Source organism: Ruditapes philippinarum, unplaced genomic scaffold, assembly GCF_026571515.1.
Source record: "Ruditapes philippinarum isolate M1 unplaced genomic scaffold, ASM2657151v2 ctg1589_1_1_1_1, whole genome shotgun sequence".
In the NCBI taxonomy this organism is placed as follows: Eukaryota; Metazoa; Mollusca; class Bivalvia; order Venerida; family Veneridae; genus Ruditapes; species Ruditapes philippinarum.
Window position 1 is genome coordinate 224,411 of NW_026852705.1, and position 288,358 is coordinate 512,768.

Sequence of the window (288,358 nt, forward strand, 5' to 3'; positions counted from 1 at the left end):
CTAAGTCGTGGCCACGAGTTACTAAGTCGTGGTCACGAGTTACTAAGTCGTGGCCACGGGATAGTTAAAGTCGTGGCCACGAGATAGTTAAGTCTGGGAACGAGATACTACATGTATGCCGTGGCCACGAGATAGTTAAGTCGTGGCCACGAGATCTATGTCGTGGCCACGAGTTACTAATTATGTCGTGGTCACGAGATAGTTAAGTCGTGCGCACGAGATAACCAATCAGATTACACTATTTATATGAGTTTTCCTAATTAACTGGACATGTGCTATAGTACAAGGATATGCCCTGTAAAATAGTCATTTACAAATACAAGTTATTGATTGGTCAATGATTTTACATTTAGCGTCATTGTGACCCTGATTTTTGACCCAATGACCTCAAAATTATTAGGTGTCATCTACTGATCAGGTGCAATGATCTTTCTAGGTTATATAAACCATGGCTTATTCCTTCTAAATCATTCATCAGACAAGGATTTTACATGAAGTGTCATGTTTACCTTGACCCTTGACCTCAAACATCCTTATAGGCTATCTACTGTCCATGGGCATTGTCCCTACCAAATAAAATAAACCAGGACTAATTCCTTCTCAAGTTATCGTATAAACAAGGTTAACAGGCCGTTGTATGTACAAACTGACCAATTCTATAATAGAATTGTCCCCACAAAGGGCGATAACTTAGTCAAAATTAATGTCTGATATATGGGCCTTAGAAGATGACTTTCTAACATAATCTATAAAGACATGGAACACTACAGTATTTTCAAAGATTAATGTTGCATATAAAACTTTAAACAGATTATTTCTTAGTTTAAAAAAAATCATATATATATAGTGTTATCTAATTGGTTAATTATCTCGTGCGCACGACTTAGTTAACTCGTGGCCACGACTTAGTAACTCATGGTCACGACATAGTATATCGTGGCTACGACATAGTATCTTGTTCCCACGACTTAACTATCTCGTAGCCACGACTAATTAAGTAACTCGTGGCCACGACATAGTATCTCGTGCGCACGAGATAAATACACACGCACGCACACACACACACACACACACACACACACACATGTCACCTTTGTGCCACCGTAGTAATCTACATACGAAATATCGAAAAAAATAAGTATTTCTAGCCTTGATTGCGTATAATATAACATATTGAAATACGCAAAAAGTCTTCAAATTCATGGGCAGATATATAATTCGAAAATGAGGGCGGTGACACACAGTGTTTTTGCTTAAAATGTATTCTGTGAACGTGCATAGTTTACATAACTTTCAATCTGCCCTAGCAGACGGCTTTAAACATCGTGCTCCATTGTTCTTTCTAGTATAATACAAAGTATTTATTTTATTATTTCTTATAATAAAAAGAACCAAAAATGCAAGCATGTAGAATTTATAGACTATATATTATGTCAATTTAAATGGTGTCTGAGATATACATACATAATAAAGAATAAAAAATACATGTAATTATATTCTATATACACGACAAAATATACCCACAAAAACCCCGAAAAGACAAAACGTTTATTTTTACAATTTTAATTAACCAATAGTATAAAGGAACAATATCAGTTATATAATTATAGTATAATCATTCACTGATCTCACATAATATAAATAAACTCTTATCGATTTGACACTTCAAATTCTATAACCTATTTAAAACATGCTGATACGTAATGTTTTAAACTACCAATCAGAATTTAGGGAAATACCCGAACCGAAGTTTTAATACCTATACATAAATACCCTTAACTGATAACTTGAATCATATGCACAGGCACCCGTGAACTACCGGCAAGGTAAGACCTATTTTTGCTCTTTATTCATATTTTTACCTAAATATTATCATGCTTAAAGTGTCTTAGATGCGACATGTTAGAAATTTAAGATTAGGAATTTAGATGTATCAGAGGGAAATTTTTTAACGTTTTCATGCATGTGTTATGTAATGAGTGATTAAAGCGCGCAGACTTAATCTCAACATATTAATTAAGTGCGATGGCACAAAGGTGATGCACATGCATTTTTAAACTCAAGTGTATACGAGGTACATATATATTAACTAAAAGAAATGTATGTGTCAAAGTGCAAACTATATAGTTTAGTTGTATTCCGATGTAAACAGTAAGAGTACGCGTAAGCTTACGCTTTTTTTGTTGGAAAAAATGCATGAATTTCGTGGTTTTGTCACAAAAACATTTCCGTGGGTTTCTAAATTCGTTGACTGTTTATTTTTCCAAAAGGTAAAATGTAAATAATGTGATGCAAAATAATCTTACAGCAGACGAAAATAAAATTTCGTTGGATCTTGAATCCGTGGTTTGACCTATCCACGAAAACCACGATAATTAGTTTCCCACGAATAATAATGATTTTGCAGTATACAATGTATTACATATTTAGGAAAGAGATAATTAATGATAACCCGAGAGAAAAAAGAGTGCAGTTAAAAGTATTGCAAATCACATGCATGCGTGTCATCGTAAATAAAACATTATGCGTAAGTTTGATTTGTAGGTCACATTTTAATTAAACGTTTCCAGAATTCTTGTCAATTTCATAGCAATTTTTTTTGTTGCTTTAATTCATTTATAATCTGGGTGGCTCATTTTTGTTACACATACACTATATTATAATAAAGATAGAAATATACCATAACTGATGTTTTTACTGTAATGTAGTATGTTCGCCATTCTTTTCATGAAATGACATTTTGCCTATGGAGAATTTTGATATTCATTAAAACTTTTTAAAAGTGATTTTTTTTAAACAAAACTTGATAAAGAGGCGCAAAATAAAATTTAATGTGAAATCCTTGTCCAATGGAGCCTTGAATATCATCAGTACACTAAATTGTGCACTGAAAAACAGCGTCATAGCAATTTACTTGTATTGATTAGCAGTCACATTCATACACTAATTTTAACAGCCAGTCCGCATAGCTCAATCGGTTAGAGCGCGAGACTTGTAATCTCGACATTGTGGGTTCGATTCCCGGGCTGGCCAACTAAAATTACTAATCAGTCTTTCGGACGAGACTTTAAATCGAGGTCCCGTGTATGGGTGCTTAAATACTTGGCACGCTAAAGAACCAGAAGCTTCTGGAATTGGGGCATCTTTCTGTATCTGTAATTGCACTATCCTCCAAAAATCTAAAATGACTAACAGTCTTCTGGAGGACTCGCCCATATGGGCAACCGGTGGCGAGCATAAATAAACGCAAATACACACACACACACACACACACACACACACACACACACACACACTAATTTTGACTTGTAAACTATCATATAAATCCGTTGCTAAATTAGAATACGTTATCTATATAAATCACTCTTTCTTTATCACTTTGACAAGTTAAAGAACCAGGAAGAACTGTGGATACAAAAACAACTAACCAATCGATAGACAATAAATTATTGATAAGTTGACGGACTTTTTGTCGGTAATTTAGAGAATTTATCTCGCAATGATATCTTTACATTTAACTTTCAAGAGCGCTTTTAGGAAATGAATGTATTGGTAATAATAACATGTTCAACCATTATGTTATTTATTATGTTATTACGCCACATTTTTTTTAAATCGTTCACCACGTTTTCAAATGAATATCTAAAGAAAATGTGTTGAAATCGGATCAAAAACAAATAAACAAATTTTTCGATATAATTAAACTAGAAATACAAACCAATAAAAAATGTGACGATTTTATAAACGAATTTACATAATTATGCTAAATATATTATACAATTTTATATATCGTGCTTAGTTTACAGAATTTATTTCAGATCGATTGTGTAGGAAGCTATAAGTAAACGCTAATATACACCCTTGGACCTGTTCAGTACTGAGCATTGAGTGTTAAAACAACGATCGAACAACTTAATTAACATGAAGAATGATTTTATTCAGATTAAAAAGTGAACTTCTTATGGTCAAGTCTCTAATTTTGAATGACTTACATGGTTAATAATTAAAAGATTTATGTCTATATTAAAAAAGACATTGTTTAAACGAGCAATCTGGGGATCTGATTCTTCTCTATGGAGACTACTGATGACGGACGTAACATTCCTTTCTGATATGAAGACATTTGAATCAGTTTTAAAATTAAATTGGTGAAATATATAGATTTAATTGGAAATCGATCAATTAAGGTTCGCTTAGTTGTCTTTTGAACAATATGCATGATTAAGTCCTGTATACAGAATACATATTCAATGCGTCACTTACTTAATAACACAATCAAGGCGTCACTTGCTTTATATTACAATCACGGCAATACTTACTAAATAACACAATCAGGGCAACACTTATTTAATAACACAATCAAGGCGGTACTTATTAAAAACACAAGACAGCACTTACTTAATAACACAATCAGGGCAACACTTATTTAATAACACAATCAAGGCGGCACTTCTTAAAAAACACAAGACAGCACTTACTTAATGCGACAATTATCAATGCAGCACTTACTTGATAACACAATCAATGCGGTACTTATTAAATAACACAATGCAGCACTTACTTAATAACACAATCAAGGCAGCACTTACTAAATAACACAATCAACCTGCAGCACTTTTTAAATATTACAATCAAGAAGCAGCACTTACATTATAACACAACCTAGGCAGCACTATATGTTACCATAAAAATCAATGCAGCACTTCAATGATTATAAGGCAAAGAATATTAATTTGATGAAAAGTTTTGTATAACTTTGTTGTTGTTGTTGTTGTTCTTCTTCTTCTTCTTCTTCTTATAATTTATTTTGCCGGTGTTCTTGAATATACTTGATGTTTTAAATGAGGTTAGGTTTAATGTCAATATAATGGTGAATTGAAAAGATTTATTTTGAATGTTCATTTTTTCAGACTGATTGGCGATTACATATGAAAAAGATAATGGAAAAGGCAATTATATCCGGATTAACATTTTTCTTCATCGTAATTTTATATATCGATGGCGGCCTTTGTGTGTGTTTGAATAGCACACACTTCAAAATGACAGGTACTTCCAACACCATTATCAACAATAATTGGTTCTTCAATTGCACCGGTGCCAAATTCTTGGACATGTCCAACAACCAATTTATTAAAGTGGGGAATGAATCATTCGACACATTGTGGAGAATTCAAGAGCTAAATCTCGGCTATAACAACATTTCTGTGATAGAGCCGGAAGCTTTAGCTATTATGCGTAGCCTGGAACATCTCTACATTGATCATAATGAACTAGTTGAGCTTCCATTGGACTTCTTTATCAACAAAAACAACTTGATCTCTGTTGATCTCTCATACAATAACATTACACATATTCCTCTGGCAGTGTTTAACTACAGTATGATAAAACTTGATAGAGTATTACTTCACCACAATCAGATTACAGCATGTGAACCCTGGGCTTACGTTAAACAAGCTATACGACTTGTAGACGTAAGGTATAACCAAGTGTCAACATTCACCAATGACGCTAATTGGACATACACGTCCAGAACGGTTTATGACGAGGTAAATTTTACATATTTTATCATTAGGATAGTGTTAGATTGTTCTGTAAACCAAGCAAATTTAACTCAACTGAATTCACAAACTGCAATTTTCATCACAATTTCAAATAAAATAATAAACAACTGTGATATAATGTTTTTAACCAGGACAGCAAATTGTAAAAGGGAGTGTACAGTTTAATTGTTTCCAATGATTATTTTTGTCATTGTTATGCATTCGTTATTTTTTCTTATTTTAAGGCATCAACAGACCTGCGATATAACTTAATCACCGACTGGCGAGACTCGTATTTACAACAGTACAAATCACCTTCTGTAGAAAGTTCTGGAATTGAAACATTACTGGTTGAGCTATTACCAGACATTCGTGAAAATCCATTTAAGTGCGACTGTTATACTCATCATTTGGTAAAACGTGTCCGGGCGTCATTTTTCAGGTGGTCAAACAGCGAGTATCTTGACATAACATGTTATAATCCTCCAAACTTACGAGGGAAACGTGCTTTCTATGACGTGGCCCTCACTGAACTTGTTTGTAACATAACGAATGATTGTCCTGCAGGGTGTCTATGCCAAGACAGACCAGAAGATGGCATACTGAATGTTGACTGCGGCGATTTAAATATGACTGTTATGCCAACAGTTTTACCAGTAAGTCCATACAATGACATCCATGTGCAATTGGGAAACAATGAAATCAATCAACTATCGAACGTAACTTACTTACAGTACGTTACAAATTTGTCAATGCCTAGTAATTTCCTTACCGAAATCCCTGACTTTGTCATGGACGAATTGGCAAGAAAGAAAAATGCTATGGTTGACTTCCGAAACAACTCGCTCACAGTGATCCCAAAAGGAGCGCAAAATATAAAGTTCGAAAACACCCAGTTTCAAGGAAATAATCTTGAGTGTTCATGTGAAATGCTCTGGATGGTAGAATGGATCAATCTGGCACCTAGATACGCCGATAAAAGTCTAAGCTGTAAACTTGATGGAAAAGTGTACAAAATAACCGATCTTAATGAAGATATTTTGGAATGCAATGAAATTGACAGTGTCATTCTCATTGTCATACTATCCCTCGTTCTTGTTGTTGTTATTGCATTGTTGATTACCGCTAAACGATGTCCCTACGAGACGAAAGTGCTTATATTCAAAATATTTCGTATTCACCCATCTGATAAGTACGAAGTGGACAATAACGCCGACAAATCATATGACATGTATGTGTCGTTTGATGATGACGATCCCTACGTCACGCAATGGGTCAAAAAGGTTCTGTTCAAACAACTGGAGGAAAAGAAGCCTAGATATAAGTTAAGTGTTTACCAAAGAAATGGTCCACCTGGCCCAGAAGCTGATTCCAGATTACAACTTATTGATGAAAGCAAACGTCTTTTAATAATTCTAAGTGAAAACTATGAGAATCATACGTGGTGTGAGTACGAGCTTTGCCATTCTGAAACATTAGAGCAAAACGAAGGACGAATCATATATTTACTGTATGATAAGGTGGCAGAGGAAATTTCGAAGAAAGAGCCATGGTTATCTAAAATGAAAGACAGAAAAGTTTTCAAGTTGCATGAGAAAATGTTTTGGTCAAAAATTCGATACGAGCTTCCTATGAAACGTATTTCTAATAATAAGCCCAAACCAGTGCGACAACCAGAATATGCAAACATAAACGTATAAACTAACTATGGCATTCTTGCAAACAGCTTATTGGTTAATCGTTTGTCGCTGTTTTCCTGTCGCTGCTTGAGTCTTAATTAGATACACGTATTTTGCAAAAGATTAAAACTGGTTTGTAAATTCATGTAGTTTTTACTTTGGTTAAGATTTAAGAATCGATCATAGGATGAAAACCATTACTTATTTCAATTCATTATTATATGTGACTGTCCGTAAAAAAGCAATATTATATGTGTTGCATGCTATACCAACAAACTGTAGGATACGTTTGAAACACTCAATAAATATATCATTGTGCTTTATAACCTTTTCCCCTTTAATTATGTTTCTGAATTGATATGATTTATGAATAGATTGTCGTCCATAAAACAGTTGTCATTGACATGGTTTACAGTTTTAGATGTTTCACATTAGCTTTAGTTATTGCCATTTTTGTGTGTGGAATGAGTATTGCTCCTAAATATATACCCTTAATTTTATTTTTTTAGATATACATAGATAATATATTCATTTATAGTTACATTAGGGAAGGAATTACTAAGCTTTCTACACAAAAAAAAAAACACAAAAAACAATCGGCAGAACGAGTCGCTAGTATACGGGTTCTCCTTGATGCACTGCAAATGCGCATGCTTATGTTTTCATTATTATTATTTCATTTTTGTTTGTTTGTAATATTAATGTATTCCTTTCCTGTCCTATTATTATTATGTATATAATGTGTAGCAAACTAGAATGTATGTATGTTACCTAAGTATAAATGTACATAGTGTATATAGATTGTGTTTTCTTACTTTCCCAGATGAGCGTTATGACCAATATCGCTTCATCTAGGCGAAGAAGATAATTTATACGAGGGTGACTCAATATGTAGTCAATATGTAATGCAATATGATCAATAAATATAACAGAAGAGTAAATATTTTACAGTTTTCTATTTCAACCCTTCGAAATAATCTGCTCTGTTTCAGACGTTAAATTCAACTTTTAAATGGTTCAGGTATATCTTTCAATGCTTACTAGGAAAGAGCAAACAATCAGGAGAGAAAACGGTGGATGTTTAAAAACAGTCACTCTTTTTTTTCTTCGAAAAAAAGTCAATTTCGTACAGTAGTACATTTGAAGGAGCGCTGGCATGCATAAAATACAGGCCTTTTATGCCAGTCTAGAACGAACTTTATTGAAGTGTTTTTTTTTCTTCAATTTTTCTTAACAGAACATCTCTATTATATTTGGATGTGACAAAACGGTCTCTAGAAACGGCCTCTAGGACTTTGGACCGCAGTTCCACGGGTGTTGAAAAAAACTTACTTTGGTGACACTTATATTCGTGTCATTTCTTTTTAATTTAAACATTCACTTCGAAACAGTTGCATTTGATACTTCATTGTTGCCATAAATATTACAAATGTCATTTTAAACATTTATAGCAGATGTTCCTAGTTTTACTCGAGATTTTATGAAAGCCGTATGTCAGCACTTTTAACCGAGTATGACCACCCATTTTTAATGAAGTTACTCGTGCAAGGTATTCTTTAATGAAAACAAAATTCTTAAAATCGGTTGACTTCACATATGATTTTGGTATCATTTGAAAGCAGATGCTTTAACCCATAACCGCATGAGCATATTGTAAAAAATTGCCGTTTTCATTGAAAAGTTCAAATTGTTATGAAACTATAAAGGATGCTTCCATACCGATTAAATTTAACTTGGCACAAATGTTGACTAGACAATGGCCTTTGTAACGGCATGCTCAATCTAAAATTTCCTATAGTCCCGTTATCCTATCATTTTATTCCTATAGTAACATGTACTAACCGTTTATAAGTGTTTATACAAAGTGATATTTACAGTGACAGAATGCAATGATGCATTACCGTACCCGTAAATATCACTTTGTATAAACACTTATAAGCGGTTAGTACATATGTTACTATAGGAATATAATAATAGGATAACGGAACTATAAGTTATTGAATGATTGACGTAGAGAAGAGAAACATGTTTGACTTAATATGAGACCCAATTTGCGTTTAAAAAAGGATTAAAGATTGAAAACAACAACTAGTATTAACTATTTATTCATATTTTATTTATTAATGATCTACCCTATGACGCCATGTCAACGAGGGGATATCTCAAAAATCCCAAAAATAACTATTTTGCGTTGATATTTTTCTCAGTGCTGCAACTTTTCAATGGACTGAGATAGAGCCAAAGGCTTTTTAGTGTTGGTTTCACGTTACCTTAAGATTGACCTGAGGCCTTTTTAGCCTCTCACAAGTCCAAACTTTTCTTGGTGTTGAAGGGGGCTACAAGCAGAAAAGTGTACCCCCTGATGTGTATTTTTGATAGTGGCGGCGCCGAAAAAGTGATCCCTTTTTAAACAACATTTCGCAATCGAAAACAAGAGTTTGGGGCCTTTATAGTGCATTATTTGATGCCTCACTTAAAGGGGTGGGTTGAAAAGGCGTGAAAGCACGTCCCCTATATGAGCTAGGTAATGGGTTAAAGCATGCCAGGGTTTACACAAACACAAAATGATATACTTCATACTGCATTACATTTGATCCACCATGGTATTCGCTTTTAGAATTTCCTTAGGGATGCAGTTTAATTATTAATATCACAGCGAGAACAACACATTTTCCAAAGAAAACAATGACTTGTGTCTTTAACAAAATGTACGACGCGGTTGAAAATACTCATCCCTTAAACTGAAAACAGATTCTAAAATGGAGATAAAGATATTTATTAAATGAAAGTTTGGTGACATCCATTCATGTACCAATTGCTGTGTCCACGACCCCCATAAAAGATGGAGTGCAGGGGACAACAGAAAAAAACTTGGATTTTTCTTTCTGCCTGTCTCAACACTGCCGGCTGAATTCTAAAAATGGCCGGAAAATGGCCAAATTAATGTTTTACGGAGTTGGAGGCCATTTTAATAAATTGACTAGTACATAAGATAATCTGCATGAGAAAATGCACGAACTAGTGTTCATCAAACCATACTTATTACATAGGTTTACAAGTACAAATGTTGCTGCAATGCAGCAATTGAGAAGCTCCGCGCAAAAAAAATGCACTCATTACAGATGCCTTACCAAATTACAATGTATTCCTACGCACAGGTCATGTTATATTCAGATTAAGTACTATTGTAGATTTTTTCCGAATGTTTTTTGTAAACCATTTTTTGGATAATTATACTTAGCTTATGCACTGTCCGTAATGAGAAAGAGGGGAAAGATATTTAATATAAAAAAATGTTGTCACTGATGCCTACCTGGTAAGGAAAGTAATTCCATTGAATACAAACAAGACTTACAAGACTTGTAAATGTTATGTGACATGACTGTACTGTGTTCTGTTTGTGTCACTACTGTAGTCAGTAACATAAGATGATAAAAATATCAAAGTCTGTTTTTTTATTATTATAATTGTAACAAATATACAAATAGTAACAAAAGGGACTAATATTATAATATAGTAATATTACATGCATTTTTTCATGTCAAATTAAAAAAAAATGGTTTCTTTCAATACTGAAAGTAGAACACACTCTGGAATGAAAAAATGGGATGAATTTCAAAAAGACCAAATTCAGGAATTTTTTGTTTGTTATACACGCGTTACATGGTGATACAGTATTTATCAATATAATAGAAGACTGTTACCTGAATTTTAGGCAGGTATGAGGAAATTCACTAACATCATGTTCGTGCGAGTCAAAGATATAAAAGCTATTTGACATTGGTGATATATAAAAAAAACTATTGTTAATTGATTTATTTGGGAGATCAATATACATTTTTGTTGCATTGCTTTAAAACCATTCATAGAAAACATTATACTTCATGTTCAAACTGCAACTCAAAGTTTCTGTTGTTATCAATGATGCTATCTACCTATAGCCTATGCTTAACGAGGGTCCATCCGCTCGTAAGGCCACATAATGCAGCTTTCGCTGTCGAGTACGGACCCCCGGTCATGTCACCAGTCATACCCTTACAGAGTTTATTTTGAAGAACAAATTGATATGCTAATGAAATGAAACCTTATATACTAAAGTTTAATTATTTCAAAACAACCAATATATCAACATGTTATTATTTAACATTTAATTTCATAAATATAAATTAAGAATAATTATCAAAAGCAAAATTATTAAAGTCTTATGTACATTGGCTATACATATGCCAGGTTTGAAGACTTCATATATAACTTGACAGGACCTGATGTAAGCACATTGGCCACTTTTGATGGGTGTTGCAGGTATATCACTACAAATGCATATTGTCAGGTTCAAAACTAATATATTAATACTTAAATAGTCTAGGATGCTGTTTCGGTTAACTTTTCGACTTTGTTAAGGGGCGGCAATTTCTTCGCTCGGCACTAATTTTTTTCTATTTTGCTAAAATATTTACATAGAATGTCGCAAATAAATTGCTTCTATGTCTGTTTCCCATATAAGAAAGTTATGTGTTTCATTTACAGGCATAGATAGCATACAAGCTTCAAATAAATAGCATTTTAAGGATTCTGTCTTAAAATTGACTTAGTTTCAGGGCATGAATATCAACACATACTTAGAGATTGAAATATATTGAAAAAATGTAGCATAATTCAGTTATCTGCCTCTGAATAGCCTCTTATTTGTAGTTAAGATGCAAAATAGTGATAAGAATTTATTGTTTTCTATTTGGCAATACATATTTAAACATTCACATTGTATAATGCCATAGTTTTTAGACTTTATGTCTGTTTAATGCATATTTGAATGAGCATCATAATGGGCAAGAGTATAATTATTTTGTAGAAAAAGATTTTTTAATCAGTAAAAGTTGATTAACTTTTTCACAATCATATTATGCACTACTGTAACACAGTTTTAGTGTCTCTGATGTGTCTATAAACAGAAAAAGAGCTTATTCAGGTAGATAAGACACGGGGGTGGAACCCCATATGTATCTCAAAAATGAGCATCGGTAAAAATTATATGTGAATTTCCGCTGCACCAGATGTGAAGCATAACACCAGATGTGACTGTAAAAAATAGGTCAATCGCCGGGTAAGTGTTCATCTTTTTAAACATTTATATAAATTGAATCCTTTTTTAAGAAAATCGAAATGTGATTCGACCCTCCTGACTCTCCTCTATTTTACCCATTTTTGTTTTGGATTTCTATGCAGTCTTCATCGAGATATTCTTTCCGTCGTGGGTTCTGGTGTGTCAAAAACATGCAATGTGAAAGACGAAAATGTCACAAAACGGACTCAAAAAACAGATTTTACGAAATTTCACTACAGACCGATGCTTAACATTCAGACAAATCCTGATTTAAACATTTATTGAGATTTGGCTGCAAACGAAGGGAATCGCTGCTCAAAATTGCATTTGAGCTCCATATGTGCTGAAGAGATCCATATGTGCATAATATGAAAATTTAGCAACATAATTACGCATCTCTTTCATAAAGCAATCTATACGTTATTCTTTTGTGTATCATTCTGAAATAAAAAGTATTATCCGAAACAGACACATTTTCACGAGACGAGCTTGAATAACCGAAAGAGATAAAAGACGTTCTGCATACGAAAGGTTTTGGAAATACGTAGATATAGTGGGAAGGCCTTGCTTATTTTCATTTTTTGGCGTCATATGTACTGCAATCATTCCCTTTTTATGCCGTGATGCATTAATTTATTAACTAATTATTCACTCGACTGCACTGTCTGCTTAATAGGGGAGTAATGTGAAGCGTGTTTGAATTGGTACCATTTTCATTTAAAATATTCATTTGATTTTGCGTTGTTTACGCGAACTGGAGTAGAATAATTCTTATGGGACAGTTCTTTTGAGGAGGTTTACTTGTATATCACTGCATGGTAACCAGTAAGCAAATATTTGTGTTTGTGAGTGAACATCTATTTAATACAGGTATCGCGTGGTGCGGTGATTTTTCTTTGATACTCCTCGACTGCTATACGCCAGTAGCATGCTCTATTGATAATAACGCACAGTGCACATGGGTCATTGGACTGTACCAAAATTTAGGATGAACCTACACCCCCAACCCCCCCCCCCCCAAAAAAAAAAAAAAAACCAAAAAACGAATTTATTAATTTATTCAGATTGGGGATAGGTAATGTGGTAATGGGTTTGTATAAAGTTTTGTCTGGTGCATGGACGTACTTGTTTATAAACATTTTAATTTTTTTCTTCATGCTATTTTGAGCTAGGAGACACTGCCTCTATGAATCTTTTCATGAGTAGCATTACTTGCAATATTATCCATTTCAAGTCCCCTAAAAAATAACAATAATCGTTAATTATCGACTTATTGATATAAATTTGAAAATTCATCTTTTGGCATGCCATTAAAAATGTTGATGAAACGGCGGTTAGCGTAATACTGGCGCGTCCCAATTATTTACAGCTATGTTTTTCGGTGTCTTTGGTCATGCAACCAATCAGGAACACCAAACATACTTCTGATTGGCTTTTATGGTGTGGGGTTTACAATATCGGTCATTGACACGTTACATAAAAAGTAACCGAGGTTCCGAGTGGGGAACTTAATTATGAAGAGAAGCCAATTATAAATTGAAATTTCATGTTTATTAAAATTTTCATATCTGTTTATCATGCGATAAAACAGTTGTAATATATCGAACTCGACTTTTATGTAGAAATATCATAAACCTGGGGCGGCATCTCGGTTTTTCCTTACAGACAATGTTCTCGGCCCATATCCTGTAAAGAAAAACCTTCGATGTCGCACCAGGCCATGATATTTCCACATAACAGTCTGTCGCTATTACTATAACTTGTGGAATCTTAAAGTGATAGATAGTTTTATGAATGTAAGTGTCATATCATAGAAACATATTATATGACACATAGCTTTACAAAGTTCAATACTTTTAGTTTGGTTTGTCCAAGTAACATATCCTTTATTAGTGAATTGTTTATCATACGAGTATTATCCGCTCTGCGTCAACATTTTCATGTACTCGTGCCTTTTAGTATTTCTAATGCTAGCATAAGCTAGTGAGTCCTGTCATTGTGGTGATCAAACACACTAATGTTACAATTGAACTTTCAGCCAAAGCTACGAAACCTAAATTGTTTCTAGACATTGGCTATTAATGATGATATTGAAGTGGTCCGTAGTTTCGTAGATGGTTTTTGACATCACTTATGGATCTCTTCAGCACATATGGTGCTCAAATGCAATTTTGAGCAGCGATTCCCTTCGTTTGCAGTCAAATCTAAATAAATGTTTAAATCAGGATTTGTCTGAATGTTAAGCATCGGTCTGTAGTGAAATTTCGTAAAATCTGTGTTTTTTGAGTCCGTTTTGTCACATATATTGCATGTTTTTGACACACCAGAACCTCACGACGCAAAAACATCTCGATGGAGACTGCATAGAAATCCAAAACAAAAATGGGTAATATGTAGAGGTGTCAGGAGGGTAGAATCACATTTCGATTTTCTTAAAAAAAGGATTTAATTTTATATAAATGTTTAAAAAGATGAACACTTACCATGCGATTGACCCATTTTTACAGTCATATCTGGTGTTATGCTTCACATCTGGTGCAGCGGAAATTCACATATAATTTTTACCGATGCTCATTTTTGAGATACATATGGGGTTCCACCCCCGTGTCTTATCACGTAGTTCATGGAAAACATTAATCAAATTTGTGCGAATTCATATTGACATTATAAAACCGAACGAATGCACTAAATGTTTCTGGTATACTGTTTGTCAACTTAAGTTTCCTTTGAAATGTTAACGCTGAATTTACAGCAACTACATCGTTCTTGTGAAGAGAAATATATAAGGCAGTATTGCTTCGCATAATAGACATATCGTTATTATGATGATAACTTAAATAATTTTGTCACGTAGGTAACTGTCATTTTTTTTTCAGGATTCGGCTGTCGGAAAACACCAAGTCTTTTATAAATAGATTGAACATGAAACTGCTTTGGTGTACAGTCTACAAAGGATAGGCAGGTGATAGGCGATCTTCAGGAAAACCTGAATCAGCGGTCACCTGTATTCAGCAGTAACATGGCTTAAACCGCCAAGCAAAAATTGTTAAAAACTTACTTTCTTTTCTCGGTTACATGCTAGAACTACTGTCAACTGCATTGAAACTGAGGGGCACGGGTTCAAGCCCTAGAAGAGGCAACTTTTTTTTCTTCCTTTTTTTTTCTTTGAACATTATTTGTGTCTCTCAGATCACACTTGATAAGAAAAAAGTATTTCATTTTAATTATAAAATTATTATTGGTATTTATTGGCTAAATTGTGCCGAATTTATTATCAAATATGGTACCTGATATTTTCAAAGTCTTTTAAAATAAAAAAACTAGACGGTAAACGTATTTCATATTTGACAAGCACAACCAATATACGTTTAAAAAATATATGCAAACTTTGAAAACAGCCCCTGATTTGAGATAATTTTAAGGATATTTGGAATATAAGGCCCTCCAAGTAGAAAAATGATGAAACAACTACTTAAAATGGGTGGGGTAGGGTAACACTTATATACATATTTCAAACATTTTGCGTAGAAACAATAATTTTGCTGGGTCATTTGTTAGCTGAATGCTATTACATGTATTTGTTTCTTAAAAATGTTCTATAGGAAAACATTTTTTCATAATGATTAAATAATAGAATATTTAGAGTTACTCATTTCTGAAAAAGAGTCCTTCTAATAGCCAAGCCTTCCTTAAGAAAAATCTCCATCACTCGTAAACCATACGGGTAAACTTTGTTTAAATTTTGCATTCTTGTGTCTTTTAAGGTATTTTACTGACCTATGTTGTCAATTTTATAGTTCCTTATAGTGTCCATTAGGGGGCTCATACCGATTCTTTATAAAACATGCATGGTTGTTTGATTTGATTTTTATCAATCTACTAAGCTGCCTGACGTTAGTGACGTCACAGATTATGACGTCAAAAATTAACGTTATCGCTATAGACACAAAAAGCGACATTAAAGAGAGACAAGCAAGCTTAATCATACAGTGAGAAAAGAGAGATATATCATCTTTATTAATGGATAAAGGTAAACATTATTTAATACCAGTCCTAATTAATGGTGTTTCATTTCATATTCATCTTTTGATAAGTTAGATGACAATTTATGCAGGTAGAAATAACAGATAAAGGTGCAGTCATCTTTGTTATTACTAGGGCTTATCACTAGTACTTTATTTTTTATATTTCCTGACAGAAAGCCCCCCAATTATGGTCAAAATTGGTTGATCGGGAGTAGATCTATTGTTATTTTGCGATATTTCTAAATAAAGATTTTTTTTAAGATTAGAAAATCTAGATAGACTTATTCTGTCATTTATCTAGCTAAAATACAGCGATAATTATTTTCTTACACACTATTTTGAAGAAATGTCATCATTTCACACAGTCTGCTTATTAAATACATTTTATAAATATTTTACTTGACATCTAACTTTAAATTATTATTTTTTATATATAATTTGATATTTATTTATCACTATTCAGTTGAATAAATAGATGAATGAATGAATTTATTAATTAACTAACTGATCTATGCTTTTATTATTATAATTCAAGAATTTCAAGGGTGATAAAGATGCCAATTAATGTAATTCGAATTCATATAATCTTCTACAGTATGTATTGTATTTCAACATAGATAATATAGGTATTGTTTCATTATATTTTAATAGATACTTCAAACATGGATACAGAAATAAAGACAGAATCAGAGTCACCCCATAAATTTACTAGCGTTCTTGAACGGAGAAGGATCAAGAGAAAAGAAGAAGACGAGGCGAATATTGAATGGAGTCCGTTAGAGAAGCCAGATAATTCTGCGATAGAAAGTCGGATGGACAACATCATTGAGAATTTAAAAAAGCAGTTTAAGCAAGAAAAGTTTGCAAGAAGACAAGCCCCCAAGGTTAGCACTTCCTATAAAGTTTTTTGTAATAGTGTTGACGCTTTCCTTCGTCATCTAGAGAACCCAAAAGTCAAATATCAAGAATCTAACAGAGAGTTACCTGGAAATGCTGTGAAACCAGACAAAATAACAAGCACTAAACAAATGTCAGTGGACACACCAGCTCAAGACAGTCCAGTTCATGATGAAAGTCTTGATGATGATGATGCTAATGCTGCTGTTGATGATGGTGATGATGTTCAACAAGTGAAACATAAAGAATGTGAACATTTAATTTCTCAGATGCTTAATAACGTTATTTTGCGCGATTCAAAAACCATCAATTGCAGCGAAGTCTCTTCCTTATCAATGCCTCACTTCTTTGGTGAGCCAACAGTCAAGAAACTGGTAACACAAACAAAAGCAGACGACATAAAGCCCATGCCAAGTTTATTCCAAAAGAGACATACGAGCAATGCCTATTTCTTTTCTTTGAAACAAAAGAAGTTGATCAATGGCTGTTTGCTACCATATTTACTTGCGCCTTCTCCATTTATTGGTTTGAACAGGAAGCAAAAGTACATGGAGTTCTATGAAGTTAAGTTCAAACCTGCAGAAGTGTCTCTTCTCATGAGCAATCCAAAATATAAAGTTGGCGATCACATTAGTAAATGTGAGCATCTTCCTGTAAACAAGTGTATTGCAACTACTCAAAAGTCCGATATGCCTAATGGCTTTATTAAATATCAGCAGGTTCAAACAGAGAATAAAAATAAATCGATAACACAAGACATCGGAAAATCCAAGGTTCCTGACTTTAAAAGAATATTCAGCCTCGCTTTGCGTTACAATAAGGTTCCATGCCCAAGAACACTGTCTATATTTGGTTTATATTTTACACCTATACTCTATTTTGGCAGAGAAGCTGAAATGCCACGTTTACCTCACTCTCTAGCAAACTTTACAGATGAACGCAAATCTAAAAGTCATTACCATATAAGAACGTTGCTAACCCTGACAGCTACGACTTCAGTGAAATATGAATTTTTAACAATGGAAATGGACATAATTACAACATCATCGTATTTGAACACAAAACATCCTGCCGTAACAGATTTGGACAGTTATAAATTAAAGCCAGTCAAACACATTGATTCATTCGAAAACGTCTTCTTTGATAATGTGGCGATCACATCATCGCATTTGAACACCGAGTATCCTGCCGTAAAAGATTTGGACAGTGACAAATTGAAGCCAGCCAAACATGATGATACATCGGGAAAAGTCTTCTTTGATAATTTTGAGACAATGGAGAAGAACGACAGTAAACAAGTTGAGGTTCAACCTGAAGAACTTGAAGTAATCATTGATGACGATGACGATGATTCGCCATTTGGGATACTGTCTGTCTATTGCAGAAGTGGAATTCATTCAAGGTAACTACTAAATACTATCTTAAAACAAAACTTTATACTTTATGAGAGATTATGTATACATGTATAACTATTTGCTATTTGATGAAATATTTCTTACTGGAAACCTTATGACTCATTTTATTTATGTGTGAACAACAATCACACACTTCTTACGATTTATTAATTTATTTTTTGTTTCAGATGATTCCACAGATGAAGGCCAATAGATGAACAGAGATAGAAGAATTTTTATTTTTTGGAATTTAAATATTTTTACATTATGATTAAAATATTATAATCAAACGTAATTTGCGTTGTTTTCTTTATTTTTAGCTTATAAATGATGGACATTGTATGTTGTGTCTATCAATATTTACAGGGTTTTCAGTTATCAAAATACTAAAATTGAATGATTACCGTGTTGAGTCTGGCTATGAAAATGAGAAATATTTCAATATCTTTGAAATATAAATCAGATGATGTTTATCAGAGTTATTGCATAACGTATTTACTTTGTCAGACAAATAGTTTGCAAACTAGTGTCAAATAGTTTCAAATGGAAATCAGACATATTGTGCTGTTGATTCAATGGCCTGTTCTTTAAAATATAATATTCTGTTATTAAGTCCCACATATTAAAATTGTTATGTTTGTTTGTTTTGTTTTTGTTTTTGAGTTTTACGTCACATCGACACAGTATAGGTCATATCGCGACGTTCCAGCTTTACTGGTGGAGGAAGACCTCAGGTGCCCTTCCGTGCATTATTTCAGGCACGAACGGGCATCTGAGTAGAACCACCGACGTTCTGTAAGCTAGCTGGATAGCTTCCTCACATGAAAGAATCCAAAGTCCCTGTCGGGATTCGAATCCACAGTGGTGAGGGGCAAGTGGTTTGAAGTCAACGACCTTAACCACTCGGCCACGGACGCCCCAAAATTGTTATGTAAGTAACGTACAATTTCGAAAAAAAAAACTAGATGAAGGATGCTCCCTCACAAAGTGTTGAAATCAATGATTCCGAAGGACCAGAAAATCTAACAACACTGAAGTGAAGTACGGGCCAACTTTTTACAGCTGCCGCACGACACTTGAGAAGTAAAGAAATCTTGAAGAAGGGTGATCCCTCGGAAGCATTAATCACAACAAAATAACATGAACATTGCACACTTGGTTTGATTGAGTTTGTACATGAGGGATATTGAAAAAGTACAACATCCCTCACACCCCTAACACCGGCTTGAGCGGTTCTTATTCTTGCCTGCGTACTTTCTCCCCTAAGATTATGTCATTCAAGAATTCACGTACTTTAAAAAAAATAAACACAATAAATTGTAGTATTGGGGTGTTTCTTGGTAGTTTTGGGGTGTATTGGGATAATAAGACCGACTTCATTTTGTATACGTCATTAGATAATTACAAAACATTTAAATACAGATATGGTAAAGTTCAATAACGTGATGTAATTTTTTGAATCTGTATCTAACCAGGGTCTTTCAAATAGAAAAACCCTGATCTAACAAAAATCATGAATAGTGTTTTATTTAAACGAACATACAGTTGACGATAAGAATTACATGTAGACCATTTTGCAATAAACCTAAATAAGAAATGCTTCTAAAAAAGACTTTGATATACAAAACTGAAGAGAAATTTAGCCAACATGCATATTCTAGAATATTTAGGGATTTGATTTTGCGGCCACCTTTGACGCCATCATTGATATCTCAGCTTCATTTCCATGTTGAGCCAAATGATTCATATTCATTCTAGTAGCATAAATCTTGGTATATGAAACTTGCTATTGGTTGACATCGACAAGTTACCTTGTAAGTTAGGCTGGTGTATAGCACTTATGAATCGTCACCCTAAATGACCTCACGATCAATACACCACCGTCAATTATATAAAAGTCGATTAGTTACTTAAGAGTAATTAAAAACAACAACAACAAACAAACAAACATTTATTTAGCAATTCAGCATAAAAATGCTTTTAGTCACAATATACAAATGGCAAAAATAAAAAAAATGACATGAAATATCACCCGTTATCGAATAATTAAATGTATTTGACTAAGGTAAGTTTAAATTGTAATTCAAATAGAGTGTCAAAGTTGAGAACTATTACATAATTCATTTGAAGGAACTGTTACACGAAGGATGGAGTTCTTATGGTAACTTGTTTGGAGTTCTTACACGGGGGTGGAACCCCATATGTATCTCAAAAATGAGCATCGGTAAAAATTATATGTGAATTTCCGCTGCACCAGATGTGAAGCATAACACCAGATGTGACTGTAAAAAATAGGTCAATCGCCGGGTAAGTGTTCATCTTTTTAAACATTTATATAAATTAAATCCTTTTTTTAAGAAAATCGAAATGTGATTCGACCCTCCTGACTCTCCTCTATTTTACCCATTTTTGTTTTCTATGCAGTCTTCATCGAGATATTCTTTCCGTCGTGGGTTCTGGTGTGTCAAAAACATGCAATGTGAAAGACGAAAATGTCACAAAACGGACTCAAAAAACAGATTTTACAAAATTTCACTACAGACCGATGCTTAACATTCAGACAAATCCTGATTTAAACATTTATTGAGATTTGGCTGCAAACGAAGGGAATCGCTGCTCAAAATTGCATTTGAGCTCCATATGTGCTGAAGAGATCCATATGTGCATAATATGAAAAATTAGCAACATAATTACGCATCACTTTCATAAAGCAATCTATAAGTTATTCTTTCCCCGAGAAAATAACAATAATCGTTAATTATCGACTTATTGATATAAATTTGAAAATTCATCTTTTGGCATGCCATTAAAAATGTTGATGAAACGGCGGTTAGCGTAATACTGGCGCGTCCCAATTATTTACAGCAATGTTTTTCGGTGTCTTTGGTCATGCAACCAATCAGGAACACCAAACATACTTCTGATTGGCTTTTATGGTGTGGGGTTTACAATATCGGTCATTGGCACGTTACATAAAAAGTAACCGAGGTTCCGAGTGGGGAATTTAATTTATGAAGATAAGCCAATTATAAATTGAAATTTCATGTTTATTAAAATTTTCATATCTGTTTATCATGCGATAAAACAGTTGTAATATATCGAACTCGACTTTTATGTAGAAATATCATAAACCTGGGGCGGCATCTCGGTTTTTCCTTACAGACAATGTTCTCGGCCCATATCCTGTAAAGAAAAACCTTCGATGTCGCACCAGGCCATGATATTTCCACATAACAGTCTGTCGCTATTACTATAACTTGTGGAATCTTAAAGTGATAGATAGTTTTATGAATGTAAGTGTCATATCATAGAAACATATTATATGACACATAGCTTTACAAAGTTCAATACTTTCAGTTTGGTTTGTCCAAGTTACATATCCTTTATTAGTGAATTGTTTATCATACGAGTATTATCCGCTCTGCGTCAACATTTTCATGTACTCGGGCCTTTTAGTATTTCTAATGCTAGCATAAGCTAGTGAGTCATGTCATTGTGGTGATCAAACACACTAATGTTACAATTGAACTTTCTGCCAAAGCTACGAAACCTAAATTGTTTCTAGACATTGGCTATTAATGATGATATTAAAGTGGTCCGTAGTTTCGTAGAAGGTTTTTGACATCACTTGTGGATCACTTCAGCACATATGGTGCTCAAATGCAATTTTGAGCAGCGATTCCCTTCGTTTGCAGTCAAATCTCAATAAATATTTAAATCAGGATTTGTCTGAATGTTAAGCATCGGTCTGTAGTGAAATTTCGTAAAATCTGTGTTTTTTGAGTCCGTTTTGTGACATTTTCTTCATTCACATTGCATGTTTTTGACACACCAGAACCTCACGACGGAAAGAACATCTCGATGAAGACTGCATAGAAATCCAAAACAAAAATGGGTAATATAGAGGAGTCAGGAGGGTAGAATCACATTTCGATTTTCTTAAAAAAAAGGATTGAATTTTATATCAATGTTTAAAAAGATGAACACTTACCCGGCGAATGACCTATTTTTACAGTCATATCTGGTGTTATGCTTCACATCTGGTGCAGCGGAAATTCACATATAATTTTTACCGATGCTCATTTTTGAGATACATATGGGGTTCCACCCACGTGATAAATGTGCACAAAGGGGTTGATTCTGCACAACTTCAGTGAATTACCTCCCTTTATTTATTTAGAAACTGAGATAAGTGCATAAATTCTAGTTTTTGGCTACCTAATTGTGAAGAAAATACACAAATACTCTCATTCCAAGTACATTTTGGTCTGAAGAGGTGATTTACATGGTAAAACACATGAAAGAAGGTTTCAATTGTCATATTTGGTTCCTAATGAATGCAAAAGTGGCCAAAAAATGGGTGTAGAAGTCAAATTTTAGGCTATCACTCTGCTGTTAAGTCCAGAGGAACTTGGTTTTTCCATATATTGCATTTTTTATATCCATGAAAGAGAGAAACAAAATATATATAAGTAAATTTTGGCATTTTATTAACATTTAGGCTTGTATTTAAGAGTATATTAGCATATATTTTGAGTAGAAAAATATAGCAGGTGCAGTTTTAAAATACCTAGTTACACCCAAAATGTTGCTATGTGTGTACAAATAGTGTGTAATCCATGATCAGGTCACTTTACAGTTGTTATTAAGTATGTTTGCTAAGCTAAATCTTCATTCAGGAAGTCTATTGGTAATAAAATGTTAAATTTGGGTGAAAAATCACTTATTTTGTTATGGGTTGGGTGATAAAATTGCTCACTGCTACATCCTTTTGTTACAAAATTAGTATTTTGAAGCACTTTTGTAATGAGAACAGTGTAGTTTTGCTATCTGAGTGATTTTATAGAAGTTGTTACAAAATTGGCTTCAGAATAATGAATTATGTATGAAACTCACATGCTTACATTCATTTTCAGAATATCCGAAATGCGGCATAATGGCGCTTGTTAGAAAAAAGGGAACTTCAAAGTTTTAAATGACTTAAGAGTGGTGAAAATGCATCCATATAATTGGTAATTGTATATGCAACTTCATTTATTATTATACATTAGAATACTAAACATTTAATATTGCCTTAAGGTCAGGGTATCGCATTGTAACATGGCCAGCGATTGGCTGAAAAAAGTGCAGGGAAAACCGTATGATTCAATTTATACATGAGGTGATTGGATGAAGATGGGGTATTTTTAAGTATAAAAACTAATTTTGAAAGTAACACTACATTGTTTTCTGAAGAAAATGAAATATTTCAGGAGTCTCTATGATAATTTTGACTTGGATATTTGCATTTATAGAAAGTGTATGTCAGTGCTGTGATCAGCAGAAAATTTCTATGAAATGGGGGGTAATCCTCTTTGAAGTCATTTTGCAAAAAATTTAGTTGGCTACCCCTATATAACAGGAACATTTTTATGTGTCAGGCATTTCATTCTGCTAGAAAAATCACCTCTTTAGCATGAAAACTCAATTTAAAGGTATGATAAGGGACCATTTCTTATAATTAAGTCTATGGAAATATCAATATGAGTGTCTGACCACAGCAGGTGTACTAGTCCGTAATTTCAGGGGAGAGAACTCCAGGCATTCCGTATGATTACGGTACGTGAAAGATACGAGAAAAAGCGTCTACATCCTGGAGATAATAAACAACTGTTGTCGTTTTTTAATGGTTAACTTAAAAGGTAATTATAATTTTAGACATACAGGTACGAAAATATTTTCCTTAGTTTATGGTGATTTAAAAGGCGGTCACTGTTCACGTGACATTTCTTATCAACTTCTTGTAAATAACTCTGAGTGTGTACGTACAGATTACATTGACCAGTGGAATAACCTAGATGAAAACATTGTTCTCAGTGAAAGTGTTTTGACATTTAAAACTTTACTCGACCGGAGCTGGCAAAGTCAAAGATTTAATACAAGTGACATTTACTGAAGTTAACTTGATAATACTGTATAGGAGGAGCTTACAAGCCATCTTGGCTTAAATGCTCAGAAGAAGAAGAAGGTAAAGGTAATGTAAGTTTAAATCTCGGTGGAACATCGATATGATTATCTACTGTATGTATTTATTCCAGTTAAACAAAACAAATTCTTTGAATAGTCAAAAACAGGCAGCCAAAATACTACGAAGTAATATATTTTGGTATAAATATGTATTTATTTTGTTTAAACAATAAAGTTACAATGTCATTTTGAAATTCTTTGCTGAAATGTTTTGCTCGTTGTTTTCAGATATGTTGATTTGTTTGAGATAACTGAATGATTTGTTTGAGATAATAATGGGTCAGTATGCCAGTGTGTTTATTGTTCCAGCTGGAAAAGCAATAAATAAAGTTACCAATCCTAGCAAGCCTAACTGGATTACTGCACATGCCATTGCTTCTGAGTGTAAGAGCTTTAAGTTAATTCTTTTCTATACATGTACTGTATGTCACATATAATGTAAGAATTTGACGCTGCTCTTTAAGTGACACCCTTGACCTGTCTTATTTTGTAAAAACAAGACTTTATAGAAAAAAAACTAAATCATTTTCAAAAAGATTACTTTTTCATTTAACCTGATATTACAATGTATATATCATCATTACAAAATCTAATGCCCATTTGTTATTTAGCTATAATAGCCTTCAGAATATAACCTGACCTATATATACAGTAATGTATGCAGACTTAAACCTATGACATTGAATGATGACATCAACTTTACCCATGCTTGACCTATTCTTGAATTCTTAAGCCTTAAAATTTGGAACTTGTCTAACAAAAGTTTTTTGGGTGACCGTGTGCGTAATTTAAAGGTCATTATAATGTCCCTCTTGTTTCAGTAAGTATTGCAGAGGTGGAGAGATTGTGGATACGGTTTCAGCAACTAGGCTGTAATAAAGATGGTGAGTTGACAGACGAAGCCATCAGAAAGTCAGAATATAACCAGGATGTGTTCATGAGAAATGTAAATCTTATATTTTTACTTCTTACTAATACTTTAAAAACATTTATTTCTAAGATAAATCCTAGTTCTCAGTCATAGATGAATTTATGTAGAACATTTCTTTGTTATATCTGAAGAACTTATTCTAAATGAGGGAGGATAAGGCCTTCGTTCATTTAGAGCTAATCATTTGTGAAGCACATATTTTACTACATGATCATACATTTTGTGTATGTCAAAAGCTTCAGTCATCTACCACTATATCAGTTTGATTCTTGGTTAACTTAGCATTGAACATTAAATTAGGAATATCATCCAGAAGACATCTGGGGCGCTCTTTCGTGCATAATTTCAGGCACAAGCAGGTATCTGAGTAACAGCACAGAACTTCAGTAAGGTATCTTAATAGCTTCTTTACATGAAAGAATCCAAAGTCCCTTATTCAGGATTCGAACCAACAGCAGTGTCAGGACTAAGTGATTTGAAGTCTGCCACTTTAATCACTTGGCCAGGGTGGCCTGTATTAAAATCAGTTAGAAACTGGGTATAGTAAGTGGGGATAAAAATTGTAAATTGAGTCATACTTATTGCTTCTTCAATATACCACATTTTATGGATTTTGAATATTAAAACATTTCTCAAAGTGAGTTTTACTCATGTATTTATCTGAAACTTGGATTTTTGAAAAATATCAAAATTAGATTACTCATGCAGCTTTGAATAAAATAAATTTTAAAAACACTATTTATTTTTTGCAGATTCTCAGAAAATATATGGATGGGACTACAAAGAAAATTACTTTTGAAAACTTTTTACGGGCATTGAAGTGGTGTGAGCAGGCAACTTTGGATGAGAAAATAAGAGGTCAGTATAAATATAGGAGGACTGAAATCAGATTGGAGACTTTGTATTTATTATCATCATTCACCAATGAAATTGAAAGGGGTTGTTAAAATGATGTCAACGTTGACTGTAAATGGACTTAAATATCTTAGAATTGGTAGCAAAACCTGGCATGAATTTATGTCTGAATGAGGAAATGAGGCTCACAAATACATTCATCAAATAGTACTAATAGTTAATTACTTCTGGCTCTTAAATATAACATTAAAGGACATAATTTTCATATTCAGTCATATTCACTTTTGACTTCGAATACTTGTTCACTACTAGTATGTTTTTTTAAAAGGCAAATAAACCCTGAAAGTCATTTGCACTTTATTATTTCCCTTTTTTGATTTAGAATATTTTCTCAAAAAACTGTCACAAATATTCACTACAGACTTAATTACATGCTAACTATTAACATTATAAACAGGTAATTCTGCCATTGCTTTTTATTATTTAAACCTGGTTTCAATATACATGTATTATAGTTAATATTAGTTGATAATCTACAGGCAGCATACTCCAATTGAATATTACATACATGTATAAGGTGTGGAAAGCTTAACATAGCAACTATTGTCTTGTATACTCCTGTCATAACCTATTTTCTTCTATTTTTAGAGATAAATGTCATACCATAAACTTCCTATTAAATGCCCCTTCCCTAATAAAAACCCCACTCCCAGGTTTTTTGATAAGGAAAAAAATCAAGTCGCCAATGCTGAACTCAAGAGTAAATCCATAATATTATTCAAATTCTTCAGAATCCATTTATTTAATAGGAAACTGTGTCTAAACATAAATTTCATATTTGTTGTCTTTGTAGCTATCTTTCACATGTTAAACAATGGAAATCCTGTAAATCCAGACCTAATGGTGAAGATTCTGGAAAGAGTGTATCCAAGTGATAAAGGGGTTAGTATTTCTATCAAGATTTCAGCTTAAAGGCACATTAATACAGCTAGCTCACAGAAATATTGGTAGTTCTACTCAGGTGCCTGCAAGTGCCTGAAATAATGCACAGTAGGGCATCTGGGTACTTCCTCCGCCAGTAAAGTGGAAAAGGTGCTATTATGACTGGAACAAAAGTGGAAAGATTTTTTGAGTAAAGGCAAATCCAGCAAGTATAAAGCAACTGTTATTTATTATTATATTTGAAAAAGGAACATTTGATAAATAGAAATTATAATAGATGCTGTGGGAAACTGTATTTGTTTACAAATTACCTCATAAAGTTAATAAAAAAGTCTCTATGTTTATAAAATTAATGTAAAAATATTCTTTTTTAAAACAAACTACATTTGATATTAAAATAGCTTTAATGTCTTTTAGGAGCCTATTCAGAGGATTGTTGAATTGTTTTTTCAAATTATGGACAGAGATGGAAATGGTAAGTTTTAATTGGCTTTCTTTGAATGTTACTACGATTTCTTTTATTTACTTGACAATAAGTTCAGTTATAGTGATGAGTTTTCTGTATGAAAGTCAATATGAAATAAAATTAATAGATTTTCTGAGGCATAATGGGCCTTTAAGCTAAATCTTAAAAATATAAAATCTTATCATACACATTTTTTTCATACATAAGAAGAGCTGTCTCTGTACTTTAAAAAAATTGCCCCAAAGTGGAGCTTTAAATCAAATTGGTAGACATATTTAACTGGATGTGCTCTGGCAAAGGGCATCTAAGAATTAAAACATAGCAAGATTTAAGGAAAACCACTCGGTGAATGATTTCCTCTTTCGAGATTATTTTGTATATGTCTTAGGTTTTAAGGCATATGAACAGACAGTCACAGACAGAGCTGTGCATGGCTAGATTTCATTACAAATTCTTTCTAGTGACAGTTTCATAAACTTCCATTAATCAAATCAGTCTAGTGGTTCAACTTGTGATTTTAGAATTTATTTGTCATTGTACTTGTAACTAGGTCAGATAGAAGAGGATGGTTTTCATGCAGGGGTTAAACGTATACCACCAGCAATACTTGAACAGACTCTGGGCTTCAATATACTGCCAGATGAGATGAAAGAAAGATTACACAAAAACTTACAAGAGGTAAAAAGTTGTCTCATTAATGTAAAAATTAAGGCATGTTTAATTTTTCTGTCACCAGGGGGCTGAGTGTCTGTTATTTGTCTCAGATAATGTGAAATTGTGGACAAAGACTTTCTTATCCCCCAGTAGTAGACCAGTCTAAGACTTCCTTCTTTTCTAGGATTAAGACCATTCCTAAACAAGCCTGATTTTCAGACTCGGGTCTATTATCAGTTATATATCGTCCATACTTTCTGGCTGTCAACACACTAGAAGTCACATTTCTGATCTAATCTTCATCAAAATTTGTCAGATTATTTGGCTTATTAAACGTCCATTTAGCTCAAGAAATGCTACTATTTGATAATTTCTTAAAAGTTTTTTTTTTATTTTTGGTGTCCAATTACAGTGTTCAAAAAAGTTACTGAGCCATCTTTTGCTTCTTTTACTGTTTGGAAGTCAAGTACAGTTATATAGTGATTAAGCACTTTGTATGGAAGTCAAAATACCACATTTTGCTACTATAATGGCAAATTATTTCACACTCATTACTACATCTTTTAGCTGATAATCATCAAGTATAAGCTCTAAATTCATTACTTAAACATTGTAAGACACATTTTTGCCCTAAATTCTAAACAACAAAAATAAAAACATTTTAATTCTGAAGCTACATGCACCTTTGAATAAAGAATGTAAAAATTGTATAATCATTTTTTATTTTGAATGTTTAGTTCCGATCAGAAAGTCAACAGGGTCGTGGTACTGGGCGTGGTACAGTTCCACCACAGGCAAGATTGACACCAAGGCGTGCTCAACAAGTACCCCCTGATATGGCTCTTAGGGAAGTTTCAGATAAGATATGGAAGAAAGACTGGGTCAGAGTTGGAAATAAACTAGGATTTTTCTCACAGGATATAGATGAAATACAGAGAGCATATCCAAACAACCCACAGCATCAGGTAACACCTTTGTTGTGATTATTAGATACAAGGAATTAGGTTTAAATAAGTTAAAATAAAGGACACTTATGTGTGACTTACTTTTAGTTTTGGGAATACATCTGATTTGATACAGATACTTTGAACTCTCTAAATAGGAGACTTTATGGGGTACGATATGCATCTGATATAGTAATTTTGGACTCTGAAAAAAATAACAAGGCTACCCATTATGGGGTACAATATGCACTTGATAAAGATATTTTGGACTCTGAAAATGAAATTTAATATGTGATACTATATGCATTTGATATAGATTATTTGGAAACCAGGCTTAATTGATATGATCCAATAATAATTTCTATTGGAACTGATGATCATGTGGTTCAATGCTGTAGGTTTTTTTGGTTATAATTTACAAGGTATGAAATAAACTGGTATATTGTGATGCAGCCACGACTGGTGCAGAACCTTTGTTAACAATGATATTTTCTTAATATTTGATCAAAACATATCACCTACTCCTACAATAAAGATGATTAAAAGTAATTACTTAAAATTACTGCTATTATTTTTTAACAAATATGAAGACATTTTTGTCAATATTTATAGGTATATCAGATGTTAAAACAATGGCGAGAACGTGACGGGGATGAGGCACAAGCAGAAGTTCTAGAGAAGGCCTTGATAGAGTGTGGAATGACAGATGCCGCAATAATTATGACTAGCTATTGATATAAACAGTCAATAGGTTACTTATCAATAGCTGGTTAAAGTAATAGCTGGTCAATAACTCGTCATTAGCTCTTCTGTAGACAGTGTGGACAGTGGACCATGTCACAATGATGAAAATACATGTACACTTCACTCACTGAGCTCCGTCATCGGAATGAGTACCACCAAACACCAGTATCTTTCTGGAGCATAAACAAACTTATATTTTTCTGGAGCATATACACTTATATTTTTCTGGAGCATAGACAAACTTATATTTTTCTGGAGCATAAACAAACTTATATTTTTCTGTAGCATATACACTTATATTTTTCTGGAGCATAGACAAACTTATATTTTTCTGGAGCATATACACTTATATTTTTCTGGAGCATAGACAAACTTATATTTTTCTGGAGCATAAACAAACTTATATTTTTCTGTAGCATATGAATTTACCCTGCCAAAGCAAACATTTTTTTTTACATAATTATAGTGTTGGATTAGTAAGATCATATTTTATGGAAAAAGGCAGGAAAGTGTATAAAATAGACTTGTGACTGATATCAAGAGTTATGCAATGAATAAATGACATGATGATTGTGAAACAATTATGAGCCTATCATAAATTCTAGAAAAATATTCATATTGGATATTATTCAATAACACATTTTTGGTACATTTGTTGTTTTACACATTTTTTTTAACTAACCTGGCACTAAGTAGCAGAGTTAGGTGTAACAGGATTTTCCTCGCTGCATCTGTGATATGTCATCTATCTCTTTCCATTTTCATTGAATCATTCCCTTCTGGTGCTATTGAGTCATTAAAGGTGAACTTTGACCGCTTGAAACCTTGACTTAATTATTCAATTATTCTATTTTCTTCACAACTTTGGTTTACATTATTACTCTTTGGTAAAGAATTAGCAAGACCAGTGAGTCACAGAGAGTACTGACAGTATTTTTGTAGTGTGTGTAATTATACATGTGTAAGATTTTATGGACACATAAAATAATTAATGTTGTTGGCTTCCTTTTTTCCCTTCAATTATAAAATTTTTCTAAAACAGAATTGTTAGGTCAACAATGGTTCTTAAGTTTTTACATCGTCTTAGCCAATTAGGTCATAGGTTAAGATCATGTCATGCATTCTAACCAATCTGGGCTCCAAAGTTTTCATAGTGAAAATTTTATGGCGTAGGACTAGTCCAATTTCTTTAAGCAGTTGAAATTAATATTTATTCAGACATTTTTACCAATAATAGATATATATTTTAATTTACAATATTAATGGTATAAAATTTTCAATACCATCTGTTTTAACTATGTTTTTTTTTTATGTCCAATAAATTAATTTAAAGTAATTGAACATGTTTATTATTATTTTACCATATGAACATAACTATCAAGTGTTAGTGTATCCTTGTTTGTTTGGCACAAGGCACTTAATACTCAACATGGAATAAAGTAAATAAATGTTAGTTATAATGCTTGGTTGGTGTAAGGAGTTTAGTATCACAACAGTTTCAATAAACAAGGGTTGTTTTAAAAGTAAAAGCAGCTCTAACTGTTCGCATCTTAATTTACATACACAATTTTACAATATACAAATATTAGAACATGTCCTTATATATACAGTGAAAAAATCAATATTATATTTTTGAAAATAACAATTCTGTGAATTTCAAATGACTGGGGGTTCATGACCTGGCATACGCTAACAATACAATAAATGACGTTCATGACGTAAAATAAATACATTTTAGGATCCCTGTACTTATGAAAATATTCTAAATTTCATGGAATATGTAAATGCAAGACCCTTAGTCCTATTACTTTTTGAACAACCCTAGTAAACAAGCACATTTCATGCTTGAGTCGACTTGGTTAGAGAAATATGAAACTATATTTAGACTGTTTGGCAAGGATTCTGTGCATCATATGATCCATCAACCAATTCTCGTATAAACACATTTTCGTAGGTATTTTGGAATTATTCTTTTTCAAAATTCGACCAATAACTTTGTAAACTATAGGCAGCAGATGATGTAGTTTTATACACTATTAAGTACTTAAGAGAAGTTAGTGCATAAAAATTGTATATGACACGCTGATTTTGAAACATATGTTTCCAAAATAATGTACATGTTCATTTAAAGTTAACTTAGAACGCTTTTTTAAGTTTCTTTTTCCTGTAATATTGAATCATCCCTCCATTTTGGAAAAAGTTGCTTTCTGGTTCAGGAATTCTACCTCTCAACCCAGTGATTATTGGTACGAGCCATACTATCAACTATCTGTTCTCATATGATACCAGTCCTGGTTTAAGTTCTTTGAGAGTTGTTCAAATCAATACAAAGCTAAAATTCATGATAATCAAGCTAAAACTATCATACTCTAAGTAATTTTGAGTCAACCCTTAATTTTGAATCATCTATAGTAAGAAGAAACACAAACATTCTGTTATAATTTGTTTTAATTTCAAAACTATTTGATACATTTATATGATACATAAATGTTAAAAAAGTAACAATAATCCATGGTCAAGCACAGAAATAAAAAAACAACAATAATAAAGGCACATATATTCTGTTATTCTGTTAATGTTAAATTCAAAACTACAAATGTATTATACATGTGCGATATATGAATATTAAAAAAAAAAACTATATTATTACAATCAAGTAAAACTGTGTTTACTTTTTCTTTAAAATACATTTTCTTAAGATAATTGTTTACAGAAGTGATTGATTGTAAGTCATGTATATATTTTTCAAAACATACTGTAATGATTTTAATGGATGAAAATACAAGGAATAACAAACGAGGAATTTGTAGAGAACTATAAGAAGAGATTCTAGAACATTTGCCCCCAGTTCATTTGCCCGCTCATTTTGCAGAGCTGGACAGTTGCTCCCTCACATGTTTCCCCTCCCAAACCCAACCCAAAAGTATTTGAAGGGTGGGCATTTGTCTCCGTGTTAAAAATTTGAAGCGTGGACATATGTCATTTAATTAATTTCTTTGCAGTTTGTTTGGTTCTCTCTTTCGCAGATATCACTACTGTTTTCTTTTTGTTAATGTTCAACAAAATAGACTGAACATAATAATAAATCGGTGATCTTAAAAAAGGGAGGCAAATGTCCGTGAGTCAATTGTCTGAGGCAGCAAATGTCTGTTTTCCATAAGGAGATGCTGCATGCTATATAACTAAGCTGAGGGCATTTTAGTTTCCTAAACAAATGTGAACACATGGCCTTGATTTAATTAACTTTTATGAAGGTCCAGAAGGCAATGCCACATGCCAAATCTTTGTTTCAGAATGTTATATGCACTGCCCTTTATAAGCCTTTGCACTAGGACAGTGTCAATTTTGACCCTAGGACATGATATATGTAACTTATGTAGAAAGCCTTAAGGTGATGCTACATGCCAACTATCTGGACATTGTAGGTTTAAACCTTTACCATGCTAAATATCATGTCCATTTTTCAATATAGACCAAAACATTGATTATATTTCAGGAAAATTTCGAATAATTTTTACTGGCTGAATAGTGAAAAGTGCAGACCATGATCTTGGTTAGCATTGGTCATGTGGGTAAAACCTGTTGCCATCAGCAAACTGAGAGTTAAATACTCATTTATAAGTCTATATTTTAGCTACTGTGACTAACTAGACAAACTGTTTGCATAATGTTTTTAGAGAGCCACTTAAGGATCATTCTCGTGAAGTTTCATCAAAATCTACAGGGTGATTAATGACAAGATGTTGTTTAAAGAAATTGTGGATAACCACACACAACACATAATGGCTATCACAACTGTTAATAACTGAAAATTAAATTACATTTTGTAAGTTTTTGTATTATGTTCGCTGACTCATATTAACCAGATAACTGTATTGTATCATCATTTTAACTTGACTTTAATGCCCTCATGTCTGTGTTAAAGTTGATGCTATTAAAATGTAACCGTGAAAATCCTTTTAATGTTGCACTAAGGAAAATATTTCTGGTCTCACTGTTGTTCAAAACAAACATTCTAAACATGCTTTACACTATTCTCCCATCAAAAGAGCAATCAAGTGCATAATTACATTATATATACACAGCATAAAAAATAAATTCTTATAAGTCATATAATGTCAGATATGACGTTAATAACCCAAATGATGGTAGGAAAATCACTTTTATGCTCAATGTAGTTCAACATATTTTTATCAATTTTCATTTTTACTAGCACTTACTTTTTTTTGCACTATTTGCATGGTTTATCATTCAAATGCTTAAACCCTGCATTATTCTACAACAATGCACTCTAAATTGAAATATATTTCCTAGACAAAAAACTGACAATTTTCTATCATATTTACCCTTAACCTGTTTGAATCAAAAGTGTTCAGCCTTTGCCACCAGTATAGAGCCAGGCCAGCCTGCAAGTCCATGCTGTCAACACTAGGTTATGTAATATTGGTAACTCAATTTTTATGTTCTGGTATTAAAATCCCTTATCCTTTGAAAGAACTGATTCGAATTTGAAACCGAACAAATTCCTCAAACAACACTAGCAGGTAAAGGGTTAAAACAAGCTACACGTGGACAATTCTCACAATGTTTGAGTTTATTATCCACAGATTCTTGCACACATAACCAGATTGTGTTCTTCTGTTTATCTTGGTATTCTACTATTTGCCTTTGTGATCCTGAAAAAACAACAACAGAAAGGTTCAAGAAAGTGCTATTATTTTTCCATTCATTAAAGTAAAAGTTATAACAGTAAGCTTTTTTAATACAAATTGTAAAAGAACAAGTTACAACAATTGTGACCATTCCTCAGGCATCTACATTTTATTATCACCGAGCCACCTCGGCTAAGTGGTCAAGGTTCCAGAATTAAAATCCTGGGTTCAAATCCTGTCCGGGACTTCCATTTCTTTCATGTTAGAAAGTATCAAACTCGCTTAAAGAAGTCAGTTTTTTTCTATGGATAGCTTGCTGAGCTTGTACCTGTAAAAACCTACAAAAGGGAACCTGACCTTCACCAGTAAAGTTGGTTATGTGATGTTAAACCAATTAAACAACTAGAAATGTGTCCATAGGACACGGGTGCCCCCACCGCGCCACTGTTCTGTCAATCTTTTTACTAAGTCAAGGGAAATAACTCTACAAATACTGGATAAATCCACAAGCGAAACCCCAGGTGCAAATCTTAATATGCTGAGCAACCTGCCCATAAGGTTTAATGACTATGTCAAATCCTTTTTGAGTAACTTGGGACACAAGTTGAAAATTGCAAAAATTTTCTAAGTGAAGGGCAATGACTCTAAAAATACTAAATAAATCCAGACGAAAATACCTGGTGCACAACTGCACATGCTGATCAATATTCCTGCAAAGTTACATGACTCTAGGTCAAATACTTTTTGAGTTACGTGCGACACATGTTGAAAATTGCAAAATTTTACTAAGTCAAGGGCAATAACTCTGAAAATACTAAAAATATCCAGACGAAAATACCCAGGTGCACAACTACACATGCGATCAACATTCCTGTAAAGTTTCATGACTCTAGGTCAAATACTTTTTGAGTTACGTGCGACACAAAAGTGAACGGACGGACGGACAGACGGACGGACAAGGGTAAATCTAAATGCCCGCCACTAACGTGGGGGCACAAAAATACATGTATACTTCTCATATCAAATGAATTGGAAAAATAAATATTCTTTGGTACATACAAACAAATGAGCAATGACAAACTGACATAAAGCCTTTGATCCTGACACAAAGCCTTAGGACTGTGTAATCCTTTTCTGAGAAACATAGCAAGTATGTCATGGTTTATTTATTTAAAGTTGAAGTTCAACTTGTCTATATTTCTACTTGTCTATATTTCTTTTATTTCTACTCATATCTTTGTTTGTTATCTTGTTTATCTAAGTTTGGATATGTTTGCTGATCTTTGGTTGCACTTGCTGCTTTGGTAGATTCAGCTGCTGCCATCAGACTAAGAGTTCAAGCAAGTTCAAAAATGGACAACTGACAAAAGGCTGATAGAAATAACTCTTAAACATCTTAAAACTATTAATACTGTTGATATAAGCTCATTACCATATTAGCAAATATACAACCTTCTACAAGAAGCTCTTATGATATTTACAAAATTTAATACTCACTAGTCTCCAGTTAATCAGCTTAACCCATTCCTTTGACTCTTTCTCATTAGCAGCAAATAAATAAAATGTTCTCCACTCAAATACTAATCTGTAAAATATTGAAAAGTAAGCAATACAATGGCAACATATAAAGTTATTCTATGAAAGTTGCAGGAAGTCCAAAATTTTGATCCTCAAATTAATTTCAGTTAAAGCATCTTATTATTCCTGCTAACTAAATGTGTTAAACTTTGTTATTATTCCTACCTACCAAATATGCTAAATTGTTATTATTCCTACCTACCAAATTTGCTAAATTGTAATTATTCCTACCTATCAAATTTGCTAAATTGTAATTATTCCTACCTATCAAATTTGCTAAATTGTAATTATTCCAGACTACCAAATTTGCTCAATTGTTACAATTCCTATATGTACAAAAATGTACCAACCAAGTATGTTTGTTATTATTCCTACCTTCCAAGTATGCTAAATTGTTATAATTCCTACCTACCAAATTTTCAAAATTGTTACAATTCCTATCTACTAAGTATGTTTATTATTATTCATACCTACCTAATTTTCAAAAATTCTTATTATTCCTGCTAACCAAATTAGCTAAATTGTTATTTTACCTAAAAACATGGTCCTTTCCCTTAAAATTGCCCTCCATTACACACTCCTTGCATTCATCTAGATCTAACACTCGTATAGCATCCTTCCTCGAGGAGTCCTTAAAATATTTCAGTTCATTTTTCTGAAGCACAAACCATCGAACCTTCCATGTCTGAAATGTAAAAAAGTAGTAAATCTACATTTTCATATCAATTTACATTCATTTCACTAGGTCACTAAAATGAGATCAAATATGATTTCAATGTGGGCAACTATTATATGAATGAGAAATAATAAAATTCATCTAACACAAACAGAAATTTCAGCAGGGGCATACATCATTTTAATCGACATGTACATGATTGTAAACACATAGTGTTTGCTTTCTGCATGTTTATATGCAACCACTAAATGACAATAATGCCCATTATAGTGGTGTACTACCAGGCTAAATATTATAAATGGACTTTTCAATCTGGGCAGAACCATTCATCATATTTAGGGAAAATTGCCAAATAAGTCAGGGCTCTTGTTTGGTAAAATTTGTGGCCGGATATGGGCCCCATTCCCCCATTAAAAAAAGTGTGATTTTCCCCCCTAAAACCAAAAAAATTTCCCCTTGACAATAATGTTTAACAACCATAGATCAGGGATCACTTTTTTAAGTTGAATTCTTACACATAAAGTATCAAAAATGTACTTAATAGCAGCTTGTTGTTGATAAATTTGTTAAACGACTCTTGTTTTGCTTGTTTTTAATGAATTAATTTTCTTCTGTTGAAATTCCCCCTTGAATGAAAAATATTTGAAAATCATGGGAAATTCCTCTCATGCATGGCCTCAAAATGCTAACAAGAGCCCTTAAGTACTGATAGACTAGCAAACACTTCAGACCATGATGAGATAGGAATGAATATGCAGGCTGATCTTGGTCTGCACTAGTCACATGGGTAGATTCTATAGGTGCCAGCAGGCTAAGGATTAACTGTTTGTTGTAAAAATATGACTAAAAAATCTGTGAAGTGATAATGACCGGAGAAAAATTGTTGATGATGAACTGCTACATTATACATCATATTTAACCTGAGAGGGTCCTTAACAAGAGCTGTCGGTAGGACAGCACGCTCGACTATTCTAAGTGCTTGATAGTAAAAGAGCCTTAATAATGTTAAATTTTTTAAGTTCACAAAAGGGCTAATTTTTTTTTATAAATTCATGTTATAGGCCTTAGAGAGAGTCTAATTATACAGTATTGGCTTGGCTATTCGGAAGGTAATGTCACAAGGGTGTTTTATTGAGTATAATAATACTAATTACCTATGAATACATAAATTTGACAGAAAAGGTACAAAGGCTTGTTATTAAGATGTTTTATCAAGTAAATCACTGCTTTATTATTATGAATGCATAAAATTGTCCCAAAAAAGGCACAAACCCTTCAGTAGTTATTGAGATAACAGCTTACAAACAAAACTTTACCATGAATTTCCAAGTTGAAAAAGGGGAGAAAAATCAGCCTAAATGCAAGCTTTGTCAGTGACCTACAATTATGACCCTAAATGTGAAGTTTTAAATAAATATCTTTAATAGTTATAGATATGTAAAATTGTTACTATAAAAAAAGTATTTTAAATTTCAAGTGAATATCTCAAGCAATAATTGAGATATTTGACTTTACAAAAAAACTTTAACCAAAATTTCTAAGTTCCAAAGGGGCATAATTCTGTCATTATTGTAGGCAGAGTTATCCAACTTGTCAATCTGATGTACTTTGTTACTATAAATAAGTATTGTAAGTTTCATTTGAATATCTCGAGCATTATGATTGAGATATTTGACTTTACAAAAAACTTTAACCAAAATTACTTTACAAAAAACTTTAACCAAAATTTCTAAGTTAAAAAGGGGCATAATTCTGTCAATATTGTAGGCAGAGTTATCCAACTTGTCAATCTGATGTACCTTGTTACTATAAATAAGTATTGTAAGTTTCATTTGAATATCTCTAGCAATAATTGAGAAATTATTTGACTTTACAAAAAACTTTAACCAAAATTTCTAAGTTAAAAAGGGGCATAATTCTGTCAATATTGTAGGCAGAGTTATCCAACTTGTCAATCTGATGTACCTTGTTACTATAAATAAGTATTGTAAGTTTCAATTGAATATCTCAAGCAATAATTGAGATATTTGACTTTACAAAAAACTTTAACCAAAATTTCTAAGTTAAAAAGGGGCATAATTCTGTCAATATTGTAGGCAGAGTTATCCAACTTGTCAATCTGATGTACCTTGTTACTATAAATAAGTATTGTAAGTTTCAATTGAATATCTCAAGCAATAATTGAGATATTTGACTTTACAAAAAACTTTAACCAAAATTTCTAAGTTAAAAAGGGGCATAATTCTGTCAATATTGTAGGCAGAGTTATCCAACTTGTCAATCTGATGTACCTTGTTACTATAAATAAGTATTGTAAGTTTCAATTGAATATCTCAAGTAATAATTGAGATATTTGAATTTACAAAAAACTTTAACCAACGCCGACGCGGACGCTGACGCCGACGCCGGGGCGACTACAATAGCTCTCATATTCTTCGAATAGTTGAGCTAAAAATGTAATTGTGAATGTTGTCAAATATTTAAAGCCTACATGTAGTAAGTCCACACTTTTTTGTAGAATTGCTTAGTCCTAACCATCTTGTGACTTTATCATTTGTGTATAGAAAGTTGGCAATTAAGTTGGCAGTGGAATAAAAGACAAATGACTTTAAAGACGTTTGCTATAATTATATAATAAAGATATAGGCAGAATGAAAATTGTATAATAAGGAAGAGATATGATTTCAGGCAGGTGTGGAAATATTGACTGACAACAGGCAGTAAGTAATCATGTCCCATTCCTTCAATATTTAGTCAAAATTAGAGATAGAGACGACTAAAACCAGTTTTGAGAATTCAAGAAAGATTTTGCCCAGTTCTTGATGAAAATTACTTTTACTGAATATTTCCAATCACTTGTTACTGTGCAATAAAATTTCTAAGTTTATTTCAGACAATAGAAATATACTGTATTACTTATTAAAGTTACTTTACTTATTATTACTTATTTAAAGTTTGACATGGCATTTATTTAATAAATGTTCAATAGATGTTATCTGAAACATTGCAAATGTGGGGTTGTCTCCCCCATCTAATCCTGTGGTACAAACTTTTACTGTGGTAGCTTCAATATGCACTACTTTTTACAATAGAGTGATCCATATGTTACAATTATTATCGATATTACTAAGTTGTAACCACAAAGTTTGTTTGTACCCAGAGATTAGGTGGGAAAAACCTACATTTGCCGAGTACCATAGTATCTCTATTCATCATGAAGTTAGGAAGCACTATAAGGATGTAAATACAACAATCCAATCATAAGCTCGATATACAAAATATCTGATATAAAATCCTTATCAGTACAAAGGTGACAAGGAATAGCTATTTCACTTCCTCTAACATTATACTAACCTTAAATATTGCACCAATCTTTGTCAAATATCCATCTTTAGAGTTTATCTAAAATGATAAAAGCATAATGTCATTGCAAATAAATTACACATTGTACATTCTTCATTTACATCCACTTACATTTACTTGGTCTTTTTTTTATAAAGTTGCCACTGGTAAAACATGCCACTCAGATATTTAAGATGTATGACTTTTAACTAAACTTTAAAATATTTCGCTTTTCCTTCAAAAATCAAGAAACATTATTTATGTCTTTTGTACTTGTCTAGAATAAATGTAATGATCACAACAACTTTCTTTGATCTTCTAAGCAACAGTAAGAACTTTCTACAGGATAACTCTTAGATAACTGTTTTTCCCTTTCATTGTCACATATTTCTTCTAATGTAGCTTCCAATGCCAAATTCATTTCCAGAAATTGGCTATGTTATTTTTTTTATTTTTTGCATTATCTGCTTAAAATATACTAAGATGGATACAGAAAATGAATTTATCTTATTATTTTGATTATTTAATCAAAATGTAAAATAAAGATTGATTTAAATTCATATTTTTGTATATTAAGCCACATTATTTGTAACTGTAGCATCTCTGCAGCAGTGAAAGAGTAAAAGTAGATTAATATTTCACGACATTTTTCATGTTCAAAAAGGGACACAACTTTGTCAAAATGCAGATAAAGAGTTCTGATAGGACGGGGGAAAAATGGTTCCTATGAAACATCCTCCACCCACTTGTAGTGGTATATCTTGTATGATAATTAAAAGAAAGTTGCATACTGAGAAGTCTGTTCTAGGAGTGTTATCACCGGTGCTGTATTCTGCATGAACTCTCACTGTACCATAGATAGCTGGCTCCGACACAACTCTTGGGTATGGATCTACCATTAATGTTGTCTGACCTGAATTTATTATATACAAAGTATGACTAATTTGACAAAAAACATTGATTTCTGGTTGAAGATTTTCCTTAGAAAATACTAAACTTTCATTTAATTATTCATGATTAAATTTCTTTGCTATCTAATAATAGGTTTTTGCTTAAAAATGATTTATTTGAAGTCTGCTTAAGCCATTCTCTACAATCTAAGATTGAGAGGTAACTGTAAGACCAAATATTCCTTTAACATATTGTCAAAAACATTTCGGGGAAATAACTAATAAATGTTTTCTTAAAAGATGAATTTCTCTGTTATATGCTCGATTTCAACAGAAAAACTGTCATGGTACTTCTTTTTAAAGGATAAATATTGATATAAGACAGACATCAATCTATCCGTTCCTATTCCTTTTAATACATGTTATGTTCAAACTGCATCCTGACACAAGAGGGCCATGATGGCTATTCTAATGCTCACCTGAGTGAAGATTCAACTCAGGCCTATGAGTTAAAAGCATAACTTGTACTTTAAGACAAAGGAGAACAAGATTTTTCCGTTGATCTTAGCTAAGAAACCTAGTCTTTAATCCCATGTGACTGAAATTCCAGTTTGACAATTTTAAAAATATAATGACTGAAAATAATGATGGCACTTGAAATTATAACAATATTTTGAGTTATAATAAATATCACACACCTGATTCACCACCAAGCATTGGTTGGTTACGAAAATGATACGCTATATCATCACATGTTTCATATTTCCCATGACCGAAATAGAAAGCGTCATCTTTCCATGTCAGATTAAAGTGTTTGACTGCATCTGCTGCCCTGTAAAATATTGAAAGGTATTAATATATTGGTAAACATCACTGCCACTCTTCAAATGGTTTTGAAGAAAAAATAAAAACTGCAAGTTAGTGGTAGTCAAAATACCCAAGTACTCTGTTTTGTCAGGAGGGTATCGATACATATGTATATATAAATCTTAAAAATGCTGAATTAGCAAACTTAAAAGTTACATTTGGCAGCAAAGAAAAAAACTAAAACTCATAGACAAAAACATGGTGCATATTTCTAAACCATTTAAGATTTTATCCAAAAAAAAACAAAAAGCAGTACAATACAAAGATAATCCTAATTTTCTTTTCTTTCATATCTTTTAAAAGATACATAGATTGTTTTCGAGGGAAAATGGAATAATCAGTTTATTTTTATAGAAGGAAAAAACATGTGTTTTTACAATAAATAATGCTCAGCTTTACTTTATGAAAAAAGATTATTTTTTTTGTTTTCCATGAAACATTTTTTTGTAAGGGTTCCTCACTAGAATGATTGGGCTATATTTAATGGTTAAAATAAAAAAAAAGTTGCTATTGTAAGACTTGTTTTTCTATTTATACAGAATTTAAAAAGCCCCCACTTTCAGCTACAATTTTTTGCTAAAATTTACATTGATTGCTAAAAAAAACTACTTAACTATAACACTTTAACACATAAAAAGAGATGAAATATTAAAAATTTTCTGGCAGAATATGAAGTGGACCATCCTTTGTATTGGTCCCTGACAGATCACAAAAAGTTACATGGTATAAAGTTTTAACAACATGTCTACATCAGTTATCTTACATTTTTTACATATTATGACAAGTCTTTCATACATTTTATATGAATATCTGGATCAGAAAATCAACTCCGGATACCGAACAGTGATTCAAACGTACAGATATCCAGACTCCAGATGACATCCCTGCTTTAAACATTATGAAAATTATACAGATACATACATGTAGTATACAAGTGAAGACAGTGAACGTACCTCACTGAAACAGCATACTCATTTTGTTTAGAACTATTTCTTACTAGGAATGTACCATCTTTTCCATTCTGCAATAAAATTGCTTCCGCTTTATGTCTGTCTAAATCTGGGTGGAAATAACTGGAAGATAAATAAATAACAATATTAGCTTTGATTATTTTAAACTGAGTATACTATACATGTATCATTATTAAACAGCTTGAAAAATAATTTAGAAACACCAACAAAATGTTCAGGTAAGAAACAAGCACCATTTACAGGGGCAGCTAACTAAAAATATAAGATACCACATCTCCCCTCCCCCCAATTTTTTTTTCATAAATTTGTTTCAATCATTATTCTCTTAAATGCAAATAAAAGTTTAAAACTTCTTTGCCTATGTTAAAATGGCGCTACTGTAAGAAATATCTTTAAGGCAGATGAGATAATTACCCACAGATAACAGATGAGATTAAAAAAATATGACAGATGAGTATATAGGAGTGTGACGTTTATCCATTTTAATGGCATTGGTCAGTTTTAAGCAAAACAAGAGCGATCAGTGATCACACGTGTCGCCTCATGATGGCCAATTTCATGTTGGGACAAGTTTTGTGACAGACGGACAGACAGACGGACAGTGCACAACTAGACTTGGTACTGATCATTCCTGTAAAGTTTGGATAAAATTGCACCAGTAGTTTATGAGGAGTAGTCTGGACAAGCTACACACAGAAAAAAACACCTTTTTATCAAAGGGCCATAACTCGGCCAAAAATCATTCAACCGGAAAACCCATGCAATAATTATGCGCAAGGACTTGAGCTACAGATCAATCCTGTAAAGATTCATTGAAATTGCATTAGTGGTATAAGAGAAGTAGTCCGGACAAACTTTAAAAATAAAAATTATTAAAGGGCCATAACTCTGACAAAAATCATTGATCCGGAAAATGCTGACAATATGCACATCTAGACTTGGTACTGATCATTCCTGTAAAGTTTGGATGAAATTGCACCATTAGTTTAGGAGTTGTCCGGACAAGTTTTGTGACGGACGGACAGACAGAGAAGTGATCCCTATATGTCGCCACTACTCCGTAGAGGCGACACAAAAACCAGTAAGAAAATTAAAATAAACTGAAATCGAGGTTAGTGTAAGACCAACAGACGAAGAAATTTTAGATTACTTTTGTTTATATATGATAAGGTATATGACATTTTGTTCTACTTAAGTTGTATTTTTTTCTGATTACACACTATTTTATCATCTACAGTGCAGTCCTCACAGATAATGGTACTCCATTATCAGATATGTAATTGTTGTCAACTTGTCAAGTATAACAATATACCAACAAATCTTATCTCAAAAAACAAAGTTAAAGTTTAAAATCTAAAATCTAAGAATTCTTACAGTTGTTTAAACATTTTACACTGTTAAAGCAGCAAGCATACCAATTTTCATGAAAATTTTGAAAATGTATTTAAAAGTGTAATATTGTGAAGTACCAAAGGGAGCAATTTACACATAATAAATGGCACTTCCAACCCACATAAACTACCAAAAAGGGGTCAAAATATGCAGAGATAACCCTTACCGCGTTAGTAACGCAGTAGAAGTACAGTTATAAATACTGAAAAATCAGTCATTAATCACAAATAACATGTAAATTATTACCTGACTCTTAAATCTTTTTACTTTTCCTAACTTATAAGTATCTTTTACCCATATTTGATATTGTAGAAATAAATTGTTTGATCATCTGGAGGTGTGTAGCTTTAATATTAAGTTGATGTTTATTACTGACTTAATATTCCTTGCTGCCTTTCACAAATCACTCGATTGAAGATGTTCAGTATTAAGTTCATGAATCATGTACCTCATAATTAAAATATGGCTTAAAAATAAAGTTTTTTTAAAATAAACACTTTTTTATGTTACAAAGAGCCGTAACTCAAAAACCAATGGGTGGATTTAAATGTGTTGAGCCCAATTTCCTTATTTGTACATGTATATTCTGTAAATTTCTGCTATGCTTCAAGAAAACTTGACATTCTGAACCCAGGCAGAACACAAAAGACCATATCAAAATCCTGAAACTAGGAATAATTCTTTTATCGTGGAATATTAGCCAAATTATTGTGTTCATGCCCCAGTTGACAAGTGATAACATTACTGTTGATAGTAAACTGTTTTAAGCTATGTACCAAAATCATGATTTGAATTTTGAAAACAAGAATTTGTAACAGAGTTACCAGCGTCCCCCGCCTCGTGGAAGTATGAAATTGTGCTATTTCAAAAGATTGAGGTATGGATCTCAGGACTTTCAGTCCAAAATTATGATCAATGCTAGATCTGCAAACGCAACAATAAATTTATTAAAGAAATAAAATGAAACACGGAATTTAAAAATCTATAATGTTCAGCTTTGACCTTTGAGGTAGGGGTGCAGGTGTTGCGCATGACATATCGTCTTATTATTGTAACTATTTGTGCCAAGTATTTTCAAAATCCCTTAAACTATGAAGAAGTTATAGATCGGACACAAAATATACCAATTAACAGACTATGTTAATCTTTGACCTCTAAGTGTGACCTTGGAGGTAGGGACCCATGTTTTGGGCCAGACATATCATCTTATTATTGTGATTATTTGTGCAAAGTATTTTTAAAATCCCTTGATCTATGAAAAAGTTACAGACTTGACACAAAATATACCCTATAACAGACTATGTAAATCTTTGACCTCTAAATGTGACCTTGACCTTGAACGTAGGGACACTGGTGTTACGTATGACATATCATCTTATCATTATGACTATTTGTGCCAAGTATTTTCAAAATCCCTTGATCTATAAAGAAATTATGGATGGGACACAAAATATACCATATAACAGACTCAGTTAACTTTTGACCTCTAAGTGTGACCTTGACCTTGGAGGTAGGGGTGTAGGTGTTGTACTTGACATATCGTCTTATTATTGTGACTATTTGTGCCAAATTATTTCAAAATCCCTTGAACTATGAAGAAGTTCTAGATCGGACTATTTTAATTTTTGACCTCAAAATGTGACCTTGACCTTGGAGGTAGGGATGCAGGTGTTGCGCATGACACCTTGGAGGTAAGTGACAGATTGTTGCGCATGACACATCGTCTCATTATTGTGAACAATTGTGGCAATTATTTACAAAATCCCTTCAAAGATAAGAAAGTTATAGACCGGACACGACATATACCCTCAAATAGACAATGCTGACCTTGAATGAGCAAGGGCCACCTTGACCCTAGAAGTAGGGGTCTGGTTGTTGCGCATGACACATCGTCTTATTATAACAAACATTTGTGCCAAGTTATTTCAAATTCCTTTGATAAATGACAAAGTTATGGACCGAACACGAAAGTATGACGGACGGACGGATGAACAGACAGACAGAGCCTATTTCTATATCCCCCTTTTTTCTTCGAAATGGCGGGGACAAAAAAAGTCACAAAATCCAATAATATACCTTTATTTGAATGATTCTTTAAGAATGAATGCCAAGCATGCATGAACTCATTGAAAAACAGTTAAAACCCTAAATCAGCATCATATTTTATTTCAGTATATTCTATTCTGCGTGTGTACAATATGAATTACAATTATACATGTATGCTGCATATTTGAGACATTATTATATTACAACCCTAATTCCAGAATCAACCAAAAGGTTATGGAAACAACATTATTTTATCATTCATAAATCATATAAAAAATTGTTTCATTATATATGCATGTAGCTTTAATACCCTATAAGTCTTATTTTTTACAAACTAGATTATTCACTTTGTTAAAATGTAATAAATTAACAAGTTAGCTGCAGGAAAAAAACAACTTATACTTACTCTAAATCTTTAAGTAGTTTGACCTCAGAATGATCTTCAGCCATTGCTTGGATTATGATAATCACTTCCTTATAATTCTATTCTATATCAATTTACAGATCAAGTATCACTTCCTATCAAGTTAAACCTCACATAATGATTCAGTGCACAGTCCTAATTCAACTGAAATCAAAGACAGTGTACATGTACTTAATAAATCTATCCCTATCATATGTACTATATGTATGTAATTATGTTACATGTATATGTCAAGAATGAAAAACTGTGAAAAAATCATCATCACATTTGGCAAATGTATAGAAAATCTAGGAGTACTTCAAAGTCATATAACAATAATAATTATGCTTCATGCTGTGATCATACAAAGTGCGTCATACATCATAATATAATAATATTGCACTCAGAAAATTTGTGTTTGTGTTGATTTAATTCTTTTCTATAGCATTGCAGCAATAATAATATTTGATGGTATATTAATCACATGAAAAAAAATCACAGGTACACAAATGATTTGTGCATTATTACTGTTACTTGTATAAAGAAATAAAGAATGACTGAAGAAAATAATATAATGTTAAAAATGCGTGGACTATTTCATATTGGCTCTTTGTTATCACACCAACGACACTCAGATTGGCAGATCAGGCAGTAGGTCGGAGAGCCAATACACATGTCCAAAGCCAAATGAAAAAGGCCAATGTAAAATCTCCTGATTATTGACAGTTTTATAAATTACCACTGTTATCACTGTTAGCTGCATACAATGTAAAATGTACATTTTAAATTAATCTCTTTAGTAAAATATATGATAAATGTATAATAATGACATACATTACCTACAATGCTATGAAACTAAATAAATTATTATTCCTATATGATTTATAAATACTCATGATCTATATTAAAAACTTTTGTGTGTGAAAGTTTTAAATAAGAACATGTGTACAACAGCACATACATTTATCTAGAGGAAATAATATGTGTACTCAAATTCTGATAGCGTGAGATGTTTCTGTACACATTCATTACATAGCAAATAATAACAATGTTAACTTTTATTTTGCTGCCAAAGAGCCTAATGTTCTGCGTTAACACAGATCTGTTAAATATTGTTGTTATTCTACTGAAATTTCTTGGTAAATAAATATTAAACATGAAAATATTATGAGGTTTTTGTTGGAGTTATTAAGTTTAAAATAAATATAAGAACACAAATCAATTGAAATAAGATCGCAAATATAAATATAAAGATGTAAGTTTATGTAAGTGTTTTAAATAGAATAAACAGGGACAATAACAAATTCTAAAAATAAAACATTTTCATTAACGGTTTATTCTCTAAACAAGAGGGCCATGATGGCCCTGAAATCCCTCACCTGTTTATAAAACTCTCCATGACAAGGTTAGTACTATTGTAAACTATAAACAAAAGCAGATATAAAATCTATAATCTAAAACTGATATAACAAAGTTCATATTTGTATCTGAAATAGTGCATTTGTAAAAACATTACTGGGGAAAACAACAGTTCCAAAAGATGTGTACATATAAGAATAATCAATGACCCCCATGGGGCGGGGCCAATTTTGACCCCCATGGCTTCTATTTGAACAAACTTTGTAGAGACACACAAGAAGATGTTTCATGCTAAATATCTAAGCTCTAGCTCTTTGGGTTTTTTAGAAAAGATTTATTTTTGTTTTTACAATATAGATATCAGGAAAATAAATGACCCCCGGGGCGAGCCAATTTTGACCCCCAGGGCTTTTTTACAATTGACATATAAGGAAAATCAATACACCTCCCATGGTGGAGCCAATTTTGACCTCAAGGCTTTTATTTGAACAAACTTGGTAGACACTTACTAGAAGATGATTTACGCCAAATATCTAAGCTCTAGCTCTTTGGGTTTTTTAGAAGAAGAATTTTTAAGTTTTTTCTTTCGGTTAGCAACCAGAGTTCTGTATGGAATTAAATTCTTAGAACAATTTTCAAAGGTGACCACTAAAGGAACATTCCTGTTAAGTTTGAATGAAATTGGCTCAGTGGTTTATGAGAAGCTGTCGTTTAAAGTAAAAAGTTAACCAACGCCAGCTGGACACCGGATGAAAAGCGATCACAAAAGCTCACCTTGTCACTTTGTAACAAGTGAGCTACATGTAAAAAGGCCCCAAAAGGATGTTGCATTTTCCTAAAGAGAGGCACTAATTTAACTACAGAAAATGTTAACAAGAGCCTTTGTTACTTATTTACTGATTTGATTTATACTTGCCTAATTAAGCAACCAACATGTTGAACATTTAAAATATGACCTTGAAGAACAAGAGGGCCATGATGGCCCTGAAATCACTTACCTCTATATAGGCCCCTGGGCGGGGCCAATTTTAACCCAAGGGCTTTTAATTGAACAAACTTGGTAGACACCCATTAGAAGATGTTTCCTGATAAATATCTAAGCTCTATCTCTTTGGGTTTTTTATAAGAAGATTTTTTAAGTTTTTACTATACACATATAGGGAAAAACAATGACCCCCTCCCCCTGGGCGGTGCCAATTTTGACCCCAGGGTTTTTATTTGTTCAAACTTGGTAGACTCTCACTAGAAGATATTTCATGCTTAGTATCTAAACTCTAGCTCTTTGGGATTTTAAAAGAAGATTTTTAAGTTTTTACTATACACATATAAGGAAAATCAATGAACCCCAGGGCGGGGCCAATTTAAACCCAAGGGCTTTTATTTGAACAAACTTGATAGACACTCACTCGAAGATGATTTATGCCAAATATCTTAGCTCAAGGTCTTTGGGTTTTTTAAAAGAAGATTTTTTAAAGTTTTTTTCTCTCCGTTGCCATGGCAACCAGAGTTCTGCATGGAATTAAATTCTTTGAACAATTTTTAAAGTTGACTACCAAAGGAACATTCCTGTGAAGTTTGGATGAAATTGGCTAGGCAGTTTATGTGAAGATGTCGTTTAAAGTAAAAGTTACGGCAGGATGGATGCCGGACGAAAAGCGATCACAATAGCTCACCATGTCACTTTGTGACAGGTGAGCTAAAAACCCTAACATCTAAGGTAGGGCCATTTTTGACATCATTGGCATGATTCACTTAATATTTGTAATAGACCACAAGGTCATATTTCTTGCCAAATATCTAAGCTCTTGGCACTATCAGTCAGTTTCTGAGGAAACTATTCTTTGTCTTCAATGAAAGTCTATGGAAACACATAGGCCAGTCTATTTTAGACCTAGGGGCATGATTTATATCTCTGCCATAGAGGTTAACTAAGAGATGCTACAGTCAAAGATTCTATTTCTAAAGTCTATACATTAACATTCAAATGTAAGTCCTGCCAATACTAATACAACAGACTGGAACCAATTACCTGTATATCGTAACTTTTGTAGAGACTAGAGAGTTGGACCAGATTGTCAGATTTTGGAATCAGGTTACCCAAATTTTCAATTTGGGCTGTATTAACTTGGGGCAGGGTTACCATATAATTCCATATTAATAACAAAAGAAATTAGTCATTTAGAATGGTCATAACCAAAAATGACTGGATAAAATTTGTTAACCTTCATTTCTCATAATTCTGATCTATTTCATCTTAAAGATTACATTTGTCAGACTTAAATACATCCAACTGATTAAGAAATGCTTACATATTGATATTTTGGTGAAATATACATTTTTGAGTCCCATGTGAAAGCCATGCATTGCAGTGCCGGTTAAGTCAGATCAGATAGTAAAATTCCTTCTAAAAGATCGTTATAAATGATGACAAATTTTATGAATCATAGAGTGGATAACTTATAAATAGGGATTTTCTCAAAGTAATTTTGTGTTTCATTCACTTATGTGTTTCTGTTTCTGAGGCATAGCAAAGAAAACATTGCTTCTGTCACAGGCACTTGGGGGTCAAACCCTATCCCCTGGCTTGAACCGACCCTGTTAATGGTCAATAAAAAACTTTAAACATTTTAACACAAATGAGGCATCTGTACATGCATTTATAAGTAAAATATTTCTTAAACATCTAAACAAGTCTGATGAACAAAAAAATCCCATTTACCAATACTGTCAAGTCTCAAAAAGTAATGATTGCACAGGGGTTTTCAAGCTAAGTGCTTGGGGATATGGTCTAATAGACTACTGATCTGACCCCCAAAGTGTCTGTGGTTTCTATTCTTTGTGTGTATGTGAGCTTATCTATACTCGCCATCTGTTGCCCATATGAACGAGAAGAGTATTAATTAGTCATTTTATAGTTTTGGAGGATCATTCAAGATACAGATACAGAAAGATGCCCCAATTCCAGAAGCTTCTCCTGGTTCTTTCGCATGCCAAGTGTTTAAACAATTATGCACGAGACCCTGATAAAACGTCTCATCAAAAAGTCTGATTAGTAATTTTTTGTCGATGAGCCTGGGAATCGAATCCACAATGTCAAGATTACAAGTCTCGTGCTCTAACCGACTGACCCATGCAGGCTTGCATTCTATTCTCTATCAAATATTGATATGTATTGTTTATTTTTTATTCTCTATCAAACAATGATACATATTGTTTATTATTTTATTCTCTATCAAACACTGATATATTTTTTATTATTTATGACGATACTTCTGTTTAATGTTTAACACTGTTTAAATGACGCGCATATGCTCAAAATACTCAAGAGTGTGATGCATTTAATACACAGAGATGAATACTGAGACAGACTATCAACTAAGATTTTCAGTTAACGTCATACATGTCAAAGTTATTTGTGTTTGTTTTTTTTTTCTTTGTTTTGTTGTTGTTTTTTTTCGGTGCCCTTTAGCAGTTTAGGCTTTACTGGCATAGTAATCATTATAACAATTAAAGTTGTTCCTTCTTTAGTATGTGTTTACTTAACTCATGTCACAAATTCATAAGAACAGTATAAAATGTATAATACTTACGTGAAACTGGATAATTATTCACTATAAAAAATTTTTCGTACAGACGAATTTGTGTTTACATTTAGGAAGACGTCCAATTCGTTCCAAATACAACAAGACCACACTACAGTAATCTACGGTCTCCGGTCTTCGGCGGTATGTTCGGTAATTTACCGTAATTTAACCGTTGTGGTCAGACTTAGCTATTGATTTTTCCCATTGCTTTTCATATATCAGTAAGGATTTCTATCTGTTTATATCCTTGACAGAAAAAAACTCAGTTCACACTCTCAGTACCTTTATGAATGAAACAAAGAATTCTATTTTTACATTGCTTTATTTATTCTCTTGTTGCAACAGCATGCAACAACAATAATTTTTGGCAGATTAATACACTCGTGCATACGGGTATGAATATGTTATTGGTAGATTTATATACACTACTATCTGTGACATTTGTGATAAATTACTGTCTGTGACATTTGTGTTAAACATCCTATCTTTGGCATTTGTGATATACTACTATCTGTGACATTTGTGATAATTAAATTACTGTGACATTTGTGTTATACTACTATCTGTGACATTTGCAATACATTACTATCTGTGACATTTGTGATACACTACTATCTGTGACATTTGTGTTATACTACTATCTGTGACATTTATGATATATTACTATTTTTGATACACTGTGCTACTATCTGTGACATTTTTGATACACTACTATCTGTGTCATTTGTGATACACTACTATCTGTGTCATTTGTGATACACTACTGTCTGTGACATTTGTGATACACTACTATCTGTGACATTTGTGCTACAATACAATGTCTGACATTTGTGATACACTAGCTACCATCTATGACATTTATGATACAATACTATCTGTGATACACTACTATCTGCGACATTTTTGATACACTACTATATGTGACATTTGCAATATACTACCATCTGTGTCATTTGCGATACATTACTATCTGTGACAATTATGATATACTACTATCTGTGGCATTTGTGATACACTACTATCTGTGACATTTGCGATATACTACTATCTGTGTCATTTGCGATACATAACTCTCTGTGACATTTATAATATATTACTAACTGAGACATTTGTGATTAACTATGACCTTTGACTTTTGTATATACTACTATATACTATCAATGACATTTGTGATATACTACTATCTGTGACATTTGTGATATATTAGTATATGCGACATGTATGACACACTGTTATCTGTGACATTTGCGATATTCTACTATCTGTGACATTTATGATATACTTCTATCTGTGAGATTTGCGATACACTACTATCTGTGACATTTGCGATATACTACTATCTGTGACATTTTTGATACACTACTATCTGTGACATTTGTGATACACTACTATCTGTGACATTTGTGATACACTACTATCTGTGACATTTGTGATACACTACTATCTGTGACATTTGTGATATACTACTATCTGTGACATTTGTGATACACTACTATCTGTGACATTTGTGATATACTACTATCTGTGACATTTGTGATACACTACTATCTGTGACATTTGTGATACACTACTATCTGTGACATTTGTGATACACTTCTATCTGTAACATTTGTGATGTACTACTATCTGTGACATTTGTGATATATTACTATCTGAAACATTTGTGATATACAATTATCTGTGACATTTGTGATACACTACTATCTGTGACATTTGTGATACACTACTATCTGTGACATTTGTGATACACTACTATCTGTGACATTTATGATACACTACTATCTGTGACATTTGTGATACACTACTATCTGTGACATTTGTGATACACTACTATCTGTGACATTTGTGATTCACTACTATCTGTGACATTTGTGATACACTACTATCTGTGACATTTGCGATATACTCATCAATCTTCATAAGCACTGTCGCATGGCATGATAGAAATATAGAAATATTGCAATTTGTTTTATTCAATACAAATGTACGCCTTTGGTACATAAATATCGGTCTCAATATTTATTTAAAACAATAAAAAACGCTGTAAACTTTAAAAAAAAATACAAAAGAAATGCGACTTTCTTATTGTTACAAAATTTGAAAATGTGTCCATTATTTTTTTTTCTTCAAATGTTTATATCGGCAGATTAGAGTTTAATATATATGATTAGATGAAAATGTCGTACGTTACACTGATAAAGAAGTGGAGTATGGACTTTGTATTCAACTTTCATAAGTATTAAAGTGCACAGGTATTTTATTAAAATCTAACTCAGGATATTTTTCTCGAGGTTAGTGAACATCATTTAACTTACAATATCTCAATTGTTTATTAATATCAAAGTTATGATTCAATTATTAAATAAAATATCTATTCAAACTATATATTTCAATCGTTTAAATAAATTTTTGCATGATAAAGGGGCAAATTTAAGATATTAATATCGTTAATTGTAAGGTTTAATTTGGTTTACACTATTGATTCAAAAGAAAAATAAAAGAAACGTTATTTAAGTTATTTATTAAAATCAGTTTATATAATTAGCACGTTAGTTATTGTCTTTTTAACCTTGGATAACATATAATAAACACATGAAATGCATTAACTCGTCATTGAGTTACCGCGTGCTCGTTGACGCTCTTGACCTTCGTTTGTTAACATTTAGATAATCTTATATACCCCTCAACCTAGCTGATATCGGCATAAAAAGTTTCACTGTCCCCTTGTTCTTTGATATGTATATCTGTTATATACCTGCGTATTTAGTTAAAAGAAAAAATAAATAAATAGTTTGCCACAATATTTTTAACTAAAAGCTTAAATATACATGTAATTTACCGTCTTTACTGTACGGCATTGTTGACGAATGTTACGTTAACGTTAAATTTCACACATGTAACAAATAAAATTTCAGCTTTTGCACCACGTGTTATTTCAATAGAAATCATTACTTGATAAAATCTTATCAATTTCTCGAGTCCTATTTAAAATCAATATCAAATCAATATTGTACCCCATCTCGCCTCGTTTCCATTTTCCAAGTCCAAAATTTTATTTTTAAATCCATTCCATATTCTGTCTAGCCCTATTTTCATTATACGAATCCAAAAATCCATATCAAATTTACATGGTACTCGAAATTCTGCCACAATGTTAAAAAATGGTGGTGTGACATTAAGAAGTTATTTCACATTGTTGAATACAATACTGGTTCTATATATACAATACTGGACTCGTACAATACTGAATTCTCTTGGACAAGTACACAGCTGCAAACATTATGTTAGACTCGACTATTTCCTCGTCCAATACAGGTTTGACAGCTTTGTACTCGTCCAAGAGAATTCCGTATTGTATTCAACAATGTATGATTACCTCATAAAATCATATTACAAGAGATATATTTCTGAGGGTCATATTATGAGCTAGCCACATATGAGTTATACACTACTCAATGATCTAATTACTCGCAAGAACTCGATCTTAAAAACTCGTAACGCTTGTTCTAACTTATACTATCATAAAAGATTTGTATATATCTTGAGTCAGATTTGGGTGAACTTTTAAAATGGGTTATGATTGAAATACGCTCAACCCTTCTATTTTGGATAGAAAATTGCGTCTGTTATTTAATGCTGAGCCATACTAAAATTATTTTGCCTATTTACACTTTCATTTTATCTTTAAAAAACTATTAAAATCCTTTGTATGGAGTAAAACATTGACAATTGGTAAATTTTCCATACATGTAATTAAAGTATCTTGATGGATTTAGTTTTCTACTTCTCATTTCTTATTTATTCTAATATAGCTCAGAATGCAGTACCTGCGAGATGCCTCGGGGTTGTCAAATCCCCTCGGCATTGCTGTCGGCACCGCCGCAGCGTTGTCGGCTGCGTATTATTTGACATCAAAACCGGAACCATTTAAGACCGGGCATGATATGGATAATCAGTCCATCAAACTACCAGTAAGTATAACAGTACACTTATATTAAATACCAAGTGATATATACTTAAAGGAAAGGAAGTTTCCGCCTACAGGCCGAGGCAAATTGGTTTTGTGCAATGAACTTTCAGATACATGTATTCGTTCCTTGCCACCATGGGTCCATCCACGGTAACCAATGCTATTTACTGTATACTAATATTAAATGTAGTATATATACGGAATGTGTACCGTGGGCTCCGACGATGCCATTGGTCTGAATCCTGGCATGAAAGTCGATTTCTCTTTGAGGCATCTCAACTCAAATGGTCAACTTGAGTGCCTATTCTGCATTTAATTAAATTTTGGAAACAATATCTATTGTGCTATCTCTTTTGCAAATGGCAACATAGCGTTTGAAAGGTTGCTGAAACTATTATTTAAGCACTAAAACTGATTAATTATCATTGATATTGACAATGTCACTTCAAATGTAAAAATAATAGATAGAAACACGTTTTTACAAAAGACAGACGGGGACATTTCAACTTCATGATTTCCCGATTTTCACAATTTTAATTTCGTGAATTCACGTTTCCAACATACGGAATGAACGAATTCACGATTTCAGCTTCATGAATTCACAATTTCAACTTCACGAATTTACTATTTTAACTTCACGATTTAACGATTTCAACTTCATGATAGCGAATGCATGAAATTGAAATCGTGAATTCGTGAATGTTGAAATCGTGAATTCATTAAGATGAAATGTCCTCACCGGTCTTCGGTATGTTTTGATTCACGTGCTTTATAATGTGTTATACTCAAATTTTGTTTTAAATCATGAAGGATGGTTCAAGAACATGTGTGTGGATACCTGATGGAAAATCATTCGTAGAATATGTTCATGAAGACGCCCGTACAACACATGAATGTTTCAAGAGGGGTCTCAGAGTATCAAGTAAGTTTTTATTAACTTTTGAAAAATACTAATTCGATCGATAATTTGAAATTCAGTGTGTCCATTCGTGAAAAGAAAAGCATATACTCGTATATTGCATAAATTTTCTTCTGTAAAGCTATGTTTCATATCACTGATATGATTACTTAAATAAGAAAAAAGTTTTTACACACGATCAAAGTAAAAAGAGTTATTTATTATACATGTATGTTTAAACAAGAGTGCATGAAAAGACATCTTATGTTATAAATAAAATGACTTTCTTATGTTGAATCAAAAATGCATAGATAAAAGATCCAAAATGAAAATGGAAAAACACACAACATAACTTTTTATATCAATTCTGATATATTGTAATTAAGTAGGAACGCAAAGTGAGTAGCCTTTGCCCTCATTATATAACCAGGCTAGCCTACAAATCCGTATAGTCTAATTCAATCTCATTAAAATCATCTTCACTACCCTTCGTTAGGTAACGAAGAGTAACGAAAGCGAAAACGATGATTTGATTTTAATGAGACTTATTAGGCTCAATACTTCCGACTGGCCAACTTCAAGTTGCTGGCACCACTTGCAAATAGACTTTTCCAAAAACGTAAGCTGGACCTGTTCATAAATTGTGGAAATTCAGCTCAGGGTAAGCGGTAAAATTGCAGTTTGTGATCAACAAAAACTTCATGTATTTTGATTGCAGGAGATAAACCGTGTCTTGGTACAAGAAATGGACCAAACAGGGAATACACTTGGCTCACATACAATGAGGTATCCCATTTCATTTATTACCTTATGCCATCTACAGTATATTCTCTATATTAAGACCACTGGCGGGACTCACTCAAAGTGTTCTTAATAGTGAATTTGTCATAATTGTAAATAAGCCATTTAAGAACCCAACTAAACGAATATGTATTTTAACTATTCAAAAGCTTTTATAGATCTAATGGAAAAACAGTAACATTTACTCTCATTTTCATGAATTGATAAGTTTTGACAATCGGAACACCTAGGCATTACTAAAATTGACGGAAAAGGCGGAACACTCGGGACTGATAATTTGATTTGCTTTATTTCTAGGTATATGAGATGGCAAAAGCTTTTGGCTCTGGGCTGTTAGATGAAGGACTGAAACCAGAACCAGAAACAATTGTTGGCATTTACAGTATCAACAGAGTAGAGGTAGAGGCCTAAGTATAGAAATAAAATGAAAAAAAAAAAGATAAAATAAAATAATCAATATTTAACAGAATAAAAAAAAAAAAAATCAAAAAAAAAAAAAAACATGCTTTATTTTCTGACCTTGTCGCTTGGTTTTTAAATGTTTTTACGAACACCAAATCCAACCTTTACAATTGCAAGACGGATCAGAAACGTCTAATTTGAAATTTTTTCACGGGTGTTTTGGCTAGTTAGAAAATATTTATAAGTAATTATTATCAAAGCCCGGTGCTATTGGAATACTTACTGATTCTTGGTGGGAGTTAAAATGTGTTAAATGAGTCTTGCGTTTCACTTTTTGTTCATTAATGAAGCCACATTGCCCGAACATCAAACAGTTGTTCTTATTAACTCGTTGTATTTATTTATAGTGGACAGTTACAGAACAGGCTTGCAGCATGTTTTCAATTGTCACGTGCGCGCTTTATGATACGCTCGGGCCAGACACGTGTGCATATATTATCAATCAGAGTAAGTCCATAGCATTTTAATTTACTTCTTTAATTGTTTGATGCCAAACATTTGAAACAAGATGCTGCCATAGACGGGTATCTGTAATACTGATTGTACGGGGATAGTAGGGGAAATAAACCAAGGTTTTACATTTTATCTGTCCCGCTGCTCCCGCACTGCCGAGTCTTTACGATGGTTCTGATTTGGCGCCAAAAAAAGTGGAGAATATATCATATTCGCCGAAATGGAGAGTGGCGCCTTAGGCGGTGACTGACCAAGCAGAATTAATTATATGTGATTACATTTTTTTTTAAATAATTGCTCAAGGACTTTGACTTTAGCCATAACACATTCAAAATTGACATTAATGCTTGACTTGATAAAATGTTATTTTAAGAGACAGAATTTTCACTGATTTCTAATGGTACCTATTGATATAGACCAATTCACTTTAAATATATATTTCTCACATACATGTTTACAGCCAAAATGTCGTTGGTGGTATGTGACACATCTGCTAAAGTTCAGCTACTTCTAGACGAGGCAGATAAATTGGACTCTCTAAAAACAATAGTTGTGATGGACAAAATGAGTGAGAAAAACATCGCTGACGCCAAGACGCATGGCATCAAGCTCATATCTTTTCAAACAGTTATGGTATGTATGCCATTATTGTATAAAGTAGCCAAACTTTCACATTTCTTCTTAGGCTATAAACATTGTCGGTTACCGTCTATATAATGTGTAAAACATATGTAAGGAAATATACAGTTATACCGTGGGTAACCGCCGATGATAATTATAGTGAATAGTGATATACAACCAAACACATATGGTATAAAATATCTTTAAATTAAGTTTTTGGACAAGAAAAGTGTATAAAATTCGTTTAACATCTTTCAATAAAGACCATACACAGAAATAAAGTGAGAGACTATCGTTTTTAAGGTAAAACTTAACAAAGATTCAATAAAATAGCTTCTTTCCTATCAAATGTACATTCTATAAATTTGATTACTTGACCATTTGTCCATTCTTTTAATTGTCGTATTCTATCTAATGTCTTTCGACGTGATGCCGTGCAACGACAATACTTGCCATTTTCTCAGTCTTGTCTGTATAGACAAGTCTGAATAAATTTTCCATTTTCTATACACTTCAACAATCAAGCGTTTGAATGTTTGAACGCCGACCTGCACTGAATAGTCAAAACAGCGTTTTTTTAGTGTTGAGATGACAGTGTGCAGCCGTAAACAGTCAAATCTATTTGACATGTGCATCGATTAAGTTGAGGTGTTTCATTAGCAGTAATAATTAAATAGGCCACCTCGTTTTCAAATGTGCAAATGTATTAAAACGTCGTCATCGGAAAATCACATTGACTTGCTGTAACCATTATTTGATACAGTAGTTTCATAGTTTGTACAATTAAGATTGCCTCGTTTTAAAATGTTTACCGGTTACTAAAACCAGCTACACTCCTGCTTCAGTGAAGATTATTTTCTTAAAGACCTGCTCGAACATCAATATGTATTTTCATTATCATAACAGTGTATATAAAGAGGTTTTCTTTTCTTGCAGGAAAATGGTAAAGAAAATCCAAAGGAATTAGTCGTAAGTTAGAGATTAAATTCATTTTTCATATGGAAATTGTACAAGGTTTTATGAGACTTTGAATGGGCACTTCTGACCTGATTGTTATCTTTAATTGTTTTTATTTATTCATCATATTCAACAAATTATTTAGCAGTTCTTTGTAATTTCCAAGTTTGTTCTTGTACTGTACATCCTCTGCGTATATTGATAAGGGGAATGGAAAGCGGCATTTGCGTACTGGCTTGCATTTCGGTTTTACCCGCTGCTTTTAAACGGATTGTGTGTTCATGTAAGCATGAATTCAATTTCTTTTTAAGAATTTCTTTTTCACTTTTTGCAACCGATTGATTGTATTCGGTGCTACAGGACTTTTATGGGTTTTTTTTTCTTGACGTCAAAATATCTAAGTGTGCTGAAAATTCCAGGAAGTTTAAATGTGTTTGTGTAAAATAATCTGAATGAAAAATAGTAAAAATATATGCATGTTGATAATATTTTGTGGCCTATAATGATTTTAAGTTGCTGTTCCCTTACTTTTTTAATTATGTTATTGTGTAAAACAATGCTTTCAGTCCGAAAATGTCCGTAAAAAGAAAAAAAAAAGTTGACTTTATATTTCATATGACATTTTTTTTTGTATTTTAGCCACCCAAGCCAAGCGATCTGTGTCTTATATGCTATACCAGCGGAACAACAGGTAATGTCATTTAGCGAGCTGAATTAGTCCGTGCTTTTTGTGTATGGGCAATACCCAAAACAAAATATTTCAGAATTTAGGTTTGGCGCGTCAAAATATTCTGACTAGCGCTCATTATGCTTTCCTCAATATTCAATTATTTTAACAGTTTTCAAAACAAGTCTGCAAATTTAGGTAGTTCGATCAGTAAACTTTCATCAAAGGAAACTCCATTTTCAAATAAAAAACTAAGAAGGTATTGAACACTAATTAAGACAATATAGCCTTGGCCGTATAGTGATAATTATCTAAGAAATAAACAACATTGATGTTAATTTACGAGCTCTAAACATTAGTACTTATGACGTTATCATATGAGTATATGTATGAAATATTTACTTTCAGGTGACCCGAAAGGAGCAATGCTGACGCATAGAAGTGTTATTTCCAATCTTTCAGCAATCTGCTTTTTCACTGAAGTACGCAATTTATTACAGGAATTAAATAAATAACAATAATCATTTCTTATCGTTTTACACGAATGAATCGGATGATAACCTGTTATAATTTTCATGCACTTAATCAAGATATAAATGATGATTTTCACTATAATGCAGTTCCTGAGCTTTTTGTAAAAACCAACGCAGTTTTATATTGCTAATGTTTGCCAATTAAAAAAACGGGATTGAAATTAGCATAATTAAAAGATTGATGCAGAAATACGTATTTTTCTAAACTTCGAAATTGTTATTATCATCAGAGCCTGGCATTAATATCGATCTGGATAGATGTGGATACATATTGTGAGCATGCAGAAGTAAAATAACACAAGTATGAATGAACTTAATAATTTAATTGTTATCTGTTTTAGAAAGGAGGAGTTCCAATCACGTCAGAAGATGTTAGTTTGTCATATCTTCCACTCGCCCATGTGTTCGAGCGAGGACTTCAAGTACATTTACTTTCATTTTATAACTGTCACATATGTATTTTATTTTCCTTGAAATTGATTTCTTTATTTCTTTAATGATTATATGATCATAATTATTATTAAGTTAAAATCAATACTGTTGTTAAATTTTATTAGCATATAGATCGCATAGATCATATTTGAATTTAAAAAGTTGCAAACCAAATATAGTCTGAAATAGACTCAATGTAACTCACCATTTAGAGTAACTGGTATTATAAACTTAAACCACTATGTCCAAATTTATTTAATTAGATTAATAGGATTAGCATTTTTGCCGCATTTAGTGCTTTGGCGGACTGAATCGCAAGACTGGCGTCGATCCCAAAAGTGTAGGTCATTTTTTAATTACTTATTTGGCATTACTGTTTATGAGTTCGTGGGTTTGTAAACTTGTTGACCATAAAACGATGTTTATTGACCTTTGCTGTTAGTAATTCTAATGTCTGGTTAGGGGAGAAATTTATGATAAAAACGGCAATGGATAATATTTCACAATTGCTGAAGGTCTTTTTTTAAAAATGTGCTTTTAATTTTATCTATTTTTTCTTCAAATGGTGCAATAATTGGGTTTTTCCTCTACTGAAACTGAAATTTCACAGGAAACACTTTTTTACCGCAAACTGAATAGAATGTATGAAAAGTTGTCATTTTTATTTTTTTAAAGTAATTTTTTTAAGTGGGTTTGTAAATGGTATTTTTATATTCAAATTTCCATAATATTTTAATTTATATTGACTGTTAAAAGAGTGAATTAGGCAAAATTTTTTCAGAGTCTGAGCACAAAGACAATGGCCTTTTGAAATATGAGATACATAGATATGCTTTTCATTTCAGTAATAAATGTTTTCAGTCATTTCAGGTTTCTTTTATTGAATACATGAAATATTTTAATACCAAAATTCTTTCCTTTGGCTCCCATAATTCTATCAAAATTAAATACAATTTAGAAGGTTGTTTTGCTTTTGGCATGTGTTGATACCTCCTTTGAATGTAAAATTTTAAAGAGAGTAATATTGGTATAGGGTTATTTAGTAAATGGCTATTTATTAGCAGTTTAGTAATTTTCAATTTTACTCGAAAACATAATTTAAACAGAAATTCATGTAATAAAATTTCATTGCATTCATTTAACTCAATTAAAGTTTTCAAAATCGTTATTTGTCACTTTTTTAGGAGAAATAAGCATCTTTCCATGTTTTAAAAAATGAACAAGACTCCTGAGGCCTGAGTCACGCACTTGTATTAATCTCTGCAGAAAGGAAATTTTTAAATTTTACAGTGTGATTTGGATGTGTAATGTAGGTTCTTACGTATAGTTATTAACCTAATATTTAAAAAAGAATTATTTTTTTAAATTCTATGATAATACAATGGCCCTAACCAAGCCATTTACGTTTAATAATTTTTCAAATTAAGCATTAATGTATTTCCTAAAAATCCAAGTCAATATAAACTATAAGTGACCCCAGGGTAGGGCTAATTTTGACCGCCCACAGCTGCATGGTTTATGATAGTTTATTTTGTTTAGAGTCCTTTTCAAAGAAACATCAGGCATGCACTTGGAGTCAAAAGTCCACTCTTAATAAAGGTCATTAAGTTTTAGCAGAGTTACATAGTACATGTAAAGCATATTTTAAGCTTTTTATGTAAAATTACAATGCCCAAGGCCTTGATATTTGGCATGTATTATTGCTTAGTGGTCATAATACAAATGTTTGACCTCTTAAAAATGACAGGCCTAATGTGGACTTATTACTTGACTTTTGAATCGCAGAATTGTAACCTTTTTCAGTAATATTTCTCAAGTACAGGACCATATATAATGGCCCTCTTTTTAATACTTATTAGCAGCTTGAACGTAGTAGAGCGGACATGAATATTATGCAAACCGATTCCTGCAAACAAACCCTTTCCCTAAGCGGCAGGGAAGTAAACGATAAATTATAGCCTGCATGTTGAACAAAACTGATCTGAAGACATTTTTAGAAACGTAGATGTAAACTAATTTCACACAAAGCAAACTTTAGGAAAATAGATTAACAAAAAACAAAGCATCACTAGAAACTTTTCAATAAAGTCGAACTGGTAGATAAGTAACCAATAGTTTCCTTCATTACTCATTAATTAAAGGCCTCAAAAACAAATATCTTCTTTACTTCTTTAGAAAGGGCAAACAAATTTTATAATGTTGGAATAATGGTTTTAGAGAATGTTTGGTACTTGTTATCTTACGAAAGTAGCACTAAATGTAAAATAATTTGTAAAAGTAGCAAAATGTAAACAAAGTAGTATTTTGACTTCTATACAAAATACTATTACTGTACTTATTGCCAAAAAGAAACAGATAAAAAGATAGTTCTGGTAATTAGCCAATGAGTAGCTATTTGGATACTATAAAGAAAAACCAACATGAAAAAACTTTTTGAGAAATAAAAATGAAATCATTTCTGAGGCATAATGGGCTTTAAGATTTAACTCTATGGATATTAATTTAATTTAATACACAAAAAAATGCATCCCTTTATGCATGTCTGCTATAAGTAATCATTGTGCTCAAAGAGCGAAATCTATTTTTAAAATCAATAGTATATTTTTCAAATTTCGACAATGACCAACACTTGTTACATGTATATAAAAGTAAGCACAGCAAGTGCATTTCAGAATAATAATATCTGTAACATGCAGCAGTTCGGACTGTAATATCCGTCCTAAGGTTACCTGAACAAAGTCCACAGAGTTGCTGGGTAGCTCATAGGCGGTTTCAGAGAGACAGATATTCTGATCTGAACAGCAAACAGGTCTTTCTTCCATAGATATAATATATTCTATCATATTTTAAATGGTTAACCTCAATAATTAACTTTTCATGAAATTAATGTCAATTCATCCTTTACTCAGTTATTTATCATTTCAACATATTAAAATTTTGATTTTATTGCATTTTCGAAACTTATAAATTTGCAACATCGTAAAATATAGTATTTTCTATCCCACTCATTCAGTAACAAATATTGATAGACAATTTTGTGTATAACATATGAAAGAAAAGCTAAAATCTTAATATTCGGGTGGGACGTCGTGGCCGAGTGGTCGTGGCCTTCAAAATTTTTGTTCCTCACCGCTGTGGGTTCAAATCCCGACAGTGACTTTGGATTCTTTCATGATGAGGAAGCTATCCAGCTAGCTTACGCAACGTGGGTGGTTCTACTCAGGTGCCCGTTTGTGCCTGAAATAATGCACGGAAGGGCACCTGAGGTCTTTCATCTTACAGTAAAGTTGGACATCGCCATATAACCTGTGATGTAAAACCCAATCAAACAAACAAACTAAATATTGGTTCTAAAAATTTACTAACTTTATATGTTAGAAAGATATGTGTAAAAGTTTATGAAGAAGGGAAAAGAAATAAGGAACGTGTAAACAGATTTCCTGTTTAAATTTTAAGCATTTTAAAATTGAAATTATACTTATATTCTCATATTTCACAATTAGTGCATTGTCTATACAGCAATGACTCTGAAATTTAAGATAAATAGATGTAAGTCTTTTAAGTTGTCAAAAAAAAGGTTATATTAGGATACTTGCAGTATTTTGAAATTTAAATAAATTAATTAATGCATTCCCCATACCCCACTTAAAAATACACACTATCCAAAAAATGTAATTAAATGAAAATTTTTAATGTTAGAGTTTTTGAATTTAACAAGAGCCAAAATTTAATACTTTTGACCATGACGGTCAAGGTCATTTAAAGGTTAAAGTAAGTTCAACCTTTTAGGTCTTGTCCAAAAAGGTTGTTTTGTCCAAGTATGAAATAATCCATTGATTAATTACCAAGTTACAGCCAATTATTTGATAATCTGTTAATATTCAATAAATTTTCTTCAAGGTCAAGGTCATTCATGAGTTAAAGTAAATTTTAATTTAATATACATAAAGGTCCTGACCTAAAATGTCTGGAAATAAAGGTTATCAATTTATAAATAACAAAGTTATAGCCAGTTACAAAACCAAAAATGAAACAAGAGAATTTCATTAATTTGACATTAACAGTCATGTTCAACTTAAGGTCAAGGCCAAATCTTAATTATTAAATATATATATATGGTAACAAGTTGTGTATAAATGAAATCCGTACATAAATAACAAAATTATGACAATTTAAAAATTTTTACTTTCACAGTCAAGATTATTTAGAGTACAAGTTCAAAGTCAGTTCCACCTTTTATTTCATTTAATTACATTTTTTTGGGATAGTGTGTCTTGTCCAAAGTGTTGTTTTGTCAATGTATGAAGATAATCCATAAATTAATTACCATGATACAGCCAATTGTACACTTATCAGTGGAAATTCAATTATTTTACCTTCAAGGTCAATGTCATAAAAAGCCAAGGTCAATTTAAATTTAAACATGAAAGTCATATCCTAAAGAATGTTGTGTTATAATATGAAGTGAATCCATTTTTCATTAACAAAGTTATAGCCAGTTACAGCCCCCCCCCCCCACACACACAAATAAATAAATAAATAAATGAAAATAAATTTTCTATAATTTGACCTTCAAGGTCAATGTTATTTATGAGTGAAGATCAAGGTTTGTCTGGTTAACTCGAAGGTCTATCCTAAAAATATTATTATGTTCATTAAGTTTGAAGACAATCCTTTAGAAAATAACAAAGTTATCTAATAGCAAAAATCAGAAAAATATAAGCAAAATTTAGACATTTGAACTTGGAGGTCAAGGTCATTTATGAATGAAGGTCAAATTTAGTCTTGTCTACTTAAAGATCTTGCCCCAAGGTTGTTGTGGCCAAGTATGAAGACAAAACATAAAGAATGATTAAAAGTAATGATCACAGTTTAAAGTTTGCTGACGGAAACGTCAACACCGACATGACTGTAACAATAACTCTATTCTTTTAATTATTTTTTTTTTATTTATCTTTTTTTTATATTTTTTTTAAAAGTCGAGCTTAACATGTTGTTTTCTTTAAATCAGTCATTATAATTAATTTTTTATTAAAAAGAGAGAAAAAAATAAGAAAATTGTATCAAGTATTTTAAATCACATTTTTTTCCGTATATTTTTCGTAATTATTTTTTGTTTTTATCATCAAAAAATATAATTACCTTAAAATACATATTAAACTGCATTTATGGAACACAATTAATACAAGAATGAAAAGAAAGAACTTATTGCTAAGTTTTAACTGCTAAAATTCAAGTAAGATAAAGTAAATTATAATTTTCATATTTTTGGTGGCCATCTTGGACGCCATCTTGAATTTCTTATTCCGCCAGCACTTTCGGGGAAAATGAAATTCAATTTCGTAATCTAGGGACTCAACCGAACATTTTGGTATATGAAACTCTCTGTTTATGATCGGGGACCAGTTAGGTGTTCCTAAGCTTAACAAATTTGCAGCACTAATAATGCACGTTAGAGATTCCGAGTTACTCTAACTGTAAAGTCACCATATAACCGTAACTGTATTATTGTGACTTAAACCACTATGTCAAATCAAATTTAATTAATGACTGTAATAGAACATGGCAGCATGGTTTAGCCGTCCGGTTACCTTAATAGGTAAAGCTTTGGGCTGTGAATCGGATGACCGGGTCGATTCCCGAACGGTTCAGGTCACTTTCGTTGTCATTCGCACTGTATCACTGCTCTGGCATGTACAGAAGTTATGAGTTCCGTGCGAAAGTTGGTAAACTGCTTGACAGCCTACCCAGGAACGATGCGGTGACTGACCTGTGCTGTGGTAAATTCAATGTGGCTGGCTTACTGCCGTGACCCGGAGGGTAAACTACTAACACCGACACCGCAACCTGTTATAAATTCACAATTGTCTTGTTAACGGTCTTTAAATTGATTACAATAATTTAATGTGCATTTATTTTTTTATGCTAGGTTATTTTCTTCATGAATGGTGCCAAAATTGGATTTTCCTCGGGTGACGTGAAACTGTTAACAGATGATCTGCAAGCGTTGAAACCTACTGTATTTCCCACTGTTCCGCGATTACTGAATAGAATGTATGACAAAGTATGTACATGACTTTTTCTTTTCTTTTAAAAGTAACTTTTTTAAATAGTTTGTCAAACGTTATTAAAAATTGATCGGTATTTCGTAGAACTGATTTTCGATTGTCCATACATTTTAGGTGATGATTGGTGTGAAAGCCAGTGCTTTCAAGGCAAAATTGTTTCAGATGGCTTTGAGCAGCAAAGAAAGCGACTTGCAAAGGTAAGTTTTATATATATTTGCTTATATTCAGCAATGGTTTTATTCTGCATTTCAGGTTTCAGTTTGAATGGATAATAGCAGCATACCATTACTGACAAATATACATGACGCTTTTAGGGTCTGTTTCGGGTGCTAACTATTTATTGGCTGTAGTCGATTCATTGCATCCAGTTTCGGCGATAGCTAAAACTTTTGGAAGCCGACAAATCGCGTATATTGTGAGGGTTCGATTTGAGTAAATTCGGACGTCACTATAGTCTAGCCATTTTAAGTATTCAAGTTTCATAGTCGAACCACCGTTGCCATAATTAGTCAGCGCCCGAACCCTGCCATAAAATACAAATATATTGTATCATTTACACGTATTTAATACTATCGTGTATTTGTCTTTACTTTTTAGGAGAATTATACGACGTGACAGTATCTGGGATTACCTAGTGTTTAAGAAGATACAAGATCTCCTCGGAGGGAGAGTGCGACTTGTATTCACAGCCTCAGCTCCGCTAGAACAGAAAGTTCTAAATTTTACACGCTGTGCATTTGGATGTGTGGTTAGCGCTTACGCTATATTTAAATCAAACATTAAATATGTATAAATAAGATGTCATTTTATTATACATTCTATAAGTAGAACAAGGTGGCCATAACCATAAGCCATTAAAAGGTCAACAAGTGAAGTGCAATGTTATCCAATGTTGTGAATTATTCTGAGCGCAAACTTCCATGGGATATTTCAAACATAATCATATTAACTTTAAAAAATGCAGCAGTGCACTGGGCTTGGCAATATTTGACCAAACAAGCTAAGTAGAATGGAACATGCTTTAAGCTTTTTTGTTTCAGCAGAGACTTTCATTAATATTAATACAATATTAATTAATGTTCCATGGTTTCAGAAAAGAAAATATCAAATAGCACAGTGGCATGATATTCGAGTACATGTGTATGACTTTAGAGGTCAACAAGACAATTTACCATATAACATGCTAAATATCTTAACTCTTGGTCTAAGAATAAATGTGCTTTCCTATGCCAAGTATGGAACCCCAATTTCAGTTTCGTTGACATGAGTTGTGCATTTTGTAAAGATAATACTGCATTACGAACTTATTTTCAAAGTAAGTTTCCAAGTATATGTAATAATTTATTCACCAATTCAAAAGAATGTTACAAAATAATATCAAATTGTCCTAGGGTAAACCATGTTTTGATTTGAATATATTAAAGAATCTTTAATTAAACATGCATTACAAGTTTCATTGTATGTTTTATTTATGTTTGATTTATTTTGTCAGGTCGTGGAAGGTTACGGACAGACCGAGAATACTGCTGGGATAGCTTTTAATATTCCCGGTGAAGTAAAAGCAGGTATATAATAGTTTCTTGTGAAATAAATGTTGACATATGTGATAGACTACATATTAAGAATTGAACGATAATTGGACCATACATATTTTAAGCTATCTAGAATAACCTTGTCGGGCTTAAGGTTTAGATCTGAATTATCATCCCCAGATTGTTAGAGAAAAGTTTCTGTGATTGTTCTCAAATCTAGAACTGATAACATTTAAAATCTCTAATGCAATAACTACATTGTATAGTATTGCAGAAACCTACTGGAATACAGCTGTAATAGCTCTATTATAAACTGTCACTCTGTCATTGTTATCGATGTATGTACTATTTATTGTAAAAACGTTTGCATCATTCTGCCATATTCTGAAACAAATACTGCGGATTTACTTGGGTGCATAACAAATGCTACTTCATAATTTAGTCATGCCAAGTACGAAAATCGACAACAAAAACTTTACAAATACCTATTAAGTTGTATAGAATTATAATAAAAATGATTGTGCCGTCTTACATCAAACCTAAATTTCTTTTATTATTTTTTATACATTGTTTGCTTGTCCGTCAGTACGATAACAATGTTTATCATTATTATTGTAGGTCACTGTGGACCACCTCTACCATGTAACATAGTTAAACTGGTAGATGTTCCAGAAATGGATTATTTCGCAAAAGCAGATCAAGGAGAGGTCATTATAAAGTTTTATCATAGTATTAAACACATTGCAGAATATTTCTTCACAATATTTTGCAAGAATTAGGTTAACAATTCTCAATTAATGTACAAATTGAAATGATATGACTTCTCTGAAGTGCAACATGTATGCTTATTCAATCGAGGAGACAATCTTCCGTCTAAATTACGAAAAAGGGAAGCATTCTAATAGAACACTTTATTTTGACTTGCAATTAAAACATCATAAAATGCAGTTTATAACTCTTTTTTCTAGATAGTATGTAAAGGACCTAGTGTGTTCAGTGGATATTTCAAAAATGATGAAAAAACTAAAGAGGCACTCGACGATGAAGGCTGGCTACATACAGGAGATATAGGACAATGGTTACCAGTGAGTAGATCTTTTATAAGTTTTATTGTTGTGTATTTTCTTGGCCGTTCGAGTTCCCTTGATATCCGTAGATAGAAAGTTATACTGTATATGGAAACATAAAACGCCATTAGAATATGACCCCCCATCCCCATCCTAGCTAATGGGCACTATACGGAACTGTAAAATTGACAACATAGGTCAGTTATGTGCTTTAAAGGACACCTGTATGCAAATACAGTAACAGATATCACATTATAATTACCGTTTTAATTCAGTATAAGAGTCTATATTGCACTGAGGAAAGTACAATAACTAACATATTATATAGTCTCATTAGATCAATACGGAAGCCTGTATGGGGCATCAGAATGAAGAGATGACTTCCGTAAATAAACGTTTTCCGATGCAAACTTACATAGTTTAACGGCTATACATATTCCTCAAACTTAGGTTTTTAAAGCTTTAAGCATGAAGCCACCTTATCAACTTCACAAATCTTTACAATGATGAAGCTTCTGTTCATGTTTGTTTTAGAATGGAGCACTAAAGATTATAGACAGAAAAAAGAACATTTTCAAATTATCTCAAGGAGAATATGTTGCAGCTGAAAAGATAGAAAACATTTACATGAGATGTCAATATGTAGCTCAGTCATTTGTTGAAGGCGATAGTTTACAGGTAAAAACTTATCATTAGACTTTTTTATTTTATGCTTTGCAGTGGATTACTGATTTATCCGTGAAAAAATACATTTGATAATTTCACAGTTAAAATTGTCAAAATATAATTTCACACTTTTCAATTTAACGAAGCACTTTGTTCGCAGGTGAGCTAAATAAGTAAATGAACACTTTTTGTGCCCTTATGCAAAACTTAGATCGCTTATAAAAATATCATACCAAATTTAAAGAACATATTAAATATTTTATAATTCACAAATATTCAATACTCTTCTCTGACTTTGTGTAATATTCGTCTCACATCGTACGAAATGTACTTTCTAAATGTTGTATCCAATCAATTCAAACAGATTACTAACCAAAAAAAAACTGACTGCAATTCATTTTGTGCATTCTATTCAACATATTTTGACATTGATTTTAATGCAGCCTGAATATTGCAACATTTATATATATATTTAGTTAAACATTACCTATATAAAAACTTTCTTTTAAAGCCATATTTGATGGGTGTAATGGTACCTGATGAGGAAGTGATGATACCATGGGCAAAAGAAAACGGAATGGACGGAAGTTTCTCTGATATCTGCAGTAACAAGGTACAATATTATGAAATATATCTACATGTATATGGTGTGGGAATGTATTTTACTTCGCACCAACACAGTACAAGTCATGTATGGCAACTTTCAAGCTTTACTGGTGAAGAAATTTAAGACACCAGGTGTCCTCCCGTGCATCATTGCACCCGACTAAAACCGACGTTCTGTAAGCTAGCTGTATAGCTTCCTCACATAAAAAAATCCATAGTCCATTTCCGGATTAGAACACACATCGATGAATGAAAAGTGGTTTGAAGTCAAAGACCTTTATACTTTTCTGTTCAAGATAAACTGTACAGATTGGACACGAATTTGCTGACGGACGGACGACCAGGTGCTCAACAATATACGCCAAAATTGTTTTGGGGGAGTATAGAAAAATGTAATGTTATCATTGTGCTATCACCATTTCACAGTAAAATTATTAAAATTGTGGGGAAATTTATTTCCATCAAGATCATTCATAATAACAACTTAAGTAAAATAAACATAACATTTATAAATATTAAAATAACTTAACAAGTATTACATGTGTCTGACAAATATGATGCATTTCCTTTTTTCCAATTCTAGAGAGTTAAAGACATGATTCTAGAAGACTTGAATAAAATTGGAAAAGCTGCTGGTTTGAAGGGATTTGAAATGGTAAGTAAGAAAACTCATTGACTCTTTGTTATAAATTGTGCAAAGTTTGACCATAACTTTAATTACAACTGCAATTTCAAATTTTGTTGTTAACTACAGAAAAATATTGATTTCATTTAACTTAAAATTATAACCTTTTTATGACTTAGGATGTTTACAATTAGTATTCTATTAATCTTCATCTTCTTTTTTTGACTTATGATATGATGTTTACAATTAGTATTATATTAATATCTCTAGAAATGCTTGAAAGCTACTAAGTACAGCAGCCTAAATCTGATTAATTCTCTTCATTGATTAACAGTACGCTTTATGAAAAATAAACGTTTATTTTACTTAACCAATAAATGAGTAAATTAATTTAAATGCATAGTAATCAATTTTGTAAAGTTATAACCATACGTTTGGAAGTGGATTGAATCTAGTACAAGAACATATGTATATAATTGCTACACAATAATTTATCATTTCAGGTGAAAGACATCATTTTACACCCAGAACAATTTAGTGTAGAAAATGGACTTCTGACACCAACATTCAAAAATAAACGACCTCAACTCCGAAAGTATTTCAAAGAACAAATACAAGAACTTTATGAAAAGCATAATCCTAAATGAATATTATCCAATGAACATTGTTAAAACACGAAATAAGCATGTTAATTTTCCAATATATCAAAATGGAGATTAATACTTCATACAAAAACACTCCGTGAAAAGATTAAAAGAGAACTAAAACACCCTGCATGTATGTGTCAATGTGGATATTACAAAATGTGGTGAAACGAATAAAAATGTTAACATTTCCAGTAATATGAACTGAGGCTACGGGTAGGCCTTTAATTATGGAGAATGCGAAATATATCAACTTAGACATGTAAGAGAAGTTTTCATGCTTCTGTTTCAGTTTTGCACAAATTTATTGATATATGCATATTGCATGTTTTTACTTTAGATCTTTAACACTTTAAGAACAGGATGCTTGTAACAAAAATTATCTAAAATGCTCGTTGTATTCTCAATTCAAATGAAAATTTTATGCAGTATTTCATTAGATAAATCATAATGTTTTTGTACTTTTCAGTATTGTCTGAAAACAATAAAAAAATAATTTCAAACATTGACTTCTACTGAACAACTCTGTTTTAATGATTAAAGTTTCTATTATTAATGTTCCAAGAAAAATATATGAACTGAAATGCAATCAAGTTCAGACTGAAACAGGTTAGGTTGGGTCGATAGATCAATGTACGTATATGTAACTTGGGGGCCAACATGTCTTTAATTAAAATATCGCTCATCAGAAAACTATTCCTGGACAGAACTTGTAATGGTCTTGGAATAAAATTAATGTCATATGCCAATTTAAGTAACTCAGGTATAGGTATTGTAGTATCTATCATGCTTTAAATTTTGTTAAAGTTTATTTAAGCTCCTCTGAAGTATATGTGCATCAGACTTGAATTATATAAAACTTGTGGAAGGCCACCAAAAGATCACTTCTGAAAAAAAAAAAAAAAAAAAAACTAACAAAATTAATGGTTTGGGAGATATTTTGTCAGAAATTGTGATTAATACATGTACATAATGGCAGCCATCGAACAATGTTAAAGCTTACCCCTGAACATTTTGTGCTCATATGAGCTTAAAATATACAATGTATACAGTTTTGAGGAATAATTAAACATTAAAGCATAAATTAATATAATGAAGAACTATATAATGTTATCTTCCTGTACAAAAACAACGTTCCCTGAGAGCTATAAAGTGATGTCATCATTATTGCGATATAATGAAAGTGCATTTTTTGAACATAAATTGAATTACTTCTATGTATATGATACCATACATGTATATATCACTGACCAAACATGAATCTGTAGCCATGACATTTCAGGTGTAAAATGCACAACAGTTTGTTAAGTATGTGTGAAATATAACCTAACAGTTCTTAACAGAAGAATGCTTGCAGTAATAAATTATTCTTTGGCATCAGCTATGCCACCTGGTGTTATGGCAAATGTTGCTTCACTCTCTGGTCTGTCTGGACTGAAATATTCAACAAAAACATGTGATAGAAAATTGTCTCAAAACAAGATTTTCTGCAAGTTATAATGCCAAATGGCTCTCTTTTACTTGTATCAAACAGCAGTAATACCGAGACCTTTACCTTTAAAGCAATTATATTCCAGTTAACATATGATAGTTTTTGTAACATATTGTATTGGTATCCAATTTGCAGAAATATTTTTACAAAATATTGATTTTCAAAGTGTATATAGGGTAGATAATTGGAAACAAGAGGGCCATGATGGCCCTGAGGTCGCTCACCTGTATATAGCCCCCCCCCCCACACACACACACCCATAAGAAGATGTTTCATGCTAAACATCTAAGCTCATTGGGCTTTTTAAAAGAAGATTTTTTTAATTTTTTACTATACACATATAGTTAAAAACAATGACACCCCTGGGGCGGGGCCAGTTTTGACCCCAGGGCTTTTATTTGAACAAACTTTGTTGACACTTACTAGAAGATGTGTCATGCTTAATATCTAAACTCTAGCTATTTGGGTTTATTCAAAGAAGATTTTAAGTTTTTGCTATACACATATAAGGAAAATCAATGACCCCCGGGCGGGGCCAATTTTGACCCCAGGGCTTTTATTTGAACAAACTTTGTAGATACTCACTAGAAGATGTTTCATGCTTAATATCTAAACTCTAGCTATTTGGGTTTTTTCAAAGAAGATTTTTTAAGTTTTTGCTATACACATATAAGGAAAATCAATGACCCCCGGGGCGGGGCCAATTTTGACCCCAGGGCTTTTATTTGAACAAACTTGGTAGACACCTATTAGAACATGTTTGATGCTAAATATCTTAGCTCTAGCTCTTTGAGTTCTTTAAAAGAAGATTTTTTAAGTTTTTACTATGTGCATATAGGGAAAATCAATGACCCCCTGGGGCGGGGCCAATTTTGACCCCAAGGCTTTTATTTGAACAAACTTGGTAGACACCCATAAGAAGATGTTTCATGCTAATTATCTAAGCTCTAGCTCATTGGGCTTTTTAAAAGAAGATTTTTTTAAGTTTTTACTATTCACGTATAGTTAAAAACAATGACACCCCTGGGGCAGGGCCAGTTTTGACCCCAGGGCTTTTATTTGAACAAACTTTGTAGACACTTACTAGAAGATGTTTCATGCTTAATATCTAAACTCTAGGTATTTGGGTTATTTCAAAGAAGATTTTTAAGTTTTTGCTATACACATATAAGGAAAATCAATGACCCCCGGGGCGGGGCCAATTTTGACCCCAGGGCTTTTATTTGAACAAACTTCGTAGACACTCACTAGAAGATGTTTCATGCTTAATATCTTAACTCTAGCTATTTGGGTTTTTTCAAAGAAGATTTTTTAAGTTTTTGCTATACACATATAAGGAAAATCAATGACCCCCGGGGCAGGGCCAATTTTGACTCCAAGGCTTTTATTTGAACAAACTTGGTAGACACCTATTAGAACATGTTTGATGCTTAATATCTTAGCTCTAGCTCTTTGAGTTCTTTAAAAGAAGATTTTTTAAGTTTTTACTATATGCATAAAGGGAAAACCAATGACCCCCTGGGGCGGGGCCAATTTTGACCCCAGGGCTTTTATTTGAACAAACTTGGTAGACACTCATTAGAACATGTTTCATGCTAAATATCTTAGCTGTAGCTGTTTGGGTTTTTTAAAAGAAGATTTTTTAAGTTTTTACTATATGCATATAGGGAAAATCAATGACCCCCTGGGGCGGGGCCAATTTTGACCCCAGGGCTTTTATTTGAACAAACTTGGTAGACACTCACTAGAAGATGTTTCATGCCAAATATCTAAGCTCTAGCTCTTAGGGTTTTTTAAAAAAAGATATTTAAAGTTTTTTCTTTCGGTTGCCATGGCAACCAGAGTTCTGCATGGAATTAAATTCTTTGAACAATTTTTAAAGGTGACCACCAAAGGAACATTCCTGTGAAGTTTGGATGAAATTGGCCTAGTGGTTTATGAGGAGATGTCATTTAAAGTAAAAGTTTACGGACGCCGGACGGACGCCGGACGCCGGACGAAAAGCGATCACAAAAACTCACCCTGTCACTTTGTGACAGGTGAGCTAAAAATGGAGGCCACAGTTATGTAACTTGACAGGGTCATCCTTGATAAAGTGTGAAAAATTTAAAGTCATTCATGCAACTCGCTGAAAAAAAGATTAACACATATGTACAGACAGTTTAACCATTATATGTCTACCTTCAGACTCAATAATGATAGTGAATATTGATGATACCTGTCATATATTTTACAAATTCTAGTTTCCCCTCTTCCTTTCCTCAAACTCAGCCGTGTTGTTGATGCATGTGCAAGGATATTGCCACCTATAGGCTTCTTTGGATCAACTGTAAACCTGAATGAAGAAAAATCATACATAATAAAACTTCAATGAAAATTCAATCTTCAGAACAGATTTTACATTTTGAAAATAGGTAATTCTACAGTGATCTTAACAATGATAAGTACAGAGGATATTGGTAAAATGTTTTGACATCGCAAAGATCGATATTTTTGTTCTGGGTCAGAATCATAATAATTGCCAATACATATAATATAGCACAATATCTCAATGCAATTAGTACAAATAATTAGAATAGTACAGAAAGGAAAGAGATAAAATATATGAACATAAACTCTTTAAAGAATGATCAACGTTGAGCTGCTACAAGTTACCCCAACTATTTTATAACCTATGAGTTAAATTTAAAGAAAGTTTTTCAACAAGTAAAGACTTTATCTTAATGACATAACATTGCCTGACATATGTACTTTGTGACCTATAATAGAATAGAGAAACAGATGATTGAAAACAAATACAGTAAATTTTACATTCAGTCTGTTTACAGTTAGATCATTAAATCTGACATTTGAAATACAGGTACTGGACAAGAAATGAACTTGAGTGCTTAAATGTGCTTAAAGCATGGAATGACACTGACATAACACGAATGCCAAGTCTAACTAAAGGTAGATGATAATCTAACACCTAGTTATAGGAAGATGTAGGCGTCATATTGTGCATCAAACTAATTTAATGCCAAAAGAATGTTTCTAGATATATTTATGCTGCATCATTGAATCAGAATTCTATAATAATCGTTCAATGTAAACTTTTGTTGATTGTTTTCAATTATTTCCAAACACTAACAGATACAATTTACAATTTTCTAATATCAAGGTCACTTAAGTCACGTTTTCTAATACATTCAGTTATAAATACATTTTACGTAAATGAGTTTTATCAGTAAACCAGTGAAAACAAGTTTTGAGGCTCATTTTCCCTATTCAATTATACACAAACATAACCCATTTAGTAAGACAGAATGATTAAGAGAACGGTTAAGACAGCTATTATACAAGAATAGGAAATGACAACAATTGTTAACATTTCATCTACTGAGTTAAACTCACGTCATAGCAGCTCCAGGATCTGATGTCATTTGATTGGTTATGAAGACTGCTACATTATATTCTGAAAAAATTAATTTGGTGGATTAAATGCCCAACTAAAGTGACATAGGACAGCTGCAAGAATATGTCAGACAAAATGGTGTAGTGGGAAAGACCAGTTAAAGAATTGATTCTAAAAGCAAAATTCAGTACTTAACACTTCTTGTACACTGAAAATCCTCTCAATTTTAATATTAATATTTACATTCAACTAAATCTTACAAATAGTTTTTGAGACATGGTGCAGATAAAAGATGATAAAAGCCCACTGAATGCAACAAATATGCTTTTCCAAATACTCCACCATTTGCCACTCTACTTGCCAAGGCAAATGATGGCAACCAGTGACACTGCCCATCAGAAGTAGGGTATTGCCAAAAGAACATCAAGATTTTTCCTTAGACATATGCCACTGATTGTGTTTTAATGGTTGCTGCTTTATTTGACTCTCAATTGATGAAAGTAACAATGTATTGTTCTAAATACAGCAGAACAATTTCATTACACAAATTATGTGCAGTAAATGTAAAGCATTATTACCCTCAGCTATTTTCTGAAGTCTGGACAGCATCTGTGCTAGTTTTTGTTGTCTGTCAGCCAATTCACCTCTGCCACTGAAATCCACTCTAAATAATGCCATGATTGAATCTACAATCTAATAATAAAAGAAAATAGTTCATGTACAAGCATTTTCATTTAAAATACAATATATATTTCATTATTGTTTGGATTCAATGCAATGGTTATACTGCATCCAAATTTATTCTGCATTTTTATCTTCTTACCCAAGTTTGAATTACCTCTTCAAATGAAAATATATACAAACTAGAAATGTGTCCATAGGACACGGGTGCCCCCACCGCACCACTGTTCTGTCAATCTTATGACTCTAGGTCAAATATTTTTTGAAAACTAAAAATCTTTTACTAAGTAAAGGGCAAGAACTTTACAAATACTGAATGAATTCACAAGCATTGAACCCCAAGGTGCATAAGTACACATGCTGACCAACATTCTTGTAAACTTTCAGGCCTACAAGTGAAATACTTTTTGAGCTATGCATGAACAAGTTGAAAATTGTAAATTTATACTACTGTAAGTCAAGGGCAATAACTCTAACAAAACTGAAAAAAATCCACATGCAAAGTCCCAGGTTCATATCTTTACAGTGATGTGAATCATTATTCCTGTAATTTAGTGATGTTGATCATTATTCCTGTAAAGTTGGTTGATTCTAACTCAAGCACTCAAGGAACAAATAACAACATAATGAAACGGTTTTTACTAAGTCAAGGGAAATAACTCTACAAATACTGGATAAATCCACAAGTTAAACCCCAGGTGCAAAACTAAATATGCTAAGCAACCTTCCCGTAAGGTTTAATGACTCTATGTCAAATCCTTTTTGAGTTACATGCGACACAAGTTGAAAATTGCAAAAATTTTCTAAGTCAAGGGCAATAACTCTAAAACTACTAAATAAATCCAGACGAAAATACCCAGGTGCACAACTCACATGCTGATCAACATTCCTGTAAAGTTTCATGACTCTAGGTCAAATTCTTTTTGAGTTACATGCGACACAAGTTGAAAATTGCAAAATTTTACTAAGTCAAGGGCAATAACTCTAAAAGTACTAAAAATATCCAGACGAAAATACCCAGGTGCACAACTACACATGTTGATCAACATTCCTGTAAAGTTTCATGACTCTAGGTCAAATACTTTTTGAGTTACTTGCGACACAAAAGAGAACAGACGGACGGATGGACGTACAAGGGTAAAGTGGGGGCACAAAAATATAACAATAAGATGGCCTTGATAACCCAGTAGATCACTGAACTATAATCTATTGCTTGAAAAAAAGTCATCTATTTACAATGCAGATAATTCTAAGGATATAAATAAGCAGGTGAAGTCCATAGTCTTCAATTGTGAGATTTTTGCACATAGAAAACACATAAAATGATTTAAAATTAAAGACCAAGGCTTTCAAAAATGTATAATATCAAACATTAGGACCTCTGCCAAAGAGGAGCCACACTTGATTTTCTTATTTCTAAGTAAGTTAAACACATTGGCTTTAGAATATGGCAGTAAAAAATGCTCCTAGAAAATATCATTTTCTTCCTTATAATCATGAATCTAATTTGTTTCTTAAAAATTAAAACATAGTCAAGGTCATTCATAGGTTATGGTCAATTTTTTTAAAACAGTTATTGTACAAATTTAATCTTATTAAATGAATCAAACATCTCTATTTTTTCATTCATCCCCTAACATTGATTTTAAGTTAAATATTTGCAAAAAGAAAAATTGTTACAGTACCAGAAGTTTGAAAACACCACTTTCTTCATAAAATTTAGCAGCAACATAATCCAGCAATTCATACTGATGTTCACCTGTAATATTACATATATAATGAGTAATTAAATATAACAGTGAATCAAATGTTCTTACCAGACCTGAAACCAAGGATCGAAAAGATTTATCTATGAAATTCTTATATCAAGGAAACAATTTCACAATGTTATATAAACTTCATGATAAATGTGAATGCCTAATTACTAAAGCAATATTATTGAATGTTCAATGTTGAGGTCATTAACATAAAATGTTCCAATAATGTATCATAATCTGTTTGAAAACAATTAAAACCTTTTAGTAACTTATCAACCATAAAACTAAAAACATTTTTAATATTTATGCTAACAAATGTATATTTTATAACATCATTATTGATTACAATAATGAAAGCATTACTTGTATATGCCCTTGCATAAAGAACATTGTCCAAAACAGCATTCTGGTCCAGATTAAATCTGTCAGAAATATCTTTAAGACGGTCAGGACGACTGGAAACATTAGTTAAGGAATTGACAAAAATATCAACAAATAACCCTCTTAAATGGATTACAATCATTATTCTGTCCATGGTAATGCAGTAATATTTTGGTAGAATTTTTAGATCAACATATTATGGACAGAACCCCTCTTCCCCTCCACACTCCTTAAAATGTGTCACTGCACATTTGATCCACCTGTCACAACCAAAATATCACCATGGGACAATAGCCCCTGATAGAAATATAGTCTATAAAAAAAGACACACTATTAAAGCTAATGTATTTCATAATTTCGTTTTATCAATATCTTGTCTGTTGTTTATCTTTTTGGTTGTGTTACCAGCTGTCAAGGGGCTATCATAATCAAATGTCAAATGCTACCAAACATCTGTGATTCACTTAATTTGAAATAAAATATCAAAGTCATACTAAAATAATTAAAGGGATATTAAAGGAACTCCACTGAGGTTTATAAGCCTAAAAACATAATATTTTAATTTTTCACATAGATAAACATGAGCGCTTAAAACAGAAATACATGTATAAATAAAATATAACCAAGAAATATACAAAAAATAAATTGAAAATCATATGTTTTGTGCTATTCTCAGTCCAATTTGAGTGAAAAGCGTTTAAACGCTTTTCAATTTTAGGTCATTTTTCAATATAATAATAATTATTATGGAAAAACTGAGGGAGCTAATGATCTGAAATTTTGCACATACATGTACCTTATTAGTATAGATCTACATCAAATGGAGTAATAAACTCAAAAAATTAGTTCCTGGAGTCCCGTCATGTCAAAAAACCTCAGTGGAGTCCCTTTAAGCCAACAGATGAAACAATATTTTTCTCTTCTTTTTTTTTTTAAATATATCCTGTTTAAATGAAGAATACAATGTAATAACTTTATTTGGAAATAATATTTTACATTGGTAATTATAAGATGGATAGCATCTACTGATCATTCTCCCTAATAAACAAACTAAATCACTTTTAAACACAAGTATGATGTCATATTATCATTTTATCATTTGCATTTCTAAAATATAAATCAGAATTACTGCCACAGAAGGATACAATGTATTTTCAGTATCTATAAACACCACTTTTCCTCCAGTATATCCGCTTGCTCCAGGAAGTTGAGCTGTGACTGAAAATATGATTTAACATAATAAATTTGAAAAATGATCATTAGATAACTAATCAAAATTATTTTCAAGCTGGCATTATGTATGATCCATAATTTAAAGTAAGGTGTCCAACAAACAATGAATGAAACACTAAAGGCAATCACAAGAGCTAGAAATACAAGCACAAATATAAATAGCAAAAAATTACCACAGAGTGTGTGTGACAGCTGAGTTTTCCCAGTCCTGAATTCTCCAAAAGCCTCCGTTATTGCCATGCTTTCTATTCCACCACCAAGTAATTTACTGAAAAATTAATGAAACAAGCAATTATCATAGTATTGCAAGCAATCCATAAGTCCCCTACCGGTAAGAGCCCAAGCAACATTCTGAAGGGCCATTGGCCATTCACTTAGGTTCCTATTTTAAGTAAATTTGTTGAAAAAGTTCTTTAAAAGTGATCACAGGAAACAGTTTTTATGTACAGACAGACGTACTGAAGGACACTCTAAAGTTATTTTTTAAACATCCCTGTTATCAAAATAAAACATTTTTAAAATCCTATCATGATTGAAGAAGTTGGAGTAAAAATTACCAATTTCTCAAAAAAAAAGTCTAAGTTCAAAAGGGGCATAATTCTGGAAATAGTCAAACAAATGTTGAGTGACAATAAGAAACATTTATATGAAGTTTGAAGTAGATACATTCAGAAAAAGAAGTTATTAAAAAAAACAATGTTTTTTTCATGAAAATTTTAAGTTCAAGGGAGGTAATTCTGATAAATTTTGTGCTAGAGTTGTAAACCTTGTCACATATGATGTGGTTGATGACAAGCAACTTATATTTAAAGTTTGAAGAAAATACCTTAAGAAATAAAGAACTTATAGTGAAAAAACTTAAAAACTAGAATCAGACATCTTGAAATTCAGTCTATTTGTTGCCATAGCAACCAGAATTTTCAACATAGGAAGATAAAAAAGGATGTGCATAAATTTCCATACTGCCATCTACCCATATGTCAAGTTTCATAAACATATTTTCAGTACTTTTTGTGTTATCACTGGATCCAGGTTATGTGTAAAATTTGCCATATTTTCAGTCTATTTGTTGCCATAGCAACCAGAATTTTCAACATAGGAAGAAAAGAAAAGGACGTGCATAATCTCCATACTGCCATCTATCCATATATCAAGTTTCATAAAAATATTTTCAGTACTTTTTGCGTTATCGCGGGATCCAGGTTATGTGTAAAATTTGCCATATTTTCAGTCTATTTGTTGCCATAGCAACCAGAATTTTCAACATAGGAAGAAAAGAAAAAGACGTGCATAATCTCCATACTGCCATCTATCCATATATCAAGTTTCATTAAAATATTTTCAGTACTTTTTGCGTTATCGCGGGATCCAGTTTTGTGGACGGACGGACTGACGGACGGACAGACGGAGGGTAAACCTAAAGCCCCCTCCGGTAAACCGGTAGGGGACTAATAATTTAAAATTGCTCTGACATGCCCAAGAAAAAAGTTAAGAATTGTCAATCAAAAGGAGCTATTTTGTGCAAATTTAAAACTTCCACTGTTTAATCAAATGAAAGCTATCTTTCTTTTAAAAATTGTTTTCCTTTACTTCTTATAATTATCTCATAATGAAAGTAATATGAAAAAAATAACAAATTACTCAAGTTCTTGACTCCCTGTGGTGATATTAAAGACTTGTTTTCTTTTATCAGCATATTCTAATGCAGTCAGAAAACCTGGGTCAATAAGTTTATTTGCTGCCTCTTTAATTTTTTCCATCTTAGCCTCAGATATACCTTTGATATTACAAAGTTTTTTCCTTGTGGTCATTTGTACACCCTGTAAAAATATGCTCATAGTTAACATTCCTATAAATGATGAAATTAAGGGAATAATTTTTTAAAAAATCAAACAACTGTAAATTTGGTAATTTTAGATGTCTAAAGATAATAGAAGACAAATAATGCAACAAAAATCATACCTTAATTGTACAGATGCCAGCTTGCTTCATTTTTTTGATGTCTGCAACATTCTTTTGTAAATATGAAACAAAAAATAAAACTACCCGGTATTATGGTAATCCTAAAACAAATATATTATAACAAAAGATATAGAAAAGACTTGAACATAGCAAAATGCATGATGTTTAAATCATTTAATTATGTATCCTCATACCGCATTTAAGGTATTGTGATTATATTGTGATACATTTTCAGCATCAGATACCAGACTGTAGTTGATATGTCTGACAATCTCTTTTCCTTTTGGTCAAAGTGACTATGACCTCTGACTTTCTGTCATAAAAATATGGGTTATTGACTAATCAAGATCAACCATCACACCATATCAAAGGACTGTAGGCCAAAGGGACTCCTAGTTATTGGTCAGGTGAACCATCATGAACTAACCTCCATGCAAATTTAAGGACCATAGACCAAAGGTTCTCTACCTATTGGACAGAATTGTTATACTGAGTTTATCCTTTCAGCCCAAAACTACAGGGGTCTTCTACCAATTGAGGGCTATCATCATATGGAAATACTAGGCTGCGGGCCATATTATTCTCTTATTATTAAGCAGAAACTGTTTTCATGTTCATGGTGAACTTGGGGCTTTAAACATCTAATGTGGGTTTCAGCGATTCAGAATTGGCTTCAGCAAATGATGATTTTGCGACAAAAACTTACATATGTACAGACAGAAGCCTGATAGTAACCACAGTAACCCAATCACAGTTTGCTCCCCACAATTTAAGAGAAGGCATAATAAAACACTGTATGTTCCTTGGACACAACTTTTTCAAATATTTCAAAAATCTAAAACAACTCGAGTAAATATGCATGTTTTAAAGTGACATTTCCATTTCTTTCAACTATTTCATGTAAGAGAGAATTTGAAAAATTGGTAGAACAGTTAGTAGATCTTCAGTTACTTTTAAAGGTGTGCTGCTTTAATCAGTAATTTTGACAAAAATTTGTAAAAGTTGAAGGGGCATTTACACAAATTTAGAATAATGCTCCTTTGTCTGATAACTGTGCAATTAATCAAAGTTTCACCTTGATACTTTTGAAATCCTATGATTTACTTACAATACCATGATTCTGAAGCAGATCTATATCTTGAAATAATGATTCCTGGAAGGAGAACAAGATGAATTAATGGCATATTCTAATATGTCTCCTAAATGAATATCTGAAAGCATGATTTATTGTATAATAATGTTTTGGTTAAACTTGACTTTTTAAGCTTTTAGATCAAGAAATAGGAAACATTAAATTCTACATGTACTTGGAGAAATCATTTTGTATCAGAAATATCATTTGCCAGTGAAACAGAAATTTATTAATTTTTTTTTTATTTGCCTGGACAATCAAACGTGTCCTCTTTTAGAAGACTGGTATTAGCAGGTACATGTTATCCCAACAAATTTTTATTTAGCAAGTCTTGCCTCAACATGAACTTTAAATTATTCATCTGTTTCTTGTTTTTATTTACCAAAATTAAATAAATGCTAAAATCAAAATGCAACCATTATTGACTGGACCAAAAATATCTTTGGTCCAACAAAAAATATCTTTGGTCCAAGGTCAAACTCTGCTGATCATTAGCATTTAGAACTCTGATATTCTATTACCTCCTCATCTTCAGCAACCAATATCTCCTCAACAACTTGATCTTCAGATTCCAACATCTTTGAAACTTACATGTAAATGTTTTTCAGCACTGAAAAATAAACATGATTAAAATGTATTCCAAAAAGGCACAATAATAATCAGTGCTCCAGTTAAGATTTTGGATGACAAGTTTTTAAAGTTATTTTTCCCCGGAGCACTTTTTGAATCTGTCCGCAGCAAAATCCATGTTTTAAAATCCTAACCCATAACCCTCTTATTAACCTAACCATTACCCAAAACACTAACCCTAACATCTTACCCTATCCCTAGAAGTAATCTGAGTGATTTTGTAGAAAAACATAAATATTGAAGAAATATTTTTGGGTAAAAAAAGGGTAAAATTATAATGTTAAAAATAGCTGGATAGATTCTAAAGTCAAGCCTTTTTCCCCAGATTTAATTTACAGTACTCCCCGCGGGTACCGCGTCCTTGCCCATTCCGATGTAATCAGAAAATTTGTTTCTTAACACATTGAATGCCACCAAATACTGTTTCCACCATTAAAGTGAAAATGGAAGTGCTGCTTTTTGTGAATTTGGATAGAAATTGTTAGAAATTTTTTCATTTCAAATAAATTCTGTCTTGATAGGAAAATCCAAAGATGCCTGTGTGCAGGCTTCTCGAAAGTTGCCGGACCGTCGGACATGTCCGGCAAAAATCAGGCCGGTCCGATATTTTTTTTCGGGGTTCCGGACCTTATGTCCGGTACGAATACCGGGATATATCCAAGACCGATCAAGACCGAGTTTTCTCCCTTGAATAAAAAAAATGTAAAACGAGTTTTGATTCGCCGTTTCATTATAAGTGTCCGATACATACGACTGTCAATAACCAAAATGTCGGTGTTACTACATTATTACGCTGGCAAAAATCGTAAACTATCCAATGAAGAAAAAAAAGCGAAACAAAAGGAATACGAGTCCAGGCGCCCGCCGAGAAAATTTGTGGGTAAATGGAAAAATGGCCGCTTTGATCATGAATGTTTTGATTTCCAAACAGAGTCCATCCACAGGTGATTGAAACAAACTTTTTAAAGTTTTATATGGGCTATATAGTATATATTTTTATATACATATATAGACTGGTTATGTAAAATATTTGATTATGTGACTAGCGCCTGTGAGTCCATCAATCTGGATAAACTAATGTTTTATTTAAGGGAATAAAATTGTGTTGCAAATCTTTAAAAGTGATCTCTTTAAAAAAAACACCAAGGTATTACCATATACATATATTTGGGGGGAAAAATTCGGTCAGACAAAAGTTCTTTCGGTCAGACAAGAATTGAAAGTTTGTCTGACCGAATGTCAGGCAAATTTTTCAGCAGTTTCGCGAAGCCTGTGTGTGTGCTGAAAAAAATTCTTTATTTTACCCCATATTTAACGGTTAAACTTATAATTTCATGTTCCGACAAGTCAAGGTCATCTGCTGAAACTGTAGTGACAGCATATTCTGTTACAAATATTATACTGAAGCCAAAAAGGGCCATCAATTAACATACCACGGTACCACAGTGCTCTCCGTATAAGCTCCCATTCTAAACATGGCTGACCGACCATAGATGTTTCTAATTGAAATCATTGAGTTATTCTATGAATGACATGTGTATTTTAAAGTCAAGATGCGACAGCTAAACACAATTCAATAAAATAGTAAATATAAGTTCTTTTTATTTGTACAATTTGCTGGAAATAATAAGAACAGTGGTATACTCGAACTCGGTATTATCGGCGCACCTCTATTATCCACGTATTCCGAAAATACGGTAATTTACATAAATAGCACCGCCTACCACCCTCCCACGTGAGTAAACAATAACAAGGAAGTTCACGCTCCATCAAATCGCTAAATTTTCGTAGAAAATGTCACAAATTCAGGTAAAATTTTTTCATTATTAATAAAAATCTATAAAATCCTAATAATTAATATGCTTATACCTCAACTTATTCCTTTTTTCAAAGCTCTATCCACAACAAATAACATCCGTCTGCTATCACTTTTCAATGTACACTGATGACGTCACTTTTTTTTCTATGGAAGGCCGTTTACGTAATAATTACACTTACATTATTAACCATCCTGAGCAGAGCAAGTTGTAGATCTGCATTTTTAGGTAAGTTTTTTTACTCTGTTATTCTTCTTTCAGGTTTCTCATACAGTGACTGCTAAGAGGCGTCTTTCTTTTAGTACACCACACCCAGTGAAACTGAGGCGCCAGTATGACCCAGCAAATCTTCAATGTGCCTATGATGCAACCAATAAGGGTATGTCTGCCTATCGTGCTTCTAGGCTGTATGGGGTGCCAGAATCTACCATCAAGGATAGGCGATCAGGAAGGGTTGAGACTGGGGCAAATCCAGGGCCGTTGAAGTTATTTTCATCCGAAGAGGAGCAGAGGTTGGCAGACCATATAAAGCACATGGCCAGCATTGGGTATGGCTATACTAAGGCCAACGTACAATATCTTGCTGCTGATTTTGCAGTGGCTTGTGGCAAGAAAATGAACAGTGACAAACCACTTAGTGACAGTTGGTTTTATGGTTTCCTAACGAGATGGGAAAATCTGAAAGTTGCAAAACCTCAAAAGCTCTCTTTACTTCGAGCTAAATGTGCCTCCAAGGATGTCCTTGATCAATATTTCAAGGAACTTTGCACCATTATTTCTGATAATGGACTGGAAGGAAATCCCGAGCGCATCTATAACATTGATGAGACTGGCATTAATACAGAGCATGCTCCACCACTTATAGTATGTGATGCAACCTCTCAGCCACAAGCAGTTACTTCCCCAAGATCATCAACTGTGACAATTATTGGTGGTGGAAATGCTGTTGGGAACCAGATCCCACCCTATTACATTTTTCCAGGGAATCGGTGGAATAGTGAATTTTTAAATGGAGCTCCTACTGGTGCAGATGGTGAAATGTCTGATAGTGGTTGGTCTAATTCTCTAATTTTCCAAAATTATCTTACAAAGCACTTTATAAAGTATGCAAATGTCTCATCTGATACTCCAACTCTGGTTCTTTTTGATGGACACAAATCATGTACAACTCTCTCTTGTTGACTGGGCAAGAGAAAAAAACATAATTCTGTTTGTGCTTCCACCTCACACAAGTCACATAACACAGCCTTTAGATGTTGGGGTATTCGGACCTTTGAAGTCTATGTACTATAGGGAATGTCAACTGTATTTACAGAAACATCCAGGTCAAAAGATCACCAAGTATGAGGTGTCTAAATTAACTTCAAAGCCATACTTGAAAGCTCTGTGTCCTGAAAACCTCATTTCGTCTTTCCGAAAGACTGGAATATATCCATTCTCAGATTGTACCATCAAAGAGTCCCAGATAGCACCCTCTTCAATTTATCCAAGTGTTCCTGATGTGTCTGCGGTTGATCCTCAACCTCAATGTCTTCAGTGTTCTCCAAGACAAACCAATGTGCCAATAAATGCCCAAGAAACTGACAAAGAAAACATTCCAGAAGGTGTACTTAGTCCTAGAAGTATTTTCTTCAGGTCCAGACCATCACTGGCATCTCTGATCCCAGTAGGAAACCTAGGAAGAAGTTTGTACCACCATTTCTAGCTGGTAGTTTGTCAAAGCCCAACAACATCACAGTGCTTCAAGTTAAAAAGCCAATAGCAAATCAAGCAACAATCACAGATAATTCCTCTCAATCAGTAAGATCTTTAAGTAAATCCTCTACTACAAAAGCAGTTCCACCATCTACTTCAAAACAACTTCCTCATCCAGGTCCTTCTGCTTATTATGTCAGCAGTTCAGAGGCTGAAATGAGTCTGGATCTGAGGATGAATCTTCTAATTGCTGTGTGTGCCATAAATTTTCACCTCCAGCTCTTAAGCAGTGTACAAGTTTAGTTATTGTGATGTGGGCTCAATGCGACAAGTGTCATCACTGGACACATTTGTCCTTCTGCACTGATGTCAGGGTTGTGCGGCGTCATAGTGAATTTCTATGTCCCCACTGCCAATATATACATTTAAAACTGTAAAAAAAAAACTGTTTAAAGACTGTTGAACTGTTTCCTGTTCCATGTTGACTTTATAAATATCCAGTTAATTGTTTTGAAATAACACTTTGACATTGTTTGGTGACATTTTATTTTGAAAACCATGAACATGTTGAATCATACTCTTGACTTGAAACTTTATAAATCAACCATAATATGTGTGTAAAGTACAGAAAGATAATTATTTGACGGTGGATAGCCAAACTATAAGGTAAGACAAGTCATTTTTTTTAAAACAACGGCTTGCCATAGTTGATCAATGCTGAATACGTCGATAATAGAGTGTTCTCCCTTTAGGAAGTTGTGTATGCGGTCATGCGTATTGAAGCTAAACATCTTTGACCTAGCTTAAGGTCTTCAGCGTACCCGTTTATATATATGACATGACGTGAACGCTGAAGATAACCCCGTAGGAAAAGTCCACCAATAATCGTGCCAGGAATCTGACACGCTCGTATTTATTTATCGAACATGCCACGAAGTAAAGTGAAGCATACCTTGATAAAACGATATATAATCTGTTGATAAGCCAAGGATGGACAAATAAAAATCTTATTAGGAACATAAACTACCTAATAGTTTCCGACAGGTAAAAATTTCGGCACTTGGCCACCATATTGCCAAAATGTTTGACCACGTGATTACGAGATTGACCTTTATGAACCCATGTGCCTCCAATATTTTTATAGATTACTTTTTTTTAAGATGTTGAAAAAGGTTATTTACTGACTGTTATATTCAATAAAATCATATTTAAATACTAAAAATTTATGAAAATAAATAAAAACATTATCTTGAATAAAAATATCGAAATCATGTCAACAAAATGTTCTAAATATAGTACACAACTCTATTCAAATCTGTTCCCGCGAATGACGTCATACGAGGTCTCGCGTGGCACTTGAATGTCATGGCCGACTGTAGTCGGCGAAAATTGATGTTTTACAGTTAAATAGGCAATTTTAATGACGGTATTAATATTTTATTACTTGAATTGGTATAGAACGATATTTAAATAATTGTTTTACCGTAAATTGCACAAGAATTGATCGGGTCAAGTGTATTTGCAAGTGAAAAACAAGAATAAATCAACTTATGTTATTCTGGTTAGGTTTCGTAACGGGTCTAATCCAAAACTTTAATGCCGCATCTGATGAAAAACAAAAATGTTAAAAAAGCGGCTTATAAAGTTTTGGAAGCCAGAACTATCTTTGACCCAGTTCAGCATAAACTGAATTTCTTACGGTAAATTTGTAGAAAAGATGTCTGCTTTTTCACGCAAAATATAAATTATTAAATCTAGCACTGAAAAATAACGCGTGCATAGTGGAAACTTTAAGTACGCCGATAATACGGCGTTCCAGGCTACCATAGGGGACCATCCTATCAAACTGTTTTTCTTTTTTGTTTTCTTTTTGCAATGCAAGTTTTTGAAATTGATTTTCATTCAAATAGCTTTTACAATTCTTTTTAAAGATAAAACGATGGTGGTGCCATTAGCTCTGACAAAATTGCTTCAGCAATATTTCTGTGGCTCTCTACGGAAATCATACACCCTCGAAAACCGATAACACGGAAAACGTTCAGTTTATACGATAGCTAAACATGGTGTACTGTAGCTGTAATAGATCTACACAATAAATGTTCTTGTATTAGATACAATTAGTGTGTAAATACAAATTAAAATTGAAGAAACAAGGTAATTTACTTCAGCAAAATTAAAACATCAACTACGCATCTTTGAAATTTTTCGTCTGCGATGTTGTTGTTGTTGTTATAAATAAAATTATGAAATAAAACGAAAAGAAGACAAAAAACGGAAAGAATATCTATCTTTTTTGAATTTTTCAGAGAAATGACAACATTAGAAAAAATATATACAGTAGAGCTTTATAAAGTTTTCATTGGATAATCGTAACGTTGCTGTATATACATGTACATGGCTGCTGTCAATTTATGAAGAAAATCTTCTTTTTTTCTAGAAAAATATGCTTGGCGTATTATAGATTCGTTATAAATATTTCTGACGGGTTATATGAATATATATAAACAGTTGTTTGCAATATAACTGTTTATATAGGATCAAATAACCTGTCAAAATGTTAATAACTAATAATATACCAAGACTCCACGGGCTTCTCCATCCCCCCCCCGCCCCCCAGGTGGCATATTTAAGTTGGCATATTTTCACTTGAAACCACCTAAATGTAAATGTATATTAAATTATTATTGAATATTACTCCGAGAATTTTGGAACGTGCTGAACATTATTTCCAACAAATAAATGAGCCTTCTTTATGTTGTCAATGTAGGCTAAAAGTTTATGTTCGACTGATATATGGATATCCAAACAATCAATAAATATCAACTTGACTTAACAATTTACCTGTCTGGGAGTGTATCAGTGTTAATCAGTGTTGCATCTGTCGTGTACTAAGATGAGCATACATGTAGTTTGAATGAAGGAAGCCGAGACTAGGTCTGACCGAAGCACCCTTGCTTGCCCGTGAGTTTGTTCGTATACCCAATGTCCGCCCGCCCGCTTATAACATTCTTTATTTAGGCAGCAACACACTTCTCACATCAATATAATGTATAAAATTGTCTCATTGGCCTTCCGTGCATTATTTCAGTATTTATATAAAAATTTTTTTTTTTTTGGTAATTTTCAGTAAAATTACGTTTTCAAATAAAATGGTTAAACATTTTCGTTTAAATTATTTTTTCACATGATGGTGACAGTCCCGGGGGGCCGTACTCTCGTCCCTGGGAGGGGGATGGACCCTCTTTAACAGGAAATACTACCTCCCAGCCAAGTTATATTCGAGTACAATGTAGTTAAAATGTTGTATATTTTGTAATATTCCCATAAATATGTCTGTCCAGAATTGCAGTTTGCATTTTTCATGTTTTTTGTTGTTTGCATTTCTTCTGAGATATCACTGTTTTTCCAAATTTTTAACATTTCGTTTGATTGTAAATATATTTTTGAAACTAAAAAACAGAAAAATGTGAAAAAGTCGGAATTGCTGATGTTTAGCGCTAAATGTTTAGCCCTTACTTTTTGTTTTCATACTTTAATTGCAATTCACAAAGTGTATCTGTGTTATGGGAAACAACCTTTTACATGAGAAATGTGTCATTGAAAAAAAATGTTTTAGGGCAATGTATATTCTTAAGTAATTTGCAACAAACGAGAAATTTACCAAAACTACAGTAAATTACTTTATCTTAAACTACACATAAGATACATTGTACTTTAGTGTTTTATTTACATCACGTGTGAGCCATTGCTGGAGTTAAGTTATGTATTGCAAGTGTTGAAAGTTGTCACGTGTCTCGGTGTTGTTGGTCCTTCGATTCGGGACACTTAATATATTAAACTAATATACAGTATTTATTAAAGCCGTGCCTGAAAGCTGTCGAATGTTCTCTATATTTCATGAATAGACTCTTACATTGGTCCTTAGCAACTTCCATATTCAGATTTATAATTTTCTCATGGTAGGGCAATGGAAAAAGGGTACTATAGTTGCTGCCAAAATGAATGATCACATCTTTCGGACGGGCTTTACTGACCTATAAGGTTTTGCAGTTGGAACTGGTACTTTAAAAATACTAGGTAAGCAAAACCGACATTGACGAGCATTCTTTACAGTTTTTTTACATACGAACTTAAAGTGATTTAGCCAAATAATTGTGGTTCTGTTTTTTTTTCAATGGTACATTTTTGTATATAAATGTAAATACCTTTGACGGGTGAAATATAAATTGCAAGATATACATGTACATAGTAACATTCGGAAAATATATAAAAATTAAATATTTTATTTTATTTCCCTTTTTCTTTTGGGGTATTTTGGTACGGGGGGTTTTGATTCCAACCTACTGGTTCTTTTTTCACAAAAAATTGAGTTAGCTCATCATGTACTTTTTTTTAAAATTTTGCCGGGACCCAAGTACCCCCTTTCTTTCTTGCTATTTATGTCATACATAATTTATTTAAAAAAAAGTAGTACGGATAGGGCCATGTGCCAAAAAAAATCATGTTTGTTTAATCTTTTTATCTCCGGCCCCAAAAAACTTCCGTTGCGTTTTTTTAGTATACCTTTGTGTTAAAAACTGATTTCCCTTTGATAAAATTAAAAATTTCCCGGTTTTGAAAAACCCTTTTTGAAACTTTTTGGCTCAGTATTTCCAAAATTTTTAAATTCACTCCCCTGAACTGTAAACCCGAGGGGGTCAGACGTTTTATTTAAGTGATCAAAAACAATTTAGCTAAAAGGGTAAATTTCTTTTAATTGAATCTGATAATCAAATTTAATTTTTTTACACGTATGCTACAGTGTAAAAAATAGGCATAGGTGAAAACCCTCAATCGGGGGATGATCCATGTTCTTGATTTAAATACAAAAATGTTTTTTTTTTTGTTGTTACATTTTTTTTTTATTAATAACACATAAGCAAAATTCTCTTTTTCCTTTTTTTGTTTTTCCCAAAAAATTACAGCAACCCCCCAAAAAACCCCCCCAAGTCAACCCGGGCTAAAAATTGGTAAACCCCCCCAAAATTCGTCTCCGGCCCCACTTTATTTTTTTTTGGTAAATGGGCCCCCAAAAATTGGGTCAGTGCGGCCCCAAAATCGGTCTTTCCCGGCCCCAAAAAAAATTTTTCAAAGAAAACTATTTAAGTCATTTTGTTGTATGATGAAATAAAATGATTTATTATTGATGGAAGATTATTAACTATAGAACAATAGTAAAAAAAACAACATGAACTGGCATAAAAGTGTCGGTAAATTTAATTGTGCCGATAAGACTTCAATACGCAATAGACTAGTGATAATGAATAATTATATACAGTAACATCAACAATTATATGTACATCAACATTAATTCAGATGTGATAATCAAACAGCTTAAAGCAATCAATTAACAAAAAAGGTATAGCTGTGAAAACAAATCCTTTAAATAAGTTGGTAGTATCTTTCATGTCTTTATTCGATGTAATCGTGGGTGTAAATGCGATAATTAGGAAGAGATACATAGAATTTCAAGTAAAAAGGTTTTTATAAATTATGTTTCCAACAATCTTTTTTTCAGTTTATTTGATTGTTTTTATTGCATACGTTCATCAGTATAATTATTTTAATATTTGTTTCGTTTTTTATTAACTTATTTTCAAAGAATATTTACTGTGTAAAACAGTTTATTTTGGAATTTTACTAAGTGTTTGAAAAATTGATAGTGTTTTGTGTCATTATGTCATTATGACTGATAACTGTATTGATTGTGTTAATATTTCAGATACCGGCCATTGTTTTGCGAGAATATTATCAAGTAGAAATGAAATTACTCTTTCTGATTTAAAGATCCTGTAACACATTTTTTTCATGGTTTTAATATAACAAATATTGGAAGTTCCAAAAAGCATTATTTATAAAGATACACATGTATAACAGAATTTAATATTTCATGTAAATAAAGTGAGGTAATTAGAAATTTGTTTTCTATAAATTCTAAGGGTTGTGTGACGAACATTGTAGAACTATACATTGAACATTGTAGAACTATGCATTGGACATTGTAAAAACAGTAAATTATGCATGTGTTGCTTGTTCGTTCATATTGAAAGTTTTTATATAAAAAAAAATAATGAAATATATCATCGTTAAACTAGCTGTTGTTGTTGTTGTTGTTAATTTTTATTTTATTTCTTGATAAAGTATTTACATTTTAAAGCAAAATAAATAATAAACAAATGGGGCAGGGTTGACCAGAAATAACATTGGTTTGGGGCCGGGTTAACCAATTTGGGGCCGGGCTGACTAGGGGCCGGGTTGACTTGGGGCCGGGTTGACTTGTACCGTTTCCCAGTCTAGCTGGGGTGGATCATAATCTTGTCTTGTATCCTACTTTTGTCTAGTTTAACTGTGTTGTTAGATTATTTTTTGTAAGATTATTTAAATAGTTTCACCCCCCCCATGAAACTGAGTATGTAGTTTTGTTTGTTTGCTAATCATGTGACATCATCATAGGCTAACCATGTGTTAATCAGGTCTAGGATTTCATGATATTTATGGACTGTCCGTAAATTTATAGACAGTCAAGAAATTTAAAGATTTTTCAATCCATAAAATTACAGATATTCAATGTGAAATTTGCTGATTTTAGTTTTACAATAAAATCCGCAGCTTAAGACAAGTTGTTTTATTGATATTTATATTTACAAAGGTAATGGGGTGAGTTTCCTCTTTGTATGATGATTTTGAAATTTTTGTTAAAAGTGAAAATTGAAAGTCATCAAAATGTACTGAATCTTAGCATACTGTTACATTTAATCATATAATACCTAACCTTATTCATTTTAACCCGCGGTTTTGAATTTTAATGCAACTTCTACTATTTTCTTACTTAATGTCTGTAAATTTACAGATAAGAAAATCTGTAAAATTATGGATTGTCCAAAAATTTACAGATTGTCCGTAAATATCATGAAATCCTAGACCTGTTAATAATTATGATGTCAGGCCTTGACCATACCACTTGCTGCCTAGCATTTGCAAGTGAAAGTTTGGGTCAGACGAGGAGAAAATTGATAAAACTTGAGTAAGATTCTCCCAATCCAAAATACATGTATGTTATTCAATTTTCAAAAGATTTAGATTTAATGCAAATGAAGTTTTTCTGTAAAAATTTAAACAGAAGGCTCAAAAATGAAAACTATATATTGACCTTTTGACTAGGTATAAAGCTTGACGGAACGCGTATGATAATCAATTCCATAATGACAGCAGCATTTGACACGTGTTCGGAAATGTTTTATACTTGGCCATGAGTTCGATATTTTACCATGAGTACAATTCAAATGAATTAAGTATTCTGGTTATGTTGAAGATTATACATGTATATTAAAAGAATGAAGAGTATTATCAACATTTTTTAACAATATGTAAATGGATAAAGCCAATTAAACCAATATAGACCGGTAAATGGTAAATTTGAGTCTTATGTTTAATTTTTACCAAGTTTGTTTGTCAAAATGTAGGACAAGTACATTTTATGAAGGGCTATTAAATTTGAAGGGTCAATCTGGGTGATTGACCCAAGAAAAATTCATCAAGGCCTGGATGTTATCATAAAATTGTGGTAAAAACTAATCAAACAGATTATTGAAATCTCAATGGAAAAAGCAATTACCATTTTTGGGAGGGAATAAAGTTAAGTGGATACAAAATTAGCGAAAAATTAATAAAGAAAAAGTGCAATGAAAACTAATTGACCTTATATTGAGCACTGCTGTAATTTTAGAACAGGCTTATTATCAACCGAATGATACTTTCAAGTAAACAAGTAGATTAGGTGAATAATAAAACAAAGAAGTCTTAAACACTGGGCGTAAATGATTATAGGCAATGTTTATTGTTAAACACAGTGTCCTATGTAGATTTCATAATTTCTTAACCAATTTTCTGAGAAGGTCAAGAATTTAGATGTATAAGAAATGGTTACTTCAAAAGCTTTCTGAAGATGTTAATATTTAAATCTCCTCAATGCTTTGCAACATCTTGCAGTTTTACAGTTTGGAATTGACTGTGACAGATATTTTGGCTTATTTTACAGGGAGACGAGGTTAATCCAAAAGCGTACCCACTAGCTGATTCTGAACTCACTCAGAAGATTTTAGATCTTGTACAGCAAGCAGCAAACTACAAGCAGCTGAAGAAAGGGGCCAATGAAGGTGAGAATTGATTTCATTACAAGATCATATAATAATGGTATTATATCATTGAAATCTGGACAACAGTTTGGTCTTCTTGAATGATTTGATTCACAATAATTTTCAGTATGCACTGAAACTCTAACAATCTTGTACTTGAATAGAAATAATGACCACAGTGGTGTTTGTTTAATGTGTCAAACATGCATTGATCAGCTAGGAACAATGATGCATAAAGGCACCAACAAGTATGGTCTGCTATAGGATAACATAGCTGTGGATTTCAACGGGGTTCAAATTAAGTTACTACATAAGAAATTCTGACTGGACAAATATGTCTGTGTGCTGCAAGTGTCGTTATTATTAAGTGTCATTTAAAGCATGTTATAAATAATAATATTGCATAAAAAATTTTCTTCAAATATTGTTTTTCTTTTCAGCTACAAAGACATTGAATCGTGGAATAGCTGAGTTTATAGTAATGGCAGCTGATGCTGAACCTCTGGAGATTCTTTTGCATCTACCTTTGCTCTGTGAGGATAAGGTATCATATGATAAACTACGCTTTTGTTTATGTTGGCTCCCCTGACTACATTCTTCTACATTCTCATTAGTTCATTTTAGTATGTTCAGCTGAATTTTAGGTAATTTGATTGGCCTATATTTGATGATCATTTATCATGTACAATATCAATTTTGGCTTTAAAACAGCAGTTCTAAAACTCAAACAATAGAGAAATAGTCCATAAAAGTTCCTTTAAAATTGTTTAAATTCCTTATTTTTTCAACAGTAGGACATATTTTCATACAAATTATCTCTTGATTTCTGTCATTTGCAAGTTAAAAAGGTGAATATTTAGATACTAATAAAGTGTATTAATTTTGTCTTGTGTTTTTACATTACAGAATATCCCGTATGTGTTTGTCAAGTCAAAGCAAGGTAAAGTATTTAGAACATTAGTACCTTAATTTGATTAAGAGATATTGGAATAGCATATTTTGTTTTGGATGCCCATATATGGTCTCAAAGCTTCTTAATTTAGGCTTGAATTTCCTTTTGTCGCATTTTCATAGCACAATTTCATTTCCCAGTTAAATGTAAGTGCATAAAGTTATTTACATGTTGTCTCTAGTTTACAATAGTATTGTTTAGATTTTGAAAAAGAACCAAAATACCTGTCTGAATGGATAAAGTTTGTATCTTTCCTTGAAGGAGAACAGACCATGCAGGAAATAAAGTGTAAATTTTTCTTTGCAGCACTTGGACGTGCATGTGGTGTGAGCAGACCAGTGATATCATGCTCAGTGATGACACACGAAGGTTCCCAGTTAAAGTCCAGCATAGATAAACTGAAGCTGAGCATCGAGAAGCTTTTGATTTAACCTGTACATTCTTGATAACAGCTGGTCCAACATCCGGATCATGTGGCAATGTATTTTTTTATCTTAAATGGATAAACTAAAAGGCTGCATGCCACAGCAGTAGTTAACTTTTTTAATGAAATCAAACGTACAAGAGGACGTTTATTGAATTGTTACTCATATTCTTTATATATGTAGGACTGTGCATATGTTTTTGAAAGCTATAACTGAATTTGTTATCTTTTTTACACTATTTTCTCTTCGTTAATGAAAGAATAAGAGATATTTTTTCATATTTGGATATGGTACAGAATTTTAAAAAAAATTGTGAATCCAAAGTACTGTCACTTAACATGTTTTGATGCACTTGACAAAGTGTTTTCATAAAAAATACAGATCTATGAACAGTATGAATCTGAAATCATGCTGCTGTAAAATAGAAAACTGATCATTTTTAACTCGGTTAACTTGTTCCATCTACTTGAAAATTTGACTTTAAAGTAAAACATAATTATGTGCATGTCAGGACTAGTTTTCTCTTATTGGTTTAGATAATATAAACATACAAATATATACAGATATATACATAATTACTCTGTGTATGATTTTATACTGTTAATGTACAATGTTAAATCATGTTTAGTGTATATTTCATTGTAAACTTTGATATTTTTTTGTTAACGACTTTATTTTAAAGATGTCCATAATGTACAGGCCTGATTGTTTAGTAATGAAATCAATTTTTATACTGGTCAAGTCTTGCAGTATTTGATTACTAGCATGAAATAGTGACTATAAATACATGTACGAAGGCTACATACTTTTACATGTAGTGTATGGTTAATTTTTATAAGGTTTCAGAAGGTGGGGGGGGATATTTTTTTATTATTTTATTTCACATTTCATCACAGAATATACTTTTTCATCCTATTGTGTTCATTTGAAAATGTGTACATTTATACAATAGACAGGCTTTTTGTTAAAAGCATTGTGTAACTGAAACTTCATTATGGAATAAAATTGACAAGGTAAAATTTTTGTTGTATTATTGAAGTCAAATCTTTCCAGTTCGAAAACAGTTTTTGTCAAACCTGATTGCTGTAAAAGATTCGACTAAGATGTCAGAAAGGCGGAATTGGGTTTCTAAAGCCAAGTGGTTATAAATCTTGACTTCAAACATCTTGTCCCTTACTTAATACCACTGTTTGTTCAAATTCAGCAAAGGACTTCAGTTTTTATGTTTGAAAGCTATATTCGGGTAGCCAAAGGAATGTCAGTGGTTCTACTCCATGCTGGCTTGTAACTAACATACTGTGCATAGGTGCATCTGAGGTCCTCCTCTACCAAATTATAACAACTGAAAAGTTGCAATATTACCTTCATAGTGTTTGCCTTACTTAAATGGCAGCAAATTTTTTTTTTAAAATGGCCTGGAAAAAATGTGTTTTGACAGTTTTCTGTAGTCCAATCTTGTTTAGACTGTGAACTTGCTATAGTTGAGGTCCTGTTATTCTAAAAATAACTTTTGCACAGAATTTGTCTTGATCACCTTGAGATTATCTGTTGTGGGCAAGACCAACACACCTTAGGTAAGCGTTAAATGTAAATAAAACTAAACACTAGGCCATCCTTAAAAAAATGTTTGTTTGCAGTAACGCGACCGACTCACAAAATTTGCCCCTACTCAAAAGTTTTTTTCATGGTCTGGATAAAAAATTATTTTTTTTTTAATCAGAAAATTATGCCTTGTGCTTTGTTTTTGTTCTTTTAAAGGTTAATAGAAGAAATAAAATGTAGGTATTATTTAATTAGAATTCATTTATCAATTTATTAATTATTACCAGATTATCAAAGCATATATTGTCCAGCATTTTGAAATTCCATGTTTATGTGGGAGTACAGTTCAATAAAAAAAAAAAAATAGAAAAAAATCGACCTACCTACCCACCTTGAAAATTCTGGGTCGGGTTACTGCAAACAAACATTTTTTTAAGGATGGCCCTATTGACAGGGTTAATGGAAACATTCAAAGAAAGTGAGTGTTTGTTGCAAAGGGCATTGAAATTTCAAAGACGAGTGTGTTTGTGAGTAGCATATTTTTACCCCCCCCCCCCCCTGCCCCCTTAACTCAAAAATGAAGGCATTGGATAGCTTATTTACTGTTCTCCATTTCTGTTCAAGGGAAGTAACTGATACATAAATACTCCCGACATAAAGTGGATTGTCTTTCTTTTGTTCACTAAGCCGCGAATTATTGGATTTCTCCCGTGTATAAATATACCTTAATGTATGTATACAAATAGTTATAGAGTGGGTTTAGAACTGTTTTAGCAACGGACAAACATCAAATGGTAGTAATTTGAATCACATCACTGAGTCGTAAAGAACATGGAATACTGACACCACTTGGTGATTTTAATAAAAATGTAAGTAGGAAATGTTATTACTTTGAAGTTTTTTTAATATATATATGTAAATACGTATTCTTTTATTGATTTTATCCACCAATTCACAATGTGTGTCCGGTTTTACTGACCATCGTGATGACAAGATTATTTTATCTGTGACTGTATATATACATATATATTGTAAATATTGAATAACAATAAATACGAAACGTCAATCCACAAAACACCTTTGGGTTGCTGTGACAGCAAAAGCGCGGGAATACGATAATAATCAAGTCCTTGCTATATTATGTTCCAAGACTTAGATTTGATAAAATTAATTAACTTGTCTATTTTGAACACAGAACAAAAAACCCAAACAAAATGGAACACAATCAAACTTGAATAATTTGAACACATGGAACATAATTTTTTTCTAATTTGAACACGTGGAACACTAACTTGTCTATTTTGAACATGTGGAGCATGTACTTGTCTATTTTGAACACATATATATGTAGAGTACTGTTTTTTCTTAAGATAGAATTAATATAACGACAAAACAACCTTTGGACAGGTTCTACTGTACTGTAAAACTGTTCCATTTAGGATGATAGGCGTTGAAAGATTTTAAAAAATGCGCGCACAGAACACGCGAATAAATTGATAAGCCTATTTGTTTCCATTTTAACTTAAAAGTTTTATGTATTTTTGTTTTTGCATCTGTATTTTGTAGTTTTCGTTTTAATCCGTTATGGGCGATTTCTCCGTTAAAGTATTTGTAATATTGATATATAATATCATAATGCAAGTACATGTGTAATGCTGCATCTAGTTGTCACAGGGTTAAGATGCGTTAAGTCTGATCCGGAAAATAAAGGTTAAAGTAATTCTTGTTTGAGCAGTTGAGCCTGTTGGGGGTTGTTTAACTAATAATTGTCAGATGTGTTGGTGACGTTGTCTATCCTGAACGTTTACTTCTGTGTTGATTAGATAATATAAATGACGTACATTGCTCATTTAAATTATTTTACATTAGTCACGTAAATCAATATTGTAAGTCAATTTACTAGCTTTTGTTTTACGAATTCGCGCTTATCGTTAGTATATATACAATTCGGTGTTTAAAGGTATATATTTATGTATCTATTGTTTATATTACAATGCATGTGTTAACTCGCCTATAAATAGAAAAAAAATCTACAAGTTTCAACTTAAAATTAAAAGAGTTTAAATGTATAATTAAAACGGGTATACCATGATCTGACTGACCAAGTTATTTATTTAAATATGTTTTACATAATAACATGTAAACTTACTATTATATTCTAAAGGTTAAATGGTTAACTGCTTAACTTTACTAATAACGTATTAAATAATATAGAACAGTATCTGTATTCAGTGGATTTAAATCGTTCAAAGCCATTCAGACGAAACGTACGTTCGAACGTTCGATTATTGGGATATAAATAAACAGTCGATTTTATTGCTCCACAGATCTGCACAGCAAAAGGCAAAATATATTTCTTGACTACCGCTTTATTTCTTAAAAATATTGTAACATAACGAAGCGTAATAATAAACTATACATGTATTATGTTAAACATTTATGGGCGGTACGAGCGAGTCTTTATGTGTACTCAATACACACTTTAACCACAGATACTTGGGGTGTTGAGCTCAAAACGCCTTTACAGGGAAGGGCCCACGATAATGTTGTTAGAACTTTTGGCCCAACCCTTTTGTATGTACACTTGATTATGTCTAAATTGTATATTGTGTGTATATTTATACAATAAAATATTATTAAACTAAAACGCCTTTAAAATCCAAATAAAATGTATATTTGTCAATCCCAGCACATGTAGTGATCATATATATTTAACTTAATATAAGCCGTTTTGAAAAAAAATCACATTTCTATAATAATATATGTCTGTGGTTCAAACTTATAAACGATATTAAAAATTGTCACGATGCAGCTGGAGACATTTATGCTATGTACAGTTTTGCATATTATGCAATTTAGAATCTCTAGTTACCTGAACAAATATTATATGGCAACAGAAGTAAATGGAGCTTTTAAAAATCGCGAAAACTATGGGGACAATGATATTTATAACTACCGTCCAGCGTTTTCAGCGACCTCGAATGTAAATTGTTTAACAAGGGATAGATAGACTGTGTACCCTGTATATTTGACCATTGTCCACTGTTAAGATCGTTAATTGTCCACCATCTCATCTATGATGGCATAAGAATTGTGTTACAAAATGCTTGATATTAAAGAAAGGATAAGTAAAATTTTTGTACTGCGTTTGATTCAGTTGCAAATAGAACACTTTTAAACAAGATACAAATAGTGTGGCGAATTTTCCCTTTTGCATTTCTTTGTTTTATTTTATCTTAAATTTGCTCTTCTTATTAGGCGAATTGTAATGCTTATCACAAACAATTCAAAAAAGATACACACCATTTTATTCACATATATCATAATTATTTCGCTTAGCATTTTCAAGCTGCTTATAGTTATAAACTATATCAATGAAATAGTTTAAAGGTCAAAAGAAACGGATGTTTATGTCATAATTCAAATATTTGTATATGTAGTTATAAGCAGCTATTGTTGCCCTAGAAAGAATTTTGGTAGATAAAAACTTCTTATGCAATCTCGTTTGAATGACCAACATATAAGTACGATATTACAATAAAATAATCAATACAACTTAGACCATACTTCATTATATAAAACCCAATTAATACGCCGATATATAGTGTAGGTATAGGTGTGTCAAAGTATTTATGGTATAATTGTATTTACTTAAAACTTGAGATTCTATTGGTTCACATAAAATACTACAGAAACTAATCTAGTTTTGTAGTGGCGATCATTTTCTTTGATCCACATAGTGGATATTCAAGTTATTTCTTCTATAAATACAGGATTTATTTTCATCAAGTGGTATGAAAATGAATATTTTATGTGAGGCGGTAGCCACTTAAGAAATATGATAATTTTCATACCACGAGATGAAAATAAATCCTGTATTGATAGGAAAAAACTTGAATTTTCTGTTTACTAGTATTATATATTACAAGTTGAAAGATTTCTCTTTAAATTTTGTATTGGCTGAATTTAGAAGAAAGTAGTCCGACAAAACACTAGTGAAAATACGGAAAATATGTTTCGTTGCAGTATTAAATATTTTTTACAGTGAAAATACGGACAATGAAAATACGCATTTTATTTCATCAATATTTCTCAATACTTCATTTAAAAGTATATAATAATTGTATATATATCACACGATCAGACTGATATATTCTAAGGTTATTATACATTGTTGGGTACAATACTGAATATTCTGTTGGACACAGCTGTTGAAACTATATTGAACGAGGCATCGACCGAGTCTGATATAAGTTTTGCAGCTGTGTACGAGTCCAATAAGATTGGTATTGTTCTCAACCAAGTTTAATGTCTTCTTTATTTTACACCAATATTTTTTGACATTTTTTAAGAACTTTGATACTTGAATATGTATTTCATACGGATTTTTTGCGTCTCAAAATAAAAATGAGACTGTATGGGGAGTGATATGGAACTTTCGATCATGGCTCTGGAAATTAAAAGAAGGCTAAATTGTTAAGATGGGATCCAATATTGATTTATATTGTAACATTACCTGGTGCAAATGATGAAAGTAAATTGGTTATATTTTACAAGATGTGAAATAAACAATTTAGCTGCTTAGTTAAAAAAGCATCTTCTCAAACAAACCTCAAAGGGAATCCCTAGAAAGGTAAACATTCAAATATCTTAAAAACAAACTTTCTAACTATTCAAACTGTTCTAGTTTCTACTGGTAAACAATTAGATCGATTGAAAAACTGTTTTATAACAATGCAACAGCTCTTACACCGCTGCGTTTTGTCCTCCCTTTAAGGAGTGGAGACAAAAGGAACGTGGTTCCACTTGATTAAATCTAGGTAAACGACAGAGTATACGGAGGTAATTAAGAAAACATTGTATTTCCATTTGAAGAAAATGTAAATAAAAAATGGTATTGCAAGAAAGCAAGGAATTTAAAATTGGTCATGAACTGTTAAGCCGATGTATGTGAATGATTTTTTATTTTGGCAACTTGCAAAATAAATCTTGTCATTAGGCAGCAAATCATGCGCCTTATTCAAAGTCCTATATGACTAGGCTGCTTTGAAGCCGAATGAATAGTTCCTGTCTTACGCAGAAGTAGATCATAGAAGCTAAGAGAGCATTTAAAAATGATATCATTAAAATCTAGTAATGACCAGAACTAAGATAATTCGGCATGTAGTCTTTAAAAAAGTTATATACAATCCCTTGTTGGCCAAATTGACCCACTCTTGCAGTCATTTAGTTTACATGAGCTCTAGTAAGAAAAATCATTTAAATTTTCTTGTTTGAAACTACGATGCATCAGGGTCTTTGAAATACCCTGAATGCACAGACCTTATATAGTATCTTACATGTATTATTGCCTCGTTGATCTCAACAAAAGTTATATAAATCATACCCATGGGGTAGTAAATTAGATAGACTAATGTAGAAAACAAACTAAAATGGCCAGCATAATTTAGATATTTGACATGAAGCATCACGTTGGGATCCTCTTTAAATTTAAAATGTGTATAAATAATGCCATTGCTGTAAAGCTTGGTCCTACCTTGGTGGTCACCGATTATTTTCATGTAGAAAAATGCATTTAAACCTTTTTATCTTCTTCACTGAAAGAACATTTTAAGGGCTAAAATTTCGGATGAACCTTCAACAAAAAATAAACGTGCCCCTGAGGTTAAAATGATCCCGCCCTTGGGGTCATGACGCTTGAATACAGAAAACATACTTTATCAGAAACTTTAGTGCAAAAACCAAAGACATTTGTAATATAGAATAATAACATTGTTTACTCCAACTAAAGTCATTTAGCAATGCTAACTTATGGTACTTCTAGGCTTAAACTATGGTTCCCCGTTTACTGTGACGGTGTTTTCAATTCATATATTGTCTGAATGTACCACACTTAAGTAATTGGAAAAAAGAAGTACAATTTAAGATTGTCAGTCATTGCATTTCTTAAGTTTTCACGGTTAGTTATTCACTTTCTCTCTCTTTTTTCTCTGTTTTTTATTTGCATACTGTTTTCTCTTGTACAGAGAAGGAGATAATGAGCCGCATGACAAAAACAACATAGTGGGTTTGCGACCAGCATGGATCCAGACCAGCCTGCGCTTCCGCGCAGTCTGGTCAGGATCCATGCTGTTCGCTTACAGACCCATCACAAGTAAACAAACATGGATCCTGATCACACTGCGCGGATGCGTAGGCTGGTCTTGATCAATGCTGGTCGCAAACCCATTATGTTGATTTTGTCGTGACGCGGCTCATATGTCCCTTGTTGATTTATATCAACTACTATATACCGCAGTTGCCCGTGCAACAGTGGATTATAACAAAGAATTCAACGCTTCTGAAATAATCAACAGTATAATGAAAATATGGGCACTGGTTCCCATTAAGATTAAGTAGTTAAACTCAATGAATTGCGATTGTTGAATTTTAGAGGATGTTTGTTACACATACATTGATTGTGTTTAAAAGTCAGCGATTTATCATTCAATCGATGATTCTATGGGGCAAGAAAGTTGAATATGCTTTTGTGGTATATTTAATGTAAATGATTGTAGATTTATTTGAAATATTAGAATTACAGCAACTGCTATACAATTTGATTCTTTTACAGAAGATACCAGACTTTTATATTATGTATTTTGGATAATGTTATTTTTTTGTAAACACGTAACTTTATTTATGTCGTGAATGCCTTAAACATGAACGATTTTTAAGATTTGACGATTTCTTTTCTTTGCAGATTTCGAATAAACAAATAGTGCCAAAATGTCTACTTGTAACTTAGATGACTACAAGTGTGCCGACGCGGGCTTGCTTATGCCCTTGGTCAATGAATACACATGGAGCACGGGAGCACGTGCGGCGATATATATCATCGGCCTCCTTTGGAGCTTTATGGGCGTGTCCATCATTGCTGATATGTTTATGGAAGCTATAGAAACGATTACCAGTAAAAAGCAAAAGATTAAAGTCGCAGATCCGAACAGCGACACTGGTTACACAGAAATTGAGATTCTTCTCTGGAACGGCACGGTGGCCAACCTTACGCTAATGGCACTGGGTTCAAGCGCACCAGAAATTCTTTTAGCTATTATTGAAATAGTAGGAAATCAGTTCATGTCGGGAGCTCTAGGCCCTAGTACTATTGTAGGATCTGCTGCATTCAACCTCATGTGCATTACTGGAATATGCATATTGTCAGTCCCATCCCCGGAAACGAAAAAATTAGAGCTTATTAAAGTGTTTGCAGTGACTTGTATATTTTCAATATTTGCATACATTTGGCTTATTATAATTCTCATCGTCGTGACGCCAGATTACGTTGACCTTTGGGAAGCTTTCTTGACCTTTCTTATGTTCCCTACAATGGTCATCTTGTCCTATATAGCTGACAAAGATTTCTGTTCCCGCGGACCAAGAAAACCATCGCCGGAGCACTTGGATCTAGGTAGGAAAATATTTGATTAGTACTTTGTAAGTATATAGATTGGAATACTATAGTACTAGATTTATCGTCGCCCTGTCTATGCTTTACAACAAAATGTTGTGGAGACAGGACAATTTACACATGAGTTTATTTTGGATAACTTATTCTATCATGTGATTGAACATAAATTCCTGATATGATAGGTTATTCAATATAAGTTCAAAATTATCTGTCAAAACAGAAAATTGTATGTTTCATATGTCAACTATATATTGCCTATTTTTCTTGATCTCTCTCTAAAAGTAATTTATTGGTACCTTAATCAAAATTCTAGCTCATTTGTAAACTTTTGTGCAACTTCTTACTGAAAGTTTTGCATGCATGATTTATTCCCAGAGCCATCAATATTTGTTTAAAACTTAACATTTCCTTGTCTCGTTCCATAAACTATTACGATCATAATTGCTTTCCAACAAACACAAACTAATGATGGTGGTGGTAGTAGTTTTCACTCCGGATCACGGCAGTAAGCCACACTGAACTCACCAGAGCACGGTTCAGTCACTGCATCGTTCCTAGGCTGGCTGTCAAGTAGTTTACTAGTACTAGTTGCCTTCACTTTCGCAAAGAACTGAAACTTATGTACATGCCAGAGCGATTGACCGTAGAAAGGATTTCATGGTCAATCGCAACGAAAGTGACCTGCACCCACGGTGCATATCCACATCGGTACCCTCTTTGCGAAATCTGCTGAAACGGCACCCTCTTTGCACATGCACAGGCCACTCTCTGCTCAAAACAAACCTGCAATGGATAACAATCCAGTAAAATTTCAATATAATAAGGAAAGAAGGTATGACACGTAGAAAAGATGTATACCACGGAACACTAGAATGTTTTATTTATGTGCTGATTTGTCATGTGCCTGTTTTTCATATACTACAACTTCACAATAAGCTACAAAAAATCGACATGTCTTGCTTCGCCTATCATCTCGACATACTTTTCGGGCTGAAATGAACCTGCGGCTTGATTATATATGCATCATACATATTTAGTATGTTCATTTACATATCATCTTCGGACAAATGGCAGTATATTGTCAAAAATAATTGTAAAATTCATAAAAACACCCTACTTTCGGTTTTGCAGCGGCACGGGCTACCTCTCTTCATTTGAATTTTTATATCACAGGCACCCTCTCATTTTTTTACACATAGGTACCCTCAAGGCACGACATATGCTTTTATTTGCGTTAATCGTAAGGTATGTAATATTTCTTACTTTTATGTAAATATTACATACTTAACGATTAACGCAAATAAAAGCATATATATGCCGTGCCTTGAGGGTACCTATGTGTTAAAAAACTGAGAGGGGACCTGTGATATAAAAATTCATATGAAGAGAGGTAGCCCGTGCCGCTGCAAAACCGAAAGTAGGGTGTTTTTATAAATTTTATTTTTGACAATATTCTGCCATTTGTTCTAAGATGATATGTAAATGAACATATTAAATATGTATAATGCATATATAATCAAGCCACAGGTTCATTTCAGCCCGAAAAGTATGTCGAGATGATAGGCGAAGCAAGACGTACATGCTGATTTTTTGTAGCTTATTGTGAAGTTGCAGTGCATGAAAAACGGGCGCATGACAAATCAGCACATAGATAAAACATTCTAGTGTTCCGTGGTATACATCTTTTCCACGTGTCATACCTCCTTTCCGTATATTACAATGAATTTTTACTGGCTTGTTAGCAGATTTCGCAAAGAGGGTACCGATATGGATATGCACCGTGTGCACCGTCCGGGATTCGAACTCAGATCGCCCGATTCACAGTTCAACACTCAACCTATCGAGCTAACAATCTTAAGATTATACCAATAATTATTTTACTGTTGCGAGCGGAATGGGACCTTTTCAATGAATTTTGTCATTGTTGTTAATTTGTCAAGTTTATGACTAGGGTAGTTTTCCGCTTTCGAAAGGTTACTTTCTTATTAAGAAACAATTGGGGGGAAAAACCTGACCGTTATATGTGATTTTTTGCCGTACATGTATATTTTGAGCATTTTGTATATATATATTTGCATTGTAATTCCTAAATACATTTTAATGTAAAATAATGTAAATCAAATCCCTTTAAGGTTATATGTACCTATAATAACGCCTTTTGAACAGCTGCACAAATGTTTTGTTTACTTCTCACTGGGTGGATTATTTATATAGCAACAGAATAGATAAAGATATCATAATTATTCATCTCACTTTTAAGTAGAATGTAAAAACATTGCATTATGACGCCCCTAACCGTTAAGTGTCCATAAAGTATGTTTAAATGCATGTGTATTGCACGGTACCAATTAAGAGCATTGGAAATACATTAGTCGATAACGTAACAGATCAATGCACGAGTAGTGTGTCGGCTATTATATTTCGAAAGCATTTGTAGCGATAATTTCCTATAGGTCGCGATTCCTAGCTAAAATTACTGAACTGAGGGCCCATGAAATAGTGTAATAGTGTAAAAGTGCACGTAAAAAAACAATTGTCCGTATATCCGCTGCTCTTTGGTTAAAAAAAAAAATAAATTGAAAAATCTCACCAAATTTCTTTTGGCATACTAAGTTTATTAGATAATGTTAAAAGAGGGCCTTTTGCGTTTACTTTAGTACATTATTATTATCATAGTCGTCGTCGTCGTCAGCGTCGTCGTCATCATCACCATCATCATCATCATCACAATCATCATCATCATCATCACCATCATCATCATATTATTATTATTATTATTATTATTATTGTTGTTGTTATTATTATCTTTTACCATTTAACAGAAGCAGTCATAGAGGGTAAAGAACTTCCTGAGACCGGACTGCACGCAAACAAGCGTCTTATCTTGGAATTCATAAAAGTAAGTGTGTTTTATTCCCACAAAAAAACTCTTTAATTTATGGAAAATAAAAAATCTTGAAAGCCTAAATAAGGGTTTCATTTTACATGCCATTTTATGTCCATTGTGTTAATTAACTGGCTTTTCGGTTCATCTTTATAAGTTCATTTTAGCTCGATTGTTTAAAACAAATGCAACTTAAAGTAAGTCTGCCTTCCTTAAATTTAACAGTACTTATGTCATATAAGGAAGCATGGCCGTGTCTTTAGTAGGGTTCGAGCTTGACCGCTGACCCAATAGGCATCCCTATTGGCAAATCCCAATATAAGTTGTTTTTTTTATCCACAGAAACTTCGACATGAGAAGGGATATTCCGACAAAGATGTTTCCACCTTAGTATCTTACGTCATGGAGAAGGAGGGGTCACACTCTCGTGGCTGGTACCGAAGGAACGCTATCAGGGAGATGACTGGTTCCGTCAAACTGGTTCCCAATCTTGACGACAAAACAAAGGAGGTAAATACAAACATTTCAGTGTCTATAACCTTTGTCGATACAGAAATTTATTTGCGTTTTTTAATTTCGACGTTTCTCACTATAGTTTTAAATTGTTTCAATGGTTCCCGAAGGTTAATATAAAGAAAGTAAATATTTTCCAGTTTCAAAATGCCATAATGCCATTATCTCATACTTCTTCCTTTTCTATAGTTACTCGACACCATGCTTTTATCAGAGGACACAACTGGGTCCCGTGCATCCTTTTATTCAAAGCCAGAAAGCAGGAGTAAGGCGATTATTGAATTTGCCGCCGCCACAGCCGCTGTTCTTGAGAAAGACCGTCGAGTTAAACTTAATATTATGAGGCACGGGAAAATCAACAACAGGGTCGTGTTTAAGTAAGTATACACATTTATAGGTCATATTTTTCAGTAATTTGAATCTTATTTCTACATACACCACACAAAAGTATGTCATATGTTTAATTATAAATTATGGTACACGTATTTAAATATTCACGTGGCACGTGAAGTGTAATACATGTAGTTACCATTATGTCATATTGTCATAAATTACTCTCAATGTGATTTGAAACATTAAAGGGTTGAGACGATTGATGGAACAGCGGAAGCAGGATCAGATTACAAAGAAGTTAAGAAAAGTATGGTGTTCGAGAGTGGACAAACGGAACAAGAGCTAGAAATAGAAATTGTCGATGACAACATTTGGGAACCAGACGAGATCTTCTTCGTAAGGTTATCTGTCGAAGCTGATGAACTTGCTGAGATTGGAAATCGTGGAATTGCTCAAGTCGTTATTCTTAATGATGATGGTATGTTGAACTATTTAAGATTTCAATTGAAACACATTTCTAAGATTTCTCTGCATTTAACGAGTTAAATTAGATTATATTTTACGAGCGGACCTCGGACGAGCGTTCCTATTATCTTTTCGATGAGTTCAATACATGTCAATTTAGCATTTTACAGTAAAGAACAACACATTTTTAATTGACTCGCTGAAGCTGTAGCACTATGTCTTGAAGATACATACTCGTGCATATAGACTAACATCAATATACCGCGGCCAAATTATCTCTCAAATACATGAATAGCTAAAAGGCCCAAAATCATTCCTGAAAATGTGTATCGGGTCAATATGCGGATAATTCATTGAAACAAATATTATTCGTACTTCATACGCCTTGTATATATTTCATTTCAAACATTTAAACGCGTTTTCTGCATCTACCATCAGATCTGTTAAATTCTAGCGAAATGTAAAAACAGAAATAAATTGTATCCCAGTATTCTAATGGTTCACATCCACTGTATATACTCTTGTTTTCTTTCTTTTTTTAAAGAACCTGGAACTGTGGAATTTGAAAAACCAAGTTTCCTATTCAAAGAAAGTATTGGGACTGCTAGAATACCAGTAAAGCGTGTAAACGGTGCCGACGGCGAACTCAAATTGAATTGGAAAACTAAAGACATATCTGCTGTCGGAGGCCGAGATTACGAAGAGACATCTGGTGAGCTTATTTTCAGTCACGGAGAGGTGGAAAAACATATAGAAATCACCATCAACGACGACATGGTAAGTTGTGATCGTGAATAAAGTTTGTAACTGTCGATAGCACATGCTTTTCTTTCACCACCATGAGCAATGTCTTAAATGAATATCTTTCTGACCCTTCGTAAAAGTTATATTTTATCATGCAAGAGCAATCGTACAGGCTGCTAGGTAAGGCACAAATGCTCATCCATATGGTTCATTCAGGTTGCGAGGGTAAATAAACCAATCACCAATCACGCATGCCCATGCACGCGCGAACGCATGCAAGCAGACGAAATATACCAGAATTTCACGAGCTTATGATGCATATTGAATGTTTTGGCAATGTTATTCCACAAACAAAACAGAAAATGTTCGATCTATAAGGAAGGTGTTTCATTGACTTTTCAAAGGGAATTGATATGCATTATTCACATCAATAGCAAATCGATATCAGAAATTTATTAACATCACAAGTTCTTCGAGTTAATGACAACTATTGTAAATAGTTATTGATAGACACAGAGTAATCTGTTGCTTATTGAATAATTAATTCTATTTTGCAATAAAACAAATCAGCATCAGCTCGTGGTATCTCTATGGGTATTTCTTTCTTCTTCAAAAATAGCACGTGTTTCATAAGACTTGTGGTAATACTAGAGGGAAAACTTGATAACTGACCGTTCTTTGTCACTTCCAAATAAAACCTGATATGATTTCGTTTTCACTAACGATCTTACTGCAAAAATATAATTGTTTTTGGTTCGCGCCAGACGTTTTTTATCTCTTTTTTTTTCAAAAATTTGCATTAAAAGTTCTTGGAGTTGACGACTTGAATGTTTCATCTCAAAGATGATGCATGTACAGTGTACTAGTGTTTTGAATAGAGTCCACCTAAATGTTATTATCTTATTGAAACCTCATAGACATATACAACAAGCCATTATTATCCATAACATGCTTATCATTCAACATTTATAAACATAAATTTAATTTTGAAATGGATTCATGAGGATCATATTTTTTCTATGATTTTAGGAATTTGAGAAGGACGAAAACTTCGAATTATTTATCGACAGTGTTAGTCCGGGCGCCAAAATTGGACATCTATCTAGAACTGTTGTCACCATTGTAAATGATGATGGTACGATATACATGTTTTATTTCCCAGACATGATATTAAATAAGATTTTTCCTTTATTTTGATTAATACAGTCTATAATACAATCTAGTTTCATTTGATTTATACTACATTAATAAAAAATGGCATATGCATGAATTTAAAGTAGTTTCGTAGTATTTTTATATTGATATTTTATTTTAGTTTTGAAAAAAAAAAACAGAATGTTTGCAGTTGCCATATTTTCTGTCTTGTTTCTTATATTCGATATATATATTTTTCATGTACATATAATATTTTAATATTGTGGTGCATGCTCATTGTATCACACATATTCTTCTTATAAAATGAGCCGCGTCACGACAAAACCAACATAATGGGTTTGCGACCAGCATGGATCCAGACCAGCCTGCGCATCTGCGCAGTCTGATCAGGATCCATGCTGTTCGCTTACCAACCCTATTACAAGTATATATATAGAGAAACTGATAGGAACAGCATGGATCCTGATCAGACTGCGCGGATGCGCAGGCTGGTCTGGATCCATGCTGGTCGCAAACCCATTATGTTTGTTTTGTCATGTCGCGGCTCAAATATGTACTAATTTCAATAAAGTTCTAAAATATTCCTACTCTATTAACATTCAGAGTTTGACGGGTTTGTGAGTCGTATTGCCAACCTCACTAACTCGAACCTGGACGCTCTGAGGCTGCAGCGTGCAACATGGGGGAAAAAGTTTGAACAGGCCATGAATGTTAATGGTGGGGACCTGGAACACGCCACCGTTTTTGATTACGTCATGCACTTCTTCACTTTTGGTTGGAAGGTGAATAAAGCTTGTCTACTTTTTTTTTCGTTTTGCAAAAATGTAAAACCACAAACCTTTTTACGACAACCTACGTAACAAATCACATTTGTAATACTTGTTACGAATGGATGCATTAAGCACGTGGCTATTTTGTTCCGTTCTGTCTGTTAAGATAATGTAGCATAAACATATGTCAACATACTATAATATAGTCTGCTAGTATGAATGGCTATACAGTTTATTGTGTTCATAGATATATAAAAAACCATCAAAACACGAGGTTATCTGATTTGTACGAGGAGCCGTAGCCTCCGAGTATAAATTAGATTGAACCAACGTGCATGCTCTACTTTTCCGCCTACATTCATTGCTGTTACTGGATTGCGGGTAACTAATACATGCACTCCAATTAACGCACTATACGATTTAACTCGAACTCAATTGCAATGAAAAGATCTCCAAACTATGATACAAGTTAATACATGTATAGTGTGCTAGTTTTGAAAAACTAAACTTTAAAAAAAGATGCAGAAATATACATATTTGACGGTAATCTTTATTAAGCAGTGCTTTTATATAATACACTTCGGTAAAATGTCATCAGAATAATTCAGAAAATGTTCACGACATGAAAATCGCTCATATACCGATGATTTCATAAATATTTTATACTTTATTCAGCTTATATTCGCCTTTGTACCACCGCCTACGATCTGGGGAGGATGGTTGTGTTTTTTCGTCTGCTTGGTTTTTATTGGCGGGCTAACGGCGATTATCGGAGATCTTGCTTCAATATTTGGCTGCCTGATTGGCCTGAAGGATGCTGTAACAGCTATAACATTGGTTGCTTTAGGTAAGTCGTCATTCTCTTTCGTTGTGATTGATCGTGAAATTCTTTCTACGGTCATTCGCACTGTACCTCTGTTCTGGTATGTACATAAGTTTCAGTTCCTTGCGAACGTGAACAGTCTGCCCAGGAACGTACGTTGCGGTGGCTGAACTGTGCTCTGCTAAATTCGATGTGGCTTACTGTCGTGATCCGGAGTGAAAACTACGAACACCACCACCAAGTCCGCATTCTATAGCACATTCGTAAAAATGGACCTTATCTTGTATCCCATTTTTAATATACAGTTATACATGTATACATTATTCACTAAAAGTGTATCATTTTTAAAAGTTTCATAAAAGATAGTTACATAAAGTTCATGGAATTTCATATATGTTTTCTTTTCCAATTTCTGAACATTAAGTTACCAAACCATTAAATGAAATTCTTTCGCTAGAATAATATATTTGAACCTTACTATAGAGATGATTACTTATTTATTTTATTTTCAACAGGAACTAGTTTACCCGATACTTTTGCTAGTCGAACGGCCGCCCTGAACGAGAAAGGAGCAGATATGGCCATTGGAAACGTGACTGGGAGTAATGGTGTGAACGTGTTTCTTGGGTTAGGATTCCCTTGGGTCATGGCAGCTATTTACTGGACATCACAGGTGTGTAAAATTATTATACAAAGTTGCGCTTATAGCAGAATAAGACATTGTCTAGAACCACACTTGATCTAATGACTGCATGAGGTCTCCCGGGCATTACTGTTGTAGGTAGGTTCCAATCCATAGAGTAGCAAAATAGATATTGAACCCTTCCACGAGTGATTGCAAACTGGAACATTGACTTATATAGGTTTTACTTTCTAAAGATAAATGCGTTTTGAACACTTGTATCATAGTTTGGGGACCTTTCTGTTGAAAATCTGTCAGAGTTAAATCGTATACATATACATTGTACATGCACAGTGCGTTAACTGGAGTGCAGGTATTAGTTACCCGCACTCCAGAGCATGCCCATTGATTGGCTCATCTTTGCTTTTGTTTACTTATTGTGGCGGCAGAGAAAGGGAAAGCGACAGAAATTTTATATTCAGATACTCGTTTATTGGTTCCTTTTTTCTGGGGTTTCATATTGAGGTTTCAGGGAACATGTTTTTTATGTTTGACTATGATACAAAAGAGAAAGAACATCATAGGCCACACGCCTACACCTGTAGCAACGAATAAAGTATCAATAAACGTTCTTATATTTATTCTATGGCAATAATATTTCAGTCAATGTTGTGAATATATTTAACAAACTTTTCAGAGCAAACACAAAATCATAAATGTTTGATGTCTGCGTAAAAATAATATGCATATTTTTCCAGGGAAAGTCTTTCGAAGTACCAGCCGGTGACCTTGGTTTTAGCGTGACTATTTTCACAATATGCGCAGTTTTCACGGTGGTTGTACTCATGGGTCGACGCTATATCCCGTTCTTTGGCGGGGAGCTGGGAGGACCTAAGGTTCCGAAAATGGTGACCGGAATTCTCCTGATATTTGTATGGATCTTTTACGTGGTTATGTCGTCTCTACAATCGTACGAGCACATACCAGGGTTCTAAATCAAAACAGACATTAAGACGATAAAAGAACATTCACTTCCAAACCGCGCACTTGAACGTTTACCTTATTAATACAGTGAAATTTAACAAATTGTTTGATTTTAGATGTATAAGAAGTAATGAAACTCATATTACTGAGCTTTATTTAGGATCATAATTATATATATATTTGTTATTAAAAAGGTAACTTTAATTAATCAACCAGCCGATAAAATCGGTTCCGAGTGGGATATTGAAACGGCCTCAACTCGGATGATCATTCCGTCCACTTAACCCTCATTGGGATGTGATATGTAAATAAATGTTACGATATTGTAATGTTATTTTACCTCAAAATGAAGTTCTTTAATTCAGCTATTTTGTTTGACACTGCTGAATGTGTGGTCTTTGTATCATAACAGAGATATCAAATTCATTTCCATCTTCAACCAAGTGATTTGTATGATACCGATCTCAATTTAATGTTAAGTTTACTTAAAAAAAATGAGAATACAACGAATCACAATATCATTTAATAATACAGTAAAACATGTGAATAAAGGCCATCTATGGGAAATCATACGCTGCCTTGAAAGACAGGTGGTCTTTTTTAGGATAAATACTCTAGTTGTACTTTGATCAATGAAGGTTTGTCAGTGATCTTAAATTACAGGGTAGCCTTTATTTGGAGGTGGTCTTTAACAGAAGTTTGACTTAAAACGTTCGATTTTATATCTAATTTCTACATTTGTGTTCGAGTGTTGGCTCAATAAATTAAATGGCAACAAAATTAAAAGATAAACTATTTACATAATTTTCAAGAAAAATATAACTATATTATCTAAGAAATGTTTATATTATCAAAGAAATATGTATAAAAATATATGTTATTTATTCAAAGCAAGTATCTTATTGGTGGGGAAATGGGGAAAGTATTGTAACGATAGATATAACTATCACAAGTCATATTGTAAAGAAAATGATTCGTCCTTCGAACTTTCAAAAGAACCCCAGTGCCTCAGAATTTTGGCCGAGTGCCTGTGGTAGCTTGGAACAGGCTCTGTATAATGTTCGTGTGCGGAAAAGAGAAAAAGATCTTAAATACATGTATCAAAGAGACCTATGTCTTTGAAACGTTCAGGCAGCCAATTTATACATAATAAACAACTTCTTAAATGCATAGGAGAGCCACATTTTAACATGGTAGTTTTTTTTATCAACTGTTTATTCTATATGTTTTGTGCTATGTTAGCCGTTTAATGACTGTTTTTACTGAAGTTTTAAAGGGCTAAAGGGTTTAAAAAGGGTTAGTATTTAAAGTTTTTACATCTAAAATTAACTTTGAATAAGTGAATAACAGGTAGCTACTTATTGAAGCTTTAATTTCTTAGAAGCAATAATTATTTCCGCTTTGAGGGCAGGCTTTGAATGTCTTTTTTTATGAATACTTCTGTTGCAATTATACCTAGCATTATGTACAAAATTGCTTTAACATTTGCCAGCATTAAGTCAGTAGAACAAACACATGTATTTCATATCTTCAATATAAACATTGATACATTTATTCTAAATTTAGTCACTATTTCACTATTTACTTCACCTATTTTGTTTATATTTACTATCATAGGTATTAACTTTCCTTTTTTTTGTTGCTGTTGCTTTTTTCTTTAATGAATTTAGCTGTTTAAATAAATTATTAGATAGGAATTGTTGGAAGTGGTGTATCAAATGGAATAGAGGGGTTTTTGATGGTGAGGGGAAAGAGGGGGTTGGGGCTTGTAGGTGAATAGAAAATAGAAGACAATGTGTGGGTGAGTGGTGATGGAAAATAGTGGGCTTGTGGGAGGGTGGGATGGGAATAGTGTGGGGTCTATGGGGAAAGAATATAATGGGTAGGGTTTGTGGGGGAACGGGGAGGGAATAGATAAAGATTACAACTCATTAGGACAGTCGATCAGATACAAAGAAAACATCTTCATTTAAAAAAAATATTTAAAATACACTTTTTTTTTACATTTCGGTAAATTTACATATCCTTTACAAAATTGATAATTTCCAAAATTTATAAATTTTTCACATGGTAGTATTATTCATATGTTTTGTTTTTTTTGTGCTGTGCAAGTTGTTAAATGAGTATTTGTGTCTTATCTATGAAAAGTTGTTAAAAGGGTTAGTATTTCATTGTTTTTAAAGGCATTACATATCAAGTTATTTATATTGAATTTCATTTTAACACATTGTGCTTGCTCCTATTATATGTCATTATATTATATATTTTACACCCCCTCAAACTTGCTTCTTTAGAAGTGTTTCTTGTTATCAGTTTTGAATTAAATATTTTTCGAGATATTTTATAGATACATTTTTTCCTTGTCAGTATTTTGATAGAATAAATTAGTTAAAATAAATCTCTATATCAAATTGTTATTATATTTGTAAACAATGGAGGTAGTATCACTTCTTATGAAGCTCATTATAAGCGACTATCTTGTGAAAATTTGTGGCCTTCACCTAAAGGTTTTCCTTCTCAATATCCATCAATATTTTAAGTTTCATAAAAATATTTTCAGTACTTTATGTATTCATTAGATCCAGTTTATGTGTTAAATGTGCCATATTTTCAGTCTATTTGTTGCCATAGCAACCATTATATTCAACATAGGAAGAAAAGAAAAAGACAGGCTTAATCTCCAGACTGCTATCTACCTTTATTTCAAGTTTCATAAAACTAAATTTCCAGTACTTTTTGCGTTATCACTGGATCCAGTTTATGTGTTAAATTTGCCATATTTTTAGCAACCAAAATTTTCAACATAAAAGAAAAAGATGTGCAAAATCTCTATAGTGTCTAACTCCATCTATCCATATATCAAGTTTCATTAAACTATTTCAGTACTTTTTTAGTTATCGCGAGATCCAGATTTTGTGGACGGACTGACGGAGGGTAAAACTAAAATCCCCTTCGGTTAGGGGACTAATAAAACTGTTATATTATGCTCTAGAAAGACAAACCTATAAAGTAAGAAAATTCTACAATAACTAAAACATCATGAAGTGCAGAGTATAAGAACTTGTACACTGCACTTCTTAATGAGATCTATCATCCTACAAAGTTTCAAGCCCATAGCTTTTATAGTTTAGGAGAAATGGCGCGGACAAAAAATAAAGGCAATAACTCAAAAAATAAGAAGTGCAGAGTAACGATTCTGGTGCATTGCACTTCAGGTCATTGAAGGAAGCATGCATACCAAATCTGGAGTAAATCTGACATATAGTGACACTAAGTTATGCTCTGGACAAGCCTATGGGGACACCGCCGCCAACAACGACAAAAGTAACCCTTATATGTCCCCTTTTTCAAGGCACACGAAAAGCACATTTCGACTCATAAGTCTTTCTCAGGTAGACCTTTTAACAGGCAATGACAACATTGTCATATGATGTCAAATGTGATACATAATTTGAAGTGCTAATGTAATACATGTATGTCTTCAATGGAAAAAACAACAATATGAAACTTCAGTAACAATTATAAGAACACAACTAACATTATAAAGCAAAATTCTAAGTAACAAAAGAGGATTTTTTTAAAAACAGATTGTAACATGAATGACATGATGTAATGGATGAGGATTATCTGAAGTTTTAGTGATGAAGAAGATGAGTTAGTATTAAAACAAGAGGGCCATGATGGCCCTGGGTCGCTCACCTGAACATAGGTCCCCAGGGCCGGGCCAGTTAAAACCAAAGGGCTTTTATTTGAACAAACTTGGAAGACACCCATTAGAAGATATTTCATGATGTTGAGTTTTTACTATACACAAATAATGAATAACAATGACTTTTGCCCCCCCCCCTCCCCCTGGCAGGGCCAATTTTAACCCAAGGGCTTTTATTTGAACAAACTTGGTAGACACCCATAAGAACATGTTTCATACTAAATATCTTAGCTCTAGCTCTGGGTTCTTTAAAAGAATTTTTACGATATGCATATAGGGAAAATCAATGACCCCCTGGGGCGGGGCCAATTTTGACCACAGGGCTTTTATTTGAACAATCTTGGTAGACACTGATAAGATGTTTCATGCTTAATATCTTAGCTCTAGCTCTTTGGGTTCTTTAAGAGAAGATTTTTTTAAGTTTTTACTATATGCATATAGGTAAAATCAATGACCCCCTGGGGCAGGGCCAATTTTGACCCCAGGGCTTTTATTTGATCAAACTTGGTAAACATCCATTAGAACATGTTTCATGCCAAATATCTAAGCTTAAGCTCTTTGGGTTTTTTAGAAGATTTTTTAAAGTTTTTACTATATGCATATAAGGAAAATCAATGACCCCCTGGGGCGGGGCCAATTTTTACCCCAGGGCTTTTATTTGAACAATCTTGGTAGACACTTATTAGAAGATGTTTCATGCTTAATATCTTAGGTCTAGCTCTTTGGGTTCTTTAAAAGAAGATTTTTTAAAGTTTTTACTATATGCATATAGGAAAAATCAATAACACACTGGGGCGGAGCCAATTTTGACCCCAGGGCTTTTATTTGAACAATCTTGGTAGACACTTATTAGAAGATGTTTCATGCTTAATATCTTAGGTCTAGCTCTTTGGGTTCTTTAAAAGAAGATTTTTTTAAGTTTTTACTATATGCATATATGGAAAATCAATGACCCCCTGGGGCGGGGCCAATTTGACCCCAGGGCTTTTATTTGAACAAACTTGGTAGACATCCATTAGAACATGTTTCATGCCAAATATCTAAGCTCTAGCTCTTTGGGTTTTTTAGAAAAAGATTTTTTTAAGTTTTTACTATATGCATACTAGAACTCCGCGAGTCAGATGTGTCGCCTTGTGAACAATGTAGTTTAGGGGAAATGGCCAGGACAAAAATGAAATATGAAAAATAACAAAGGGCAATAACTAAAAAAATAATACGTGCAGAGCAGCATTTCTGTACACTGCACTTCTTATCAATAAGATCTATCATTCTATGATGTTTCAAGTCCATAGCTTTCATACTTGAGGAGAAATGACCAGGACAAAAATAAAGTAAGAAAATCAACAAAGGGCAATTACTCAAAAAATAAGAAATGCAGAGTATCAGTTCTTATGCACTGCACTTTCTTTTTAATGAGATCTATCATCCTATGAAGTTTCAAGTCCATAGCTTTTATACTTAAGGAGAAATGGCCCGGACAAAATTAAAAAATGAAAATAAACAAAGGCAATAACTCAAAAATAAGAAATGCAGAGTACCAGTTCTTGTGCACTGCACTTCTTCTTAATGAGACCTATCATCCTATGAAGTTTCAAGTCCATAACTTTTATACTTTCGGAGAAATGGCCAGGACAAAAATTAAGTATGAAAATTAACAAAGGGCCATAACTCAAAAATTAAGAAATGCAAAGTACCGATTCTTGTGCACTGCACTTCTTAATAATAATATCTATCATCCTATGAAGTTTCAAGTCCAAAGCTTTTATACTTAAGGAGAAATGGCCCGGACAAAATTAAAAAATGAAAATAAACAAAGGGCAATAACTCAAAAAATAAGAAATGCAGAGTACCAGTTCTTGTGCACTGCACTTCTTCTTAATGAGACCTATCATCCTATGAAGTTTCAAGTCCATGGCTTTTATACATTAGGAGAAATGGCCCGGACAAAAATAAAGTATGAAAATTAACAAAGGGCAATAACTCAAAAATTAGGAAGTGCAGAGTACAGGTTCTTGTGCACTGCATTTCTTCTTAATGAGATCTATCATCCTATGAAGTTTCAAGTCTATAGCTTTTTTAGTTGAAGAGAAATGGCCCGGACAAAATTAAAGTATGAAAATTAACAAAGGGCAATAACTCAAAAAATAAGAACTGCAGAGTACCGGTCCTTGTGCACTGCACTTTGGGTTATTGAAAGAAGCATGCATACCAAGTTTGAAGTCAATCAGACTTATAGTGACTGAGTTATGCTCCGGACAAGCTTTAGCGGACGCCGACACAGACGCCGCCGACAAAAGTAACCCCTATATGTCACCTTTTCAAGGCGACACAATAAGGAAAATCAATGACCCCCTGGGGCGGGGCCAATTTTGACCCCAGGGCTTTTATTTGAACAATCTTGGTAGACACTCATTAGAAGATGTTTCATGCTTAATATCTTAGGTCAAGCTCTTTGGGTTCTTTAAAAGAAGATTTTTTTAAAGTTTTTACTATATGCATATAGGGAAAATCAATGACCCCCTGGGGCGGGGCCAATTTTGACCCCAGGGCTTTTATTTGAACAATCTTGGTAGACACTCACTAGAAGATGTTTCATGCCAAATACCTAAGCTCTAGCTCTTTGGATTTTCTAGAAGATGTTTAAAGTTTTTTCTTTTGGTTGCCATGGCAACCAGAGTTCTGCATGGAATGACATTCTTTGAACAACTTTGTTAAGGCTTCACACAAGGAACATCCCTGTGAAGTTTCATTATGATCTGCCTTATGGTTTCAGAGGAGATGACGTTTGAAAAGTGTGAACGGACAACGTACGACGGACGACGGACGAAGAGTGATCCTAATAGCTCACCCTGAGCATATGCTCAGGTGAGCTAAAAATCTCACAGTTTTCAAATTGATTCTAAGTTCAAATTGGACACAGTTCTGGACCAGATGCTTAACAGTAATAAATAACGTATAAAATAATATGTAGATGTTGATAAATAACATGTATGTTCCAAAAGAAATTGGACCAGGAATCTATCTGGAGTAAGAAGTTACATGTTACCCTTTAATAAAGAAACAATGAAGTTATAGTAAAAATTATTTTACTGCAAAAAAACTTAAACCAGTAATCTGGATGCTGACATCGACCGGCTGAGTATGAGAGTTCTCTGTATACTTTTTAAAGTCAAGATTTATAAATATCTTAAAGCATACATTTGTACTATTTTATTATTCACTTTATCATCATAACAAGAAGATAATCAGTTAACGGCAAAATACAACAATCTTATCAAGAGCTGAAGTCACATAAAAAATTTACATTCTTAATCTATCTGCCTTATCAAAATATGTAGATCTATATTTAACAAAGTGAAATTTATTAATAATGTTTCTTCCTTCTCATGAGTTTTTTCTTCACACCGGATGACTCTTCAGTATCATCTTCCTGTTGTTGTTGTTGTTGTCGATGTTTTCTCTTTTTCCCTACACCTTCTGTCATCTCCATTTTGGCGTGCCGCTGTGCTTCTGACACTCTCTCCGTTAGCAGCATTACCTCTTGTTCCTCAGTCTGATACAGAGGCAATTGCTTGCCGATCAAATGTTCAATTCTCTGATATAATTCAACATCATATTGTGTGACAAAAGTTATAGCCTTCCCAGCACGTCCAGCTCTTGCCGTTCTCCCCACTCTGTGAATGTAATCCTTCGAATGAGTTGGTATATCTAGATTTATCACAACATCCACATGTGGAATATCAAGTCCTCTACTTGCAACATCAGTCGCTATCAATATTGATCTAGACTTACTTTTGAATTTTGTCAAAGCCCCAAGTCTTTTAGCTTGAGTCATCTGTCCATGTAGAGGAATTGCCATAAGTCCTAGATTTCTCAACATCAGAGCCACTCTCTGAGTATTTGCACATGTCGCGCAAAACACCATGAATGAATTACCAGCTAATTCGTTGAGAACATAAACAAGGTAAACGTCTTTGAATTTGACAGGTATAAAGAGATATGACTGCTGAAGTTTTTCTACAGTCTGATACTTTGACGAAACTTCAACTTTCACTGGCTCTTTTAATGAAGCACGTTGCAGCTTAGCTACCTTCTTGGTCATTGTAGCAGAAAATAGGTAGGTCCTTCTTTCTCTTGGTATAACCTGAAAAAGAAATTACGAAATTGCATAAGTATTAAGTCAACTAGTTTAACCTCGACATTTGAGTTATGATTAGAATGGTTCTTGGAGCAATTCATATTTCATACAAGAGCGATCAGTAATCACATGTGTCGCCTCATAATGGCCAATTTCATGTTGGGACAAATTTTGTGACAGACGGACAGACAGACGGACAGTGCACAACTAGACTTGGTACTGATCAATAATGTAAAGTTTGTATAAAATTGCACCAGTAGCTTATGAGGAGTAGTTCGGACAAGCTTTTGCGTATCTGGCAACACACAGAAAAAAACACCTTTTTATCAAAGGGCCATAACTCAGCCAAAAATCATTCAACCGGAAAACCCGTGCAATATGCGCAAGGACTTAAGCTACAGATCAATCCTGTAAAGTTTCAATGAAATTACATAAGTGGTATAAGAGAACTAGTCCGGACAAACTTTAAAAATAAAAATTATTAAAGGTCCATAACTCTGACATAAATCATTGAACCGGAAAATGCTGACAATATGCACAACTAGACTTGGTACTGATCATTCCTGTAAAGTTTGGATGAAATTGCACCAGTAGTTTTAATGAGGAGTAGTCCGGACAAGCTATTGTGTATCTGGCAACACACAGAAAAAAATACCTTTTTATCAAAGGGCCATAACTCGGCCAAAAATCATTCAACCGGAAAACCCTTGCAATATGCGCAAGGACTTGAGCTACAGATCAATCCTGTAAAGTTTCATTGAAATTGCATTAGTGTATAAGAGAAGTAGTCCGGACAAACTTTAAAATTAAAATTATTAAAGGGCCATAACTCTGACAAAAATCATTGAACCGGAAAATGCTGACAATATGCACAACTAGACTTGATACTGATCATTCCTGTAAAGTTTGGATGAAATTGCATCAGTAGTTTATGAGGGGTAGTCCGGACAAGTTTTGTGACGGACGGACGGACAGACGGACAGACAGACAGACGGACAGACGGACAGACAGACGACGGAGAAGTGATCCCTATATGTCGCCACTACTCCGTAGAGGCGACACAAAAATTGACACTTTTGCCACAGTTATTTGAAACTTGAACAATCCAGGGTTGTCTTTAAGATTTTCTGAGAAGGTTTTATTTTACATTTGAGGCCATTATTTTTTGTTTTATCACATAAAACAAAGAGTGCTTCTAAGATTTCAGGTGGACCAAAATATATTTGAGACAACCTGACAACCATGCACGCCAAAGCAAAATTACTGTAACAGTCTTGATAAACAAAAAGAGCTATATTTTTTTCTATCTTTCATTCCTAGGTATTACCTATACAAATCTATTTCTAGTTCATGACACATCATGTCATTGAGACTTACATTTCTTTTCGAGAATTTTCTTGCTCCATTGCAGAAGTTCATGTACAGCTTAGAAAAAAACATATGTCATTTATATAAACAACTTTTACTTTAGAGCTACAATTACAGTCTTTTAGTTCTTGAACAAGTACATTTCATTTTTTGTTGGGTTATAAGTCACATCAGCACTGCCAATATCATGTTGCAACTTTCAAGCTTTGTTAAACCAATGGAAGAAGGCCTGAGCTGCCACCTTGTCCTTCTGTTAACTTGCCAGATAGTGTCAACATATGAAAAATGGAAAGTACTGTGACAGGATTCATACCACAGTAGCAAGGAGCAAGCAATGATGTCGAATGAGTCAACATCTCATCATGACTATGCCTCCCAGAAATTTTAGAATCCCTCTACCTTCATCATGTATAGATGGCAAATGTAACAGTAAAAAAAAAGAAGAAGATTTTTAGGACATGGCACACAAATTCACCAAACCATCAGCATGAAACTAACTCCAAGCTGACTCAGAAAAAAATTTCAAATATTCAAGCATGTTAATGTAATAGACACAAACCTTCAATATTTTGTCCACTTCCTGTTCGAAGTCCATGTTTAAGATTCTGTCTGCCTCGTCCATCACAAGGAACTTTAGGGATCGTAGGTTAAAACCTTTAGTATTTTCGAGATGATCAACAAGTCTACCTGGAGTGGCTACAATAATATGAGGTTTCTTTGCCAACATGAGAGCCTGGTTCATCATATCTATCCCTCCAACAATAACACAGCATTTTATACCTGCAAACAGAAGATCAATAATAAATTGATGTATTTGATAATTAAGCAAAAGTTACTTATTAGATTATCTGCCCTTTAGAAATGCATTCCAAATTTGAAAGTGAAGAAGTATAATTTATATTCTATATTTAAGAATAAAGAATGATATCTATGGTAGCCTTTGAGATATGAACCTTTAAAAATGGTTAACCACAAGAGTACCATTACAATAATAATTAAATTAATTGCAAATATTAAATAAATGAAAATAATTACTAATCAAGCAATTATTTTAAATATATTAAAAATTACATCTATAGTGTTTTTAAATTGATTATGAATGTCAAGACATATTCAATCATAGTCAGGCCTCAAAGTTTTTTGAGGGTCACTCGCCCTAAAAAAATTTACTCGCCCTTCACAAAATGCACTTGCCCTACATTTTGACAGATAGTTTAATAGTTAAAATCAAAAACACATGACTTAAGTTATATATTTACAGGTATATATCGGTCTAATTGGCTTACAATATATATTTAAATTACATTTTATTTATTTATATTATCTTTAACATAGTCTATAATCTTTTATCCTGCTACTGCTTATAATGTCAGCCAAATAGTCTTGCCGGATAAACTTATCTATCTCCAGTCATTACGTCATATGATGACGTCACAAGGTTAGCAGCAAACAAAACTACATATAGACGCTGTTTTATGTGGAAAAGTAAACAAGAGCCACCGCCGGGCGGGGCAATGCTCGACTTTTTACTTTCTCTAAAAGCAAACAAAGAAATGTTTGAACAAAATCTTTAAATATACTAATTTATATATAAATAGAAACACGCAATTATATAAATAGAAAATTCTATAAATAGAAACACGCAATTCTATAAATAGAAACACGCAATTCTATAAATAGAAAATTCTATAACTAGATACACGTGGTGTCACATGGTAATGACACGTGGTGGTGGTGTCATGTGGTAGTGTCATGTGGTGGAGACACATGTTGGTGACACGTGGTAGTGTCACGTGGCAGTCACCTGGCGGAGACACATGGTAGTGTCACATGGTGGTGTCATGATGTGGTAGTGTTGTCACATGGTGGAGACATGTGGTGTCATGTGGTAGTGTCACATGGTGGAGACATGTGGTGGAGGCACGTGATGTCACGTGGTGGTGACATATGGTGTCACTTGGTGGTTTCATGTGTTGTCATGTGGTGGTGTCACATGTTGGTGACAGGTATTTTAAATGTTTGTTCTTTATTTTACATACATGTTATGCATTTATTATACATGTTATGCATTTATTAATATGCAATGTATTTTGCTATGTCCCAAGGATGGATTCCAAAATTTTAATAAATTGAAAAGTGGGCCGAGTTGACCTGTGCAGAGTTAAAATAGGGACAAGCTGACTCGGGGGCGGAGTACGTTTTGGGGCCGAGCTGACCCTGATTCAGAAATATAAAAAATATTGTCAAATGCTGCTGTCGTTAAGGAAGAAGGCTCCAGGTGTTAATCAATTCAGTTAAAATTTATACTTAGCTATAATTTGGATCGGGAGAAACTTACCATTCCGTGCTGGGCCAGTTTGATCAACTTTTTTCTCGATCGACACTAACTTACACTCACAAATTTTACATGTGAGCGTGAGAGTTGATTTGTCATGGCCTTATAATTTTACATTATACAAGATTATACCCTCCTTTTTTGTTTACTTCTAAAACCCATTGATAGAACTAACTTCAAACCGTATCCTTTTCCTGGAGGATCTTTGTCTTGGCTTTAATGAAAGCAAATGTATTGTTCTGAAATTCAGACTGACTGAATACTGTAATATTCTTACCAATTGTTGACCCAAGAGCCTCAAATTGCTCTGATATCTGAAAAGCCAGTTCTCTTGTTGGTGTCAAAACTAAGGCATACAATCTCTGAGGATTATCTAACAGCGTCTGAAGAATGGGTAAAGCAAATGCGCCCGTCTTTCCCGAACCAGTTTCAGCTAATCCAATGATATCTTTACCAGTCAACGCAACTGGGATGGATTCACGCTGGATCTTCGAAGGTGTTTTCCATTTAAGACTTTCACATGCTTCACATAAGACATCCACGACCCCTAAGTCTTTAAACGTAACCGATTCTTCGAGTTGAGGCTCGGTGTTTTCTTCTTTAACAATTTCTTCATCTTTAATTTCATCACAATCAGCCATTTTTAAAACATGCGTGGTTTGGTTTCCTCCTTGTCTGGTTCCCGACTTACTATCTCCTCTGGTATGACTAAAATGCGCAACGGAGGTACAATATATTCTATTCCATTCTATTTTGCGCAATGGTCGTAATGCAGTAAAACCAAAAATTGCATAAATTTCGAGAGTTGATTGTGAATACCATTTATTGATATAAAAAATCGCCCCAAAAGAATATTTTTTTAAAACAATCTTTGTTTTGTGTGTTTAATCATTTTCTCATCTCTGTTGTACTTGTAAGACGAGGCCACTTTTTTGGCAAAACAGCATGCAATTACAACACTTAAACTAAATGTTATTTAACATATTAATTGAGTATAAAGTTTGCTTTTAAATTAATAAGAATATTTGCAATTCTGATATCTTGAAGGATTATGTGATAGTGAAATGCGCAACGGATATTTTACCAATTAATATCTCAAATAATCAAGGTATATATAATGTATCTCTTTTAATGGATAAGATGGAGATAACCTTTATAATTAAATTTCTAATTTTAATTATTTATTATGATATTATTTAATTTTTATGGTTATTTGAAGGCCTTGTTGAAAATAATATTTTCACATTATACAATGTATATATAGGAAGAGGAAGACCACATCAGGTGCCCCGTGCATTATTTCAGGCACGAACTTGCACTGAGTAGAAGCATCTACGGTCTGCAAGCTAGATAGCTTCTAAACATTAAATAACCAATAGTCCATGGCTGGATAGCGGGTAGGGGCAAGTGTTTTGTAGTCAACAAGTTTAACGAAGGTTTGTAAACCCGGTTTCTCTCTGTTCTTTCCACAAAATACACAAGTCTTATTGATTTAATTTGATAAAATGGATTTAAATACTTTAAATACAGTATATTAAGACAATACAGATATTATAAATACCAAAGTTTCACTATTCCCATATTTTGCTTTCATGTGATTTTGTTTAATGTTTAAGGTTTTTCATGACTGTTTGAGAGTGGCATGTGTTTATAATATTATGTTGTTAAGGTATCCCATCCATGTTTGGTATCTGCAATGACTCACTTTGCGTGGGATATTGCGGATACTTATCATGTATGTAAAGACAATCATTTGTAATTAGATTTCACTTATATATGTATATATTTGCTAAGTTTATCTTTTAAAAAACTGGTTCCTACTGCTTAACAGTAGGATTTTTATTTGTAAATATCATGAATAAATTTATGATAAGGACTTTGCCAGTTTTCATTTCTGTTACACCTAAAAAGAGATGAAAAAAAAACGATTAAAATTATGTCACTCCCAGTTACAACTTATTAGGACTTTTAACTGTTAATGAGGAGAAATAAGCCTAATTACGACTTTATATCCCTTGTAAGGAGTTTTAAAATCCTTATTAGGAGTAATAATTAGAACTTTGTATGTCCTAATTAGGAGTTGAGAAATAAAATCTTAATTGGGACTTCGTAAAATTAAGGACTTTGTATATCCTAAATATGATTTAAGACTGTAAGTGCTAATTAGAGACTTTAATTTAAAGGCTTAATTTGGAGAAAAGAAATACTTATTGGATTATTGTTAGTTCTAATTAAGTTTTTAATACAAGGTACTTATTAGGATTTTATTTATCCTAATCAATTTTTAAGCATTCTCATTAAGACATACACAATCATATAAGTAAATAATTTCCCCTAAAACGGCTTTGAGAGCATCAAAGTTCTTTTAGAACTTTCATTTCTCATAATTAGGAGCAGCAAAGTTCTAATTAGGTTATTCTAATTAGTAGTTGGGTTGATATGTACTGGGTTGATATTTGGCAAGCGCGATGACTGTTTATGTGTATAACACAAAATCCCTCTATTTATTTCAAAATTAAAATATTTGGACCTGACAAAGCTAACCATTTTCACGGATTATTTAGAAGTTCGCTCAAAACATTTTATGAACTGGTGATACGAGTCCACAATTACCTGAAAGTTTCCCCAATCGTCAATGGACAGTAAGTTTCAAGCAAAGAGTCTGTCTTTTTATGGCCATCGAGTAGTGAGTGGTTGAGCTGTACAGGTTCAGAATTTGCGTAGCTTGTAAAACAATGAATAAGTCAAGACAAGTGTTGTGTTGTAAATGGGCTTTTATTAAAGCCATAAACAAAATTTATTACAAACATGTAATATTGACTAAATTAAAGAAACATATTAATGTAAACAATTTGTTTTATCTGGGAAAAAATTAGAAATTCCGCCATAATACAACCATGAAATATTGACTAACACAAAATAAATGTAAACAATTATACTTCTTACTGAGAATTTAGAAATTCCGATAACAACATGTAATGTTGACTAATTAAAGAAATATGAACTATAAAGTGTCATATTGACTAGACTAGTATAAAACATAATAAAATGGGAACAACAAGAAATTCCACCCGAGGCAGTAAACAAAAGAATTATCAAAACTACAAACTATGTAATATTAACTAGTTTATGTAAAATTGACTAGATTAAAAGAAAACATGTAAATTATGGCCTAGTAATAAAAGTTATTATGCAGAAACAGTATCACATAAATAAGTAGATGTTTTGCTTAAAAGTACTAATTAAAAGTTTTGCTTAACAATACTTATTGAAGACTTAATAATTATAAGAACCTGTCTTTATATACTCACTCATCGTGAGTAAAACAATTATTCACTTATCCCATGTTATAATCTTACTAGAAAAAAAAAAACAAAAGCAACAAAATAGGATTTAGGCATTGTATTTGACAACTTTCAATCGAGTGTAATGTAAAAATACCACCCGAGTTTATAACCTACCTGGAGTAATCATTAATCTATCACTGCAACACACTGGCATCACTGGCACCGGTAATACAGTGTGAAATAGTAGCTAGCCGAAACAGCCGGTGGTGATGTGGCTTATAATTTACATAAAATGCTATTTTATAATAAACCGGTGACGTTTTGTATTGAGTTTACTGTATTATTTCTGGCTAGCCGATTCAGCCAGAACCGAAATGTGTTATTCAGTAGAGCCAGGACCTAGTACAGCCAGAAGTTTTCCGGCTCTCTGGCTAGTAGTATTATAGTATTTTAGCTAAAACGTAATAAACAACTTACTTTCATTAGAAATAAATTGCAAATAACAAGCTATGATACAGGTAATGATTAATAACCCATCAGTTTTCTGTTTTATTTATAAACAATCACTTAGTTTTCACTGACTTATGATGCAGATATATACTTTTTACCTCCCAGTTTGGTTATTTCGATACAAATATGTACATGCCATGTTTGTTATTATGTAACATTTGTCATAAAATGCCCTATTTCATTCAACCTAAGTGTTGTGTTTTATCGCATACCAAACAAGTTCGTCTTGCCAGTTATAATTGCTTGACCTGGACAATACATAAAAAATCCTCTCCTCACAAGCTACTATGCTCATGCAAGGCTTAGATATTTGGTATGTGGCAATACCGTTACATACAATTGATATTCATTTCCCTGGGGGTCGAATTGTCATGACCATGGGTTCACTTCGTTTACATTGATTTACTTGCGGAATAACGTTTTATGTCTGACGCTTTATGGTGTTAATATATTTGGCACATTTAATTACCTAGTGCCCATAGCCCGGGTTAAGCCCCACGACTAGGGAACATTTTTTTTGCCTAGACAAGTATATGAAAATATATGGCCCACACGTAGAGAATATTTTGCATGTGTCATTGCCCAGTGGTCTTCTTCATCATTTACACAAAAAACTTCCTTGTTATTAGTGGCCTTAAATATTTGCCATCAGACTTATGATCAATGTTCAAAATAAGTACAAATGTACTTGTAGCTATAAACTAACTCTCAAATTTGTCAATTTAAAGATGACGTCTTAATAAAAGATAAACATAACTTCAAGAAATGAATTTATTCATTTATCTAGCACAAAAAATACTTTTCCGTCGTTTTTCTTCTTCCTTTAGAACATTCATACATGTATTGTGGGGAAAAGGTAATTGTCGAATGAGCATAATTTATCAAAATATTGTGATGTAAAAGATAAGGAGCTGATGTAAAGGGTGAAAATTCGATATCAGGGTTTTTAATGACATTTCCGTTCAAACACTATATTGTTTGTTTGGAACCTTTATCTGACATTTTAGACTTTTTCAAAATATAATTTGTTGCCTTAAAGGTGTTGACCGAAAGTTTCGGTGTCAAGCCAGTGGCGCTTGGCCTGAATTGTTAAGTAAACCTCTTGGCCCGGCAAAAAGTATTTGCTTTAACCATTACTTGCCAAATATCAACCTGCCGACTGCTTCTTGCATCGGTCGATTTTCTGTGTAAAGACGTGCTAGATGTCCACAGGAAATTGTAATGTTTTTAAATAATGATCGTTTTACTGTGGACAAACTTATTTATTCGATAAACATTACAGTCAAGTACAGCCAACTTTATACAGTATATGAATTTTTTGCTCGTTGTATAACGCATATTTATTCCCAGTGACACTGGCACTAGAACCTTGCAGTACTTATAATTTTGAAGGAACTACAAACACGATGCTGATGCAGCGGACTTAATGCAGGTTCAGTCAAAGTTTACCATGTGAACGTTTCTGTCATTGATTTTACCGAGTACTAAGTATCTTTATCACTCTTTTGTTGACTGAGTTTTGCTTCTCACTCACAAAATGGAATTTATCACATACCCACGTCTTTTGCGTTATGTAAACGAAGCTTTAAAGGCGTGTATAAATGTTAGTGTTACACTATAGGCGCGTCTTTATTTTGGGTATGTGATAAATAGAATATTATATTCGTTTAGCTTCATTAATTACTAACTTTATTGAACTCGTTGAATAAAGTAATATTATGTTGTTCAACTCGTTCAATAAATTCAGTATTGAATCTACACTCATTTAATATCCTCTATAACATTATAATGGAACAATTCAAAGTCATCCTTATACACAACAGTTAAATCCTGCAACAGTTTCATGGGAACAGACGAGTAAAATTGATTGAAAAACATTTTCTTCAATTTCCTTCGATTTTCCTTTGTTGATACACGCCTGGCCTTTCGTGCAATGTTCAGAAAATCTGAATAAGTCAGTTTGCCTACCTCATCTTCGTTTATAAGTCTACTCAAGTCCTGATCACCAATAAGACCGCGGATTTTCAGTTTGTGCCATGATCGTTTCAAAGCCTCATTTAGATTTATACAATTTGAAAAATGTGCGCGAAACTTTTTGTCGAAAGGCTGGTATGTCGTGTCTTGTATAGCATCGTCTGCTGCAAACTCACTTCCGTTATGTGTTAGAATGTGTTCTGCTTTGAATAATTTCATCTGACGTACCAGCTCAATAGAATCGGATGAGAACGTCTCAATTTTCCCTATAAAATCGTATTTAACATGACAAGGTTTAGAAACTTCTGTCAAGGTAGCAAAATGTAAGTCATGAGCAATACCAACTCGCCTCCTGTTTTTCTTGCGTTTTCCATCTGTTGAATTTGTCCCCAATGCATAGATCACATATTTTATATATTCTTCAAACGTTAAGTCATGCCCACAAGTAAGACTTGCATTTGACGGATTAGTCCTAGCATATTTTATGGCGGGAATACCTATCAAATTCCAATAGACTGGATTCGGTGCCAGAAGCTTATCTACATAGCCCGATAGCAGACGATCGTAAGGGTTTCTGACAAATAAAAACTTTTTAGATGTGTTTCCATTATATACATTTCCCATTTCACCGTCAAATTTTTCCGAGAAACTTATGCTGTAAGGATTGGTTACATTGTGGAATCGTTTCTGTGTTTTCATCATGAAGAGCCTCTTGAGAAATGTAGTCCCCGCCTTCCAAATCGGACATAATTGAATGCTACCATCAGCCGTTGAGTATTTTAAGTTTAGTCGAACATTGTCTTGGTTATAATCATATCCACGTATGTTACATCGTTTATGCAATTCTTTGGCGCGCATGTATCCATTTGTTTCCTGAAACAAAAAGTTTTATTTTTTTACACAGGTACTTGAAACAAACTTTTTTAATGTTGTTTACGGGTAATATACTATAATAAGACTAATATATAGTATATAGCCCATATAGAAATTAGAAATAGTTTGTTTCCAGTGCCTGCGTTACTTGACACTGTCAATAAATGAACAATTTCGAGTTTTAGCTGTATATTGGCTCATTTTATGATTTATTTAGTTTCTAATTATAAATTCATAATTAAAACAATCTTAAACTACAGTCACCAATATTTAAATATAAAGATAGATTTAATCCAGAAATATTATCAGGTTTACTGTTACTTGATTTTATTAGAATTCCGGTGATTAGCAAAGAAGAGTCTCTGATTTTACTTGAATTTCAGTAATCTATTTATAGATGAATAAGAGGGCATAGGGCTAGGTTGTACTCGGAATTCTATTAATTGTTCACATTCGAGAATGGTATGTAGAATAATATTAGTCCAGTTGTTCTCAGTGCATGTACCGCATGCCGCCTAATATATAACATGAAAGTTTTCGATTCAAAATAAAAGCTACAGTTTTTAAGAAATGTTTACCTCGGTCTTCGCTTGATATATTTCGATGATGTAATTCGTAGTGCTATCTGGAAAAAACAAATGTTAATTTAATATGATAATGCCATTTGATGTATTAACTTTATTTAACACCCCAATTTTCTATCATCCAAAACATTCGAATTTTGTCCCTGGCTAAATGGACATTTCTGAGTATCGGTGCGGCGCACGACACTTTATGTGCAAAAATTGATGCTTGACGTTTTTCAATGAATATGTTTCAAAAATTTGCTTGGCCCGTGTTCATGTTTTAACTAAAGGTTGTTGCGCTAAAACTTTGGCAGTATTACAGTGAATTACATAATTTACATATTTCCTACTGTCTCTTTTTCCGATTATGTTGATTGCCAATCTGGTATGATATCGGAAAGATATATCTATGTCTTTATCAATCAATGTTATTATCGAAAAGGAGACATTTACCCCCCCCCCCCCCCCCCAAAAAAAAAAAAGACAACAACAAAAAACAAACGTAGGAAAGTATTGGATTTCGTAACATAAGTTCATCATAACTTAAATTAATTAAACTGTTTAAATGCGGAAAAAGACAACAGTTTCAATATGCTATAAACATGTGGTGGCGGAAAAAAACTGTATTTGTCCAGATGTTGTATCTTCTCAAATGTTTTAGGTAAAATCATGTTTATATTCCCTTAAAATCTACACAAACTGATTATCCTGTTAAAAAGCTTTACTTTGAAATACTTTGGACTCAGATATAACTGTAGAATTGTCTTCGTTGGTTTCAACTGTTGTCATGTTTTTCGATTATACGGTGTGATTTTTTTTATTATACGGTGTGATGATGTATTGCGACAAGACATGGCATCAAAATTCAGTGTAAGCAATTGTAAGTTATTTTTCCGAATTTTAAAATAGTCAACATGCTATCTTGACCGTCATTGTTGCCAGTATCTACAATAATATTATCACTTACGGTTGGTAATAATGTATGAAACAAAACCAGCCCAGATAATCACAATTACAACCAACAGTTTCCGGAGGAGTCGTTTCCTCTGAGGTCTTAGCATGATTTATGTACCCTGAAATATATGTAATATGATTTATGTACCCTGAAATATATGTTGCATCTCTGTACTCTACATATCCAAGTCTTCCGAACAAATATTTCTTTAAACATTGAATATATCCGGATAGTTATGTTATCAAAATATCTTCGAAAGATGCCATATAAATCCTACACTTAATGTACATTTTAAAGTTCCAACGTACCTTTAGTTCAGACCGTTCTGATAGGCAAAAGAAAGAAACAAAATACTCTTGTAAGTATTATAAGTCCTCGAAAGATAGGAAAAGTCTTGTCTCATTATGTACCATAAACGTTACGTAAGTCTTATCTATTCTAGTCTTTACTTTTATCTTGTATGTCAAAATTAATCTCATTGATTAATATATATATATATTCACCGTTGATGTTTAACGGTACCAGTAAATTTTGAAACTCCAAAACAAAAACTACCTTCATACTGTAATATGCATCGCAGTGTTTAATGGTACCGGACTTCTTCTAAGCAAATCTGCGTCCCTAGATTCTTTTATTTCAAGTCAATGCTTTGGATAGTTAATCTTAATGGAGTCTTACAAAACTAAAGTTCTTCAGTACTTTCGTTTTACTTACTTAATAAACTTTTACCACGTAAACAATTGGTGCAATTCATACCGCTTTAAATTTGTTGCAGACGGTTATCAATTTAAGTGAATCTTTGGAAAATGGTATGCTAACCAGATAGATCCTGGTCAAACAAACCGGATGTGCATGCAAGACCGAAAATATATGCACGTGGCAATCTGACCTAACAACCTGGATGTGCATGTAAGACCGTATATACACGTAACAACCTGACCAAACAACCCGGATGGGCATGTAAGACCGTATATACACGTAACAACCTGACCAAACAACCCGGATGTGCATGCAAGAGCGAATATGAACATGTTGCAAATGATTGGCAGCGCCCCTTCCACTACAATAATATAAAACACACGAATTTTCCAGGTTATTCCTTAATTACCACATTTCTCAACAAAGTGTTTTGTTGTTGTTTTTTTTTCCTTCTTATTTTATACAGATTAAAGTTTTGATAACACCAGACAAATAACAAACAAAAGTCAAGACATCTTATCCTATACCACTCTTTAAAACTATACGTATGGACAATTAAAATACATTAATAAATAGGGACCAAAGAGAGAAATTGCAGTGTCAAAGACCCATAATCATCACTTGCTTATTTTTATCTTAATTTTTGAATTACCTCCCTTAGCAATACTTATATACTAAATCTTAATGGAACTTCGACCATTGAGACTCTAAATTAATAAGTAAGTTTTTGAATTGTCAAACTTAAAAATGCTTGTACGTGTAATTAGAAGAACCTTGATAAAAACCTCGATGCAGTGTCCAACAACCACAGTGCTATCCTTTATGAGCGTTTAAATGGCTATCCAGAGAATGACTTGAAAAGAATGGATAAAATCTGATTAAAGCTACACACAGTGATAGAAACCATGTAATAAGTGACAGTACAGTTTCAATGAACCAAAACGCTAGCTTACTTTGTATATATTTTATAAAATACTTTTAAAAAAATTGTACGATCGGGGAACATCCATAATCTTTAGCGATAGTATTGCTATTGTTTGTTCTTTATTTCCTTTAAAGATCCTGTAACACAAATTTTTTATGGTTTTATATCATAAAGATGATGCTCAAATTAAGATTTATCAATTTTGTAAGTTCCAAAAAGCATTATTTATAGAGATATTACCGAATTTAACATATCATCAAAATAAAGGGAGATAATAAGAAAATATTTTCTATAAAGTCTAAGTCAAATTTTTCAATAAGAAACGAATGGATATATTTTAATGATTATATATAATATTTACAAATATTTGCAGTACATATTTTACATATTTTTCGATGTTTGAAAATTGTTTTATAAGCATAATAATATACATATATATAATTTCACTTAAGTGTGGTATACAACCTCAATTAAAATATACAGGATCTTTAAATGTAAGATTTGTACACGCGCATGTCAATTAAATTTAAATAACTCTTTTCTTTATTTGTTATTATATGCTTCATAATTTTTCTTAGTCCTTAGTCAACTCTTTAAATCGAAGACTTTATAAAACAGAAGTTTGTTATTTACAACAGGGTCTTTCAAATAGAAAGACAAGTACATGCATTTGATTTTAATTTCTTTGCTCTCTGCAGACCCTAGTCTATGCTTAATAAAAGTCCATCCGTCCTTTCAGGCACAAAATGCAGCTTTCGCTGTCGAGTATGGACCCCTGACATATCACCAGTAATTCCCTTAAAGTACAAACTTAAGTGGTGATAATTTACCTCCATGCGATTTCCACGGAGTGTTAGCCAAAGATATGAATTTTGAGCAAAAAGTGGTTCACTGTACGGCGGCCAATGAGAACCTAAATGTACAGTAACCGGAGACAATAAGAGGGAGGTAGCCCTGAAAAGGGCTGTTACGCCAGCAAAAGCCTGCCTTTCAAGCCGTCACCCCCTGTGCGATAAATGAATTCCGAATAGGCGTAACTTTTAATGCCGAGGATTGAATAACGATTAATTATTTCAGTATTTAAAGTCGTTAGTTTGTTGTACGTTCCATAATCTTTCTAATTTTATTTTCAAGCTTTCGATTTTGCTTTCATATTTTAAACATACAATGTATTTGTTTTTGCTCGAAGTTCATCCAGCTTATAGTAATCACTTGCGAGTCATTTTCCAGCAGTTGTGTCATATGAAGGAAACATGATCCTAAACCGAATTGGGCTCGAACTCATGATTCATGGATTTAGAGGCACTAAGCCAATAAGTCACCGCTCCCTTAATTGTTGTCAGTAGATGTCTCCTTTCTAGAATTTTACTTCATTTCTATTAATTGTAAACGGAGTGATATTCAAGTTTGTTTCACTGTTTCTGTGAAGGTAAGATCCACATTACCCTATACCTAACTTTGGATTTAATGGAAGGAAAAGAGATAGAGGATATTTGTTTGTTTGTGTGTAAGATGAAATTTTATTTCATCGAGTGGGCTTTAAAAACAGTATTCTCACGAGTGGCATAGCCACGAGTGAGAATACTGTTTTTAAAGTTCACGAGATGAAATAAAATTACATCTTACACAACAAACAAACAAATTTTCTTTTTATTTTATGCTTAAAAACAAGTTAAAACGAAATTTACGTTAATATTAAAATCTGTTTTCCCCATTTAAAGCCTAAAAAAAGTCGAATTTCTCATTAAATACAAGAAGTCATGGGCTGAAAAATAAGTTCCACAATCAACGTTAAATGGTGGTGATAGTATTCATCTTATTAAAAAAATATGTCTGATCGCTTGTTTAAATAATAAAAACAAACAATTCTAGTAGGAGAAAAAGTCCAACCATCCATCCATATTTCTGTTACTGACTGCGAATTTATATTAGTCCTGGCTATGTTAAATGTAAGCGGCCGCCATTTTTAAAGTTGTGTATTTCACTGGATGAAAATAATTGTGTTTGATTCAGAGGGATATCATTTGGATTTGTTAGTCATACACCTTTTTAAAAGAAAGAAAACTTATTTGAGGATTGTAACAGACAATAAATAAGTGTTGACAGATGTGTAAACATTCAAAAAAGTGGATAGGAAATTGGAAAACTTGGAAGCCTTACGAACGCTGGGTTGTTTTACATATTCTTCGACTGAAAGCTGCCATTGCTTTTTAAGGTTTTCATAAAGCATACGGCAGTTTTTGCTCGTAGGATACTTAAATATTCCCAAATGTCGTCAAGAGCAGTTTTGCATGTGGAAGGAATGTATTTTTCAGACTGTAAAAATGAAACAAAAAAATTAAAGAGACGATATTTGGTGATTGGTAATTTGAATGAATAGAAGTAAGTTACTGTAAGTTTTCTTCTTTTTATTACTTTTTACATATAAGTTATTTATCAATTTCAGGTTTGCTTTTCTTTAAACAGCCTGACATTGTCGGAATAGTCACCAAAAATAAAATTGAGGTACCACATGGGGAAAATCTTAAAAAAGTAGTTTCGTCATTGAAAAGTGTGAAATTATATTTTGATAATTTTCACTGTGAAATTATCAAATATAATTTTCACGGATAAATCAGTAATCCACTGAAAAGCATAAAATAAATATATTTCAGATACGGGCAAGGTTATTTTTTCGCCGATTGCAAATAGGGCTTTAACATAATTTGACGTATTACTGCATGGACATACAAAATGGGTCTAGAAATCATATTGTTGAAAAATAAGAATGAAATACAATAATGTTATCCCCTATATCATTCAAAAACATTTTTTAAAAATATAGTCATTTCATAGAGTTTTCTTGCGAAGCATACCCGGTAAAGTTTTATCATCGGATGCTGTACTGATTTCGAAATAATTTGGTGTATAAATTACTATTTCACAAGCACGTCACTATGAGCCATTTACGTCTAAATTATGGGCACTGACTTTACCCAACAAATAGTTTCATAACTTGGCTAGAAACTATAAAAGCGTTTTTAAGAAAGTACTGTTTGGGAATGAATCACACTAATGATTTTGATGATAATGAATGATATAATTTGAGACAAAAATACCATCCTTCTTTATTGACAATATATTTGTATACAATCATTATTAGATTCTCATAATGATTATTCGTCTGCAGTCTGAAGTATGACACGTATTTACTTCATATTAATACGGTTAGCAAATGAAGTGTCCTTAAAATAATAAATCACTGTACTGTAGTATTGTCTGTCTGTTAAAGGACGATACACTGACAATTTGCTTGTACTACATTTAAAGGCCCATTATGCCCCAGAAATGCTTTTATTCTTATTTTTGGTGTCCTGTTATAACTTCAAAAGAGGCTATCCACTGGCCAATTAGCTCAACCATCTTTTACTCCAGGTAAGTTAAGACAAGTCGTAGAGTTATATTGATTTAGTGATTTGTATGGTCTTTGTTTACATTTCGCTACTTTAATAATAAATAATTTCACAATCACCGGTACTTCCTTCAATTGTTTGTTTGTTTCATTTTACGCCTTTTCCCAACACTATTTCATTCATAAAGGCGGTTAGTTTCCTAACCATCGTTCCTGGAGAGTTACACCAGTACTAGACTACCTTCCTCCGTGCTAAACTACCAAAGCATCTCCCGGGGATCGAACCCACGCCAGAGAGGTAACTGGATTAAAAGTCATCGACTCTAACCCCTCGGTCACTTACTTCATTTGTAAACATCTTAAATGCTCTAAAACCATTATCTTAAACATAATGAAACGTATGTTTGCCTTTTCTAAAGAAGGAAAAAATATTTGTTTTCTGGGGATATAATGTGTTTTAAAAATATGTGCATGAGATTGGTGAAATGGCACATTTTACTTAGACACAGTTAGCTATATAAAGAAAATAAATAAAAATGTGTGTGTAACATTACTACATACATAAAATGCATTCTTTTCTGGTTGTAATATTTGTCGGGAATTAATGAACCTGACATGATTCATATCGTTCCAACTATATTAATGTCTTTATTTGCATGTGTATGTCGGTGTGTGATTATACTATGTTATCAGCATCAGCATCATATACATGTATATATTTATATGCAAAATTATTTCCTTATTTGCATGTGTGTCTGCGATGACATCAGAGTAATGTATGCATGTCGAATTTTCACAATCGACTTTTATAAATCAGAATTTACGGAAACAAAGACGGGAAAATGCAGTTACATTTACCAATATTTGATGACATTACTCTTTCTAGAAATGTGTGTCCCCAACCGCAATTGATGGTGTCCTCACATTTAATTATAAGGCGTAGTCCAGTAGGTGTGTGTGTGTGTGTCTGCGTATGTGCGTGTGTGTGTGTGTGCGCGTGTGTGTTTATGCGTGCGTGCGTGCATGTGTTAAGTGTATATAGTTGCATATAATTGCAAGGTAAAGAAAATTAACACAAAATGTAAAGATATATCCCAACATACAGATTTTATTGAACAAAACGGAAGGGACAAAACTGATAAAAGCGTCAATAGAACAACACATTACGGGTGCAGTGGGGAAATGAAAAAAAAACAACAAATAACAGAGTAGATGACAGAGGGATGATGACATTTTTTTCTAAAAGTTAATGATTTATATGAATAAACAAATAATTTTATTAATTTCTTACAATCACTTTTGTTTTATAAGCAATGTTATGAGTTCAGAGTTTATCTCTAAGCCTCTTATGTTTGAATCACAAAGTAACACACTATACACCAGACAACAACAGTTCGCATGGTTGAGTTGCAGTGTCAGTATTTAATTGTTGTGTTCATTTTTTTTATTAGTTTGTTCACATTTTTCGTCAATTGAAAATCTGGTTTTGTTCAAAGACCATTTGCTGATACTCGGCTATATACCGCACATACATGGCGAGAGCACCGGCCGCCACCGCAGTTGTATGGCTCAAACATCCGTCCTCGAGCACACGTTCTTCTCGCTTAACACGCAAGTTTAGAGACGATTCGGTACCTCTGAATTCTAAAACAATAATAAATGAAAGATTAACTAGGCATTGTATAGTAACGATTCAAGGATTTGTATAATGTATCTTAACAAATTATAAGATATACAAATGATTTGCTTATACTGAAACCAAAATAATAAAATTATTCATTTAGTCAAACATATTATTTACATTTTTACCTTAGTTTTCCAAATAAATAAATAAAAAATAAATAATATTTACAACTTTTGGCCAATAAAAAAACATGTTTATGCAAATACAAGCTTAATATATTGTGCATCACATATACGATTTAGGAATTAAAACACTTTTGTTCAAACAGGTTGTTCAAATTTTAAATAAAATTTAAACTTTAATAGACCTGTGGTGACATTCAGTTCAAGTCTGACCACCATAATTGTGAACTATGGAAACTAAACGTTATACACTGACATCACGCTTCAGACGTCATACTTCTTAATTTGAGCCGCGTCACGACAAAACCAACATAATGGGTTTGCGACCAGCATGGATCCAGACCAGCCTGCGCATCCGCGCAGTCTGCTCAGGATCCATGCTGTTCGCTTACCAAACCTATTACAAGTAGAGAAACTGATAGCGAACAGCATGGATCCTGATCAGACTGCGCGGATGCGCAGGCTGGTCTGGATCCATGCTGGTCGCAAACGCAGATATGTTGGTTTTGTCGTGACGCGGCTCGTTTATGCTTCAAACATCAAGCTTGAGGCTTCAAAGTTCACGCTTCAAAATTCTCAAACTTTCAAACTTCGACTTAGTACACACTAGTCACAAATTTGAGAATGATTTGAATGTTTAAATTGATAGTTACCAGTGGTCTTTTATGGTGAATGATTTGTGCCTTGTCTTATTTTCGGTCAGCGAGGAGCAAGACGAAAACACGAACATACGACAAAGTCAACATTTGTCGTACTTGCGACCCACGGAGCGCATTGCGAAAATACGACGAAGTTTCCAAGTGCTATGTCGTATTTTCCACCCGCGGGGGGCCAGGCGAAAATACAGATGTAAGACCATGTCGAAACTTTGTCGTAATCCTCATGTTTTCGCCCGGCGTTCCGCGGAGTGACAGTACGACATGGCACAAATCAGCCACCATATAGTCTTTCGAAACAATGGAATTTCCATTGTAAATCAGTTGCATAAAATATCTTATCAAATCTGTTAAGTTGTACGTCATATAAATGTTAAGGTGTCATCTTTTTTAGTTATATTGTTACATACGTACATTATTGATTTCTGTTTTTCAAAAAAGTGTAAATATTGTTAATGAATTCACAAGGTGACACTGTTCTCATGTAGATACATGTACTTGTACAAACTCGTGACATAGGTGTACATGATTTTTAAATTCCCCTTTGAATGGTTTATTATTCATTTCTAGACAAGTAATTTGCTAACTTTGGTATTTCTTGAACTAGCAGACAATGGTCAATCGGAACATCTCGGCTATTATCAATAATCTTTTCCAAAGTATGATAAAAGACCGAGATTTGACACTGTTATGAAATACTATAGATCAATTACAAGTTGCGTAAGACTTTGCAATAAATTTTATCTCTTTGGAGCAACATCTGTCTGAAACAACTAAAATCTTTGCCTTCCAAAGGGTGTTGTGTGCAAAGATCACTGATAAATTCTTACCAACGTCACTTTCACGGATTGTTTCCCCTTTGTAACATCCGGACTCATTATCCTGCCAGCTTATTATTGTTTCCAACCATTCAGGCGTGAAAAACCATCTGTATCCCATAGCACCACACAAGGCAGCTGAAAATAGTTCGGTATTTATAATACATTAGGTTAAAGTGTATAAAGCTTATATAGATTACACATATATTGTTTGAATTTTGAAAAATAGAAATAGTTCAAAATTTTAAAATAGTTTTATGAAAGGATTGTGTTTGTGTATTTCTTTAAGAGTGAATGACAAACGCACGAAAGCATTGCTGAACGGCTACAGAGCGTAATAAAATAAAATCATAATATTTTCCAAACGTTTTATTCTACTTTCTTACACTATTCATGCGTATTAAATAATAGAGATATTCTTGGTATAACTATTTTGAGAATCGACCGCAAGATATTAGAAATAACATTATTTTACCTTTAATAAATCTACAAAATATTTCAAATAACGTTATACCCTTTAACTTAAAAACCATTCCAACATGTAGTAGATAGCATACATTAGAAACAATAAAAGTATTAAAATTTGGCCCTTTTTCGGGCGTATTTTATAACCTTCAACAAAAACATGATCTGTTACACGAGACTGACGTTAAATGACATTTTGTTAAAAAACGTTTAATATTTTCTAGTAGCAATCGGATAGAGACACTTCTGAATGTTTTATTCCATTTAATTAGATTAATTGTTGCTATAGGCAGAGTAAGATTTAAAAACGTGCTTATCTCCAATTAAAAAACAAACAAGTCTTTGGTCACTAAATCCTAATTAAGTTTTTTTTTAATTCTTAAACATTAACTCAATAATTCAAAATGATCAAAGTGTTCATAATTACAGAAGTCATTTCCACTTATGGAAAATGTTTTATTAAATACAGAATAATTCATTAATATTCTCCCATCGCAATATAAATGATATCTGACAGAAACTAACACCCTAGAGACGGGGTGACATTGTATTTGTGTTTTGTTTCTCTTCGTCAAACTGAACTATTGAAAATCATATATGAAAGAGATAACCCCGTGAGACTACCCAACCTAGCGACAATAAAGTTATCAGCTTATAGAACCAGGATAGTTTGTGCGTTCTTTTGAATAATTAATTGCAGCATTTTGCTATGTTTATCAATATTAGCCCTCAATCTGCTGAATGGACTTGTCCAGCTTTGAATTTGGAACAGTCCATTCAAAGTTTAAGGGATTTCAATACCAACATATATAAATTGAGCTACCAACAGTATAGAGCCTGGTCAGACAGAAAGGCGATGGCTAATTACTTACGGTGGTTCCAGCAGATTAAGGGTTAATGCAGACGAAAATACAGAATATACAAGGTCGAAGAAAGGAAAAGGTTAAAGGCACATTATGCGTCAGACATCCATATTTATATAATTCTTCAGAAATGTCAAACATTGTTTTTTGATGTTTAAATAATTGGTTAAGAGCATGTAATATGCTTAAGAGCTAAAGAAAGTAGCGTTGATATTGTGCTGTAATATGTCGTAAAGGCAGCAAAATGTTAACTGAGTAGTATTTTGACTTTCATACAATAAACATATTCACTATTATAATACCAATTGCCAACAAAGCAAAGATAGTTCATCTTTATGGCAAATGAGTATTTTTAAAACTGTAACAAGATGCCAAACATTTGAAGTTTTTGTGAAATAAAATGATAGCATTTCTGAGGTGTAATGGGCCTTTAACAAGTGTATGAATAAATGATGTCATTTTATTGCTGCGAACGTATATATGCATGGCTAATTCACCTCCTTATTGAATTTGAAGTCCGGAAGGAAAACTTATTGTTACCATGTATTTTGTTATGGTTTCTTACGTATTATATGACAATATTTAAATGGATTACTATCGAATTTCAGCCAATGATCTCAGAGAAGCAACAAAAGATCGGCAACCGAACGAGACAAAATTTAATATTGTACCTTGTTCCATGAACAGGTCCCTTCTCAGTTCGGGGAAATTATTCTTTTCTATTTGTAAAGCCTCTAGGTAAACGGAGGCACAGAAGGTTTTTGCAAGGTCAGCCGGAGGTGGTTGATTCAATAGTGTTCGTTGTTTGTTCATTTCTTCCTGGCATCCCATCTGCAAAATAAAATTGTCTTATATATCAGCATGCAGTATGTTTTGTCTATTTAAACCTTATATACCCCGTTAAAAATACTTGTCCATCTTTACAAAAAAACAACCACAACAACAAAACTGGACATTTATTTTTCATTTTGTAAGGCAAATTTAGTAATAAAACCTGGCTGAATAGCGAACTGTGCAGGGCATGATGTGACAGCACAGATGTGCTGGTTGATCTTCGTCTAAACTGGTCGCATGGGTCTAACCTGGTCGCATGGGTTGATAATGTAGCCACCCAGCAGGCTATTATACTAGGTTCAAACACTTCTAAATATTACAAATATAACAACCACGATAGCTTTTACAGCTGAATTCTTAATATTGTACCTAATATTTGTAATACCAGGTAAAATCGTTTTAGATTTAAATGATAAAATGTTACAGATTTATTAAATAGATCTAAAGGTTATAATATTATGAGCATAATAAGTATCGTTTTATAAACATAATAAAATAGATGTACATGTACCTCCTTTTTGCCTGTACATTTATATGATAACTATCAAGTTATCATTTAAATTTTAAGTAACTAAGAAACGTAATGTACTTGAAATTTCTCCTCCTTTCGGTTCTAATTAGAAATGGAACTCTTGTGTGGACACAGTCTATAAGCAGATTTAGACACAACCCTAGCAAAATATCGTAGTTACAGAAACAGTCTAAGTAGATATAGACTAAACCCAAAATGTAGTGAGTTGTGGCAGACCCAGCCTAAGCGAGTTATTGATACCAATATAGCGAGATATAAGCGAGTTATTGATACCAATATAGCGAGATATAAGCGAGTTATTGATACCAATATAGCGAGATATAAGCGAGCTATTGATACCAATATAGCGAGATATAAGCGAGTTATTGATAACAATATAGCGAGATATAAGCGAGTTATTGATACCAATATAGCGAGATATAAGCGAGTTATAGACACAGCCTAAGTAAGTTATAGGACCAAACCTCAAGAGTGTTTTGATAATCATTATTAAACTGCTGATCTTCTTCAGAAAAAAAGTTAAACGATTAATGTAACATCAAATGCATTTTCTCAGTGGGATTCGCAAGACACAAATCTGTCCCTAGCTTTCAGCTTTTAAGGTTTAAGTGGAGATAAGATAGTATCGTTTGCTATCACGTGACATCTAGCCATATAATCATGGTATTGAATTGATTCCCGGGGGTAAACCACTGTCGCATACAAATATTCTCTGTGACAACTCGATCATTTAATATGAAAAACAGTTACCACATCTGTGAAAACGCACTGACTTGTGTCAGTCGAAAATGGAATCGTTTAAGGACCTTTTTGTCCTGGGGAGGGATATAAACTTAAAGGCACGTTATGCCTCAGAAATGCTTTTATTTCTATTTTTCAAAAACTTTTTAAATTTTGTTGTACTTTAATAGTATCTAAAAAGTTACACATTCGCCAATTACCTGTGCCATCTTTTTCATATTTCGTTGTGTGTGTGTGTGTTTGTGTGTTTTTGGCAATACGTACAGTTTTAATAAATGTATTTGAATGGAGGTCAAAATACTACTTCGTTTACATTTTACTTCTTTTATGACAAATTTTTTCAGATTTATCACTTCTTTCTTCACGTAACAAGCATCTAACATTCTTTAAAACCATTATTTAAACATTTGCCCTTTCTAAAAAAGTAAAATGAAATTCTGTGGCATAATGTGTCTTTAAGAATTCACTGATAATTAATCCTTTAAATGATTGAAATATTTTCGTATTTTCCGTCACTTACACATTTTAGTTTAAATAGTGTTATATCGAAAATTTGATTATTTCAGTAGAATTAGGAACAAAACTCTAATTATACGAGATGGACATAATTTTTCTTATTTAATTATACTAACTTCTTAGTGAATTATACATTATACATAATGTAAAAAGAGCGTCGTAACAACATAAGATTATTGGATTTGTACGCGAAAAAGAAACAAAATAGCCTATTTTATGTTGTTCTTAGAATAAGCAGTTTCCTTAATTCTTGCTTCTGTAAAATGAAATGCCACCTGACCACTGTCTCCACTGTTCGTTATTCAGTCAGTACTTTCAGTCAGAAATTTACCCTCTAAAAATGATGGATGCTTTTGTCCAGTTAAAAAAAAAGTGATTTACAAAATTTAGCATGGCAAAGGTTAACAAATGATGTCAGAAGAGATCACGGGGTATACTGCATGAATTAGTCTATAATACTTGCCTGATATGCGATCATTATATAGAAGATTTCGTGCGTTAAAGAATAGCTGTTGTATCCCATCTGGGTCATCTTTGTCCAGCATTGTGATGATATGTGACATTTGGCTTTTGTGTTTGGCCTGAAATGCAGAGCAACATATTACCAGCATGAATTCATTATCAACATTCATTGAAATATCGCTATATCAATTGAAAAAGAATGACAATGAATTGATAGGGAAGACAACAATAGCAACAAGAAATTGTTGATACAGAGTCTATATATTTTTCGGCAGTTCATCAGTTATGTGATAAATATTTATTTGTTGAATATATTCGTGGATATATAGCTTAAACTATACTAATATTATACCTAATCCTTTAAATAATAATAATAAAAAAAAAGAATAAAAAAGTAAACAGTAACATCAAAAAAGGGATTTTGGTCTTTTTCATTATTATGATTTTGACGAGGTAAACATTTTAATAAAAAGAAAGATCTTTCCAAATTGCCGATATATTCGTTATATAATCTCAATTGTTGCAGCTATCGATAAACAAATATTTTGTTTTATACATATACATGTAAATTAAAGTTCAAAACAACAAAAAAGGTCTCCTATTGAAACATGGCATGCCATAACAGGAATGGATGCCATTGGGCTGCAATTAACTACTAAGGCATGAATTACGAACGTTCCATTATATATGATAGAGATATATATTATATATAACCTCGCGCATTGCCTCATATATATTCTTTGGTTACCATAAGAGATAAAAAATCCTCCGGGAAAGTCTTTGCTTGCAATCGAGATACCAAATCTTCATAAGACCTAGATAAAAGTGGAAATAATGTAACCGAACCACAAAAGAGAAATGAAAAGAAAGATTACCAACACTTTTTATTATATAACCCCCAAACAAGAACCCTGGACAGCTTTTATCAAAGAAAACTCTATTTCCAGGCCACCAAGAGTTGAAAATGTGAAAATGTTGACATTTTCTTTTATTTATCAGTATATTTATAAATATGTTATATGAAGATATATGTGAACAATCTTAACGATTACTTTAAAAGGTAATTAACCAAACAAGGATTTCATGAACTTCATTACGATTGTGCGTAAGATAATTTATAAATTAATTAATAAATTTATTTATTAATTAACAAAACGAATAAAAATAAATAAAAAAAAAAACAACAAAAAAAAAAAAACGAATAAAAAATAAATACATATAAATAAATAAATAAATAAATAAATAAATAAATAAATAAATAAATAAATAAATAAATAAATAAATAAATAAATAAATAAATAAATAAAAAGTAATTAAAAGGTAATTAAAATTAATTACTTAAAGGGAAAGACAAGGTTAGAATAGAAACTTGATTTCAGAAAAAGAATACTATAAATAATAAATCTGCAAATTTTCTGCCGCCAAATAATAATATTAAACGAATGATATCAAAATTTAAATCGCTAAATCACCGATTTCTACAAATCAGTAAGCGCGGCCATGTTTGTGTATTGGCCGTATAAAAACAGGTGCGCGTGATGTCATTTTTCCCCACATCTTTAGATTCATGATAAATCTAGTTGAATCGTAAGGAAATATTAATATAATAAAGTATTGACCAGACAATTTAATTTTCACCGGAGGTGTAGAGGAGATTTTTTTATGGTTCAAAATACGCAACAATATCAAAAAAAAAAAAAAAATAAATAAAGAAAGAAACGTACGGCTAGCCAAAAGTTCTAGCCGTACGTAAGTCACGAACGACTAGCCAGGACGCACTGTATTGTCTAGCCCATCTAGTCTAGCCGTACGGCACTTTTCAAAATTATATGGAAGTCGAACGTTATAAAATTCTTGATTTTCATACTTATCATTTGTTGTTTTATTTGTATGAATTATTAAATTATTTTTGTTAATTTTAAGCACATGGATCGAATAAAAAATGATCGGAGTGGAATAAATAGATAAAAAGAACATTGAATGAAAAAAAAAAACAAAAACGGTGAAATGCAAAAATAATTGTATAATTTTCAAAACAGTAGATAAATATCGAACATAAAAGCACAGTCAATCAATTAATTAGCCTTAATTAAAACCTATCCAGTGACTGACAATAGAATTTTAGAATGCCTTTCACGGAACATGCAAACTTTCCTTGATGGACAAACTTCATATACAGTACCGTCGGTAATTGTCGCATTATCAAGAGCCTAACAACAATCATTTTCAGTGTTTTGTTGTTTTCTTTTTCGTATTAAATGTGTCGAAAATTAAAATTAATGAAACACAAAAAAGGATTATTATCAAAATTTTGAAACTATTTCAATTGGTGTAAATGCAAGCAAAGGCTATTTTTTCTCGACATCTTGCGATGACAAAGATCGATATATATATAGCGATCAAGGCGATTAATCTCTAAAAAAGTTAACATCCGAAGACAATTAATGCTGTTTCTTGGTTAAAATCCTTGCTTAAAGTCATAATATAATATTATGCATTTTCGACTTCCATAAAATTTTGAAAAGTGCCGTACGGCTAGCCAATATACAGTGTGTCCTTGCTAGTCGTACGTGACTCACGTACGGCTAAAACTTTTGGCTAGCCGTACGGGCCCGTACGCTTGCCACATCCATTATAAACCCTACTAAAACGTGTTCTTAATAGTACATATAATTAAATTTTTGCAGTTTGATTCTGACTTTCAAATTTAAAGGTGTGAACATATGTTATAATTGATGTACGCATTTCAAAAATATAAGCAACTCTTTTGAAAAGTAAATTGTTAACATGTCTGTCAACGTATGATGCTGGGCATCGTTATCGTAGCCTAATATTAACTGCAGGCAAATAATTTTAATTGGCTGCTCAAAAATCTAATTTGCATAATTAATTCACACAATTGCTGGTTCTTACTACTTATGTCTAATACTGCGCATTGTCCATTTTAATTGTTCCTAATTTGCACCAAATATTCCTGTCACACTGTGTACCTGACGATTTTTATTGCTCCTTGTATGCCCTCTGTGCCGACAGACCTTCTGATCATGCACAATGTTGCCCTGATTGGTTAATCACCCTTGTCATATATTCTAATGACGAAAATAGACATCTATTTTTTTACGCTTCATCAGTGAACTGAATGACCTTAGGGGGAATTAGGTTCCACACCTGTCAGTAAATTACAGCACGTCATAAAATAGCAACACATTTTTTTTCAGTTACCAATAAATCATTTTAAATATTAAGTAGATTTATGTTTTTTTTTGTTTTATTGGATTAAATTTACGGTAGTAGAGAATGCGTATCTGTCGGGGAAAGGAATTTGGTAAGTAGATAACGTGGAAAAAAGCTTTAGGGAACTGGATAAACCCGAAAATAAGCGTAATTATAGGGGAATGGGCAACCTGTTGCTGTTGGTACCAGTTTTGACTGGGTGCCTAAATAACCTAACGGACAGTTTTTGTTTTCATACGATATTAGTCTGGCTGCCGATTTTCCTGCGCCATTCTCATTTTTTAGCGTCAATGGCGGAAAATCGCGTCCTCAGCATATTGGATTTAAGTTGATATTTGACCTGAAAAAAAGATACGCACGACCGGCGATGTTACCCTATTTTTGGACAGCTTGTCCTAGCGAAAATTAAGTACAAAATAAAAGGATATATCGTCAATTTGAAGAAAGTTTTTTTCATAGTACCCAAGATTAAATTTATTGTTTATCTTTGAAAAATTAAGCAGTCATTGCTTAAATCATGTGGTGGGATCATCACAAGCTTGAATATCGGACAAATGATAATTAATGTCGCGGCGTCTTCAATTAATTAATTAAAGCAATTCAGTTTCCATATTGATGTTTTCATAAAAAATATATAATGTACGCAATAAAATTAATAAGTTTTCTTCAATCAAGATATATTTCAGTTGTACCAGCGTGTACACCTATACCGGAAGTGGGTATAACACGTCACAATCTCGGTCTCGTCTGTCTCGCGAGAATGACAGAAGCCAAAATGGCGGCGCCCATGAACTTATTTCTCAAGTTAAAAATAGTGTCTTAAAACACGAATTTCTCTCTTATAGGGTTGATGTCAATAGGAAAACTGTCATGGTTCCTCTTTTTAAATGATGAATATTTATATTAGACAGACATCAATCCATCCATTCCTATTCCTTTAAGTAATTAATTAATTAATAAGTAATCTAAAATTCTACAAAATGATCAAATGACTTTATCAATGTAAGTATAAGACTGTTTTCATACGTTTATAGTACATAGGATCTGATGCTTCAACATAGGTCAATGCTTTATCGCTGATATCTGTAGCTAGTGTCTGAAGGTCGCGGATTACTTTTATTGTGGCGCCATCTATTGGCCATGACTCTATGTCATTTTCGATGTGGTATAGAAGTACTTTTAATGTACCTGAAATGAAAAAAGGAAAAATAAACAAAACGATAAGGTGGCAATCAATGAAGTAAGAAAAGATTTCAACTCAGCCAAAACTGAAAAATTTAATTAGAAAAACTGTTAAAACTTTTAAAACATTGAACATCAAAGATTATGGACAAATGTAATTGTAATGAATTTTCTAAAATTGTCAATAGATTATGAATATAATGTAATGGTGGCCTACTCCAATAAATAAAAGCTGTATTCCTAAATGTATTGGCTTTCATTTCAATAGAAATAAAGTTCTATGCAGTTAGCTAAAGCATGAAATCGCAACGGGCGTTTCTCTAATGTGATTAAAGCTTTCGTTCTACTCACAATTTTGTATCTGTATTGAATACAGTAATCAAAGCAGTTTTCAAGAGTTAAAAATTAATTGAGACAAATAATTTTGTTCTTGTTCAGAACGGCAGTTTTCCAAATCAAATTTCATTCGTAATTTCTTTACTGCAAACCCAACTACTACCGATTGCATATGTTTTCAAAACATCACTTCTTCATGTTTCTATGACAATATTATATGTTTCTATGACACTATTATAATTATGTTCCGATGACATCATTATACTTTTCGATGACATCATTATTTGTTTCCAGGGCATAACTATATTTCATCATGAAATCGCTATATGTTTCTTTGACATCACTTTACGTTTCCGTGTCAACACAATATGTTTCAACGAGATCACTGAATGTTTTCATGACATTACTTCTACGCTCATTCAAATCAAACAGAAATATTAATGCACCAGTAAAATATGCAGTTAAAATAAATAATAAGATGATAGTTGCATGGCATTGCACAAAAAATTTATATTTGTACCAAATAAAAACTTCGAAATGTCAATATACAGATTCTTATCACATAAGATATGTCAATGTTATAGAGTTTGGCATGTTATGATATGATGTTATAGGTAATAATTTGCAGCTGACTTGAAACACGAAACCATACTGAAAAAGTACGATCTCGTAGTTTTTTTATATTTATATCATCTTAAATAACTTCGTGCATTCGCCTACCATTTGTTCATATTACAGTAACGTAAACTTGTTATAGACGTCATCAAAGTTCCATTATGCCCATCCAATGGTGTTTGGGCAGTGTACAGGTAAAAAATCAAAATAATTTGTTATTTTTCCATAATTGTGTTCAATTTTATACTTTGCTAAGAAAAAATAATCAATAATTCACGTGACCAACGGAAACGTTTTAAAAATATCGGTAACGTGCAATTCTTAAAAAGAGTGGGGACAGTCTTTTTATAATTAAAGTCGTTTTTATATTGTATCGTTAAAATTTTCAATTATCAATTATTGGTCAATCACAATTCTAATTGTCAATCGTTTGACACATATTACTTATTCAACTCAATTTGACATTAAAAAATATGAGAATAATGTCACTTTAAACTAAAACATGGAAATTATTTGAATCATTCTTCCGTCTACGCGTGATTTATACCATTTGTAAAAATCGCCAATTCATTATGTATATTCATTTGTGCGATTTAGTTAACACGATATTTAAAATTGCTCAATATTTCAGCGGTATATCGAATTTTATGCGAAAACTTTTTACATACGTGTGAGTGAGTATATGTTTTGATATATACATTACTTATAGATGTATTAGAATTTCCGTAAACCCGAGAACCCCAGACTGTTTTTTAGAGATATGTGATAATTGATTTAGCATCCGTATAAAGAAAATCCTCGTCATATGATATCGTATTAAAGAACCTCACAACCTCTTGAAACGAACTGGATTTAATTAGAGAAGCCTGGTGAGAAATATGCAACTGAAATTAGAGTCTTCATATTAGTAATGTTGCTAATGTATGGACACTGACCAGTCTTAATGCTAGAGGTATTACAGAAATAGGTAGATTATATTTCAATCGATGACCTGTCTTGTTTTTGCTGTTGTTTTTTGTTTGTTTTAGATGCTGTTTTCGTAAGTGTTGTTTTATTTGGTTTCTTTTCCACTTTCATTATAAACACTAATCTGAAATCATAATAACACATACATGTATGCCTATAATACTAAAACTAATAATAATAGTAATGATAGAGATTTGTCAACACTACTCGAAACACTTATACTTTATTTGTATGTGTCACAGATTGCTAATACATGTACTTGTACGCATGTGTCACAGATTGTTCTTACTTGTAGAGACGTTTGTTTCACAGATTGTTGCTACTTGTGGTGCCGGATGTATCACAGATTGTAACTACATATAGAGCTGTATGTGTCACAGATTGTAACTACATATAGAGCTGTATGTGTCACAGATTGTAACTACATATAGAGATGTATGTGTCACAGATTGTAACTACATATAGATCTGTATGTGTCACAGATTGTAACTACATATAGAGATGTATGTGTCACAGATTGTTACTACATATAGAGATGTATGTGTCACAGATTGTAACTACATATAGAGATGTATGTGTCACAGATTGTTACTACATATAGAGATGTATGTGTCACAGATTGTAACTACATATAGAGCTATATGTGTCACAGATTGTAACTACATATAGAGATGTATCTGTCACAGATTGTTACTACATATAGAGATGTATGTGTCACCGATTGTTACTACATATAGAGATGTATGTGTCACCGATTGTAACTACATATAGAGATGTATGTGTCACAGATTGTAACTACATATAGAGATGTATGTGTCACAGATTGTTACTACATATAGAGATGTATGTGTCACAGATTGTAACTACATATAGAGCTGTATGTGTCACAGATTGTAACTACATAGAGAGATGTATATGTATCACAGATTGTAACTACATATAGAGCTGTATGTATCACAGATTGTAACTACATATAGATCTGTATGTGTCACAGATTGTAACTACATATAGAGCTGTATGTGTCACAGATTGTAACTACATATAGAGCTGTATGTATCACAGATTGTAACTACATATAGGGCTGTATGTGTCACAGATTGTAACTACATATAGAGCTGTATGTGTCACAGATTGTTACTACTTACGGAACCATATGTATCACAGATTGTAACTACTTGTTAACTGCTTGTGTATCAGATTGTTACTACATGTAGAACCGTATTTATCATAGATTGTAACTACATTTTAGAGACGTTTGTTTAAGAGATTGTTACTACTTAGTGTTGCGGAACCGTATGTGTAAAAGGTTGTAACTTCTTGTGGAGCCGTTTGTGTCACAAATTGTTACTAGTTTTGAGTCCCTTAAGTCACAGATGGTTACTTCTTGTAAAACCGTATGTGTCACAGATTGTTGCCGTATCTGTCACAGGTAGGATATAATACTCGTGATGTACATGTTTGTATACGTATTTTATCATTCATGACCATTTACTGACGAAATTTGCTAATATATAAATAAATATCTAAAACTTTGTAGTAAAGAATAAAATTAGTGAAAAGCTGATTCTTAATGGTGCCCTTTATGGCCCGTAATCATTATTTACTTTTGGGTAATGTCAAATTCAAACAGCAATAGTCGTACAGAGTTCTGTCATTTTCATGGCTGATTTCTAGAGGAACGTCTCGGTTAGTATCGTAGAAATTCTATTGAAGATAAAACGCATTTAATACACTTGTTACTATATATAGTAACAAAATTGCCAATGATTTCAACTGATTATGAGTGTCACGTGACCTATTGAAGACTACTTATGTGTCATATCTATGATTTAATAAGACCTGATTTGATGGATTCAGCACGACAAATAAATATTTTTATAATATCCAAGGCACAGACAAAACAAATGGCCATCTACTCTCAAGTACAGAACTAAAAAATATGTCAAAACCTACTACAATGTTATCAACAGAAGCCAACAATTTTAAAGCGGATTTTATATTTTAAATCTTCATGTAAGAATGGGTTCACATTGTACATTGTTTAAATGTTCAGTCTGTACAAAATATGCACGTGACCAAAAATAGAACTATTATAATTATACAAGATATCTATGTTAATATTATTATAACAACAACATCAATTTAAAGTTTACATATTTATTTTCCGGAAGTATTATGAGTATTGTTAAGTATTGTAAGATAGTATTGTTTATAATCACTGACTTTAATTTCAACATATTACTGTAATAACTCGTTAATATAAAATGCTTATTAACAAATAAAAACTACATTCATAATCTTTTATAACACATTATGCTTTATTTAAAAATTTACTTTACGGTATATAAATTCTAACTTTTAACATACCACTTCAAAGTTTTGCCATTGTTCTTAACATACAATACACTATAGCTTAAGAACAAAACATTTAGCGTCTCAGTATCATCTAAAATAATCAAAATATTTGTTTACAAGACAAGGTTTATTTTATTCGTTCGTTCGTTCGTTCGTTCGTTCGTTCGTTCGTTCGTTCATTCATTCATTCATTCATTCATTATATTTATTTATTTATTTATTTATTTATTTATTTATTTATTTATTTATTTATTTATTTATTTATTTATTTATTTATTTATTTATTTATTTATTTATTTATTTATTTATATATTAACACATATTGCCTATCACAGAGGCCAAAAAGCCTCAAAACATAAAGATTAAAGATTTTGCATAGATCATTTGATGCATTTTTAAAATATAAAAAAAAGAAAACAGAAAATCTGCAAAAGTTAATAATGAAATATATTCAGACTTAATAGAAAATCATTTTTCGAATGAGTTACAGCCCGATTTAATTTTTGACCATTGTGCACAATGAAGATATTTATTCTGGAGTGAGGAAATGATCTCAAATTTTGCGAACACGTATGGTTATTTAAGAGTATACAATATTGTTTAACACTGTGACGCCGTTATATGTCGCAACGCCGCTAAATGTCGCACTTGCCGCTAAATGTCGCACCATTTCCGCAAAATGTCGCACCATTTCCGCTAAATGTCGCAACCGCCGCTAAATGTCGCAAAATCATTTTCCGTTACTGTAAATCCGGTATTTTTCGCGATGTTTTAATTTTCGCTTTTATTCGCGAATCGGCCGCGTCGCGAATTCATGATGCCGCGTAAATTTTATATCATAACATACATTATAAAAGATAAATCTGATGATATTTTTTTTCGAATTGTGTTAAAGTGAATACATTTTAATGAATACAATTACTGAATGCAAATAATTTATATGTGCAATGTTTTATATACATCATAATTAACATATGTAGGTTAAAGATTTTTCCCATATCTTTTTCCTCATGAATACATGCATGTAAAACACAAAAAAGAGACAATATCCACAAATTTTGCACTTTACAGACAAATGTGAACACATATTGTTTAGATGACAATTGATTAACGGTAAAACAGTGATCAACGGACAACTTTTATACGGTAGATTAAGTATTATAAACAAGTATATAACACCTTCTTACAAACATTTAACGTTTTATCAAACACGTTATTTGCAAACAAAAAACAAATTTGACAAATGATTAGAAAAACCGTTCATAATAAGTCAATTACAATGTTGTATACAAAATAAATAAATAAAAACCGTCTCTTGTTAACACCAGTAACATTTACCTTGCATAAGAGCGCACAGTATAAGATAACTTCAACCTACCCTGTTTTATTGCGAAAATAAAATTCAAATAAACGCGAATATAAATTTCTGACCCTGCCATCGCGAATTCATGAATACGCGAAATAATCCGGGGTCGCATAATAAAGAATGTCGCAATGGTAACGTTAAATGTCGCACGAATTTCCCCTACTGTTAAATGTCGCAACACTACCGTTAAATGTCGCAAGATGTAATTCTATGTTGAACTCGAGTTTTATTGTTGAATTATATCAATTAAATCTGCCTAATCAAGACGAATTATGTCTGTTTGAAAGCGAGTGATTTTATTATAATATGGAAATGCGCTGCAAATTATACAACGATATTATGAATAAATGTATATTGTTCTGCGTTCGATTTTTACCTGATCTTATACAAGAACGTATTGATCATTATACAATTGTCTACCATTTGTATGAAACTGCAAAATTAACATTGTTCTGTAAATAGTTTTGTGCAAACTTGTCTGTAAAATTGGATTGAGAGCCAGCCTAACGGCCTGGCTGCCTGAGTTGGCAGAATGATGTGGCCTAGTAGGCTGAGGAAGCAAATCGTCTCGCAGGCGGAAGAGGAAGATTAAAGTGCTTGACGACATGGGCCTTGGGAGTTTGCATAATGCCCTAGAAGCCTAACATCGGCAGCCTAGCATCCTAAGGAGACAACCTTGTATGTGTTAGATAGAATCTGGTACAGAAGTTAACTTAGATAAACAAAATCAGTTTTGAAAGCTTAAAAAATGTTATTTGCACAAACAGTTTATGCTTCTATTATATTTGCGTGTTTTTATTCAGAAAGTCAGTGCTCATTCATATTGTTTCTTCAATAAATATAAAAATGTTTTCTTTACGCATCTGTTCCATGTTTAATTTTGAACCATATGCTTTGTATTTATGGTCATTTGAACTTTACTACATATGTATCACGTTCTCGACAGGCACATTAGGACACGATAAGAAATCAAAAAGTTCTAATCATACTCGTGACAAAAAAACTACGAGCATCATTTGAAGTGGTTACATATATAATTAATATCGTCGTTACACATTTATAATGTATGTCTTGTTTTTCGAAAAATGTCAGATTAAATTTTATTGAAATATTTAGTTATGAAACGGAACATATTAAGATTTTCATTACAGTAAAAGTAATCATGTGACAATAAAATAAAATAAAAAGCCTAGATTCGGCTAGCTGTATTCAACCAAATAGCAAGGCCAATATGAGCATAACTAATTATTGGTATTCTTATTAAATGATATTTTCCGAGAATCTATCATAGTTTAAAGCGACTTGACGAGTAAAATATCACTTGCCATAATGTCCAAGCGTAAATAGTGTTTGACAAATGGTAAAATGTACTAAATTTTCTGTACGTTTTCTAATTTTGACATCTGCTTACTCAACTGCCGGCATATGTATATGAAAGTGTTCATCCGTGCTGTTCTACAGAAATTTGAAACTTCGACGGGAGCGATAGCGACAGGAGAATGTTTCTAATTTCTGTAGAATACTAACATACTTAGTGTCAAGCTTTATTTGGCCTCATTATTATTCACTTAATTACGTCACTACGCGGTTCTATAAAGTAGTATGAAAAATAGTAGGCGACTATAAACGGAATTCGAGATAGTATCGACTTTTGTTCTTCTATGAAAATTAACGCACACAAGTTTTAAGAAATACAGCGTTTTCATTGGATGACAAATAAAGCTGGACACTAAAATATGTTAGTATTCATCCGTAGCTGTTCTACAGAAATTAGAAACATTTTCCTGTCGCTATCGCTCCCGTCGAAGTTTCTAATTTCTGTAGAAAAGCGCGGATGAACACTAAGTATATATACATAATATCTGCTTATCGTGAAATTCGCTCTTATCTTACACCCGACCGCGGATCGGCAAACCTGTGAGGAACACTAAATGATCAAGGAGTACTACACGAATGCTAAATGCAAGATTTCAAAATGGCCCAAAACACTTCCCATTTCGAATAAGACCAAGCTTGTCTGTCGATTTTCGTGTTCACCGTGCATTTCATACTGTGCATGTTTTTCACGTATTTGCCGTTTCTGTGAAAATGAAATTTTTGCCTTGATATTCAATCAATATTTCAAGTTTGAATGAATATTTGTGATGGTTTTGGGGAAAAATATAAAAAGGGAGATAATTAAGCAAAAATGCCTTTCAAGATCATCTTAATTCCTTTAGAAATGCATTTAACTTTTACATGTATATGAAATAAGTATTTTATGTTTTAAGTGAATATGTTTGAACTTTTTTAGCAATTAACCGTAACCAAAAGGTTTATCAAGGCGAAAACATAATCGAAAACTTAACCAAAAAGGTTAACCAGCGCCGAAAAGTTAAGCTTTTCATTAATGAAAAAAAATCATTTCTCAAATTAGGTTAGCAGTCATTTGGTCACGGAGGCCCCTCATACCTTTCGATATAAATGCAAATATTGTGTTAAACAAATAGCTGAAAGTAATGACATATGATATACAATCATATCAAACATCAAACACATATCAGTTTCCACCGCCTAATTCCCTTAATTGTGCCAACATTTTAACAAGTCATAAATGATTGCATTTGGAAGCCCGTTGAACATTTCAAAAAAACCAAAGTTAATCATTTTTATGGTGTTCTTATAACAGATTTACATGTCTACGTCCCCGCGAGGGGTTTGACATTATCAGACGATAGATAACAACCGCATGTACATTGATTATAGTAAGAATTTACAGCAACCTGATTAATAAAATCAGCTCCTAACTAACGATACGCTACATAAACATAAGATATGAACTTTTAACATGTTGAAATTAACAGTACATTGTAGTCTATTAAATTTAAATGCATTGCCTGCGGTTGTATTAACAAACATATTAGCGAAACAAAGTAACCACAATTAAATGATATCATATTTGACATTATAATTTGTCATAAGCATCAGCTTAATTGTTATGTCACTGGTTTACTGTATGAAAATTGTTTGGTCTTTGGGCCCCGGATCAGCGGGTTTGAGTGCTATACACGGTTCAAGTTTATGAGAATAAAACTGCCTGACGAAATATATACATGTGCAGTGATTTATAGTTAAACTTTTATACGGAAGCCAAGGAATGACATAAAAATGGGTATTGACATAAGTTTGTATCGGGCAAGAATTGGATGCTTCCTAACGTCTCGCAAAAGTAAACACCAAAGAAAGGTAACATACACACCTTACCAATCTGGAAGTGATATTCACTACACTGCTGCATTGATTGGATTACTGTTTATCGTTATATTTATCTTCATTTGGGGTCTAATTGCGGGGCATTATCACTTCGTTGAATGTTTTGCTGTGAAAAGTCTTAACATATATTCTTCAGCTCCAACGACACCTTATATGCATTTATCTATAACTTTGTGTGATAGCCATGATACGTATGGTGCACTTTATGCTACATTTAGTTCAAGAGTTCTTCTACTCTCTGCTGACGTTGAACTCAATCCTGGGCCCACCGAAGATACAAAAATGATTTTGCAAGCACTTGAGAAAAATACTGCAGAACTAACCTCAATTAAAAAAGAAGTATTAGGTGTAAGATCAGAGCTTGTTTGTCTTAAATCTGAATTAAACACTGTAAAGTCAAAAGTGATTAATATTGAGCAGAAACAAAGTGAATTTCAGGTTAATATTGATGATATTGAGAAAAGATTATCTGATATGGAATATCACAATGATGTTTTGAGTAGTGATATAAGTGCTTTGTCTCTACAAGAGGACAGCCATTTTGATCGGTTTGAAAGAATTGAAACTCGTCTTAACAATTTTGAATCTGAAAAGCTGAAATGTTCATTAAGGGTCTTCGGGCTAGATGAATGTGAAGATCTTGATTATCCATTGGAGCATTTAGTATATAGAAAGTTTAATGAAGCAAAGCCAAATATAATTAGTAACCCCAGTCATATTGCTTCGGCAAGACGTGTTGGAAAAGGCGATGTGAAAAATAATAGGATGGTCATTGTTACATTTACACTGCCAGAAGTTAAATTCGACCTGTTTAAGTACCGCACGGAACTAAGAAACTGTGGCATTAGGATATCAAATGATTTGAGTTTCTCCCAAAGGCAACAATTGAAGGAACTTAATCAAAGAGGATGGTCGGGATACTTTAAAAACGGTACTCTGATTAAACGTGCTAAGATTGTTAAACGTGTCTATAAAAGTGCTGTTAGACCCTCAGATAGACTTGTGACCGATGTAAGTACACCCATGGAAACGATACAGGAGATTGACGATTCTGATGATGGAGTTCACGGACCACCATAGGATAGCGGCCAAGGCCCATTATTGTTGACATTAGCAACTTGGAATATTGAAGGACTTTATAATAAGCTTAATTTATATGATTTGTCTGATTTTGTATCAAAATGTGATATTCTTAGTCTACAGGAAACTTGGGACTTAAATAGTGATTATTATTATAGTACTTTTAAAGACCATGATTTCTTCTTTTGTACGGCAAAGAAATCTATAAGCGGTGGCCGTCATTTAGGTGGTGTAACTGTTTTTGTAAGAAACTCTATCACAAATTTAATTAAACAGGTGTGCCAAGAGTTTGAATATGGTATCATTTTGATAATAGACAAGTCCTTGTTTGGAACAAATGAAAATATACTTTTTGCTTCGCTCTATGTTCCACCTGAGGGTTCACCTGTGTATAGTAATATGTCTAATAGTGTATTTCAAATATTTGAAGATTTATTAATAGAATATAATCTTATTAACCTTAACTTAATAATTTGTGGTGACCTAAATGCACGCACGGGTTGTGATTCTGATTTTCCAATTATTGAAAAGCCAGTGTCTGTATTGCTTGACTATGTAGATATTTTAGAAAATACAATTGATCAACAAAGAGAATCAGATGATATTATTGTTAATAAGAGGGGTAAAGAATTATTAAATTTTTGTAAAGCCTACAGTATCTTTATTGCAAATGGTAGATTTGGACCATTGTCTTCTAAATGTACTTTTGCTAATAGAAATGGAAGTAGTGTTATCGATTATTTTATCCTCTCAAGAACTCTTTTTGATAGCATTATAAACACACAAGTGGTTGAAACTTCTGAAAGTTCCCATTTTCCTGTCCAAATATTAATAAAGATTGTGCCCATTTGTAATATAAAAAAGGGCAATAACTCTTCAGTGATTAAAGATAAGACCTATATAAATTCAAATAATCATACCCAATTTCTTGATATGTTATCTAAAGATATTATAAACGGTACTTTTGAAGAATTTGAGAGCAGTATTGCTGATTATACACAGGATATTAATGTTATACTTGAAACTTTTGAGAATGCTGTACTAGAAAGTAGCAAACCTTTTAAAAAAGTCTTAACTTTCCGTAAAAATATTTCTAATAAAATATGGTTTGATAGAGACTGTTTAAAGGCGAAATTAAATTCACGTAAAGCCCTTAGAAGTTTTCAGAATAATAGTACAAATAGTAATTTAAATAACTATTTAGACTTGAAATCTATTTATAAAAATATGTGTAAAACAAAACGTTTTCTGTGTAATACAAAATGTTTTAAACAACTTGATCACTCAGTTTATGATAATAAAATGTTCTGGAGAAATCTCAGCCGTTGTAGTGGCCAAAGTAAAACAGAACCAAACATTTCTTTAATTGAGTGGTATGATCATTTTAGTACTTTGTTTGCAGCTTCAAGTGCAAGTTCACAGGTTCATGACTCAAATGACCAGTCTGTAAATGATATCAGTGATGTTGAGTATTCTTTATTTAATTCTGAAATAACTACTGATGAAATATTATATGCTGTTCAAAACTTAAATGTTAATAAGGCAACAGGTGGAATATTAATTCCTGAACATTTTAGATATGGAATAAACGCTTTGCTTCCTTTTTTGTTGAAACTTTTTAATAGGTTATTTAAAACAGGAGAATTTCCAGAAAAATGGTCTAGGTCTATTATTATTCCTGTATACAAAAAGGGATCAATACACTGTCCCAACAACTACAGAGGTATTGCCTTAATAGATATTATAAGTAAAATTTATTTATTCATTATTACTAAACGTGTTACATTTTTATGTTGAAGCATTTGAACTTTTAACAGAATCACAGGCAGGATTTAGGTCTGGATACTCAACAATTGACAATGCTTTCATTTTATCCTCAATTATAAATAAGTACTTGAATCAGAAAAGGAAACCTATATATGTTGCTTTTATTGACTTTCAGAAAGCTTTTGATTCTGTTAACCATGATATTTTGTTTTCTATTCTTCGTCAAAATAATATTAAGGGTAATCTTTATCGATCAATTATTTCAGTGTATCGTTCTGTAAAGGCTTGTGTTAAAACACAAGATGGTCTCACTGATATTTTTAGATGCCCTCTAGGCCTAAGACAAGGGTGTGCCTTAAGCCCTGTTTTGTTCTGTCTATTTATAGATGAGCTTCACACATTTTTTAGTCGTAATAATGTTAGAGGGATACAATTATTCCCTGATATAACTGAAATATTTATGCTTCTTTTTGCAGACGATGTAGCTTTGATATCAGACACAGTAGTTGGTCTGCAAAAACAATTGAATTTACTTTATGAATTTTGTAATGATTTTAAGATATATGTTAATATTGAAAAAAACGAAAATAATTATTTTCAAACGAGGCGGTAGAATAGCTGCTAGAGAATCTTGGGTTTATGATAACATAAATGTTGATATAGTTAATGGGTTTTCATATGTTGGTTTGTATTTTACTAATCGCCTATGTTTATACAAAATGGCAGAGGACAAGGCGATTAAAGCTAAGAAAGTATTTAATCATATTGTTAGCTCGTTAAATAATTTAGGATGTATACCCTATCAAACATTTTTCAAAATATTTGATGTTAAAGTAAGTCCATTATTATTGTATGGCTGCGAAATATGGGGAACAGGTAACATATCATGCACTGAAGATATTCATAAATATGCATGTAAACGTTTTCTTTATGTAAAGAGAACAGCTTGCAATGATTCAGTTTTAGGGGATTTGGGTCGTTACCCTATGTATATACTGGTTTATAAACGCATTTGGAAATATTGGATACGTATTATTAATATGCATCCTTCTAGATATGTTAAAATTTGTTATAATATGTTAAGATATTTTGATAATTTTGGTCATAAAAATTGGGTAACTGTAGTTAGAACTAACTGGTATCAAAACGGTTTTGGATATATTTGGAAAAATGCAATGTGTGGATCAGCCAATTTTATTTTTATCAATATATGTCAATAGATTAAAAGACCAATATGTTAAAAATTGGATGTCAAAATGTTCATTAAATGTGAAATTGATGGATTATATTCATTTTAAAAAAAGATTATTTACCTGCAAACTATGTTTATTGTCTGGATATTCAAATATTTAGAAGTGTTTTAGCAAATTTTCGATCTTCATCTCATTGTTAATCGATAGAAACTGGGCGATATAGTTGTATTGAACGTGATTATAGATATTGCCCATTTTGTGAATGTGTACAAGAAAATGAGTACCATTTTGTACTTATTTGTCCCCTTTACTCTAATATAAGACATACTTACATCAGTGATTATTTCTGGAAATATCCTTCATACATAAAATATTATAATCTGATGTCAACTCAAGATATTGATACAATTAAGAAATTAGCAACTTTTCTATATCTAGCGTTTAGAGAACGTGATCAATTTTTGTATATGTTTAGATAATTAGTAATTTATACTTTTCTTTGATAAATGTAGCGCTTAAAGAACACAATTATTTTTGTCTATGATTAGATAATAAGTACCAATTCTATTTCTATGATAATTGTTGACATTTTGTTTTATATATTTCTATTATGTCTTAACCATGTCTGATTTGTAGCATCCACAGATGTATATTTTGTATTATAAATCTTTATATGTGTATGGGCCGGTGGCCTTATAACTCAATAAAGTTTGATATATTTTGACCACGTTAACATCAGTCATGGTAAAAAGACAGCAGAGATGCCATCCGAAGGAAAGGGATGGAAGTTGGACGAAAAAGTTGTGACTTCAGAGGTTGAAGTACCTGAAGCTGAAAATGCACAAACTGAAGATTTTTTCCTACTCTAATTTAACAAATTGTTGATGCTCGTGATCCTTCTCTAAACAAAATGATCCAAAGTAGCACTTCAAGTTTATATATTCCTGTTCTTTAAATTTCCTGTAATCGGCATGAGGTCGTTACACCACCGTCTATCACCGTTGTATAACCGTACTTGTCGACAATATCCGGGACATTAGTGGCTTCAACCGGAGCGTTGTTGCCAATGACCTCAATGTACCCTGGCTCTACCGTAGCTCTGCCTATTTTTATCGTAGTAACATCGTGTCATCACCGGGGCTTTGCCGTTTGGACATTGATTGACACGCATCCCGGTTTACTACGATTTGTCACGGTATGGATGCGGTATAGATACGGTGGTTTCCCGGCAATTCCCTGTTCCAAGCCGATAGAACACGGTTTTGGGCTTTCTCCCGGTGAGTGCCGGTGAGCCCCGGTTGTATTAAACATTTAAATACAACCGTGGCGATCTCTCAGTTTGTTTCGGTTCACCATGGTTTGTCCCTTTACTTCACGGAATTGCAACGGCCCAACGCCGGTTTACCAAGGTTGATCCCGGTTGACTAAACCGTGGCAAACCGGGACACCAAACCGGGACTGTGTAAATGGGGCTTAAACCGCCCGTGTATGACTGTATTACTATTAGTACTAGCAAAAAAAGGTATTCAAATCAATGAAATTACTTAAACCGAATTCTAATCGCGACAATATCATAATACCTTCAATCAGGGTTTTAAATGAAAAAGGGAGACAAAAGAAAAGTACTTATCTATTGAGACTTGAATTTCAAGTGTATCTTTCTAGAATACGCTTTCTAGCGTCAATATTACATTATATAGCAGCTCAAAAACTCGATATTTAGGTTAAAAAAGAAGACAATTAAAACAAATATACTTTTTGCTAAATGGCTATTACAGTAAAAATAACTATGAGAGCGTTAAAATCTTAACTTTTAATAATTATTTTAACATGAATTTATATCTTGCGACATTTAACGGTAGTGTTGCGACTTTTAACGGTAGGGGAAATTCGTGCGACATTTAACTTCAACATTGCGACATTTAACGGCAAATGATTTTGCGACATTTAGCGGCGGTTGCGATATTTAGCGGCAATGGTGCGACATTTAGCGGTAAGTCCGACATTTAGCGGCGTTGCGACACATAACGGCGCCACAAACACAATGAGTATCTTTAAAAAAAAAGAACATTTTCAGCTTATTTCTACCATCGTCATTTACACAAACAAATCTGTTTATATCATCATACCATTGAATGGTATGTATATTTTCATCAACATACTTATCACATACCCGTGCAGCTTTTGCGACTCCGTAAAAATGGTATTGCATGGCCGGGCATATATTTTGACTTGACGTCATTTGCATTATTATAATCATAGCGTTATGACGCGTTAAATGTAAGCGTTATACTATAGGCGCGTCAATGAAAAATGTTTCTTTTTCACTTCAAACGCTCTTTATTTTTGGTATGTGATAAATCGAATATTAAATTCGTGTAAGTTCATTACTGAATTTATTGAACTCTTGAACAAAGTAAAATTACGCTCGCCAGAGGCTCTCGTAATATAATTTTATTCAACTCGTTCAATAAATACAGTATTAAACTTACAATCATTCAATATCCTCTATTTATTTACTGTGCAATTGTGTATCAAGCGAGCAGATCCTTTTGCTATATACATATATGTTTAGGTATCCTTCTGACATATAAACACTTTATGATTTATTCTGTTATTATCATTACGTAAGTAACAGTTCCAATGATAACAAGTTGATTTACATAAATAAATAATTTTAGCTTGTCGGAATCATTTCCGCTAGTTCAGAATATCTTTTGGGGAATCAGTTTGTACTTTGCACACAGTTTGAATGTCGGGAATATTATGCTTTAACATCTTAAAAACGAAAAACTTGAATTATATAATGTTAAATAATGATTTTAAAGAATGTTAGATGTTTGTTTCCTGAAGAAAGTAGCGATAAATCTGAAAGTTTTTGTCATAAAACTAGCAAAATGTAAACACTTGTTCACTTCCATACAAACTACTTATTAGTCAATTTTTTTTACCAGAATAGAGTAATGATAAATATTATCATCATTATTTAAAACGAAACGAAATTGTTTTAGTCAAATTGTGTTGGAAACTATTATCATATTGAATCACTCTCGAATACGTTCCAGAACCAACAAATACTTAGCAATTTTCTCACGGAAACAACGGCTAAAAAGTTCATATTAAATGCATATCGTACCTCATATAGTCTCGTCTACATTTTCAGAGTCAACATATTTATATCAAATCCTTATTGTAGGTGTAGAAACAAAGTTTTGGCAAATATCAAATTAAAAAATGATGGTGTGAAAAAAAAGAGATCATTATAGATTGTTGAGAACAATACTGATTCTGCTGGACAAGTATATAGCTGCAAAACCTATATTAGACTCGTCTAGCGCCCCGTCCAATATAGATTTGACAGCTGTGTTCTCGTATTGTGTTCTGTGTTCTCATGTTCTCGACAGCTGTGTTACTTTATAATTATTATCTTGCATTTGTTTACTAGAGTCAATGCACACAACTGATCGTAAGTTGCAGTATTTCTTAATTCGACATGGATGCGCTAAATTTTATGCTACAAAAATAAAAATTAGAATTAGTTGAATGATACATTTGTAGCAGTGAAAATTTCATTAAGACACGAAACACATTATTATCATTTTTCACTGGGTAATTATAGTATTTCTGGAAAACGAATTCTGTTTTGAGACAAATTTTGTGGGTCACTTGTCAACATTTTTTTATTCGTGATTTTAAAATGAATACAATTTTATTCATGATTTTTAATGATATTGTTGATAACTCAATAATTCTTCAAATTCACTATGGTAACTTCCAAATTAATCATCATCATCATCATCATCATCATCATCATCATCATCATTATTATTATTATTATTATCATTATTATTATTATTATTATTATTATTATTATTATTATTATTATTATTATTATTATTATTATTATCATTATTATTATTATTATTATTATTATTATTATTATTATTATTAACAACAACAACAACAAGAGAAATATTTATAACATTTCGGATTGTTCATAATTTTGACACAGGGACGAGTAACTAACAAGCGTGACTTGACACTATTATAGAGAGCAGTGAAAACGAAAACTACTGTATATGTACTAAGTTGCATGCTTGATTGATTGAAGTATTTTGTCCTTAAACCAAATATAAATACAACTTACGAAAGATAAAATCAGCTACAGTTAAAGTAAAACTGGTGAACGTACAATCTACTGTAAAACAATAACAAGTTAACCACCACTAAAAAAAAATTATATATATTCTACGTCTTTGCCTTTGTGGTTTTACTAAATTTTATTATTTTCGTTCGTGTATTTTGTAAGATTTTGACCACTAAGCGTGGAAATTTTCCAAATTTACTGTTGTTTACACAATGAATCATTAGTTTAATAAAAATACGTATATTGAAGAAGTTTGTTCTTCCTGATTTAAATTGTATCCTGTTGACAATATAGAAATACAATTCATGCACATATATAAACAATATATCACTTTAAAAACACTTATATATGTTTATGACGTACAATTAATTTGTAATCAAATGAAAAAAGGTATTTAAAATAAATAATAAAAAAATGAACAATTTTCTTACCATCCACCATCCGTGTTCCTATAATCGCGTCCAAATTTACATGTTTTTTCTGCTGATTCAAAAACTCTAGATTTTTTTGAAGAGATGTTAAAGTTTTATGCAGAAGATCTTTTGCTTTAGCTATTTCATTGGTCTGGTGACATTTTGTTTTTAACACAACAAAACAAATAGTTAAATATACTACCAAAAAGGATAAAGCTTTCATGTCGATGAAATTAAAAATAATAAAACTGCGCTTTTCTTAAAATAATTTGATTCGTCCTGTCTTAACGACAAATCCAAATGAAGGAAGTTCTATTTTATGTATCCAGTCATTAGAAAACATTCTAAATCACATTGTATAACGAGTAGGTGTCATGTATACAAGTTATATGTAGGCAGTTTCGTTAAGTCCATCCTTTTCCCCTGATTGGTTGAAAATGATACAGTCGATAATCTCGCGAGATCCGCTCGTGCGAAAACTGCTCTCTCTAATTAAAGACGTTTGAAAACAAGCCGTCATCATCACACGTTGTCTAGAAAGATACAGTTCGTTTTCTCAACTCTCGGAATAATCTCTAATACGTTTAAGTGACAAATATTCCTCTACTGTACATATCAATTGCTTATTGTAGTCCCCATAGCTCGACATTGTCATTTACAATGCTATGAAATACGTAGCTCTATGATTAATCGGGTAAAATAATTAAACCACGTTCCTATAAAAATTTATCGGGTAAAAATCATTTGCTAATGTATTTAATATTGTGGAAAGGTATTTACAGCAAAGAGTTAGATGACAACCACTGTTTAGTGCGTTTAGTAGACAAATATTGACTTTGTCAAATCTGTTTATGGTATTGCTTTTTTTATACACGATCTAATGTTGTGATACTGTGCTATCATTGAGGTGTCATTGTTTTAGGGATGTAATTAATGGAGTTAGTACAAGGGTGGTCTGTTGCTAACATGGTAGTTTTTTCCCCAATTATTTTAAACATACTAAATGACAGCAAACGAATCATGATGATGATGATGATGACGACGACGACGACGACGACGACGAATATTATTATTATTATTATTATTATTATTATTTTTATTATTATTATTATCATCATCTTCATTATCATTATTATTATTATTATTATTATTATTATCATCATCATTATTATTATTATTATTATTATTATTATTATCGTCGTCGTTGTTGTTGTTCTAATAATATTATGATGATGATTATTATTATTAAATTATTACTAGATCTACTACTATTTTTATTATTCATTTTAATACTATTCTTCTACTTCTACTTTCTTCTTCTTATTATTATTATATAATTATAATTATTATATTCATTATTGTTGAACCAGATTAAATGCAGTGTCCTCTTAAACAGCACATTCAAAGGCTTTGACTATAAATGATGACAGCTATTGATATTGTTGTTGTTGAATAAAAACAGCTCGAATGATTTAGGATTTTGCATGAAATTAAATTACTTGTTTTCAGTTTTGTTTATAGAATTTTTAGCATCTTTCGAGTTTTAGTTACCATGAACAGAAATCCGAGCAAGGTCCTGGTAAACGGTTGAAGATAGTTCAAGATACTGATAAAAGTAGGAACAACGGGCAGCGCTTGACAAAGATAGAGATTCTAATGGTCATTTTTTGAATGTTTGTACGTGTGACTTTGGGAAGGATGCCAATGGATTTAATCCTGACACAGGCTTACATGCAGAAATTGATTACACCTTTAATGAATCTCTTAAAGGTAAAATTACAGAAGAAAACTATATTGATTTGTGGCTATTGCTATCATCAAGTCAGAGTAATGAAAATGCTGAAAGCAATAAGTACTTCGAAAGAGCTTTAAAGGCTTAAATGAAATCAAAGCTTAAAAAATCGCTAGCATTTGATAAATGACGGCTGTTGTCATTGTTTATATGTGTATTTATCAGTCAGTGCTAGTATCACACGAAGAATAGTTAACTACACAAATACAGTAAGGTTAAAGCGCATTCGGGGCCTTGGTTTGAAGGATTTTTATGACGCACAGTATTATTATTAAATGCCGGGTAATCGAAGTAATTATCATAATGATAGTACACTCTTTATCTAACGATTGTAGGTTATTAAGACAATACATCAAAGCATCAAAGATAACACAAATGCAAAATCTTGTTTTTAAATAAAGGCTTCAATAAACATAAAAATAGACATATTACAAACAATTATAAAGATTATAACATTCAGTACATCTAATCAATTCATGAGGCAAAATAGTAGTTCTATAAGTTGTGACTACCTTTTATAATTCCATAGAGACAAAATTTGTTTCGACTATAACTTTAAACAATTCATTTGCTATAATTGTCCTTTAATACATTCATGTTTAAATTGTTAAAACGTTCATCCTTATAAGTTGTATCAAGCAAAATTAATTTGGTAGGCAATATAATTTGGGGCCAATTTAACTTCAAAGCTTGTCACCTGTAGTTGTTCATATAGCTCAGTTTGTAGCAATATTGTTCGTTGTACTCGATGTTGGTAAGCTAATAGTGCCTAAACTGTTTTATTTTATATCTAATATGAAAACATTAAATCACGTTAAACACGAACTAGTTATATTTGGTAAACATGTTCCCTCTTTCCTGGGAACCAAGTTTTTTTTTTTTTGGGGTTTTTTTTTTTCTCCCCCCCCCCGAAACCAATCCCCTTTAAGAGAAATCGGAAGGAAAAAACTGGGCTTAGGCCAACCTAGCTAAGGTCAATACGCAAAACTTAATGTCGTCAGAAATTACCTGGTCATTTGCTTATCTCATTTTACATTAAACTGCAGTTTTTCTACAATATTTACAAAACAATCTTTCCTTAGAATACAAAGTTTAACTATCATTAGTTTCGTATCGGAGTCGTTTTAGAAGTAAATTTGAAAGTATAGTAGTGCATATATATTTGTTAAGCAAATAATCTGGGTTGTCCTAAGTATTGACCTGAGTATTAAACTGAAACAAGTTTCGTTTCAAAGTAAATGTCTTAACTAATGACTCTTATGTTAAGATTTTACAATTTCTCAATTGCATTGCAGATGAACATTTACACATTGCAGATTAAAGCGTGTGGCATTGTATTTTGTAACTTTTCTCAGGAGAATGAATAAAATAAAAGTCTAAAACTTTTACTAAAGATGAAAATGTTTATTTAAACGTTTTAAGTTTGTCATATAGTTTGTCAAAAGTCCTAGAACTTAGGATACACATAGGACTATATATGAAACGCAGCCCTGGTTATCTTTTATTCATACATTGTTTAAATAATAGATCAATCAAGTGAAGCATTTGGGAAGCATATAAAAAGTTAATGTTGTATATAAGAACATCTCATCTGTGGAATACAACACGTCTATGCAGTTATGAATGTTTCCCGATAATTGATGAAAAGCAGAATCCTTTCTGGTAGATTACATTGTTTCTAGCATTGTCAGAAATTAATAAAGGCCTCTTTTTGCATTCATCGTAGCTCAATTGTGTCGTAAGAAACTATAGACAAAATGAGACATTGCAAATTACGATAAAGAAACAAATTGTGTTGAATGCATGTGACTGTTTACTTAAAGGGTGTCTCTTTATATTAATTATAGATGTTTAATGTAGGAGAAGATGGTATTTTAAAGTATTTGATTAGAGCGGTATTTTACAGTACGTGCAAAAGAAATTGAATAATTAATTAACTTCACTTATCATTTAATTGCATGTGATATTTCTCACAATATTGTAAATTGAAGTGTAAATACGAGGACAACAAGTTTGCTATTAAAATTTTCTCCAAGTATACTTTTTGCGCTACTAGATTCGGAAGGATATGAAACGCTCCGAGTATTATACCTGCAATACTTATGTAATTCATGATGGATTTTTCAAAACAAATTTAGCAATTAAGCTATTTTTGTTTGATCGAATATGGCCTTAGTTGAGTAGACGCACAAAAAAGTGCCGCAATTAGGTCTGATAACGATAGCTGAACTTTAACACTATAACAGTTTTAATTTGAGTCAAACTCTATTCTGTTGGTAGCTTATTTTTTTTATTTGAAAATGAAAAAAACAAACTGGAATAGACTTTTCTAAATTCAAAGTAGGACACATCCTTAACATAAATTGAGCAGGTATAATGAGAGCATCATTTTTATTGTTACATCGTCATATCTGCTCTTTTTTCTGATCCTTTGACGAAACAATAATAAAAATAAGTCGAAACTTTCAAAATTAAAAATTATGTTTGTATATATCCCAACTACAATGGGTTTTGAAGCTTTGTGCAAACGTATTAAATACTGCCGTATTTTTATATATTTCCCAACTACTATGCTTTGTGCAAATGTGTAGAATATTGCCGTATTTTGTATCATAGTTCCGAAGGAAAAAAAAAGAAATTGTGAACTGTTGATGTAACCTTTAAATTGAAGCTGACAAATGGCGTCTATGGCGGCGTAGGCGTTAATATTAACAACCAATGTGCTATGTGCCCCATATGTCTCTCTTCCAAATTACCCTTGTTATTACTTTAACAATTTCTGAGACCAAATCATCCAATAATCTTTAATGTTAAGATATTTCGGACACGAGATACTGAATAGTTTTTGGATAAACTATTAACTTATATGTATCTTTTTGGAAATAAATTAGTTGGAATTTAGAATGGATGTCAATTTATCAAAATTGCTTTATTACCATTTTCTGTGAAATGAAATATTTTACCATGGTAGATCAATTGGCCATTGTATTTGCCGAGTGTGGCGCCGTTATATGTCGCAACGCCGCTAAATGTCGCACCTGCCGCTAAATGTCGCGCCATTGCCGCTTAATGTCGCAACAGCCACTATATGTCGCAAATTGTCTGCCGTTAAATGTCGCAATGGTAACGTTAAGTGTCGCACGATTTTCACTTTCCGTTCTCGCAAGATGTAACTTCATGTTAAACTAACAGCTAATGATGTTGCATTAGATTTGTCCGTATGTTTGTTATCTGTTACTTATCATTAGTAAAGCAAAAATGAATGAGTTGGGGGGGGGGGGGGGAGGGAGGTTCCCAATTATCTGCTAGAATAGGCTTTGAAGTGTCTTCTAAAATAATTGGTTGAAATAAGAGTTTTCTTATTGGGTTTTAAAAACCTATAACTATCATTCATGCCTCTGTGGCGTTTGCACACATACGTGTTTTCATTTAACAACCTATTTGCCAAGGTTTTGAGCTATGATATAACCTAAAGATAGATCGAAAATACTAGGAAGCATATTCTAGAAAGATTGGATTGAGATTTTATATTGTGTCCGGTATGTTTTAGATAAAAAATATGAAAGTGGGCGGAGTCAAAATACATATTTATGTCTAGTGACAACTTTCAGATGTTTTTCTCTGACAGTCAATAGCTTCAGTTATTCATTTCATTATAAGAAATTAAAATGATAATTATGTTATATGTTTTCTCAACACAGTGTAAGATGACGACATTAAAGTGAATCTCACTGATGAATGATCAAAATATTATTGCATACAATTAAAATCTTTGTGAACTTTTTTTATTGTTTTTACTCATCGGTTCCGGCTCGTGAAAACATAAGGAATGTTAGCATAATTCGTGAAAATATATTCCATATTTCACTCACACGAAAAAATATCCTCTTAGAAGTATTTGCTAACAAGGGCATATTTATGTCAGTCTCAGTGACACGTAGGAGATTGTTCAATTTTAAATATCTTTAATGATTCTTATCAACACTTTTTGGTCTAGGTGCTATTTATTTAAAATACTTTGTAGCATACAACAATTGATTCTATAACAAAATTATGCAATATACAGGATCTGTTTATATTCATTTTCCATTGGATTATTTTGTACAATCATAGTCAGTTTTACGGGTGTTTTTACTTTATTTTTGCACTTTAACTGCTTTTTTCAAAAGTATATCGCATCAACTTGATCCTGTCTATGATTATTACGACAAAGTCTTTTTATGTTTTGACAGTCTTTTTATGTTTTGACGTCTTCGCTATTTACGTCATCTGACGCTGACATAATGTTCTTGTTTATTTTTTATAATGTATTTATGTACTCTGAAAAAGGCTGTTTAACCGAAACGTTGGTACATGAAAGGGATGTTGTTTAAGAACTGTAGTTGACTACCCTTTTTTACTATTACATATTTACGGTTCGTGAACATTACTTTTAAGCCAAATGCTTGTGCACAGAATTATATTTGTACTTCTCACTTATTATAAAATTCGGCCAATATTCTTTTATAAAAAATGTCAAATTTCTTGCCTCACTGAATAGGAATAGATTGTGATTGTAAAAAAAATGTGTTTTAGGTAACGATATGAAATAAACAGGAATATGAACTGTACAAAATGTTCAAATTTATCTATTTACCAGTATCTGGAGATTTGTTGTTTTTGGTTGTGTTATTTTTGCTATTGCTGTGTAACTAATTGTTTTTGATGTTAGTTTTTATGTTATTAGTTTCATTTTCCGTCTGTATGGTATACATGGTATAACTATGGTTGAAGAACTAAAAGTATCGTACCAATGACATTTTGGTGACATTAAAACGTTCGGATAAAAAGCCACAGTTGGTATGTAATTTGCCAATAATTTATAAGCGAACATTAATTATGCAGTATCATAATGAAAAACCTTTAAATGTTAATAGAGCAAGATGAATAGCATTGTTATTTATGGAAGAAGATACAAAAATTAGCGAAATGTAAAAGTGATAATTGTTGAATAGTGAACTATTTCTCTAATGGCAGGGCAAATACGATAATGATATAGTTTGATAATTCCAATAGAAACATCGATACACTAACTGAAATGAACGGAAGTAAGTCAAAATTGTCATTATTTTATCTGGTATTGTATTCGGTAGGGGAAGTAACTCTTACGAACCATTAATATCCATGTTTATAGTTCAAGATACTTCTATAATAACCCATTAAAACCCTTTATATACATTGTCGAATTTTAACAACATTTTCAACAATAACGTTATTGGTAATATAATGCCACGAAGTACTTGTAACTTCCGACACTGTTACAAGATCAAATATGCAATTCACCGAGTTTTGAGCCAAAACTTTTGCAAAAATACAATTGTTTTGATAATAAAAATGTGCTGATATTTAATAAAAATCATTCAATTATCAAATATTTTGCAATCATGAATATATGATTTGAGAATGGAAATTGGTATTAAATCATATATACTTTAATGAATGAAATATAAAATCCCTTAAAATCATAAAAAAGATAAAGATAATAATATTTAGAGCATAATCTTCATATCAAATCTGATATAAGAATAATTTATTGCAAAACTCGTTTTAATTGCAAAACTGGTTGTGAAAAAAATGCTACAGAATTATGTCATCGCAACGAGTTTTGCAATAATGTTGTAAATACGTAACTTCTGAAAAGTATTTGTAAGTTTCGGCATTGTTACAAAACACATTCAAATATCATCTATTTTGCCATTATAAATAAATAATTCTAAACTGGAAATTGATGTATAATCATATATACAAATTTAATGAAAGAACTCACTGTATGTCAATCGTTTTATAAAAAGATAAATATAATAATAATTTATTGCAAAACTGGTTGTGAAAAACTTGCAACAAAGTATGTCATCACAATGAGTTTTGCAATAAATTATTGCAAAACTCGTTTTATTGCAAAACCGGTTGTAACAACCGTACCTTTTCGTTGACTTGCTACTAGAATTAGTATTGCTTAAACCGCCGAAAATTCGATTGAATTTGGCCGTGTGGCACATGGCTGATTTCTAAACGCGCAACAGTTTCCAATTACATGATTTGTTGCCAGTTGCAAAACAATCGTAAAACCAAAGTTGCTAATATCAAAAGATATCATTTTTGACACTAAAGTATTATATTGTATTGTATATAGTATTGTATCAGCTCGCCAAGTAAGGCCAATAAGGAAAGTGGCTATCATTTATCGTCCCTTGCATATCTAGATGATATATTTATGTGGCGAAGTTCAAAAGCATAACCTTCTCAAGAAACACATTTTTACTGGTAATGAAAGAAAAAGAAAGAAAGAAAAAAGCCCAAGACTAATCAGATTTTTGCATCAATGGAATATATAAAACTGTAATCTGATTGTAACAATATGATAATACCTATGGTATAATACCTATAGTTAAATACCAACCGGTATAATTCCAAGGTCTCGAAACAGAGTAACCTAGTGCCCCGCCTAAAGGAAGTTTTACATGAAGCACGCAATATAATGATTTTGACAGTTTGTGTTTCAGTAAATACACAGACAACAATAAATTCACCATAGAAATATAATGAAATAACTCATGTGTACAAATGTATGCGTCAATAGAAATACATTTGAGGAGTGTGTGTCACTGAAAATAAGTACATACAGGGAAACAATCAAAATATATGATATTATTGTAGATGGGGTAACAGTGCATATTTTAAGTTTCACTGGAATCTCTTATACTTTCGAAGATTATCTCTGGACAAGGAAAATACAGAACATGTTTAGCTTTGATCTCTTAGTGTGACCTTCACCTTGCTAGAGGTCGGAGTGTCGCGCATGACTCATTGTCTTGATATGGTGAATATTGTGCAAACTCAAAATACTTTGGAGAGTGAAAATGTTGTGGATCTGACATAAAAAGGCATTATAACAGACCACTTTAAGTGTTGACCTTTTAGTGCGACCTTGACCTTGGAAGTAGGATTCTGAGTGTTGTGTATGAAATGTGGTCCTATTATAATAAACGTGTGTGATATATCATTTCAAAATCCGTTTAACGGTAAGGATTGGACAAGAAATATACTCCCCATAAAATATTGTTGACTGTGACCATTGTCTCGCAAGCACGTTGTCTTAGATAGTGAGCATTTGTGCCAAGTTATTTCAAATACCTTGATGGACTTAAAAGGTATAAACCCGACACGAATTGTACCCTCCATCAGACAATGTGACCTCTGATCTACAAGTGGGACCACCGAGGAGGTCTGTTTGTTTCGCATGACAGGTCGTTCTAATTTGGTGAACATATGTTATTTCAAAATCACTTCATGAACGGCTGAGTTAAGAGCGGACAGACGGACGTAGCCTTTTTATATATCCCTCTTTTTCTTCAAAAAGGCGGAAGACAAAAACGTATACAAATGTGTTTAATCACCAAGGGGCTTTTTGGATAAATTGTGGTCGTCAATGTATAATACCGACAAAGATGACTTCATTTCAACCAATTAATTTAAATACTGCAGCAAAGCATTTCCTACATGACAGAGAATTTGTCGCCAGATTACACACATAATGGTAATATCAACATAATACCACCAGCTACTTGTTTAACGTGAATTAAAATTTAGCGACATTTAACGGTAGTGTTGCGACATTTAACGGTAAGGGAAAATCGTGCGACATTTAACGTTACCATTGCGACATTTAACGGCAGACGATTTTGCGACATTTAGCGGCGGTTGCGACATTTAGCGGCAATGGTGCGACATTTAGCGGCAAGTACGACATAGCGGAAAGTACGACATTATAGCGGCATTGCGACATATAACGGCGCCACACCGAGGATTCAGAACTTAAATTAATTAAAAGGGACGTACGTCAGATTTATAAATATGTCTTGAAATGTTATAATAATGATAAACATGATATAGTGTTTTTATGCCGATTGGTTCCTTTGTTTTTCACAGATTTATTTTACTTTAAAAACACAATGTGTCGTGCTAAATGACTAAAATGCTAAAATGCATATACTTTTAATTAGATAGTTATCATAAAAGTAACTTATTAAATGTAATTTTTATAAAACATAATTATCATTATTATTCAAATCAAAGTACATAATTTGCATTGCATTTATTTTGTTTAAACTATTATGAATGTATGAAATAGAACTCAAATGTTATAGTTAACCATTAAATGCATTAAACGTCTTGTAAACCATATTTAACGTCATAATGTGTGCTTGGATAGGTTGTATGGGTATATGTTTTATACAACCAAAGTGGCTTTTCGTGCCGACGATCGGTCACTATCCGGACAACAAGCTAACGGTCTTTGGCTAGCTCGTCATTGGTCTGTGGTCTAATTGGCTTAAACAACTTATTATCTTGATACAAAATGTATCGCCTACATAAATGCATTTATTCATAATAAATGATAATTTGAGTGATAACTTTAGTTTATACAGATTCTATTTTAGTTCCATTGTGTAGGACGTTTTAAGTTAAAAATAACACATTCTCGTGGAACAGACCAATTCTAATGAAACGTTAAGTTTTTTTTTGTCCGAAGAGACAACAACTTGCCCCTGACGGTGTTCAAACAAATGCAACCAACTATCTTTATAATCCTTATCCAACACTTAAACCATTATACCCGCCGTCACACAAATGATGACTCGAATGGCACCTACTTTGTTCTCATTTACTATTTGTAACCGTTATTTTGTTTGTGAGGACGGACATTATAAAATGTTTATCCCCTTTGAAATAAAATCTTGAAATCTTAAAACTTTGAACTAACGTACAAACAAACTTACGGACTAATCAGATATTAAGCAGACGATTTTAGATATTTCTCGTGACAATTATAAGTTATAACACGACTTTATCTATATAGGAAGTTATCTAATTGCTGTTGCGGATGTCATGTGACTTTTTTATTTCGAGTATAATTATTTAGCTGATATCTAGAAATAGATATAATCTAAAGTCTTGTTATCTCAAATTTAGAGAACGTTGTAAAACTTAATTGGAATTTAGAACATACGTCAAAAGTTAAAAACAACACACTAATACATATATTTCCGACATGGAAGACTCAAGAAAACAGTATTAATAAGATAAAAGATCCTTTTTAAGCTCTTTCTAGTCACTTCAATTTTAACACGTCATAAACCTATTTATTACGTAGAAGTAACATTTAAAATGTACGATATTTAAAAAGAATGGAGGCGTGCGAGTTTTAAGACATTCTCTACAACGACGAGCACTGGGGAAAAATACTTGTATGTGTACCTGTCAGACGAATGTATTTTTATGCTTAACTTGTCCAGCTATGATAACCTGACAAAGTACATATAATCAAAAGGCATTTTTATTTATATTATGTTAATACGGAAAAAGGAAAATCATCAAATTGTCAAAATATGTTTTCACCACTTTTTTTGGTAAATTGATTGTGATAATTTTAAAGGTTGCCATATAATGGTCAATTTTCTTGATCGATTTATAAACAAGCCATATTTCATCTGATATTGTGCAATTAAAACTATATTGTACACACTTTTAGAGTAAAAAAATCAAGAAATAAAAATGGTGTGGTATTTTTTAAATTTTTGGCGACCATATTGGCGCCATCTTGAAGTTCTGTACATTTGCCCGGGCAGCTTAACTGATGAAAATGTGTTTTTAAAAACTAAAACAATATGCTTTATAATGGCAGTGTTTCATTTTGTGATAAACTAAATTGCAATAAAACCACTAGGCCCAATTAATTGCCAATTTGAAATGTGTTGCAATTGTTTATGGTGATTTTTATAGATGTTCCATTTTTCATCTTTCAATATTATTCATCAATTTTCTCACAGGAAGGTTCGTTTACCTATTAACAGATATGTACTTAATCGTGTCAAATTATTTTTTTTGGTCAAAAATTACTTACTTTCCCCCTATTTTTTATCCTTCAGATGAATACTTTGCTTCCTTATTTTCACCATCAGATGCTTAACAAGCAAAAAATGAAAGGAATTACATTATCTACTAACAAACTTTACACAAGAAGACGATGTATTGTGTGCTAAATCCATGTCCCTCAGTTAAAAGTCAAAGTCATTGCGTGGGGTATAACTTGGTGTATTCGTTATATATAATGCAGTCTTTAGTGCATGTTCACGTTCGTGTCCCTTTTGTTTGCAGTCATGGCGAAATTACAAAACTAAAACCAAGACGAAGTAATTACTCCTTGTTAGCTTGTAATTACGAGTTAATGTCTTATAGCTATAGTCAAAGGATCTATTGGCATCTACACAACATGAACGATCTTAGTACTCGGTGATAATTATTCCTTGAGCAACAATTTCTACACAAGAGTTTATTCAGCGTCAACGTATATTTTTATTCAGCATGTTTATTTCTTATACATATGATATACAATATGCTTAAATTATTTTATCGATGAAGTATATTGAATGAAAAAAGTGGATATGATATTTTATCTATTGAAATGTCAAAACATGAAAAATAAAAATAAAAATCTACTTACTGATTGTGACCTGGAGTGAATATTGTTGCTATTTTCATGGTCAACTAACATAGCATTCACTGTACACCATTATAAAACATACTATATAAGTATCAGATGAAGATCACTTTAATTCTTATTTGTTAGTACAGTATCATCTTCTGATAGTAGCATGTACATTTTATAATCCTTTTAATCAATACCTTTATCAACAGTTTTAATTTGTTTGAACACATTTATAAACATATTAAACAGTAAAGGTGATAAGAAGCAGCCATGTCGCAGCCCAATGTTTATGTCAAACCATTCAGGTGTTAAGCTACCAGTATTTATTCTTACATATGACGAGACAGAATTATACAGTAACTGCATGGCATGTGACATATTATCATGCATGAATATGTTTACTTAGAACATATCTCTATCAGTGAAGTCATATACCCTACCAGCAGCAAAAGTTGGTAGCTTTTGTTTCTTTCTAGTTCTCTAGTTTCTTTATTAGTAGTTGAAGATGACACATGATCAATGGTACAGCGACCTTTCCACATATTATTTTGCTGGTCACAGAGAATATTGTTAGATTCCGCCAATTGAAAAATTGTACGATATTATTTTATATATGGTGCAAGACAATGACAATTCCCCTAGTGGATCTCTAGGATCAGGCGTGCTTGATTTTAAAATAGGAATTATCATCTTACTTCATTCAGAAGAAATAATTCCTTAAAACAATAAATGTTATACAAAATGAGAGGAAAAGATACTGAAAATTATTTTTCAAGATTTACAGAGGTACATGTATATTATCACAACCCCATGCTTTCCGATTTTTAGCATGTTTCATAGCATTATACACTTCTAAAACAGAAAAGTGTGTTGTTGTTTAAAACCTCAGTATTACAGTTCAAATGAATATTGTTACTTCTGTTGTTTATTAATTTGATATAACTAGGCCTGCTAGAGTTTTTCATACATTTATCTAAAACGATATTAACACCATTTGATACACCATGTTTAGTAATTATTTACATAGGCATGTGCTTACACCTTGGCTGTGAAACCCCTACCTTGCTTATGTTTTTGTGATTTCCATCTGATTATTTTTTTTACAATCTGATGACACATCATTTCATAAATTTATCCAGTATTGATGCTTGCTTTGCTGCGTGGCTTTATCAAAATTATTTCCCGTTGAAATAAACAGAGCCTTAATTAAGTACTGATTTTTAATGTCATATTGTAGCAAGTTGCGTTTTGATTCTCAGATGATATTCCAAAGGGAAATATATTATTCCATAAAGTCTCCCTTCCTATTATATATTCAACTGTTGACATTAATAGACTTAAATGGAATTTAATAATACGTTTCTTACCTAATATTATGACAAACGTCTGCAGTTGCAATTTCTACATATATATCTCTCATTTCTTGTAAACTCTGTTCCAGCTTTGAAATACACTGATGGAATACTCTTTAAATCGACTGTGAAATTAGAAAATCTATGTAAAATACTCGTGTTGAACTCAACAATAGTCCACTACAGAACACCAGTCTGTGGATTGTTATCGTTTGAAATTTTACTTTCCATTCTTAACATCAATAAAAATACTGTCATAAATGTCACCAGCAATTCAATTATCATACAAATTGAGCAAAGCATCTTTAATAATATTGACGGTCTTAATCCATAGTGTCGGTTTCTTAAAAGTGCTTTCTACATTTAGTGAAATGATTAAAATGGAACTATTTCCGGCACAGAAAAATCCCATGACATAAATAATGAATTTAAATATTTACGGTTTGCCCTCTACAGTTTAATTAAATTTGTCTCGATAGGTTTGTGAATTACTGTTCAACCAATATATAATTTCTAGCTTGCTTGCTAATAATCTAATTGATGTCAATTTACATTTCTTTTAAACATAGACTGAATTTTATGTGAAGTTCGAAATCTTATATTCGTAACACTTCCGGCACTTGTGTCGTTTTTTTTATTGTATTTCTTATTTGTTGTTGTTGTTGTAGTTGATGTTTCCTTTTTCTGTTATATATTTTATAAAATTCATTAAGACTTTGTAGATATAAGTTTTCTGACTAGTGATTCTATCTCTTAAAATCGATGTGTTCCGTCCACCTTACTTAAATATTCGTGTAATATATTGTTGTTTTTGAATGATGTAAGGACCAGGATTTTGGCGTATTATCTTAAAAGCATTATAACAAAACATCATTTTTACCAGTTATGGGGGGTGGGAGGTGGGGAATGAACTGATTGGCTGGCAAATAATAGCTATAGCTAGACCCCTGTTCAATACTTACTTCTCTGATAAACCTCAGATATGTGTCTAATATAACAGATTAATCAAACGACGGAAAATATGTTGTCATTCTTTGGATGATAATAATTAAAACAGGTTTAATCAATGAATTCCTTTTGCGTGTAAACAAGCCATTCTTAAGACTGATTGCAAAATTAGACAAACACACATGTTTATGTATTTCTTGCATGTATTGACTATATTGTAATTATCAGACATATACCTTCCGTTTTTCCATAAAAAATGTGTATTTGTAATGCTGATTAAAGTATAATGCCATAGCTACCACATGCACTTATTCATTTCTTAATTTTTGGTTTACTATAAAATATTAAGGCCCGTTTACTTTGCATATTTCACGTTTCGTACAAATTCGGCTTTACTGTTGCCTAAATCGTGCGTTATTTTCATATTACCGCGTTACTTAATATACGCGTGTTACATAAATCTTCATATTTAATGTACAAAAGTTGCTCAGGGGTAATTTTTTCCTATAGTTTTTGTCTTTATCTGTAGCAAATTGTTGTTTGACAACGCAGGTGTCATGTGTCATTAGGGGGCAAATTTTTATCACAATCACTGGCATTTTGTCGTCTTTTATTATCATTAGTAGAATAATAAGACAAATTCTAGATAAACTGATGGGTAAAGTATTTACAATCAAATTTATTTCCTCCTCTGAAAAGAACTTTTAAATACTTTCTAGTTTTTTTTATTTATACCTCCATGTCCACTTCAAAAACTGTCCTTCTGTGTCAGTGGCCCCGTATTCTTCATGTAGGGTCCTTCAAATAGAAAATTTGCTTTTCTTTATGAAAGCCTTGTCCAAGTAAAATAAACAAAAAAAAAAACTCTCCGGAAGATAACTGATGATAGATTGAACTTTCAGAAATATCCTTTTTAAAAATGCATTCATTTGCGTGTATATACAATCCAGTATTAATGATAATGTATCTTTCACAGCTTCATTAGTTTTTAACAAATTGTTTATGTTCTTGCGTGTACAGATCACATGTTTTAATGATAAGAATCTTACATGTCGTCTGCTGGAGGAAAAACGCCTGATTAAAGCAGCGGATGTCATTTTACTGTTTTAAACTGGTAATTTGTTGCGGAGGAATGGGTACGTCAACGAACAAACTTCATAAATAGCAAACTAACTTGTTGGGTAGATTTTTGGTAGAGTTAGTGAGAAAATGAAAAAGACAGATGTTTAACAAGATCATATGTATATATATATGTACATGTATGCTTCGCTCCAATTACAATATAGGTTTTATCCGTTTTGTTAAAAATATTGTGCAAAGTCGTAATCAATCAATGTATACTCACTGTGCGTATATAAACGTTTATTTCATAAAGGGACATCATGTACTTTCGTTTAACATTTACTTTTTTGATTCCATATATTTATCATATTTCTTATATCGTATTTCATAAAAAAATATGCGAACAAAGCGCTGAAGGCACTGGAATTGATATGACTTTCAGAATGACATATTTATAAAATACAAAATACTATATGTATTATTTACCAAAAAGCAACAGGAGAAAAAAATGACTATAAAATCTCAAGAAAAATAAAAGCTACTGAGAAATAAAATCAAATAATTTCTTGGGCATAATGAGACACAATGTCACACAATTCCATATCCAAATATAGGATAGATTTATTGGATTCTACAGTGTCCAAAGGACGGTTTTCATTTTACAATTCAGAAGCTGTAATTTGCTGAAAACAAAATGTTAAGAACAAAAAATAAAATACGTCATGACATTGATAAATCTGGTACCCACCAGATATGAAAGTAATTGTTCACGTCACAAAACCTAGGATAATAATTTGTCACGTCATAAAACATAAAAATTATAGGAAAATGTCGATTCACGTCACAAAAAAAATATTCTTGACGATAAGAAATCTATTTTTCTTTACAAAATTCCATCATAGATAACACTAAAATGACCTGTTTATTATTACAGATAACTTTGTGGGAAGAAAATATCTGGACCTTTTATCAGCTGTATATCCTACAAATTAAAAACCATATTTGATAAAAACATCACTTTGCGTGTTAGCAAGCAAGAATTAATGCTGATTATATTGTTAACTTCATCTTTATTTTTCAACATGACACAAACAAGCTAGTTACATGAATATGATACATGCAAACGAACATATTAAATGGCAGATTCTTTTTCTTCTGTAATTATCAGTTTATGGTGGGTGTCATATTTTCACTCCGATGGGCGCCAGACGGAATCAAAGAGACCATTTTTTCGAATTTTGGACATTGCGTCAGGCGCCCCGCAGAGCGGATGTACGACAAAGTGGTCATTTTGTCGTAATTTCGTGTTTTCGGTCTGGCAGAAGCGAAAGTTCGACAAATTAAAGCACCCTTTGCCGTGGGTTTCTCTTCGGCGCCCCGTGAGCAAAGGATACGAACATGCCGAAATCAACCATCATATCAGACTGATTTGATCGAAATTCAACCGAATATACATGTTATAAGTATCGGGGGGAAATGTTTTAATTTACAAATTCTAAAGATTAATTCTATTACAAATGTATCAAAACTACAGATTCATCATACAAAAAGCAAAAGTTAATTCGTGTAATCGGAAAATGAGAATCCAAGAAAAGGGTTCAGTCATAGTTTCTTTCTTTATCACATATTAATTTCAACATACATTGCGACTAGAATGGAACTGTAATGTAATTTTTATATTTGAAAGGAAAATAGAGATATTGTTTTGTATTGCATGTTAAGATTCTGAAAATATTTCACTCAAAGGGTGAAAACCATATGTAATATGTAGTAAATCATGGAACGTCCGCTTTGCGCTTGTTGAAAAATAATTCTGTAAAATTTCAAGAATTGTGTCACATATTTAAAATGATATGTGCAAATGTTCTTCCCATAATCAAGCGCATTCAACTCACGACAGAGTGTATTTCTGATGGTATTTCCACTTATTTATACATTTTTTTCATCCGCATTCAAGTGTAGTCAGGCTACTGTGAAATTTAAATTTTATAATTTCACTTTGACATAATCAAATATATTTCACCGTCTACCGAAAACAATGAATTTATACTTTATATAAAATAGCTAGTAAGAGTTTAGTCAAATGAATGGAAAACATACACTTTTTACAGCAATCTTAAGTATGGGACTACTGCCGATATTTTCATTTAAGACCTGCAGAGTAAGGCAAGTAGATAGTTTTAAGTGTGGTGCCACTTCCCCTTAAAAATCCTATATGGAATTAATGAAAAAATAAAAGCCATGGTAAAATTTTTGTTTTTTCTAAAGAATGTTTTACTTATTCCCTGAAAGATTGAATTTTATTCCCCAATAATTTTTCTGCTTTTAAAAAACATAATTTTCGAATTTTAACGACTAAAAAAAATCCAAATGCAATTTGTGAATATCTCCCCGTTTAAAAAAATAAAAACCCCCAACACTAGGGTAACGTTCAAAAAAATGAATTTCACAAAAACCCTGGGTTTTCTTTCCCGGGCAATTATTTGAAAAATTTTGGGAGAAAATTTCCCGGTTTTGGTTTGAATTTTTGCTAAGGGGTTTTGGGTTTTATTTTCAACCCTTTTAAAAAATAAACAATCCCTAGAAAAAAAAACCTCCGCATAGTTTTTTATATTCAAAGGTATAGGCAAACCCTTAAAGAAACGTTTTTTCTTTCGCCTCCTTCGCAGGTCAATGAAAACCCCTCACGTTTTCTTCAAAACGTGGGAAGTAGAACCCTTCCCCCGATGCGAGGGAAATAGCGTTTTTCGAGCGTTATCTTGAATGGATTAAATGTTATTTAGATTTTTGGTTTAAATTTAAAGACGCACAATTTTGCAAACATGTTAAATTTAATTTGTCACATTTAAACCAAACACTTTTATTTGTAATTTATAAACCCTCTTTAAAAAAATTTTTTCATTAACTAAAAAATCACCCTAATATCATCAACAGTATTCACCTATTTTGGGGTTTTTGGGTTTAAAAGTAAAGGTAAACAACAAACCCATGTACGCTCTTTGGGGGTAAAATTTTTAATTTAAAATTTTGACATTTTTTCATATTTTTGGTTGATCCCGGGAACCCCCCAGATTAAAAAATTCCAGCACAAAAATTTTTTTAGCTTTAAATTTTTCAGATGTTCCCCGAAAAAATTTTGGGGGTTAAAAAATTTAAAAGAGAGGACAAATTTTTTTCAACCCTCTATAATTTAAGGGAACAGACTAATAAAATTAAATGTGCATTTTCTTTTCCCAAAAATTTAAATGTTAAAGATGGGCGATCACCCTTTTTTTTATAGTAACATGCAAATTTTAAACATCTAATTAAATTTTCTTTAAACCCAAAATTTTTTAAATTTTTTCGACCCAAAAATTTATAAAAATATTAAAAAAGCAAAGGGGGTAAGGGGCAGCCCCGTCGCGCCAAAAGGGTTTTCCCCAAAAATTCATCGTTAATAGGCTACGGGTATTTTTTTCTAAAGCTTTGATTATGAGAAGAAAAATTTCAGTACCCGACCCCGTAACTTAAATTTTAAACGTGCCTGAAATCCTTTACTATCAAAAAAAGTCATATATGACTTAAAGAAAAACTTTACGCCGGGGAAAGTTGGGTAACCCTTTGGTTTTTTTTCTAGTTTCTCTGGGGGTTTCCTTTCATTATTGGGTTAAAAAATGAAAAATGATCGATGGTTTCCCACCTTTTCCTTTAAAAAAATTTTTTCAAATTTCAAAAAAAAGGGGGGAAAAATTGTTAGATTCGGATGGCAATTCAAAGATCGTAGTACGATATACCTTATACATGGTTCAAGACAATGGCAATCAACCTATACGATAGTGGCTTTCTAGGATTTAAGAATATGAATTATTATTTTCTTACTTCATTCAGAAGAAATAATTCCTTTTGAAAAACAAATATTATACAAAATGTGTAGAAAAGGTATAGCTTAAGGTCTTCAGCGTACCCGTTTATATACTATGACATGACGTGAACGCTGAAGATAACCCCATAGGGAAAGTCCATCAATAATCGTGCCAGGAATCTGACACGCTCGTATTTATTCATCGAACATGCCATGAAGTAAAGTGAAGCATACCTTGATAAAACTATATATAATCTGTTGATAAGCCGAGGATGGACAAATAAAAATCTTATTACGAACATTAACTACCTAATAGTTTCCGACAGGTAAAATTTTCGGCACTTGGCCGCCATATTGCCAAAATGTTTGATCACGTGATTACGAGATTGACCTTTACGAACCCATGTGCCTCCAATATTTTTATAAAGCACTTTTTTAAAGATATTGAAAAAGGTGATTTACTGACTTTTATATTCAATACAATCGTATTTAAGTACTAAAAAAATAATGAAAAAAATAAAACATTATCTTGAATAAAAGTATCGAAATCATTGTCAACAAAATGTTCTAAAATATAGTACACGACTCTATTCAAATTCTGTTCCTGGCGAATGACGTCATACGAGATCTCGCGTGCACCTGAATGTCATGGCCATCTGTAGTCGGCGTAAATTGATATTTTACAGTTAAATAGGCAAATTTTAATGACGGTTATTATATATTTTGATACTTTAATTGGTATAGAATGATATTAAAATGATTGGTTTTATCGTTAAAAATGCACAAGAATTGATTGGGTCAAGTGTATTTGCAAGTGAAAAAACAAGAATAAAATCCCAACTTAATGTTATTCTGGTTTAGGTTTCTTTTAACGGGTTCTAATCCAAAAACTTTAATTCCGCATCAGATGAAAAACAAAAATGTTAAAAAGCGGCTTATAAAGTTTTGGAAGCCAGAACTAGAAAAGGTACTGAATAATCATTTTTCAAGATTTACAAAGGTATATAATCACAACCACAGGTTTTCCCATTTTTAGCATGTTTCATATTATTAAAACAGAATATTATGTTGTTGTTTAAACCCTCAGTAATACAGTTCAAATGAATATTATATATTGTCATTTCTGTTGTTTGTTAAACTGACATAACTAGGTCTAACAGAGTTTTTCTTTCATTTATCTAAAACAATATAAGGATTATTTGATACACCGAGGTTTTTGGTAATTATTTTATATAGGCATGTGCTTACACAGGTTGACTGTGAAACCCCTACCTTACCAATGGTTTCAATAATTCCGTCTGATTATTTTTTTACAATCTGATAACACATCATTTTGTAAAATTTACCCAGGATTGACGCTTGCTTTGCTGCACAGCTTTATCAAATTCTATCTCGTAGAAATAAACCGAGCCTTAATTAGGTTACTGATTTTTCAGTGTCATATTATAGCAAGTTGCGTTTTTGATTCACAGACGATATTCCCAAAGGGAAATATATTATTCCATAAAGTATCCCCTACTTTCCTCTTCTTTATTATATATTCAACGATTAGACATCATCATTTATAGACCTAAATGGAATTTTATTATACATTTCTTGCCTAATATTATGACAAATGTCTGCATATGCAATATCTACAGGTATATCACTTTTTTCTTGTTAACCTTAATGAAATACTCTTTGAATCAACTTTATCAAACGCTACATTGACCTCATCACTTTTAGACGTGTTTGTTTACCGGGTTATCAGATGGTATCCCTCATTCCACACTCCAATGAAACAGAGTTATTACGATACAGACGGCCGACAGATCTTTCGCAGCATAAATTTCTGCAGACCTTTTGACTGTGAAATTAGAAAATCTATGTAAAATACTCGTGTTGAAACTTTGACCAAGAATTCCGATCAGAGACAAACACCAGTTTCGTGGATATTTATCGTTTTTGAAATTTTAACTTTCCAGTTCTTAAAATCAAAAACAAAAAATGACTATCATAAATTTCACCAGCAATTTCAAATTATCATACAAATTGAAGCATCTTCAAGTAATATTGAACGATCTTTAAAATCCATATTACATGTTGTATAATATATAGTATCGTTTTTAAAAGTGCTTTCTACCATTTAGTGAAAATTTAATGATTTAAAATGGAAATATTTTTCCGGCACAAGAAAAATCCCCATGAGATAAATTTAATGGATTTAAATATTTTACGGGGTTTGCCCTCTACAGTTTAATTAAATTTGTCTCGATAGGTTTGTGTATAACTGTTCAACCAATATATAATTTCTAGCTTGCTTGCTAGTAATCTAATTGATGTAAATTTACATTTAATTTAAATATTGACTACATTTTATGTGAAGTTTAAAATTTTTATATTCGTAACACGTCCGGCACTTGTTTCTTTTTTACCTCGACTATTCGATATGAATAAGTAGAGCTATTGTAGTCACCCCGAGCGTCGCGTCGGGTGTCGGCGTCGGCGTAACCACTTATGTTAAAGTTTTTGTAATACCTCAAAATATTTTTCAAAGTCCATTGACATATGGCTTTTGAAACTTTGCAAACTTGTTCACCATCATGACCCAAACCTTAAGACAGGAGAAGGTAACTTTATCAAGCATTTTGACAGAATTATGCCCCTTTTCGACTTAGAATTTACGTTAAAGTTTTGAAATACCTCAAATATTTTCGAAGTCCATTGGCATATGGCTTTGAAACATTGCACACTTGTTCACCATTACAACCCCAACCTGTAGACAGGAGGAGGTAACTGTATCAAGCATTTTGACAGAATCATGCCCCTTACATTTAGGTTTGCATACCACCTCAGATATTTTCATATTCATTATTGAAACAAGTTGAAATTTTATAGTCTTCTTTGAGACTCTCTCCAAGGCCTATAACTGTAACATGGATATAAAGAAAAAATTGTTCTTTTGTTATTAACTCAGAAAATTTTACATTATCAAGGCTTTTTTACTATCAAGCACTTAGAATAGTCGAGCGTTGCTGTCCTACCGACAGCTCTTGTTGTTGATGATATTTTTTTTTACAATGTATCTTTTTTTTATGAAAAGTGTAGGATATAAGGTTCCTGACTAGGGATTCTGTCTCTTAAAATCGTTGTGTTCCGGCCACCTAAACTTTATTAAAGTTTTGTGAAATATGTTGTTGTCTTTGAATGGTCTGTAACGACCACGATATTTGGGTATTGCATGTATTTAGAAAGTATGATAACAAAAAATATCATTCATTCTGAACCAGTTATATGCCAAAAAAGAAGAAATTTTTGGGCTCAACTATTAACGGTGACAAATAGTAGACCCCTGTTCAATTCTTACCTCTCTAATAAAGCTCAGAAAATGTGTCTAATATAAAAGATTAATCAAACAACGGAAACTATGTTGTCATTCTTTGGATGATAATAGTTAAAACATGTTTAATTAATGAATTCATTTTGCGTGTAAACAAGCCATTCTTAAGACTGATTGCAAAATTAGACAAACACACATGTTTTATGTATTTCTTGCATGTATTGACAATATTGTAATTATCAGAAACATAAACCCTTAGTTTTTCTTCAAACATGTGTATGATAAAAATCAGTAGAAATTTTTTGCTTCTTTTAACTGATTTTAAAGAAACGAAATGTAATAATGTAATAAGTTTTTAGCTGACCCAAGATAGGAATTTTTTAATATTAAATAAAATAGATTATCGTTTGTCATATTGATTTTTTTAACCCGAAGTTTAAATTAAAGTTTCTGATCCTATACACTTAATTTTAAGTTAAATTCTTTAAAGTCTTTTGTTTCAATAAGCGAAATAAATACAATACATTACCGACCCAATAACGGGGGGAATGTAAAATAAGCACGTTTGTTTTTATAACCGACAAAACACAAAAGGTCGCCATGATTTTAAAATCTTAAACAAATTCCCTTGACCCCTGTTTTTAATGCTGATTTTAAAGTATAATGTCATAGCACCTGCATGTGCTTATTCATTTCCTTAATTTTGATATACTCTAAAATATATTTAAGCCCGTTTACTTTGCATGTTACACGTGCCATAGCTTGCACAGATTCGGTGTTACATTTAGCACAAATCGTGCGTTATTTTCACATTCCCGCATTACTTTATATACACGGTGTAACATGTATCTTCATATTTAATGTACAAATGTGGCTCAGGGGTAATTTTTTCCTATAATTTTTGTCTATATCTGCAGTAGATCGTTGTTTGACAACGCAGGTGTCATTAGTCTTTAGGGGGCCAATTTTTATCACAATCACTGACATTTTGTCGTCTTTAATTATCACTAGTAGAATAACAAGGCGAAATCTAGATAAACTGATGGATAAAGTATTTACAATCAAATTTATTTCCTCCTCAGAAAAGAACTTTTAAATACTTTCTAGTCAGTGTCAGTGTCCCGTATTCATTCATGCAGGGTCATTCAAATAGAAAATTCGCTTCTTTTCTTTATGAAAGCCTTGTCAAGAAAAATAAACAAATTAAAACATCTCCGGAGATAACTGATGATAGATGGAACTTTCAGAAATATCATGGCATCGAAACCTTTTTGTAAAATGCATTCATTTGCGTGTATACAATCCAGTATTAATGATATCTTTCACAGCTTCATTAGTTTTAACAAATTGTTTATGTTCTTGCGTGTACAGATCACATGTTTAATGATAAGAATCTTACATGTCGTCTGCTGGAGGAAAAACGCCTGATTAAAGCAGCGGATGTCATTTTACTGTTTTAAACTGGTAATTTGTTGCGGAGGAATGTACGTCAACGAACAAACTTCATAAAATAGCAAACTAACTTGTTGGGTAGATTTTGGTAGATTAGTGAGAAAATGAAAAGACTAGCATATAATCAGAGATGTTTAACAAGATCATATGTATATTTATGTACATGTAAGCTTCGCTCCCAATTACAATATAGGTTTTATCCGTTTTATTAAATATTGTGCAAAGTCGTAATCAATCAATGTATACTCACGGTGTGTATATAAACGTTTATTTCATAAAGGGACATCATGTAGTTTCGTTTTACATACTATTTTGATAAAATATATTCATCATATTTCGTATATCGTATTTGATAAAAAAAAATATGCGAACAAAGCGCTGAAGGCACTGGAATTGATATGACTTTCAGAATGACATGTGTATAAAATAAAAATACTAACTGTATTATTTACCAAAAAACAACAGTAGAAAAAATGACTATAAAAGCTCAAGAAAAAAAGCTACTGAGAAATAAAATCAAATAATTTCATGGACATAATGAGCTTTTTAATAATCAAGAAAATGTCACACAAATTCATATCCAATATAGGATAGATTTATTGGATTCTACATTGTCCAAAGGACGGTTTCATTTTACAATTCAGAAGCTGTAATTTGCTGACACAAAATGTTAAGAACAAAATAAAATACGTCATGACATTAACATACCACCAGATATGAAAGTAATTGTTTACGTCACAAAACCTAGGATAATTATTTGTCACGTCATAAAACATAAAGGAAAATGTCGATTCATGTCACAAAAATATTCTTGACGGTAAGAAATATATTTTTCTTTACAAAGCTCCATCATAGATAACACTAAAATGACCTGTTTATTATTACAGATAACTTGTGGGAAGAAAATATCTAGACTTTTTATCAGCTGTATATCCTACAAATTAAAACCATATTTGATAAAACATCACTTCGCGTGTTAGCAAGCAAGAATTAATGCTGATTATATTGTTAACTTCATCTTTATTTTCAAAAAGACCAAAAAACGCCCATTTTTCTGAATATTTATTTCATCCCCAAACGAAATATTAAAAAGACCCTATTCCCTTTTCCTTTTTTATTATCAGTTTTAATTTGGGGGGTGTCGTATTTTCCAAATCCGCGGGGCGCCCGGTCAAAAAAGAAACCCCTTTTTCGAAATTTTGGGCATTGCTCGGGCGCCCCGGGAAAAGGGGGAAGTACACAAAATTTGGGCATTTGTCGGGAATTTCCCTTTTTCTCTGGGGGCGAAAATTTGAAAAAAAGAAAGGGGTTTCCGGGTTTTTCTTGGCGCCCCCCGGAGCAAAAAAATACAATGGGGAAAAATCCCGCCACCTTTCAAATTTTTCGTTAAAAACAAGATGAAGTTTTTAAGTATTGGGTTTTAATTTCAAATTTAAAAAAATTTTTTTACAAATGTATAAAACCCAACCCCAACATCAAATAGCAAAATGTAAATGTAATGGAAATTGAACCAAGAAAAGTTCTGCATAGTTCTAACACTATATTCAACATAGACTAGAATGGAACTGATAATGTAATTTAATATTTGAAAGAAATAGAGGATATGTGTTTGTATTGCATGTTAGATCGAAATATATTTCACAGAGTGAAAACCATATGTAATATGTAGTAAATCATGACGTCGCTTTGCACTTGTTGAAAAATAATTCTGTAAAATTTCAAGAATTGTGTCACATATTTAAAATGATATGTGCAAATGTTCTTCTCATAATCAAGCGCATTCAACTCACGACAGAGTGTATTTCCACTTACTAATACATTCTTTTCATCCGCATTCAAGTGTAGTAAGGCTACTGTGAAATTTAAATTTTATAATTTCACTTTGACATAATCAAATATAATTCACCGTCTACCGAAAAGAATGAAATTATACTTTATATAAAAATAGTTTAGTCAAATGAATGGAAAACATACACTTTTTACAGCAATCTTAAGTAGGGGACTACTACCGATATTTTCATTTAAGACCTGCAAAGTAAGGCGAGTAGATAGTTTAAGTGTGGTGCCACTTCCCTTAAATCCTATATGGAATTAATAAAAATATAAAAGCATTTTATATTATTGTATTTTCTATGAATGTTTACTTTTTCAATGCAAAGATTGATTCATTCCCGAATAATGTCTGCTATAAAAACAATAATTTTCGAATTCAACGACTAAAAAGATTTAAATGCAATTTGTGATATATCTGTTAAAACAATAATCCGAACACTAGATAAGCTGCAAGTAATGAATTTCACAAAGCTAATGATTTTCTTTCCAGGACAATTATATTAAAAGATCTGCAGAGATTTCCCGGATTACGATCGAATTATGCTGAAAGTTTTGCTTTATTGTCAATTTTAAAAAACTAGCAATCATAGAAAAAAAACATCCGCATGTTTTTTTCATATATCACGGATAAAGGACACCATATAGGAAGCGTTTTTCGAGCGTTATCTTGAATGGATTAAAGTACATGAGCTTGTTGAGTGTTAAATAATGACGCACAATTGTTTAGTCCGCAAACATATGTAATTGAACTCGTCACAATCAAAACCAAACACTCATGTTTGTAATCATTATAAACATCTGTAATAAATGTATTTCATTTATTTTTCCAACATAGTCACTTTAAAGGAACAAATGATAATAAATGCAACATATATGTTTAACTTATTTTATTTATGGTTGGCATAAAATTTCCGTCATGACTGGTCATTAAGTAACATAAATTTAATAGAGTTTGAACCTTTATATAAAATAGAATATTATAAAATAGGTTTTGCTTCGTCATCGATTGCAAAAACCTGTAATTTTATGTTAGATTTTCGCCATATCGACGGCTGAATAAGAGCATTAAATATTCCAGACAATCTGTTATAGAATAATATTAACAATTACATGTATATCAATTATAATATTATATGACTAATACTCATATCCTAACAGTCGGAAGTGACATTTTATATATTGCTTATATATGCTTCGGTAGCTTAGTATGTTTATTCAGATATAATCAATTAAAATTATGTTTCGAAAAAGAGACAATGTGCTGACAATGCCAGATATGATAAATACTTGATATCCGAAGCTTATAAAATATGTTTTATAAATATTATCAATAAAATTTAGTTAAATTTTGAAAAGACTGATACAGCCATTTGTATATATAAATACATTTATCAAGCATATCACGATCAAAACTGCCATAGAATGTCTAGGACATTCCAAACCAGAACAATTACTCAACAGGTTTGATCGTATATTCGTCTTAGGAATACTGGCCGCCTACGTAAAACCCCTTTTTTAAGAGGAACCGTAGCATCCGTTGGCATGCACGGAGGAAAACTCCACAGACTATTCCTCGGAATATAGAACAACAGACCTGCTCAGATATGCCAGTAAACATATAAAATACAAAATACATACAGCTCGATAAAGAGAAACGTTCTTTATAAGAAAAATTATAATTTTAAATAAATAGTAGTGTGATATATAATGTAAGTAAACTTGCTTGAAACCATGTATAACAATGTAATGATATGATAATAACCATTATATCAATATTTTTTTTTAAAGACAATATGTGTTTTATTTACACATGGGTTAAGTTAATTAACAGTGTTTTGTTTTGTACCGACATCGGTTACAGGTTATCTAATGACTATTCTACAAATATCCGAAAGTCAGTTGCATCCCACAGGTGTTCGAAATGTTTATGGTTATGTACAGGCCAGTTAAATGTAAATTTTGAACCGACGTCGGATTCAAATGATAGGGGTCTGGCAGTCGACGTTGGTAAATTTCCGGATGTCGCAAAACAAATATTGACTGTTGAAATGATAATTCCAGCCATGACGAAGAAGGGCTAAGTATCGCGGCGGTCATAATTACCTGAAAACAGAAAAAAGAGACAACAGCAAAGCAAATGGGAAGGGCGGGTGGGTATTTTTCCGTGTTAGTTCACGGCAGCTTCTGGAGCTCGGAGACTGGATCGAAAAGGAATTTGCAGAAGCGTGCTCGGTTTATATACCCAGTCTACTAAGCATGCGCGAACTAGATTGAATGACTTGTTAGGAGGAGGAGCCAAATATACAGGTCATTGCAAAAATACTGTGACGTATAGTGTAAAAATAAAGAGTTTAAACTCAAGCGCTTAAACTGAATATTATTTTTCCAACATAGTCACTTTAAAGGAACAAATGATAATAAATGCAACATATATGTTTAACTTATTTTATTTATGGTTGGCATAAAATTTCCGTCATGACTGGTCATTAAGTAACATAAATTTAATAGAGTTTGAACCTTTATATAAAATAGAATATTATAAAATAGGTTTTGCTTCGTCATCGATTGCAAAAACCTGTAATTTTTATGTTAGATTTTCGCCAAAAGGGTCTCGAAGAATTGAGAGAGCCTTCCGCCAACAGCGGGCTAACATAAACCAAAATATAAATGACTCAGTCATGACGATTTAATTGCAGATACTGGTGTGTTTAAGCATACACCACGAACGAAATTTAATTAATTAACGTAGTATTTGTGACCAGACAGGAGTTAATGGCACCATCTACTCAAAAAGATCACGGGTTTTAAGACTTATCAACAATCCCTATTTCTAATAAAGTTTGTACTATTTTGTATGTCACTATAGATACGCTCCACCAAAAAGAACAGCCATATATCTATAAGAATGTCGCAAACAAATCTGAGACTGAATTAATTAAGTGCTTGGAAAGATGTTGCACAACCATAGGAAAATTTGTATTTTTCTAGGCTTAAAAGAAAGTTTCTTCTTCATCAGCAGTCGCTGACGAAGAAGAACCCATTTGAATCACACCGTAATGTTCATGCAGGTAGATTTAAATAAGAAGATACTAAATTGTAGGCTCTATGAAATGAAATGCACATGTCACACAAACACTTCACATACAAGAGCACATGCCACACAAAACGAAAAACTAATGAAAAGTGTCTTTACTAGAGATGAGCCAACCAACCATGCAAGGAATTGGGTCACCGGAAAACCTATTTTTATTGTTATAACGAATTTGTTCTTCACAACGATACAATTTTATAACATATTATTTTTAATTGGCAATTTTTACGTGAATTATCTGCAATGAAAAAATGTACCAATACTTGGCCAAAATTCACCAATAAATGTACAAAATTACATTATTGTATTTGGGAAAATGCAGCTATAAATGTTCAAAATTCCATGAATATCCTTGTGTAATTTGCACCCATATATGTTCAAAATTAGGAAATATAACTGGGTAAACTGCACCCATAATAAAAATATATCTGGGTAAACTGCACCCAAAAGTGCAATAAGTCTTGGTAAACTGCACCCATGTTCAATCTGATAGAAATATGTCTGGGTAAACTGCACCCATATGATAATAGAAATAAAATCTGGGTAAACTACACCCATAATAAAAATAGATCTGGGTAAACTGCACCCATGTTCAATCTGATAGAAATATATCTGGGTAAACTGCACCCATGTGATAATAGAAATATATCTGGGTAAACTACACCCATAATAAAAATATATCTGGGTAAACTGCACCCATGTTCAATATGATAATCTGATAGAAATATATCTGGGTAAACTGCACCCATTATAAAATATATCTGGGTAAACTGCACCCATTATGATTTTTGTTTTTTCTTTCTTTTTCCAGGGTGATATGTTAATTATTAAGTTAAATTATTGCATTGTAATCCGTCGACGGTATCACAAATACATTTAAATGTGGGTAAACTGCACCCATAATTATATTTATTATAGACACTGCAAATTTAAACCCAAAGGCGGACTGCCGGCCCAATATATCATTACGGGCAATTGGCAGAACCTTTTGTTTCTCTTTATAACTTTGAAAGCAGTGTCTTCCTTTGTTAGAAACACCCTGTTATCACGTTCACTTAAAATACTACTATAAACATATACTGTACAAGAATCATACGAGTTGAACGAATATTTGACGGTTATCTACCTTTTACTTAACTACATGTACAACTGGATACATTCTGAATGAGTTGGGTTTAATGTTATTAAAAACATATGCTTATAAATTTAATGCAATTTACATTAAAGCTGCACTCCCCCAGATGAAATCAAAATATTTCAAGAAAATCAAACAAAAGAAAAGTACTTGATTTATAAGAACAATAAAAGATTCAAAACTGAAGTAATATCTTTATAATATGCAATATGTTTTGCAGTATTTTCCACCATATTTCTACTGCGTTACTAACGCAATGAGGGTTATTTTGCATATTTTGACTTCTTTTATTTTGCTGAATTACATAGGTTGTAAGTGCTGTATCCAACATGATTTTTTTTTTTTTTAATTTTCATGAAAATTTGCATGAATCTAGAGGCATGCTGTTTTAAATTAAATGGCATGAAAGTACAGCCATTGAAGCTTTATCATTTGTATTGGGATATCTATTAAAGATACAATTGTATATCATCAATACGTTTCCTTTTCTATTTTTGTCGTTTAAGCGATGCTATTAAACGTACCAATACACTCTAGAATGTAGATCATTTGTGTGCGGTTAAAAAACGGACATTTTTGCCTATAGTTAATTAATAAATATATCATTATAGTCAAACATGTACTTTTTAGTAAGTTGTTTCAAGATGGAAATTTGGATATTGTCAGTAACACGTGACGAAAAAGTAGAGAATTTCTTCAAACTGAAGGAATAAATATTTCTTTAGTAATTTTTTAGATTTTCTAAGTAAGTTTACGTTTAATTTCTAGTCCAAATTAGTATTCTTCAACCTTGATATGCTACTGTCACACAATGAATTGCTTTGTATTATAAACAAGGCTTTATAGTTTACATTAGGTAATTGAGGCAAATGCAACAACGTTAGTGACGTGCGTATTGTTGCAAAAGCAGGTATGCCATTTATATCAGTTTATGTAAGACTGAGGGTGGCTATATTAAAACAGAACCGAAAATAAACATATCACTCAATTCCAGATTTTCTGTAGCCCGGAGGGTGACGAACTAATTGATAATTAACTAATCTTTCTACTTCCGGTTGAATATCTGAAGAAATGCTTAAAGATCCTGTATGTTTTATAATTGATATTGTTACTGAGTGTCTACCACACTTGCAAAAATTTATATATGTATTATATATACTATATAATTATGCAAATAAAACAATTTTCAAACATCGAAGAATATGTAAAATGTGTACTGCAAACATTTGTGCATATTATAATTAATCAATAAATTATATGCATTAATTTCTTATTGAAAAATTTTACTTTATTATAGGAAATACATTTCTAATTACCTCCCTTTATTTACATGAAATGTTAAATTAGGTAATATCGTTATAAATGATACTTATTGGAACTTACAATATTGACAGATCTTAATTTGAGCATCATATTTATGAAATAAAACCATGAAAAAAATATGAAACAGGATCTTTAATGGTATTGGAGGGAAGCCTAGATGCCTGTTGTGGTTAATCCGGGAATAGCCATAATGGCTATTCCCGGAATAACCTTGACCATTGAAAACGTGTCATTTAATCAGCAATAGTATTCTGTATTGAGCATATATTTATTTATTTATTTATTTTTTTTTTTATTTATTTTTTTTTTTTTTTTTTTTTTTTTTTTTAGTGTTTATTTCTAAGATAATCAATATGAGATGAAAGCAAATTTCATCACACGTTCATTTATTCTTCGTGGATTCATATATTTTGTCTATTTGACAATTTCATATTTCTCAGCAGTATTAATTATATATTATTTTTATTTTTCACATCGTTTCCTAACAGATGTATACATGCAACAATTCCACTTGGTGCGAATTCTTAAAAGAACATTTCTCAAGAAATGAGGAGGAATTCGGATGGCTTAGTTTTCAGCGTCGATTTCAGTCACTTAATATGTAAATACTTAACTAAACGTCACATGTTATAATGTAAGAAAAGCAAAATCCTAACCTAATGACAGAAAGTCATAGGTTTAAACTACTGCGATTTGAACGATATCTATAAAATTTTAGAAATTATTGCTTGACTTTGAAAATGAAAATTGTGCAACCCGACCCTTTAAAATGGCAAATGTTTATTTACAATTAATGTTCCTGCAAAGGATGAATGCAGATTTAATTTCCAAATAGGCATATTCCCTAGATTTAAACTATATTTAAGAGCAAAACCAAGAGCGTAGATCTAGTTCATGTTAACTCGAATGTATTGTAATATAGACATAATTTTACATCTCTGGAAGACAGGGGAAATGTTCAAAAAGTTAAAGAATAATATTGTGATGACTAGATGTAAGTGTATCAATAGTCACATGTCCATTTTAAATCATTAATTGACTTTTCTTTTTCCTGTCTCCCCCAAATATTTTATTATTATTGTCATTTTATGAATTAAAGGTCCTTGATGTCTTATAACTTAAAAGTCCTCGACTGAAGAGATTTTTGACATGACAGTACTGGAAATATTTTTTTTTTTTTTTTTTTTTGAATTATCGTATTATTTGATACAGTAATAGATAATTACTAATGTGCAAAATTACAAAAATTCCATCACTCCAAGGTATCTGCCCAAGTTTAAAACATTTTCTTACAGTTGTGACAGTTGCTTTTAAGAATATTTTATGTTAAATACCGACATTTTGTTAATATTCTGCATTTTAGAAGAACCCTTCTGTAATAAGGAATATATGTGTATTTAATTGATAATGTCATTTTTGTCACAAACAGCATAGATTAAATTTTAACTATAATTTGTATTTAAAAACAGTGACGTCACCTGTCAATCGGTTAATCTGTATCAACAATTAGCTTGATTTAGGCATCACAACTTCTGCTGGTTCTACCGACTTCTGTGTTCTGTTCTGGTGCCATTGTCTAGAACATAATGTTGACCAGTCTCTTCAAAGAAACATTGACAGCCAGAAACTTGTGACAGGTTAGGTTGTCGTTTGGCATGGCCCCAGCAATTTGTAAAAGAAAGTAGAATAAAATCAGAATTAAACAACAAATACAAGGTTAACGTATTACGTTATCACGACTTATAATGTCTACGAATGACATTACTAACCATTATGAAGCATCCCTACGTGAAAAGTTTAATATATTAAAGGATAGATCTACCTGGACAATCATTCAACATAATTTATGGGTAGATAAAGTTTTTTATCAATACTTTATAAACATTAACACAATAACATACCCCGGTACCGTCAGGGCATTTATTACACTGTATACTCCACTAGTCACAATGTATTTGTTACGTCATAAAGTCTAGTGATGACGTGATCAAATGATTTTTGTTTTTATTAGGCTAAATAAACCTACTGCAGTATTGCAAAATAGTATCAACAATGTCTTTATTAGTATCACTTTTTCTCGGACCTTTCTCTGCCCTTAAGCCTACAGTATCGGTAATAGATCTAGATTGTCTGAATCTCGTGGTCGTAATAAAATTTGAAAAATTGGTTTGTTAGATAAATTTAACACAATATTAGGGCCTAAAGATAATAAGAAAAGCAACTCTACCTTCGGCTACTTTAAAAAACACAAAATGAAGTCTTTTTGCCATGTTTGTTCAGAACCGCTACATAATTTTTTTTTTCCAATATTTTTCCGTGTTAGTTCACGGCAGCTTCTGGAGCTCGGAGACTGGATCGAAAAGGAATTTGCAGAAGCGTGCTCGGTTTATATACCCAGTCTACTAAGCATGCGCGAACTAGATTGAATGACTTGTTAGGAGGAGGAGCCAAATATACAGGTCATTGCAAAAATACTGTGACGTATAGTGTAAAAATAAAGAGTTTAAACTCAAGCGCTTAAACTGAATAATAACTAATAAACTCACCATAATATCATCAACAGTATATCACCATAATATCATCAACAGTATATCACCTATTTAGGGTTGGTTAAGCGTAATAACAGGTAAACAACACCTATGTACGCTCAGGTGAGCTCCAGTACGCAACATACACCTTTTATAATGATGACAATGGAAATTTGTAACTTAATTTAGACATGTTTACATATTTTAAGGATTGTATCGACGTGTAATGACATCATACAGATTACAAAATAGCCAGTCACAATTTAGCTAAATTTACAGATGTTCCAGAAAAAATGTGGGGGTTAATAAATTGAATAGAGTAGGACAATATCTTTCAACTCACTATAATAAGGGAACAGACTCACATAACATTAAATGTGCATCTACTTCCAAACACATTACGTATATATAAGATGAAGATCACTTTCAGTCTAAGTAATGAGTACAATATCATCTTATAGTAACATGCAAATATAATCATCTTAATAAATATCTTCATCAACATTTTTAATCTGTTCGACAATATTTATAAACATATTAAATAGTAAAGGTGACAAGGAGCAGCCATGTCGGGGCCCACAATTTACCTCAAACCATTCATCTGTTAAGCTACCAGTATTTGTTCTAACAGCTAGATTATGAGGCTGAATTATTGGCGTCCGATATACAATTCTAGTTAAAACCAATTAACCATTGAAAAGTATATATGAGAATATCTGGTCATAAGATGTCTACTAGTTCATCTTCACTTGCTGCATTTCTTGCTTGGACGCCCTTTGATGCTTTGCATCAATGCTTTTCTTGTAAAGAGACGGACCTGTAACATATAATCGTGCACGAATACCTTTACTCAAAACATTGCTCTATTTTAAGAATATGAATTATTATTATCTTACTTCATTCAGAAGAAATAATTCCTTTTGAAAAACAAATATTATGCAAAATGTGTAGAAAAGATACTGAATAATCATTTTTCAAGATTTACAAAGGTATATTATCACAACCGCAGGCCTTCCCATTTTTAGAATGTTTCATATCATTAAAACAGAAAATTATGTTGTTGTTTAAAACCTCAGTAATACAGTTCAAATGAATATTGTCACTTCTGTTGTTTGTTAAACTGACATAACTAGGCCTAACAGAGTTTTTCTTTCATTTATCTAAAACAATATTAACATCATTTGATACACCGAGTTTTGTAATTATTTACATAGGCATGTGCTTACACCTTGACTGTGAAACCCCTACCTTACCTATGGTTTCAAGAATTCCGTCTGATTATTTTTTACAATCTGATAACACATCATTTTGTAAATTTACCCAGTATTGACGCTTGCTTTGCTGCACAGCTTTATCAAAATTCTATCTCGTAGAAATAAACCGAGCCTTAATTAGGTACTGATTTTTCAGTGTCATATTATTGCAAGTTGTGTTTTGATACACAGACGATATTCCAAAGGGAAATATTTTATTCCATAAAGATTCCAGTGGTAGTGTCGGTTTCTTAAAAGTGCTTTCTACATTTAGTGAAATGATTAAAATGGAAATATTTCAAGCACAGAAAAATCCCATGACATAAATAATGGGTTTGAATATTTACGGTTTGCCCTCTACATTTTAATTCAATTTGTCTCGATAGCTTTGTGAATTACTGTTCAACCAATATATAATTTATAGCTTGCTTGCTAGTAATCTAATTGATGTAAATTTACATTTCTTTTAAACATTGACTGAATTTTATGTGAAGTTTAAAATTTTATATTCGTAACACTTCCGGCACTTGTTTCTTTTTAGCTCGACTATTCGATAAGAATAAGTAGAGCTATTGTAGTCACCCGAGCGTCGGCGTCGGTGTCGGCGTCGGCGTAACCACTTATGTTAAAGTTTTTGTAATACCTCAAATATTTTCAAAGTCCATTGACATATGGCTTTGAAACTTTGCACACTTGTTCACCATCATGACCCAAACCTTTAGACAGGAGAAGGTAACTGTATCAAGCATTTTGACAGAATTATGCCCCTTTTCGACTTAGAATTTACGTTAAAGTTTTGTAATACCTCAATTTTTTTCAAAGTCCATTGACATATGGCTTTGAAACTTTGCACACTTGTTCATCATCATGACCCCAACCTGTAGACAGGAGGAGATAACTGTATCAAGCATTTTGACAGAATTATGCCCCTTTTTCGACTTAGTGTTTACGTTAAAGTTTTTGTAATACCTCAAATATTTTCGAAGTCCATAGACATATGGCTTTGAAACATTGCACACTTGTTCACCATTACAACCCCAACCTGTAGACAGGAGGAGGTAACTGTATCAAGCATTTTGACAGAATTATGCCCCTTTTTCAACTTAAAATTTACATTTAGGTTTGCATACCACCTCAGATATTTTCATATTCATTATTGAAACAAGTTGAAATTTTATACTCTTCTTTGAGACTCTCTCCAAGGCCTATAACTGTAACATGGATATAAAGAAAAAAATGTCCTTTTGTTATTAACTCAGAAAATTTTACATTATCAAGGCTTTTTTACTATCAAGCACTAAGAATAGTCGAGCGTTGCTGTCCTACCGACAGCTCTTGTTGTTGATGATATTTTTTATTATTTTTTTATGAAATTTTATCAAGTGTAGGATATAAGTTTTCTGACTAGGGATTCTGTCTCTTAAAATCGTTGTGTTCCGGCCACCTAACTTTAATAAAGTTCGTGAAATATATTGTTGTCTTTGAATGGTCTGTAACGACCACGATATTTGGGTATTATTTAGAAAGTATGATAACAAAATATCATTCATTCTGAACCAGTTATATGCCAAAAAAGAAGAAATTTTTGGCCCAACTATTAACGGTGACAAATAATAGACCCCTGTTCAATTCTTACCTCTCTAATAAACCTCAGAAATGTGTCTAATATAAAAGATTAATCAAACGACGGAAAATATGTTGTCATTCTATGGATGATAATAATTAAAACAGGTTTAATCAATGAATTCATTTTGCGTGTAAACAAGCCATTCTTAAGACTGATTGCAAAATTAGACAAACACACATGTTTATGTATTTCTTGCATGTATTGACAATATTGTAATTATCAGAAACATACCTTTCGTTTTTCCTCAAACATGTGTATGATAAAATCAGTAGAAATTTTTGCTTCTTTAACTGATTAAAGACGAAATGTAAATGTAATGAAGTTCATTAGCTGACAAGATAGGAGTATTATGATATTAAATAAATAGAGGATCTTTTGTCATATTGATTTTTTAACGAGTTTGATTACAGTTTCCGTATCCTACACTTAATTTTAGTTAATCTTAAGTCTTTGTTTCATATGCGATATAAATATATACATACACACCGTGTTTATCAAGTAACACATAGATATTGAATAAAGCACGTGTTTTTATACAGACGACCTAGAAAAGTCGCGTCAGGCCGTCATTCTCACTCATGATTTTAAAAAGTAAACACATTTCTAGAAATATTTGTAATGCTGATTAAAGTATAATGCCATAGCTACCGCATGCACTTATTCATTTCTTTATTTTTGGTTTACTATAGAATATTAAGGCCCGTTTACTTTGCATATTACACGTTTCGTACAGATTCGGCTTTACTTTTGCCTAAATCGTGCGTTATTTTCATATTACTGCGTTACTTAATATACACCTGTTACATGAATCTCCATATTCATTGTACAAAAGTGGCTCAGGAGTAATTTTCTCCTATAGTGTTTGTCTATATCTGCAGTAGATCGTTCTTTGACAAAGCAGGTGTCATTAGTCTTTAGGGGGCCAATTTTTATCACAATCACTGACATTTTGTCGTCTTTAATTATCACTAGTAGAATAATAAGACGAATTCTAGATAAACTGATGGATATAGTATTTACAATCAAATTTATTTCCTCCTCAGAAAAGAACTTTTAGATACAGGTACTTTCTAGTGATTTTTTTTATAAATACCCCCAAAGACGGTCCATAACGCCTTCTGTGTCAGTGCCCCGTATTCCTTCATGCAGGGTCCTTCAAATAGAAAATTTGCTTGTCTTTATGAAGACCTTGTCAAGTAAACTAAACAAAATAAAACCTCTCCGGAGATAACTGATGATAGATGGAACTTTCAGAAATATCATGGCATCGAAACCTTTTTGTAAAATGCATTCATTTGCGTGTATACAATCCAGTATTAATGATAATGATATCTTTCACAGCTTCATTAGTTTTAACAAATTGTTTATGTTCTTGCGTGTACAGATCACATGTTTAATGATAAGAATCTTACCTGTCGTCTGCTGGAGGAAAAACGCCTGATTAAAGCAGCGGATGTCATTTTACTGTTTTAAACTGGTAATTTGTTGCGGAGGAATGTACGTCAACGAACAAACTTCATAAAATAGCAAACTAACTTGTTGGGTAGATTTTGGTAGATTAGTGAGAAAATGAAAAGACTAGCATATAATCAGAGATGTTTAACAAGATCATATGTATATTTATGTACATGTATGCTTCGCTCCCAATTACAATATAGGTTTTATCCGTTTTGTTAAATATTGTGCAAAGTCGTAATCAGTCATTGTATACTCACTGTGCGTATATAAACGTTTATTTCATAAAGGGACATCATGTACTTTCGTTTTACATACTATTTTGATTCCATATATTTATCATATTTCGTATATCGTATTTGATAAAAAAAATATGTGAACAAAGCGCTGAAGGCACTGGAATTGATATGACTTTCAGAATGACATGTGTATAAAATACAAAATACTAACTGTATTATTTACCAAAAAGCAACAGAAGAAAAAAATGACTATAAAATCTCAAGAAAAATAAAAAGCTACTGAGAAATAAAATCAAATAATTTCTTGGGCATAATGAGCTTTTCAATAATCAAGAAAATGTCACACAAATTCATATCCAATATAGGATAGATTTATTGGATTCTACATTGTCCAAAGGACGGTTTCATTTTACAATTCAGAAGCTGTAATTTGCTGAAACAAAATGTTAAGAACAAAATAAAATACGTCATGACATTGATAAATCTGGTACCACCAGATATGAAAGTAATTGTTCACGTCACAAAACCTAGGATAATAATTTGTCACGTCATAAAAATAATTATAGGAAAATGTCGATTCACGTCACAAAAAATATTCTTGACGATAAGAAATCTATTTTTCTTTACAAAATTCCATCATAGATAACACTAAAATGACCTGTTTATTATTACAGATAACTTGTGGGAAGAAAATATCCGGACCTTTTATCAGCTGTATATCCTACAAATTAAAACCATATTTGATAAAACATCACTTTGCGTGTTAGCAAGCAAGAATTAATGCTGATTATATTGTTAACTTCATCTTTATTTTCAACATGACACAAACAAGCTAGTTACATGAATATCATACATGCAAACGACATATTAAATGGCAGATTCCTTTTCTTCTGTTATTATCAGTTTATGGTGGGTGTCGTATTTTCACTCCGCGGGGCGCCAGACGGAATCACGAAAATAAGACTTTCGAATTATGGTGTTTGCAGAGACATAGATAACAGAGATAGGCAACTTCCTAGCCAGTTAAAATATCACACGTGCCTGCTAAACTTAAAACTTGTAGCAAGTAAAACTTATTAACCAGATATCAAAATCTGTAAAATGATACATTTTCTGAAAGCTTATGCTTTTGTCTATGGCTGCAGGTAAAAATATTTACAGTTCCGATTTAAATAAATGCTACATCAATTTTTAAAGAGAACTACATAATAATTTTTGTTAAAAAACTATTCATATGACAAAAAAAACAGGCTCAGTGGGTATGTTCTGCTATGTTTTTCTAAGTGAAAGGTATGGAAAGTTACCAATATTTTAACATGCAGCAATAGATAAAATATTTACCTTTCAAATGGTATATAATATTAAAGGATCAAATGTACATCCATTAAGTTTTATTTGCTACAAAATGCCTAATTTTTCACTTTTTGATAGGCATGAGTGATATTTCTGCTTATCTCTGTTATCTATGTCTCTGGTGTTTGCGTCTGGCGCAGAGCGAAAGTAAAAGGAAGTGTTCATTTTGTTGTGTTTTCTTCGGCGCCCCGCGGAGCAAAGATACGACATGGCAGAAATCAACCATCATAACAGACTGATTCTGTCAAACTCAATGATATGTTATAAGTACTCGGGAGTCAAGAAAAGGAAAATTTGAATTTGTAAAAAATAAAGATTAATCTATTTAACAGACTCACAATCAAAAGCAAAAAGTAAATGTAATGGAAATTGGACCAAGAAAAGTTCAGGATAGTGCTAACGATATATTCAACTTAGTGTATAATAGAATTGATAATGTAATTTAATATTTTAAATAAATAGAGGATATGTGCTTGTATTGCATGTAAGACTCAAATATATTTCACAGAGAGAAAACTAGATGTAATATGTAGCAAATCATGACGTCACGTTGCTCTTCTGTAAAATTTCAAGAAGTTGCACTTTTAAAATAATATCAAATACAAGTTCACCGTTTATTGAAAAGCATGTAATTATATTTTATATAAAATAGCTAGTTATAGTTTTATCAAATGAATGGGAAACATAAACATTTTACAGAGATCGCGAAAAGGAGCCTAGCTACTTCCTCTTTTTTTTAAGCTACCTAAGGTTTCATTTAAAACCAGCAAAGAAAGGCGATCACGCATCTTAAAGTAGATGGATTGAGTTTGGTACAATTTCACTTAGGCGTCTATGTGCTTTACATATATGGAATGAATAAAAAAGCATGACATATTAATGTAATTTCTATAGCTTTTGCTAAATATTTAACGGAGTCATTCATTCCCGAATAATGTCTGCTGTAAAAACATTAATTTTAAAATTCAACGACTAAAAAGATCCAAATGCAATTTGTGATATCTCTATTAAAACAATAAGCCGAGCACTAGATAAGCTGCGAGTAATGAATTTCACTAAGCTAATGATTTTCTTCCCCGGACAATTATATAAAAAGATCTGCAGAGATTTTCCGGATTACGACCGAATTATGCTGAAAAATTCGCTATGTTATCACTTTTGAAACTAGCAAACATAGAAAGACGACGTCTGCATGATTTATATCAAGGAATATGGAATTAAGACACTGTATATGAACCTTTTTTCGAGATTTATTTTGAATAATTTATTGAAATACATGTAATGAGATTGTTGCAAAAGAGCGATAGATAAAATAACGCAAAACTAACACTGTTTCCTTCCACCTACACTACGTTATAGGTGCGGGGAAAAGACAAATGCCTTCCCAGACAAAAGCCCTCCCGTCCAAAATTGCTAGGCAGACTAAAACCTCGCATTGAAATGTTAGGGCGGACAACGGGCCTTCGAGTGAAAATGACAGGCCGGACAGAAATATTTATAATACTGTACGTTTGTAACGTCGCTTTCCTTTGACTAAGAGTTAAGTTTTTCGTTAAATAAATTCATATGAATATTTCTGTATAACTAATAATATAAAAGTCACGATTATCCCATGAAAAGCGACGTTACAAACGTGCAGTATTATATTAGTTATAAAGAATTTTTGACAGGTTATATGGCCGTATATATAATATATATATAAGGTTTGTACATATAACCTAGCCGCTAGGCTTGCCATTTTCACTAGAGGGCGTTTGTCCACTCTGTAGTGTTTGAACGGGTGTTTTTGTCCGGGAGGGCGTTTGTCCTAAACTCTATGTGTGCAAAATAAGTTTCCAAATCGTCTCCGCAACAAACTAAACTCGTCTCAATCAAAACCTGCGGTTGATATACTGTTCAGATTCTATCTCACATGTTAGCATAAAATAAAGCACTTTGTAACACAAATATGTTTAGGATTGGTTATACCTGTACTGTATAATAACAAGCAAACAGTAGCTATATACATGCACTCTTTTTGCTCAGGTGTGTATCAGTATTTCGATTCACTTTACACTGATTTTTTAGGATGGACATTGAAATTTTGTAATAAAAACATGATATGTGATTTGCTCATCTGGCCATTTCTTTTATTGTAAAAGTGTAAAAGTCGCCATACAGAAAAGTCATACATGTATGCAGTCTTGGTCACTATTTTTACAACAATCGTTTACAGCTCTTTCAGAAAAAAAGGTGGGGTTAGTGACGAATACATTGAATACAGCAAGACAATGTCTGTCAAATCGAACGTTTTCACTAACAATACCTACTCCGTGACAACAGATATCCGTTATCGAATTATCGATTTTATTTTACATTACCGGAAGCAACGCCGGTAAAATGTAAACAAAGCATTTCTTAGAAGATTTATGTTTTGCTGTGCACGTGAACTGTCTTAATTAGGGCAGCATGAAGAGGGCAAGGTAATTACAGGTTTATCTGTTATATAATTTGTTTAACGTTGTTCCGAAAAGTAAATAGTTTGATGGGCGTAGATCTACCACATTATTAAACTGTTCAATAATATAATATACAGGTATCTGACAGGTATAGCTACATGTAATTGTACTCTGGCAAATTCTGAAAATGAAAAATGATTAAAAATTTAATTGGTTGTAGAAATCTAGGACATAAGTGACCACTGTCAGTCCTGTGTCAGGTAACTGTCAGTCCTGTGTCAGGTAAATTATCATAAAAAAGAAGTACGATATAATAATTGTGTGTGTTTATGTACTATCTGATTCATGTAGTATAAGGTTATTACACGTTTGAGTGCAATACTGAATTCTATTTGACGAGTACCCATATGTCGAACCTGTATTGGACGAGGCCAAGTCTGATTTAGGTTTTGCAGTTGTGTACGAGTTCAGTAGAAACAATATTGTTCTCAACATTGAATAATATTGATGACCTCTTTATTTCATACAACCATTTTTGGCTTTTTGATACCTCGTTACTTCAAATACAATAAAGATTTGATATGGATTTTTGGACTCAGAATATGAAAACGAGACTAGATGGAGTATGGTATGCATTTGATATAGATTTATTTTAATTTGGAATTGAAAACGAGGCTATATAAGGCTACATGTATATGCATTTGATATGAATTTGTTGGACATCGGAAATCAAAAAGGGGGCTAAGCTAATAAGACTGGATCCAACAATAATTTTTAGTGCAAGCACTGAATAGTCAATGGATGTGAAAGTAATAGAAAGGGCAAAAATAAAACACGTTCCCTGTTGTCACAATATGAAACCCCAGAAAAAAGTACCGTATGAACGAGCATCTGAATATGATAATTCTTTGTTATCCCTTTCTCTGTCGTCACAATAAGTAAACCCCAGGCAACATGAGCCATCAATGGGAAGGCTCTGGAGTTCTCGTAAGTAATACCTGCACTCCAGTTATTGCACTGTGCATGTATATATTTACGATTTAACTCTGATACATTTACAACAGAAAGGTCCCCTAACTATAATACATACATACATGTACTTGTACCAACATTTATAAATTGTACATCACGTTAAATACCCTGTCATATAATGGTGGTGTTCTCAGGGTGATCAAGAAAAAAATAAAAACATGACGCTTAGCTTAGCGCAGTACGATCACATCACTGACATGCATTGCAGTGTTATTGCCAGTAGGGATTGGGCATGCCTTAAACATACGCCAGCACTAAAGCGTTCTGATAAGCGTTCGGGACCATTGAATGGACGGACGCCAGAGTGACGCATTATGATCTTCTACGACGTCACATGTATAAACTCCACAAAAGCGCTTAAAGGTTGCAGTGCGAATTATGATGTTAGCTGCTGCGCTTGCAAGGAGACTACGAGATGTAACCGTGCCTTTTCGCGTTCATAATGCTTTGAAATCGCAGTGTGTGCTCAGTCAAAGCTTTAAATTGCTTAGAACGCAATGGACAATCCCCAACTAAAACTCCGCAGAAAATGTTCCTTATTTTCTCAAAAAATATCCTAGATATAGATATATAGACAAACTAGAAAATTGAGCCGCGTCACGACAAAACCAACATAATGGGTTTGCGACCAGCATGGATCCAGACCAGCCTGCGCATCCGTGCAGTCTGATCAAGATCCATGCTGTTCGCTTACAAACTATAACAAGTAGAGAAACTGATAGCGAACAGCATGGATCCTGATCAGACTGCGCGGATGCGGATGGGTCGCAACCCCATTATGTTGGTTTTGTCGTGACGCGGCTCAGATGCTTGTATACTATCAAGGGCAGGTAATACTTACAATCACATCCATACTAGCCATAGTAACCAACGCTGTGAAAATAAGTGGAGCGTGCAAAAATTTAAGAATTGAATAATTTTCCATCCAGTTTTCTTACAAGATTTCTTGAAAAAAGGGCATATCTTTTAAAAGGAACATTGTATGTCAGAAATGCTTTTATTTTTATGTTTCAAAAGCTTTTTAATATTGGTGTACTTTGATAGAATCCAAAAATTACTCATTGGCAAATTTACCTGAACCACCTTTTACATCTGGGTACAGTTATAGTCAGTTAATATTTTGTATGGTCAAAATACTATTTTGTTTACATTTTGCTACTTTTATACAAATTAAAATTCATATTTGCTCTTTCTAAGGAACTAAAAGTTTGTTTTGAGGCATACTGTGCCTTTTAAAGAATTTTTGGTCTTCATACTTAAACTGAATAAAATAACATTATAAATATTCAGTAGAATTCCATGAAAATTTGTGTTGTGACCAAGGATAAAATTATAAAATGAAAAATGAAACCATACATTAAAAAGGTTTGTCAAAGATAACAAAAACAATCAAACTCAAAGGCCGGTTACTCGAATATGAGGTCGATTTTTTCGCTTACAATGTTTCTGTCATTATATCTGAATAAAATGTAATGTTTCAGGATCAGATTTTCCTAATACTCGATCCCTAAAGCCGACTCAAATCGCAACAATGGTACATAAAAACGTCTGTTTACCGGAGCGGAGTCTTTCTTTTTTTTAACCGTTCTTTTGAGGTCGGTTATTACTTTAACTTTATGAAACCTTATTAATGGACGCATACATTTGGATTCATTATATCTTTATACATGAAATGATAATGAAAATGATATGTTTACAGGGTATCAAACTTGGCAAACGCGGAGTATTTGAGCCCGGATGACATACGCTACTCTCAGGATACCATCTCTGCTACGTTCTCTAATGGGAAGCCAATAGGAAAAACCCTAGATGCCCTTGTCAGGATGGAAACATTTGTTCCAGAAATACCACCCATTTGCGTAGCCAAAGAAAATGGAACGTTTTATACAAGGTGTGTAGTTGAATTTTATGGGGTTTTTTTTGTTTTGTTTTTTTTTCAAGATAAGAATGTCGGTTTATTTTCCATGAGCCGAAAGTCAATCATCCAAACTTACTTGATATTATCTCAAAATGAAAAAAGATGATGTTTATTACTTATACCGATTTTCCAGCGTGATTGTTCTGAGGTTCAATTAAAAGTGTTTTTTTTTTTGAAGCTCACATTTAATCTGACAAAAACAAAATAGTTTGAGGTCGATGGTCAAGAATGTAAAGGAAGTAAATGTTTGAAGTCAAGGGCTGAAAGGTCAAGATCAAATTTACTGTGTATGTAAAAACTGCTTCCCACCAATAACTTGACAACCCATGGGCCCTCAAACTTCACAGGTGCATTGATCTTGGCCAGCACACGGACCCTATTGCTTTTGGGGTCGTAGGATCAAAGGCCAAGTAGTCACAACAGATTCCGACCTATAACACGACAACCCATTAGCCATTGACCCTCAGATTTTAAAAGTTCATTGTTCTTGGGCAGTAGATGACCGCTTTGAGTTTTGAGTTGCAGGCTTAAGGTCAAGGTCACATTGCCATTGTATGTCAAAACGGTTTCCGACCAATAAGTAACTCGACAACACATGAGGCCTCGGCCTTCAGATTTCACAGATGAATTGACCTTGGCTAGTAAATGTGCTATTGATTTTGGTGTCGCAGGGTCAAAGTTCAAGATCACCTTGATCTTGTATGACAAAACAGTATCGACCAATAACTCGTAAATCAATTGACCCTTAGTCTCAAACTTCATATACGCATTGGTCTTGGACGGTCTTTGGTTTTTGGGTTGAAGGTTTAAAGGTCAAGGTCACATTGACCTTGTATGCCAAAACGGTTTCCAAGCAGTAGTGCATGGAACTTCCGGCATGTTGACGGTGGACATGCATGTTTTACAAATATCTATTGTTTCATTTAGGTTTTTAACAAAGGATGTTTTTACATAAACAACGGCAAATGAGAAATTGTTCATGGCAGATAATTTTTAAAAACGTTTCTAATTTTCTAGTGTGGTCACAAATAACATTTCGAATCTTCAGTCGAGTCTGACATTTGTCAAGTCATGCTGGTGGCAATGATTCAATCATTATTAACACATGTATTTTGTTAAAGAAGTATGTTTCTGTTGAAGAGGGCGGTGATGATATTTTGTAAGATTATTGTTATTTTTCATATTTATTGAAAAGATAAAGTTCTTCTGTTGTCCTAAAGATAATCAGTCCTATGCAGTATCAGTCTACCTTTATAAATGCTTACATTTTTTTCAGGAATAATCGCCGGCTCTGGGTTTACAAACAGCTAGCTTCAATGAACCGATGTCATTTCATCCCTTGTTTCAAAGCACCTTACGTCCCTAGAGGACAGTTCACTACAGTGATAGGAGGACATGAGATAATCGTGCGTGGTGATCCCCAGAGTGAGACCTTAGAAGAGTTTAATACCCATAAACGAAGGGAAATGCTTAAGAGAATCCGCAGCAGACAGATTTCAGACCATACACCACGTGGTCATTTTACCCCAAGGTTTGAATTCATGCGTGATCAGAAAAGGCGAAAAGTGACGGCAAGGAGAAAGCTAAAGCATAAATCTGAAGACAAAAAGGAAAAGGGAACGTTAAAAGAGCAAAATAACGAAGTTAATGACATTATAAAACCAAGCAATAAACAAGATGATACCGATGAGATTCAACCTGCAAAAGCTCGGAAGATAAAGGATGATGATAAGTCTTCTCGGGATAGGGAATCGGATGAAAAAACACAATGCAATAAAGAAAACGACATACCTCTAAAACACACGACAAATACTACAGATAAAAAAGCTGTAGCCAAGGAATTTGACTCTAAAAAACATTTATCTGCGAAGGTGGAAACAAACTTTACAGTGTGCAAAGATTTAGAAAATAAGGAAGGTAGGGATAATGTAGTAATTGATCTTACTGATGATGACGACCAGGATAATGCTTGTACAATAGATGTTAAATTGCATGATAAGGATAAGGAAAATACAAAATGTAGTAGTGATTTGTTCAAATTTTCGGCCAAAAGCAATGCAAGTTCTTTGCCTGTCAGAATATCAGCTAACTTTAAGTCTCACAAAATCAAAAAAGAAAGAGGCCGCAGCTATGCCAGTGGGTCCCGGAACAGACCAAGACAGTTACAGCAATGTAGGGAAGTTGGTAGGGGAAATCCTTCTGCACATTATACTGCCCCACAATTTTCTAACAACCAAATTTCAAATTATCACTCAAATAAATTTGATCAGCCACAGCAAGTTAATATCATTCCGGCACGGCATGATTCGCAACGCGAATACTTGCAAAATTACGATCAAAATCGCTTTAATAGACCTGAATACACCCTATCTGACAGGTATTTAGTGGTACCATACCAACCACTCGCTGTACCTGTAATCTACGGCCAAAATCAAAAACCTGTAATTTACGGCCAGAATCAAAATCCTGTAATTTACGGCCAGAATCAAAATGTAAGTGCCTCGCACGATTTCCAAATGTTTGGTGATTATAGACATTGACCAAAACTTTGCAGTGTTGTTCTTTCTAAATGACATCATGATTTCACACTTTTACAAACGTAGCAGGCTGGCAAAACAGTCAAAATGCCTTATATAAGTTCCACTTTGTTGTATTACATATATTATATACGCTTACCACAGATAAATACGGATTCGTTAAAGGAACCCCATCACGATCGCACGAAATGAAGACCCTAAAACGTTTCCGTAGATGTACACTTTCTGAAATATTCTACATCTCATTCTGTAATGTTTCTGTTTTGGGGAGACAAATTAAATGTGTTTTACATTAAGAACAATCAATTTAAGGTTGAAAAAATTAGAACAGAAAATCAGAAATATTTAGTTTTATCTCTTTCATCTATGTTAACATTTTCTCATATCTAGAGTCCATTTTGAGCTTCCATAGTTTCGGAAAAAAAGTTTATACAAATTATAAGACTCTTCTATCAAAGGAAAATTTCTTTGAAATACATCTTTCGGGATAAGTATTCTTTATTGATATTATAATCACATATTTTAAATTGGTAAATTCAGTTAAATAACAAGATGCTTTTGCATTTATTTTTCAACGTTTGAACAGGATTTCGTATGGTGGGTTTGGATTTTGAATCTCCGTCAGGGGCAAGCCGTTGTTTCTTTACACTCTTGTGATTGATTGTACTGTTTGTATCCCGGAACGGATTTAGGAATATTCTATTCTACACAACCAAACTAAAATAAACTATAAAACTAAGAATGATTTTGATTTAATACTGCTTATGTTGACGTTTCAGTAAGACTGTTTTAAGATCCAAGGGACATGCACATAGTTTAAGAGGTGTAACATTTAAAAGGGATAAGGTATTGATTGGTGGATTCTCAAATAAAGGCTCGGTTGTTGTTTTACATTAATTTGTGACCTTTACCATTACCTGGCATAGCTGCGCTATAATATAACTGCAATGTTTTTTTTTTCTTGTTAATCTTTCAAACAATTCCAATAAAATATTTGTGTCCGTCTGTCTGTATGTGTTTTTGTATATGTGTATTAATTTTTTTTATACAATCATTGTAATATTTATTGTGATACCAACATATTTCTTGTACATGACCAGTGTTTTCAATGATTTTGATAATATTTTACGTGATATTGTTAAATCGTTTAAATGCATGTTTCAGATTAAGAAATGATTCAACTTTTCTCTCATGATCTTCAAATAAGTGAATTTAGAATGTACACTGGGGGTTGTTCAAAAATTTAAAAGACTAGACTTTTTACTGCAAAGCACAATACACTACACACAATCTTGGACATTTATGTATCATTTTATGTATATTTTTCTTTATTTCATGCTTTCCAGTGTTTCATTGTAATATATCAGATGATTATATTCTGATAAACCACTAGTGAAATTTATAAAATATAATTTTCACTGTAGCCGGACTATATCTGAATGCGGATGAAAAGAAAATTAAACTAAATGGAATAACAGGCAGAAATAAATGCCGTCATACGTAAATTTTGCTTCTTTAGGAAAAATAAGTCGATGTCACCATACATCATGTTAAACATGTAACAAAATTAGAGAAATTTAACAGAACTATATTTCAAAATTGATGATGTGACGTCATGATGTGATGACGTCACAAAGGAGACTGCGCGACGTTACGCGGCAAAATCAGTAAAAAAATACTTAAAATCACTTAAAAAGCATGAAATAAAAAGAAAATTTATTTGCTTTACATATAAGATTGAAATATATTTCATTCGTGAACACCAGCTATTATATTTTCACTCGTGGCTACGCCACTCGTAAAAATATTGCATCTGGTGTTCACTCAGTGAAATTATATTTCAATCTTACATGAAAAACAAACAAATATCCTCTATGTATTTTTTAAAACGCACATAAAATTAGTATCTGCCAATTTCACAACGTTTAAAACGTCACGCTTCTAGATGGGATGTACGCTTATGTCTTCTACATACGTATTGATAACGCAAATATTAATATTTCAATAAAGATTCAGGATCAATGACAAAATTTATTTATAAATGTATATTTCAATATTTTACAATCCAAGGAAAAATGAACGACGCCCTATGGTATTTGGCATATCTCCGCTCGACTGAAATGGAAAAAAACGACATTTGCTAATTTTACATCCATAGCTTAATTTACAGTATGGTGCAAAACCGGTGTTCATGTATATAGATGTATAACTGTCAATGTAAACTCCACATTGTATAACTTTCTATGATAATGCAATTGAAATCTAAACGTGTATCCATTTAAATCTCATCGGTTCCTTATTCTGATGAAGACTTTTAACTAAAATGTGTAATTTATAAGAAACAAATGAGCTTACATAGTGAGCATTAAACATGGTGGCGGCCTCGCATCCTGCTGGTGGAACATTTAAGTTTTCTGGGGCACTGAGTCCGCCGGTAACGTTCAATACATGAATGTTTTGAAGAAATGGACCTGAAATTCAAAATTAAAATAGTTATAGAAAATTCCGAAAATCATTTTAGGTATTTGATATATTTATACTGTTCATATTTATTACAATTTTCTCGCTCAGGATTTGTGATTGTATTGTTCTACATTTGAATATTTCTTAGGATAAACTGTAGAATTTACCAGCTAGCAATATTGATTAAAGATAGAAATTGATTTTCAGCGTTGTTTTTAACTTCGACCTAGCATTCAGATCGACGTTGCATGAAATGAAGACATATTTCTATAGCTTGCTTATTATAGCAATGTGGTATTGATGAACACTTTAACGGACGGACAGACGATCGACAGTACTGGCCATGTACAATAGTTCACGTTGATCATGCTGTGTTCATGTGAGCTAAACACTAAACTATTATATATATAAAATAATCAAATAATCAAAGTATATACAGGATACATATACCACTACTGTTTATATTTCCTAAAGATTAACTTGATAACAAATCGCTAGAGTCATTCATTGTTTTTAGATATATACCACTTCACAGTGCAGTTTGCTCATAATGCAAAATGGTTAAGAAAATAAAGCATCATGAAAGCAAAATAAATTATTCTGCTTTCCATTTACCTGCTCAATTCGTGTAATGGAATTATTAATCTTTAAATTTTGAACAGAACATTTGAAATTTAAGGGATTTAGATATGATAATGTAAAGAAACTGAGCTATAATCTATAGAGCCTGGCCAGACTGCACGGATGTGCAGGATTGAGTTAGATGTATGTATACGCGTGACAAAAGATATTCACTTCCGGTTCAAACAGGCGCCTGTCGCGGATGAGTTCCGCATTTAATGACCTTATTATTAATCGAAAAAACAAGATGTATTTATCTATTATTGAAAGGATGTCTTACTGTTATCAAGAGTTCCTCGGATTGTCTCTAGCACTGGTACACAGCTATCTGATGTTACAGAAATGTAAGCGGCAACTGCCCCGTAATCCAAGCGGAATGTGTCAACTGTCATCGAATTGTCTCCCAAACCTACAACATCTTTACTACCGACCTTTGTTGAATTGTCTGTAATACATAATATGGCATAATATGTTAACATATAAACACTATAAAATGTAAAAACATACACTTAACAAAAGTGCTAAGTGAGTGCCTATTTTTTGGAAACAAATTTATAGATAAAAAAAATATAAACAATTCTTTTTTATTTATTGTTTCTAGATTTGTGTGCTTTTAATAATAAACCTGACAGTCTTTTTGAGATATCAAAGATTTACGATTAGAATAATGGTATAACTTAATATCTATTTGGTTTTTAAATTTATTGTTTATTTCATACGATCGCCATGTCCTCTTGACAGATCTAATTGTCTGGACAAAAGACATAAAAAGTATCTGAAATATTATTTCACATTCTTGCGATTTCTGCACGGAGCTATTGCCTGTCCATAGATATATTTCCCTGTATTTTATGCATACAATTTTATCACATTTTCACTATGAGCAAGGTATGTAAATAGCCGCGGAAAAAAGTATTTGAAGAAATTCTCTGAAAACACGGACATAACTGCCTGTCCTGAAAGATGATGGTACCAACTATCACGGGTAGTTAACGCGTGTGATAAGTAACCTTATTCCGCGTTGGTTGGGGCGACATGTTGTTTCCTTGAGCGAGAAACTTTATACTAATTGCTCATTACTGGTTGGTTCCAGGAATAGATTCGAGAGTGAGTCTATAAGCTTAAAGCTCCCTACACAATCAAACTAAAATGAAGTCTGTATAAACCAAATGTTACACTGCCTGTGCTTTAGACAAGATGACTGGTCAAATTTGCGAGTAACTATGGACCATTAGGAAGTACATTTTCTTGCATATTGTCACCGTAAGTTCGTTACATACCTGGGATACAACCTCCGAAGTCTTGTGCCCTCCTATTTAGAGCTTGTTTGTAACATTTTCCTTGATCATTGATTATGTACTTCATGTTCTGGAGCAAAATAAAAATCAAATAAATATATGTAATTTATGTACACTAGCCCTTAACCTGCCGACAACAAAAGTTATAAGCCTTGCTGACCAGGGTTTATATGATGCTGGTTGGAAAATGTCAATGTTTTATCTTGATATCCCTAAAATTTGAGAATGGACAGTTCCAATTTTGTCACATTTACCAGACACAGAATTATACCTGCATTTCATAAACGGAATAAACAATTCCTTGTGATTGTATATTTTTTTTATTTAAAAGTTAGATCCGGATATGCGGCGTTTTAGGCGTACTGGCCTTTTTCACAAACTTCACGCCAAAGAAAACTGTTTTTGTCGAAAAATGTCTTTTTGAGACAGAAACAAAGAAAGCAAATGAAAGCAACTTATTTTACAAAATGTTTACAATTTCAGGCAAATTCAGGCTTATAGGAGTTTGGAGCGCACCTCGCTTAGAATATATAAAATCCTTCACTATAAAGAAACATGCATATTTATTTGTGGACAGTATCATTCTTACAAAATGTCTTACCGTGTTATAATCTAAGAGAGCCCCTAATCTTCTTTGTGGTTTGCCTCCCATAGAGATGTATTCATATTGTCCAATCTTTTTGTTTACAGCGTCATAAGCCATCGAAACATAGCCCTGAAATAAATAAACATGATACTGCGTGAAAACGGCTGACACCCATTTCTCACTTAAGATCTTTCTGTTATCATAATCTAGGATCATGCAACGTATAAATGAGCCGCGTCACGACAAAACCAACGTAATGGGTTTGCGACCAGCATGAGTCCAGACCAGCCTGCGCATCCGCGCAGTCTGATCAGGATCCATGCTGTTCGCTATCAGTTTTTCTACTTGTAATAGGGTTTGTAGGCGAACAGCATGGATCCTGATCAGACTACGCGGATGCGCAGGCTCGTCTGGATCCATGCTGGTCGCAAACCCATTATGTTGGACGGTTTTGTAATGACGCGTCTCAAATGATGTTTACACATTTTTCATTCTGTTATATGGTCCATATGTAGCACGCGCCTTAAAAAAACATGACAATGGTGATAAATTGAGGATTTTGAAACATCCGCAGATGTGTTCCGTGAAACACTTCACTAATATTGTTGTACTATTGCACATACAGCTGCTTAAAGAATTTATGTCCTTTCAACAAGGAAGCAATGGGCGGAATTAAAAAAAAATGAATTCAAAGGCGGGGGCATAGGCTGTGAAACCTGCAGGAGTTTAAATTTATAACGCAAATAAATTATATTAAAGAAAAATATTGATGAGAGACTGTCTTACTTATACAAAAGTAGCAGAACCTAATTTTCTCTATCAATATTTTTTTAGTGTAACTTATCATTTCCTAATGTTATAGAAATAAAATTGTTAAAACCAACTCAGGATTTTTGTTCTTGTTGTCAAATTTTTAAATTTCGGGTGTTGCTTTCAAACAAGACTCTGATTTCATTTCTTTTTCTTTGTTTTTGTGTGACTTTTAATACTTATAATTTCAGGAACACCACTTTGTTTATTTTGCTATGCATCTTTACAAATTTTATGTGAATGGGAATTCTATTACAAATCTTAACTGTACAAGACAAAACATATACATATCTCAAATCTAATGACATATTCGAAAAATAGATATCGACAGGCAATTCAAAAACAGGGTAATACCGCATGCGAAAATTAAAAACGACTCTAAGTTCTAAGAACGAGTGTTATTTGGTTCTTTTAAATTTGTTTTTTGACATTGCATTTAATATTCTAAAAATAGAATAAATAAAAGTACAAACTTAACAGCAAGATCTTTTAAAGATGGACATCACTTTAATGCCCAATACAGAATAATCTGAAGTGTTTTGAGTCGCTGAGTGAAATGCATGTATACTATATCTTGGTTACCGTTCTTTAGATTGAAAGCGTGACAAAGTACAACAAACAGCGTAAAAATTGCTTCTTAGTTACTGACTTATGTCCGCAGTTTTTAGATTGTCTAACTAATATTTTGGAAAAAATAAAGAACACGGCGTAAGGTAAAGGGAATTCTTTTCGATGAAAATGGCGCCAAAAGTGAGATTTGAGAAGTGAGATTTCAGATATTTTTAACAATATCTTTGCACTCTTGGAATTATTTAAAAAGATAACACTTCATCTATTGAGATATAAAAGCACATTATGTCTCAGAAATTCAAATCGTTTTTGATCCTTTAGAAATGCCAAACAAAATGTTTTAATAATTTATATAGAGCATGTTAGATGTTCAACAACTGAAGAAATTAACATTGCACCTGTAATTATATGTTGTAAAGGTAGCAAAATAAAACAAAGTAATATGTTGACGTCCATATAAAATACTTATTCACTATAATTTACCTATCTCCAACATAGCAAAATAAGTAAACTATATCTTGATAATAATTATAAAACGTTTTGAGAAATAAAAATGGTAGCATGTCTGTTTAAAAGCCACTTTGATAAATTTATACATGAAAATAAACTTGCGTGTACAATTTGTAGTAAAACCGTTTTTGCGAAAATTGAATTGAAATAAAATATTAATAAAAACTTACTGTTGATACAATAGGTTTTCCATTATGTACGATGGTTGTCACAAAGGAAGTTGTACCCTCCCATTGAGGTGGTACACAACAAATAGAGGCGGCCGCAGCACCGATACACGCAAGAAGAGCTACAATAGAATACATGTTTACTTCTAGAGGTCAAACACAGAATGAATTCACAACGATATTTTTCATCATAGCCTTTGCCGACCTAATTATACCTTTTTACACCGCAGATAACATACGATAATAAATAGGTCATTTGGAATTTGTCAAAGAATGGGTGTGTCATAAGTTTTGGTACAGATTACGCTTTTACAACATCATAATATGGACGTTACTATCAAATCATGGAATATTATTTTGTAAGAAACATCCAAATTGAAATTTATTTTTTTAAAGTATGAAAGCAGATTTGTTTGAATGATAGTAACTTTTAAAAAGAGACTTTGAATGGTGATTGTCCGGGTTTATTTTTACTAATTGGCGGATTGTAATCTTTTTTTACTTTTGTATCAACCCTCGTCTTAAATTGCGCCCTTTAAGGTACCCCTCCATTATATCTAATAAGATAGTTGACCATCTGACATGGTGTATGATAAGAGATGATAGTTCACATAGTTTGACACTGATAAAGTACTCACAGATGGCACTGTGTCATTTAATATTAACTAATACCGAATGACTTTAGAGTAAATTGTTGCTAAATACGCGATAAGTTGATGTTTAAGTAGTTAAGACCACATTGCACAATGTTATTGGCCAAAGATAGGAAAAACAAAAAAACGTACATACTTCCAATTTCAAAATGTCTTTAAAACATAATTATTTCTGTATTCATTTTAATAAAAATGCATATTGAAAAGTCGGTTTTCTTTGGGTGATACCAATATGTGAATATCTGGTGTGAGTTGTAGAAATTAAGTTTCTTTTGTTTTAAAACGGGAAGTGATCTTAATTAATAATTTACCCAGTAAATTTGTTATAAAGATTGTGGCCGTGTTGTTTGTACCAGAGATAGGGGCCATTTATTTCAAATGTGTGTCCAAAAGTATAATTAGTCTCATTTGAAAGCAAAATGTGTACAGATTCCAAAAATCCATTTCTTAAAAAAGTCCTCTTTTACAATCACCGGAAATCCAAGATGGCCGCCAAGATGGCCGCCAAATTTAAAGAAATCACCCTGTATAATAAAAAATATATTTCTGAGTGTATCTTTTGATATCTAATATTGTTTTATTACTGCAAATGATAGGATGTATATTATTTTACATGAATTTAATTCTTTTAAAATAAATATGTATCTTTCTAGGAGGAAATGTGCCTAAAACCAACAAAAATATGCTAAAATTAATGAGTTTTTGTGTTGAAAACGGTTTTTAAATCCATCAGAATGAGTTTTTATATGCAAATTTTATCATTTTGTGTATTGCAATACAATCCAATCCTCGCCCAGTGGATCCGGTTATATAAGCTGTATTTTTATGTTGTTCTTTCTGTTGTTTCGTTTTCTCAAAGTTATCGTTATACGTCTTGTATTAGAATACGTTTTGGTTTATCAAATCTACGTTTCTAATTTGCCAACGTCTTTATCAATAAGTTTTGACCATATATCGGGACGTTTGAAAACACTGGCGGTCATCAAAATAGAGAACGGATGGTGAAGTAGAAGTTCCGACTTCTTATGATTTTACGTTCGAAACCATACAGTGGCGATGTTTTCTTTATAATGCAACAACGCAAAATGCCTATAAAACTCTTATTATATGTGAAGATTTAAGCTAATAATGTCGTATGTACAGTGTTCTTGCTTTTAAATGTGCATACTTATATAAAATGTTTATATAACAAGTTCATTCATTCATTCATTCATTCATTCATTCATTCATTCATCCATCCACTCATCCATTTATGTATGTATGTACATGTTTTATTTTTGTACGAGGCAACAAGTGAAATAAACTATTCGCAAGTTATATACAAGGTTAATCTATAACTTAAAGATATAAAATGTGCTTACATATACACCGTAGGCGTTTTGCCCACTTCCAAAAGGCGTCATGCCCCGGGCACGGGGCAAGTTGATGCCCCGGGCACGGGGCAAGTTGACCGATAATTTATATGAAAAAGGATGGTATTTGAACTACCGTTTTGTCTTAAATTTGGCTATGTAAATATATGCTTCAAATAAAAATTTCCCTTTAGACAGGGTATATATTTTTGTAGATTCATCGTAAAAACATTCTTAAGGTATACGTATTTGCCCCATGATACTTAACGTAAAAATGAAGCTCTCATCAAGCTCAAATATGAAAATAACGGCCTTTAAAATGACTAAAGGGTTGAGCTTTTCGTAGAGAACCAACAAGCAAGATAGCAAACAAGCATGCATACATTCAAACAAACAAACAAACAAGCAAACAAACAAGAGCATGTCTCACGGCCCAAAGATGCGTCAGATGAGACAAGGGAGCGCCTTAGAAGCTGCTATGGGGACGGGCGGGGGTATGAACAAATTTACAGATAGTGTCCAGTCTTTTAAAAGTCATATACAAATTCTCAGAGAGAATGATTGTTTATCTGCCCTTTGCAGAGCCTCTTTGGATAGATAAATTTTAGATAAAAATCTGACTACATTTATTTAGACTCGTCTATCTTTAACGGGTGCTGAGTAAGTTTGTTTCCCATAATTTATCATTTATTTCCTACAGGACGTTTGAAATAATCATCAAATAATCACTATTGGCTAAAATTTGCATTACTTTTCAAACTTACTTTGAAAGAAACGGTTGTTAAATCGAGGTTAGTATTTTTTTTACGTTTTTTTTTCTTTTTTTTTCATTTCCGTAAGAATTATATTATTTTTATTTTTTATTGCTTATTGTAGTGTTTTGTCATTTATATTTTTTGGAGTTCATATCCAATAAATGTTTGATTTTCATTTAAATTAATATTAAAGTTTAAAAGTGTAATTCAACTGAGTTTGAAAATACTAGTTCTACAGAGAGAAAACATTATTTTATTCGTTCGTTTCATAGGAACTTAAAATATTAAAACATGTTTGATGTCATATTTAGTTATTTTTACTAGATCTACGACAATTCGAAAAATCAGATATGTTTTATCTGTTTCATTTGAATGGAAGATAGTTATTATTTTTAATTCTTGCATTACTTAAAAATCCATTTCTATGTCATCTTGAAATTAATTAATTAATTGATTAATAAATAAAACTTGTAAGAAAATGTTTGTACAATAAATATACAATGTGTTATCATTTATTGCAGTTCAATAATGTTCGTATTTTTCGCTGCTATTTTGTCGTCTGCCGCCGCAGCTGATATATGCTGCTCCCCCGACCAGTGGCAAGCTGATGTTGGTTTGGTCATGGGTCGCGTTAGCAACGGAAAGACGTCATTTATTGAGGTATTTTATATAATTTTTCTAAGTATCTAATTAATAATATATCTAAATCACGTGATTATGTGAATAACAATAACTATCCATTTTGTCGAACATTTCGATAAACACGGTTACCCTCACAAAATGATTTTTCAAATTCCAATATTTTTATGATTGTTTATTTTAAAAAAATATGTTAGACGGAAAACTCGGTTTTCAAATATTTTGAATCTCGATTTTTTAGCCGCCTCGAAATTCAACTATGGATTGAAACTTGTGTTAAAAAATTCTGAATTTCGATTTTCGAATTGGCTTGAAATTCAACGTAATATCGATATTAATGAATATCGATTTTCGACCTGGCTCGAAGTTCAGCGCTGGCTCGGAATTTTCTTTATATTGAATTTCAGTTTTCGATGTCATTGCTAAACTACTGAAATATATAAATACATGTATTTTACAGAAAATGTCAAGGATAAAAACTCAGTGAATTAAATACTGACAAATATACCGACTACTATAAAATTTCCATTAGTTTACTCATAATGCATAACTTCATTTAAAAATATATTGAAATTCATCACATATTTCTTGCTGTTTACAAAATGTGCAGATTCTATTTGTCAATTGTCTTTCACCTCTGATTCAAAACCATACGGAATTAGTAATATGTCTTTTGCAGAAATATTCGTTATAACTGGTAAGTTAGCCAGGAAGGCCGGATAGATGAACGGACCACCAAGAAATAACCAAAATTTGTTGAAATCGTCGTAACCCCCTCCAAACAAATAATTAAACTAATATTTTGTTTTTCAACAATCATATATTCTGTAAGCAAGGTAAAATTGATACACTATTTGTCTTATAGGGTATGATGCATACATCTTATGACGCAGTTAACAAGATTGTTGCCTACGACCAAGAATTAAGCGTCGACGGTTTTCAATTGAAACAGAGGATTGTAAGCGATTATAAAAATGTAAGAAAAACCTTTATATACAATTCATGCTTTTATATTAATTGTAGACAAAGTGAAATGTTCAGTTTTGATGCCAGACGTTTAATACCCGGATGAAAGCAAGTACCCGGATGACAGCAAATACCCGGATTATGTTAAATATTCGGATGATATTATATACATTTGTACTTTGATGATATTAAATGCACGGATGACCCATGTCATTAAATACACATGAAATATTAAAAACGTGAATGATGTGACATTAAATAATCGCATTAAAATGGGAATTATTTGCTTACAGAACGTTATGTACAAAGTTAGAGACGGAGTTTGCAACAGAACCAAAATTGACAACTGGGTACCATCATGTATACCAGGTATTATTTATTATTATATTTTTAATCCAAACCTTGTCGAATTTGTGTAATGGATTTGACTTGCTTTTACTTGGAACAGTCCATTATGGCAATTAAGTGATTTCATTACCAAATGACAAATACAAAACTACCAAAAGTATATAGACTGCACGGATGTGCATGCTAGTCCGGCTCTATGCTGGTGGCAAAGGTTAAACGCTGTCAGTTAAAGCAGATTAAGGGTTCATTATATATTGTTGTTTTCATTAAAGTCAGAATATTTAATGTTGATTTATGATGACTCTTCTCTTTAATATTTTTTTCAGAATGTTTATATTTCATCAAATTCTATCGATAGTTTCCACTACTCTTTTACAGTCAATAATTTATATACATAAAATTCTTTTCTAACACACTTTATCCAGGTTTCTTATTCTTTGGAAAAAAAAAAACAGTAAAAATAGCATGTTAATTCTTTCAGAGCTGTTTTCTAGAAATAAATTGTAAATGCTTCACATAAGTAGTCCGGCATACGTCTGTAAAATATGAAATGTGTTGGTCACAAATCCAACCAGTCTTATTTTTTTTCATACATTTTAACAATTTATACAATACATACATAGCTCAAGTAGTTGTACTAGATCTGTATGAATAATTGCTATTTCACTGTAAATTTACGTTTTATTTGTTGCAAATTACAATGTCCATTGTGTAAGAGTGATCGACATATTATGTAAAACTCGCACATAACGTAGTTTTAAATATGTTGACCAATATTTCATAGGAAACGCTACAAAATTGTCGGCAAATTCAAGGTATGGTCTTGGCGGCAACTCTGTAAACGTAAAGGCATACAATATTCAATATGGTGGATATGACGTAAGCATTGCCGTCACTTCCGACACGTGCGTGCCGGTGACAGAGGTCATTACCGGAACTCTGGACCCTGTATTTGCTGGAGACTACACAGGTTAGTTGAGATGAATTCATAACTTTTTCCTTTCCTGAAGGTAACATAAATATCACCATGGACTTAAATTCGTTATGCTGCACATTTCACACGGTTATCATAATAAAAGATCGACATGAGATTGACACCGATTCAACCTCTTATCAGGTCATTCAAAGTAAAACTACTGTAAAACAAAAACTAACGTGCACTACTTGTATACAAGGTAATCTAAACATGTATTGGTTTCATTTGACATGACAACAAAACTAATTAAAAAATTTTTAACTAAAAATACAAAAAAAACAATATACAGTACACATTTAAAATATCATTCTTTATACGGAATTTTTTGTTCAAGCTCAATTTAATTATTTTTCAGTTTGCATGTTTTGTTGATTTTTTTTATTTACTTATGGAAATGATTGAATACATGTATATTGTTCTTGTTCAGTGGAAATGATGCAGGCACTCACATTTGCCAATATCAAGGGTGGAATAGCCAATAGAGATGTATTCTTTGTCCCAGCTCAGTGCGAATCGCAAAACGTACAGGTGTGTTCTTCTCTCTATATATTTATCATTATATTGCAGTCTTACAACGCCGTATATTGTTGTCTGTTTATGCCAGTTTGAAATAAAAAAAAGAAACTAATACTGGCGGGGAAATGGTTCCTACTCAATCTAGCTATTATCATTGGACAACAAACAAGACTATATACATGTAATTTCTCTTTTCGAGCGTACACAAGAGACATGTAAGGAATCAATGTTGAAAAAAACGACTAAAATGAAACATGTTTGTAACTCGGTCTTTTTAGATCGTTGTAATGATACAAAGTATATCAAATTATGATGCAAAAATAACAAGAAAGCTCCATTTTATACCTTTAAAGTTGCATGAATCAAGATAACCAAAATATTTCAAGAAAATCAAATTTTAGTTAATGTACGATTTCAAGATCAGTAAAAAAATAATATTCAAGTAATAATGTACATGTTATTTGCGGTTAATGACTGATTCATCACCTTATTTATACTGCGTGACTAACGCAGTAAAGGCTTCTTTTGCATATTGTGTAAGGGCCGTTTGCAATAAGTAAATTACTTTCTTTGTAAATTTCATCAAATACATGTACATTTTCAAAATGTTCATGTAAATTAGCATGAATCTGGAGGCATACTGCTTTAAGTATGCATTCCGTTGGCGTAAATATGTTTGTACAATTGGCAAACTATATACATATATGTAGTTGATAATGTAACAAAGTTTATATGCATTTATATACATGTGTGAATATTTCTTTATTTTCAGATGCCAGTTGGAAAAAGATCTCTGTTTTATCATCAATAATTCTTTATTCAAAATATGTTTGCAAATAAATGATAAAATTCTAGTTAAATTAGTATGTTATTTTTTCTAGATTTATTAGATCACGCTTGGTAAATGAAAGAGCTACCTCTTTCGGAGTTATACGGTAAATTGCTCTATCGCTACTTCCGAGCTAGTGCATGTCGTCAAGTGTTTTCATTTTTTATATATTTTGTAAACTTTACACTAAATATCGAAATTCGGAGAATGCTATGCCATGAGGATTTAAATAAAGTTTACAGAAAACGTAAAGTTGTTATATTTGTGTTTGAAATGTAATTGTGGCGGTGTTTCCCAGTTAGCGAATTTAGCATTGAAATGGACCGTTTCATCATGAAACAGATTATTTTTCCTCCAATTTTCATGTAAACAGCGATTCAGATTAAAAACAAAAACGTTTCAAGTAGATATAAGGTCAAGAAATAAAATAAGATTGAAAGCAGTAATATGTCGCAACGCCGCTAAATGTCGCACTTGTTGTTAAATATCGCACCATTGCTGCCAAATGTCGCAAAATCTTCTACAGTTAACATACAATATTTTATACCACATGTAATGAGTGTTTATCAGAGCACAAGCATTTCTTTTGCATGTTTTATTATATTTTATGATAGCTGACATAACAAACTAAATACACATATAATACAATAATGTCTGTACACAGAAATACACAACGCACATCTAAAATGTGCATGATAAAATGAGCAGCGTCACGACAAAACCAACGTAATGCGTTTGCGACCAGCATGGATCCAGATCAGCCTGCGCATCCGCGCAGTCTGATCAAAATCCATGCTGTTCGCTATCAGTTTCTCTACTTGTAATAGGGTTTGTATGCGAACAGCATGGATCCTGAGCAGACTGCGCAGATGCTGGTTGTAAACCCATTATGTTGGTTTTGTTATGGCGCGGCTCAAATACACTAGATAAAATAGTCAACAATTATAATAAAAGTTAAACATGCACAAAATATGATATGAATTGCTCTTGCACTGATGTGTGTATTTAACGAAATGGTCAAACGTAATAAAATATGTTCATAACGTAATGAAGAATGCACGAGCGTATAGTCTGATTTTATTGACCTGTCAATTATGAATACATTATAGGACTCATTTAAATATTCGATCCCACTTCGGTTTGGTCCGTGTAGTTTACGAGAATTAATGTGGAGTATATTAGTCATGTTTTGAAAGTCACGCCAGCTTCGTTAATTCCAATAGGACAGTCGGTAAAGAGAATGCCTGATAATTGAGAGGTCTGTGGTTCGATCCTTACTGTTGGCCTTTATTTATTTTTGCAGTATATTTTAAAGGAACAGATTTGTTGTGTGTTTTACGGCATTGAAAAGGCATTTATTGATTTTAATCCGTTTTAATTTTAAATATGAATTCTTAAAGCATGTTATTTAAAAAGAGTATAGACTTTAAAAAATTAAGTAAAACATAAGAAAAAACGAACAACATAAAATAATCATATATAGCTTTAAAAAATTAAGTAAAACATAATAAAACAAAACGAACAACATAAAATAATCATATATAGCTTCAATAAAGTTGAACGTATTAATAAGAAAAAAAACATGGACCAACGCGGTCTCGAACTTAAAACACGTGTGGTACTTAGATTATAAACTCTTGCTTTACCCTATTGCGCTATAACGCTTGGTACACCTTGTTAAAAGATACAAATTAAATTGAATTTCATCGTGAAGCGTACATCACACGGAACTTACCGAAAATTTATATAATGTGTGCATCGACCGTGTAATCAGTATGTAATTGACAGGTTAATAAAACCAAACAATATATGCAATGGAATGTTCACTGTATATAAACATATTTTTATCATTTAGGACCATAACTTAAAGAATTAAGAACATAATTTAATGAAGTATATACGTTATTAAGCGTATGACATTTTTCGTTAATTTTTGGACATTTATCGTTAAAGGAGTTTTGGACATTTATCGGCGATTGAGACATTTATCGTCAATTTTTGGACATTTATCGTCGTTTGGACATTTTTCGACGTTTGGACATATATCGGCGCTACACGCATTCTTATGAAATTTAAACACTTTACAAAGGGATAAATATTTCGAAAACAGGAAAAGAACTTTTGCGCTATCCGTCGACTTATTTTATGGCTTGATTGTGTAAATAAAGATTGTGTAAATCAGAAGACTTTAGAAAATTACAAATTGAAGAATTTTATTTTGTTATATAATGAAGCATTTTCGTCCGTGGTCGAGTGAGTGAAAAAGGTTGTTGACACCCTCACGAGTGAGTTCGAGTTCTGCCAGGGACTTCTGATCCTTTCAAATGAGTATGCTGGATTACAGGATTACTTCTTATTGCTCGATCTCTTGTTTCAAAGTACCATCAACAAATATTGTCGAAAGAAAACTTTCTTGTCCTTTAAATTAGATTCGCTTTTATTGTATAACATGTATTCTAATATATATCATATTGATGGATGACATTTTAACTCATTGATTGCTCACGTCTATTGCGTTTAATATACCAGGGGTGTTCAAATATGAATGCAACTGGGTCAATTTTTAGAAGTGCTTACCAAACAGTGCCAAAATAATTATCCCAATCCTTCAAAATACTCACCGCCATGTGATATACAAAGTTATAGTCTTTTAATCCATTTTTCAAAATGTGTTTTCGTAATCTTTTCGAGGTGTGCACTGTTCAGACACTAGAAAATAGCCGAACCGAGATTTTTCCGTCAGCAAGGTGTTTTTTTTTTACCCTCGGAAATAGGAAAAGTCACAAGGGGCAAGATCTGGCAAATAAGGAGGGTGAGGAAGTTCAGATATTCTCGTACAATGGTCGCGTTGTGTATTAATAACCGACAAGACTATCGCAGTCTTGTGTGTTCTATAATAACATTAAGCTATTGCATAAAATGTGCAAAAAAAGCATTTCAATACCCAGTCTATTAACTGTGCACTAGACTCTAGATCTCGCGGCGGCAGCGTCGTACGCTACACATCGTTGAGAGGTAAACATCCATGCGCAGTAGTTCTGTAAATATTAGACCTATTGGAACTATTTGTAAATGCATAATTGAACCGCGTCACGACAAAACCAACATAATGGGTTTGCGACCAGCATGGATCCAGACCAGCCTGCGCATCCGCGCAGTCTGATCAGGATCCATGCTGTTCGCTTACCAACTCAATTACAAGTAGAGAAACTGATAGCGGACAGCATGGATCCTGATCAGACTGTGCGGATGCGCAGGCTGTTCTGGATCCATGCTGGTCGCAAACGCACTATGTTAGTTTTATAATGACGCGGCTCAATTATGCTGTCACGTATGATGTCAGGTGTCCTGGTTATGGCAAACAGATTAAGGTTTGGAAAATATGATTATAACTATGATAATGAGATCTGACAATCGCCGGCCAAAATGTCATATAACGTATTGAGAAACTTAGAACTAACCTAACCATAACTAAATGGAGAATTTGCAAAACGAAATGTTCGATACACATAACGAAATGTTCTGGCGGAGTTCGCACATATTGTTGATACTCATAAAGTTATGAAATATGCTTATAACGAAATGATCAATATATGTACATGTTAGTGTAATGAAATATGCACAAAGAATGATGAATATAATGATTTTTAATGCACATAACGTGATGAAGTGTACGTCTAATGAACTGATCAACATTCATAATGTAATTCAGTATGTACAGGCCAAGGCGTTCCATATAAACTTCAGTGACCTTTATCTATCAACGTTTCGTTCCATGAGAACATTTTCCCCTTTTTGGAGCCCCATTACAAATACAATTTTCTTTAAAAGATAAGCAAAGGTCAAAATAAATGATATTATTTTCAATAGGTCTGTTTTCTGATCTCATAACGGAACTGAAAAGGGGAGAGCGAGTAAGATTTACTTTTTACAATTTTGTACTTTATTATAACAATGCAGAATGGCTGAATGGACAAAACTTAGATTTGACTGTCTTGTTTTATCTTTTTAGTATCAAACTCTCAAACTAAATCCACAGCTTGTACATAATTATTCTATTTTATTGTATTTCGATGAAACTGTTTTATTCAACCATCTGGTACCGATTTACAATCAATCTTTTGATATCGTTTAGTAAAGTCCTATTCAGTAAGACTTTCAAAGTAAAACATGAATTTTATATATTGCCTATGTAATTTTTGCCTTCATAATATCAGTTTGCGTATTTTTTTTACCAACAGTTCATCATGTTCGTAGTTTTCGTTGCCCTTCTGTCATCTGCTTCGGCAGCCAAATATTGTTGCGCTCCGCCCCAATGGGAGGGGGACATGGGCATTGTCATGGGCATTGTTAATCAAGGACAGTCAACGATAGTAGAGGTTTGTTTCCACATTACTATTAAGTTCTCTTTTCTTAAACTTTTTACATTGTAAAATCACGTGACGGATTTCTTTTTGTAACATGACTGCGGTCCAGTCCAAAATATACGGATTGAGGGATTTTCGGCGGTAACGAGGCTTTGTTCGAAGTATTCCGCCAAACATTTACGCGTGAGCTCGAATTTCCGGTTTGTTGCATCAGCAAGAGTTTAACACTTATTGCAAGAAAACCCTCTGTTAATATATAGGTAATTCACACTGTGTTTCCTTCCATCCGCTCTTTCTGAGATAGCTTTAGTTAGTATGGGCTTCTAATTGATATTTTTGTATGGTTGGTTGATTTTTAATGTGTGACCTTTTCTACCTCAAATGAGCACAGCGTTCTCACGGTGAGCAATTGTGACCAATGCTGTGTACGCCGTTCGACGTGGGGCTTCAGAAGTCCTCTTCTTTATAACTGCTATGCCAACAATAGAGCTCTGATACTTTGATGGGAAACTACTTCTAAGTTTGTACGAATTATGACCCAGGTCAAAATTGGTCTTGTCCTGCAGATCACTTAATTTTAAAAGAAACACCTCATTCTTCTTCAACCAAACTCGAATTAATATTTTGTTGTGTAGCATTGTCAAGTTAACCTTTACCAAGAATTTGCAAATCGTGACTATGTAGTCAAAATTGGCGCTGATCCATTCAACATAGAATCATATTGGAAGAAAAACTTTAAATCTTCAACTCCTTAATTTTCATAACTTCAAGGCATAAAGATTTGACATTGTGTGGGAAGACCATTACCAAGTTTGTTCAACTCTTGAGGGGTCAAAATTGGCTTCGCTTCCAGGTTCACTTTTTGTTTTTACATAGACTCATATAAAGGGAGACCAAAAGAAACTCCCCTCATCTCAAAACACAACGTCAAGAGCTAAAATATTGGTATTTGGTGTGTGTCATTGTCAGGTTTATTTTCCCAAAGACAATGGCTTTCATGTGAGCGATCATGACCCTTTATTGGTGGTGGTGGTTGTTGTTGTCACCGAAAATATGAAAATGTAATAATATTTATAATCATTTATATTTCGTTGTTCGTTTTAAATGTACATCAATGTATGTATACACGTTAATTTATGATTTGAATGTTATGATAATGAATAACTTCCAATATCCATTTCATTTTGATCAGGGGACGATGACCATTTCAACTGACGAAGTGAATGAAATTGTTGCATTCAACCAAACACTGGCGGTGGACGGAAAACCCGTAAACCAGCGTATAGTTAACGATAAGAAAAATGTAAGACTTTTAATTAAAAACCACTTATGCATTAGAAATGATTTGATTTTACAAGTCTCTGGCCGTGTTTTAACAACCCTCGTATAAAATATGTAAGACTTTTAAAAACCAAATATGCATCAGATATGATGTCCCAGGCCTATTGCATTTATTTTTTTAACAATCCTTGTTAAAGGTTTTTATTTGTAGCGTCCTGTAATAGTTTCTAAAAATTTATTTATTGGCCATTCACCTGTAACATCCTTTGCTGCCTTAAAACCATCATTTAAACAGTATAAAACTCATGTAGTCATTTCTAAATTAATGTGTCTTTTAAAATGGTCTTTTAAATACAATGTACATCTTTAATCATTTTATACCATATAAAACGTTATCAATTAATGAACTATGAGATATTCCAATAAAAAAACATTTTTGAATCAAATCTCATAAAGCCCCGTTTTCAATTTCTAAGTCTAAATTATTTCATACTACTGCATATTGTACCCCACATAGCCTTGTTTCATTTCTCAGTCCAATATAGATCTTATATAATTTATCATTTCAGAATGTAATGTACATCATGGACTCTACCGGTTGTCACAAAACTGTTGCCTCACCATTTCTCCTCGGCTGTATTCCAGGTATTTGTATAAGTTAGCTGTTTTATAAAACAATGGCATTTCTTATAAATATATGTAAAAATATATACATGTATATAAAAACCCTCTATTAAGACCACTAAAATGTCTAAATAAAACAGTCTTAATAGCTGTGTACTTAAAAATATATGTGCATGAACTTATATGATATAAAATACGTACATGTTTGCACTTTTTAGACAATGACAATTACAAACTACGGTTGCACAAAGGTGACATGTGTGCTTTTATTTATCTCGTGCGCACGAGATACTATGTCGTGGCCACGAGTTACTAAGTCGTGGTCCCGAGATAGCTAAGTCGTGGCCACGAGATACTATGTCGTGGCCATGAGTTACTAAGTCGTGGCCACGAGATAGCTAAGTCGTGGCCACGAGATACTATGTCGTGGCCACGAGTTACTAAGTCGACATAGTATCTCGTGGCCACGACTTAGCTATCTCGTTGTCACGACTTAGTAACTCGTGGCCACGACATAGTATCTCGTGACCACGACTTAGCTATCACGTGGCAGTATTTTCAAAGATTAATGTTGTAAAATAAGTTGTTAAGTTCAAAAATTTCATAATATATATAGCGTATTCTGATAGGTTAATTATCTCGTGCGCACGACTTAGTTATCTCGTTCGTACGACTTAGTAACTCGTGGTCACGACATAGTATCTCGTGGCCATGACTTAATTATCTCGTGACCACGACTTAATAACTCGTGGCCACAACCTAGTATCTCGTGGCCACAACTTAGCTATCTCGTGGCCACGACTTAGTAACTCGTGGCCACGACATAGTATCTCGTGCACAAGAGATAAATAAAAACACACTAATGTCACCTTTGTGCCACCGTAGCTTAGAGATACATAGATTCCAGTAATTGGCGAAGGGGCAGCCTGCTGAAACATTGTTATTTTGTACCGCCTTTTCTGTTGTTATATGATAGGAATTATTTCAGATAATGCGACAGAGACAACTGATAATATACATTATGGTCTTGGAAGCAACTCTGTCAAAGTAAAGGCATACACGATTAATTACTCTGGATACTCGGTGTATATGGCCGTGACTGCGGACAGCTGCGTACCCGTCACCGAGGTTATAACTGGAAGTCTAGAGGCTATCACAGGACAACAGGAATACGGCCCTTGTACGTATAGTGATCCGCTCTAAAGTCACGCTATCATTTGATCATTAAATAACGAATTATTACTTTGCTCTTGAAAATGTTATTCTACGTTTATACGAGTACGTATGTCTGAAATGGTTAAATTGACGAAGTTATTTAATATACAATTGATTTGAATTCTACATCTATTTTCAAGCATATTAGATCTCTCCTTCTATTTTCAAGCAGTATCCAGGTCTCTACTTATAATTTCAAGCATTTTCTTCCACTCTATTTATATTTCAATACATTTTCTAGAACTCTACTTATATTCTACGCATTTTCCAGTCAAGTCTTTTCAAATATCAACAAAAGAAAAAAATACAAAAAAGTTAGAAAAGAAAAGAAAGACAAGAAGACCTTTTTCATAATTGTTTGTACAAAGAACCAAATTAACCTGCTGGGACCGAACATGATAAGCATGTGTCACCAGTATAGAGCAACGCCAGCCTGCATATTTGTGCAATCTGTTCATGCTTTAATCTGTTGGTATTTTAATTTTGAAATCCTTTGAATGAACTATCCCAAATTGAAATTACAGTCAACTATCGTTATCTCGACATCGCTTATTCCATTTTTCGTTATCTTGATCCCGATATTTTCCTTTCTTTATCTATATAAAGTTTATCTCGGCTTTTGGATATCTTTTTTTAGTATTTCAAATGAAATTTTAGTGTCATCAGTTATTTTTACACTAAAATCCTTTGCTTATCTCGACGAATAAAGTGTCTTCTGCCATCGGCACACATTCAGCAGGTTAAGGGTTGACGTAATTTTTTTAACAAAAAATATTCAAGTGCTTTGTCAAGGAGCGACGCTTGAATTGCAGCAAGTGCAGTTTGAAATGTCGTCTGATAAGTTTTGAGTAGGTAACATGTACAATTGTCTGTTACAGCGGAAACAATGGAGGCTTTATCGTTTGCTAACATTAGTCCAGGTATAGCAAATAGAGCCGTGTTCGATGTTCCAGCCCAGTGTGAACCGAGACAGGTAACTATGTTGAATGTTTGATTTGCAATGGTGTCGAATTTTAAATAACATTCTGATAAGAGTAGATTACGATTCTGATAGTAAATAATGAGAAAAATTATCACAAGTCAATATAAAGTTTGTTCAAGCTACTGAAATATGTCGATACTGGGCTGTGCTACTTTTGTTAATTATATAGACAGCTACAGACCATAATTAATTAATGAAGGTCACTCTTAGATTAAAGGTTAATCTTTTTTTTTACAATATTGCTGATTTTTACATTCCAGTAATGATTTTGATAAATTTAGTTGGTCAAACAAAGTTCCAGATTATAGAAATATTTTCCTTTCTTTTTTTCCAGACCCAACCAATTGGTCGACGTGCATTATTCGTCATTTGATTTCATGTTCATATCATTGTGAAATATAAACTGTATCTATAAACAAACTTGATGAGTTTTTTTTTCTACATTTAAATGACCGTTCCCTTATATACATTAATAATTACAACAATCAATTATCATAATATTGCAAGCAATCCATAAGTCCCCTGCCGGTTAGAACCCCAGCAACATTCTGATGGGCCATTGGCCATTCAATTTTACCAGTGAATGAATGACATGAATGAACTTAAATCTTTTGAGTTCTAAGTTTGTCTATATCACAGTAATGTGTTAAGTTTCCCTGCCTAGTAAGGAAATTATGTTTATACAACCTTGTCATATTATTACGATGTGGGATTTTAAAGTAAATCCTATAAGGAATGAAGAAGTTGGAGTAAAAAATACCAACTTCTCGAAAAAAATCTAAGTTCAAGGGGAAAATAATTTTAATAATTAAGTTTGAAGTAAACACCTTAAGAAATAAAGAACTTATAGTGAAAAAGCTGAAAAATTTAAATCAGAAATCTTGAAATTCAGGCTATTTGTTGCCATAGCAACCAGAATTTTCAACATAGGAAGAAAGGAACAAGGAACATCGCAATGCGATGCAACCAGGTTTTCAGCAAAATATTTCACAGAAGCTTTGTCATGAAGGGGCATTTGTTTTTAATTGAACTTTTAGGAGGAATTATGGCTTTTTTAATATTCCTCAAACAAAAATGATTGAGAAATTTTATGTTGTCTATTCGCCTTTTTTCCCCAAATGTTTTAGAAAGGTAAACAGTACTTTATTTTTGCTTAATTTTTGCATTTTTGCGTCTCTTGTCATTTTCTTTTGTCAACAATATTGGCGTGTGGTGTTTTGTGCGATATCAAGAAAAGTATGTTCACAATTTAAAAAAAATACTTGAATGATGTCTTGGAAGAAACATGGGAATTTAGTGAGCGCCAGGGCACTTGATGACAAAGCTTCTGTGAAAGTTTGGTCAAAATCCATTGAGAAATGTAGGAGAAGTTGCGCACTGTAGAAATTGTTCACTATATATTCTGTATAAGGAAAAAATATACAAAGGGCCATAATTCGGTTAAATATTATCCAATCACAAAACCCCGACAATATGTGCCAGGCACTTGAAAACAAAGCTTCTAAGAAAGTTTGGTCAAAATCCGTTGAGAAATGTAGGAGGAGTTGAGCACAGAAGAAATTGTTCTCTATATATTCTGTATAAGGAAAAAATATACAAAGGGCCATAATTCTGTCAAATATTTTCCAATCACAAAACCCCGACAATATGTGCCAGGCACTTGATAACAAAGCTTCTAAGAAAGTTTGGTCAAAATCCGTTGAGAAATGTAGGAGGAGTTGCGCACAGAAGAAATTGTTCACTATATATTCTATATAAGGAAAAAAAACAAAGGGCCATAATTAGGTCAAATATATACCAATTGCAAAACCCTGGCAATATGTGTCAGGGCACTTGATGACAAAGCTTCTGAGAAAGTTTGGTCAAAATCCGTTGAGAAATGTAGGAGGAGTTGCGCACAGAAGAAATTGTTCACTATATATTTTATATAAGGGAAAAAAACAAAGGGCCATTAATTAGGTCAAATATTATCTAATCGCAAAACCCCGACAATATGCGCCAGGGCACTTGATGACAAAGCTTCTGTGAAAGTTTGGTCAAAATCCGTTGAGAAATGTAGGAGGAGTTGCGCACAGAAACTATATATTCTATATAAGGAAAAAAAAACAAAGGGCCATAATTAGGTCAAATATATACCAATTGCAAAACCCTGGCAATATGTGTCAGGGCACTTGATGACAAAGCTTCTGAGAAAGTTTGGTCCAATTCGTTGAGAAATGTAGGAGGAGTTGCGCACAGAAGAAATTGTTCACTATATATTTTATATAAGGAAAAAAAACAAAGGGCCATAATTAGGTCAAATATTATCTAATCGCAAAACCCCGACAATATGCGCCAGGGCACTTGATGACAAAGCTTCTGTGAAAGTTTGGTCAAAATCCGTTGAGAAATGTAGGAGGAGTTGCGCACAGAAGAAATTGTTTACGCCCGCCCGCCCGCCCGTCCGCCCGCCGACATACCTCAATCTAATAACCAGTTTTTTCCTTCGGAAAACCTGGTTAAAAATATGTGCATAATCTCCAGACTGCCATCTACCCATATTTCTAGTTTCATAAAAATATTTTCAGTACTTTTTGCATTACCACTGGATCCAGGTTATGTGTAAAATTTGCCATATTTTTAGACTATATTTGTTGCCATAGCAACCAGAATTTTCAACATAGGAACAAAAGAAAAAGATGTGCATAATCTCCATACTGCCATCTATCCATATATCAAGTTTCATAAAAATATTTTTAGTACTTTTTGCGTTATCGCGGGATCCAGTTTTGTGGACGGACTGACAGACAGACGGACGGACAGACGGTAAACCTAAAGTTCCCTCCGGTTAAACCGGTAGGGGACTAAAAGTGCTATACATTTTACAGTAATCAAATCAATTGACAAGACCATTCCAAGTCTAGGTGTATACATCTTGTGAAACAAGAATAGTTTGAACCCTCAGCTTAATCACCATTTTCTTCATTGCTGCAGAGTTTAAATAATGAAATAATTATGGGATGTACTGCATGCCAGTGCAAGCCCACTTAAAACATGCAATACAGATTTTCTTAGAATATCTATATCAAATTGTAAATGTGTTCTTTGACGTGTAGACGTTCAGAAATGCAAGAAAGTCTGTGTATGCCTATTACAACAAGGGCTTCGCTGAGACAAGGCAATATACTAAATATAACATGTATAAAATGCAGGTAAAAAGTGGGCAGTGATGTCATGAAAGGTGAGTCGTGTTCGGGAAGGAAAAATTGTACATCAACTGTTTCATTGTAAGTTATAAGAAATGCAGAGATAAAATAATCCTATGATGTGGTTTATAACATTTATGATTTGTGTTGGGTATTTCTCTCATACACAGCTGGGACATAATATAAATTCCCAGTTTAGTCCTATTTTTTCACAGAGGGAAGAGGAAGAAGGCGAGGTAATACAAACGCCTTTCTTGCTTATACATGTATTTTATTTTTTAAAAATATAATAATATCGTAACAAGCATATTTCACTGTTATACACTGTTAAAATTGTTCAACAATTTAGATATATCCAATGTGGAGAATATTACAAAAGCTACAAATTAATCACCATTGGCGCGGCTTGTCTATTCTTGATAGTTTTTGTGGGGTTTTTAGTGACACAGACATGGTAAAGCCCTATGGTTCCTGGTACAGGAAGACCTCAGGTACCCTTTCGTGCACTGTTTCAAGCACGAGCAGGCACCTGAGTAGAACCACCAACATTCTGTTAGCTAGCTGGATAGCTTCCACATAGAAAAGAATACAAAGTCCCTGAAAGGATTCAAGAACAGATGTCGCGGCTTATCTAGGTCTGCACCTCTGGCACGGATTCAATTGCCGCAAGCAGGCTAAGAGTTAAAACAAATAAGGAAACATTGTGCTCTTAGACTACAGCAAATCAGTATATATATATAATTATATCAGACTTAATTTTCTTATAAAATGTTGTTATGTCCTCACAAAAACATTTTTATCATATAAATTTAATTTATTTTTCAACTTCATAGTGCTTCAGCTATAAATGTAAACACTCAATTAAGTTGCCCTTACTATTATGTCTCTATCATAATACAATACATGTATTCTAAATCACATATACGAACGTTTGCATATACATATATAAAAATAAGATGACCATTTGGTCCCATTATCATTCTATTGCACAATTATCACATCCAAAACACATAAGGGACATAAAATAATAAATTATGTACATTCAAGTTCCAATATACAAAGAAGCTGTCTAACATAAGACAATGATTTATATACATGTAAACAAAACAACTAAAGGGTATGGTGTTGTTGTTTTGTTTTTTTGCCAACAGGCCTGACTTTTATAACATGACCGGAATTTATCAGTAATCAGGACAAGTTTAACCAAGGACTTTAATTTTACATACAAATTGAATTGGCATACCAGTTTCATAGGTTATGATCAAATAATGTACATGAATTACTTAAATGGCAGTTTGATATCAATTTTCATAACACACACTTAACTCAGTCAATCAAAATCACAGGGTGACAAAAATTAATGTAATGCCTTAACCCTTATCTTACAAAACTTGTATAATGGACTTGTCCTGCTTTTGAATTATGGAACAGTCCATTTGTAGTTGTAGGGATTTCAGTATTGATAATTACAATCATAAAATTAAGCAGACGTAACTGTTGACAATAAAGAGCTTTGTGAGCCTTTGTGGAAATGTAGGATAGTCAAACTCTGTACCGGTGACTAAAGTATTTGGTTTAAGCATGCATCATCACTGCCAATATCCAATAGAGTTACAATGTCAATGATAAATTTACATACACATTAAGTTTCCCACTGCATGTATACTATTTATAAGACATTTCAAAAATACACTGTTTTTTCCAAATACATTACCAAGTGGGTCATGACACACCCCTTTTCTCCAAAATATGGAGCTAAAAATACATTGTTTTATATAAGGCAGTCATTTATCAATTATTTCACAAATTTACATATTTATATACGTATAATATACATGTCTATGATAAAGATGAAATTTGTCTGTTTCCTGTGTAAGTTTTGCTAGGCACCTTTACCTTTGTATGGAACTATAATCACCACCAGTATGGCCACAAACAGAAGCACAATAAATACCCAGTAACCTGAAATATACAAATAAAATCACTATGTAGCAACTGTCTTGTAATAAACCTGTTATTCAAAACAACAGCTCAACACGGGGAATAGCATGGACTTTGATGTTGAGACCTATGAATACTTCATAACGTCCCTGCCTTGCTTGGATTGTCAGAATATAAAATCAAACTAAAAATGATATCTCATACAAGTTAGACAATATGCCTGACTATTTGGGCTACATCCCCCAAAACAAGCAAAAATATTAACCATTCATTCATCCAGCAATGCAAGGACAATTCTTGCAGTAATAACTTTTCAGAATTCTACACTATCTTCAGGAATTCTGATGAGGAGAGCTTGACATAAATGACACATAATCCATATATAAATTGTGTTTCAAACTTTATGCAGAGATAAAAATGGCCACTTATGTAACTATCTAGTTTGTTATCAAAGTCAAAAGAAAACACATATAGTTTTTGCTATTTTGACAGGAGTTTTTTTTACGACATTTTAAAAATACACTGCTTTTTTACCCAATACACCATCTAGTGGGTCAAGACACTCACCTTTTTCTTCAAAAAGTGGAGCTAAAATACACTGTTTTATATAAGGCAGTCATCTATCTCTTATTTTCACAAATTTACATATTTATATACATATAATATACATGTCTATGTTTAAGATGAAATATGTCTGTTTCCTGTGTAAGTTTTGCTAGGCACCTTTACCATTGCATAGGACTAAGTCAAAAGAAAACACATATGAGCCGTGTCATGACAAAACCAACATGGGTTTGCGACCAGCATGGTTCCAGACCAGCCTGCGCTCGCGCGTTTACAGGACCCATGCTGTTCGTTTCCCAACTTTTTAAAGTAGAGAAACTGATATAAACGCATGGATCTGACAACTGCGCGGTTGCGCAGGCGGGGTTGATCCATGCGGGGTCGCAACCCATTATGTTGGTTTTGTCATGCGCGGCTCATATAGTTTTGGCTATTTTCACAGGAGATATCTAAACTTGGCTTACACTATTACAAGTTTCTGAAGAACTTCATATCAATTTATAATCATGACACACCATTATATAGATGTAAATATAATTTAAAAGCAATTTATACATATCACACACCATACTAGCCCAAATTATAATGTGTTTAGTTAACTGTGGGACTGAATCTAGCTCAGACAAAATATATTTTTCAGGTTTTTTTTTTTGTTGTTGTTTTTTTTGTTTTGTTTTTTTTAAATGAAAATTAACCACTATAGTTAGTATTGCACATACTTATTACATTTGTATAATTCAATCAATTTTTTTATTGAATATTTGAAAATATTAACTTCATACTTGACTGCACATATAGAATCAAACAAGTGTCAGCAGAAATATGACATATTTATCAAGATTGTCAACAAGAAATTGAAGAAAATAATACAAAATCAGAAATTAAACAAATTTTAATCCATCCACTTAACACTGCAAATATTGGATACTGACCTATTGTAAGGTTAAGAAAGAAGTAAAGAAGAAATGTCTATCAGAATTCACCCAGGCTTAACTCTTAACTTATTGACCTTAAACCACCTTGACAAGCCTCTAATTTCAAAACTGTTCATTAGCAATGCTGAGGACATCAAGATGAAAGTTGATCCATCAACAGTATAGAACCTGGTAAGACATTCGAAAGTTCATGCTTGCCTGGCTCTATACTGGTGGTAAAATGTCTAATAACTTTCAATTTCAGCCAGGTAAGGCTTAAATTAATGTTTTCTGTGAATCATATATACAGGTACTTACAGCATGTGGCTGATTTTCTATCTACTATTCTTATATGTCTTGTCTCCTTGATGAGTCTATGACCTGTCCTGTCTGTATGGTCAGTGATGTCATCTATCAAATCTGTAAATATTAAAAAATATATCTTGTTATATTCAACTCAATATCTCATTATATTCAAAACAATATTGTGTTATATTTCAATTCCATATCTCATCTTCAACTCAATATCTTGTTACATATGATCTCAATATCTTGTTATATTTCGACATCATTTAAAGATGTATTACTGTCCTTTATGTCGGAATTTTGGATATGAAAATCAAAAATTGTATTCGAAGGTTTAAAGCAGAAATTTTCGTTTGTGATATAAAATTGTTATTCTTAAGATACGCATTAATTTTGTATTACTGAGAACTGAGATCAAAAGTTAGATTACCATAGCCATTCTACACCCAATTCTTAAAATTTTGGTGGTTCGACTTCCTTAATAACCATCAGCACAGCTTCCTATAGGTGGCATGGGCCATATTTATGTATTGATGTATTTGTCAAATTAAGTAAACAATTCTTTTTATCAAGAATCATGTTGGTAAACTTCTTTCAACATATATCATTTAAGCATACAATTTTTGTATGATATAAAAATGTTGGTTTTTTTTTTTTAATTTGTTTGTTTGTTCTTAAACCAATCTTAACACATTATTTGGTTCAGTCCAATAACAGGTTTTCCTGGATAACTTTTAATTCTTAACAAAATCAGAATGAATCATGGTATGCTGCTGTGTAAAGGTTAAAATTACATGAAAAGGAAATATGATCTTATAAAATACAATACTTTATATTAATAACAAACTCAAGAACCTTAAATTCTAGAAGATTGTTGCTATTTGTGTATTAAATAACATATATTGAGGTCTTCCTCCACCAGTAAAGCTTTGGTTATTATAATTTTATATAAATACTCAAATACCATATTATTTGGTTATTGATATAAAAAAATTCATGAGTTGATTACATCCTAAATAAATTACGCCCGTAAGACAAACCATTTTAATAAATATTTAATTATACCATTTTGCGAGTCAACTTCATTTCCAATATCTAATGCCATATTTTTCTGTCTGGCAATCACATCAGACAATGCTTCAAGTCCTTGATCTTGTGCTGAAATATAAAGAATCGGACAATATATGTTAATGCTCTTGCTTTTGAATGAATTTTTGACCTCATTCTCAGTTTTTCTCACTTTCGCAATTTTATTTTCGAATTTTTGGCAAACAAAATCAAATCTGTCATGCTGCAGGCTTAAGCTATCTTTTCTTCAACAATCATGTTTTATCCCCTTCTCCAGCTCCCTGCCCCCCGCCCTTCTGATTATTATCCCACTATCTATTGTAATGTGTGAATAGACCAATGATGGTAAATTGTGACAACTCTTTGAGTGACCGCTTTTTACTTTATTTTTTATTTTTAAAATGCCATAATATGGAAACACAGGTCAAGTATTCTTGCATAAAAACTGTGCATGCAGGTATACATTTATAGCCAAACATGAGCAATTACCTAGAAAAGCATCCTGACAAAGTTTGATCATGATTGACGCAAGAATATGACTACTAGAGTGTTAACAAACAAATGTGGACGGACGAAAGACATTCAACGATCCTAAAAGCTCATCCTGAGGAAGCTCAGGTGAGCTAACAAAAATCATTAATAGATAAAATCAAGTAGGCATGTACAGTTGTTGCACATTTCTAAATATGCATGACTGCATAGCTTACTGTGATAGATAAACTGGTTATTTAATCATCAAAATACAATTGTCAAATGACATCCCACTAGCCCGTGAAAAGCATGACGAAATGTTTATTTATATGAAAAACAAATAAAGCAATGCAGAATTTCCGAATCAGACATGTACTTTTATGCAAGAAGAGCACTTACCCACTACATTTTTTAATTTGTAATCCGCAGAAGCCCTCCGAATTATAATTTCTCTCCCTCCTGCCTGAGACTTTATATATTTACTAGTACCTCCACAGATGTTAATTCAACTAAAAAGATGTATTAATCCTCTACTTTCAAATAAAAATGATAAAACATGTAAACTTTATGCGTCCTTTTTCCAGCATGTATTTATTGATTTTTAGTCTGCAGTAGGTATTAAAGTTTTTAAAATTTTAAAGAAGACAGAAATACCTTGTATAATTTGTTGTTGTTGTACTCGTATTTCAGAATTGCCAACATTTCTCAAATCTTCTGGCTCTTCATGTACCCCCCATACATCAGCCGATTCTGATCCTCCAGTCATCAAGTTATACCTAAAATATTTTACACAACAAGAGCACATTTATTTTAGTCATTTTGGTGAAAAACTTAGATGCTGTTAAAAACTAGAAATGTGTCCATAGGACACGGATGCCCCCACACGCCACTGTTCTGTCAATCTTATGACTCTAGGTCAAATATTTTTTGGACTACATGTGCCACAAGTTGAAAACTAAAAATCAACAAAGGGCCATAATTCTGTTAAATTTGGTCGCAGCAAAAATTCCTACCTTTACTACCATCTACACATTAAGGTTGTTAATCCCTGGAAGTTTAAGCAAAGTCTGCTATCCGGTTTAAGAGGAGTTGCGTTCACAAAATTTCTACATAGTATATAATGAAAAAATCAACAAAGGGCCATAATTCTGTTAAATTTGGTCGCAGCAAAAATTCCTTCCTTTACTACCATCTACACATTAAGGTTGTTAATCCCTGGAAGTTTAAGCAAAATCTGCCATCCTGTTTAAGAGGAGTTGCATTCACAAAATTTCTACATAGTATATAGTGAAAAAATCAACAAAGGGCCATAATTCTGTTAAATTTGGTCGCAGCGAAAATTCCTTCCTTTACTACCATCTTCACCTTAAGGTTGTTCATCCCTGTAAGTTTAAGCAAAATCTGCCATGCGGTTTAAGAGGAGTTGCGTTCACAAAATTTCTACATAGTATATAGTGAAAAAATCAACAAAGGGCCATAACTCTGTTAAATTTGGTCGCAGCAAAAATTCCTTCCTTTACTACCATCTACACATTAAGGTTGTTTATCCCTGTAAGTTTAAGCAAAATCTGCCATGCGGTTTAAGAGGAGTTGCGTTCACAAAATTTCTACATAGTATATAGTGAAAAAATCAACAAAGGGCCATAATTCTGTTAAATTTGGTCGCAGCGAAAATTCCTTCCTTTACTACCATCTACACATTAAGGTTGTTCATCCCTGTAAGTTTAAGCAAAATCTGCCATCCGGTTTAAGAGGAGTTGCGTTCACAAGATTTCGGGACGTACGGACGGACTGACGGACGGACGGACTGACGGACGGACAAGTGCAACGCTATATGCTCCCACATTGGGGGGCATAAAAAAAACATGCTTCCAAGCAAACTAAATGAACTTAACAGGGGTTCCACTAGCCATGGAATCCTGAGGCCAGTATGGAGTCAGTTTTGCTAAAAACAAGGTCAAATCTCATGATTTTAACAAAATATATTCAGTTAAAATGTTAAGGGTCAATTCAGGCCTTTATGAAATTTGAAGGAAAAAAGGGTCATTTCAAGGGTCAAATGGACACCCTGCTTAACTTCTTCTACATTTTACTCTTCACATCATACAGAAAATATCAAACAAGGCGTCCCTGGCCAGTGTGTCCCACTATTACCATGCTTATCCTACAATAATGCAACAATACAACTCTATATAATCTGTGACACCTACCTGGATTCTCCTGCCTCATTGCGGAATGCTTGTTCAATTTGTTTCTCTTTCGTTGTAAGATTGTCTATCATTACTTGGCGTCTCTCCACCTCTCTTTGTGTTCTTATTAAACATCAAGGAAAAAACAGATGAACTTGGGTTATGACCTTAAGCTGTCAAAATTTAATCTAAGACTAACATACACTGGGTAAAAGCATCTACACACAGCGGGTAAAAGCATCTACAAACAGCGGGTAGAAACATCTACTTCCTGTGCTAACAACAAACAATACAAGTTAAATAAGGTTACAAGAAATGATATTGTGAAGTTGTGAACAGAAGTTATAAATGCTTGTGTTCACAAAAAACCATACACACTGAATTTTAATATATATAAATGATAATGTGATTTCATTTCTGCACAAATGTAATATACCAGGTATCTGAAAAATATTGCATATTTACCAACAATCATTTTAAGCTTTTTGTGGTAAAGGTCACAGCAACCTTGACCTTTGACCAATGACCTGAAAATATGGGTCATCTACTAGTCTAAACCAATGTCTGTATCAAATCTAAAGATCATGAAGGATACATGTGATAGGATGATGTTGCTCTGATCAATCCATTCTTCAATTTTTGTAGATCTCCAGAAAACTGTTTCATAGATGAGCGTACTTGTGCTGACAACTACAAAATATATACATGTATAAAATGGTCAAAACTGTTCTTAAAATTGGTAATTTTACAAAAAAAGATACATGTCATAAGTTACAGATAGACTATACAAAGGAAACTTTGAATAATCATTAGCAACAGAGTTTATATGCAAACATGTAGTCTTAAAAACAGAAGAGGTTTTCAGCAAAAAGAAAAGAATTCTCAATGGTTGATCTAAATAAATGCAAGTTATACACAATCATGTACCTTTGTATATGGAGTACTGGTTCTGTTATGTTTGTTTCTTTCGTTGATTTTTTGCATTATATCCTGCCCTAGTTCCAGGCATCTGTCATAGTCTGTAAGCCTATAATATAATGGGTATCCACTTTTTTATTTATTGTTGTCTAGCATACAAAATTAAATACTTAAGTATATTACTGAAAATTAATTAAGTTAACAGAGAGGTGAAAAACTGAGCAGTGTCAAGTATAGTAAATGACAAATCTTTTAGACAAAATGACCCTCGGAATACCATACTGCTGCTCTACCCACTGAGCTATCCAGCCTCTTACGCATCATCTCCCCTTAATAGTGAACAGTTTTGCACTGTGATATACTCCCCTGCTATATTGAAATTTGTCCTCGAATATCACAGAGTTACAGGGCAATGTAAATTAAACTCTAAGCTATATTCAGTCACGGTCCCCCGTTGGGCGCCAAATGTCAAAGGGTGAGAAAAATGTGCAGCCTGACCAGGACTCGAATCCAGGACCCTCTGAATATCGTACCTTGGCTCTACCAACTGAGCTATCCGGCCGCTTACACATCATCTCCCCTAAATAGTGAACAGTTCTGAACCATGACAACATTAAAATATGATTTTGACATTGTGTAATGCCATTTGGTCATGCAATTATGTTGCAAAGAAGTACAATTATAGGATTCAAGTGTATGGAAGTATGCAACTTTCCACTAAAATTATCATATTTGTTGGAACCAGACCAAGAATAAACATAGATCTATACATGTATTTATTCTGATTCATTTGGACTAAAGTAATAATAAGAAATGTAATTATTATTGTGAGATGTATACACTAGTACCTTTTTACGACTTGATATTGCTCAGAGTTAGACATTTTTTGATACAATAGAATGTTAATGCACCTTTTTACTTGCCTAAACATCTAAAGAAACACAAGGATGCCTGACATATGTAAATGTAAAGTCCAAGCGTGAAGAGTAAGCAGGGATTAAATAAGTCTGAGGGCTTTTACAGATTATTAGCACTAAATTTACATACAAGTTAATGTCTGTCTTGTTAATTCCCCATTATCAGTTTTTCAAAATAAAAAATATTATCACTCTTTAAAGTTTTATATGCTAATGCGATGTCATTTGACAGTTATGTTTTGATAATGGAACTACTGTGTAGTAATTGCTCAGGATTTAATACTTTATTGGCAAAGTCAACTTTTCTTTGATGTTTCGAAAGGGCGAAATGGGGATAATAATCAGTTAATATGTCTGACTACCTCGCAGTGAGCCCTTAGTCAAAATATATTGTTGTGCCAAAGCTAGATTCTGAGATATCTTTTTTCTGGGTCAGAATCTCGCTTCATAGCGGGGAGATATTGACCATACACAAAATACTGTAACACTTTATTTAAATACAAAATAGCATAATATCTCATTGCTTAGTATGTACATAAGTCGGACTAGATATTGTCCATAGTGATAAAAAAAATAGCACATCTCATCACATAGTACAATAAGTTGGACTTAGTGCTGTATACATTTCAATAATAATTAATAGTGAGAAATGAAATTGGCAACTTGAATATAAGATGAAGTATGCCACAAAGAAGTAACATTGTAAAAATGGTAGCATTTCATTTTTTAGCAGCCATGTTAACATCTACAAAAATTATAGACATGGGCTTTATTACATGCACATAGATGTATAGACATGTCAATAACCACTTATCAATAGAAAGCAACTTTTCCTGCACCTGACCATGACTCATGGAATGGCTATAAAAATAATTGCGAATTCTTATTGTCTGTCTGAGAGTATCTCTTCATAAAAGCACAAGTCATGCCATAATTCTCTTACTTTATGAGTTCCAACATAAAATAGATCTATAACTTTCGTTTTAATCTTAAACACTGTTAAAACTGTTAAACGCCCCCAAAGTAGAATCTTACTTCATTAAATTCAATATTTATAAGAATCATTATTAAAAAAAATAAGAACATCTCAATTAAAATGAATAATTTAATTAAGATGCAAATATATAGGGTACAGCAGGATTTATTTTACCAAGAATCTGTCATTTTTCTGACAACTTTTTTGTTTATACGGTGATGGCTTAAATTAGTCCCGATATTGGCGAGCTTGATTAGTAGAATAGAATAGAACAGAATATTATCTGTCCATACGGAAAATCTAAAGAGCGAAAAGGGATCCATTTTCCAAGCAATTTTTTTCTACATTGATGCCAATGGTAATCAACCAGAAAGAATTGTAACGTAAGTCGTTATTTAATGTGTATGTGTTTTTACTTGGATTTTTTTCAATTGATATACTATTGTATCCACTGACTTTGAAGACTATTCACACAAAAACCAGAAAAAGGAAAGTCGCTAAATAATAATTTTCTTCCAGAAGGAATAAACATCAGCATGCAATTGCATACTTATATTACCACAGTCTATAATTGTTGATGGTGATAAGCTTTTCTGTTTTCTGTTCTATATTTTAAACATGGTACTCTCTAATATCACCCACTTCTCGAACAATATCTAATTAATGTAGGAAAGCAATGTACATAATTAATGCATCTACTTTCCTGCATATAGCCTGGGACTCATGAGGGATGTTACACATATTCATTATCGCTCATAAACAGACTCAATCAAACCGAGTCTGCAATTCTCTTGTAATTTTGTTGTGATTAATGCTTCCAAGGGATCACTTTGTTTCCAGATCTTTTTACTATATAACATTATATTTTATCATACAGTATAGATCTACTTATACGTAAATGAAATATTGAGAAATATTGATAAAAAATGCATTTTTTTCATTTTCCTCATTTCACTGTAAATAATTATTTTTCATTGCATGAAAGTATTTTTAAATGGTGTTTTGCAGCACTTTTTTCTTCTAAACTCACCCACTTCAAAAAAATTGAGAAAAGTCAAAATAAGCAGAAAATACAGGGTTTTTTGTATAAATTAATGATATATTAATTCCATCTCGTGGTTTGAAAATGATAACATTAATATTTATCTTCAAACCACTCGATGAAAATCAATCCCGTATTCATAGTAACACGGATTTATATTACTTATAAATCCGTGATAGAAACAAGAAATATTTTCATAAAAAGATACTTGATCGAGGTAAATGAACTTTTTGTTGCAAAACTATTCCGGATTTTTGTATTCATGAAACATGTTAGCAGTGCAAGTTTATTGATCTAGAAATGCTAGTTATTACGTGTTGTGCAATTCAAATTTGTGATTGCAAACAGTTATGCATGGCTCTCAGTAGGGTTAGTCCCACAAACTGCACTACGTTGATGTATTGTGATATTTTTAATATGTATATGTAATATATCCTTAAACGACGTAATTCTGACCGATTTTCAGACCCAGCTAGAACACATAGGTACACCAGAATCTAGCTTTGGATGCTGGAATATTTTGCAATCTGAATGTTTCGAATCACAATTAAAAAGAAAATATGATACAACTTCACATCTTCATCTATATCATATGCTAAGTGTGGAAGCTTCCTAACTCCCATTCCCATGAATTCACGTTGCTCGCCACGTTCCAGTCGACTTACACTACGAGCAAGGGCGCCGTTTGTGGGAAAGCTGTTAAAAACAGTTGCACACCAATTATATAGTACAAAGATAAAAGCGGAGTTTTGAAAAAAGGAAACTACAAGACTGAGAATAAAAGTTATAAAAGCCAAGACCTAACTAAATGGTAAACAAGATGCGTGCCAAGAGGGTCTCAACTGGTTAGCTTGTAAGGACAAGGGTAGGCCATTCCACAGACAAATACTTGTGGGGGAAAATTAATAGACCTTTTAATTTAAGACCGTATTCAAGTTGTCGCCCTTTGATGACGTCATTGGGGGATACGGTGGACAATGCCGATACGATTAAGTACAATAATACAGGGATATAAAGATCTCTATCCTTTCTCTTGTAAGATTGGTTGATTGAAATTGCCAAAATTATGTGTAATTGAATAAGATATTTCATAAAAAGGGTGGGTGAATTGAATAAAAATGTTTACTATTAATAAGGTTAACGATTTGTTATAATAGTAGACCATCTTGCTGGGTAACTGATATGATTACCATTTTCGTTAGATTCTTAATGAAATGAAAATTTACCAGGCAGTTAAATCGTACTTGTTAATACCATAGAGATATAGATAATGTATTTATGTCTCTGCTAATATACAATACCCAAAAGATATTTTGAGTTTCAAAAATGTAAGGATTCTGTAGTTTCGAAAAACGGCTGCGTAAAAATTAATTGCAAGATACTGATTATTAAAAATCATTTTGATTTAAGCATACTAAGACAAAGAAAACACAACAATCTTAATCTATGTAATTTCAAAACAAAATTGTAAAAGCATAATAGGTAAAAATTTTTTGAATGTACATGACTGATATACTATTTGTGTCGGCAAAAAATGCACTCTCAAAAAAATCGTACATCACACCAATATATTTAAGCTGGTAAAGTAATATTTTCAACTTGATACTTTTTTAATTCATACTCTGCTATCAAATATTTTAAAAAGAAATCATCAAAAAAACATAAAACAAGTTGTGAAACACGTTCACAGAAATTCGTTATTAACTGAATTATAATTTTACGTATTTTTGACTGTGCCAGTTGGTAGGACTATGGATCGATCGAGTATCAAATCAGTAAGGCATGACCAAAAAAAATCGCTAGGATGATCAATAACAAAATTCGGACCATAAAATATTTGACAACTAACAAAAGTGACATAATCTGATGTAATGTTATAACTCTAAAAAAATGCCACCCTGGTGATTTATGATATCTACAGCCAAGTGCGCTTGTATATAACAACATATGCACCCTGTTAATGTTACGGCCCAGTGGCGCTTATATACACACATCTATTTATCTATGAAATAAGTTACTGGAAAAAGGTCTTTATTTTTATAACCATAAGAATATATTTTTAATATCAAAATTATCTTATTATCGTCTGTTGCGAATCTAAAATTATAAAAGTCAATGCCACATGGTTTTCGTTCTTTTCGGAATATTTATAAAATTATATCCTTCACTGGTTCTTTGAAATTATTTTTATACGGCATAATGAAAAAGAATCAGTAAGGTGACAGAATGTATTCTGTTATTTTTATATTAAAGCTTGAAAAACAATCATTAAAAGACATTGGCAATCTTATTTTCATGTTTGTCACAAATACTCCGGAATTTTCTAAATGACAGAAAATAACACAGAAAACTAGAAAATGGCCATTTAAATTTATAATAGGAGTGGTATTGTATCCTTGAGTATGGTATCAGGTAGTTCACTTTTCTAATTGGTATCAGATGGTGATGGTCGACCCTCACAAGGCTGTGTTAGATTTTGTAGAGTAGGGTAAAGAGCTCATGTTGCGCCTCTGCTCTAGAGTTTGCCAATTAAGTTCACTTATCATTTTAGATACACTCACGGATTTCCGTGATACACTACTGGTGTAATTGTAGTTGCTTTTGCTGTTGTGTTGTTTATATGATTGATCCAAGATAGATCTTTATTAATTGTTACTCCTAAATATTTTGCAGCCTCAGTGGATTTTAGTTGTTGACCATGTACATTATAAGGGAATGCTACTAGACGTTTTTTTGCGGCTGATACTAAGGAGTTTACATTTATCTGGATTAAATTCCATGGACCAATCAGATTCCCAGTTTTCAAGACTGTTGAGATCTTTTTGGAGGGTTTGTGCATCTTGGGTTGATTTGAATGTTAAGTATACTATTGTATCGTCTGCAAATAGTCTAACCTTGCCCTTAACACTATCAGGGAGGTCATTTATGTAAGATAAGAAAAGGCAAGGTCCCAGGACCGAGCTTTGGTGGACACCAGAAAGAACTGGTAGATTGTCAGAGTTTTGACCATCGACAACGACTTGTTGGGTGCGACCATATAAAAATGACCTTGTCCAATTGATGACCTTTGAGCTAACACCTAGTCTATGTAGTTTAAGGACAAGCTTGTGATGGTCGACTTTATCAAATGCTTTGCTGAAGTCCATGACAATGAAATCGGTCTGTTGGCCTTGCTCTAAATTGTCATGAACTTCCTGAGTGAAACTGATAAGCTGGGTTTCACAGCTATGTTTTGACCCTGTAAATTCATGTTTGAATTTTACTGAGAATATTCATGATTATCGTAGAAGTGGAATCAGATATGTAATGTTCACAATAATATGATGATCCTCTACTTAGGTTTTTGAGCACATCTGCAGACGTGTGACCATTGATATAGCGTCTGAGAGTGAGCTACTATCTTTATTACTCTACTAATGATGACTAAACTAATTATCACTGATGAATTTAGAATAATATTTTTAATAATTCTCAAATTATTTTAAGGTAACTATTTTAATTCAAGATAATTAATTCATTTCTTGCCTGTGTTATTTCGTCTAAGATTGTATCTCTCTCTGTATAAAAATCTCGATAGTCTTAGTCCTTCATTTTTGTGATAAGACCAGGATCTTTTAACCAAGTAAGGCAAGGTTAACTTTTGATGATGCTAGCAGTACTCTAGGACACTTATTATAACTACATCTCACCACATAAATAAAAAAGAAAGATTAGTATAAATCAGCATTAATTGGATAGCGAGTTTTTTAAAAAGAACCAACAGTTTTTTATTATTGCCATATTATCGTAATTTTAACTTGTTTTATTTACATATAGAATAAAATTCCATCTGGATGATTCTTAGAGAATTCTTGATTATACCGTTTTTTATAGAGTCTTAGGAATAGATATAAAAATGTGAGTTTTTTAAAAATTTCTTTCCTACCTTGAGCGGACCTAGATTACAATAATCTAAAATTCCTATTTCACATGTCTTCTACATAAATTATGAAATCGAATTATTATTAGTTAGGAGTAATAATAATGATAAGAGCTTCAAGAATAGCTACGCTCTCGCTAAATTACCAGCGTTGTTCCAGATCAATAAATCATATTAGATCGATATCTAAAACATCATAAATGTCCGTTTTTTTAAGGTTATAGGTTTATGCAAAGATAGTGTAGGTCATATATAATTTATGTGGTCAGACGACACTACATAGCTGTCATCAGTGGCAGTTCAGTAAGAGGATGACTGTGAAGTGGCTTTCATAAAGCGCATCAGTCACTCTCTGTCAGAGGTAGATCTCGTCATAATAAAACATCTCGAAGTTTTTATTCTTCGTTTTACATTTCGGATATATTATAAAAGCATTTCTTCCATCAAACTTTTTCAAATTTAGACCTGATATACATCTACGTTGTTAATTCAACAAATATATCTCTATGTGGGTGAATATTACTCAAGTACAGGTGTAACACATTGGATTATCATAATATATAGACTCGATGTCATACTTTTAATTATATGAGGCAAAGAGGATTAAGTTATGTTGAGATATGTTGGAACAAGTAGTTGGAGACTGTTTTGAGATTATACTAGATTCAAAACAAAAGAGATGTGATAATAGATCATAGATTTCTTTTATACAAAGTAACACATTGCTATAATATTGTTTACTTATATAATTAAATCTCTGTGTTTTCTTATCTCAGGGACGTGGAAAGAGAGGCCGGAGTTAATTGGTCTGGTTCCTGTCCAAGGTATGTTTTGCCGCATGTTCCATGGGACAATAGCAAATGACGTAGTATATATGACAAATATATTTCTTTAATAAATAACACACTTAATTTTTCACTCATATTATTGTCTCTAATCATCTGTTGAAAGGTTTGTGTATTCTCCTAAGATTATTAATAAGACAATACGGATCGTTGTAGTTAAATCTCTCGCTGAAATGTAAATATTATAGTGAGCATAGATGAATCTCAACTTACAGCACAATGCTCTAAATAATGTGTCCCATTTCTCTCGGACAATTAAGACCACCCGATGTGAATTGAATCTCTAAAAATTTTTTTGTATTTAACTCTACGATTTATGAGCGAGGGTTATAAATCTGTTTCTATTTCAGTTGCAGTGTTTAAGTGCATTGACCGGCATTTGAGGAGTTGAGGGACAGAATTGTTCTATAGTTTTAGGAATATTCAAGTGAGCTATGAATAGCCACAATGTTCTCATTGACGGCCGTCTCTGGGACCCGCTCCGTTATTTAAGACAATAATGTTCTATAACATTACTAAGAAAGCTTGTTTATAATCTTCTCAGCAATGTCTCGCGCTGCGCTAACCCGTCGCTTTGTTTTATGATATTTATATTGTTAAAGGTTATTAGTATATAGGTATACTTCAATACAAACATCACAGTGAAAACTATGAGTATGTAAATAATGTAATTATTAATTTTCAAATAAAATCAAATGAAAATTTGAATTTTGTTTCGAGATGTCCGCAATAAGCACCGCACACCCCTAAGTAGAAAAAAATTTGGTGGGGTTTTTTTTTTGGATTATTTGACTTGCGGTTTGAAGTCAGCACTCATACAGATTTTAAGGCATGATAAACTGCCAGAGGAAAAATCCCTCAGGAGCACTTGTACGTATTGAGAGCTAATTTGGTACCGCTTTTGATGCGTCTAGTTGGCGTGCTTAAGCTGGACACGGGACATAAACTAGTCTCGTGCGGCCATCGTTATACGGCGCTCCGTTAATATACACGATTCTATTGTTCTGTCGCGCTCGCTCTAAGTAATAAAGTCGCCAATACGGTGCGTCAGTCTGTTACCGATACTGTCGTCCTCGTCTCTAAGCGCGGCATTCCAAACGGCGGTTGTCGTGCGGCGCTTGTGGATATGTACCCCTTTGTTGCTTTTATAAACCAAGATCCTTCATATGTGATATCCGGCGACATGTGACATTTTCCAACCAACACGCCGCGCAATTGCGCCTGTTACAGCTGGTGCGCAGCTCGCTCAACCTATGATATTTGCAAGTGGATCAGGAACATAAATTATGTATTTTGTTCTATTTTTCTTAAATACACTTGTTACTACTAATTTTGTGTTATTTTATGTAAATCAGAATGCCGTGACTATTGACTTTCCAAACTGATTAGTGTGCATGGGTTGTCACGTGAGCTATTTACTGAGTTTGCGGCCCGGTGGCGCCTAGTTAGTCAGCCCGCAGAACATTACACGTGCACAGCGATCACAATGCGCTTGATTATTTTTATCGTTCATCAAAATTAAGTTAAGCTGTTATAAATTAGAAGTTAGGTGTGCTAGACTACGAATCGCTTTTAGTTATTTATTATGTAGAGCTTCATAGCGTATATAGTTACTCAACCATTTTTTAAGCTTTTCTATACTAGAAATCATGATTTAATTAATACGTAACTCTAATTTTAGTTCGGAAAAAAATTCAGTATCCGTTGCTTATAGATTCTACTGCTACATAAATTTGATTACATCGACACAAACCAGTTAAAGCATACTCCATTGAATAACTGCATTGCATTTTAGGATGAAAAGTAGCACCGATCTTCCGACCTGAAGTTATCTTGTTTTTTTTTAATTTTTTTTGTTGTATTTTGCTTCACTCATATAGATAGATTCCAAGTAAGTCTTAACTTTAATGATCAGTATAATTACCGTACAGATGTAGTGGACGAGAACCAAGATTGATAGTTTATCGGCTCTAATGAATCTATGGCCTTCTGCACTAAAGCCTCGTCGGTCACAATTATTCTACTTATTGAGAACGGGCCGAAGTTATCACTCGTTCCAGGCCTCTACCTGCCGGGTGTATTACACTCTCTTAATCAATATACCCATTCGTTGAGTATAATATATGAATGTATATCTGTGATTCACACAAAAATCTGCAATATGGCCTAGTGTTCTGTAGCAAACTAGTCTTACCGACTGGCCCCACTCAGGTCCAACCTCTACCATTGTACGACGGACCAGCACGTTGTGTCCCTCCACATATGGCTGTATAGCGAATATTGTATACTGCAGGGATTTACACAGAGTGTAATTATAGATCTTTTGGCGTACAATACTTCTCTTCATTTAGATGTCATAACATTCACCCATTAGTGTCTCATGCTTTAACGCTTATGTAAAGCTAATAGTTATTGATTTTATCTTATGATAATGGCGCTCACTGAAATAGGTGAGTTGTTATAGCGGCCCACGTTCGCCAAAATATGGGATTATTCAACAAGATGTTAGTCCACAAATTAGTAGCCACTTAGCCTTTGTCAAAAGAATAGTAACATTTAACAATGTGGCGCCTCGCATAACCGTAATACCACGTTTCTGGAATGGGACAGTTGATGCCGTATTCTGTGTAGCTGGATAGTCTTATTAAATTTGATTCTGAAGTGCTAACTCAACATATTAAACGCTAATAACCTATACTCTTGAAGTATTTTTTGTATTATGTCTAAGAGACCGTAATTGTTGATCATAAAGTGTTGTTTATTTTTTAAATGATGTCTGACTGATCCCTAATTGGTAGCCTTATGTGTTGGCAGCGTACGTCAAATTTCAATGTGTGTACTAATTCAGAACTATGTGGACGCGCGCTCTCAGCATGTTATTATAAACATCATCACTTAGAAGTTACCTAAGAATAAAGCCAGACGTTCTTGGACCTGTCAAGACACATAAATATAAACACAGTATTAAATCTGTGTATTACAATACGTCCTTTTATAAAGAGACACGATAGCAGCTATCTTATACATATTAATGCATATATGTCTGAAAGGGCGGGTGGGGGTGTGCTACTTCGAGATATCGTTGATTTGGTGCCTTTTCCGATCGCAAATATAATACTGGTGGCGTCGCTTTCGTTTCTGATCAAAGATTTATAGGGACATTAATATTGTCTGAAATGAAAAGTTACCTTGTGTATGAAGATATCGCTATTACATAGCACTTATCTACATAATTTCTGCATTGCTTTTTAATAAATGCCCCATTTTATTCAGACCATCGAAACATGATTGTAGGAGGTTCCTTTGATTTCTCACATAGCACTGCCATCAACCCTCTCAGCTTACAAACAAACATATTTGGTAAGCGTGTTAATATTTGTATAACCCAGCAATCCTCTAAGCCTCCCTTTACTTACACACTTGAGCCAAGGAGACTCCTTTCTAGAAAAATATATTCTTTTTTGCAAGGAAAGTGTTGCATTTTATATATACTCGAACAGACTCTTGCGAATCTTTTACATAAAAACATTCTGTGCTAAAAAATATGACAGGAACAAATCGCTATGACAGAGAAGAATCAGTCATTTCGATGAATGACAATCTCGTTTAGATAAAACACCACTACTCGAGTGCTCCTGAAACAAATGACAAAACAGCTACTCATCGAGAGATTAAACTGTTTCGACGGATTAGTTGTTTTAATTTGCATTTTTGCTAGTGCAAATCATTTGGGTTTGGTTGTTGAGGATTAAAGTACTTTAAATAAAACATAGAAATTTTACCATGATCACCTAAATGCATAGGCATTTAATCAATATAATTCAATATGTAAGGATTTATAACACATACATTAGTAACTCTGTATTTCTAATACGGTTAGCCCAAAGTTCATACCACATGTACTATTCAAATTCGGAATACTACATTAAACAAAAATCAAGGCTGATATATATTCTTTTAAGGCAATTTTCTTTTTTCTATGATCGTTTATTAGTCTCTCATACAAACACACAATGTTTCATTAAATGGTTATATGCTTATATAAACAAATACCCTTTCGCTAACCTTAATATGATTATAACATTTTATTGTTTTGCTTTGTTGCAGTTGACTATGTTACCTTTCAGTGTATTATGCTAGATACGTTATTAATATGATGTTTAAAGCAAATAAAGTGTATTGTATTGTATTGTATTATGTCGTGTCGTGTCGCGTCGCATCCAATCGCATTGCATCGCATCGTATCGTATTGTATTGTGTATTCATATTCTTTCTACATATTAATCATACTGTAACAATATCAGTTGAATAATAACAACAAGACTCATTAGTGAAAGATATAAATTAGCAAATTAGCAAATGCCTTTAAGCCATGTGGTGATCCTATGTTACCATAAACAAATGTCACGTGACCACCAACCCGGATGACAGAAAGGCATTCTTTTAATTTAGAAGTTTTATATTCATTCATTCATTTTATTTATTTATTTATTTATTTATTTATTTATTTATTTATTTATTTATTTATTTATTTATTTATTTACTTATTTATTTATTTATCTTTATATCTATTTATTTTTTTATTTATTTATCTTTTGTTTTATTGTTGTTGTTTTTTTTCAAACATTTTCTTATTAAAATGATATTATATGCTCGCACCTAGTTAAGTAAAAACAACAGATTTAAATTTGATAGACATGCGCTTCATTACATGTTTCATTATTAGAATTTATCAGACGCACACTTGATTAATATCTTTTCTATTTTTCTATTCAACTAAATTTCGAAAAATAAAAAACACATGAAAATATACGATTGTTATTTTACCGAAGATGAAATGAGAACCATAATTTAGCATGAAGTGTTTTGGACCTTGCAGGAGACGCCGTCACTATAACAATGGGTATATTTATATTTTTACCTGTGTAAAAACAAAACAATAACAAAAAACAACAAGAACAAATTTATTCATACAATGTAATCAAAATGACATGATTTAACTTGGAGGCAAAACAAATATTTACTAGAGATACCTGACAACTACGAAAGCTTTTTAATCCAAGATACAATCGAGTTGTTGATTTCTTTTTTTTTAAATGTATTGTAAGTTAACCAGTACAGAATAGAAACTTGCCAAAATGTAATGTTCCGTGCACAAATAATATCGTTGATGTTGAATAAAGAAAATAAAGATGAAATGATGGGGTAAAACAGAAAAGAAGATGCTATATGGTCACAAACAATAATAAAAACGTATTTGACATTTACATTAGAAAAAAACCAGCTTTGTTGTTGTAGTTGGTGGTTGTGGTAGTGTTGGTGGCGCCGCCGCCGCCTCGACTTTGTGTTCAAACAGATATTGCAGTCAAGCGCACTATTACACGATACATGCACAGCATAAAAAGGGACAGCTTATACGTCGTATGACGTCAGATATGACTTCATTTAACCGAATGACGCCCGGAAATTTACTTCTACGCTCAATGTGCAATGAAGTTCAACGCCGCATTAGCATGATGGAATAGAAATAGATATTAATTTTTATCACACACCCGTGCCAATTTTGCGATTCCGTAAATATGGTATTGCACGGCCGTGCATATATTTTGACGTGACGTCATTAGCGTTATACAAACATAGTTTAAAACGCACTAAATGTTAGCGTTATACTATATGAAAAATGACTCTTATTTCACTTTAAATGGTCTTTATTTTGTGTATGTGATAATTTAAATAGAATATTAAATTCGTGTAAGTTCATTACTGAATTTATTGGACTCGTTGGATTAAATAATATTAAGCTCGCCAGTGGCTCGCATAATATAATTTTATTCAACTCGTGCAATAAATTCAGTATTGAACTTACACTCATTCAATATCCTCTATTTCTAACATTATAGTATAACAATGCACAGTTTGACAGATAAGCATAAAGCAATTATATTTTTTTCCATTGAGGGAAACCAATGTTCAGATTATTGTTGAATATTGCTTTCAAATAAACTTGTTAAACATTTTACTTAACAAAAAAGGCACAGTAAAAACATGATACAACAATGTCTCTTTGTTATCTGCAGTGAGTTCGTCCACATTAATAACTTAAATTGTAAAATATTACATAACAAATGCAAGTCGATTAACATCCGGGGACACCTTATCGATAACGAATGATCCGGAAAGAACGAAAATTGCGATTGGTCAATTCATGCCTGAAACCCAGCCTATTCGGGAGTTCCATTCGTCGACACCCAAATATTTTAGTTGATCATCTTGTGTCTCGGGGCTTTCCCATGGCAACATATAAAACAATATGCTATAAATTAAATGCCGCCTATCGTTCTTTAAGGTTTGTTGAGTTAAAGTTTTCAAACAGGCATTATGTTTCACAGAAATACATTGCCAAGGATGTTCCATGTGTTGTGTGGTTTAGTTTTCTTGGCGTGGAATACAGGTAATGTTTTACATAACCATCAGAATGCTAAATATCTTACAAAGATTTTTCTTTCTTTCAATCTGGACATTTGCTTACACAATTCATAATTCTGTTACAATTTCATTAATTAACACTGTCTGAATAGCGGCAAATAAAACTCGCAGAATACGGAATTATTTTTCCTTTCTCACATGAAGATCTTGAAGAAATTTCAAATAATCCGATTTATTTATTATTTATAAATGTCTTATTTTTGTGTTTTTTTTTTCTATTTTTTAGACTGATTTACTATAATCATTTCTATAAGATTGGATAACAATAAAAATACTTGTTTTGATTCATTTTCATTCTTCATTTTAATGGATTTTAACTCACTACAGTGTTGGAGCAGTACCCCAAGACGTAGGTATAGAAAAATATCGTTGTTGTTTTTTTGTTTTTGTTTTTTTGTTTTTTTTTCGCCGATTCTTAAATTTCTTTCATCAATCGTACGGTAATTAACGTTATAAATCGTTATGAATAGATAAATTAGAGTTTTAAAAAGCATTTCGGGAGGTGGATAGGCGAATTTTAGCATTTAATCATTCAAGCGCCCTGTCCCGAATACGGTATTTAGTTGTTCACATAAGTACTTTCCTTTTATACTAGACGACATAAATTAATACCCCTTTACATTTTTTTAGAAAATGATGATTTTTAATAGAGGCAGCTATAAGAGGATGGACATTACCAACTATAACTGGGCAACGGCTACTCTCAATTTAGCAAAGTCTTTCATTTTAATTGATAGCTGAGATGACATAAGTACTTTTTCCAAAATACAAAATATAGGAATTGACATACATTATTATTAATTAGTCTACTATGTACATGTATTTTGATCAAATGATGTTGTATTTTAGAGGCAGCTATAACTGGGTGGACAGTTCCAGGTATATCTAAAAAGGCGGATGGAGCTGGAACGGCTGCTCCAGAGATACCGGAAAGTTTAACACCGGGACATCTCACAGGCATTAATGTAACAGCAATATCCGACACAAATAATGCATCTATAACGTATGTCATGCTGTGCAAACCAGAAGATGGAATGTTTACTATCAACAAGACTAGTGGTGCCATCAAGTTTGCCAAAGGTGTTCTCGATTTTGAGAAGAGACCATCGTATGTTGTAAGAATAAGGTAAATACACATTTTATCATTCTATTGATCCTTATATTGTCTATATAAGGCTGCTGCTTTATATTATTATTATTATTATTTATCTTTATTATCATTATCATTATTATTATTATTATTATTATTCACGATTATCCAATGAAAAGCGATGTTATAAACGTGTAGTGTTATAATTGGGTATGTAACACGTTGTATTTTAACAAAGCCTTTTTGTCAGTTCGGTGTATGTACGTGCGTCCGTGCGTCTGTCCGTTCGATTATGCTTGACCAGGTTGTAACTCTGTCATTAGTAGGCGGAATTCCATATAACTGAACACAAATGTTCACAATAATGAGATGGCTTGTCATATGCATGAATTGTGTGACTAGGTCAAAGGTTAAGGTCATACTTTAAGTCCAATGCAACAAACCTTGACCGCACCACAACTTTATCACAAACTGATGGAATTTGAAATAATCTGGCACAAATGTTCAACATCAGACGGCATGTAATTTGACTAGATCAGAAGTCTTATCTCAAGGTCAGATGTGACAGCGGGCTCGACATGTTGCCCCTCGGCATCAACTTGTTTTTATTCTGTAAAAAGGAGATTCTTATTTACACGTATGCGTTGATTAATGACGAAGAAAACAATAGTTATGTAATAGAAAGAGCACCGAAACACGAGGTTATCTGATTTGTACGAGAGGGCGTAGCCCCCCGAGTATTAATCAGATTACCGAGTGTTTTGGTGTTCTTTCTCTTTTGTATCATAGTCAAACATAAAAACACGTTCCCTGTTATTACAATATGAAACCCCGGCAAAAATGAACCAATGAACGAGCATCTAAATATGACATTTCTGTCGATTTCACTTTCACTGCCGTCACAATATGTAAACCCCAGCAAAAATGAGCCAATCAATGGGCATGCTCTGGAGTGCGGGTAACTAATACCCGCACTCCAGTTAACGCACTGTGCCTGTATATGTATACGATTTAACCCTGACACATTTTCAACAGAAAGGTCTCCAAACTATGATACAATTGTTGCTTAACGTCACACAAAGAAACTTAACTCACAATGAAGCTTAATTTGATTGTAGCAATGTAACACTCATTGACCGGATACAGTATAATTTTATGTTAAAGTAAATTTCGTAATAACCCCATGTTGTACGATATGATATCTTCTTGTACCTGGGAGAATAAAAGATATGTTCTGTTCTGTTCTGTTCTTCATAAATTTGAAAAAAAAATGCAAAGAAGGGGTGCATTAGAAATAGGTTGAATTTTGCTAAGATTTGAAAAATTATTGTTTTATTCTTTCTAAAAAAGAATAAAAGTTTACCATGATTTGATATTACAGTGCGTCAGACACAACAGCAACAAATGGTACTGTTAATGTAACACTGGAGTTATCAAACTCACCGCCTGTATTTTCATCAAAAACTTACAAAAATCAAATGTGTGATGGAGCCGGTGCGGGTAAGTATACTAGCCTAGTCAAATGATTTCATAAACTATAAAGTATAGTTCAAGTTGTATAAATGCATGGTTAAGTTAGCGACGCGACAATAAAATCCCCTCTAGTGTAAATATCAACCAAGCTGTCATATAATTCTGCCCTTGCACGATTCGCTAATATTTCCTCACGCGAAATGTCTGCTGTTTTAGATTTGTTAATTTTTCGACACGTGGATATATCTACTTATACAGTATTTGGAAATAAGGTTATTGTGTCATGCTTTTTTCCGACCGAAATCTCGAGCCCACATGATATCTCCTCATATAACACCAGTACAAGTTATTCAATTAACCAAAACCCTGTTAAATATCGTACTAATGGACTTACAGTGCAACACAGTTATTTGACAATCCTTTATTCGAATACCCAGCATTATTTGAGGTAGATCAAAAATGAGCAGTTGTCGTATATCACTATATATTCCGCTTTTGAATATCCCAACCCATCAATTATTTGAAGTAAATGTTCATTCCCCGGCAATTCGAATAATCACGGTTTGGTTGTTTTATCAATTTAGGGAAATTTTCAAAAGAAGTACTGACTTAATGAATAGTTTGTAAAAAAATATTTAAGTTCGATTGTGTTGGAATCTATAAGCTTTATGACTCTCGAATCCGTTCCCGAAACTAACCAGTACTAAGCAATTAGTGTAAAGTTTCTTGCTCAAGGTTTACAACGGCTTGCCTCTGACTGGGTTCGAACTCAGTCTTTTGATTACTAGGCCGACGCGCAAACCACACAGTTTCGCCGCCAGGTTCGAACTCAGTCTTCAGATTACTAGGCCGACGCGTAAACCACTCAGTTTAGCCGCCTATCTAAAACGTGTTTAATCGGCGGGTCTGTTTCGGATAATATTAGTCTGCACCGGTCGATTGCGTTTACTCCGCTTTCGAAAGCAGACCGATGGCTAATAAGATTCAAATACAGTTCCAACAGCTTTAATTTTCAAATTAGTTATTGTATTATTATATAGCGTCTAAAGGTGTTTACACAAATTATAAAGTTTTTATTAGAATGGCAAATCAGTGTGATCTATACATGAATGGGTCTTAACGTCGCGCAAACATAATTGTGGGCATGGGGCCTTTCTAGCTTTTTATAACTGTTCTAATATTGATAGGTATCTTATACTGTTTACATGGAGGTGAAACAAAATATTACATATCTAAGCATTTTATCAATATTTCATTTTCAGGAACGTTAGTGACCACATTGAAAGCAACCGACCCCGGAAACAGTAACGTCACGTACAAGTTTCAAGGTAACTTATTTAGAGCATAACATGTTATGTTCAATTTATTATGATATCTCACTTCGAGACAAATCAATGATCTATTTTAGTGAATATCATATTAATCTAAAGATCTTTTTTAACATATATTACTGTATCAACATGTAATAAACATGCACACGCTATTTTAGAAAACAAAATTAATTTAATTGCTACTGCGACTTTATTATGTGTGGAAACAGGTTTCAAATAAAACTTTTTATTGAAGATTTCAAATTTGCAAAAAAATATCGTTCAAAATTTATACTCAATCAAAATTGTAATTACAAATGACTCAAATCATTGCCTTATTACTTTTGTTTGTTTGCTTTTCCCGTCCTTTTATTTTCAAATTCCATTATTTTACACAAAAAAACAGGTAGTAATACTGACTTTATCATCAAAGCACACACTGGAGTGATGGCAGTGGCTAACAAGAAGTCCCTCAATATGACGGCAAAGAGTACATATTCTTTGATCGTTCTGGCATCAGACACTGTCAGTCAATCAACACCTGGTACCTCTACCGTAAGTGTCACTGTGAAAACGTGCAGCAGTGGAACCAGTCATATCGCTGTCGCATTTCCGGCTCTGTTGTTGGCAGTTCTGGCGAAACTGTTTTAACCTGATAGAAAACTTTCATACAAGGAGATATTAGAATAGTAATCTCATAACAGAAGTTTGATGTTGAAGAGTTTGTAGACGTTGCCAGGAAATACACGGGACACATACAATTAAGTTCTTACACTACATTACAGATATGCTGTAATTAAGCAAAAAAATGACATATATATATAACTGCAATTTGACCAGTATTCAGAAGTCAATCATCGAAGCTTGAAAATTAAACCGCATACATGTATATAATATACTTTCAATAATAAGAAACCTCTTGGATATCATCTGATAAACTGATCTTTTGATATCAACTTTATCAGGCGACGCTGCATACGATATTGGCTGGAAGGGGCGATGCTTGTCGGGCCCTTTCTGCGGTAAATTTGTATGATATAAGTTTAAGAAAACCCACGAAGTGCAGTAAGTAAGCTGATACTAAAATGATTTTTTACACGCGTTCTTAAACTTTAAATATTAACATTATAGACTTTCGGAAGATCACTTTTTTCCAGATTTTGTTTTTCTACTTCAAATGCTTAAAGATTTATTTTTATCTGTACGGCGTACTTATCTGTAAAATTCATAGCGGTCTATGTATGTCAGTTTTATATACAAACAATGAATAATCCACAAGATGGTTTGTATCTGTTCATAAAATATGATTATGGGTATTACACTAAAAAATGTCGGATTAAAACAGGCGAAATGTAAATCATAAGATTTAAAGAGGATGACGGAGGTCTGAGGATACTAATGACGTGCCGAGAGCACAGAAATGTACCCAGCCTCGATATGTTGATATCCTAGCGAGAGTTATGGCCCTTCCTAGCACAGATTTGTACCCGGCCTCGATATGTTGATATCCTAGCACGATTTATGGCCCTTGCTAGCAACGATTTGTACCCGGCCTCGATATGTTGATATTCTAGCGAGAGTTATGGCCCTTGCTAGCACAGATTTGTACCTGGCCTCGATATATGTTGATATCCTAGCGGGATTTATGGCCCTTGCTACACGCGCTCGATATGTTGATATCCTAGCGGGATTTATTGCCCTTGATAGTATAGGTCGTATATGCAAATGTGATACTTACTAGTCTTGATGAGTTTGTTTGCATTTATTTCGTTTTGTCTTGAAATCATTTTATGCTGTACATGTAGATTTTTTCCTTGGGTTTTATGCTTGTTTTCTTGTAGGTGTTTCTCTTTTTGTATCTTTATCAATGATTATTAAATGATTATATATGTTTAAGAGTTGTCTTGAATTTATATCCTAACATAGTCCCTCCCGTAGTTCTCATACAGCCATTCAGTCAGTTATTCTATAAATTACCCCTCGATCAAACATAGCTGGTTATAGGTGACAACCGAATGTGTTTCTAAAAAAATGTGAAATTTTCGCAAATAATTGTTTTTAACTGAATAAGGCAGCGCATGGTAGTACGTAAGCGCGCGTTCAATTTTCATATTCTTTACATACGAATGATATTAAAGTAATATAAAACATGGAAAGTGAAAAGAGCAGTTATTACGTCAATATGATATATTATGGTTTTATGGTTTTAACTTTGCTGGAAAAGTGTTTCAAACACACGGAACATCTCGGCTATTATCAATAATAACGTTATTATCCGAGTTTGGAAAGGACCAAGAAGATGCGATTGCATTTTTTAAAAATCTAATTGATAGCCTACTGTTACATCTGCAGCATAAAGAGCGTCCCGTTTATATCGAGAGTAAATAGTTCCATTGTTCAAGGAAACTAACTTTTATGTTTCTTACAAAATCGTTAGAAAATACTTGCTTGTTGCAGAAAATATAAAATAGTGGCAATTACTCCCTTGGTGCAAAGAAGATAACAAGAGAGTCACGGTGGCCCTAGACTACTCAACTGAGATACATATTTGCTAGTGCAGGTCCGTGCGACCGTAATTATAGGTAATTTTAGACGGTCGTTTTAGACCCAAACTGCATGTGTAAACCATTTGTAAATACATAAGGGACCGCAACGCAATGCTACATGCAAGGAAATTTATACCCTAAGCATTTCAATATTAAGACGTAAATGTGTTTTCCTATATGAGCCAACATGAACCAAGTGACCCCCATGTTACCCATGAAATTTATTGTCTTACATGGCATTTATCTAAGCCAAGAAAAGACACATGTATGTTCCTATACAAGTCTATATAAACTAAAGTGATCCAGAGGGTAGGACCAATTTTAACCAAGAGGCATGATTAATATAACTTGTGAAGAGCACCATAAGGTGATGCTTTCTGCCAAATATCTAAGTTTCAGGGCATTGTTGTTTCCAAGATGTTCATAAAGACATCTTTACTATACAAGTCTATGTTTATTTGTTTCATTTTACGTCTTTTCCCCAACAGTATTTCAGTCATATAGGCGGGTAGTTTCCTTACCACCGTTCCTGGAGAGTTACACCAGTACTAGACTATCTTCCTCCGCGCTAAACTATGTAAACTACAGTGTAAATTTTAGACCAAAAGGCCACGTTTCAAGGACCAAGGATCAAGTTTTAAATAACTTTAGTAGTCGTTAACTAAGAAATGATACATGCCAAAATCCTAGCTTACGATATTGTAGTTTAGAAGCAAAAATCTTATATGTATTTTCTTAATAAGTCTACATGTAGTTTTAAATTATGTGACAACCATGCAAGGACCAATTTTGATTCCAAGGGCATGATTTATATAACTTTTTAAGTAGAGGACCACATTGTGATACTACATGCCACGTAGAAGATGTCATTAATTAGCCGTTGTGAATAACAAGAGACACACTGTCACCACAAAAGCTCACCTTTGAACACTTTGTGCTCAGGTGAGCTAAAATTGTGATTGTTTGGTTCTTTTTTTTTCGTAGTATGTTTTACAAAGTATTTTAATACATCAATATCTTTTCTGATAAGGAATCTTAAAAATAACAACAAGTCTCCTGATAAGATATTTTAATGATAATAATAATATGTTTTCCTAGATATTTTAATACCAATCTTTCTATAACCATTCTGGAAAACAATTTATTTGCAGCTTTTAATTGCATGAAAATTTGAAAAATAACTCCTTGTTTAATATAGAAAATGTAGGTCACTTCAAAGTATTAAAACTGCCCCAGCTGTTTTATATTAATAGATCACATCAAACTTTATATATACAAGTATGTGCGTGTGTGACACATATATAAGACATAGAACTGAAAGACTAAACTGTAAACATGATTGTCAAAACACAAACAAGCAAAAATATAAAAAATAAAAAAATGAATTTGTCAATCATTACAAAACAATGAAACCTGAAATAATTTTTTTTGTAAAATTTTGATAAAGGTTTTTTTTAAACTTATTATATGGTTGTAGATTAAAAAAAACAGATAACATTGTCTATATAACTTGTAAAAATAAGAATATATACCCAAACATAAAAAGATATTCTCTTTTTTTTTACTTTGTTTACATTTTGCTACTTTTCTGGCAAATAATTTCCCATTTTGGTGCTATTTTTACAGATAACAAACATCTAACAAACTCTAAAACTGTTATCTAAACAAAATAAAACTAATGTTTGGCCTTTTCTAAAGAAGTAAAGATTTATTCATTTCTGCAGCATAATGTGCTTTTAAAAACATTTCTAAAACAAGTGTAGATCATGAAATTGTATAATTCTAAAACTTATCACAGATAACACAATATAAAGCCTATGTGTTCAAGCCTTACAAATACCTAAAAGTAACCTCATACATGTCTGCAATATCACTTATACAATTAAACCTGGCAAAAATAAAGAATTGTATACCCTGACATACACATGTCATATAAATTTTTTTATCACATACCCGTGCCAAGTTTATGACTCCCTAAAAATGGTATTGCACCGGTGCACGCGACGGTGCACATAACGTCATTTGCGTTACATAAATATAGTTTTTCACAATTTGCCAGAGGCTTCATGACATAATGTTATTCAACTCATTCAATAAATTTGGTATTAAATCTACACAAAATTCATTATCCTCTATATATTTATTATAAAACAAAAAGAATATTAAAAACAAGAGCTGTCCGTAAGACAGCGCGCTCGACTTTTTTATTGCTTGCCAATAAAAAAAGTTTTTGCAGTAAAAGGCAATACAAGAATCTCTGTATTTTTAAAGTGAACAATGGCCATGAGCATTAAGATATTTAGTACTAAAAACTTAACCAAGATTCTAAGTCGATAAAAGGCCTTAATTTTTAAAACAAATCCTTGACAGAGTTACCTTCTCTTGCGTACAGATGGGGGTAATGATGTGAAATAGCATTAAAAGTTTCAAAGCAATATCTCAAAGGGTTAAGGCAATAAGTGGATTTTACCCATATTCAATGTATTTTCTAAGTCAAAAAGGGGCATAATTCTGTCAAAAACCTTGACAGAGTTATGTCCTCTTGTCTGTTGATGAAGGTCGTGATGGTAAACAAGTATGGTCAGTTTCAAAGCAATACCTCCAATGGTTTTGAAATAAAGTGAGGTGGTACAAAAAACTTAACCAAGCTCAATACACTTTCTAAGTCAAAAAAGGGCCATAATTCTGTCAAAAACCTTGACAGAGTTATGTACTCTTGTCTGTAGATGGAGGTTATGATGGTGAACAAGTATGGTAAGTTTCAAAGCCATACTTGTAATACTTCTGAAATAAAGTGGGGTGGTACGAAAAACTTAACCAAGGTGTGACGCCAACGCCGACGCCGGGGCGAGTAGGATAGCTCCCCTTTTCATAGAAAAGTCGAGCTAAAAAGGACAATGCAACCTTTCCATAACCTCCATCTTTAAAAGTACTGCTTCAATTTCTCCCAAATTTTAATTAATTAAGACTTCAAAGTAAACTCAACTTTCTATAAAGCAACACCTCTCTCAGCAACAATCAAATCTTTATTTTTCCATTGGGCTTTGTTATGAAGAAGATGAACTGTCAAAAACCTATGGTAAGCAGTTAAAACAAGATGATGTGTTTGTATGGTGATCCAAAACAGAACCAAAGTTGATTTAAATCTCGGACCTGACCTGATCATGAATGATGGCTGCAATTATTTTTGACATAAACAATGAATAATTCTAATCTCAAATTAGCACCAATCCTTAACATAAGTTCAGCAGATTTAATTCAGCTACAAATGCTTTTACAAACTTTCATTTATGTCTAAACATAAAGCTTTAAAGATAAAAAAACAACAAAAATAACTTGCATTTATGTCTAAATGTAAAGGTTTTGAGATAAAACAAAAATTGAATTTATGTCTTAACATAATGGTTTAGAGATAGAAACAAAACTTGCATTTATTTCTAAACGTAAAGTTTAAGAGATTTAACAAAACTTTTTGTATTTATTTTTACAAAACTCTGGTATTCATACATAAACATACAGGTCTATAGATTAAAAAAAAATGCATTTACTTTAACAAAATTCTTGCATTTATGCATTAACGTAAAGGTTTAAAGATAAAACTAAACTCTTGCATTTATTTCAAGAAAACTTTAATTTATGCATAAATATAAAGGTTAAGAAATAAAAAACAAAACTTATATTTATGTCTAAACGTAAAGATTTAGAGCTTTAAACAAAACTCTTGTATCTATTTCAACAAAACTCATGCATTTATACATAAACAGAAAGGTTTATAGATTTAACATATTCTTGCATTCACTGTAACAAAATTCTAACATTTACCTTAACAAAATTCTTACATTTATGCATAAACATTTAAAACACAGCACATACACATTGTGTACATTAAATTCAAAATATAAAATATAAAATAAACATTTAGAAGCTGGACGGATAATGTAAAACTTAGAATATTCCAAAATCTGGACGGATTATTCAATGACATAAAAAAATATATTCATGCAGTATTTCAAAGTTAACAACTTCGATCACTTGTAAACATAAGTCATTTCACCTATTTTGGCTTCTGGAAATGTTTCACATATAAAAAGAGCAATAACTTTTTTTTATCATCAATGATTCTTCAAAATGTAAAAGTGTTTTGTTGCTTTATTTACTGCCTAACAAGTTACAAAATAGCATGATCAAGTAGGTTACATTATATAAGCTTTCTTTAGACACTTTCCACATACTATGTCAACAACAAACTTAAGTAGGTCATCAACTAACATCTACTACATGTAGTAAGAGTGTAAAATTAGACATTAACAGAAAAACAATTATTTAAACTGACTAAATCTCTTTTTCTTTCAATAACCTTTCCATAATAATTTTGCAAAAGTTATCAAAGTTAAGTTGGAATTCATCACGATTTGATGTTATATTGTTTTAACAGTGCGTATATTTTTAGAATATGAAAAATGTACAGGTAAACTTTGACAGGCGTAAGTACAGGCCATATGGCAATATATGATTACCACGATTTGTGTTGATACCAAGTTTTCATATTGAGTACTGTGAATTAACTAAATTTCGTGGGCATGAAATTTCGTGGTTTTGTCACAAAAAACATTTTCATGTGTTCTTAAATTCGTGGACTGTTTATTTTTCCAAATAAGGTCATGCAAAATAATCTTACAGCAATCAGAATGAAAATTTGTTGGATTGTGGGCATGAAATTTCGTGATATTGTCACAAATAACATGTTTGTGTTTTCTTAAATTCATGGACAGTTTATTTTACCAAAAGGTAAAAATGTAAATACATGTAATGTCATGCAATAATCTTACAGAAGATAAAAAGAAATTTCTTTGTATCTTAAACTCGTTGATTGACCTATCCACGATAAACCACGAAAATTAGTTCCTCTCAAATGATAATGATTTTGCAGTGTCAAATAAACATCTCCCACAAGTTTTTTTGCGCTGATTAATAAAATGTTCATTGCCTCACATTAGTGATGGCTGTCTCATGATTATCAAGGATGTAACAGATTTTTAACAGTTGAATTTGTTTCTCCACTTGAACTACGACGGGATATTAACTCTTTCCCTGCATAGGAACCGTCATTTTCTTTAATCTCTGTTGCACGTTTATACAGTTTAGCTGCAGTCTCAAAATCTTTCTGTAAAACAATGATAAAATATTTTATTTCTGTCACTTAATTAAGTAATAATAAACTCTAAAATGTAAAAATTCATCAATAATATTTAACTTGTGAATTCATGTTAATAAGATCTTAAGGTCAAGTAAAAAGATACATGTTAATGAATAAAATGAATATATTGTCATCTCAACTGTCTGAAAGTTGATTATCATGGCATCAATATTAAGAGCATATTTTTTCGTTTGAGTGAAATATGGAATATATTTTCACGAAACATAATAAAATTCCATACATTTTCACAAGCCGGAACAGCGAGAGAATTATAAAGAATTTTATCATGTTAAGCGCAAATAAATTCCATATTTCACGAAAAAAATAATTTTTATTCAATATTACCTTCAGGAAAAAAGCTGTTTATGAATAGACCTAGTAGTTGAAATTGAACAGCACCAGTTATAGATAGATTAATTATAGATGAGTGACATGGTTCAAATTCAATACACAATTTATCACAGCCATAACTGTCTTGAAAAAAAACATAACCAGATAATTTCCTACGATGAAATGAATAGCTGAAGCTACTCATTGCAAAAGAGAAATATCTGAGAAAGTTGTCCCAAAAAACAAATATGAGTTTTGGCTCTGCCCACATTCATATTTATTTTATATATTTGTTTTTCACAAACAGGAAATATATTTGGCTGATATAGCACCAATATTTCATTGGTTAAATCAAATAAATCATATAAATTATTATAATTATATAGATCTTGTTATTCTATAGATCAGAGTTGTAAAAAAAACAAAAACAAAAAAACCATTTCAGGTTAGTTTTAACTGGTTTATACCAGATTAACCAGAACATACATGTTTATTGCTATACAGACTTTAAACAAAACACTTTCAAACAGTAAGAATAAGAATGTTAATTATTTCAAACAGAATCTAAAATAATCTAACTCCTTCTGCACAACTTTGTATTTTGTTATGGCATGGTCAAATTGTTTGTACCAATAGGTTTCATATCATCCTGAGAGACATGACCTTTCTTATAGTATTCTTTGAGATATGCTCAAGATATCTCTAAAGAGTTGGCATATATAATATACATACTTGATCATATTTAAGAACAGCAAGGTTGCGTAGTGTCTCGGCTACTCTAGGATGGTGTGCTCCCAGACTCTCCTCATATATCTTCAATGCTCTAGTATATAATGGTTCTGCTTCATTATGCTTGTTCTAAAAATAACAATAACATTACACTGAAACATTTTTTTTATTTTCTGGCTTGGTCATATCAACACTCTTAAGATGACGATGGTGAAATTCTGTAGTTTAACTGCTAGATAAAGACATAACATGCCCACACAGATCATTGGCATGGATAAAGCTGGACATTTCGAGTTGAATCACCAAAGTTATGTAAAGAACGCTAGCTGGTGATATAATAAAAACATTCCTGATTTGATTTGAATTCCGCAGAATTCCATGAGGGTGGCATGATTCAAAGTAACAATCTGGCTATTAATTGAGACTCCTTTGAAACTTTTTAGGATCACAGTGATAAATGATGCCTCAACTCTTAGAGGTAACCCCTCAGCCACAAGGGGTGCAGACTTCAGAATGGTTCAAATAAGCTTTAAACCTACATCACAATCAAACTAAAACAAATATGTTTAAATTACCAGGACAGAATTGATCAAGATTAAAATTAAGCTGAATACACACCTGTTGTGAGTATAAAACAGCGAGGTTAACTAAAGCTGTATACATACCTGTTGTGAGTATAGAACAGCCAGGTTAACTAAAGCTGTGGCTACAGAAGGATGTTGAGGTCCGAATGACTTTTCTCTAATCTCAACAGCTTGTACATATAATGGTTCAGCCTTCTCAAATTTACCCTGTAAATATATCAGATATAAATGATATATATCACAAATTAATGATATATCACATATAAATAAATCAAATAAATGATATATCACATAAATATATCAAATAAATGATGTATCACAAATACATACATTTATTATATACTTATAAATGATATTGAGAAATATTGATGAAATAAAATGCGTATTTTTATTTTCCGTATTTTCACTGTATAAATTTATTTTTCACTGATATTTTTCCGTATTTTCACTGGTGTCTTGCCGAACTACTTTTTTCTAAATTCAGCTAATGAACTAAATTAAAAGGGAATTCTTCCTTATTTATAAGGTTAAAAAGGAAACAAGTATATAATAAACAGAAAATTCAAGTTTTTTCTATAAATACAAGATTTAGTTTCCTCTTGTGGTTTGAAAATTATCATATTTAACTCGTGGCTACTGCCACCCGTGAACTATTTATTTTCATACCACTCGATGAAAATAAATCATGTATTTATAGAAGAAACTTGAATATCCTCTATATGTATATACATTGTATATGATTAAAAAACAAATTCATGTGGTGCCTAGTTAAGTTTAACAATATATATTGTATTTTGATTAACATCACAAAATCCATGTGGGGGCTATTAAGATTTAACTATTGTGTTTTTTGACATACCAGTATTTCATTTATATTAGGAGTGTCATGTTTATAAAGAAGAGCTAAATGTTTGATCACAGATGCTGTACCATACCTGTTTTCTAAAAAGAAGAGCTAAATGTTTGATCACAGATGCTATACCATACCTGTTTTCTAAAAAGAAGAGCTAAATGTTTGATCACAGATGCTATACCATACCTGTTTTCTATAAAGAAGAGCTAAATGTTTGATCACAGATGCTATACCATACCTGTTTTCTATAAAGAAGAGCTAAATGTTTGATCACAGATGCTATACCATACCTGTTTTCTATAAAGAAGAGCTAAATGTTTGATCACAGATGCTATACCATACCTGTTTTCCATAAAGAAGAGCTAAATGTTTGATCACAGATGCTATACCATACCTGTTTTCTATAAAGAAGAGCTAAATGTTTGATCACAGATGCTATACAATACCTGTTTTCTATAAAGAAGAGCTAAATGTTTGATCACAGATGCTATACTTGGATGATCAGAGTTGAGATTCTTCATGCGTATTTTCAAAGTTCTTTCGTACAGAGGTTCTGCCTTGGAGTAAAGTTTTCTATCATTATACAAGGCGGCCAGGTTGTTAAGTGACTGGGAGAGATCCAGATGGTCGGGTCCTAACACGTTCTCTCTCATCTCGAGAGATCTTTTAAAGAATGATTCAGCATTGCTGAAAGATAAAATTTATTTGCAACTATCGCCAGTTTATTTTATTAGTTAAAAAGTTGTTTATACTGCAAATAAGCATTTATATATGGCCATATAGCCTGTCAGGAATATTTATAACAAATTTATAATCATACTGAAAACAGTAAGATTCTTCATGAATTGACAGCAGCTGTGTATAATGAGCCGCGCCATGACAAAACCAACATAGTGCGTTTGCAACCAGCATGGATCCAGACCAGCTGCGCGTCCGCACAGTCTGTTCAGGATCCATGCTGTTCGCTATCAGTTTTGCTACTTGTAATAGGGTTGGTAAGCGAAAAAAAGCATGGATCCTGATCAGACTGCGCGGATGCGCAGGCTGGTCTGGATCCATGCTGGTCGCAAACGCATTATGTTGGTTTTGTCGTGACGCGGCTCATATAAATGTCAAGATAAAAGCAACATTACAAACAGGCAGTATTATAATTGTACATATTTTGCTTGTATGACACTTGCATAACTATGACACAATAAGGAGGTAACCATGAAAGATTACTAGTAATGTTTGTAAATTTCTAATAAAACTAAAGATACACACATAGAACCATTGCTTACCTTAATAAACATAGAAGTTGAATAGATGCATGGAGACGTTAAATTTTGTTTGCATAAAAATACTTCATGACTTTGTGCTTTCTTTTTTCTGAAACTTTCCAAATATATGACCAGAAGCAAGGATCATTCTAGGGGGCGATTTCCGCGATTTCTCGCAAAAAAATCACCAAAATCTCAGAGAAATTTGTGAAATGAGAGAAAATCTCGCATGGCAATTTGAGCCGGAAAATGTCTAATCCCAATCAAAAGAATGCTAAAGTTACACAAAAATATGATGAAAAATTCACGATTCCCATCAAGAATTTAATTTCAAATTGTTTATTAATGAAATCGGTGTAAAAAAAAAATCCAAAAAGTAGTCCAACACTTTGAATTATTTAGCCTAAAATAATTGCTGATCGGAGACCGCAAATTCACCGTACGGTATGATGGCTAACCTTTATCTTTCTGTAAGTCGAGAATTTACATAAAACACTTTTAATTTATTTTAATAAAAATTGTTAGACACAGACTAACATAAAAATGGACATGTAAAAAACAAATACCGGTGAAATTTGTCTTCTAAATACATCAACCACGGTAAATTTTGCCGTAAAGAACAAATTAAAAAAATTTGTTTCACGATTCCTGATGAAGTAGCCGATAATAAAATTAATATTCTTTTATTGAACAAAAATATTAAATTTGATATTATTGCAATCAGCAACAGCTAGAATTGTGAATGTTTCAGCAGAAAACAGACAAATATTTATTTGTCACATATTTTCGCGATGTCGTGATTAAAAAAAAATACTAAAAGGAAGCTGAGTGTTATTTAAAGGTGTTTTATAACACTAAAATGATGTTTATGAATAAAAATGACTTTAGGTATACATTGTTTATATTTGTGGATATGGAGATATTTGTCATTATGTGTTCAGGTCACATATTCAATGAATATTTTTTTAAAGGAGGGAGGTGTGTGAAGAGAATCATAAAGAAAACAAAATGTAAGGTTATAAAAAATATTCTTCAAATCTCAACAATCACTTCTGTACAGTACAGTGTTGTCCATTAGGAACATTGGCTGCAAATAATAGTTGTAGTAGATATCCATGTATAATTCTTTTATATTTCAGAATAAAAGTGTTATATTTATTTTTCACAGCTAGAATTTTATTATGTTTAAAAATTCACAAAAGAAAAGGCATAGGATGTGTTAAAAAAGTGAAAACAAAAATCGCTGTAATAAACAGAGCTACATCTTCTTATATCCTCATTAGATAAACAATGTTTATATGTACAGTGATTTTAAAAGTTAGAAATTTCTATATTTTCAACCTCGCCCATCATGAAAATTAAATCTCTCAAGAAAATCTAATTTCTCTCATTAAAATTTCTCAAATGAGAGAAAATCTCTCACTAAAAATCCTGACCAGAATGATCCCTGCAGAAGTAACCCTCTGACAGCTGTCAGCCACTGATTCCGCCCATGTGGCCAGTGCAGACCAAGATCAGCCAGCACAGCCATGCCTTTTGATCATGGTCTGCACTGTTTGCTATTCAGTTAGCACATATTTTGAAATCTCCCCTTAAAATGATGAATGGTTTTGTCTAGTTTGAAATTCCATTTTACGGATTAAGCATGGTGATGACTAAATGAAAATGACATAACTATAAAGATTTTAAAGATTTTAAGAATGTTTTGCCAATTATAGCACTCTTACCATTCATACAATGGAAAACTTACTCAAAATCATTCTGTAAATAATGCAGTACACCTATTTCATTCAATGTTCTGGCCAGGTCAGCCGAGTCTGAGCCCATACACAGACCCTCCAGCTGTAGAGTCCGCTTACGCAAAGGTTCCATTCCCTGAGCTCTTGGCTTAAAAGAAAGAAAAAAAAAACAATAGAAAATAATAACATGTATATTTAGTCATCATCCTGTACTTCAATTGTATAATAAGGCCTCTGTAATGGAGTTTTAATAAGAAACTGTTTGTTGTTAAAATAACTGGATTTTCAATTGAAAGAAAGGAAATCATTCAACTTTACAGTATTGGTTGTTTAAACCAGTATTTTGACAATAAAATTTCTTAAACAAATTGCATGTAATTATATAAGTTTAAATTAATATGACAATTTTATCACACATTTGATTAATTTATTAGATTTGTATAGCAAAATTTTGTGATCAATCAACAAGAATCGGTCACATTTATAATAAAAAATTATCAGATTTATTCTTCAATATTTCATAATCAACAACAAAACTGGCATGATTTTTATGATGTAATAAATCTAAAGTACATTGATACTTACTGTAATAATAGTTGGTATTTTATCCTTGTAAAGCAGCAATAAATATACAATTATACACAAGTTAACCATGTAAAAATTATTGCAGAAAATTATTTATATTCTCTATTAAAATAGTATTTATTTCTGCAGCTTTTTTAAAACATTTGGTCAATTATGTATTCTGTTTTCTGAAATTTCTTGAATCACCTGTCAAAAGTTGCTTAATGAGCTAAAATCAATTATCAAAATTAACTTCTTTTATTTTTGTAACCCGATACCGAATCTATTACAGAATTAAGAAGGTTGTACTACGTATAGGGGAGGGGATTGAAGTATTTGCCTCTTAACTGTGAGATCATGGGTTCAAGCTCTTCTTGGGTCATGATTATGTCCTATATAACCATAGCGCTGGTTCATTTCAGGAAAGCACATTTCAATAGTGGTTCATATTAGATACTGGCTTGGTGGTTGTGTTGGTAGTTTTCACTTCAGATCACTGCAGTAAACCACATTGAAATTACCAGAGCACAGTTCAGCCACCACACTGTTTCTAGGCAGGCTGTCATGCCATCAAGCAGTTCACTTTGGCAAGGAACTGATATTTTTTTTACAAAGCAGAGCAGAGGTACAGTGCAAATGATTGCAGAAAGGATTGTATGACTAATCACAACGAAAATGACCTGCACTGTCCGGAAATCGAACCTGGATTGCAAGATTCACAGTCTAGGGCCCTACCTATTGAGCTAACCGAACAGTGCCAAGCTACAGGCTTTTTTCTTAATTACGCATAGGTAAATGACTATATAAACTTACATACAAATAAAAACTTACTGTGGCTGATCTAGGTGTTCTGGTACCTCTTCTTATTGACATAGCTTTCTTTCTGAGAGGATCTGCCTGGTCATGCCTATACCATACATATATATGTTCAAGTTTAATGTATAAATTATTATTTCTTTCATAGATTACTAAGTGTTGCTTTTTTCCATACAAAATGTTAAACTTTATTTTACACACTCCTGTTATTAAGTAATGCATTTATACAATTAACTATTCAACTTTAAAAAAGTAATAAATGATAGATAAGAAGTTCCAACTAAAAGCCCTATAGTTTTGTTCAACCTGCCTTGCTTACAGAAAGGTAGTCTATTATTTTGACTGCGGGATCGATCAATTTTAAAATATATTAGATGGTGGTCTTTACCTCTTGAACAGTTAGAAGTGTGACCATCATTTATATAATAAGAAACCCTTATGCACAATTTGTTGGACTAACAGAAAAGCTATTGGTTATTACACTATGGTATTTCCTAATGTAAGAACAAAATATTTATTTCTGTCAGTACATATGAAATGCTGCAGTTTAACTTTCACACAGTATCCTTAAGACATAAAATTTCACTCTACATTCACTCCAGAAGTCAAAAAAGTTTAAATGTTGTTGGATGTAAAGTCACATCTCCCCTGTAAATGTTATATAGCTGACTTTCCTGCTTTACTAGTGTTGGGAAGGAAGACCTTGAATGCCTCTTTATGCATTATTTCAGGCACAGCAGACCCCTGAGTAGGGACAGAGAATATAAACAGATGATACAACATGCAATGAAAATGGCACATACTTGTCCTGTTTCTGGTACAGTATAGCAAGAGCGTCTAGTTCCTTAGCAACCATAACATGTTCACTAGTGAAAGCGTTCTGGTATATTTCCAACGCCTGCTTGAATAGAGCTTCCGCAGTGGGGTATTTGTTCCAGTGGGCGTGTAGGTTGGCAAGTTGATGTAAAGAATGAGCTACTATTGGATGATCTGGATCTAGGGCCGTCTCTCGTACCTCTAACGCCCTCTGTAGTGCTGAAAGAGCCTGTAAACAGGATTAAAATAATACAGTGACAGAAATTTAAAATCTTAAATTGTTTCTATGTTTAATTTGTATGTAATCAAATTACAAGAAGAGGAAATAAGTTATAAAGTAGAGGATGTATGCAACAGAGCATAATAAAGTGACATTAATTTAGCTGATCACAGTTGACAAACGCTTTCCTAAAATTAACATCAAAAAGGCAAACTTACCTGATTGAGTTGACCAAGGTCCTTGAGAAATTTTCCTAGTGTTTCATACAAGTCTGCAATATCTGGTAGAGTTACCTGCCCATTATATTGACTTACAGCTGTAAAAATGGAGAAAAATATCAACTTCCACATTGTAATTAAACAAAAAGTAAGTTTAACCAGGTCATATATACAAGTATATGGTTGTTTGCATATTATATAACCCCGGCTGTAAGGGGAGGGTTATATTGCCAATATATGGTCATATAATCTGTCAATAATCTATATAACAAATTTATAGCACAGTAAACTTCCTTTATTTGATAAAAAAAAAACCAACTTTACTTCATAAATTAACAGCAGCAGTGTAACTATATAGTTTATACAAATATCATAATTATCCAATGAAAATCAACATTACAAATGCTCAGTATTATAAATATTAAATTAAGCTCGGGAAATGTTAACAAACAAACTTACAGTCCTCCATATGTTTTGTGGCAGAGAGATACGCTTTTGCCATGTTGGCTTTGTCTTCACCCATATAACTCCAGTAGTGTAATAATTCTCTTAATCTTCCCCTACAAAACACACATGTTAAACCAAATACAAAATACGTTAAAGGAACTTTCAAAAATAATGCAAGTATGGAATAATTTATACTTCTATATTAAACAATCTTTGTTCATATAAATTATGCTTTTAAAAGAGATATGAAAAACATATTTACTTGACGCACAATTTAAACATGTGTCTGTCAATATTAATGCTTGTTGTTTATATATTTTTATGTGTGTACATATTTCTGATTTTCTTTATCTAGTTTAATTGAAGGCCATATTGTAAATAAGATATGTATTTCTTTATAAGTTACCTTCGTGAAATAAAGTGTTTATTATTATTATAATTACGCATGAATATATAAAACATTTTATCATTCAAACCCTCTTGTTTTGTTATTTTAAATCAAGCCTTTAATTTTCTGTAGAATAGTATAGAATAATTTTCATTTTCCTATCATGGGCTTTTCA

At 32.6% G+C, this 288,358-nt stretch overlaps 17 protein-coding genes across 24 annotated transcripts in view; 9 read left to right on the forward strand and 8 right to left on the reverse strand.

Annotated features, from left to right (window-relative positions):
- The first annotated feature begins 1,739 nt into the window (after positions 1 to 1,739).
- Positions 1,740 to 8,160, forward strand: LOC132721864 (toll-like receptor 2). 2 transcript variants are annotated; one of them, XM_060706251.1, is made up of 3 exons: positions 1,740 to 1,826; positions 4,911 to 5,546; positions 5,786 to 8,160. In XM_060706251.1, the coding sequence occupies exons 2-3, from the start codon at positions 4,929 to 4,931 to the stop codon at positions 7,238 to 7,240; spliced, it is 2,073 nt and encodes a 690-aa protein (XP_060562234.1). In that variant the 5' UTR covers positions 1,740 to 1,826; positions 4,911 to 4,928; the 3' UTR covers positions 7,241 to 8,160. The 2 variants fall into 2 exon arrangements, with proteins under 2 accessions (XP_060562234.1, XP_060562227.1); XM_060706244.1 differs by lacking the exon at positions 1,740 to 1,826 and having other exon boundaries at positions 4,856 to 5,546.
- Positions 8,161 to 16,122: 7,962 nt separating this feature from the next.
- LOC132721656 (uncharacterized) lies at positions 16,123 to 18,930 on the forward strand. The gene is made up of 3 exons (XM_060705996.1): positions 16,123 to 16,350; positions 16,997 to 18,644; positions 18,825 to 18,930. Exons 1-3 carry the CDS (start codon positions 16,341 to 16,343, stop codon positions 18,826 to 18,828), a joined length of 1,662 nt encoding a protein of 553 aa, XP_060561979.1. The 5' UTR covers positions 16,123 to 16,340; the 3' UTR covers positions 18,829 to 18,930.
- A 5,253-nt stretch (positions 18,931 to 24,183) lies between these two features.
- LOC132721881 (uncharacterized) lies at positions 24,184 to 30,318 on the forward strand. 4 transcript variants are annotated; one of them, XM_060706268.1, is made up of 9 exons: positions 24,184 to 24,317; positions 24,871 to 25,026; positions 25,464 to 25,588; positions 26,326 to 26,431; positions 27,282 to 27,370; positions 27,788 to 27,845; positions 28,387 to 28,514; positions 29,228 to 29,455; positions 30,047 to 30,318. In XM_060706268.1, the coding sequence occupies exons 2-9, from the start codon at positions 24,918 to 24,920 to the stop codon at positions 30,167 to 30,169; spliced, it is 966 nt and encodes a 321-aa protein (XP_060562251.1). In that variant the 5' UTR covers positions 24,184 to 24,317; positions 24,871 to 24,917; the 3' UTR covers positions 30,170 to 30,318. The 4 variants fall into 4 exon arrangements, with proteins under 4 accessions (XP_060562251.1, XP_060562258.1, XP_060562265.1 ...); XM_060706275.1 differs by having other exon boundaries at positions 24,248 to 24,341; XM_060706282.1 differs by having other exon boundaries at positions 24,249 to 24,317; positions 24,952 to 25,026.
- A 4,198-nt stretch (positions 30,319 to 34,516) lies between these two features.
- LOC132721912 (dual adapter for phosphotyrosine and 3-phosphotyrosine and 3-phosphoinositide-like) lies at positions 34,517 to 51,971 on the reverse strand. 2 transcript variants are annotated; one of them, XM_060706298.1, is made up of 9 exons: positions 51,945 to 51,971; positions 46,999 to 47,160; positions 43,137 to 43,256; positions 42,015 to 42,148; positions 41,218 to 41,339; positions 40,439 to 40,486; positions 36,942 to 37,093; positions 36,328 to 36,415; positions 34,517 to 34,854 (listed from the first exon to the last, which is right to left on the reverse strand). In XM_060706298.1, exons 2-9 carry the CDS (start codon positions 47,040 to 47,042, stop codon positions 34,837 to 34,839), a joined length of 726 nt encoding a protein of 241 aa, XP_060562281.1. In that variant the 5' UTR covers positions 47,043 to 47,160; positions 51,945 to 51,971; the 3' UTR covers positions 34,517 to 34,836. The 2 variants fall into 2 exon arrangements, with proteins under 2 accessions (XP_060562281.1, XP_060562276.1); XM_060706293.1 differs by lacking the exon at positions 51,945 to 51,971 and adding an exon at positions 47,835 to 47,966.
- Positions 51,972 to 54,073: 2,102 nt separating this feature from the next.
- Positions 54,074 to 72,943, forward strand: LOC132721924 (long-chain-fatty-acid--CoA ligase 1-like). Of its 2 annotated transcripts, none has more exons than XM_060706310.1 (21): positions 54,074 to 54,229; positions 55,751 to 55,909; positions 56,719 to 56,830; positions 57,525 to 57,592; positions 57,905 to 58,006; positions 58,417 to 58,516; positions 58,983 to 59,155; positions 60,080 to 60,112; positions 60,740 to 60,791; positions 61,176 to 61,249; positions 61,642 to 61,722; positions 67,662 to 67,796; positions 67,915 to 67,997; positions 68,398 to 68,548; positions 69,293 to 69,365; positions 69,951 to 70,039; positions 70,301 to 70,417; positions 70,934 to 71,077; positions 71,577 to 71,678; positions 72,255 to 72,326; positions 72,800 to 72,943. In XM_060706310.1, the coding sequence occupies exons 2-21, from the start codon at positions 55,757 to 55,759 to the stop codon at positions 72,941 to 72,943; spliced, it is 2,058 nt and encodes a 685-aa protein (XP_060562293.1). In that variant the 5' UTR covers positions 54,074 to 54,229; positions 55,751 to 55,756. The 2 variants fall into 2 exon arrangements, with proteins under 2 accessions (XP_060562293.1, XP_060562300.1); XM_060706317.1 differs by having other exon boundaries at positions 54,096 to 54,190.
- Positions 72,944 to 74,031: 1,088 nt separating this feature from the next.
- Positions 74,032 to 91,343, reverse strand: LOC132721938 (meiotic recombination protein DMC1/LIM15 homolog). Its single transcript, XM_060706329.1, has 13 exons — positions 91,278 to 91,343; positions 85,494 to 85,582; positions 84,949 to 84,993; positions 83,841 to 83,891; positions 83,520 to 83,698; positions 82,052 to 82,146; positions 81,791 to 81,863; positions 80,628 to 80,719; positions 80,193 to 80,266; positions 78,405 to 78,519; positions 77,826 to 77,886; positions 76,651 to 76,767; positions 74,032 to 74,374 (listed from the first exon to the last, which is right to left on the reverse strand). The coding sequence occupies exons 2-13, from the start codon at positions 85,548 to 85,550 to the stop codon at positions 74,305 to 74,307; spliced, it is 1,029 nt and encodes a 342-aa protein (XP_060562312.1). The 5' UTR covers positions 85,551 to 85,582; positions 91,278 to 91,343; the 3' UTR covers positions 74,032 to 74,304.
- Positions 91,344 to 100,918: 9,575 nt separating this feature from the next.
- On the forward strand, positions 100,919 to 119,344 carry LOC132721949 (sodium/calcium exchanger 2-like). Its single transcript, XM_060706340.1, has 12 exons — positions 100,919 to 101,076; positions 106,950 to 107,657; positions 110,480 to 110,556; positions 110,884 to 111,051; positions 111,244 to 111,431; positions 111,636 to 111,865; positions 112,397 to 112,629; positions 113,626 to 113,731; positions 114,355 to 114,533; positions 115,197 to 115,368; positions 115,860 to 116,017; positions 116,725 to 119,344. Exons 2-12 carry the CDS (start codon positions 106,976 to 106,978, stop codon positions 116,959 to 116,961), a joined length of 2,430 nt encoding a protein of 809 aa, XP_060562323.1. The 5' UTR covers positions 100,919 to 101,076; positions 106,950 to 106,975; the 3' UTR covers positions 116,962 to 119,344.
- Positions 119,345 to 123,854: 4,510 nt separating this feature from the next.
- Positions 123,855 to 129,190, reverse strand: LOC132721960 (probable ATP-dependent RNA helicase DDX47). Its single transcript, XM_060706349.1, has 3 exons — positions 128,778 to 129,190; positions 126,725 to 126,945; positions 123,855 to 124,803 (listed from the first exon to the last, which is right to left on the reverse strand). The coding sequence occupies exons 1-3, from the start codon at positions 129,139 to 129,141 to the stop codon at positions 124,024 to 124,026; spliced, it is 1,365 nt and encodes a 454-aa protein (XP_060562332.1). The 5' UTR covers positions 129,142 to 129,190; the 3' UTR covers positions 123,855 to 124,023.
- Positions 129,191 to 133,347: 4,157 nt separating this feature from the next.
- LOC132722008 (uncharacterized) lies at positions 133,348 to 137,696 on the reverse strand. The gene is made up of 4 exons (XM_060706403.1): positions 137,555 to 137,696; positions 136,727 to 136,783; positions 135,723 to 135,769; positions 133,348 to 135,144 (listed from the first exon to the last, which is right to left on the reverse strand). Exons 1-4 carry the CDS (start codon positions 137,694 to 137,696, stop codon positions 134,059 to 134,061), a joined length of 1,332 nt encoding a protein of 443 aa, XP_060562386.1. The 3' UTR covers positions 133,348 to 134,058.
- A 5,066-nt stretch (positions 137,697 to 142,762) lies between these two features.
- Positions 142,763 to 160,034, reverse strand: LOC132722017 (UPF0764 protein C16orf89 homolog). Its single transcript, XM_060706416.1, has 6 exons — positions 159,902 to 160,034; positions 153,645 to 153,795; positions 149,375 to 149,492; positions 146,960 to 147,119; positions 144,973 to 145,098; positions 142,763 to 143,324 (listed from the first exon to the last, which is right to left on the reverse strand). The coding sequence occupies exons 1-6, from the start codon at positions 160,032 to 160,034 to the stop codon at positions 143,149 to 143,151; spliced, it is 864 nt and encodes a 287-aa protein (XP_060562399.1). The 3' UTR covers positions 142,763 to 143,148.
- Positions 160,035 to 213,744: 53,710 nt separating this feature from the next.
- LOC132721665 (uncharacterized) lies at positions 213,745 to 220,348 on the forward strand. Its single transcript, XM_060706009.1, has 3 exons — positions 213,745 to 213,872; positions 216,580 to 216,771; positions 218,075 to 220,348. Exons 1-3 carry the CDS (start codon positions 213,859 to 213,861, stop codon positions 219,336 to 219,338), a joined length of 1,470 nt encoding a protein of 489 aa, XP_060561992.1. The 5' UTR covers positions 213,745 to 213,858; the 3' UTR covers positions 219,339 to 220,348.
- A 1,004-nt stretch (positions 220,349 to 221,352) lies between these two features.
- LOC132721675 (uncharacterized) lies at positions 221,353 to 226,565 on the reverse strand. Its single transcript, XM_060706021.1, has 6 exons — positions 226,364 to 226,565; positions 224,319 to 224,432; positions 223,700 to 223,787; positions 222,700 to 222,864; positions 221,691 to 221,806; positions 221,353 to 221,450 (listed from the first exon to the last, which is right to left on the reverse strand). Exons 1-6 carry the CDS (start codon positions 226,496 to 226,498, stop codon positions 221,394 to 221,396), a joined length of 675 nt encoding a protein of 224 aa, XP_060562004.1. The 5' UTR covers positions 226,499 to 226,565; the 3' UTR covers positions 221,353 to 221,393.
- A 2,385-nt stretch (positions 226,566 to 228,950) lies between these two features.
- LOC132721681 (uncharacterized) lies at positions 228,951 to 233,425 on the forward strand. Of its 2 annotated transcripts, none has more exons than XM_060706040.1 (7): positions 228,951 to 229,025; positions 229,642 to 229,780; positions 230,625 to 230,735; positions 231,019 to 231,094; positions 231,858 to 232,043; positions 232,477 to 232,577; positions 233,338 to 233,425. In XM_060706040.1, exons 2-7 carry the CDS (start codon positions 229,649 to 229,651, stop codon positions 233,374 to 233,376), a joined length of 645 nt encoding a protein of 214 aa, XP_060562023.1. In that variant the 5' UTR covers positions 228,951 to 229,025; positions 229,642 to 229,648; the 3' UTR covers positions 233,377 to 233,425. The 2 variants fall into 2 exon arrangements, with proteins under 2 accessions (XP_060562023.1, XP_060562016.1); XM_060706033.1 differs by having other exon boundaries at positions 229,002 to 229,156.
- A 3,786-nt stretch (positions 233,426 to 237,211) lies between these two features.
- LOC132721697 (uncharacterized) lies at positions 237,212 to 242,283 on the forward strand. The gene is made up of 7 exons (XM_060706051.1): positions 237,212 to 237,308; positions 237,636 to 237,773; positions 238,954 to 239,064; positions 239,612 to 239,687; positions 240,655 to 240,846; positions 241,760 to 241,854; positions 242,198 to 242,283. The coding sequence occupies exons 1-7, from the start codon at positions 237,246 to 237,248 to the stop codon at positions 242,234 to 242,236; spliced, it is 714 nt and encodes a 237-aa protein (XP_060562034.1). The 5' UTR covers positions 237,212 to 237,245; the 3' UTR covers positions 242,237 to 242,283.
- A 3,713-nt stretch (positions 242,284 to 245,996) lies between these two features.
- LOC132721970 (syntaxin-8-like) lies at positions 245,997 to 255,565 on the reverse strand. Its single transcript, XM_060706359.1, has 8 exons — positions 255,487 to 255,565; positions 253,429 to 253,528; positions 253,097 to 253,191; positions 252,523 to 252,624; positions 250,967 to 251,088; positions 249,839 to 249,931; positions 248,786 to 248,887; positions 245,997 to 247,010 (listed from the first exon to the last, which is right to left on the reverse strand). Exons 1-8 carry the CDS (start codon positions 255,498 to 255,500, stop codon positions 246,931 to 246,933), a joined length of 708 nt encoding a protein of 235 aa, XP_060562342.1. The 5' UTR covers positions 255,501 to 255,565; the 3' UTR covers positions 245,997 to 246,930.
- Positions 255,566 to 267,417: 11,852 nt separating this feature from the next.
- Positions 267,418 to 273,373, forward strand: LOC132721979 (cadherin-7-like). Its single transcript, XM_060706371.1, has 5 exons — positions 267,418 to 267,569; positions 268,454 to 268,730; positions 270,076 to 270,194; positions 271,430 to 271,495; positions 271,884 to 273,373. The coding sequence occupies exons 1-5, from the start codon at positions 267,497 to 267,499 to the stop codon at positions 272,126 to 272,128; spliced, it is 780 nt and encodes a 259-aa protein (XP_060562354.1). The 5' UTR covers positions 267,418 to 267,496; the 3' UTR covers positions 272,129 to 273,373.
- A 4,616-nt stretch (positions 273,374 to 277,989) lies between these two features.
- Positions 277,990 to 288,358, reverse strand: part of LOC132721987 (nephrocystin-3-like) — a 42,507-nt gene continuing 32,138 nt past the window's right edge. The window contains exons 21-29 of the mRNA XM_060706383.1: positions 287,808 to 287,908; positions 287,349 to 287,446; positions 286,898 to 287,139; positions 286,110 to 286,185; positions 284,726 to 284,862; positions 282,163 to 282,403; positions 280,945 to 281,070; positions 280,283 to 280,408; positions 277,990 to 279,187 (exon numbers count right to left, since the gene is read on the reverse strand). Of these exons, the coding sequence (XP_060562366.1) occupies positions 279,041 to 279,187; positions 280,283 to 280,408; positions 280,945 to 281,070; positions 282,163 to 282,403; positions 284,726 to 284,862; positions 286,110 to 286,185; positions 286,898 to 287,139; positions 287,349 to 287,446; positions 287,808 to 287,908 (1,294 nt within the window). The 3' untranslated portion in view covers positions 277,990 to 279,040. The remainder of the gene's footprint in view (positions 279,188 to 280,282; positions 280,409 to 280,944; positions 281,071 to 282,162; positions 282,404 to 284,725; positions 284,863 to 286,109; positions 286,186 to 286,897; positions 287,140 to 287,348; positions 287,447 to 287,807; positions 287,909 to 288,358) is intronic.

Excerpts from the sequence above, each read along its gene's own strand:
- LOC132721864 (XM_060706251.1), top strand. The coding sequence starts at position 4,929 with ATGAAAAAGATAATGGAAAAGGCAATTATATCCGGATTAACATTTTTC. Across the intron at positions 5,547-5,785 it reads CCAGAACGGTTTATGACGAG|GCATCAACAGACCTGCGATA; the intron begins GTAAATTTTACA and ends TCTTATTTTAAG.
- LOC132721881 (XM_060706260.1), top strand. The coding sequence starts at position 24,302 with ATGGTTAACTTAAAAGGTAATTATAATTTTAGACATACAG. Across the intron at positions 25,589-26,325 it reads AGGATGTGTTCATGAGAAAT|ATTCTCAGAAAATATATGGA; the intron begins GTAAATCTTATA and ends TATTTTTTGCAG. Across the intron at positions 26,432-27,281 it reads TTTGGATGAGAAAATAAGAG|CTATCTTTCACATGTTAAAC; the intron begins GTCAGTATAAAT and ends TTGTCTTTGTAG.
- LOC132721912 (XM_060706298.1), bottom strand. The coding sequence starts at position 47,042 with ATGGCTGAAGATCATTCTGAGGTCAAACTACTTAAAGATTTAGA. Across the intron at positions 40,487-41,217 it reads CTCCTAGAACAGACTTCTCA|ATAAACTCTAAAGATGGATA; the intron begins GTATGCAACTTT and ends TTATCATTTTAG. Across the intron at positions 36,416-36,941 it reads GGAAAGGACCATGTTTTTAG|ATTAGTATTTGAGTGGAGAA; the intron begins GTAAAATAACAA and ends AATATTTTACAG.
- LOC132721924 (XM_060706310.1), top strand. The coding sequence starts at position 55,757 with ATGCAGTACCTGCGAGATGCCTCGGGGTTGTCAAATCCCCTCGGCATT. Across the intron at positions 67,797-67,914 it reads TGAATAGAATGTATGACAAA|GTGATGATTGGTGTGAAAGC; the intron begins GTATGTACATGA and ends CATACATTTTAG. Across the intron at positions 71,679-72,254 it reads CTGATATCTGCAGTAACAAG|AGAGTTAAAGACATGATTCT; the intron begins GTACAATATTAT and ends TTCCAATTCTAG.
- LOC132721938 (XM_060706329.1), bottom strand. The coding sequence starts at position 85,550 with ATGTTGGAATCTGAAGATCAAGTTGTTGAGGAGATATTGGTTGCTGAA. Across the intron at positions 83,892-84,948 it reads TGCTTCAGAATCATGGTATT|AATGTTGCAGACATCAAAAA; the intron begins GTAAGTAAATCA and ends TATTTACAAAAG. Across the intron at positions 82,147-83,519 it reads ACAGGGAGTCAAGAACTTGA|TAAATTACTTGGTGGTGGAA; the intron begins GTAATTTGTTAT and ends TTAATTTTTCAG.
- LOC132721949 (XM_060706340.1), top strand. The coding sequence starts at position 106,976 with ATGTCTACTTGTAACTTAGATGACTACAAGTGTGCCGACGCGGGCTTG. Across the intron at positions 107,658-110,479 it reads GCCGGAGCACTTGGATCTAG|AAGCAGTCATAGAGGGTAAA; the intron begins GTAGGAAAATAT and ends ACCATTTAACAG. Across the intron at positions 111,432-111,635 it reads AACAACAGGGTCGTGTTTAA|GGTTGAGACGATTGATGGAA; the intron begins GTAAGTATACAC and ends GAAACATTAAAG.
- LOC132721960 (XM_060706349.1), bottom strand. The coding sequence starts at position 129,141 with ATGGCTGATTGTGATGAAATTAAAGATGAAGAAATTGTTAAAGAAGAA. Across the intron at positions 126,946-128,777 it reads GGCTCTTGGGTCAACAATTG|GTATAAAATGCTGTGTTATT; the intron begins GTAAGAATATTA and ends TTCTGTTTGCAG. Across the intron at positions 124,804-126,724 it reads AAGTGGACAAAATATTGAAG|GTTATACCAAGAGAAAGAAG; the intron begins GTTTGTGTCTAT and ends TTTCTTTTTCAG.
- LOC132722008 (XM_060706403.1), bottom strand. The coding sequence starts at position 137,696 with ATGTTCATATTCGCTCTTGCATGCACATCCGGGTTGTTTGGTCAGGTT. Across the intron at positions 135,770-136,726 it reads TCCTCCGGAAACTGTTGGTT|ATAGCACTACGAATTACATC; the intron begins GTAATTGTGATT and ends TGTTTTTTCCAG. Across the intron at positions 135,145-135,722 it reads TATATCAAGCGAAGACCGAG|GAAACAAATGGATACATGCG; the intron begins GTAAACATTTCT and ends TTTTTGTTTCAG.
- LOC132722017 (XM_060706416.1), bottom strand. The coding sequence starts at position 160,034 with ATGTCGTCAAGCACTTTAATCTTCCTCTTCCGCCTGCGAGACGATTTG. Across the intron at positions 147,120-149,374 it reads ATATAATGATCGCATATCAG|ATGGGATGCCAGGAAGAAAT; the intron begins GCAAGTATTATA and ends TTTATTTTGCAG. Across the intron at positions 145,099-146,959 it reads GGACCTGTTCATGGAACAAG|CTGCCTTGTGTGGTGCTATG; the intron begins GTACAATATTAA and ends AACTATTTTCAG.
- LOC132721665 (XM_060706009.1), top strand. Across the intron at positions 216,772-218,074 it reads AATGGAACGTTTTATACAAG|GAATAATCGCCGGCTCTGGG; the intron begins GTGTGTAGTTGA and ends CATTTTTTTCAG.
- LOC132721675 (XM_060706021.1), bottom strand. The coding sequence starts at position 226,498 with ATGTATTCTATTGTAGCTCTTCTTGCGTGTATCGGTGCTGCGGCCGCC. Across the intron at positions 222,865-223,699 it reads CTTCGGAGGTTGTATCCCAG|ACAATTCAACAAAGGTCGGT; the intron begins GTATGTAACGAA and ends TATGTATTACAG. Across the intron at positions 221,451-221,690 it reads CCATGTTTAATGCTCACTAT|TCGAGCGGAGATATGCCAAA; the intron begins GTAAGCTCATTT and ends TTTCCATTTCAG.
- LOC132721681 (XM_060706040.1), top strand. The coding sequence starts at position 229,649 with ATGTTCGTATTTTTCGCTGCTATTTTGTCGTCTGCCGCCGCAGCTGAT. Across the intron at positions 230,736-231,018 it reads TTGTAAGCGATTATAAAAAT|AACGTTATGTACAAAGTTAG; the intron begins GTAAGAAAAACC and ends ATTTGCTTACAG. Across the intron at positions 231,095-231,857 it reads GGTACCATCATGTATACCAG|GAAACGCTACAAAATTGTCG; the intron begins GTATTATTTATT and ends AATATTTCATAG.
- LOC132721697 (XM_060706051.1), top strand. The coding sequence starts at position 237,246 with ATGATATTATTTTCAATAGGTCTGTTTTCTGATCTCATAACGGAACTG. Across the intron at positions 237,309-237,635 it reads AACTGAAAAGGGGAGAGCGA|TTCATCATGTTCGTAGTTTT; the intron begins GTAAGATTTACT and ends TTTTACCAACAG. Across the intron at positions 240,847-241,759 it reads ACAACAGGAATACGGCCCTT|CGGAAACAATGGAGGCTTTA; the intron begins GTACGTATAGTG and ends TGTCTGTTACAG.
- LOC132721970 (XM_060706359.1), bottom strand. Across the intron at positions 249,932-250,966 it reads ACAACAACAAATTATACAAG|CACAAGATCAAGGACTTGAA; the intron begins GTATTTCTGTCT and ends TTTATATTTCAG. Across the intron at positions 247,011-248,785 it reads TAGAAAATCAGCCACATGCT|GTTACTGGGTATTTATTGTG; the intron begins GTAAGTACCTGT and ends TGTATATTTCAG.
- LOC132721979 (XM_060706371.1), top strand. The coding sequence starts at position 267,497 with ATGTTTCACAGAAATACATTGCCAAGGATGTTCCATGTGTTGTGTGGT. Across the intron at positions 268,731-270,075 it reads TCGTATGTTGTAAGAATAAG|TGCGTCAGACACAACAGCAA; the intron begins GTAAATACACAT and ends TTGATATTACAG. Across the intron at positions 271,496-271,883 it reads CGTCACGTACAAGTTTCAAG|GTAGTAATACTGACTTTATC; the intron begins GTAACTTATTTA and ends ACAAAAAAACAG.